This window comes from Halichoeres trimaculatus, unplaced genomic scaffold (genome assembly GCF_033239565.1).
Source record: "Halichoeres trimaculatus isolate MK-OKI-2021-1 unplaced genomic scaffold, fHalTri1.1 fHalTri1_scaffold_15, whole genome shotgun sequence".
NCBI lineage: Eukaryota > Metazoa > Chordata > Actinopteri > Labriformes > Labridae > Halichoeres > Halichoeres trimaculatus.
In genome coordinates this window covers 21,719,866-21,978,496 of record NW_027437193.1, presented here as the reverse complement: position 1 = coordinate 21,978,496, position 258,631 = coordinate 21,719,866, and the positions used below count along the sequence as shown (strand labels likewise).

The window sequence follows — 258,631 nt, the reverse complement described above, 5'->3', positions numbered from 1 at the left end:
TGAAGAAGAATTAAGGGTTATTTAATGAAGCAATAGAACTGAAAACATAAATCAGCTAAAATGGAAAAGTTTTGTGAAAAAAAACAACTTAAATCCAGGGAGAATAACAAGAGGGGAATAATTGAAAAAATTGACAAGGCAGTTCTATGATCGTAAGACGTTTAAAGTGTCAGTTACAATTATTTTTCGATGGATTGCCCAGCCCTAGTTCATCATAATCAAGACTCCAACCAACAGGAAAACTTTCTGGCAGAAGAGAAGGCACTGACTCTAATTATATTATATGTATATTGCAACAACAGTAAACTGAATATATAAATTGCAGCCTTGGTGAAAATTTCATATTTATGATTGAAATGATGAAAATTACATTTATAATACAACAAATGAATGACTTCAATTTAGGTGTTGATTTATTTCTTTAATTTTATTTGGAAATGTATAATTTATTTAATTGAGTAAAACGTCAGAGATCTTCGAAACCTCTCATTAAAAAGTTCAGGAGGAAAGTCATTAAATGCTACTTTGGTCCAACATCTAAGATTTTTTATTCATGAGATCTCAAAAAGCAAAACTTTTATCTTCTGATGCAAACATTTCTTAAAAAATCAATTATCCATATATTCGCCAATTTATTTTTTTATTGGAAAAATGAAAAGTTAGAAAGTAAAGGACTCTAGGTTCCAAATTTTTAGCCCAGGTAATTAAATTATCAATAAATGTTATTATTCAAAAATACAGTTTTCCTTGATGTTAAGTATAAAGTAGTTAATCAATTATCAGAAAAAATAATCATTGAAAGCACAAGTTATGTTTTTGGTAAAGCAATTAAGGTTTTCTGTTTTAAGCTCATCCAACATAAAGATTTACGGCTGTCTGTCTTCTATATTTTTATGATCAGAATACATTTTCCCACATCTGGAATCCATTGGAAACTATCTTTTTTCGTAAATCTTATGAATCATTTATGTTTGAGAGATTAATTTCTTGATTAAATGATAACAGGGGATTCTGTTTTTTGCAGCCTGTAACTGATGCAGCAGAGACAGAGGAGATATTATATCCAGCCTCTGTGGGGCTGAGCGCTGCATCCTACACTTCCTGTAATAAGTTTTGCATTTTTTGACCCCAGCTCAGTTAATGTTCATATTTTTCAAACTCCACTCCCCCACTTTGCAATGCAGATTTTCTATAAGAAAAACAGATGATAGCACAGTTTATCAGAGCTCCTCCACATCCACAGGAGACGCTCGACATCTGTTTTTGGAAAGAAACGTGATGAATTTGATTTTTTGTGTTGTGTTGAATTATAATGGAAACTGGACAGGCAGATCCATTTCAAAATTCTCTGAATGATGCACTTCTGAAGAAAAACTGTCCGCAAAAATGATAATAACCTTTAAAAAATCTGTAAGACTTGGCTAACCCATAGCTATGTGAACCTCACATAAATGACAGACCTGTTGTCTGTGTGACCATTGACACACTTTAGGCGCTTGTGGGTAAGAAATATTTCTTCTTGTAGGTCACTGTAGCAGCAACACCCACAACTTCTGGTCAAAGATGAAGCCTGTGACTGAAGCGATGACTTCATCTCAGTGAGGGTAGACGTAGAAGACGTGTTACCTAATGATTCAGTGCTCTGTGACAGATAAAGACTGTTGAGTTTAGAGCTGCAACAAAGTGTTAACAGTGCGCCATTTGCCACACAGGAGGCTGAAGGAGCTATGGTCAGGGTGTGGACCGTGATTTCACCATATCTCCTTCAGCATTTCTTTGAATTTCAATTTTTACCTCTCCTCAGAGAAAAGCAGCTTTTGGACTGTTACCTGATTGCTGATTCAAAGTGTCAACACTCGAAGTTTGCACAATGTTTCCTGCTGTCAATTTTCTCATCATAGAAAAATACCTGTAGCTTTTTTTCCACTTTAATGACTTCTCTGTTTTTCTTTCCACAACTCAATAAAACCTATAGAACATAAGCTTTGAAAATACAGAGAAATGTGCAAAAAAAAAGTCTGTCAGTTGAGACTAACAGATTATTTTGCACATTCCTCTGGTCCAAAGAGGATTTCTTCTTTTTGTCCAAGAATGTCATGTTCTTCATTTGATTTCTTTTTTTATCAGTGAAAATGGTGAAATTAAGTCTCTACAAAAGAGAAAAAGTAAACAAGCATTTTTGCCTTAAAACGTGAGAAGAGTTTTGCAAGATCATCTAACAGATGAAAAAAGTATAAAGGACATTTTTGCTTTTGGCTAATCATTTTTGTCATTCTTCAGAGGTCAATGTCTGCCCTTATGCCCTTGGCTCGACAGCCTCAATTCTTTTTCCAGTTGTTTATTTTCTTTAACATTTATGCTCATCTTATTTTTGAATGCAATTGATTTAATTTTATAATATTTATCAAAACATTTTATGTTTAAATTTCTTTGCTCTTTCACTGTATTCACAGTTCCTCAAAGCCAAAAGTGACTTCTTTGGATCAGGGACGCACTGATTCAATCCTGGTGTTAGGTATCAGTCTCATACATACTCAAAAAGTAATATTATCTCTTATATGACGCTTTTCTATGACATCTATTTGATATTATATCAGATATCCATATGACAAATCTTTTAGACTGAGCTCTGTACTATTCCATGTTTATAAAAACCACGTGTGTGTTGTTTATGTCATTTACATCAGTAGGTCTGTGCGTCGAAAACCTTAACTAGCATGAAAACAAAATAACTACTGCGGGTAGCAGTTAAGTTATATTTTGGCAACCTGCGAGATGTGCAAGTTGAATTCATCACTCATCCACTGCTGAGGTTTACAGTTAGATTGTAAAGTTAAGGACTTTGCTAAAGCTTGATTCTCAGTCTCATCCTCTTATTAAGTGATAGACCAATCAAATCCACACTGGTATCAGATTTGATCAGTTTCAACTGATACCAATGCCCAGGTATTGCTTAAAAAGTCAGATTGGTGCATCCCTAATTTGATGACATTGCCAGACAAGCCATTATCTGAACAACACTGAGAAGAAAGAAAAGACTATCATTTCTGAGTAAGGCTATAGCAATGAACTAGTTTTCAAAAGGACCATCTGCTCAATGAAATTCTGCAGCCAGGTTCCTTTATGCCATGAAACAGAGACTCAACAACCAGCTTTTAAGCTAACTTAAAAGACGATGACGTGTTATTTATATCGACATATTAGTTCACTGGAGGGAGATCACCTGGCCCTCAATCCGAGCAGTGAGCCCAAATCTGTGACCCATAATGAAGAGGCAGAGATCTTTCCTGGCACAGCAGGCTCAGTCAGGATCAATCTCAGTTTGGCTCTGGGTCAAACGTTTTAATGGCGTCTATTTACTGTAGAAGACACAATATTTCACACTGATCCATCAGGAGGAACATTATCCTCCACAAATCCTACCTCATCGCTGCTTTCCCAGAAAGATTTCCACTTCTGCTGAATCAGAGGTGCACAGGCACGCCGAACAAATCCACCATGGACAGAGATGTGTGTGAGAGAGGGACGAATGTGTGTGTTTGAATGTCACAGACAGAGACCTACATGCTTTATAATCCTCCATTCCCAGGCTGTCTTTCTCAGAAGTTTGTGTCTGTGTGTCTGTGTGTGTGTGTGTGTGTGTGTGTGTGAGTGAGAGAAAGAGAGAAAGAGAGTCCCTCCTTGAAGAACAGTTGGCATTTAAGAGTGTGATATAAAACCTGCGGGGCATCACTGGGCTGCACCGAGTAACAGAGGACAGGATTAGGGGGACAGGAGGACGGGATGAGGGTCCCTCTGTTTCTCTTAATCTGTGTGTGCGTCCGAGCCAAGGTCACGGGTGAGGAGGTATTCAAATCATCAGAGGCTAAAGCTCTGTGTCCCCCTGCCATCTGGGAGCACGCTCACACACCATGCCAGGGGCTTTGTTAATGCCAGTGTGTGTTAGTGTGTCTGAGTGTGTGTTAGAATGTCTGAGTGTGTGTTAGTGTGTGTGTGCAGTGACATTGAGGTGTCACTGACCACCCTGGTTCATTCACACCCTCAGCTCACATGCCAGCCCTGCTGTCCTTGTATCAACACAGATCACACAGAGCAGTCAGTCAGTGCCCTGTAGTCATCACTGTGAACAGATTTTTCTAATAAGGTGCCTGTCTGGCTCTCTCACTGGTTATTTAAAAATTCACATTCACCAAAGAAACATTCATACACTGATGATAAGGACAGCTTATATATCAAAACTCATTGTTAATTTTTTATATTTTATGAAGAGCTAAAAACTCTTCATGGACACTTCCACCTCCTAACTTTTCTACTTTCTTATTTAACTATTTTTTCAGTATAAGTAGTAGTAGCATAGCTATTTAATGGAAATAATTCCTGCATGCAGCAATTCTTGAGGCAAATTTGGAATTTTTTTGTTCAATTTTTTCCCCAGTGCATATTGGAAAAAAATCAAATAAATGAAAAATATAAACCTAGCTTCAAAGCAGATACAGCATTTAGAGGAGCTGTTTGATTTTTCAAACCCTGCTTTATGTTACACACAGCACTGAGAATTAAATTAACAAAGACCTAAAAAATGAACTGTGCGCAACAAATAATGTTCTGTTTATAAAATTTGTTACTCAACTATCTTCATCTGTCTTTCCAACCACTGACCACAAGGGGGCAACCAGGGGCAGTGAGAGGAAAACTAACATTTTAGGTTGTATAATAATTCTCTGTTGTGTAATAATATTATTAATAATAATTATTATTATTATTATTATCATAGCTATAATAACAATGTTTTTATTCCTCAATTAAATACATCAAATGCATTTGTTTAGAAAAAATGTTTTTTGGTAGATTGTACATTGGCCTTCACAGGAGTTTACGGGAGTTTATTTAGTCCACATTGAGACCCCATGTTGAAATGTGAAGAGATAAAACAATGAAAGATGTAAGTATGGAACTGGGATAATTTTAAAACATATATTTGTGTTCAGATTGGTTCTCATGACGACTTATCTATAATGAGTATAAAATCATACACACACATACTGAAGTTTTCATCATTTTCAGCATTTTGAGTGAGAATAAAAGACGACAGAATGCGTTTGAATCCTTTCTTCAGGGATGAGATAACTGCTGCTCATACTGATGTTAGGGCAGATGTTAATAATTCTCTTTCAAGTCTGTCAGCAGCTTTTAGGGACACAGTCTCTTCTATTTTTGGAATTAAGAGACGTCACTCCCTCAGACTGTGGACTGAAGTGGTCTGTTTATCCTTTGGGCTGGCAATGAGGAAAAAGTAAAAGGTCAGCTTAATGATTTATATCCACATACTAACCATGACCTCTGACAGCCTGACAGATGGTGTGTTGAGAGTATTATGAGATTAAAAGAAACATCCTTCGAAATACTCATCAACTTAACACCCCCTTTATAAATCCTGCAGAAAACTTTGGGTAAGTCTAGATATTTTTATGTAGCTAAAGTGACAAACGTGTTTCTATTTATCAAACCATTGAACCCACTGAGTATCATCAGGGACAAAGGGAAAAGGTACTGCAAATTGTGTTTTTTGTGTGTGTGTGTGTGTGTGTGTGTGTGTGTGCATTCACAGACCTGACAGAAAGAGAGCCAGGTTGCATCATCACCACTCAGAGTGGTGTGCAGGTATGTGTGTGTGTGTGTGTGTGTGTGTGTGTGTGTGTGTGTGTGTGTGTGTGTGTAAGTTTGTGGATATGTATCTGTGTGTAAGTTTGTGGATATGTATCTGTGTGTGTGTGTGTGTGTGTTCGTTGTATGCGTGGGTGCATGTGTGTAAGAGTGTGCCTGGTCAATATGTAAGCTGCTCTTCCGGTATCTTCGACCCAGAAGAGGTGAGTGATTAAGCAGAGTAAAAACAGATAAGAGAGACAACAACACACACTGTACCTTGCAGCCCTGTGTGTGTGTGTGTGTGTGTGTGTGTGTGTGTGTGTGTGTGTGTGTGTGTGTGTGTGTGTGTGTGTGTGTGTGTGTGTGTGTGTGTGTGTGTGTGTGTGTAAGGCATAAAAAACTACATTTCATTAATAAGCTTAACAAAGTGGAATGTAGAACTTTCAAGAAAAACTATTCAAGTGGAGTCTGAAGTTTCTTTCACATATGTCTTCAAATAAGTATTTCACTTATACAACACGGACAAATCCTGTCTCAGCTGCAGAGCTTTGATTGGCATTAAAAAAACATAAGAGCAACATACCAGCACCACCTCTTGTGGCATGGTCACGTTGACTTTTTGCATTTAAGTACTGAGCCTATATCAGCAAGTCAAACAGATGTTAAATACTGATATAAAGCAACAGTTATTGCCCAAATGTGTGAGAGTGCACCTACGCTATAACTCAACATTTCTGCACATGACCTGTATTTGCAATATATTCTGCTGAACCCAAAATAAATTCAAAGCAGCACACCTGACAGCCATAGAATGGTGTGACTGACAGCAGAGGGTAACATATAAACCACTAAACCAAGTAAGAAAGCACTGCTTTTTATTTTTACTCACTGAGATAAATAAAACTTTTGTGCGGATAAAACTGTGATTTCTTCTGCAGTCTGAGCAAATATTCATAATTCTTCTGAAGTGTTTCCATCAGGTGTAAAAGTAGGGCTACTAGAGGAACTTAAAGTTTTGTAGACTGTAGCTGTGAGTTGCCTGTGTCACTAGGTGATCTATTACAGGGTCACTTAATCAGGAAACCTGACGCGTTAACAACACGACCAACATACAATACACCCAGCAGCAGCAGGCAGCATGCCACCCCTCAGGGGGGCTGTAATGAGATACCTGTGTATCTGTGTGCAGGTACAGAAAAAAGACGAGGGGAGGGGTTATCAGGGAAACAAACAGGTAAAGGTGAGAGCAGAGTGAGGTTGATGGAGGGGTGAAAACAACAGTGAGGAGTGTGACAGCTGATCTGCAGGTAGACTGAGCGAGGAGTCAGCCGACTGGAGCAGCAGGGGGGGTATGGAGTGACAGCCGGATGTAAGTTCAGGGTTAAAATAACACTGTCCTCTCTCTCACACACTCACACACACACAGGGGCTCTCTTTCCTCCGACTTCTCCTCTGTCAGTCTGGGCCCCCGCGGCCCTCCAAGCATTCAGAGACACTCTCCACAAAAAGCACACTCACTGCTCCCCGCTGCTATTCTGGGAGCTTCGCTTCCGTTCCTCAACTCCCCTTCAGCCCCTTTCTCTCCATCCTCGTACTTCCTTTCTCTGCTCACCTTTCTTCACACCAACACGTCTTTTTCCAAAAGCTGAGAAAAAAGCATCAAAACCAAAGTTTCCAAAAAGTATTCATGAACAGGGCACTACGAGCCATGATGGAGGACAAACTGTTTCCCATATCTCTTTTAGTATCTTTAACAAATGCAGGGACTCAACCTACATTTACCTTCAGTTCACAACAGCTGGTGAAACATCAGTTTCTCTTAACTGTTTCTCCAGTTGCCTTGATTTCTTGGAACTTGATCGTGGGCAGATATCATCAGACAGGGACGATAAATTAACCTTAGAGAACTTATTTTCATCCTATAAAAAACTGAAATCTCTGCTCTAAAAGCCCTACCTCTTTTAACTAAACTAAATGATCCACAGGCAACATTGAAGTGTTTACGTTACACACATTTTTCTTCCCTTTGACCCTAACTTACCAACTCCAGGTGTCCCTGACAGAAACGATAACACAGTCAAAGTTTATCATACTTTGGCACATGCAAATTAGCAACACCGGTCCCATGATAGTGTCCAGTTTATTATTTTCCTGTTTTTTTTTTTTTGTTTTGTTTTTTTAAATCAAACTAGAGCTGTTCCTTGTCTCTACAAGCAAATACAAGCCAAATGCTTATGAAGACAAGATACATGCTTCTTTGCAGTAAATCTTACACCTAGGCCTGTCACGATAATCAATAAATTGATTAACCGAACGATAAATAAAAACGTCCTCTGTAAGTTTGCCAGCCTCGATAAACTGACACGTGCATGCATGTTTGTTTTCCTCCTCTCTTTCAACCAAAGAGGCTGAATGAGAAGATGGCTCACTACGTCTATCTTTCCTAACATCAGGGTGCATAGGTTCTATAGCGGATTTATAACAGAGTGAGCATCTGTCAAAAATGCGATCTTTGGCATCTTCTGCGACGGGGCTGCTCGCGCATACACAAGGAGAGAGCTGAAGCGAGCGTCCTGAGGGGTAAGGAGGAAACACACGCTAATATGAGTGATGCAAGAAAGATACGGTTCTTAAGCCGCCTGCCACAGTCCCAGTGTGGGAATATTTTGTTTTTTATCAGAATGAACAAAGTGTGAGCTCATGAACACCAACGAGCTGATATGTCGCGTTTGTTTGAAAATAGTGGCGACGAAGAAGAAGAAGGGGAGGTGCAGCGGAGCCTTGTTCTTTGACAATCCACTCTTACTGAGGCTTTTGGTCGGCAAAGTAAATAGAAATAAAAGCGCCAAATGGTGGGCGCTCAAAGACAGCTACATTGTCAAAGAAATGCAGCCCTTCAATACGGTTGAAAGCCAGAAATGTTAAAAATGTTTAACAGACAGTACGGATTGACTGGAAAAAAGTACATGTTACAAACAATTCAGGAACTGTATAAACTCCCTTTTATTTAGGCTATAGTTTTTATTGTTGTTTTCTTTTTTGGAGTTTTGTTTTTTCTTTAGAGACAGGGTCTATGTTTAGTTGTTTTTGATTAGAATTAATTATTTTCATTGACATGTATTTTTTTTCTAAAAGAGATTCCATTTCATTTTCATTGTATTTTTTTACTTTTTTTTGTTTGTTAAATTTATTATATTTTTAGTTTAATTTATTTTATTTAAAAGATCCTGACCTTTTTATTACAGTTAAATACTCTTAAGAAATCAAAGTTTCTTGCTTTTGATATGGTGTACTCACTTTATTATCCCATTTATCATAATGACATCAATGAAAAAATGGGAAAAAAAATCAAAATAATATTGACAATAATATTTTTTATCGGCAATAATATTTTGGAAAATTATCGTCTAGCAAAATTTGTTATCGTGACAGGCCTACTTACACCATTGAAAAGGCTATTATTTTTTCTTTTGGTGTCACATTTGTAGGAATGAGTTTGTGGGATAAGCAGCTATGGTGTGTATCCAGGTTGCGCGCATAAAAAAAAACAATTTCTGTGATTAATTTTGTAGTGATAGTGGACAATGGGGTCTAACTGTCAGATAGAAAAAAGACAGAAGAGCAGAAGAAAGCTGAACAGGAGAGTGGCAGTGCACAGGCTAAAGGCTAACTAGCTCCAGATTCTGACTCCAGGTCAGAAGGTGGTGGGGCAACCCAGTAAAAACAGGTCCTCTTCATAGCATTTTTAAGGCAATTAATGATAATTATATTACTGCACATCCCTTATTAGCACTGTTTGTATCAAGAGACACCAAGACGATGAAAAACTTTCCTACTGTTAATTTGCCCTTAAAAATCTAATCCTTGAACTTGTTGCTAGGGTGGGTTGTGTTTATCACTCTTCTTAAGGTATGTTGGCTTAATGCCTAAAATACATGCAAGGATACAAACAGAGTCTGTGCCTTTAACTTCCTTCATTCTGAGCTCTCAAACACAAACTAGAAAATTATTTTTATGTACCGAAACTTTCAAACACCTGTTTGAAATCTGGCTGGCTGGTACACCGTGTGTGGGCCTGTTTCTGCCTCTGGAACAGAGGGGTTTCTATTAATGCAACAAGTCAGCTCTCACTTCCTCCTACTCTGCTTTGTGAGCTAAGAACTGTTATCCAGCAGCTATTTCCAGAAACAGAAAAATAAATAAATCTGAGCTGGGTTAGGAGTTCATCCATAAAGAGACCATAAAAAGCTCGAGAACTGCCAAGAAGCTTTTCCCCCTTTCCTTCTTATCACCCTACAAAGCTTCAACTCACACAAATGCACGCACACTAGGAAAACTGACAGTGTTAGCCAAGATGACATCATCCTCAGTATTTGCTCTTCAGCATTTCAGAGGTGAATAGTTCCCATTCAGACATGGAGTGAGCTGGTGTGTAAACCACCCCACACCGAGGCCAACACACTCCCACTTGGCATGATCTCATGTCTACATAGTTTGCACACCGAGACAGAAAAGCAAACAGAAAGCTTGGCAGATAATAATTATCTTACCTGTAATATAAATGAGCCACAGGAACCTTGTTTTCTTTCCTGGTTTGAGTCCAGTGTCCGCTCCGACACCGTAGATATTCCTCTCAGGTGGATGACAGGGAGTCAGCCGCGTACAGACATGGCCCCCAGTCTATAGAGGTGAGATTTTGCCCAGCTGAAAGTCCATCTGACTGCAAAACTGGAACACCTTCACATGATTTCATCCTCATCCATTGGTCAACACAATCCCAGGAGTATGTGTCAGGAGTTGCCTGAAAGAATGACAAAACAAAGAGAGAGCATGTCACTCTGTTATCTGATATGGTCTACGTGTCCTTATTTTTTCCTTTCACAGAGAGTGGAGTCAGATAGATAACCCTTACATGCACTGTGTCTCACTTTCTCTGAGGCGCTGAAACTGAGCACCCATGCCCTTTGTTCACCCACAGAGAGACTTAGTACAGTGATGAGAGGATGAGTCAGGGCCAGGACTCTGGTGAGGTTTACAGAGTCTCATCTGAAAATGACTAGACTCTGCTGGAGGGTCCCCTCCAAAACTTCATATCAGGGGTTTTTGCTTTGTTTTGTTTTGTTCTTATCAGTGATAACAAGTTACAGCCTTTGTGAAAGACTCAGTCACGTTTAGCTCTCTGACACACTTCATCTAAAACCTGTTTCCCCAACAATTAGTCTTCATCATGCTGTATAGCATACACATAATGATCCAATCATACAACCAGGCTGTGTCAAATCAATCCACAGAAAGGAGTCTGACATTTTTCACTTCTGTCTGTTGACACTGTGACAGAAATGTTAGTTTCCACCTCAGGCTGGGGCAGAGAGTCAGAGAATAACAACAGTATTCAATCATACACACATACATGTGAGAGCAGTCTTAGGTAGACATGCACCGATCGATCGGTGCCGATTTCCTTGATTTTGGGGGGTTGGTGACCGGTGACCGGTGATCGGCCCATTCATACACATGAAACTGATCTTATATTCCTCGGGGAAGGTCTGACAGCCAGCCTTGGTTGTTTTTTGCTCTGAGACCTAAAACTCAGGACACTTTATTCGTTGTTTGGTTGTTTTCAATAAAATAATATTGGAACATTGAAGGTATGCTGTCAGTTATAAAAAATAAAAATCAGTTTCAGCCCACCCCTGTATCGGCAGGTCATGTTTTTTAAAAATCAGTGATGGGCCAGAAAACTGTGATCAGTACACCCCCAGTCTGAGGATCTCCTGACCCAAAGCATCTCTGTTAGAGAAAAGAGGAGCAACATGCTGTCCTGTAATCCAGACACCAGCAGCAGAGCTGATGAGGACAACTCTAAGCTAACTACGAGAAACTGAAACCATATGCAATAGTAATAAAAGCAACAATAGAAGCAAAAAGTTGTAAAATTTGCCACATTTATGTCTAAAGAAGTTTATGTTTCGTTCTGTGATGGAGAGACCAATGAAGACAGAAATTAACAGATGACTGCACGCCAAAAAAACTAAAATCGAAAGTGTTTATGTATGTGAGAACATGATTGTTTTATAGTGTACAAAAATGTACTTCAGTTTCTTTTTTTCATGTCATGAAACTTAAAATTTCTTCTCAACCCACTGGCAGATTTTTTTTAGTAATTCATGCATCATTTTGTGACTCCTGTCAGCCACAGAATCACTGGGACTGGCTCGAGCTGCTGGTCAGTCCTCTGTCCTACTGCTGTTGGACCTGTGTGCTGCCTTTGACACAGTAAACCATCGAACCTCCCCTTAACGCTCTCTGAACTTGGCATCTCAGGATCTGTGCTGTCGTGGTTTAAGTCCTGCCTCACAGGCAGATCCTTCAGTGTCATGCTTGCTTGTCCCTCGTTTCAACCACAGATCAGTTTCCTGCTTGACTCCAATCAACTTGTGCCCACAAGAAATCTGGGTGCCATGATTGATGATCACCTGACCTTTAAGGTTCATGTGGCCTCGATTTCACGGTCTTGCCGATATGCCCTCTATAACATTAGAAGGATCAGACCCTACCTGACACAACAGGCCACACAGCTTCTGGTACAGGCCCATGTGATTTCACACATCGACTACTGCAACTCCCTCCTTGCAGACCTCCCTGTGTGTACACTTAAACTTCTGCAGATGATCCAGAATGCAGCGGTACTTCTGGTCTTAAACCAGCCCAAAACAGCACATCACCCCACTGTTAATCTCTCTTCACTGGCTTCCAGTGGCAGCTCAAATCAAATTCAGAACTCTTCTCCTGGCTTACAAAGCATTGACAAGAAAGGCTCCTGCCTTCCTGGGGTCCCTCATGCAGCTCTACAATCCTTCTCACCCACTACGCTCTGCTTGTGGAGGATGCCTGGTGCTCCCAGCCCAGCGCTGCTCCAAATCACTAGCCAGACTCTTCTCCTCTGTTCTGCCCAAATTGTGGAATGAATTACTAACTCTATATGATTCACAGAGTCCCTTTCTACTTTTAAGAGATGTCTGAAAACCCATCTGTTCAGGGAACACTCAGGCTCTTAATTTGAGCCTTCTCCTCTTTGTCCTCAGGGGTAGAATGAGTCAGTAGGTCTCAGACCCAGCTCTTAGTGAATATTTAGCATTGATCATTGGATGTTGGTCGAACTGTACTGTAGTGATTAGTTGTGGTTAGTTATGCCAATGTTACTTTGCATGGTAAAAGAATATATATATTCTAGCACTTTGTCGTACTAACTAAGGTTTTTCCTGCTGTCAAAATTCTTGCTTGTGTTTTACACTGCTTTGGACAGAAGCTACAAAAGCTAAAGCTGCTAAATGAAACTGTAGAACTGTATTTGACAATTTCTACAATTCTCCAATTTTATTTAGCTGACGCTTTCGTCCAAAGCGACGTACAACACAAGCAAGAATTTAGACAGTAAAGACATGGATGTGGCCTCAGTGATGTCACCGATTAGTTTCTGAAGGATGGTTTTAAAGACGATAACCAATAGATGCCATTCTGGAAATGCTGACTCAACCCGATATTTAGTCAAACTAACTATAGGCACAGAGGTAGGGTTGAGATGGGCCTTTAGCCAACAGCTACAGTGTGCCCAAGGAGAAAGACAGACTTTGAGCAAGAGCCATCCACCCACTCTCACACATGACCAAACAGATTGTCAGCCACACCTGAAAGAGATGACTAATTTCCTCAGCAATAATAAATCTGCAAAACCAAAAGTGAAACATTCTGCCAGGACGGATGTGATATTTTGTATCCACTTAGCCATTAATATAAATCCAGTTACTCCCAATTCAAAAAACATGGAACTCCATATAAGCATATCCCGTTGAATCAATTTCCTATATGTAGGCAACAACCGGAAACAGCTTCCATTGCTGGGTGTGAATTGACTTGACATTGCTCCAAACCAGGTCTGGGGGTTGTGGTAGGAATGCCTGAGGGGCCCTGCACAGGAGAGGGCAGCATGAATGAATCAATGCAATTCACACGGACAGGCGAGGACACAGTCCACCCACCACCTTGTAAAGTAGCTGACTGCAGCCTACAGTGTCAGAGGAGAAGCTCACAACAAGCAGGAACACCAAGCTATTCTTCCTCCATGCATACCCACCACAAACGTCTCCTTTGTTTGGAGGGGAAAAAAAGACTACGTATGTGACTGTGCGTGGTTTCAGCCAGCACACAGGACGCCAATCAAAGAGGCCCATGGCTGAGAACTATAAACAAATGCACACATTCAACTGAGTGGTAGCTTTTAAGTGACAAACAGCCTGTGGGGTGTCACTCATTTATCGACACATGCACTATTCATGCATTAACGGCTCAGACTAAAACAGGAAACTGTGTTTTTCTGTGTCATTGACAGCATCCTGTAACATGCCAGAGAGACACAGCACATAACCCTGGCAGTTTTTACATTTTTGTTACACAACTCTGACAGTGGGCCGAGCTGGGAGAAGGTAGTTTATAGCCACAGCCCCCACCCTGGCACATGAAGACAGACAAACACCACCCAGTCCCTAGAGAGCGTAAGAAAGGCCAGAAATAAACTGCACAAACACAGTGCACAAAGCACAGAGGCCACTTAATACTGAGTGGCCCTTACAGCAGCCTGCACTTCAGGGAGTTACTCAATGTGGTTCCAGTCAAACATGTGGCTCTGCTTACATTGAGCAATTCCCCTTTGTCTTTGTCTTTTTTTATTTCAGGCTGATGTTAGCAAATAAACAGCGTTTTGAATTTCATGACCCTCAAAGACGTTGAGTCACTTGCTATAAATGCTCATTCTTTTGTTTTTATATGACTTCTGTGCCCCTCAGTACAAGCATAATTGCCCTTTTTATTCAGGTATATTATATTTCTTCATTATGGGGTCATCTTGAGCAATGTGTCCCTAAATAACAACAGTGAACAATGAAGTACAGCATATAGCAGTATGTTTTATGCTGTAACTCACAGCTATTTGCTATTTTTCGCCCAGTATCTGCTGACAGTCTTGAAGTACTTGTTCCACTCATGATAAATAGATGTATCCTCTGACACAAGAGTCCTGCTGTAGCCTTTATTTTGCGCAACTGGGCCTGTGGTAAAAGCTGCTGAAATAGCCTCCACATTGTTACGATCAGGCCACATCAGTGGACATTCTCCACTGCATCTGTTGAGTAATCTCATTGAGGGACTTTAATAAATATTAAATAAAAACGTTTAGCCTTCCTTTGGTGGTTGAATCTCCATGTTTTTTTTGTTTGTTGTTTAGTAGACAAAGTTAATGTGTTGTGTAAAATTTAGGAAGCTTTCTTCAGACTGTTGACACCTGCTGTGGTTATCTTCAATGGACTGCTTACTCATGCCAAATCACAGCTGTGCTGACTGAACAGTGTCCTTCCTTGGTGTTATTGATAATTCATTTTAAACATAATTTTTGCACATGAATTAAATTAAAGTTTATAAATGTTGAAGATTTCTGGTGGAAGCTTAGATTAATGAGAAAGCAAAAAAAAAAAACTAATTTACCACCTTTAAAAAACAGTGAACACAAGGACAAAAAAATGTATAATACAATATATTTATAATAAGTTGACAACCTGTCTAGAATACATGTTAGGCGACAGGGTAAGGTTTTTATTTAAATTTATCATTTCAAATGTGAAAAGAAGTAAACTTAGAAAGTCCCCAGCCAAAGCATGAGGTCATAGACAATAAGTGCTTTTCTATTCAATCCAATCTCCAATGGATCCAACCCATTGACTGTATAGAGTGGGCAGCGTGGCTCCGCCATTTACCATTGTACGGTTTTGAAGCCATATTCCCCCGTCACACGCGCAGCCATTGAAGCAGTTGTGCAGCCAGAGTCTGCGCAGTAGAGACTATGAGGGATTCTGGGAGGATCTGAGTGGTGCTGGGTGACCAAATTATTATTATAATTTTTTTGTGTGTCTTTCAAGAGTCTAATAACTTCTTGACTTAACCTCCTGCCATATTTTACAATCCCTGAAAAAAATACACGAGAATGGCAGCTGTGAATGATCGTTAAACGTGACGTAAAACCTTGTTTTTAGCCTTGGATAAATTAAAATTTTCAGAAAAAAGAGGACTTGAATACAAGGCAGCCAATAGGTATCTTCAAATCACTACAACAAGCAGACATGAGAAACATTTCTACGAGGTGTATTCATCTTTTAAAGTTTGACCACAGCCCATCTGGAATGACTGGAGTTGGATTTTTTAGCATATACTGCAGTCAGTCACCAGGGGGAGCAGTTTTAGTGGCAACCTGTGATCCAACAATGGACTTCTGCACCTTTTTTTCTGGTACATAGGCATTTTTGCCCCCAAGCTCTGTAATGTCTCTCACTGTAATTTATGTAATCTGCTTCATCTTTGTTAACCTGTTAAACTTTAAGAAAGTTGATCACAAAAAAAGAAAGTCCCAAGCCAAGACTCAGGTTGTCTGAACAGGGCAAAACTACTACAGTATGCTTGACATGACTTGTGAAGGTGTCCATGGAACATAAGAGCCACCAGCAGTTCAATCACACGTAGTAACACACCACTCAGGTAAGGCAGTGTTAGACAATCTTTGTACCAAATGTTAACTTTGAGAATCTGAAAACAATCATGTGAGTCTCTGTGTGTTAGCTCTCTGCAATAGTCATTGCAACCACAACTCTGAAAGTGTAATGTTTAATTATTCTCTGTCCAGTTCAGTTGTGAAAATGTCCCCTTTATGTGTAATATTGTGATGACTTGTTGTAGATTGCACATTGGAAATAAGAACATTGTTACTTGAGTATCATACAGTGAAACAAGTGATGGCAGGATTTTTTTAGATCCAAAATGCTTTTTGGCATCCTACAGTATGATGGTTGCTGGCACAGTAATATTGTTACTGGAACATTGTACTGTGCAATCCAGAGATCAACCCATTACCCACAATACAGTGGGACACTCCCCTTATGCCAGAAGTCCGTCATATTCTAGCTACAGTTCAGTGCATCATATAATTTTAGATGTTGACTGAACAGCAGAATTATCTGGAGAAAGAGGAACATGTTTGAAGGAAGTAGCTTGATGCGTACATCCACTTTGTCTTAATGGGCTGCTCATGGTCTGCTGGACAATGATGAGAATCTAACATACTGTGAGGATGACTGAATGAAATGTCGATAATGGCATGGATTTTTTTCTCAATACAGAGAAAAAAACAACAAATCACTGCAGGCTGGTGGTTGTTGATTCACCAATGAGACTATTTTACATATGAAGCTCTTCATCCTGTCTGCTTGCCCTGTGTTTTTTAAATAAGCTAATGATTAAACAAGCCATGGTTGGCTGAATAGGAAGCTTGCTTCTCTTGTAGTTTCCACAGCACAGTCACTGCTGATTCATGCACTCTGGTATCAACAGAAAAGTCTTTCATTCATGCTCCCTGCCCCCACCGATGAAGTCAACATCACACCACAGACCAAAAGAAAAGTGCTCAAGTTACGTCATGTTCAACAGGACCACGTCAAGTCTGACAAAGCTTTTTGTCTTCGACTGCAGTCTACATTTGTCCATATGCCATCGAAACAAAAAATATTTTTTACACTAACTAAACCTGAGACAATAAATCAACAAGGCATTGCTTAGTCATCCTGACTCATGCATTACAATTATCACGTACCTGGTTGTTACATATCATATCCTGAAATTGTTGTATCACAACTTTACTAGTAAGCAAATATAGTTCAAACACATGATCTTGTTTTCATGGTGTTTCCATGGATGTGGAAAGATGTTCTTCCCATGATAATGAGTAGTAAGGTATTTTGAGGCCAACACTTTCTCCTGAGAACAACAGAAAGCTGCAGTGATGGAGACAACGCACCATTCAGAGGTGAGAGAAGTGAAATACAATCTGCCCACACCAACAAAAGAGACAGACAATCTAGTCATCTCTCCAAAGCACAAACACCAACACCACACATCGCAAACAAGTAAAGTTGCAAAACAAGATAAATCAATCCAAACATAACACCAAAATTACACTTCAAAAAAGAAGTTGTCTAGTGTTCATGTTTTTGCTTGGACATCACTGGAAAGATAAAACTGATGAATAACCAAGCAGCAGTTTCTGGAGCAGACAAACAGTGATCTGCTCTTTCTGTGTCACACCAAATACACAAAGTGAAACACACAGAGATGTTATGTTGGGGCAAAGTCGTCCAGACAAGCTGGACTCATCGGAGGTGCAACAGAGGCTGGTGTCTGATATTAAAGGTATAATTGGTAATTTGATTTAGATACACTTTTTGTTATACTGATTAAAATTAGCCATATGTCCCAATGGCAAGCAATACATGATGTGTTCTTAAATAAGAGTGAATAATATCCACTAGCTACAGCAGAAGAAAACCCAGGAAAAAAATCAGCCAATCACATCAATTAGGATCCAATTTGTTAAACCAATCAAATCCCGTCCTGCCGTTTTGCCCTCCTCCTGCGCGTACATTTCACCAGTGCTCACTGCCCCTGACTCAATGCGTATTCCCGAGTTTAGCAGTGTACAGGTTCAGCACTCAGCAGAAGAATGGCAGAGAAACTACCCATACCCCGATTACTGGTAACCGCTCCTCCAGCTAAACAGAGCAAGAAAAGAAAGATGGAGGCTTTCTTTTCTTTTTCTGTTCCCCTGCCTCTAACTACTGTCCCTCTCCCTCGACCTCGGGCCTGTCCCCTCTGACCCAATGAGGTACTTGGCTCTGGGCTGTAGTCTGGATCAGAGTCTCACCACAGAGGCTCTGTCAAGCAAAAAAAATGTGATATTTAGTAAGTCCAAAAGAAAATGTACATGCTCTATTTGTATTATAGCTTTACTCCTGAGATCGTGTCACAGGTAAAAGTGGATAATGCTAGCATGACAGTTGCGAGTGCTAACAAAAGTCACGTTCGTTTATTTGTTTTTTAGCTTTACGTTTTAACCTTTCCTTACCTCTAAATAAGACATGACTCAAGGTATTTAAAAACTTAAAAAGATGAGCTGAGTCCGTCTTTCAGTCATTCACAATCAGTCGCAAATCAGCGGCGCTCGTGCATGTGAGCAGGGCGTTGCTTTGGAGGAGCTCCAAGGGGAGGGGGAGGAGGGGCTAGGCGGAGTCCTGACGAGATGCTACATTCAAATTCATGCTAGTTTTTCTGAACTGCCTACCCTGCCTTTAAGTGTGGGACTCCTTGTGTAAAACTGCACACAGGGACACCAAAACTGTATCATTGTAAAAGTGAAATGAAGGTAGAGCTTTTATAACAGTATCAGGGATGAATCTCAGTAAAACAAGGCTTTGAACTGACCAGTACAATGAAAGAGTAAATTGCACTGTTTTTTTTTTCTTACTTCAAGCAAGTTACCAAAATCAGGAAATACATCCCATACTCTAAACAACTTTACCCAGGGTGTTAAACTTGTTTGTCACTGGCCATGAGTCTATAATTCTACTTTAAATACAGCTAAACAAAAAAGGAGATTTAGAGAGCATCAATCAAATACAGGGACTAACATTAAATTTTATTGGGACTGTTTTCAGCCACCAGTGCAGAAGTTGCCGGCACCTCAGAGCAAAGGGTTCCTGGTTTGAATCCCTAACCAGGCACGTTTTCCCAGTGTTTAAATGTGCTCTCCCCCCCTGGAGACCAAACACATGACTCCTATACCTCCCACCTAGTGACAACACCTCCAGCCCTGGATACCAGGACTATAGTGTGATCGTAACATGCTTGACTCAATATTACTGCTTAAAAAAGCAACATGCAAAATAAGATAGGGAATAGAGAAGTTACATGATGAAAGTAGATAAACCAAATTTCTAAAAACCAAACATCAAACATCAGGTCATCTAGTGTAAGGATGTGGCTCCACAATTTAATTGTTCTCAGCACATAAGAAAAAGCCATGTCTAAATTAGCTTGTTGATTAATCTGTTATGACATCTTTTCTTTCCTTATTAAATAATATATTGATGTGTTTGTACATGGTCCCAAACAAGCGGTTCAGCTTCGAGTCTTTGTAATCTGTTCCATTTTTGTTCCTAATTAAACTGATCTGAAGCAGAGTTGAGAAATTTCCCATGGACCAACATGTCATCCCTCACTGTTGATCTGACAGACGGACTTTGACTGACAGTATAAATCAGTATAAGCAGTAAAAACAGCTCTGTTTGCTCTGAGTCATCAAGTGTTTTCATACATTTCCACCCAGGCAGGAAGGTGGTGCAATCCTCCCACAGAGCCAGCATCCGAGTTGGGAGTCGGCACTCCCCAGATTTGACACTATTGCTAAGTGCTTCCTGGGCAACAAGCCAGCACTGACTGATAGCTTCCTTCCAGTTTATCTTACATGTCCGTTCACATTTAATCATTTTCTCTGAGTAGAGCAGCAATACTGGACGTAATATGAATATTTTCAGAGGTGTGTGTCTGAACATGTGGGGTTACAGAGCCAGGTGAGAGTTACTGTCAAAAACTCATTCTAGGAATTATAACCATCACACGGTGCAACGTCCTGAGGAGGAAGCAGCTCTGCCTCCCACGCTTGGCTTTGAAATGACAGAGGGGGAGGAGGAGGAGGAGGAGGAGAAGGAGAAGGAGGAGGAGAAGGAAAGAAGAGTGGCTCCACAGAGATTTCTTTACTTTTAAACATTTTAACTGAAATCAATCAAAAGAAAAAAGTACCACTGGCACTCAGCTCAAACAGTTAAGCCTGTAAATCTTCTGGTCAATAAATCGATAATACACAATAACAAATTTCAACCAAGCCTGCTGTCAATAAAAAGTTTTAGTTTGTGTAGCTGTGAATAGATCCATTCTTGTGCCAATGAGCAGCTTCAAGAATTCTGACAATATTCAAAAAAATAAAATGTTTTTTCTATTTAATAAAAATTTAAAAAAACAACAACTTGAAGTTCATAAAAAATTGACTCCAGTCAAACTTAATGGAAGCACAAAACATGTCACATTGAGTGAAAAGAAACAACATTTTTAATAGTCCAAATAGAAAAGAATTATATTAGTGGGAGATTAGATTTAGAGTGGAAAAATACACAAAAGATAAAAAACAAAAATGAAATGTGCCTTCGAAGTGACCAAAAAGCATCAGTCTCAGTCATACAGTCACAAGCTTTCTTTCTGTCCGTCCTTAAACCAGAGAGTAGTGAGCAGAGCATGACTGACTTAGTGTCAGCAAATGTGTTTAACTGCATTTCTGTCATATGACTGTCAGCCTCGTCCCACAACTTCAGGGACTAATCCTGCAAGTAACAAGATCAGAGCTGGAGCTGGAACTGAGTCAGGCCATGGATACAGAACACACTGGTACACATTACACAGGAGGAAAAGTTGATTTTTCCACACTTTTATGTGTAGTGTATTCAATAATTCACATTTAGGTCGTCAGTTTTTAGCTCACTATGCTCAAACAATAAAGATCAAGTGCACAATATGGCATTTATTGATTATCAACTATTGAGGCATCTTTCAGCTCCAGCTTGAGAAAAGTGAAAGTTTACAGGGCCAATAGTCATTGTTTCAAACGTGGAAGAAAACTCAGTGCATTCATCCAGTAAGTTTATACAGAGATATCTGAAGCTCAGCATTATTAATCTGTCACAGTGCTCAATCTGATGGCTTAACTTGAGTCTGAGTCCATCCTAAAACGTAGAGGTTAAGCTGTTTCTAGACTCAGGACAAACAGCTGCAGCTTGCAGCGTGAATTAATAAAGAAACAAATTTCCAGGATAACCGTTTCTCTGACCCAGCTGTCACATGAAGTCTGGTGAGAGGATGGGAACCTTCCCATGGACTCTTATGGAGATACCTTAACCTCGGTACGAGCTGTAGGCGTAGCAAGTTATGACTGCCTTCTGACCCAAAATCAAAATCAGATACAACCCCGATGAAATTAGACACATTAACATCAAAGCTAAATATGAATTTGATTTTTAAAAAATCTTTACATTCATGCAGAATTCAACAACAAAGACCTGATTTCACAGCCCTCAGCTGCACGACAGCCACCCGGACTTTACCCTGTGGAGTGACAGTGGGTCATTTTGAAGTTAAACACTGGCATCCATTAAGGTTAATTGTACCAATAAAAACAGTTATGAGCAAATGGCTTACATAATACTAGACATAAAACTCTGAGCATTACTCACAGATCTACAGATAATGACAGCTATTACTGCAAGCTAGTGGTGTGCTTGTGTGTGTGTGTGTGTGCCTGTGTGTGTGTGTGTGTGTGTGTGTGTGTGTGTGTGTGTGTGTGTGTGTGTGTGTGTGTGTGTGTGTGTGTGTGTGTGTGTGTGTGTGACAGGTGTGTGGCAGTGTGTGTAAGGACTGGAGCAGAGATAAGGAAAGTAGTGTGGATTTGCCTCGCAGATAAAAAAAGATAAATTTTGAAAATGACCGACTGCCCTCATTCTTGTTTGTACTCTCTGAGCTGTGGGGTTGAGTGAGGTGTGTTTCAGGGAGGGGATGGAGAAATTCATCTGCTGCCTTCAGGCCTGTGTATAATATCAGGACAACAGGTGTGTCAGGTGTTTTTAAAAGAGAGATAGAGAAAGAGAGACAGCAAGTGGGAACAAGAACAGTGAAGCGAAGCTGCATGTTTCAAACATCTTTTCCCAGCAGGTGTTTTATTCGTCCATATGATGATAAGAAAATATAACTACTGCGTCATCAAGAGAGGATTTTTTTAAATTCGAGATTTGGGTTTGAGTAAAGTGTATAAGTATCATGCTCATTGAATCCACAGTTCATTTGAGGCGGGCACATCTTTGCTTTGTTAACATCTATTTCCACCACTAACTACTCTGTTACAGTCGGTCAAAGCCAAGCGTGGGAGGCAGAGCTGCTTCCTCCTCAGGATGTTGCACCGTGTGATGGTTATAATTCCTAGAATGAGTTTTTGACAGTAACTCTCACCTGGCTCTGTAACCCCACATGTTCAGACACACACCTCTGAAAATATTCATATTACGTCCAGTATTGCTGCTCTACTCAGAGATGACAACATTGATTTTACTCTTTAGATTCTCAAAGTTCTTCTAATTACAACAGCAAATTGTAGTTTCAATTGTGACAGAAACATCTGGAATGTCAGTAAAAAATATGGTCTGATGTTACAATTTATTTAAGGATAAGATAAGAAAAGGTTATTGACAGGAACCGCACATAAAACTGAAGTCTGCCATCAGCATCCTGGAGGCATAAAATCATAAAATGGACAATGAAGAGCGAGTTCACCACATAAAACCTTTTTCTAACAGCAGAAGATCTCATGGAGAAAAGTTCTCTTGTGTTTGTTCAAGTCTTGTTCAAGAGGGGGTCCCAACATCCATTAAAATATAAAGCCTATGCGGTAGGGTTAAAAACTGCAGTTCCATGAGCGTCCACTTGAGGCTGTCTGCAGAAACACCAGAAACACCCAAAAGAGTGATCTGTACAGCAGAACAAAACATGTTTGCAGCCTGGTTCAAAAAGCATTTTTAACCTTAGTTCTCTGTCAGCATGCACTAAACAAGAGATGATTTTGATAACTTGATATTTCCAAAGTTAATTACACATGTAAGGGCATTGCTGTCTTGATTGGCAGGAGGGCAGAGAGAGTCTAAAGACCTGCCTTTCAACCTCGTCCAAATTCAAATCAAGCCAAGGTGAGTTCAACATTTCCAATACAGACTTCCAATACACTCCAACAATGAAAGGCTTCAAAACTCTGTATCAGAAACAGATGGGTGATGTCACGGACACTATGTAGGTTTGTTGGACAGTCTACAAGCTAGTTACAGAAACAAATGATGGTATTCTAGCAAAGAAATTTGTCAACGATAAAAATTCCCTGAAAAGACAAATCTTATGGAGTAGTTCAGGTAACTCTTCACACTTCACTGACCTCTTTCTACTGCCTTCAAATTGCCTTAATTTGTATGTTTGCTGTAAATATTACTGTTCTTATTTCTCCTTGGCTATTCTTAATATATTATTGTTGGCATTCTTTGTGGACAAAGAAAGGCAAAGAAAGGCAAAGAAAGGCAAAGAAAAGCAAAGTAAGAATTTCATTGTACAGGGAAACATGTTTCTCTTCTGTGCAGATGACAATAAACACTTTGAATCTAGGATCTCTTTTTATCCTAATGCCTGTTGAAGCTGCTTTCAGTAAAAAACAGTAACAACATACTTGTACCATGAGAAAACAAGGCTATGAAATAATATCGTGCCATTATCCCTATGGAGATATAGACGGTGACAGCAGACCGCAAACAGGCCTTGTGCAACCTAGAAGCCCAGTTAATAAAAACATGTTAAGTTATCAAACCATGTCCACTTTTCATCAATCTCTGTTGTAAGGAACAAAGGAAATAGTTCCAGTCCCATCAAATCATTTTATCCGTCAATTCAAATGTTTTTCAACGGTGTCTCTGATTATAATACTTAAAATCTGTCTTTTTAACAATAAATAATGGCCATACATCAGTACTATATAATATGTTTCCACCCTCTATATGTGATATGCCCTTTAAAGAGAAGTGCTTTTTTTCATTAAAATGTTCATGTTTGGTGCCAGGGATAAAATAATTGTATGGCACAAGTCAGGATGTTGATATATTAGTTAAAACAATGTCCCACTCTTTCTACAACCTGGTCTTAAAGGACCTAAATATCATTCTGCATACTCTATGAGTAAAGCTTTCAAACTACAGTTTATGTTTACAAAAAAATCATAATCATAGTAGTTATTTAAATTTACTCAAAGTGGGTCAACTTTATTCTTACGTCACTTGTCAACTACATAGGTAGTTTTTACTTCATGTGAATAAATAAAGGTACAATAGAAAATCCTATCGTATTATATTGATAAAGTATTTTGATTGGACAAACACTTGTTTCAAATCAAAAAGAAGACTTGACAACTTTCCCCAAACTGTATCTTAAATTTAGGAGCCAAACTTATTTATTGACTTATTAATGATTCATTTTGAGGATTTCTTTTTTACTATTTTTACATGATAAGAGCTGTTTCCTTTGGAAATTTAAGACTTAGCTTAAAGACTATAAAGAAGAACTACCCGCTAATTAACATGATTTGACTCACCTGCTATTTTTCCTTTTTAATAGCCACCACATCCTGTCACAGCACTGTTATAAAAGCACAATTGTGAAAAATTGAAGTACCGTTAAAACTTTAAGGTTATGGTTAATGTTGAAAAAACCTTAACATTAGCATTCTTTAGCCTGCTGTTTTACTGTGAAATTTAGAGTAATTCCAGCTAAATTTTGATTCAAATGAGCGCCAAAAATGTACTCACATGGTTCACCAGAACACCCCAAACAAACCCAGCACCTGCCCGATAGAGCAGATTACAAGTCTGCACAAAACAGGTGTTTGCACCTCGAGTGCAGTTTTCCTTTATATTACGAAGTTAACACTCCCAAACGGGAATCGTACATAAAAGCATGTGTGCTAGGTCTTTCCAGAGACTTCGCTTACCTGTCAATCTCTGCTGCTGTCACCTGCTGTCACCTCCTGTTCCGGTGTGTTTCAGCACTCCAACAAACCGGCTATAAGTTTCCACGTCCTGACATGAGTGTGGCCATGAATGGTCTCGGACATGCAGTGAAAGAGGCTAACACTGAGAATAGTTTGCACAAGTCTGTGTTCAATGGTTAACACTCAAATGAGCCCTATCCGCGAACAGACAGACAGTCACTCAGAGGTTTGAGCTACTCACAGGGTGCTGGCGTCAGTTCTGTGCTGTCTTTGTACGACACGAAGATCGTTTAGACAGCTCAAGATGGATGACTACGAATCGTGGACTCTAACTGGCCTCAGTTGGTGAGTTACTGGGTCACCGGCTTCTATAACCATGAATTTTACCGATCTCTCTATTAACCAGAATCTGGTTAAGAATCAGATGCTTATGAACAAAAAATAAATAAATAAAAAAAACTGATGTTTTTTCCATGCAACACACATTTCATGAATCTTACGATGTGTGGCCTGATGATAATGAACAACATATCTTTGTTCTCCAGGTATAAATTTTGGATAGGGTGAAAATCGGTAAAAAAAAAATAAAATAAAATAAATAAATAAAATAAATAAATAAATAAATAAATAAATAAAAAATACAATCTCTAAGTACCAATACTGTGTTTTTAAGGTAACAACACAAATCATAATCTGTGGCCATAAAGACAGATTTGTCTGTTTAGGTAATAAACAAACAAACAAACAAACAAATAAATAAATAAATAAATAAATAAATAAATAAATAAATAAATAAATAAATAATCTGTTTTCTGTATTTCGTGGAATCTTCTCTGCAGCAAAAATTCATGACAAAGTGAGAGCTCCTCTTTTTCACTAATCTCTGAAGTGCATTCATGCTGTCAGCCCACTCTTAAAGAAACATGCCAAAAATTTGTGCTGTTCCTGCACTGATTTCAGCTAAAGCATAAAGATTTAGTAATCTGGTCACTTAACAGTCTTGGCATATAAGGTTTAAAACGGAAATTGATATTTCAACATCAAGAAGGAAGATGGTTTATCTTAATTCGAGACATGTTTATGTTATTTGTCTCAATTTTAAGCTTATATTTAAAAAAAGAGAGAGAAAAACAAATTGATAAATTATTCAGCACTTTAAATTTGACCAGAACAATTCATTGTGCCTTTTGAATCCCAAACTTAACTTCATGAACAACCATACTTCTGTAAGTGACAAATGCGAACAGGTTGGAAACGGAATAAAATCAAAAACTTTAGTTTGTCACCACCAACTGGTCAAAGATTGTCATAACAGGTTAAATTTTCTGATGTGCTCCGAGTTTTTTTGTTATTCCTTTTTTCTTTTCTTTTCTTTTCTTTTCTTTTTTTTATACAGGTGGTATTCGTGAAAGAGAGCGAATATTAAATATGTAATTCTAAAGCAGCTCAAGACACAGAAAAAGACTTCCTGCTTCAGATAACATTTTGTATTTAATTTGTATTTCAAGCAGAAAAGACAACCTCCATGGCCAGGAATCCACTTAAAAGATGAAACCATGTCTGTTCAGGCCATCAAAGTTCACTCTTACATCTACACTTTTGTGAAAAATAATGCAAAACTATTATAACCTTAAATTCTGAGTGCAATTGTCTGGGTAAAATAAATCAAAATGAGATATAAAAGTTAACAATAATAATAGATATAAATATAATATAAATGTGATAATTAAATATTATTAAATAATAATTACCATACATTAAATGTTTGGGGGGGGGGGGTTCTGAAAACTTTGAAATATGACTTAGGCAATTATGCTATGAGGTTAAGGCGGTAAGTTTTAGTAGCTTAGTCATTTTCATCTTTAGATTTATTCGTCTTATGCTGCTTTTCCAATTCAGGGCTGCGGGTGGCTGGAGCCTATCCCTGCTGTCTTAGAGCGAGAGGTGGTCTAAAAATGAAATATCTGCCTGATTTCCATTGTTAAAATGATTTGGTAACAGTGCATAAGGACTGTTTTCAACGTGTTTTACTAAATTACTTAAAGAAAAATTCATAACAGCTCACGTTAATAATGCACAGAACAGCCTTTTCTGTGATGTCCCTTTAAGAAAGATTGCCATAAACAAATTATATGTGCAAGGCAAGGCAAGGACATAATAATAATAATAATAATAATAATAATAATAATAATAATAATAATAATAATAATAACTGGAAGAAAATAAAAAGGCAAGGAAACTTATACTGAAATACAGCAAGGATTAGGAGGGCAGCATGAACGCAAAGAAAGAGTTGGACTTAAAAGTTTTTCAATTATGAGCCTTTGAAAAGTGAACTGTTATTTTATAACTTATTTTGGGGTTGAAAACATATGCACGTGAGGCTGATTTCTGTGCCATTTGTTTGGAGAAAAACAACTGAATGCTGCTTCACTTCATTTGCTTTTGACCTTGAGTACCATCATCCGAGTCCTTAGATCTCAGGGCCCTACTGGGTTTATATTTTATCACCTTCTTTTTCTTATATGCTGGACCTAAACCATTTAGGGATTCAAAGACCTTTGAAGAACTTTGAATACAGCTCACTGGGAGTCAGTGTACAGACTTTATGAGTAGAGAAATGTGCTCCGGTCAGCAACAATAATACACAAACTCAACTTACGTGACGTGATTGTTTATTTCTGCAACAAAAGAGCAAAGCTATGCAGGCTTGTATACAGTTTGGGAAGAAAAATGCATGGTGAAATTAAAAAAACAACCTTAGTCAATGTTGTGACAGTTTGGAAAAGAATGATCATTTAAACTCAGCTCATGAAGCTTCATTCAAAACAGCATTTTAGGGGCTGTTGTAATCAAGCTGGCAGCCCCTTTCCCATAAGTCCCTCCCCACTCTCTCTCAGTTTTCACCGTCCTAAATAAAGGCAAAAAAAAGTGAAAGGAAAAAAATGATGTATCACTTTAAGGACAAGAAGTGGTTTTGATTTGAAATGTTTCCAGTATTACAAATACATTTTTTTTGTAGCCCAGGAGTTCAGTTTCATCACTCAGACCATGAATGATTGACAGTTTTTCATCACAAGGACTCTCAAGCAATTAATTTTTTCTGCTGCTGGTCCTCATTATAAAGTCAACTGGAAACAGTAAGTTACCAGATTTGGCATATTAGCTAATAACAATTGTCACATTAACTGTGTAAATTTTACATCCCATTTGCAAGTATTCTTAAGTTTTTATTCTGTACCTGGTATTTTTACCTAAAACATTATACATTGACAGGTTTTAAAACCAGTAACTTCTGATTCTAGCAGGAAACAGTCAAAAATGAGAGGAGATTTAAAACTAAATAAAACAAGCCAAATAAACATCCCCAGATCAGACTGAAGCTTCTTTCAGAACGTAGAAACTTTAGTCTATACTGCAGTCGTAACACAAAAAGGCACAAGGAAATCTTTAAACAAGAATGAACACATCACAACAGAAAGCAGATTCACTTTCACACATAGTAAATAAATCTATATCAACAACCCCATTTAGCAAAGTGCTAAACCTGGAGCACACGTCTGTGACCACAGTGGTCCCCAACATGTGTGAAACATTTCTTTAAAGCAAAGTCCTTCCATCTCCATCTCATGAAATGTCCAAAGAAAAGAAGACACAGAGAAGTGTTTGAAGTAACCAGCAGACAGAGGAGAGCAGCTTTAATAAGAGCTGGTGTAAAAACTTAGCACCATCTGTGGAAGCTAATGCGTGGAAACAGCAGAAGAAGCTCCTAAAGATGCAAACGACATGTGCGGTGTGAAGCAATGAACGGTATATACAAACATTATGGGAAACACTGTTCCCGATAATAAAAATATCCACCCCTACAGTGAAATATGGAGGGCACTGCCTCCGATACAGACACATACTGGTAGACAAAAACTACCTTCTTCTTTTTCACATTATGGAAGACACTGCCTCCGATAATGCTGGGATGAGAAGTGTTCATGTACTAAGGACCTGTACTGGCACAGAGAGGTTTTCAGTTAACGCTCGCCAATCCAGTGTCAGTTTAAAAAAAAAGGTTTCCGTGTTCGGTACTGGCCGTCAGTCCACATGTACACTTCTGTTAGCAGATGCTGCTTTTGTCATTTCGACAGTATAACTGTCATAATTATGGAAGGCACTGCTCCCGATAATTATACATCGTTTTTTCTTTTTTGTATAAAAGGCAATAAAAAAACTATTTATAGTGAACCCTGTCACTGATAAATAAATAACACAATAAATAGACGTACGGTTTGTTTCAGTGCCACACGGTTGAAGACTTTCTCTCTTGGTTTTCAAAGGCTTACAAGGTTTGTTCTCAAGTCAGGAGGTGGACAATTCAGATTATCATCAAGTGTAGACAGCTTTTTTTTTTCATGTAACTGGGAAGCTGTCAGAACCATGTAAACGGCTCCAACAGCTGATTGTCCCAAATCTACTTCTGAGTGTGTTCTGGTAACACAATCTTCTTTTTCTTTTGATCTCCTGGTTCTCCTACAATGAGTCGAGGAGCAGATTTCAGCACAGTATGAATTTATAGCTACCAATACAAACCAGCTCATGTTTGAACGGGAGGCTCCAGCAGCAGTGGAAATACTAGCAGTTTGGATCTGTCAGAGCTGTGGTAAACACATGTTAGCTTATCCTACTGCTATGTTGAGATTATTTCATCTCTGAACTGGTAAACAGCCTTTCCTGAGATTAGGACCGGATGATACTGTGCTGAAAAAGATCTTTCACTACATTCAACTCATCCATACTGTAATGCCAGTTTAAAGTAATACCACCACATTAGAGGCCATTTCAGGTAGATGTTACTAGCACCAAAGTATTTAAATGCCACATTTAAATAAGTCATATGTTAAATGAAATAATGTTTAAATACTGGGGATAAAAGCAACAACCTGCTACTGTATACTGTCAGTTAAGGCTAAAAAAAGAGTATATCTTGTAATATTTGTTTGGCTTTGAGGTAATTTTGGAAAGGAGGGAGTTTAGGCAGCTGAAATACTCAAACAGACATGATGGCTGTGAAGTTTGTAACATTTAGAAATGGTTCCACTTTTATCATTGACTCACTAATCTTGAGTTAAGTTTTAGATCAGTGCCTTTGAATTTGTTGGTGACTTATCACAGCCTGACCCTAAAAGGCCAAACCATCTAAAACCAGGATGAGGGAGAAATGACTTCTTAGATTTCATTATCCAAAGACCAAATGTCCCCGGCTAGTGCGTTGGCGCAGCCCTGAATGGTCCAGGTGGCCAGGGCGAACTGGTTGCGGAACTCGTCGGCATCTGCGTCGGGGTTGTTGGCGGTGAGGGCTTCCAGGTGGTTGGACAGACCCTTGAGAGTGTGAGGACCAGAACCCTGCAGGATGTGACGGAAAGGCAGCTCTCTGGGGGACACGAAGGGGGACAGGAAGTTCCTTTCCACCTACAGAAACGAGAAGAGAAAGATCAGGCTGTGCAAAGAGGGGTTGAACTTTTCTTTTGTTGTTTTTTTAAGGGTCATTGGACTCTTGTGTTGCTTTGCTGTGATGATTAAAAGAGGGAGATTGTTTTTAAACCACAATAGACTTAAACACAAAATCTGCATATTGCACTGCCATTCTTAGATTTTAAAATATCTATCTTAGTTTTCTTTAATATTCTATTTGTTAAAGCGTCTTAAAGCTTTTATGACATGGTTGTAGGGAGGGGTCATTGCATTTCACTCCCTGACTTTGCAATTGTTGGATCTTCAATCTTGGAAAAAGATATATCCTGGACATTCTGCAGAAAACCAGGAACTCTTACAGCTGATGACTGTTAATAAATAAGTCAGTAAGAGCAGCTGGCTCTTGGTCATTTTCACAAAATCTAATGTGGCCCTCTTTAAAATGAGTTTGGACACTGCTCAGCAACAGAAATATGGCAGAAAGCTTTATCTTTCAAAACCTCTCGAATGTGGTTTATGATCCAAGTAGAGCGCTTCCAGTATCATGAAATGTTAGACTTAAAAATGATGAATATTTTTTTAATCAGTTGAGGTTTTAAGTTAAAGGAAGACTCAGAGAATCTCCCTCATCAGGACGGGGCTGCGGTGGTTTGATCAGATATATGAATGAAGACTGATTGACCGTCATGTTTAATATGAAACAATCCAAACTGCCCACAGAGGGACACTCATTAGGTTCCAGAGCTCTTTAAAGTTGGGTTTCCCTCATTTTGTTAGTTTAAAGAGACACATCTTAAATGGTAGACGTCTTACAGCCATGATGCGATCATTAATGAGGCGGCACATCTCAATGTCGTCCAGATTGCTGTTCTGGATGTCATTCAACAGGCTGTCAGATGCACGGCTGTACGATCCAGAGGCTGACATCAACCACCGCACTGTCAGGCTCTTTGGCAGCTTCTGGCTCTGCATATGAAAACACAAAAACAAATGATTTACTGTTTTGTTGGGTTATTTTTTTTACAGTTTGTCTGCAATAACATCTGAATGGGTGTTTGTCTCCTTGAAGCCAATTCATCAAAGCTGGAATAAGAAAAAAATGTGGAAAGAATAAAGTGAAAGAGTCGAAATGATGAGCTGGATACTCACCCTTTTAACAGTGAAGACCTTTGTATTGATCTGAGCCACAAGAGCCTGGATCATCTTGTTGTACTTCTTCAAGTCGAAGCGCAGCAGATGATCATGGACCAGCCTCAGCGCCATTTGACCAGCAAACCGACTCGCCAACTCAGCCAGCTGAGAGGCCTGGTTACCTGTGGCTGCGCTCAGTTTCTCCCGAGTATCCAGAACTGTGCCAAAGTACGGGTACTGAGGGGGAAAAGCAGCGAGTTAGACCAAACTTGTTGATGGCCACAGGGTCAACACACTTCTTTCAATCTGAACTGTGTCAGGATGACTTACTGAAGTAGCCGAGTTGAATCTGAATGAGACTGAGGGGATGCCAGAAAAGGCGAGGAATGGATACGCAGCATCATTCATCCTCAGAGGCTCCAACCTGAAATGAAAAGCATACAGAATGTAGCTTTGGCTTCGTTTTCTCTCAATGCAGGAGAAAAGAATTAGCCACATATGAAAATCACAAAGATCCTACATCCAGCAGTGGATGAGGTACGAGAGAGAAAAGGTTAGGTCCTCATGCTGAGATGTAAAAGAGACACTGAAGACAGGCCTAGTAAGACTTACACATTTGCTTCCCAGTTGCTTGTTCCAAACTGGGAGAAGAGAGTAGCTTTGCTGTTGGGGTAGGTCACCTGTGAAGGGAGGGAAACACATTGAAAAAAAATCAGCTTTGCATTTTCAAACGCCCGTCTAAGACGATGCAAGACGACTGGCCAGCAGTAACTATACCTCTCTCATGGTGCTCTGGATCAGGCTGTGCAACAAGGGACTGGCTGATACTTTAAATCCACCCTGACCTGGAAAAGAAGACATCCTCAGTCACTGTACACCACCCTTTCTAGAAGAAAGTCTTAATATTTCAATGATCTGACAGGAAAAGATGCCTGAAGTCAATACCTGTCACAACAGCATCCAGGTTGATGTAGGCGAAGGCTTTCATACTCAGAGAAGACAGATAACCCTGGATGAATAAAAGCAAATTAAGTGTTATAACGGCAGACACTGTTAAAAATGTGATGGAGGAAACTTCATGCACAAAATAAGCTGCAGTTCTCACCTCCAGCCACTCTGTGGCACCAACGCTCCCATACTCTCCAGCGCTCCAGCTTGCAAACACAATACTCCTCCTTGGTTTGAATCCATCTGTGAAGTACAAAGAAATGAGCATCAATACAACATAGAGCAGCATTTTAACTGTATGGAATATATTTTTTATAGTTTGGTATTTTTTAGTCCAGAACAAAGATGTGGATACCTTCTTCACTTAAAAGAGAAGGCTTTAAGAAAGGATTTTTTTCTGTCGTATAGAATTATAAAGTCTTTTATGTCCAAGATAACTTTTTCTTATTCAAAACCTCTGATTTCCTCTGGATCTGACCTGCTGAATACTTCTGCCCAGATTGGAAGCCACAATATGGTGCTTTATTTTAAAATGACCTGATACTCTGATTGTTTTTGTTTCTGATTTCCTGTTTGATACAAGCTGCTCTGCAGAGATCGACACGTTTCTACAGTGTCCTCCAGAAAAAATAGTCCCCGCGAAACAGCAGCACAGCTGTTGGTAATCGCGGTGGGGATGGACTGCAGCACGTGCTGTGTTTATGCAATGATTGACTAGAGATCATTTAGAGATCTGCCTGACTCCAGCTTCTTCTAACTATAAACATCAGACTTAATTTTATTATCACTGGCATGATGCTAATGCTAATTTTAATCTTTGAACTGCTTGATTCAAACTGCTCTAGCTGGCAGGATCATTCCTCCTTATTCTTAAAATAGCAAATGTTAATACTGAATCTGTTGACTCCAAAGGTGGGGTCTGAACATTCAGCATTATCCAGATCCCAGAATGAAACCCTCGCTTGTTTACTTTTCCCATCTGTGAAGCGACTATGGCCTTCAAACACAAGAAGCTCCTGTGATGGATGATGAATATAACGCTGTATTTTAAAAAAGCTCAGCTGATACTCACCATTCTTCACCATTTCTGAGATGGAACGTGCCAGCTCCATGAGGACACTGGTGCCAACGGTAGATACAGCAAATCCAGGACCCCAAGCATCCCTCTGAGCACCAATCACTACATATCGATCTAAAAGAAAATAGAGATGGTGAACAGACCATCAACTCTTATATCTTGTCCTCTGTTCCACTAGACAGTTAAAACTCTCTCTGTACCTGGATCCACAAAGCCTTTGATGACTCCGAACACATTGTGGATCCTTTTTTCAGTGAGAGGGTTATTGACCTCCACGGTGATAATGTCACTTTCGTCTCCCAGTTTGTGATAGCTTCCCCAACTTTCTGGCACATTCTGACCCTGCAGGACTCTGTGAGAAGAAGACAAAAAAAAGACAAAAAGAAAAGAATACTTGTGTCGGTTATAGAAATCTTTTGGATTTTTTATGATTTTAGTCAGTCCAATGAGTACATTAATCTTACTTTAAAATGCCATCAGCCTGACGAGCTGAGATGGTCTGAGCCAAGACTTTTGGGAGTCCTGAAGACTTGATAGGTGGAAACTGGGTGTGGTTGAAGGAGGGGAAGCCTGGGGTGTAGGGATCTCCTGAGCCCAGGTGAACCTGTGGGAGACAAAGTGAGGAGGAAAAGAAGGAGAAACAGTTAAAAAATAATCATGAAGTTGTGATCACACAGTAAAATTCTGGAGTCCAGATGAGTGCCTTAAGACAAAACACCCGACAGGGTTTCATCCTCTCACACTGCACTCCAAATCGTCCTCACTTACATGTCCAAACAAAGGGGTGTCCTCTGCCATGGAGGAAACCTCAGGGTCTGGGTAGATCAGCACGGCAGAGGCGTTCATTTTGGCAGCATTGGCAACCTGTAAGCACAGAGAAATAAAAAGGTAATGAGCACAACCTAAAAAAAACAGATCCATTGAAGACAGTCACCAGCAGAAAGAAAACAAGGACAAAAACGGATCCTCAAGCAGGACAGGACAGTGAGTGGAGTTGACAGCAAAATTTCAAGTCAGACAGTTTTTCCTAAAAGCACCCACCTTCTCAGCGAAGCTGATCCGACCACTCCTGACCAGCACCACCCTGCCGTTTATGTTGATGCTTTGTTGCCGCAGCACCTTGAAGTCATTTTCCTGCCCGTAGTATGCGTATAAGATGGCCCCCTGGGGAAAAATAATAAAAATAATAATAAAATGACTGCATTGATCTCCACTCAGTATATTAGTAGTCCTTAAACTTAATGAGCAGGGATGTAACAATCCTTCATGACACTGTTTAAAATCTGTAAATATGACAAACCGCACGTCAGTGAGATGAGAAGGGGATTGTGATACCCTTTTTGAACAACAGAGGGCGCTACCTGCCCTTTGCTCTAGCTATTATTTTCTCTTATGTCTGTAGCTGAATAGAGGTGTTTAAACATGTTTTTTATACTGTGTCATGGCTTGAGTGTTACATCCCTGTTACTGAGGCGTTTATGTTACCGTTTGTGTTCCAGTGAGACTGTAGGACAAAAATCCATCGAGCTGCTCAGTCCGGTTCTTGAAAGTGTAACTGTTGGCTTTGGTGGGAGGATCCTGAACCTTCACAAAGTGCTCATCAGTCCACGCTTTCATGTTGTACTCTTCAAACTTGTTGTGTATCTTGTCTCCCAGATCCTCATCCCCTTTCGTACCAGCCCGGTGGTTAGTACTGGAAAACTCACTGTGAGCAGAGAAAGAGAAGAAGAGGAAAAAAGAAAGGTGGAGAACAAAAAAAAAAAAAACAGAAAAATGACTCACTTTTGTTGTCTTGAAGCATAAAATGCGGTTTCATCTAGAAACAAGCTTACGCTGACCTGAAGCAGCACGTCAGGTTGACACTTACTTGAAAACAGATTCAAATTTGGCTGCAGAAACTTTCTCCGCGAGGAGCTGTTTGACATCATCCCAGTCCATGAGGGGGGCAGCACCCATCTCAGGAGGAGGAGGAGGGTATTCTTTTTCATCAGCAGAGAAAACAGGAACGATTGGGGCAACAACGTCCTTCTTCCGATGAACCAGGAAACCAATCAAGTATCCTGGAAGAAGAAGTGTTTGCAAATGAGGAACAATCAGGAGAGGCTGTAAAGTTTCATTAAAGCTGGTTTCTATTTGAGTCAGTTTGACACTCTGTGGACAAATATTTCTTTATTGATCTCATGTATGTTCTGTTTTTGATAAAAAAAAATATCATCCTGTTTTCTTTACAAAGTCTAACTTTTCATTTAAACCGTCTGTTTCTGCATTGCACTGCAAATCACACAATCTGACTCTCGTATCCTCCCCTAGCAGCAGTTCAGTTCAAAAACGTTTAATGCTTCAGGTCAGCACTACATTCAGCTCTGTAATGTAATTTTAGCACTACACACATCTATTGCACCACTAGAGGGCAAAGCCAAAAGTCTCGCTATTTTTAGCTAGTTTGGTCACTTTTGCTCAAACTGTTGTTTCTGGGTGCTAAAAAGCAGATTTAGAGACATAAACCATTCTGACTGTTTACTCCAGACAAGTCCTACAGAATTTAGTATGTCTATGTTAGTTTTATTCATGTAATGTTTCTAAAAAGTAGGAGCCCTCTGATTGATCCCTGAGGTACTTAACACATTATTATTATTGTTATTATTATTTTTATTGGAGAGTTGAGTACGTAATATATTTTCACTTATACCACAGTGACCACTTCATACCGATGATGAAGATGAGGAGAGTGGCAGCAGCCAAGAAGCAGAGGTTCTTGGGAGTCCGCCCAAGCTTGTGAGCCACGTTGGGTTTGCAGTTAGAGTTGTGATTGAGGTGTTCTCCCACGCCATTTCCTCCAGTCTCCTCATCCATCTCAGATGACAGCTTCATCTCCACCTGGCTGTTATCTCCTTCCATGTTCCGGGTCAAGTTGAAGCGGGTGTACGAGTGCGGCTCCCCATTAAACTGTAATAATAAAATAAATCATAGAGAAGAGGAAGAATTGGTAATCAGGAGAACATTTGATCCTTTTTGAGTCTGGACACATTTACAAAATAAAGGATGAATTTTTATTCAAGAGGGTTTCGTTTAAGAGACTGTCTCAGGATGTCAAAGAGTCGAGATATATCAGTCTGATAGTGATCACAAATTTCATTTTAGTGCCACACTCCTCAGTTTTACCAAAGAAGAGTTAGTTATTCCTGTTTCGTGTAGTTTTACTCACATGCAACAGTTAGATATTACAGATTTGACCATTAATGAAGGCTAACTTCAAAGCTACCTGATTGCAGGAAACATCTTCCTCTGTCATGAGTTGCTTTATTTAGTTTGGTATGGTTTCACTTCACACTTTTAGTCTTTAACTAATTTTGCATTTCTATTTCAGATAATCTTTAAACAAATTATTATTTTCCCTCAGTTACTATGAAAATAAAAATGAGCTCTGAAAATAGTTTCCTTGGCTTCAAAAATAGGCTAGGAGGGGGTAAACAAAGTGGAAGTGATTTTCTAGGTTTCTGATACAGCTTTCAGATAAAAACAAAAAAGCACATTTTAGTTTTTTAAAAAGTTTTCTCTTTATTAACATATCTTTGGTAATTTTTGGTCATGTTATTAGCTATTAGTTCAATGGCTTAATATCAAACTAAAAAAAGGGACTCGAGTTATAAGGACTATCAAGATACAGTGCTTCATTATGTCTCACATTAATGTCTTATTTTGCAACACTTGTAATGAAACTGAGTGCCTGCTTTGTATCATGTTTGACCAAAATGGCTTTGATTTCGAAGTGATGATCCAAGCCATTGAAATGGTTTGTGTCTGCAATAACATGTCATCAAACATCAGTGACAAAGAAAAAGAAATTATTGCTTGAAGTAAAAAGGTGTCCCATTTTTGTCTTGCACAGTGGTTCAAAAAGGACCAAAGACAATTCCAGCAAAAGATGAGCTCTGACAAGCCAGATTGAAAATATTTACAGCTGAAGTTGAACATCATTTGAGTGACCTAAGTCTGGTGGTGAGGAGTTACAAAGTAATACGTATTTAAGAAGGAGAAAAGCATTCATTATGCATCAAAGACAGTCACAGTAACACTCAGTTCTGACAGCAAAGGCTTGTTATTTTAGGATTTCAGGTGGGTTAAAAACAGATACAATACTCACAATTCTGGTAATTGTTGACCTTGCTTGGTCCATTGCTGCTTCACAGGAGTCTAAAAATGAGACAAACAGAAATAGTCTGAGTAAATACAAGGGTTTAAGGATGATTTAAGTCACTAATATCTTTTAAGATTACCTCAACCTACATCTACCTTTGGTAAATAGTATCATCCCTGTAGAGCAGCTGCCACACAGAAACGGGCACTTTTCAAACCCTCTGCAGTGTAAATGTTTTATACTCATGGGACATTCAGGGTGTAAGACTGCTCAAAGTATCATTATTGTGTTTACTGTACTTTACTGTTGACTTTCTGAGTATAATGGGGGTGTCCAAAGAGCACGTCCCACCTCTTGTCCAAACATCCATGGGGTTTCCTTTGCTGATAACTAGAAAGACAGCACTGTTTCTCAGCACAAAAGCTCAGTGTCCAGCACAGGTCGACACAGTCTCCACGCCTCCGTGTGAACTCCATCACCAAAAGAATATAATAACATAATAACTGGCTTCCCACAAGCTTTGTATCAAAAGACAAGCCAAACAAAGCAGGTTTCAATTTTGCACAGGGACAAGTATTGTGTATATTTTCTTAGATACTGTAATGTAATGCTGGAGTAATAAGAGGCAGGTATGGGCTGTCCTCAGGAGGCTCGGTTATGCAAAAAGCCTAACTCAAGGTTAGATGGATCTTTCATCTCTAGCTGTGATTGTTTGGTAAGAACTCATCAGGATTAGTTTGCTTTCATACAATATGCTCCTCTGAACTGTCCTCATACGGACTCCTCTTCGTTCTATTTTAAATAAAATCAATAAACCAGAAAGTTATTGTTACAGGGTATTATTTCAGACCACTCAGGGAGTTTTCTGTTGATTCACTGATATTTGAAACTCGGACACTGCATCGCCCTCCACCGCTGGCAGAGGTCAACCTTTAGGTAACAATAGAATGGATTCTGTGAATCCAATTAACAACATAAACCCATCAACAGCGTTACCCAATACTGACAGTAATCAAGTGTAATGTGTTTATGATTAAATAGATCTACAGCAGAACTCGGCTGTAGTCCAGTGGTAAATGGAGGATGTGAGTGCAGAGGTTAAAAGTCAGACAAATAAAGAGTACCCTCTTTCAGTTGAGTCAATCGTGTCCTAGATGGGAAAAAAAATACTCTTCAATAATTTCCAAAACTACATGTTATAAAAATTCACCCCATGATCCAGGCTGTAGGGACATTTAATTTTGCTGAAAAAATCAGCTATTTTGGCCTCATGTGTTTTTGGTTTCCAGCTTTAAGCAGAATTTCCACAAACTGCAGTTTTTAACACTTCCCCATCAGCTTCATATTTGCTCAGACAGGTTAGAGGTGGCTGCTTGATGTGATAATACTATAGATAAATTAAACAGTTAGGTCCATAAATTGTCATTTGTTAATATTCAGCATGGCCTGAAGCCTGCACTGATGATGCAGAAAAAAATATCAATAATACTAAATATGTCTCATTAGTGTTGAGGGAAAATATACATCGCCTCCTATAATGTTTATTACAAATAGCAAGTCAGTTTATCTTCTGAAACTTCCTGAAATCAATAATGTATCCCAGTGCTCTTTTCTACCACATGGACTAACTTAAACTTACAACTATCTGATTTTGACAATACATATCTGTCATTAGTCAACGCTTCTGCCACTATTGTATTAATAAACAGTTAATACCACTGTTTGTGGTAATGTGTGGTGTAAGTGAAACACAATCTTTATTCGATAGGCTAAATTAGGTTTGGAATATCAACAAAAGAACTTCCTATTTCTCAGGGGTGGGAGAAAAAATTGAAATACATTAGAATATATTCAAATTATTTGTTGGGCAATTTCAATGTTGGATTTCTTTGTTAAAAAAAAAAAAAAAACGTTTTTTTTTCTATTTAAATTCAAATTCTTCATTTCAGTTTGTTTATAAAGTGGATTGGAAAAAAGGTGACCACTTTCCTCCAGCAGAGGGTGAAATGTTTCTCTCTGACTCATATGATGTGCATTTTATAGGAAAATATGGCTCCTGATAAAGTCTGTAGATGTTATCATCATTTAACTTTTTCCCCATGGTTTGGTGTTAAAAAAACAACTTAAAAATCGCAAAAATCATAAATATCGAAGAATCGCAATTTAAATCGAATCAGCACCTCCAAAAATCGTAACAGAATAGAATTGCGAGAATAGCATATTGCCCCAGCCCTGCTGTTTCTACAGTACTCACAGTCATGCTACATTGTTAAACTGTGCAAAAATCAATAAAGTCACTTAGGATTAAAAACTCATATCAGTGAACCACTAAGAGATGAAGCAGTGAAATGTGTGCGACATCTAGAAGTGTCAAATTCAGTAGTGGCTCCTTCATTTTTAATGTAATTTTGATGTTGATGCTGACGCCAAAAAGAGATGATGGGACAACATCTAGAGGAGTTAGCATTGTTTTATCGGACCTCACAGACTGAGTTGTGTGTACAGTGCTTTAAAATCATTCAGCCAATCAGATTGAGCCCCAGTTAGCTGTCAGCTCATAAGTATTTTTGCTAATTTTCTCATTCAGTCATAAAGAGGGACAGCATTAAATTCAATCCATTTTATAAAAACTTCTGAAAGGAAATCCTCACCAGGGCATATCTGAAAAAACAGCACTGTGGTAGCAGGGTGACATTTCCCTCTTGGGTCATCATCCTCATCATCATTACAAAATAGGATGTCTTGCTTCACAAACAGTGGCATCGCTTCCTTGTTCACAACAAAAGCATGATGGTGGGAAGGTGTTCTTTTTTTTTTTTAAATGTGGCTCAGACAAAGGGATCCTGACAGTTGCAGCACAGTTGTGAAATGTTTCAACAAGGAAATGTTAAAGAACAATAAACCGATAGAAAACACAACCAGAGTGTAACAGCGTATCATTTAAGACATTTTTTTAAAAGCCAGAGAACAAAGATCACGAGTCGTGAGAGAAACAACTTTTGTCAATCCTTGTCCTTCACATGCACCAGGAGACTTTCCCCACTCTGTCTGACCTTTAAAGAGGACAAAACGCTCCAAAACAAGCCTCATCTTATCTATAATTTATGTGTGAAAAGTATGTGGCCTTAGGAGTTAAACCTTATCCACACTGGATGAACTTTGGACTGAATAAAACACTGAAACAGTGATCTGTTGACAGAGGGCTCAATCACAAACCTCCTCCTCATGTTTGGTCAAGTATTTACTTTTATCTGGGACTACCTCCCCAGTCTGAGCAAATGAATACGAGAAAGCTATGAAATAAGAAGAGACAGAAAGGACATCCTTAACCTAGAATTAGAGACGGAGAGAGACTGAGCTTGTCTGGATTGATTATGATCAGCTTATAATGAATGAAAAGATGTTTTACAAGCTCCACTGTGGGGAGACCCTGAACTGAACATTGCGTGAGGAGAGCTGGTTTTGGGACTAAGCCAAAGGGACACTAACGACTGGGCTGGCAGGCCTGTCCGTCCTAATTTTCAGAGCCAAAGCACGGCCCCCCAAACTCTGACAGCATACTTCTAAGACAGCAGAGATAAAACCTATCCTTGAACTCACAGTGTGTTTTAATAATGTGGGAGAGCGTGTGGACATGTCAGTAGAGGAGGGTCATGCAGATACTGGCATCATAAAGCATGTTGGCTATGCACGGTGCTATGAGGTACAGCTAACTTTAGAACATGATGTGGCCTCAAACAGCCTAATATGAACTCAGTACATTAAAACATCATGTCACAAAATTTATCATCAGGGTATATGCTAAAATCCTGAGGTTGATTTCAAAACCTTTTTGAGACTTTTTCAAAAACCTTTAAAAAAGTTTTAAGACTTTATCGCAACTTTCAGTTGTTGTTGGCATCCACTTTTTAACAGTTGTAGTTTACATTTTTACAGAAATGATGTAAGCTAATGAGGAATAAAGCTTGAAAGAACAAATGAAACTAAAGGCAGGTTTATTAACACTCCCACAACAAGATACAGGAGTTATTCAAGGCCAACTTGCTGAAGAAAATGAGAAATCATTCAATCATTTTTAAAATTTAGGACATGTGCCGGAGATTGTGTGATTTGCTTTAATGTTGTATCTAATTCCTCTTTATGAAATTAGAAATGACATTAATTTATAGCTGGTGTTTATACCGCTCACAATCCTTATTGTTGTATTTTATTGTAACTAGAGTCTATGTTTTTTTGTTTTTTTTTATTCTTTTTTATTTCTGTATTTTTCTACAGACTCCATCAATTTCTGCTGTTAACACAACAATTTTCCAGTTTGGGATCAATAAAGTAACTCTATTCTTTTCTATTCTATTCTATTTTAGAACTTTATCGGCTGAATGTTGAACGTCCCAATCAGGGGACAGTTGCAAGGAGGAAAATAAATATTCATGGATATTTTTGGGGTCAAAGCTTGAATACCTATGAAACTTAATACCTCATAAAACCACAATTAAGACTTTTTAATACTTTTTAAGGGCCTTAATTTTCCCAAAATTGATTTATCGACTTTTAATACTTTTTAAGACCCCGCGGACACCCTGATCATAAAGTTATTTATTCTTATTCGGAGTTCACTTGCTGTAATGCAACCTGAAGACAATTAACAAACACAGACTTTAAATTGCTATCAGAGCGAGCTAAGCTGCTTTGTAAAGCTAATTGCTCTGTAAGGTGGCAGAGCTATGTCTATAATCTTACATACCAAAAATACCAAGCCAGGCCTTAATACTTTAATCAGATTAGCTACTCTTTCAGTCAAAAGACCTATGGATATGAGCAATATGAAACAAAAAGAGTTCAGCTCAGAAGTGGCACCATGTGCTTCACGCCCTTGAGAGGAGCCATTTGCTGCTGCAGCCTCCTCACTGTGACTAGGACACACAACCAGCACTATATCTCTGAATGACTTTCAAACACGTGTGAGCAAGAGATAGCAGCAGCAAAGTTGAGTCACACCTTTCTGAGAACTGTGCTTACATTCATGGCCGGTTAAACTTGCTAAATGAGATGCAGGCTACTCTGAGCTTACCTCCATAACCAAAAAAAGAGATGTGGTACAGACTGCAATCTTACTTCATCTTTTTTCTTTTGTGTGTGTTTTTGTTCCTCTAATTCAGGTGAAAAGAGAACAACAAGAAGAGAAGAAGTTATTGGAATTTCATAGGCACGCCAGGAACAAGATAAACTTTTAATTAAGATACAATTTCAGGTCAACCTTAGCAAAGCACTTAAGACTGATTTACTATCACTGTCAGAGTTTTAGGAGGCGCCCTCCTGCCTGATTTCCAGCTAAGAGGTTGAACAAGTTTCAACAGCAGCGTTCCTGTTCCTGTTAAGTTTCTTGAGAAAGTAAACCCTCAAAGTGAAAAAGTGATTGCTTCATTGGGTTATTGAAGCTGTGGCAAGAAGACTGCTTTGATATTACAACAGAACTTAACAGAGAGTCACTGAGAGGAGGGAGAAAACTCACTCTCTTTTACACAGTAACTGAATAATCACCCTTTGACAGAATTAACTGAGTAAAGCCAAGTGATGAGTTATAAAAGTGCTTTTTATCTTTGAAAACACAGGTTTGTATGGTTATTACAATCTTGTCTAACCTTAATTACATCAAAATAACTCTCTTTGTTGCTTGAAGGAGGAGGTATATATGTTTAAAGAGAGCCTTCTCTTAAGCTCCACTGCATGTTTGTGCAAGAGACAAGAAAACTCTGCCAGCTAGCTTTGTTGGAGCACATCAGTTCACACCCTAATATAAATCTTTTCATAAAAGGTCTTATTAAGTTTTTTTATTGGCTTCACTTTGAATCAAAAAGCAGTTCCAAGAAAATCACATCCACCTCAAGCTAATGAGAAGAGTTTTTTTTCCTCCATAACTGCTAAAGATCAGAGGCTTTCCAGAAACCTCACAATCAACGCCAAATATCTCAGACGATCCAGTTCAACCAGAAGCTTAATCTTTATAGGAAGGGTGCAAAGAATACCAGTAAATTAAAAGCAGGTAAGAATAGATACAGTGAAATACAAGTGCAATGTGCACAAAAGACTGAGTTTTTTTTTTTCTTTAGGTGAATATTAATTTGCAAGTACAGACTTACACTTCTTCACTGAATGTCCCTGAACATAACTCTCCAAAAAGTCTCAACACCAGTGTGCAAGATTTCTATCTAAGGAAACACGCCAGCTTTACTTTTATCACATATCATCTCCCGAACTTGCGCATCACACACTCCAGCTTTGCACTGTGACATTTTTTAACTGTGCAAACACCTTTGGCAAACACAGTTCGTTAGAATGCTATTTCCACCTGATGTCTAGTTTCTAATCTTACGTGTTCTTTTCAAAGCCAGATTTTAAGAAACCTGCATTTCTGAAAAAGAAAACACTTTATAGCAAGAAGACACACAGCTCTATTGGAGTTTGGCCAGTTGACTCTCTCAGATCAGCTCTGTACTACACCAAAAAAAGAACACAGAAGTAGATGTCACATAGAAGAGGGTTTTGGAAACAATACTGTGGGAGACCAAAAAAAAATAGTGAGAAAAAATGTCCAGAGGGCAGGAGAAGAGAGGAGAGAAGAGGAGAGGAGAGGAGAGAAGAGGGGGAGAGGGGTCAGGGGTACGTAGGAGTCATTGTGTAGTGGCTTATCATGTGAGAGTCACATTGGGGCAAAGCTCTGCCTAGCTCATGGGAAAACCAAGTGGAACAGTGATGTAGGCAAATCCCATTTATTAGGCTTGCACAAGTAATCTTAAAACAGCGGCACATTCTGAATTATCCACATGAGCGGCAACACCGGCTGCAGCTGCGACTCCCTGCAGATGAAAACAATAACCTCTATTTGCTTTTAGGACATAGTTTTATTTATTTCACTTTGTTGCAGGTTCTAGTTGCTTTTGCATCACTGAGTCTTACCTGTTACCTACAAAGGTGTCCCACCAGGGGGCACTAAGGTGTATACATGTCTCAGTGGTAGCTGCAAATCAAATTTAAGGCAGTAAATGTTAAAATCAAAGAACTACTGCAGTAGAAGCTACAACAAATACTACAGAAAGCGTCTTGTAAATGTAGTTGTTCTGGCGTGTCAGGACAGATTTACTCCATGTGCCCTCAAATGTAATAAGACACAATAATTTAATTGCTCTTGGCTGTGAAAAAGGCTTCTCCCCACAGTTGGGCTTGTCAAATTCACCTGCTGCATGTCCAAACTATGTGTTGCATGTTTCAGTCTTGACTTGACACTTAACCTTCTTAGGTACTATTCAACCAAGGCCAAATGTCATTTCTGGCCTACCATATGTTAACATAAAGACTCACATGTCACATGAGCCCAATATGAAATTACAATGTGTAACTGAAGCTTTGGTTTATCTAAAAGCAGTCTAGACTTGTTGTTATAGCAGTAAATATTGTTTTAGTACTGATAGCTTATCTATGCAGAGGTGTAGTGCCGTCTGTCAAGGTCAGGAGCAGGGACAGTGTAATGTCTACCTACTGACACGGTTACCCCTGAGCAGGAAGGGTCATCCAAGGAAGCTAGCTGTGTTTGATATCAGCATGGAGCACATTACACAGCTCGCTTGCTCATACGTGACTACAGGCTTTGCTCATTATGGCGTCCTTGTTGCATTGGCAACGTGACAACTAAAATCAAGAAAACAGTTTAATGAGGTGTCTGTTCACAGGTGACAAGTGGAGTTCACGCCTGTGCTGCAGGATGCTTTGTTTGACAAGCTAGGGCACGCAACACTGCTTTTAATAGACGGGTTGTATTAAAAAGTTGAGTCAAGGAGAAAAATAAAAAATGAGTAAGAATAAAAAAAAAAGCATCCAGTAACACTTTTGGTAATCCGAGATTAAATATATTTTAACGGTTGTAGTTTAATACTCTTTATTCAGAGTGAAATCTTCATCAATATCTCGCCCCCACACAGCCATATGCGACTTATTTAGGCTAAAGGATTTATTCTACACAAGGCTCTTACCTTCTTTTAGGACTACCGCACACTGAATGACTTCTTCTCTGACAGCTCCTGACACGAGGTTTCTCTCCACCCGGTTTCTTTCGGCTTGCTATCTGCTCTACTTCAGCCGGTGCCCTTGACTCACGCTGCATTCAGACTTATCTATGAGCAAGAGGCGCATGGAATTATGACGCATGGGAAACGTCACTTCCTAAGTCGCGCCAAATTTATGGAATCATCGCGAGAGCATTTTTTCTGACTGTCCATGAACTACACGTGGTGGGAGTGGAGTTTGCACAGCTTTCAGTGAGCCGACACTGCTCTTCATCTGGTTTCTCTTTTTGTGGTCAACAATTATATAACCGAAATAACATGTCATAGAGTATGTTTGTCAAATCGGAAAACAGCAATGGATTCTCAACCTTTCTCTATGCAGAAGCCACATCAAAAAGAATATTCAATATCTAGCTATTCTTCTCTATCAACAACTTTAGTAGGTTTAATAGTGTGTTTACACAAATTGGAAAGCATGAGGAATTGTGCAATAGCTATAATTTTTTTTGTTCCCCGTGCAACTACAATTATTATCAAAGTGATCATTATACCTAAGAGTCCAATTCCTCTGACACTCTTTCACTATTTTTAGAGCAGTACTGAACCTTTAGTGTTTTGTTTCATAATGGCAAAGCAAATTAGATCTTAAAATAGTGAAACAAGTTTGAAACAAGTGTGAAACATGGATCATCTCACCAAATCAGTGTACTCCGATAAGTCATGCAACTTCCCAGCCCACTTAAAATATTCTACATTCCTTTTTATACTTGTGCTTCTTTCACCATTTTAGATTCACGCTATGTCAAGCATCCTAGTTTGCACTTATCTTTGCATTGGCAAACTGAGTACAAGACCAGCACAAAATTGTAATTGGCCCCTTTTTTTGTTGCACTTGTACCTCCTGTGGTGAGGATGAAACACTTACCAAGACATGTGTTTGTTTTATGATGAATGGGGAGCAGATCTTTTTATCCCTGCTTTTTTTTTTTTTTTTTTGTTCAATACAACTTTTTACTGGATACAAATTGACAAGATAAGGTATTTATTTAACAGTTTTGTAGCGCTGTTGTTTAAAACGTGACAACAAGCAAACTTTGTGAAAAGTTTGTAGTAGTTTAGTAACCGGCTATATTTAGTGCCACTCACAGCCAGGTGCACTTAGACGTGTCCGTGATGCTCTTCATTTTATTGATGGACCCAAGTTAAAAGAAAACTGCAGTATAACTGCTACATGTGAGTTGTTATGTACATTATCACAAACAGCTTAGTCCATGTTTTAGCCTTGAGCCCACGCTCTATTGCTGCCCAATTCAGCCTACCCTTGCTCTGAAGTCCTTTTTCTTTTTGACTGTACAGCTCTAGTTTCTGCCATGACAACAAAATGAATCCAAGAAGTCATTTTCAGCTGAGAAGAAAAGGATCTCTTCTCTCTCTACTAAACTTCTTCTGCCAGTGTGATGTTGTCATAGGAACTATGTGCTGTAAACCAATCCCAGGAAGCTGAGAATTAGTATTTAGAAATAATCTATTTTAGCATTGATAATAATCTTTAAATTGTTGATTATAATCAGGCATAAATCCTGACATGAGACTTTTTAAAAAAAATCCCTGTAATATTTTGGGGATTTATTTATTTTTTTCAAGTGGGACTTAAATGAGCCTAAATTGGTCATAAAGAGCAGCATGTGGCTTGAGAGCCTCAGGTTGAGTAACGCTGGTACACAGTGTTTGTTCCTGTAATACCCAGTCTGCTTTTTTTGCACTTAACCCACAGTGCTTCCTCTAAATCCTTGATTACTCTTAAAACATGTTGCTTTGAGCAAAAGCATCTGTTAAATAGGACTGGCATTGCATTTTAAAAAAAACACGCAATCAACAAAAAATAAATAAAAACATTAATACATGATGCACATTGCCTCTAGCTTGTCGGCACCCGAACTTGATAGGAGCGGCTAGTGGCTTTCTCAAGTATGTCATTTCAGTGCAAGTTTAAAGTATGGTTTTTTATGTAGTTAACAAAATATGTAATGACAGGGGGAAAAAACAGGTACTATATTTTAAACCAGTTTAAACCACATGGTATCACACACTTCTGTTTCAATTGAAATATTAATGCAAAACTTTATATTTCAATCAAGAAGAAGCTCATAGTTCAATTGTTGTTGTGGATAACCCTAAATAACCTCATATGTGTAGCAGACAAACCGGCGACTTCCTTCTACTGCTCACCTTGAAACAAGAACAAACTAACTCTACCAGTCTGCACTGGCAGTGAGGTGATTGGCTGCTACAGAAAGTGAGGAGACCACTAACAGACTCCAACATTACAGACTCCACAGTTCACCAAGTGTTGCTTTTTAAGCTGCAGCTGTAAAAATATCAGCTCTAGGAAAAGAAGTGGGCCTGTTTAGTTTGGTCTTCAGTCTGCTGACTAAGTCAGACTCACATGTGTTTTTTTTTTCCTAAATGTCTGGAACTAAACTTATTTCTTCTTTCACATTCAGAAGTAATGCAGTATTAAAGGATCAAAGCTTTAAGCTCAATGTTCAGAGACATCTGAAGACAGCACTAGTAACTTATTAAAATAAACAAAGAAGTAGATATTGACTTGCGCTTGTCAAGAACAGTGTATTGATAATTCTGATATCAAGCTGCCAGTGTTATTTTGATAGAGACATGGCTGAAGCATCTACAGCCCTGTGATTGGACATTTGTGGTGGGTATGACAAACCAGTCGCCACTGGTGGTAAATGATTTGTAAATCTCTGTAAACATGAGGATTTTTATTTTTTTTTATCATGTTTCACAATCCTGTTTTTACCTTCACTTTTAATTATTGATTTTTGGACAAAAACAGCTTTGTCATGTTGTGTATGAGCTGCTGTAATTGCTCTTTGGGGTGTTCTCACTAATAACATGTTAATGCCTGCTGCAGAGCTGCTACCTGGTATTTAGAGCATGGCAGTCACTGGGTGGTCCGAGCTCAGGTTTTAATAAATTTCCCACAGAATCATTTCCCACATTTTAGGCCAGTGACTTTAAGTGACAGGAACAAGGCGCCAAAAAGAACTTCAGTTCACAGTCACCCTTTAAAGGCCTATGTATCTCCTGTTGAACAATACAGTGGACACGATGAGAATTATTTCCGTCCTCGAACAAAGAGCGGTCTCACTGTCCAGGATTTAAAGTTTGGAAAGTTCATCCTCATAATTTACAGAAAGTGGTTGTTGTAGATTCCAGCCATTACAGGCCAAGAATGCAAGTGCACTGTAGGGACTGCCGGTGGGTTCAATTGTCTCTTTTTTTGTAAAATCATTACCTGACACTCTGCTAAGGTCCTGACTGTTGTTAAGCAACAGGTAATACTGCCCTAGCTTTTGTTATTGTGCTAAATTGTTAACTCTCAGCACAGCAGTCTAACTGGTCTCCTCACTTTCTGTAGCAGCCAATCACCTCCCTGTCATAATAGTCCAACTGTGCAACAGCACCATAGGTAATGTTGTCTTTTAAAGAAAAATACCAATAATCAAAGCAGGCTCTTGGATTTCACTGGAAAAGTCTGAACCTTTTAGTGTTTTCTCAGTGACCCTTGCACAGTCGCAAGAGGAAACCACTTTGCTGAAATAATTAACAAATAACCCGTGCAACATCCTTTTCCCCTTTTATCTGTGTAAATATCCTCTTTGCTCACAGGCATGAAGAAAACGAAGGGTAATGATTTTAGTGGCAACAAACAAAGTAAGCTCAGTATCATAACTTGGCTGAACCCCAGAATCAGCATGTTTAAGGATTCACTTTATCTTCCTACATCATCATATCCTGTTTCATGACAAAGAATAATGTCTTTTTCATCACATTGCGTAAACCTAACTTAGTGAGTTCCTAACTTTTCTTTAGCTCTTTTTATTCAAGCCATTCAACTTATACTATGGTACTAGAGTCAACAGAAGTTAATACTGTACAAATAGTGAAAGGAAAACTGTTGCTAGAATTAGATTGTACATTTGGACCTAATAAAGTGGACATTAGACTTTAGTTTGATGACAGCTTACTTCTCTATAGCTATTCATGGATAAACATATTAAATGCCGTATGCAGATGCTGTCCAAGCTATTCTTTTGACTTCACATCACTACAGATGAAAATGTGAAACTTAGTGTGATTTTTAACAGTTTACTGCCAGATAATGTTAAGATTTTAACTTAAACACACTTAGCTGTGTGGTAAACCCTAATTAATTCAGTTATTCTTCCTTTAACTTTGTTAGTTGGCACAAGTTGGCGTGTTTTGTAGGAGGCATATTTTGTACTATATCTGTGGCTGCAGTTGGGTATTTCTAGATTTTTGAAGCATATCGGCTATCGCAGCCATATTGGAGGTGACGAGGCCTGACGAGGCCTGACGGGAGCCCTATAGCTAGTACAGCTATAGGGCTCCTGTCAGTCTCGTAAACTGAGCTGTGCCTCTAATTGGGAAAGTTAACGATCTTAATATCCTCTAAACTGCCGAGTAAGCAAAAAAAATTACAAAATCACACAATGTTAGTGCCAATAGTGAAATTAGCGATTCAGACAGGAGACATTTTTTGAACCAGGCTGTAAATGGGTCAATTTCTGCTGTGAAAACTACTTATTTTGGTTTGATATGAATGTGACTTCCGGTAATTTCGGAACCAGCCTCAAGCAGACACTCAAGAAATTTTGGGGTGAAACGTTGGCGTGTCATCGGGGCTTAAGGGGCTTGCAAAAGCTGATTAGCAGCATGTCAGCCCTTCCAGTTAGCATGTTGTCACTTTCAGCATACTATTATACTGTTTAATACTCCACACAAAACAAATAACATGACAAATGTTCTAAAAAAAGTTTTATATCAGAAGGATAGAGTGAAACTGTGCTTTGTATCATTGGTATGTTAGCATAGCTTTTATGCCATGGCTGTGATGCTGCTAACAGCTCTCTCGGAGGAGCTCAAAACTGTAGCTATGAGAAAGAAATGTCCCCTCTTTCACATAATGCTGCTCAATCCTATTAAACACTGTTTCGTGTCTCATAAAACTGTTTGTTTTCAACACAAATTCAGCTATAAGATCAGGCCTTCAGGATGTAAACTCAATGGTGTGGATTCCAACTCTGAAAAAACCCAGTGGGCACTGTTTCACGTCATCTGCAGCTCAGTTTATAATCTGTTCTGGATTAAGTCCTGTGTCGCATGATCCAACTAAACACGAGTTAATGATACCTTTCGCTGTACTCATTCATTCACAGGATACTGCTGACACAAGGACTCCCAAGGTACAGGTTGTGGAGGTTTGTTTGTCTTCCTTTTCTGCCTTGGATGAAAGATTTTTTCTCATCCTGAAAAAAATAATGTACATGTTTATTGTCAGGTATGCTGCTCATTGTGAAATGACCTTTTAGGCTTCCTCATGTTGCTTTGTTGATAAGACCTGCACAACATAGAAAGAACGTGTAAAGTGAAAATACCTTCTCTTCTCTTCTCTTCTCTGAAGCTTGAATAATTTTTAGAGGAAAAAAAGCTTAAAAAACGGACTTCTCTGAAACTCAAACTTAATATTTGGACTTTGGAGGGTCACCTCAATGAAAGCATGAGTGCAGCTGCAGAAACAGACAGTCCCACACAACCACAGGCAACACCTGCAGGAAGAGAAGTGAACCAACGCAAACAGGTTCCTGAAGGCAGCAAGAGAAAATCAGCAGTTTCCATAAATCAAATTTAACTATGTGGGGACAGAGCCAGCATACCATGACACCAAATACTCATGTTTGTTGTTAAATTCATTATTTTATGATAAGAGGAAATTAGGTTTCCAGTCTAGTTTCAGATGTATGAAGTGTTTTGAATAGAGACAAGAAGAGGTTATGTGCTGCTGTTTTTGTTGAATTAGAATACAGACGATTACCCTCTGCTTTTTAAGACCCTCTGTAACACTGGACTGACCAAACGGCAAATGGATCAGACAAATTTCAGTGTGGCAAATGTAGAACAGCCCAGTTGGGATTTCATCTGGGAGCAAAGGTGTTCCACAAGGGTCAGTTCTTGGGCATGCTTTTTTCTATTTCAATAATACTGTTGCGTGATAGGTTACTTGATGAAACTCCAGACACCTGCATATCAGTTTCACAGAATCACACTATAGAGAGGATGTGGTATGTGAAAATCCCCTTCTATCTCCTACTTTCTCTTCTCCTCTCTTCTAGTTTTGAGTCATAACCTTGAGCAAGATTTAGCAAAACAACATTTAGTTATATGTGTGCTTCTAAGTTTATAAATCACCAGATTATTTTTTTAGTTTATCTAAAAAATTTTATGGCTTTAAATTCAGTGCATGTTTTTTTTTCATTAGTAGAGTATTAGTTTAGGAAACGTCAATGATTAGAGGTTTTGGTTTTAAGCATGGGAGGTCCTACTGAAAATGACTTTAGGTGCAGCTTAAAAAAAGCTATGAATGCAAACCAGTACATTTTTCACCATGACCTTGGTTAAAGAATGCATAATGAAAAAAAAACTATTTAAAATTGTTACATGGTGTACTATGAATATGAATGACTTAATTTGAATCTTTGTCCACTGATCTTGGAGCTAGCTCATTATGAGTGTGAACTAGTTCAACTACACATCCTCAAATATATACCCAACAGGCAACAGTGGAGCAGCCATCTGAATTGGAGACTTGGATAGTGGCAGGAACAGTGGTTCAAGTTCAACTGTGGACTTTCATATAGAAATTTGGTTGGAAGGTGAAGAGGTGCCAGTTCACATCATGTGCACAGCTGTAGTACCCTTTATTAATCTCTAATAACTTGAGGCACCAGTTTGTCTGCAACCCCTGTACTCTGATGTCTGCCTGTGTTCCTGTTTGTGTGTTTTTCTGCAAAGTCAATAACAGAGTAAAATGTAAACTTCTTCAGAACTCAAATTAAAAATCAAATAGGACATTGAAAAAAAATTAGAAAACTTTAAATGATTTTCTGAAATAGAGGTTAGACTGATTACCAAGCAATAAAATCTTTTTTTTTTTAATGGTTGTCAACAGTGGCTTCATTAGGGCTCCTGGGAGGCTGTTTGAAGCTCAGTGCTATAACCAGCTCTTGGTTTCAGGACCTCACCTCACTCACTATATATGAACATCTTTTGTTCCCGCCTTTTAACTGAATATTATCTGTCGCTGCCTCCTGCAAGCCCACCAGCACTGCTCTGCCTTGTAAGTTGTGTCTTCCCCAGAAACATTCTTATCGGTGTCCCACCCCTTAGCCCTGCACAGTGAAGGCCACAGACTCTACAATGTAGAGTTTGTAGCACATTACTACTATGTCAGTCTATTATCAACATCAGCACGAGTATTATCAGAAACAATGTGAGCACAGCTGGTTGTCTCAAGGTACAGACTTGTAGTTAATGTTATCTATATAAACACTTTCTTACTTTTGTTTTCTTGATTGATGCTGTGACTCCTGAATTTCCCCTAAGGAATAAATAAAAGTATTTTCTATTCTATTCTATTCTATTCTATTCTATTCTATTCTATTCTATTCTATTCTATTCTATCCTATGTGACTGTGTTAAATTCCAGATGCACCACTGTGTGACATTTCCAGTTACAATAGACAAGGAAGTCATGGCTGACTATTATAGTAGTGCTTTCCAGTCACGCACACGGCATGTCAGTGTGTTTATTTCCTTCTCATCATGCTGCTAAGTTAACATGACAGTAGCTCAGGAGGAAGTCAGGCTTAAAAACACGACATGTATCTTGATTGGGAAACCACTAAAGCTGCAGTAACACTTGTTTTTAAACAGTTTTTCAGTGGATTTGAGTGTTAAGTTTTAAGTGTAAAGAGACAACAATGGATGTTGTAATTCTCATCCAGCACGAGGCCAGCAGGGGTCCTTGGGAGGGTTCAACGTGACTTTAGGGGAGCTGCAGTGAGGTGATATGATATCTGACAGACAGCAGGGCCAAGTGCATGCACACTGGGTTTGGCTCTAAAAGACTCAGACATTTTTGGTTAGGTAATAACCCCTGCTGGTTTAGGACAGAGGTGATATTTGTGCTCTTCATGAGCATAATGCATGTGCTCTGTCTTATGCCTGCACTTACATCCTATCTAAGATTTAGCTTCTTTGATATGAACAGCTGTTGAAAAAAATGTGCTGTTGTTATAGCCTAAAGTTTTTTTTTCCTCTCAAAGTGACCCATAACACAAAATAATTTCAAATCTCACACTTTTGCTTTAGTGCTACAATTTGTTTCTTTACAGTGAGTGTGTGTGTTCAGGATGTAGGTCTATGTCTCAGATTCTCCAGTGGGGGGGACAATTCAAGGATTCAAGGTTTTTTATTTGCCATTTGAAGATGGACTGACAGTCCAGACACATTGGAAATCTAAATTAAAAAGGGGATATAATATAGAATATAAACACTTTAAAGTTTAAATAAAGAATATTAAAAAAAAAAAAAAAAAACACTGGAGTACAAAAAAAACCCCACTGTAAAAACAGTCGAAAAATAATATAGAGAGTGTTGCACTTATTGGAGGGATATGTACTTCAATTCAATTCAGAATTGAGGTGAATTGAAGGAATTCAGAGAAAATTGGAATTTTTAGGGCTCTTTTTTTTTTTCTACTGGTAGTAGTTTCAGTGTTTGAGGAGATTTAACCACTGTCACAATGTCACGAGCCAAATTTGTCCAGTTTCCCATAAGGACAGTCAACACTTAGTTTTTGAAGAGTGAAAGAGTAAACTGCACATGAAGATCATGTAAAATACACACTAGGAACAGAAGTCACACAGAGGTCAGAGCTGGTGTTGACATATTTAAGGATCTGCACCTGCAGGCACAGGCACCTGCATTTTATCAAAATTAAAAAAAAAAAAAAATGAAATGGAACCCATAAAAAAGGAAGTAATTATTATAAATGTACCCCAGTTGGATAGCCAATTACCATTTAGCTGTTGAATCAAGACCATAGCAAGTACAAGCTGCTGGTTGGACACCTGGCCACTATTCTTTGACTGCAATTCTCCTTTCACTCTATACTCTCCACATCTCTTATCTCTGTGCAGTTTTCCTATCAATTAAAACAAAATGTCAAAAAGAAGTGTAAAAGCTGCTGGACTTTCTACATCCACAAGAGGACACTGATCTGATCTTCCAAGATGGGGAAACAGATTTGGTATGTGGCAAGCATATATAAGCCAAACAGACCTCCCTATATTCCAATTTTTAGAACATGTTTAAAAAAATATATATTTTTGAGCTTGTCTCCGCTCCTTGTGTGGGAGATTATTGCCGTATTATGTGTAATAAAGAAAGTCTTCTTAGAATCTTCATCTGATGTCCCTCTACTATTAAACAGCATGTGGGTAACTCAAAAAGAAGCTATTTTTAATGTTCAAGTTTAGACCTAAAGTTCAGCCTTTGACAGTTTTGTTTCTATATAATCTATATGAAAATATCTGAAAAATGCCACCTCACTCTCACCAGTCTGAAACTTGTGGGTTTGTTGTTGTTTCTCTGAGGCTGGTATAACGACAGTGACCACTAGTGGCCAGTTTCAAGAACAACACCAGGATTGAGGTGAATGAGGTAAAAAAATATTTATTAGACAGAAATGTTAGCCTCACAGACTTTGAGCAACAGCAAATCTGCTTATCAACATTTGAAAGCAAGACACACACAGACTGACAGACACACACACACACACACTCAGTCGTAAACCAAACATGTCCACTAACTGACAACTAACATTTACACAAAAAATGCACACACACACACACACACACACACACACACACACACACACACACACACACACACACACACACACACACACACACACACACACACACACACACACACAGCTTTACACCTGCAGACAAGGATCAGACTCAGTTAGTGGCTGGGCCTGAAGGGGAACGGCATTCCTGCCATGAATGGCTGAGCAGGGTACTGGGTATGCGAAGAGGGATGGGGGGGCAGAGGTGTGTGTGCAGGGTGTGTAGAGTGTGCAGGGTGTGAAGGGTGTGTAGGGTGTGCAGGGTGTGCAGGGTGTGTAGGGTGTGCAGGGTGAGGTGAGTGTGTGGGATGTGAGGCGATGGGTGAGTGAGCAGCGTGTGGGCTGAAGGCCAGAGGAGGAGTGTGGATGTTGTTGTAGTACATCACTGGGCCGGACAACACCAACTGGAGCAAACTGGAGATGTTAAAACACAGAAGAGACAGAGAAGAGAAAGATGAGTGAGAATGTTTAAATAGAACAAAACTTCATACATAACCATACGGATACTTGACAGTTGCATGTTACAGCCCAGCTTCTGGCTCGGAGTCTCACGCACGCCATCATAAAGACATGACTTTTTAACCAGGCGTGTGTTTGTTTTAGAACAACTTTTCTTTGTTCAGGACAACTTTTCACTGGCTACAACGTTAGAAGGTAAGGTATTTATCAGTACAGTTACACAGCGCTGTTGTTTGAAATGTGACATCAAGCAAAAACGTTGAAGCTTGTACCGTACGTCAGTAACCAGCTATATGTAGCGCTAACAGCGCTACATATGTGTAGGCTAACGTGACAACAAGCAAACTGTCAGTTTATACAGTAGTTTAGTAGCTGTCCATACATAGCGCTACTGGACAGTGCTGTGAGATGTGGCAGTAATGTGTAACATTAATGGATCCTGGTTATGTCCTGCCAGCGCTCATCTACCAAGCAGAGCTAATGTAGCCTCACTCTTCATTTTATTGATAGAGTCTCAAGTTTGAACAGACCACTGCAGAACAACTGCTGCATGTGGGTTAGAATGAACATTATCACAAACAGTTTAGCCCTTTTAGCCTTGCGCTTAGGCTGTATCACTCTCCCGTTCAGCTTTTTTCAGCTCTTCTGTCCTTTTTCCCTGGACATCCCTCTTTTCAGTGTCCACCATTATTACAAATTTGATTGAAGAAACTGTTTACAGCAAAGAAAAACACAGATGTATCTTCTCTCTTTTAAACTTCACCAGCCGGCCTGGTGTTGTCATAGAGACTTAGACGTGCCGTAAATCAATCCAGTCCTGCTCAACCCAGTGAGGAAGCTATGAATACATTTCAAAATAACCTGTAACCTGTTATATTGACTCTGATAATCTCATGTTAAAGTGTGGATTACAATCAGGCATGGAGAATTTTTCAAGATCACTTTGAAACTGCTCACAGCCTCTTTAAATTTAAAATAGTTCTCTTCAATTTACAACATTAAAAAAAAACCTAGGCTTAGTTTTTATACAGTGTTTCTTAATATTATAAAACAATATCTGTGTTTGTGATCAATCCAACTCTCTGTATTTTAAACCCTAAACCAGCAATGGTGCTTCTGTGCTATTTTTGTTTTATGACTTCACAATATTTTGTGAGTTTATGTCTTAAATAACTTCAATTACAGAAATGAAATCTGTATTTGAACTTATTTCAGTCTTGTTCATTCATTTTTTTCACGTCTTAAACAATCTGGTGGGTTTGTTATCTTTGTCAAATCAGTCAAACCTGTGGAATCAGTGAAAAGGAAAAACTGCAATGAACAATGCTTACTTGTTGTGTGGGAGTCTGGAACAAATCGCTCGGAGGTCCTCTGTGGACATGAGACAAAGGAACATGTAATGAGCGTTCATACATCACCACAGCATATAATAGAAAAGGTAACTTCAAGTCGTATGAATGACCATTGCAACTTTCTCATCCTTAAATGAAAATGATGAAAAAATGACATTAAACTGTAAGAAATTAAACGGATGAAATGGTTAATGAGACTTAAAGAATTTTTTTAAGAGTGCTCATCCTGTATTGATGTTGCAAAAGTAATCAATACCAAACAAGTATTTCTTGATACCACTGCATTTACACACCCATCCCTGTAATGTTGTCTTTGCTCTCAACCTAAACAAATAAAACTGACAAGCTGTTTCTCATCTCATCTCAAATATCCAGCTTTTATGGACTGAGAGTAAAGCTATCAATAAGTCAGAATTTGTCCTTAAATAAACTAACTGTTGCCCTCCTTTATTCCGTTTTCTCCATCTTCCCCTTTCCACAATCTTACCTCTCGAGCAGAGCAGGGCTCCGTTGGCCATTGCTACCTGCAGGGCTTGTGCCAGCCGGTCCAGGGTCAGCTGAGACAATGCATGTGAATCTGCAGATGAAGTGTGTGTGTGTTTGTCAGCCTGGTCCAACAACCGGGATAGGTCAGAGGTCAGTGCTGCGAGGGATTCCACCTGAAGCAGCCCCAGGCGGCCGAATAGCCCCTTCTCATTCAGTATGTTTGGCAAAAGCATGAAGACCTAAATGTCACAAAAGAGGGACCCAGCTTGAATGTTGTCCACCCAGTAGTGTTAAAAATCCAGCTCACAAAAGTAAAGTGAAAATGTACTTTAACCCACCTGTAGGACACTGAGATGCAGACCAGAGAAAAGAGGTCCTACCTCTGGCTCACTCTCAGTGGTACCATTAGTTAACGCCTGCTTCTTTTCTCTCCTGTAGGCAAGCGGTGCTTTAACACACCAGCGTACTAACCCACCTAATGGTGTAAGATCCAGTGAGCTAATTGGCTGGCTCCCAGAAAGGGGTGTGTTTAGGAAGGTAATAAGGACAAGACGGGGGTCATCCTGAATCCATGAGACAATCATCTGGAGGAGTTCTAAAGGGGGGGTGAGCTCCTCTAAAAACACACATGGACAAAACAAAAATTAAACAATACCACAACAACATGTTGATGTGACACCTTCTTGTTGCTCAAATATTTCTTTCTCTACAGAGGTCATATCCCATAAAAGAGGAAGCCTCACTTGTGAAATCATTTCTGAAAGTACCTGAGGTGAGATCATAGAGAGTGGTGACAGCTGTAATGAACTGGCAGCAGAAGCGTGGGCTGGCACTGTGGATGTTTTGCAGGGTGGGCACTGAGCCTGGCACCATACTACAATAATCATCTACCAGCACCTGTGCCAGGCGCACGCAGTACACTCTGTGGGTTCGCTGCAAAACACAAACATAATAAGTGGAATAATTTAACTACATAAGGAGTACATAAAAACATTTCCCTACAAATAAAGAGTGAGACCAAACAGCAGATATAAATCACACAAAAGTAACTAAACAGATAAAGGACACGTACTAAATAAACAATAAGAGCACAAAACTTGAAGTGTGTTTGAGTTTATCCATGTGTAACCCTCACCTGTAACCAGGTAGCAGCACACTCCATGATAGGCACCCTGCCCACAGCAATTGCCATGGAAACCAGCTTGCCCAACAATGCCATGCGACTTTCATCTGCTTGGTTTCCTTGGAGACTGAAAAGGGCGGAGAACATCAACTGACGGACAGCATCACGGCTCTGTTCCTGGAAACAGCTGCACATGATCTCCAGCAGCTGGAGCTCCTGGAGAGCGCTCATCCTCTGAAAGAATAAAGACAATTCATCAGCTGTCCACATTATACGCAATGTTCAGTGTAAATCCATGGGCTGGTCTTACCCTGGCTGGGGCATTTCTGTCTTTAGGTGCATGCAGGATGAATTCCTCAACCAGCTCAAGGGTTTTGGAATCAACCTGGGAAGGCTGCCTTCCTGACTGCACCAGGTTACAGATGTAGATGTCCAGGTGATACAGCAGCTCTTTGGCTGCACTCAGCACATCCCGAGGCAGCAACGACTGACGGATGTCGCCCATCACCACCTAACATTAACACATGCATAAAGCAAAAAGCATTTTAAAAGCAACATTCACAGATAAAGCAATCACAAGGTACTTACAGAATATTGATAAACAATGGCATTGAACAAAAGCAAGGCAATAAAAAACAAAAAGGACAAATCTGTACACAGGATATTTCACACGAATTGGACTGGTCTGATAAGTGCTCGAGCAACATCATAAGCTCATCGTTTTTTTTGTTTTGTTTTGTTTTTTGGAAAAAAAAAATGCAGTTGAAAGTTTACTTATGACATTTGAAAGGCTAGTTAATGAGCAGTGAATGATCGTTATAAATGATAAACGCGCGTTTAACGTAAACGTTTAGTTTAGGCAACAAGTTAATAATACAGATTCAGCCTCAAAAATACATTTTGAAAACTCCACAATAATGCTTCTTAACATACTTTAAAGAGAAACTGGAAAAAGTATAGAAACTTGAACAATAAATGCATAGATCCGTGACAAAACAATGCACCGATCCCCCCTATGTTATTGTACATGTACTGAAAGAGAAACGGCTTTATGACATAAAACGACTACAGGAAACACTAAATCAAATCCAGTATAAACGTTATAGCTCTACATTTTCGTCTTTAAAGTTTGGAAATCATAGCTCTTACACTTCTAAAGTGGACCAGCTCTTCAGCCTGTCGGTTTCTCCATCCTGCTACAGTTAGCCTCACAAGGTTAGCAGAACAACCGTTTTCTTATAACGTTATATACATCGTGTGCTTGTATTATCATCGCAGTTAGTATTTGAACAAAACAGGATTGTGATGACGTTCTTACCTCTGTCAAAAGCTGTTGATATATTTAATAAATTCAGGAATTATCAGACGAGTGAAAGATACCAAATCGACACAGGATCACTTCCGGTTCCTAAGGTTGCCTGCGCAGGACAAAATAGCTACCATCGGGTTTCCTCGCTGAATCAGTGCATGTGCTGTCCGGTATGTCAACAAAGACCGTTGTTTGTACTACACAGCAAATAAGAGGTACAGTTTTGTGAGACAGTAATTTCTTGTTATTTAGCAATTTCACTCGGGTTTTGGTAACCTAAGTGACATTACTAAATAACAGGACAATCTTCCATGTCAAATAATTTGAAAAAAAGAGAGAAAAAAACAGCAACAACAACAACAACAACAACAACAACAACAACAACAACAACAACAACAAACCCCACAATAAATAAATACATAAATACATTATTGTATTTTTAGGTTAGCTTATATTTCTGTAGTGATTAATATATCCGTGCAAGCCTTTTTTAGATGAAAAAAAAATCCAAAAATTATGAATATGTGTAATTAAACTATTCAAAACAATTGTAAGATGTCACAACTGACCAAAGACCCTGTTATTCGTAAATCTCTTTTAATTTCTCAGCTTAAAGTTTTGAATTCATGGGTTTTCTTGTTTTTTGTTTTGTTTTGTTTTGTTTTGTTCTGTTTTGTTTTTTATTATTTTATTTCCAAATAGTATAATACTTGCATATCCTGCACCGTAGTCCTTTATGTTATACTCATGCGCGTGCCTGACATGCACTGAACCGCCTCGTGAAGAAAAAAAAGGAAACAGCGGTGCACTCAGTGCCGCGCGCTCCCGATATCACTTCGCTTTTGCACTTTCAGCCGTCCCGTCGAGTGATCCCAAGCTGCCTGCAAGATGACCATCAACACCCTGGCTAAAGGAGGCTGGAACAGGGAACAAATGGCGTGCTTCCGAAAGGTAAAACTTGACGATTCACTCTCATTTACTTTATTTCATTTTTTTTTGTGTGTGTGTGTCATTACATCTTGAATATGAATCTGTAAAAATTCTCAAAATAGTCCGTTATAAATGAAAGATAAAATCAAGTCAAACAGATGTTAAATGTTAAAAATAATTATTGCCTTAGCAATTTTTTGAACTGGCATGTGTATTTTGAGTGTTTTTATAACGTGTGTCTGTGACAGTTACACATGTGTGTATCTATGTGTGTGACTGCATGAGTGCCTGTGTGTTTGTGCCTCCCTGACAGATGGAGAAAGTGATTGTGGCCATGCAAGACCCTGACATGGGCATGAAGATGAGAAACCAGAGGCTGCTTATTACCGTCATACCACACGCCATGACAGGTGTGTGTGTGTGTGTGTGTGTGTGTGTGTGTGTGTGTGTGTGTGTGTGTGTGTGTGTGTGTGTGTGTGTGTGTGTGTGTGTGTGCGTGCGCGCCTGTATGTCAGTGTGCATCAGCATCTGTGTGGACTTGCACTTTGCAGCCAGTGTTGGGGTCCCAGTGGTCATGCATAATGCAGCAGTGAATTTGGGAGAAGTCAGTATGCTGCACAGAGTAGAGTGAAGAAGTTTGTCCTTTTTTTCCCCATCTCTTTCTTAACTGTCTTCTTATTTTTCTCCAGGCCGGGATGTCATTGACTGGCTGATGCAGAAATACAATATCTGTGAGGAGGGTAAGCAGCTGTATTGATGCAAAAATTTCATGTAGGGAGAGAGCATCGTCTGTGATTCTGTGTCTCAGTGTGGCTGGTTTGTTGTGGCGTTACCAGAGTGTTGCCAGGATATGAGGCTTTCTCTCCAGCTGACATGCTAGTGATGTGTTTGTGAGCGTATTATGGGGGTTGCTATTTCCAGTAAACAAGAACAGGGGTTAGCCCAAGAGGTTCCCAGTTTGATTAACTCACCTGATGATCTGGGTTTGATTAGCGCCCCTGTGGAGCTCTTCACCTCAGGAGACTTGGCAGCACCAGACCTAAATTAGAAGTTGGGGAAAAAGAAAACCTGCAGGTCCCTGTGGCCTGAGAGCAGGCTAAGAGAGGAGAGATACGAGTTGGTTAGCCGGGGATAGAGAGAAAGAGGGAGAGGGTGGTGGGAGCTGATTAAAATGCATCGCACAGCTTTTTTTGGAAGCTGTCACTCATAAAAGTAGGGCTCTTTAACAAATGAGGAGGGACTGAAGATTGATTATGCATTTCATCCCTGGAACAAAGTGTTGTTTGGAGAGAGATTGCTAACAGGGTGCAGATTTTTCAAAAATAAATGTATGAGTCATTTTAGTCCAGAGCATTTTTTACTTATTTGATTGCCTCTAGCCACGATATATTTATTTTTCATGTCAGCTTTGAGAGCTGTGCTCCTGATGAAATCAATAGCTTAAATCAAGGTTTGGTCATCAATTTTAAAATGTCATGCTTTTCTGTCTCTAAGACTTTTTTTGCCCCTACAATGTGTTGCCTGCACAAATCCTGTGATACAGTTTTTCTCCCAGATATAACTGTGACATTAAGAATTTGGCAAAACTGTGTTATCTCATAATTGTGTGACCAAAAAACACACTGATTCCTCACATTTTGTTAACTTTGACTGAGGCAACAAGACTTGCTGCTGTTATTTATCTGACAAAGTTTATGTTGCACCAAATTAAAACATTATTTTCTGGTGGCAGCTTCTCACTCTAGTGGTCTGTCACATTGCCAAAGCCTGTACCCTGTCGCAGTTTGTGGTTGCTTGTGTCTGTTTCCTTCAGTTTGTTTTCACTCAGCAGTTTGGATATCTCTTGTCAGTTTTTATGGGATATTTCTTCTTTACTTGCTGTAGACTGGTCTAACATTAACCATGAATCTTTTTTGTGCTTTCCAAATAAATTCAAAGAAAAGTTAAAAATCCTCCATATAATTCATCAGTGCTATGGGGAACTGAAGTTTTTGCCTCATTGTCAACTGTAAGAGAGGAAATTATAAACCTCATTAATGGGCTTGACTCCTTTATGCTGATTCTTGCTACTCAGAATGAATGACTTTGTCATGCAGTTTTGACTAAGTTGCACAATCAAATATGTGACAAAGTTGAGTGATAAGAAGAAGAGCAAGGTAATTGTTATTATTTTTTATTTATCAAGCCCCAAATTACAACAAAAAAGTCAAGAAACTTAAAATTAAGTTGATTGGAAAATACATACTGATAAAAGTATTTTACTTAGACCAAATATTCAAAATTCCTTTAACAGACCAAAGCCTCAAGCAGAACCAGACTCTTGGTTGAACAGCTGACTGCCACAACCACCTGGGTCAAAAAGTTTAGTTGGTGGAGAAATGGAGAGTAAGAAAAGAGAAGACAGTTGATTTCCTGTGGTGGAAAAAAACGTTACTGTGGCTTTATAGTTCAGTTAGCTTGAAGACGAATCCAGATGGACTCTACATTTACAGTCCTGCCGACAGCTTGTGTTCAGCTTCTGTCGTGTTCCTAACAGAGGCACTTCATGTTGGTGGCATGCTGGTGAAATACGGGTACATCTACCCCCTCAAGGAGCCCAGATCTCTTGTGTTAAGGCCTGATGAAACACCTTATCGCTTCCAGGTAACTTTCATGTCCCATATTCAGTATGTCCACTCTGCTTTTCCTTGAAAAACCTTCGTACTTCCCTCCAGATCAAAACCACTTTGGGCTTAAGCATCACTTTCTCTCTATCATTGTCTAGCTCCCTTTTTACTCTCACTCCATTAACCCACCTCCTAATCCCTCATCCATCTGCCACTTTTTCATCAGCTGCTGCTGCCTCACTACCAGTCCTTTTTAGAAATGTCTAAATTTGTCACTTGTTTTTCTCAGACTCCTTATTTTTGGACTAGTACCCGCTGGCCTGCCTCAGAGCTGGACTATGGTAAGAAAATTCAAAAGACGCAAGATACGCTTAAAATCTTTCTGTAATGACTTAAATTTTAAGGTTGAAGGCTTTTTTTCCACCAATCATGACAAAATCACATGTGACCAACTGTTTTTAGGTAAAGACAGTAACCTGCAGGTTTAGGTTCAGCAACACCTCAAGAACTGTTTTCTGAGTCTTGAATGTCTTCTTTTCCTATCAGCAATCTACCTGGCTAAAAAGAACATAAGGAAACAAGGAGAACTGATGGAATATGAGAAGGTAGGCAAAGTGTGTGCCCATGTATAACAGGGTGTATGTGTGTAATATAAATGAAACAGAAGTAAGTCTGCAGGCTTGTGGCGTTATTACTTTTCTAAAGTTAAGTTCTCTTTGTTCTTTCTCTCCCATCCTGTTCTTTTTCAGGAGAGGTACAGCGTGCTCCACAAGAGGATCAACCACACCTGGGACTTTGTGGTGATGCAAGCAAGAGAGCAGCTCAGGTGCAATTGTGCGCGCACACACACACACACACACACACACACACACACACACACACACACACACACACACACACACACACACACACACACACACACACACAAAACAAAAAAAAAACTTACTCAGTGATTTATGTTTAGAGCATCCAAACAGAGGAGGAAGGCGGATCGCATTGTTCTAGAATGTCAGGAGCAGGCCTACTGGCTCATCAACAGACCACCGGTATGTTCACTGTTTTACACAACACTGCACTACACTACACTACAGGACACGACACAACACGACACAACACAACACAACACAACACAACACAACACAACACAACACAACACAACACAACACAACACAACACAACACAACACAACACAACACAACACAACACAACACAACACAACACAACACAAGTAAATATGAGTAAATGATACTCTGGTGTCTTACACTGCTTATTACTAGGGATGGGTACCTTTCACATTTGAAACGATACGGTGACGATGCCTGTTATCTGGCAATTGGTATAGGTACTCAATGGTACCAATTTTTGGTACTTTTTTGTGTTCATATGGTAAAAAATATCATTATTCACTAATAAAATGTGATTTTTTTTTTCAATTTAACAGATTTATTCTCCAATATATAACCTTGCAATGCTGTGTTCATGTCCAGTATAGAAAATCTCCTACTCTTCCACTCCCTCACAGTCACAAGGATGCGTTTAGGTACCTAAACATGGTACCTTTTGATTTTACGTGAATTGGTACCCGTTACTTTTGACAGAATTTGGTCAGTACCTATAAAACAATCTAATTCAGTACCCATCCCTACTTATTACCCACCTAAACATATGGATGAAAATTTCTGGTTATGTTGTCCTCACAATTGCTCTATACCCCATCAAAATGACCCCGGCCTGGTTCGACCATTTATTAAGCATCTAAAATAGATAGCCATCAATTTTGAGTTACACCTTTAGTCTTACTTCAGTCCATCCCATTTCCATGATTTTTCCCCTTTTTTTTGGAATTTAGGGCTGGCAGACCTCAATCACAAAAAGTAGTCCCTCCTTTTTAACTGAACAAGATTTCACTTGGGGTCAAAATGACCCCAGAGAAAAACACAAAACACAAGAAAACACAAGGAATAGTGCTAATGTCTTATAAGAACATGTACTCATCATCATAACATCTATTATCTTCATCAGTTCTATTGTTGACACATTTAAACATGAATAAAGCAACTGTCACAACTTTGAACACTGCTCTATAACTACACCCTGTGGTTTCAGTTACTTTATGGCAATCAGCAACTCTGAGATACACTCACTGGCTCTGCTGTCTAGATTTCAGGACAGGATCTTGCTCCACTTTTCCCTGTCAGAGATAGTTGGGGCCCAGTAGCTCCTCAGGCTGCTCTCACGTCTGTGCCCAGTAACTGTCAGTATCTTCTGGCTCTGAGGCCTGAGCTAGAAACTAACGATGCTGCCACAGTGTCTACTGGCAGGAGTAAAACGTGCCAGAAATCCTCTCCGTGGATTAATTTGATGTGTTGGGTTCAGGTTTGTCCCTAGTTAGTTTTAATGATGAGGATTAACAGGCAATGTTACTATACTATACTATACTATACTATACTATACTATACTATACTATACTATACTATACTATACTATACTATACGATACTATACTATACTATACTATACTATACTGTACTGTACTATACTATACTATACTATACTATACTATACTATACTATACTATACTATACTGTACTGTACTGTACTATTCTATACTATACTATACTATACTATACTATACTATACTATACTATACTATACTATACTATACTATACTATACTATACTGTGCTATGCTATACAACAAACTAAAGAAATATATCTAACACTGTTTAAAAAATTTAGATGTCCCACCACTGTTCACTCAGAGTCCCTTCTGCCTCCTACATGAAATATTCAACCCATCTGGTAAAAGCTGCAGCTTTATAGGAGGGTAACAGAGAGGGGGAGAGAAATAGAGAGGAGGAGAAACAGAGAGAAATCATCAGATTTCCCTTTTGTATGATGCCTGCTGTAAATACCACAGCAGTCTATTTGATACTCAGACAAAAAGAGAAGGACCAGGAAGAAGAAAGGAAAGGGAGGGAGAATAAAAAAGGGTAAAAGTGTTATGAAAGGGAGAAGGGGGTGAGGAAGAGGAGGAGGGTTTTGAAAGAGGACTCCATCTTTTCTTGCCCCGATGAATTAAGGACAGGGGATGCTGAGAAAAAGAAAGAAAGAAACATGAGAATAAAAGTCAAGACCAGTGGAGTGGAAAGCTAAAGAAAAGATAAGTGCTTACTCACTCACAGGCTCTCATCAGCAATCTACCCACCCACATACCAACAAATACAACCTTAAATACAAACACGATTCATTTTTAATAGTGTGTGTTTGTTTGTGTTCTTTTCAGCCTGGAGCTCCTAATGTGTTGGACATGGGTCTGGAGAGGCCAAATAACTTCAGTGCAAGAGTGACTCTGGTTAGTGAAATCATTGCATGTTTGTACCCTCTGAAAACCCTGGAATGAAGACTTCTACTGTGTTCATGCTTTTTTTTCTCAATGCATTATTATTTTCTCTTCTTGCTGCTGGGATTGATCAAAGTAAGTGTCAAAATGTTTTACACTGACAGAGAAGTATTACCTTTTTGTTTTTTTTGGTGTAACTGCTGGTGTTGCATAAACTAGTAATGTTATTTAGAGATGTTTCTATTAGAAGCAGCTCAGAAAAAAAGTGTCTGTTTACAGAGTAATGCATAAGTATGAATAAATCTAGATGGTAATGTGTGTTTCTCTTGACAGCATTAGAACAGTGACTACTACAAAAGTGAGGTAAGCACTACACACTATTACACACTGTCACGTTAAGTCTACAAATGTTTGTGAAAGCTTACGTTCACGTTCATTTGTGCCCTGCATTTTTTTATAGATTGAAACCTGTAAAAGGGCCCTTGGAAGAAATCGTGTAAAGTCATCCATCTGCCTAGAAGGGTATGTGTCACAGTAATGAAAACCACACACACACACACGTACACGGGGACTAATGGACCTGATACTGCCTGAACCCAACTCTACGTCTTTCAAACATGCACGCACACACATGCACATCAGGCTTAGTGCTCCCACTTTAAGAGCCACTAATGGATGCTTCCTGAGGCAACTTGGAATTAGTGGCCATTTACCGTTATGATCTGTAGCTCTAATACAATAATACTGAGTGTGTGTGTGTTTGTGTGTATTAATGTGTGTGCATGCCTCTACATTTGTGTGTGGATGTACAGTTTTGTGAAATACAGTGAGCAGTACCTGAACCATGACCCCATTATGCAAGGCTGTCTTCCCAGCAACCCCTGGATCTCGGATGACACGGCACACTGGACAATGAACGCAGATATGTGAGAAAATATTATAATAAACCCAAAATGCACCACTTATAACAATCTGATGAATCATTTAGTTTGGCTGGTTTTACATTCTCTGGCAAGTGTTTAAGTAATCACAGCAGTTTGTAATATCTACGTTTCTATATATGTTGTGTGTGTGAGAGCAGGGTGCCCATACCAACACGTCTGCGAGTGGAGCGCTGGAGCTTCAGCTTCATGGAGCTTCTCAGTGATCCCATGGGGAGACGAGAGTTCATGACCTACCTGGAGAAAGAGTTCAGCGGTAAGACAGGTTAAAAGAATGAATACAATATGGTTTCTGTAACACCTCACAGCTGGTTACAAAAGACCTTTTTTCAATTTTTGAGACAAACCGTAGCGGAAGGTAAAGGACATAATGTTCAAAAATGTATTCCTCCATACAGACATGTTGGTTATTGCCTGGAGGTAAAGTTTTCCCTGGGGCCTGCTGAGCTATATAAAGACTTGAATCATGAGTCACTTTTTCCTGCATCATCATCTGCATCATCATTGTTTCATCACCTGTAAGCACACCTTGTATCTTTGTCTCTGCCAGCGGAGAACCTGTGTTTCTGGCAGGCCTGTGAGGATGTTCGACATGGAGAAAGTTCCAGGATTATTGAAAAAGTTGAGGAGATCTACAAGTAAGCACACAGACATGCACATGTACCCACTTATATCAGTCTAACTGCTCGTTAACGCAAATTTCTAATCAGCCAATCACATGGCAGCAACTCAATGCATTTAAGCATGTAGACATGGTTAAGACGATCTGCTGCAGGTCAAACCGAGCATCAGAATGGGGAAAAAAGGTGATTTAAGTGACTTTGAACGTGGCATGGTTGTTGGTGCCAGACAGACGGGCTGGTCTGAGTATTTCAGAAACTGCTGATCTACTGGGAATTTCACCCTCAACCATCTCTAGGGTTTACAGAGAATGGTCCCAAAAAGAGAAAATATCCAGTGAGCGGCAGTTCTGTGGGAGGAAATGCCTTGTTGATGCCAGAGATCAGAGGAGAATGGACAGACTGGTTGGGGCTGATAGAAAGGCAACAGTAACTCAAATAACCACTGGTTACAACCGAGGTCTGCAGAAGATCATCTCTGAACACACAACACATCCAACCTTGAGGCAGATGGACTACAGCAGCAGAAGACCACACCGGGTGACCCTCCTGTCAGCTAAGAACAGGAAACTGAGGCTACAATTCACACAGCAACACCAAAACTGGACAATAGAAGATTGGAAAAGCGTTGTCTGGTCTGATGAGTCTGGATTTCTGCTCCACATTTGGATGGTAGGGTCAGAATTTGGCGTCAACAACATGAAAGAATGGATCCATCCTGCCATGTATCAACAGTTCAGGCTGCTGCTGGTGTAATGGTGTGGGGGATATTTTCTTGGCTCACTTTAGGCCCTGTAGTACCAACTGAGCATGGTTTAAAGACCACAGCCTACCTGAGTATTGTTGCTGACCATGTCCATCCCTTTACGAGCACAGTGTACCATCTTCTGATGGCTACTTCCAGCAGGATAACACTCCATGTCATAAAGCTGGAATCATCTCGGACTGGTTTCTTCAACATGATGATGAGTTCACTGTACTCAAATATGTAAACAGTAATGAGCTCAAACCAATCTTCTTTGTGTGAATCAGAAACTTCCTGGCTCCTGGTGCTGCTCGTTGGGTCAACATTGACAGCAAGACGATGGATAAAACTCTCGAGGGAATCAGGAACCCTCATCGCTTTGTCATGGACGATGCACAAATGCACATCTACTTCCTCATGAAAAAGGTCAGAGTTCTTTAAGTTGCAAATCAAATATAACATTTTGGATGTTTTTCTTTCAGAGCAGTCACACTTGCTTTTTAAATTTCAGAACTATTTTCAGTTTCTTCTTGCTATCCAGTGACTTCAGTTTATGTCCTTAGAGAAAGAAAAATTTTATGACAGGATGTTAGGTATAAGAATTTTGGTGTTATCATTGTGCAGTAGTTGGCCAACAGTAGGTTTGCATCATCCCATTTTAATGCCGCTAAAATGTTTGCAATCTGTGTGGTGCAGACACTGGTTGAGCAAGTGTTGTGAATCTGCTAGTTTCTGCAAAATTCAGAGGAAAATTCATGCAATCAATGGCAGCCATTGAGGGTCAAAAGAAAAAAGTGTTCTATCTCATATTAAAGTTATAACAGCATGTAGATTTTCACCTCATTTCATGCTTACCCAGCAGCATTTACAGGAATACAAATAAGTGTTTACAAATAATCAGTCTTGTTGAATTTTCCAAAGAAGCTCATCAGAGGCATCAGTAGGTAGGTTTTGTAACTAGCAAATATCCCCACACAGCAGCTTTGAGCACCAACATCAAACATGTTTCCTTCTGTTCCTTTGTCTTCTTCCGCAGGCAATAGGTACTCTGAAGTTTTATCCATGTTGTTTGTGATTTTATAAATAGGGTTTATGCATCCAACAGACAAGAGTAGGTATAATTCAGTATCATCAGCATAATGTTGATATCATGCTGTGTGATTCTATAATGCCCCTGAAGTAAAATGGGAAAACTAAACTCTAAAGGAGCCTAGAATAAACCCCTGAGGAATGCCTTACATATGTTGACTATCAAACATAAGAAAACAAGAAAAAAAATCATTTACTTAGACAGACTGTGATCAAAATTTGTTTTCTTTGGCAAGTACCCTTTTCTGCTTGAGAAAAGTGAACTTCTTGCATTACTTTTTCAGAGAAAATTTTAGCCAGATGAGTTATCCTGAGAGGAAAGCAACAGAAATGAGAAGTTGAATGGATTATTTATTTCATTAAAATAAACAAATAGAGTCAATCAAATAGAGAAAAAAAGAGAAGTGAGAAGGAGGAATTATGAGGGACTCAAAGATTTTGAAGATTAAAAAAAAAACAATATAGCCATTTAGTTTCTGTGCATAACAATAAAGAGTTGCAGGGGAGAAGCAACGTGTATAACCAAGCTTTGCATTTTAGATTGACAACTTTTTATATTGATAGAAGCCCCTAAAGGTCATGGTTAAGAGTGTTTAAATTTCCATTTTTTAATTGAGTGAATTCAGTAGTTTCTTGGTATCTTGTGTTATTTTTCTCATTATTTATGAGTGAACAAATGTTTCTTTCTTAAGATAATGGGATAATCTCATAATGTTGAGAAAAGATAGCTTGCTTTCCTGAGATATTGAGATGAAATAAGTAAGCAAAAGTGGCAACTTATGAGGTTTGCTGACAGTTATTAGGGTTTAATAGCGTTTGATGACTCTGTGTGTTCTTGTGCTTGTTCATTGTGTGTGTGTTTTTTAGGACTCCTACCCGAGATATCTGAAGTCTGACCTATATAAAAGCATGCTGGCCAAAGGTATCGTCCCCCAGGAGACAAAGAAAAGGTAAAATTTCACATTAATGATGTGATCCATTAATGATTTAATACATTAATTTGTAGGCATATCATAGTTCTTTCCTCTTCTTCTCTTCAGTGTATTTCCTTTCATGAGACGCCAGCGGCATGCAAGCCCCTCCCCTGCTCAGGCTGCCAGTCATGGTATGGAGGAGGATGGGCAGGCAAAGGGGGGCGGTCAAGCAGGTAGCAACCCAGGAGGCAGCTCTCATGCCTGAAACCTGACCCCAAAAAGAAATGTCAGAATCCATCTCCCCAGTCTTCAATGTCTCTGTTTGTTCTGACAGAAACCACCGAGGAGCTCTGCTCTCCCACTTCGAGTCAGACTGCCTTTGTAAAAGTCAGAGCCTTTCTCTCACTGCTGCAACATTACCAGAGCTAGACTTTCAGCGTTAGAGCACAGGTGTTAATGCAAACCTCAGCAGTGTCACAGCTTATTCTCAGAGCACGAGCAGAGAATAAAAAAGCTTTTAGAGCTTTGGTTACAGCCTTTCCTGCTGCATAATCATCCTTCATCCACATCCCAGCCAGTCCGTAAATTCTGTCCTGTTGTTCTTGGCACCAAGTCTTCCCTCAACAGCTTTTATATCCAACCTTCTTTGTTCCCAATACTTAATATAAGGGTGGATGATAATGCCACAGAGTTTTAGAACATGTATGTAGTCATGAAATCACCTCAGCATATCTGTACAGTTTGTCTTATGTCAGTTTAAAGCCTGAGTTTGGCAATGTGACTGTTGTTGATAATTTTGCCTGAGCATGTTCTCAATAAAATGTCACAACAGCTTTGTTGTTGTTTTCAGCTCTGTGGGAGAATGAGTGTATCTCTACTCGGGTCTTTATTACTTTCTTGTTTCTCTCATTGTTATTCTCTTTGTAGTCTCTAGGTCTATATTTAAACACAAATCTCTTTTATTGCTTTTTTTCTTTTCCTTTTTGCTTTTGCATTTATTGAAGTCTAAAAAAGCTTAGGCACAGTCAAATGTAGGCTTAAAGAATTGATGAAATTATGTGATTGAAATCTTGCAAAAATGATCCTGTACTTTAAATTCTTATCAATGAATGGATACTGAAGGTGAAAGACCTTTTGTTGTAAATATGACAGCTACTTCCAGGAGTATAAAACCTGCTTCTACTTTTAGAAACCATCATCTCTGGTCTGTTTTCTTCAGTGTCATTCTGCTGATACTATTCTTTCTCTCACTCAGCCGTACTCTTGCTGACAATTTGTCTGATCCCTGATTGTTGAGGTAAATATTATCTCAACAACAGTGTCACACTTTAACACATAACCTGTCAGTGGGTGGGATGTGAGCAGCAAGTGAACATTTTGTTCTCTAAGTGGATGAGTTGGAAGTATGGAAATAGGAGTGAGCAGCTTGTATTGTTGAAAAAGTTAAATCTGGTTAGAAAGGGTCAGATGAGGTCTTCCTCTTTTGCCCCAGTCCTTTGGGATTATACTTCGCTCCTGTCTTCCTTCCTTCCTTTTGTCTTGAGTTTGTTCTTCTGGTCTGGCTCCCTCTACTGGCTGTACTCAGTCAAAGAAGCAGAAGTTATTTCCTGACCTACTTAAAAAAGAAAATAACAAATCTTGTTTGTCTACAATTGGCAACATGAATCAGAATCAGAAATACTTTATGATGTGCTTTTTTATGACAATGGTTTGTGAGCATTTCAACTTAAGGTAGGTTTTACATTTACCACAGAAAGTACACAAAAATAGAGATATACTTTGTGAAGCTAAAGGATGACCAATATGTTGTCTTATCATCAAAGAATTTTCTTCCCTTCACTGGTTCCCCAAAGACATTGAAATTGTTTTTAAGATTGTGTTGTTGGCTTTCAAAGTATGCTCTGGACTTCCTCCAAAGTACATTTCTGATTACCTCAGTCCATATTTGCCCGGTTATATCCTAATGTCCTCAGCCAGGGCACAGCTCGCCATCCCAAAATCAAGGATGACCGGCAGACAATTTTTATTTTTTTATTTTTTTTAAATCTGTTTCAAAAACACATTTTAATTGTTGGAGTTAATTGTTTTGCTGAGATTGTTTTAACAGTTGAAATGATGCTTTCATTTTACTTTTATCTTATTGTTTGACAGCATCATAGGCAGGATCTTAAATCTTTCATCATTTGTTGTTTAAACTAATTCAATCTTTTGTTGTTTTTATTTTTCTGATGTTGTCCTTTCCTTAATTTGGTGGTGGTTTTTAGCCTTTTATATACTGTTTTTTTTCTTCCTCTTTCCACTTTATTTTTTTATTTTTTACTGTTTACTTAATTATTGCAAAGCACTCTGAAATGTGTTATGATAAGTACTGCATAAAATTGTTGTTATATTTATTATTTTTGTTATTTTATTATGATTATAATTATCTTAATAATAATAATGATAACAACAACAACAATAATTATAATGGCAAAGATTATTATTATTATTATTATTATTATTATCATTATCACCCAGAAATCACATGCCCTAAAAGGTCACGATTAAAAACACTTTTCTCAAGATCTTAAAATTGTTCTCATTATCTTCAGACAACAAATTTTGCTGTCTTTAGATAGTGGAATATTATGTCTTCTTATCTTAAAAAAAAATACAAAGCTTGTTTCCCCAAGAGGCCGTTAAAATGTATTTCATAGTTTAGTTGCCGTTATTATTTAATAAGTTTGCATTCAGGAATCATTAGTTTTAGGTTTTCAAATCTGGCCTTGAAAGTGTAAAATTCACATGATGTCGGCCTTTGCTGCTTTGTTTTTCATTATGAAAACAGACACACAGTGATCAGTCAGGCTCGATCCTATGATTGGAGCTTTGATCTGTGTCAGCTGGACCTGAGTGATCATCAAATTTACTAATGGAGGTAAGCTACATTCAAGCAAGTATATCCTCATGCACACACACGCACAGTTTAATGTGTATTCCTTCAGTGTGAGCACTTTCTATATTTCCATGGATTATGATAATCCTCTTTTCTGTGTTGGTTCTGGTGAGTCTGTGTTTATGTGTGTGAGTGTCTGACGAACAAATAACATCACTTCACACAAAAAGCACAAAACATGACCCTGGAAAGATCATTATTTATACAACAGATTTATTTTTGGTCGGCTAAATGCTGTTGGGAGTTTTTTTAAGAGATTAAAAGAGGCTGTCCTTCATAGGAATTAAAATAAAATTTCAAATTGGATATTACATTTGTCCATCATTAAGTGTTGAGACCTACAATATGCTGCAGTGAAAAAAAAAACGTTAATCAAACTCTCTTACAAGAGCAACAATTTGAACATCCAAATGAAGGTTCTGTAAAACCTGTGCAAACTCACAAAAGCAAAACAAAAAACCACCACAGCATGGGACACGTAAAAATAGACAACACACAAAATATATATCTTACTTTAAATAAAGATTAGGAGTGTTCAGCAGCTCTTCTGGTGCGAGACAAAAAGAAATCATACTCATACAATACATACAGGCAGGATGAGGCACTGGACACAGCAATCTGAATCATATACATTCATAAAGTGCCCTTTCACACATGTGGGTTATTTACATGGCATAGTGATTCTGTTTCTAATCAGAAAAGTGCTTCAGGATAAATTCTGATAAATAAAAAAATATATTACAAGTGAGAACAAAAAAAGGAAAAATAAAGAGAGATTTGGGGATATCAGAGGATAAAAAAGCACAGTCGCTTAGTTTCTGTGCATAAAAATAAAGATCTGTAGGAGAAAGCACCCTGTATGCCAAGAGTTACGTTTTAATTTGACCATTTTTCACATAAACTTGGTTTGAATCCGATAAACAAAACCTTCCCATAACAAAAAAATCTCTTTTGCTTTTCTGTTTTACAAAATAAATCCTGATCATGTTCTTTGATTAAAATCCTTTTAGAGTTGAGCAAACAAAAGTTTGAGAAGAGTTCCTCTGCTGATGATGAAGGCCACATCACAGGATTAAAAGTTCCAAAATAAAACTGAAGATTTAGTCGTTCTGTCAAAGAAATGTGATCAAATCAGTCATAACATTTTTTTTTCAGGCCTGTGGTAAAAAAATGAAGAGGAGTGTTTACAATAACTGTTATCATAGTAAACTTCATCAGAAGACTCAGGCTGAATATAAAGATCCCACAAAGTGCTTATTATCCCCTATAAATATTTCATATGTGTTTACTAGCTGTGTAAACTATGTACATACTCAATATGTACAAACTCTTGGTCATGAGGTCAAAGGTCAGGTGTTTTTTTTTTTCCAAAGCTGGTGCCATGGACCACCTGAGAGGTTTCAGCAGGTTTGATTTGGGTTGGATGGTTGTGTGTAAATTTTGTGTAATTCAGGATGTCTACAGCCTATTTTTTAAAAAGTGAATTAATCAGCTTTTCAACTCAGAGTTTCAACACGACCAGTGAGAATAAACACCGATCAGCCATGAGATTATAACCACATACCTGAAAAGACATCAGCTTTTGTTAGAGTTAGAAGGGAGCGCTGCCCTGGTGCTGGCTCAAAGGTTGTTTTTTTTCATTTTCCTTTGTCGTCCTTTGGCTGGTGCTGACAATTTTAAACTATGAACACCCCATAAGAGCTGCAGTTTCAGAGGCGCCCTGGCCCAATCGCCCAACTAGGCTCCAACGTTAAAAGTGAACCACTGTGAGAGATAATCAATCAATGATCATCTTTCCACCTGTCAGTGGGCATAATGCTATGGCTGATTGGTGCAGGTATGATAGTGTGTGAAAGATATTCCTTTTAACCCAAGTAGACACCCTTTGTGAGTGTGAGTGTGTGTGTGTGATTCAACAAATGTCTTAAATGCTTTTAACAATCAACATCAGGTCACTTTCCTTCCTCGCGTCCTCTAAGTGACGGTGTAGAGTTCATCCTTGGTGCTCTCGCACAGCGTGTACCCACACACCCGGGGTCTCCAGCTCCCCATCCAGCTAAAGCCTCTGCTCCACCCTAACGACTCCCTGTCCCGCTCCTTTGGTGGCAGCAGAAACACCACGCAGCTGGCCACCAGGATGTGCCACAGCGAGTGTGTGTAAAAGTAGTTGTCCTCTGTCTCAGCAAAAATATACAGACAAACTCCAACCAGAGCGCAGAGCGCTCCAGGGATCAGGTAGAAGACCCAGCGCTGCCACGAGGGAGGGTAACACTGGCGTCTGCGAACACCTCGGTACACCTGTGAACAAAGGTACCAAGATGTAGACTGTAAATTTGCTGAGAAGCATTTTTCAACAAAATAAGGGGCCATTTACACGACAACGGTTTTAGGGTGAAACGCAAAAGTTTTGTTGCGTTTTGGCCTCGCCTTTACACAGAAACAGCGTTTTAGCCAATCTAAAACGCAAACTTTTGAAAATGGCCTCCAGAGTGGGATTTTTCTGAAACACTGCCACCACTGTTGCCATGTAAACAGCAAGCCCATGCTCCACTCTAGCCCATACAAAAGTCCAACAGTACTGTTGTTACGATTGTCGTGGACTACCGTGTTGTGCATGTACAGCTGAATCTGCTGACTGTCTTTCAACAAAATGTGCATCTGTTGCTCCACTTCTGCACTTAGTTTTACCAAAACACCAGATGATCGGCTCAACTCTACTTTGGTGGAGAACTCCCAAAAGCGGTGTCTGGACAAGACAGTTATAACACCACCTACAGGCCTGGCATGCTTACTACAGCGTTTTCAGTCCCTCAGCGTTTCCTCTTTCACTGCGTTTCAGTGTTTTTAGATGAAACGTTGTCGTGTAAATGGGCCTTAATCTACCAAATACAAGTACTCTTACTTTCTTTGCCAAGTTTAGACAATGAATACCTTCTTTTATATCATGTCAATAAGAAGCCAGAGTACAGAAGAAGTATCACTGTGGTTTGGTGGTGCATGTCTTACCCAGGTAGAGACCATGATTAGGATGGCACAGAGGACAGGGCCCAGCAGGTTCCACAGACCTTTACGGTCCAGCTGCATTGACATAGCTATCAGCAGAGCCCCGAGCATGAACAAAGTCTGTGAGAGGACGACATGAAATCAGTCTCTGAACTAGTGCAGTGAAGATAATTAGAGTATTGTGAAAGAAAAACTGTGTCTCACATATTTGAATGTGTCTCTGATGCGAGCCATGCATAGGATGGTGACCCAGATGGCGCAGACGGACCCCAGGAAGTCACAGTATTGCAGGGCATCGTAGTCCATTATACACAACACAGCTACACCCGGCTGGTCACAGGCGTGGTAGAACTACAAAATGACAAACAGCACAGTCAAACATCAGCACGGACAAACATCAGCACAATCTTGATGCAGCAAAACTGCCTAGATGGGTCATTGTGTGTATTCAGAAGTGAAAATCATGGGAGTTAGAAAATACCTGTCAGTAAAAACAATCTTTGGGCTGTCTGTAAACAGACGCAGAAATAAGTATCTGGAGCGTTGCTCCACCCTTAGTTTAAACTTTTCCCCTCTGGTGAAGATTCCCTCAGTTCACGCTTACCTGCAGCAAACATTCTTTTCTACCTTTGATCTTCAAGATTCTGAATAACTGGTTGTGCAAGATGTTTCCATGGGTAGTGAGACATGTCAACATGTGGACGCAGTTTATGTATGAGGAAATCATTAAATGTAATTGCTGCATCATGTCGCCATGTGATTTTCTAAGCACCTTGTTTGAAGCTTAGTCTTGGGGCACTTTAAAGATTAAAGTTTATCTTATTTTAGTAACCAATCCAGCAAGTGTGTGACTAAAATCTGCTTATTCCAGAAATACATCATTCATAACAGGAATTTAGGAAAGTCAAAACAGGTTGTATAAATGAGATAATGTCCCTCTCTCTGTAACCCTCTCTTCATCATATTACTTGCATTTTTTTTGAAGAGTTAATTTTTTTTGTGATTAAAATAGAAATGTATTAACTGATTAGTTAAATCACTATTATCTTTTTATTATTGTGTTCATCAAGGGTTATTTTCATAAAACTCAAGAACAGCAACACATGTTGATTTTTTCTCTTAAGAAATTCACAGATTCAATACGAAGACGGAATATTACACATTTGATTATTTAAAAGTGGAATAATAGAATTAAATTTAATAAGTGCTGAAGGATTTTCATTAAAAACCCTGATTAATCTCTATACTGTGTAATACCTACAGTTTATAAAATGATGTCCTTCATTGTAAACTGTCCTTGGCTAACATCCACATTTTCCTCTTCCCCTCACTCCTCTCCTTCTTTTTCTGAATGTGGTGTTTGTTTATTATAACAGGTGAGATCTAGCATGAAGGTTGGTGGTTCCAAGATATTTGAGCTAAACACACTGCAAACTGAAATCCAAGCAAGTGTTTGTGTCTTTTTTTAAACGTGCTGTGAGGAGGTTCTGTTCGAATTGGACTGCAGCGCCATCTTTTGGCCCACAGTCTCACTCACACTGTGGTGAAGACGTCCCTTTTAGTAAGGCATGTGTTCATTTTGGAAATGAATGGTGATCAGATTGGAACTAATTTTCTTTTTTCAAGACAACTTTCCACTGGATACGACTCAACAAGGTCAGGCATTTAACAGTACAGTTATGTAGCACTACAGTTTGAAACATGACAACAAGCAAACTTTGTCAGTTTGTACCACAGTTTAGTAGCTGGATATATTTAGCACAGATGGCAGCCAGGCAGAGCTAACGTAACCTCACTCTTCATTTTATTGATAGACTCTCAAGTTTGAACAGACCACTGCAGAATAACTGCTGACTGTGAGTTGGAATGAACAATATCACAAACAGTTAGGTGTTAGCCTTTAGCTCGTGCTCCATCAGTCTCCCATTTAGCCTCATCTGCTCTTCTGTCCTTTTAGCCATAGAAATCGTCTTCAGCTAAGAAAAATACAGATCTCTCTTCTTGCTGCTGAACTTAATCAGCTGGCGTGGTGCTGTCATGGAGACTCAGACATGCTGTAAATCAATCTGGTCCTGCCGAAGTGGGAAGCTAAGATGTAGCATTACAGAATTTCCTACATTGGTGCTGATAATCTCATTTCAAAGTTTGGATTACAATCAGGCATATTTCTAGAAGGGAGACTTTTGCAAGATCACTTACAAACTCCTCACAGCCCCTTTAAGTAAATCTTGCCTCATTAGACTAAATATGAGCCACATTCAACTGATGGTCCAGAACAAAAAAAAAAACTCTATTTCACAATATTAAAATGCTACAATGAAAGCTTATTTGCATCCAATTTTTCTTTATTTTACAAACAATTTCGGCGCAATTTTTCTCTTTTACCATCTTGAAAATTTCGACTTGTTTTGGACTCGTCCAGGTGAGTGTGGCTCATATCAAAGTCTAATAGTAGGATTATTTCCTTTAAACAAGACATAAATACTTGCTTGGATTTCAGTTGATTAACCTAGTGATGCACTGGGTTGTACTGCCTCTGTATCTACATTCATCATCCTATGGGTCGTGGGGGAAATGGGGTCAAATAGTAGGTCTTACAACACTGATGGAGGTTTTTTTTTCACTGAGTTCTTTTCATTAGAGCAGAAGTGACTGGAGTTCATTTAAGTTCCAACTTGTATCTTATTTAGATAAGCAAAATGTTTCATGATGTGTTCCAAATCAACATGTTTAGCATGACAACAGCAGGTGAAGTTTTTCTAAAGGTGACCTACTTTCTGTGGGAGTATGACTGACCTTAAAAACATACTGTTCGCTCAAGCTTACAATGAAATCCTCCTCCAGTACACAAACAATGAAGAAATCTGCATGATATCTAACATTGCAACATTTTGAGTGTGTGTTACCGTTGAGAAGAACATTGTGAAGAGGTAGACAGACGCCTCTGTGATGTACCATCGTCTCACAGCAACAATGATGGCAGGCAGGAAGGAAAGGTTACTGAGCGTGAGCAGAATAGTTGCAGTCACTTGCCGCAGGTATGACTGGGCTGATGAATCATCAGTGCAACCCCAACCACTCCTTCCTGAAAACACCCCGGTCATTAAAGAAAATTAGTGACAGTAAGGAAAGAGTTTAGAAATAAATTAAAGCATTAATTTAAATGGCTCTCACTGAGCCGACTCATTTAATTAGAGTTTCATTACGAGAACATGGAGTATTGTACGCCGGAGGCCTGAGTTCAGAAAAGCAAAGTCACGGGTGTGGGTGCCTGTGTGTGTGTGTGTGAGTCGTACCAGCTTTGCATACACAGGCAGCGTACAGGTAGCTGTAGGACCGCAGCAGTCTACATTCACCATATGTCCCACAGTCCTCCACACAAGCGCTGACAGAGACCTCAGGGACCACGGACACCACTGATGTGTTTCCACAGTCAATACTGCACACACACACACACACACACACACACACACACACACACACACACACACACACACACACACACACACACACACACACACACACACACACACACACACACACACACACACACACACACACACACACACACACATTACATATAGTAGAAAAAAACTCAAAAAAATGCCAGTTGATGTTTAAAACGTAAATTTGAAAGCAATCAAATGTTGCATGGATATATAAACACATTTCTTTAACTTTGTAAAAATGTGAGCTTGACTCTATAAAGCACACTTTACTGCCTGGACTGACTGAATACTAGGGATGTCCCGATCAGAATTTTTGCCCCTGATCCTTATTATTTCGTATCGAGTATCAGCCGATACTGAGTCCCAATCTGATTTTTGGGTTTGGAGATAAACTTTGCTGAGGAAGTAAGAAAGTGAAGCAGCACACTTTTTTGTTGTTGTCTTTGGCTATACTGAATGGTAAAAATGATAGTTAAAGTTTTGAGCTTAATAAGTCCATTAAACTTAGTCCTGTTAGTTTTGCTGTTAAAACCTCCTGGAATCAAACTAACTTTTATTTTTTAATGATTGGCATTTACAAACCATTCGTCCAATCTAAAAACTGAAAAAAATGGCGTAATTGTTAGATTCTCAAGTTACCGAGGGTACCTGAATGTATCACATATGAAGTTGGCAACATGTCTTCACATCCCTTCTTAAAATAACCCGCTTGCTTGAGGTAAATTCTGTAAAAAAACAATTTCTAAATCTACACTTCTTATGGCTTTCAACAAGCCCTGAATAAAGGACAAGTTGTATGCATGCAATGCGTCATGCTTAAATCAGAGGCTGACCCAAAAACACAACTGTCCCTACACAGTACAAGACTACGAATGCAATTATTAGAACACAGCATGACTGTCTCATGTTTTTCCCCTTCAATGGAAATGTTTAGTTTGCTACAAACCAGATTACAACTGACCAGAATCATGCCAAAATGGAAAGTAAAGGAATCAATCCAGCATGCTGCTCATGTTTAAATCACCTTGCATGTTACCACAGACAGCTGTGCAGCTCCAGTGAAGCTGGGTGTTAAACACAAAGAGTCTGAATGGCAGGACATACCATGGATAGCTAAGATAGCATAAACATCCATCCCATCTACTCAGAGCTTTTTGGACATTCTCGTTCTCTTGTGGATATCTGTTCTTTTTAAGCCCAGAAACAGCACAGCATCCTTTCCTCTATAAGTGAAACACATTGCATGTTGTTTTAGGATGCTTTGGTCCAAGTGAACACCTCGTAAAAAGATCACAGAGCATAAATGTGACTGTTGGACTGTTTTGACTTTAAAGTTTGTTATATTTCCACACTGCTGACATTTAAATGATGGAGTTGTTGGTGCTAAACTAATGGACTGCCCCGTGTTTGTTTGTTTTCATCTTCTTAGCCGTATGTCCCTGGAGAGTTACAGAAGGGTGCTGTAAAGCAGATGTTATTGCTGTAATGTGTCTGGTTGTGCACATGTGTAATAAAGATAATTGTGGCTGCTGTGATGTATCAATGCATCATACCTTATTTTATTATTCTCACATCAACTTTATGAATTTGGGCACACTCATAGTGCTCAGTTATACTGACGGCAGCAATATTTGCTCAATGACGGCTAACATGAATAATTGGTTGAGATGATGGGATTAAATCATAGATCCCTGATACATTAAAAATGTCAAAATCAGGCCCAATCCAATGCTAGATATTGGGACATCCCTGCGAATGCACTAATATTTACATACTTAGCGTATTTGTGTTGATATTATCAAGCCTTTACACCTATATAAGTGGTTGTGTGTGTGTGTGTGTGTGTGTGTGTGTGTGTGTGTGTGTGTGTGTGTGTGTGTGTGTGTGTGTGTGTGTGTGTGTGTGTGTGTGTGTGTTACCCATTGCATGTGAGCTGCAGGGTGAGGTACCAGGTTGTTGACTGAGGGAAAGGCAGCCTGACCACAGCTTTAGGAACACTGACATTCACTCTGACACCATATCCTTCATACAGAGCTGCAAACACACACATACATGCAAATCAGGAACATCAACAGTACTTACATAATGCAAAGTCAGAATCAGAGATTCTATCTGTTGAACAAACAGATGGTTGCTTTTTGGCTGTGAAAAGTGGAAGTAAATGGCAATATGGCTACAAAAAACTACGATGTGATGTTCAGTTGACTTCTTGTTTTTTAAAGATCTGGGGGGACCTCATGGCAGTTTTCTACAAATGAGACTCTAAATGTTTGGTTTCTATCTGAACTTCTACCACAGCTTGACGAGATTGTGTATTTGAGAATTTGCAGACTGATGAGTTCTTTCATGGTCTGACAGTTTGAGCATACCTTAAAGAAAATTTGTATTTAACTGAGTTTAACAACATCAACAAAAAGCCCCATCAGAAACTATTTTCTTCACTTCATCCTCCAACTCCTGCTCCTCGTTTCCTGCTCTGTCCACTGTTCTGTTGCCCCCAGATAAGGACTCAGCCTCGAGACGGAATAAGATTCAGTCACATTTAGTAGCACTAAGCAAGTCAACTAGCAGGAAAAATCTTCCTTTTAACACACAGAAACCAAGAGCAGGACGAGACTTGTGTTGAAGAGCTATCTGCTGTTAACGTGTTACAGTGTTGCAGTTACTCTGTACTCTTCAGAGGCTTTCTATTATGGGACGTAGATTAGGAGCTGCACTCAACATATCAGAAAAATTGAAAAATCTTTCCAAATCAAGGTGTCTGTAAGACAGAGTTCTGCAGTGTGACCAAAACATCACTTTACTCACTCCCCTCATGTCTGACCGTGAGACTGAACTGGTCTCATGAGCCAGCTGAGTCTTTTTTTTAGTACTGAGATGTGTTGTATCACTATACGTTAATTTCTACTGAAAAAAAAAAAAAAAAATGTTCCCGAGTCCATGTCCAAACTTTTTGATGCTCGCTGTGAGCCTTGTCTCAGTAAATAAGCTACAGCAGGTGTGATACCTGTGCGACAGGGCTGAGAGTTGTTGAGTTCCAGGACCGGAGCCCAGGGTGAGAGACAGGCCACCACGCTGCTGCTGTTGCCTAAGGATACATCAGTCTACACACACAGAAAACACACACGTATACCATCACCACACATGCTTCATCTTTACAACCAATGTGAGTGTGTGTAGTGGCTCATCAGTACTCACAGTGTTAAGAGTGAGCTGAAGGTTCAGCGTTCCCCCAGTTGCCTGTGTGTGCAGGGGGTAAGAGAGCAGAGAGGGGCATGTGTTTGAGACGCTGACGTTGGGTCCGTTGACCGGCGTGAATCGAAGTGACAGAATGTCCACCTCCTCGTAGAGCACAGGGAAGCTCCACATACACGCTGATGATAACAGCGGCGTTAACAGGGACGAAGATTTGTTGCCAACGCTGACTGCGTCTCCATCCACAGAGCTGTTCCCTGCTGAGGATGAGTTGCTAGGGCTGCTGTTACCACGGAGCTTGTTGAAGTCATCGTCTGCTGCTAGGCCGACACTTTTTGGCTTACATCCCACTGAGAGGCAGTGAAAAAAAATACACATGTCAAGGGTCCAAACAGATGAATACTGTGTGAAACTTGAGAACCAGATTAATCTGTTTCAGTGCTCACCTGTGTAGTTGGAGACGATACTAAAGGTCACAGTGTGGTTGTCTTGGTTGCTCTCTACAACAACGCTTAACCAAGAGTCCCATGGTGGGTTAGAAAGAGCAGCAGAGCAGCTGATCCCTGAGCAGTTCACTGAGACTGGGTTGTGCTGAGGAGAGGAGGAGCCGAGCCTGAGGACCAGCGAACAGTTTCCACTGCGTGCATCGTCCTCTGTGGAGCAGTCAGCTACCGAGATGGAGAGAGAGGAGGCAAACTCTGGAACATACAACCTGAGACACAGAAAAAAAAAAAGACCTCTGCTGTTATGACTATTCAGACAAATAAAAAGAGGGAGACAAAAAGTTCAGAGCGGGTGGAATTAAATATACATGTTGCACTTGTTTATAAGGTTAAATTCCTAGTTCAGTGATTTAACTAGTTCTTATTACTGTGTGTGTTTGCTTTACAGAGGAGACCTTGAGTATAATCTGCCCTCTGGTGTAAAGCTTGTGAACAAAAACCTTCATCATCAAAACTTTTGAACATTGACACAAAGCTGAGAAATGTTTGGAAACAAAAGAGCAGAGACTTCAAAGACAAATTGTGAGAGGAGCAAAGGTCTTTTCACTGATAAAACCTCTTTGGTGGAAGCTTTGGTGACTCAGGGAGTTCTTACTTAAGGCGTGAAGGTCTGTCCGGGGCTGCGGTCTGCTGGAGGACTGTGCCCTGCTGTAAAATGGGTGTGTCCACCACCCTCCTGATGGACAGCTGAGGCTGGAAGAAGTAAGAGCAGGAGGGGAAGCCCTGAAAAACAAAAAGATACAGCACACTTATATAAACACTGACACACAGTCAAACACCTTTCATACAGGTTTGACAGGTGGCTGAAAACTAATTAGAGTAATAAATCAGAGGAAGATGATTTAACGGTACAAAGAAGGACAATTACTTATGTAACAACAATTAGATGTGAAAAACAAAAGAAATTAAGCCTAATTGTTTTTCTTTTGCTACTATGACGTTTTCAAACAGAAACCAGAGCAAGAGACAGCAGAATCAGAAATACTTAATGGATCCCCAAAGGAAAAATTGCATTTTAGTTACAGCTACTCCCTTCAGAAAGTGTTAAAAAATACTAAGTACAAAACAATAAAATTATAACGTATAACAAATTAAAAAATATACAAATATAAGAAAGTACAAAATTATAAGATATAAAATTACAAAAAATACAAATGTAAGAAAGTAAAAAATGGCAGTGTAATGTGGTGCAATTGCTTCATGTTTGCATCTTTTATAGCACCATTTAAACAGGTCAGGTTAATGAGAAAACCTTTACTTGAAGAATTATTAGAACACCAAAACACCATCTTAGGTTTTCAATAAAAAACAAGCATTGGAAAATATGATGAGCACAATGACAGCCAAAGTAGGAAAAGCATGAACTGCATACAAACCTTCTGCTCAATGCGTCCGTCATCTTCAGGTAAATGTGCAGCAATGAACCAATCACCTGCAGCAGGACTGGTGAGGTTTAAGGTTGTGGAGCTGTGTGATGTCACAGGCAGGTTCAGAGACAGAGCGGGGCTCCACAGAGTTGAATTGGGAAACACAGAGCCAGTGACGTTAACGACTGGAGGGGCTCCCCATCGGACATGGCTACAAAAAGCAGGGAGAGACAAAAATGGTTTGACCTACAAATTAAAACACTTCACAGACAGAAATGGAGCACGGGATTGTGTCAACAAACAAGAATATTTTGATTTGTAAGAAAAACTGACACACTGACACACAATGCAGATCTTAATGTTTCTCTTACATGGTCACGTTGTGCTGTCCACAGTAGAAATTGTGTCCTTTGGTCACAGAGAACAACCAGCGAGCCACAGCTGTTTCTTCAGGGATGTGAAATTTCTGTAGCCTCACGCTGCCGTACCATCCATACTTCGACAACTTCTGAGCCGGTTTGGCAGACAGCTCGGATACAAATGTCACCTGTCCATCTGCAGGGAGTAAAACTGTGTTTAGTAAACAGTCACACACACAGATAATCCTAGTCACGTTTCGGGATACATTTGCTGTTCACACTTTACTATGAATTCAACAGATAGTTGGATTTTGAAGTGGATGAGTTAAGTGCTCTTTAAACAAAATGAGAAAAGGTTATCACTGTTTTCTCAAGCCCTAAATAATCTTCTTAAATGTCATATGTGATCCAGAACCCAGAGGGGGAGACCAGTAAATACCACATGAGATGCAGCTGGAGTTTTCTTTGTTTTCTCAATAAAATGTACTCCAACTGTTTAACGGATTATGTGGAAATTGTGCCTTAATTCAACAATATAAACAGAACAAATAATCAGTAATTGGTATCTAATAGCACCGATTTTTTGGGTTAAAATCAACATCAAATGACAGAGAGGGCACATTATAGAAAACTATCTGGTGCTTGTTTAGTATTAAATATATATATATATATATATATATATATATATATATATATATATATATATATATATATATATATATATATATATATATATATATAACATATATATCAAAAACAAGTTACCATTTTCACTAGCACATTAAAGTCTGAAATAATTCTTACAACTTTAACTCAAAAGAAATTGCATTTACTTTTACACACTCGGGATGTATAATAAACTGATGCTGATATTTCAACTCGAGAGCACATAGAATAAGTTAGCAAAACAACGACTGTTTCTGTTAAGCTTACAGATTACCAACCTCGTTAAATTAAACAAATAGAAGGCTGTGGGATATATCTGCAATAATATTTGAGTACATTCGCGACAGCAGCACTAATAGCAGCCTGCCTGGAGCCAACACCTCGGTCGTTCAGGTAACCTCGCAGGACGTTAGCAACATGCTAACAACAGTAAACTCTGATTTCATCTCTTCAGCAGGATAAACTCACCGTCTCCTAAAGTCCAGGCCGCCAGGACGACGAAAAGCAGACAACGTATAAAACAAAACTCCATGTTTCCTTTTCGAGCGTGCACACCATTACCTCGCCCTTTATCCACCTGTAATGTCACACAAATCTACCGCGAGGAAATCATTTCTACCTGCGCGACGCTTCCGGGAGCCCATGTAAATACGTGACGTCACGTCAAGTCTCTGGGTGATGCCTTTAAGGTCCATCGGAAAAACGGAAAGCGTGCAAACAAAGTGATGACAAGGCAACGCATTTTATTTATTTATTTATTTATTTTAGATAATATCAGTCAGTTAAAAACATTGTGTTCAAATGTAAAAAATGGATTGAATTAAAAAAAAATATAGAAAATAATATCTATTGTCAGGAATTAGAAAAAAAGAAAAGAAATAAAATATCAAAATTAACCACTTTATGGAATCAATATAAACCAAGAAGAAAAGCTCACATTAGGCTAAATATACATGTTTTATGTTTTCATGTCATGTTGAGTCAGCCAACCTAGAGTCCAGTCAATCAGATAAGATTGAAGGTGTTGGTTAAAGCTACCCTGTCCTATTAAAATAATAATAATAATAATGAAATAAATTTAAAAAAAGAATTGCCTGGTGTGTCTTCTTCTTCTGCTTCTTCTTCTTCTTCTTCTCTGGCATTTTACGGCAGCTGGCAACCATGAAGTTGCATTACTGCCATCTTCAATTACTCATCCTCATGTCACTTGGTCATTTTATATCCACATTGCCTGATGTGATCCATGCCTCACACAAAAAAAACTCTCAGAAGATCTTTTTTTAATAATGTTTTGACTTGAAAAGGGTCACAGAAGTGTTTGATGACATTCAAACTGTCTATGATGAACTAAATGAACAAAGTTCAGAACTGTTCCTACTCTTTTAAGTGGCCATCCTGTATGGATGACTAAAAGAGCACGGCACAGAATGCCCACTGAGATGAAGGAGTATCCCAGAGTGTCAGCCAACAACGTACGCAAACCTCTGGCTCATGCCAACAACTGTGCTGGAAAAACATGAAACAAAAATGAAGTTCAAGTTCTCAGGACACCACTGAGAAAACTGCTGCTGTCCAAAACAACAACTCCAACAACATCAAAACAATGCAGTACTTTTGAAATTTGCAAAAGAGCACCTGAATGTTCCCCAGCACTACTGGCAAAGTATTTTTTGGACAGATGAATTATTATTATTATTATTATTATTATTATTTTGGAATGAACAAAAGAGGCACAACACACCAACATTAAAACCTCATTCCAACTGAGAAGTATGGTGAAGGGGGAATTGTGGTTTGAGGCTACTTTGTTGCTTTTGCTGCCTCAGAGCCTGCACAGATTGGTATCACCGGTGGAGTAATACATTTCCAAGTTTCTCAGGACTAATTGCAGGCAAACTTACGACCATCAATCCGCAAATTGAAGCTCAGCAAAAGATGGCTGATGCAAAAGGAAAACGACCAAAAGCTCATTAAAACAACAACAGAACAGCTTCAGCAGAAGAATCACTCAAGAAGAATCGTCCAAAGTTGCTCCTGACTGTTGTGCAGGGCTGATGTGCAACTACAGGAAACATTTGAGTAAGTTAAGGATTTTGCTGCTAAAGGAGGGTCAATGAGTTGTTGAATCAGTGTCACAGACTTTTTCTACCCTACATTGTGAATGTTTACATGTTGTGGTTAATAAAAACATGGAAAACGTTTATTTGTGTGGTATAGGTTTAAGCAGACTGTGTTTGTATTTGATGTGGCAACTTGGCTGAAGATCAGAACCCACTTTTTCTTGCACCTGTATAAGTAGTCTCTGAAAGCTTGCTGTAAATGTAAATTTCTTTCATGTATGGACATTGTTACATTTAATGATCAATAAGTGGATCAGTATCAAAGTGAATCAAAATCCCACTTCATAGAAATTGTGAAGTTTCGAAAGAAAATGCTAAACATTAAAATCATACAAATGTGATGTCGTCTTGTGACTCCACCCAGCACCACTGAGCGTCATAACCCAGCAACATTGTCCCTTTGTCTGGTGCACTCTCTTCTTCCTCCTCTTCCATGGTGTTTCCCTGAGAGTCTGTGAAACTCTCCTGAGTTTGTTGCGCCGTCTGTTTCTCCTCTGGTTGTTCACTTCTGGTGAAAATATCAGAATCTGCTCTCACTTCTTTTCTTTTCCTGCTCGACCTGAGCAGAGCTCTCCTGATGGTGTCGCCGCTCGATCTGATGTTTCTTACAGCAGCTACATTTAAGTCCCATGGTTGTGGTTTTGATAAACTGGCACTATCATAATAGTTTGCAGGACTGGAGGATAACTGATTACTTCTGCTCTGTGTAAAACAAATGCCTTCAAACACGGTTGTGGGAGGACTCAAGGACTTCACTTCAGGGGACTCAGAGCTCAGCATGTCGAAGTAGCTCCTGTTGTCTGACTCATCGTGTGGCCGGTGATGTGCACACTCATCACCAGAGGGTTCAGTCATACTCTGAGTGGGACTCAGGTTTTCTCTGTGGAAGCAAGAATAGAAACATTGAGCCAGTGATTAAGTCTCGGACATAAAAGATGACCACAAATGTTAAAAAATGTCAAAAGAAGAGAAAGTATGAAAAAGTTCAATATTTTCCACAAGTTATTTCAGAAATTCAACACTTTTTAGACTTAATATTACAAAAATAAAACTTTTTAATTTAGCTAATATGACATACAGCTGCTAAAAATATCTCAAAAAATGCGAACATTTTATCACCAGTTGGAGTTTATCATTATTCAATCAGAATGTGTATTATATTTTTGTCTGTGACAGAAGCTGCAAAGGTAATAATGAGCAAGATTTCTAACTTAAAGTTGTCCAGAGGATGATAACTACAGCGCGTCTTGTTGAAAAGGCTGGCTCTTCACAGGGAGCTGTATTGAAGCATTATAAGGAAAGACGACAAGAAGATATGAAGAGTGCACAAGTGCACAAGCAACAGGGATGCCCACAACCTTAAAATAATGCCAAGAGTGGTTGATTCAAGAACTTGGAGGAGATTCACAAACAGGGATCGTAGCTGTCACACTCCCAATATCAACCAGAGACAACATCAGAAGTTCACCTGGCTAAAGAAAACAAGGATTGGTCAGATTCTCAGTAATCCAAAATCCCCCGTCCTCTCCCCCCTCTCTGTGTTTTAAAATATCTAGCGTGGCTTTTATTTTCCTCCACATGAGATTAGCCCCAATCACACTGTTTAGCATTGTTTACTCTAAGCGTGAAGGATCCAGGGAATAATCTTTGCTTTGAGCTGCTTAAAAGGTTTTGTTAACCTTTACAGGTATAGAGTTGGACAGTATACATGTTGTTGGTATTACTGCTTTGTTTTTGTCAATATGTCCTTTTGGTGTTATTTGTGTTTGGGATTTCCATTTTGTGCTTTTGGCACGTTTTTACAGTCTACATTACTTTTAAGGTTATTCTGGGGGCACAGTGTTTGTCATCATTTCACCATCTATATGCTTCCAATCTTAATTTGAATGTCTCTTGTTTGAAGCGTATTGAGTTGCATCCATACAAGAAAGATGCTACACATAAAGGATATGTTTACACACTACAAGTGATACAGGCCTTAGTTTTTACTTTTTATAACCTGGACTTGTGAATTTGGCTTTTACTGAGTTTAAATGATGATCTGACCATAGATAACACAAATATTACAAAAACATGTGTTATGGAAGAAAATCATCACAATATTTTTGCTTGAGGTCAGTCTGAGGCTTGGAAATGTCTTTGTTTCATATATTTAAATGATGATAGTATAGGTGTTTAAAGCTATTCATCGTCAGTCTGTGCCCACATGATCCTCTGCCATGCCACCGTACCTGCAGGGGGACACAGAGGGCCCAGGCTCCTCCACAGTCGCTAAGCTGCTCAGGCTGCTTGTCAGGCTGCTACCCCGGCTGACAACAGCATCCCTCTCCTCCATCAGCCAACGCATGGCTTCGATCCCTTCGTGCACAGCCACCAGCTGCCTCAGGATCCTCACATCAGCAGAACGCAGCCACTTCTGCGGGGGAGAGTGTGCAGTTAATGCAGGTGTGCATTGGGAATTACTGTGAGGGTGTACTACAGGTGGATTTAGCTTCCACGTAGACTCACAGGACCAAAAATTGCCAGCAATAGCAGAAGGAAAAAGGGAGTATAAATGTGAGGATAGGAAAGGCCAAGAGGTGAGAAGTGTGTGAAATGAAAAGACAGATGGATGTAAGGGAAGGAGAAAGAGGCCAGGTGAGGGGTGTGGTGGAGACAAAGGTGACAGTGGCTGTCAGCAGACATTTAAATAAGCAGGTGAAGTCGCTCAGAACGGAACGTGGTGCTTTGGCATTTGTACAGCTCACATAAAGAGTGTCACAAGAATCAACAGAGCAGTGATTGATGAACAAGTCGTGCAGGTTTGTTGCCAAATATGGAAAGTTGCACAGAAAAGGTTCATTCCATAGCACTTAACACAACTAAACACAGCACACCCCCGCAGAAAAGTTCTTGAAACATACAAACCGTGTCCAGAAATAGACAAATTCATGTGGGTGAGTCAGAAAACGTACCATTTCTTGTTTTAAGTTGCTAATCTTTTCAGAAAAATGATCCCTGAAGGTAAATCTGCGCTCTCTTCTATCCACCTCGTCAGACCTCCAGCCGTCTTCACGGTCCGCAGCATCTTTCATCCACATCAGAAGACTTTCCGGGGTTTTCCTGCCAACCTTATTTTCCAGCTCTTTAAGATCTGGGAGGGAATCGTTGAGGATTTCCTCAGCCATCCAACCGCGCAGAGATTACTCCTCAGCGTACAGATCTGCGGCTCCGGACGGAAAAGAGCTCGCGCGTAAAGCCACTCTTGGAGCTGGACTCCAGCAGTTGTAAATCTCCCCACTGTTCGACTTACAGAAGAGTACACGCGTTCTATTCCTGAACAGTCCACAATGAAACATGATCATGAGTGGAAAAGCTGGCGCAGAGGCGCATCACGAGCCGTGTGAAACCGCTGGAAGTCTGAGCGAGCGTATCACCTGTCAGAGGTATTCACTGCTGGTATGTAGCCCCGAGCGGGATGCTGGAAAGTGGAGGTGCTATTTGTTTAGCCCTCAAACAATGGATGGATGTTTCATACCACAGGTCACATGAAGAGGCTTCACCTGTGCACGCAGAGTCATTGAGAGCGCGTGGTGTTTTCTGAATCTGTGAAACCTGATGACTGGCTTTGCCTTTATTACTTTGACTCTGAGTGAATCCCACTAAAACAATGTCCGGGGGGTGAACTAAATGAACTTAGATTTCATTAAATTAAAAACAAACAAACACGAATCATCCGGATAGTAAAGTCATTTACTCTGGATGACTTGAGCTCAGACTGCGCTGAATTTACAGCAGGGGTGGATCCAGACTATAGTCCTGGTCATGACCCCCTTCCCTGAAATCTGATTGGGCATCCATTGTCATAAAATATTTTTTTTTACAGCAGGCAGTAAGCCTTTTTTATGACATGACAAAGTCTTACTATATGTGTTCCTTCTTTAGATTGTTTATTTAGAAAAACATACTCTTTTAAAATTTTCAAAGGATAGGGAAGATTTTAATTTTGCCACTCACTTAGTTACCTGCAAAACTTCAAAGTTTTAATATTTGTAACATTTTGTTTTGTGCTGAATTTTCAGTTTTTTTTCTCTGCTGGTGTGTAATTTGAAGAATTTTATATATATATATATATATATATATATATATATATATATATATATATATATATATATATATATATATATATATATATATATATATATATATATATATATGTATATATTTATATATATATATATATATATATATATATATATATATAATTTTTGCAGGAATATATTAACTTAGGTTTCTTTTTCAATACCTATAATTTGGACATATCTGTTTTTGAGGCTTTGTAGATAACATCATATCAAGTAAGGATAACTTCATACTTGTTTTCATGTGGTTTCTTTAACTCTAAAAGAACTCTGTTAGACAAAGTAGACTGTTTTTGATTGAAGCAGATGTATTATGTTTTACATATTATGGATTTAAAGTTTCATTGCTGGATGCCTAGAAATTCCTGAAACTATCTGAAAAACTGCTCATGATGAGGTCATCATTCAAGGATCTCCAAGTGGTTCATGGCACCTTAGGCGGGCCTCAAACACCGAGGTCTTCCGTAGCTGTCCCTCAACAGGTCTCCAGAGGGCTGGCCTTAAACATAGTGTTTCAGACTGCGGCTGAAAGGGTTTTCTAAAGCAGCAGCGAGTGGAAAATAGAAATTCTTAAGAGCTATAAATCATGTGAAGCTATTGTGGGAACACCAAAGGGACAGTATAAAGTCTAAAACAAAGTACAATACCCCCCAATGTTTCAACTGCTCCTCAGACCTGTGGCTGGGTTGAAAATGTTTGTTCAATTCTCCAAGTGAAGTAAGAGGTCACAGTATGCTCATCTTGTAGACTTCTCCTGCAACCTTGCTGTCCTTTTTTTTTAAATGTGTGACTGAAAGCATCATGCCCCAGAAATGTCATACAGATGAACATGTATCCTCTCCCAGCTTCATTAAAATGTAGACCAAATAGCCAGGCTGATATCTAAGCCAGTCAACACTTGTCACACCAGTTTACTGTGTTCTTGTTCAAGTTTTTGAGATGACAGTTAGTGAGACCAAACACAGAAAAGGGTAGATATCAGTTTACATTATAATTCTCCTTTGAGTTTTAAGTTTTTTTGCTTGTTAAATTGAATTCTTGATAAGGGCCATCATGCACGTTAAACCAGAAATATAAATTAGATGACTCTTTTCTATATTTTTGTAAAATAAATCTAACTGTAGTTGACTTAATCCATGACATGTGACACAAAAAAAGTCTTGCAGCCCTCTTTCAATTGAGGAAATGATCTGAGGAAAGAAAGCAGGTCTGTAAAGTTCACAGCCCACTTTAAGTCACAGAGCCGGGCCAAACTTGCAAACAGGCAGCTAGCATCTGCCACACTTAAATAGATCATTTATTTATACTTATCCGTCATCTCGCCCCACACTGATGCGGTTCAAAATCAGGGCAGCTGTTTTGGGAGCTGCTCTCGTGATTGAGGTTGACACCAGTTGTTCTGCATTTAATGCATTGTTTAAGGAATGTGTAATGCATGTCCGTGAAACAGTAGCAGCCTGGGAAAATTTTTGAAAAACTGCTGGGTGCATGAAAGTAGGATGAACTCTGATGTTAAGATGGTTTGAAAGAAACTGGAACGAGACCTCTTGGGTTATTTTTGTGTCAGATGTATTAAACTTATGGAGGGTTTTACCGCTGGAGGCTGTTAGAGGGAGACAAACACTGCTGCTTCAACAACAACAGCCCCTGCATCTCTCGCTCAGAGAATCAGAGTTTTACTGTAATAAATATTATAAATATAAATACCACGGCTTAAAAATATTAATCCAAATATATGGCTCCTCCAATCAAAGAAACACAGGTGTGGCTGGAGATAAGTTATTCAAAACCCTTAAGATAATTAATCAAGGTGAAATCATCCATCAGGATAATGAGCTTAGAATATGTTTTTACAGGAAACAAAATTCATCATCAGCAGATTTACGTGTGTTTGGCAATGTAGAAACAAACTTACACATATTAACTAAAAATGAAGAAGAAGTAAAAAATATATATATATCAGACATGAAGAGCACACACTGTAAACCCTTGTTTCAATGAATAATGGTCTCAACTGTGATATGAAAGATAAAGTAAGGTAGTGCTGGCTCACAGTTCCCCCCCTCTCAAAGGGTTTCTCTAGTTTAGGGGCTCATAAACTTCCCCCAGCTTCACCCTGCGACAGAATCCCTGCTGAGTTTAACTGTTGCTGCTCTGAGGCCACCAGAAAGAGACGGTAAGTCACAGCGGGGAGTTTTCAGAGAGGATGTGAGTGACTGTAAGGTCAAGATGTATTGAAATATCTTCATTTACACAGTTTGAGACAAAATATTTCAATCTGCATTTATCACAAAACACATTCATCACAGACAGCTGCCTGCATAAAATCAAACCTTAATCATGCTCTACAAGAATATAAACAACTTCTACTGTAAAACGGACTAGGGCAGACTTTTTTATCAAATTAATGTAAAAACAGCTTCAATTTGTTATCTTGTGGACTAACTTTGCTGATGTGCCTCTCATTGGAGGAATAGCTAAAAACATTTTCACCATCAGGCAGGAATCATGTACCTCCAAAAACATTTTTTAAACTCTTAATATTTGTTGCTCAACAACATTATTAGACCACTACCCAGCATCATGAAGTCCTGTAACTCTGACTCTTTGTTTTCCAGATACTTTCTTTTTCTTAACCTTTTTAAACGGTAGTCAGGAGTTTCAAACTGAGATTATGTTTTTATTCTAAATTTGAGCCAGTGATTTCAGAAATTTAGGAAAACAAAACAAAACAAAACAAAACAAAAAACAAAAAACAAAATACCAGGAACCACTGACAGACATTTTTCTGTTTACAAACACAAGTAAATAACATTTGACAAACCATATTTAACAACATTAATTACATTTTTGCACACACACACACACACACACACACACACACACACACACACACACACACACACACACACACACATATATATATATATATATATATATATATATATATATATATATATATATATATATATATATGCTGAAAATAAGAAAGATAAAAGACAGAAGAACGTGGTTCCTGCTTGACAGCGTTCATATGAGAAACATGAGATGAAAAACACTGTTATTGTTTTTATCCAACATAAAAAAAAGCTTTTGTTCTGGTTCTGAAAATGAACATACATAAGCATCATCAGGTGCTCTGTTTCTATTTTGTGTTGTAGGTCATGTTCAGATTCAGGTGTACTCTGCTTTGACCCAACACATTTCCGTCTCTCTGTTAATCTGCTGTGTAATAGGCTAACCAGAAAAGATCAAGCAGAGGCCAGAAATAGGATTAAGACACAGACACAGATCTTTGTGTGTGTGTGTGTGTGTGTGTGTGTGCGTGTGCGTGTGCGTGTGCGCGTGTGCGTGTGCGTGTGTGCGTGTGTGTGTGTGTGTGTGTGTGTGTGTGTGTGTGTGTGTGTGTGTGTGTGTGCGTGTGTGTGTGTGTGTATGTGTGTGTGGGTGTGTTGCGGGGGAGGTTACAAGTTATAAGTCCGATAGTACGTAAGTTTGGTACAGTAGTTGAATACAACCATAGTATTACATTTAAAATTTTAATACAAATGAGCAGAAGAGAACGCCATTATTAACTTGATCATACTTGAAGAGAGATTTTTCGACTTCTGAGATCAGCTGCCAGAACCTCTGTGTCTAGTCACAGTTATTCATCTGTGGTGTTGAGTGAAGAATAAACTGTGTTTAACACAATAAACACCTTATTCCAGAGACTAACTCCAGCTCGTGCAGAAATTTTGACATTATTAATTCATCTTTTACATAAAGTAGCTTTGGCTTTTCAACTGGCCAAAAACTTGCACAACCCTGTGATGATGGTGCAGACTTGGTTTCCTCCTGGGAAAATCACAGCTCAGCCTGGCGACCTGGGAGCTCAGACAATTGGCACAAATGCTGACTTGATGGCAGACACACAGGCTAATTTCTAAAGGCCAGAGGAGTCTGGACACTGAAGGGTGGTGGTGCAGGGCTATTTTTTAACAGTTAATCTTGATCTGGGATGGGAGAGACTGCAACCAAAGACGATTATTTAAGTCATCACTTTGGGATGTTAACACTGAAAGTAATGTAAATATAATAATATAGTCTACAACGCTGTATTACATAAAAATAAGAGCTTCCGGGAAGTTACACTGTCCTTTCATCAATCAGGTTGTCTTTGTTTGGCTTTAGCTATTTATCCTCGTAGTGCGTGCGTGTGTGTGTGTGTGTGTGTGTGTGTGTGTGTGTGTGTGTGTGTGTGTGTGTGTGTGTGTGTGTGTGTGTGTGTGTGTGTGTGTGTGTGTGTAGCCGCTCTCGAGCGCGTGCAGAGGGATTAACGCGCACCTTCTCTTGGGTCGGTCTGGTGCTCCCGTAGCGTCATGCTTAACATCTTAATTGAGGTTGGGTATTTTCTTTAAACTAATGGATTCGATCAAAGTTAGTTGGCATCCGGAAGGCGAGGCTGTACCTGGATTTTTTATCTAACTGTGGAGGCCTTTTGCGCGCGTGGGTCATTTCTGTCAGTGTGAGCGTGCAGAACAGCTCGACGGCGTGTCTGTTTACGACACCGAGACGTTGAACTTTTGATTTGTTTTTGTTTTTTTGTTTTGTTTTTGTTTTTTTGTTTTTTGTTTTGACAGGGAAAAAAAGCACAGTTCCCAGGCTACGTAACACGCGGCTCACCAGAAAGTCACCAGGATTTAAAAACTTGCTTTGGACTGGATCTTTGTCCCCGAGGACAATTGAAATCTCAGCGTTTGGACCAAAGGGGAATAAACTCGGGAATCTCGTGTAAGTGGATCAAATGGCAGAGGAAAATAAAGAATGGGCTGCGTCGGAATTAATTAAAGGTACGTTGGAAGATGGACATCAAATAATTTTATAATCATTCATTGTGTTCCTTTAAGAATATGAATACCCTGGCTGTATAAAGGTTAAAAAACAATTGGATACATTGTATCCTTACTTTTGCCACAAGTAGCAGTGGGCCACAGCTTTTCATTTTGAGCATGTGTTAGAAAAAAATGAAAATTTTCAGCCAGAGGTTAAATCAAGATATTTGTTCTGGGGTAGGCCACGTGACTTCACCTTTTGACTGTGCTGGAAATGGCAAAGGCTTACGGACAAAATAAGGATTTCATATGAGGGTGGTGGGGTGATGGGGCAGTCATGGCCCAAAAGTGGAAAAAAGGAAAGTGTCCACTTGGGAGCCAAAACACATATTGAAGTGCTCTCCTGGTTGGCAAAATGTGCCCCCTTGTCTGGGTAAAACATGATAAGCTGCCCTTTTGGGAGGCAAAAACATGCGCTAAAGTGCCCTTTAAAAACACCTAGTGCCCTCTTCAGTGGCAACAACAGACTGTATGAACCTTTCCTAATTTTTGCATGTCTTTCAAAGAGTCTAATTATGAGAATTATTATGCATCCTACAGCCACATTTAACTGCACTGTTCCCTCGTTGTGGGTTGTGATGTTAACAAAACTAGAAGCTAAAAAGCTGACAGATAACACACCGGTTTAAAAAATATTTCATCACATAATCTACATTTACTGATAATTATATATTTTTTAAAGTGGAAAAACAGGCACAAGCTAAAGAGTAAAACAGGTAAGTTTCTGATAAGGTCAAAAGGGCAATATTTGATAATAGACACCATCTTTGGGAAAAAGTATGATGTGCATTCTCATTTTGACCCTTTCTCATCATTTTACATACAGCCTATAGATATATATTTATAAAGTTAATTGCTGGTAGATTTGACCCAAACATGGCAATACTATCAATGGATAATTTAATAAATTAGTCAATTAATCAATCAATTAATCAATTGCTCAATCAGGTGGCCATGCCACACTGATCCTTATTTCAAGATGCCTCCCAAAATGAGACCCAGTCTAGACAAGGTTAACAGTCTGATCTCTCTGGAGACCTTTTCAGCATTTAGCAAGTTACAGTGGCGGCGTTGGGGGGTAACTTTAATGGGATAATAAGATATAAGGTAGAGGAGAGAAGTAGAAGGAGGTCAGTATGTCAGTTCCTCCCCACAGTCCAAGTCTATAGCAGCAGAACTGAGAGCTGGTCCCAGACCAGAGTTTTGAGTCTACTTTTAAAAGTAGTGAGGTGGTTTGCTGCCTGGATCTGGACCTGGAGCCTGAGAACCTGATAACTAAAGGCTCCACCCCCCAAACTTCTTTTAGAGAAAAAGAAAGAGTGGTTCACTATCATTAAAAGCTTTGAAAATAGGAAGAAGGATTTAAAGTTCTACTTAAAATTATTACAAAAAGAAAGGACGATGAGAGTATTCCTTTGTTGTTACAATGCTTCTTGGCTTGGCTACTAGCGCTGTGCCCATGTAATATTTGCCAGATCTCCTCTGCTAATGCCAAACAGCTTATTCTGCTGTTGCTTTGACTGTTTTAAGCTTTTGGTACATCCAGGAGCTGCCAATCAGGTATCTGAGTCAAACAGCAAACACGACTGGAACAGTGTTTCGGTTGAGACTGAAGTTATAGTAAGGGAAAGTCTGTTTCTTTTAAAACCATATTCATGTCTTTGACATCAAACTTAATGAAACCTCCATCCAAACACTTATCAGTTATCTATTTGTGTTTATTTTTGTGTGTGTGTGTTTGTGCGCCCATAGACCGGCTGTACTTCGCTACTCTACGTGTCAAACCAAAGAACTCAGCCAACACACATTACTTCAGCACTGATGAAGAGTTCATATATGAGAGGTAAGCCTCGGGTGATAAATGTTTTCTATGCACCACAGGAACCCCTCGACCCCAGACGATGTGAAGCAGGTTGTTGAATATATTCACAACATTTGAAACTTTTTTAGTCACTTTGGTGAGAGCATGTTGCACCAAAACTCTGAGGAGTTTTTAGCACTACAAAGAACTGGTTACAGAACAGTGATGAAAGATTGATAGGTACTGAGTATAGTGACATGTCCTTACAACAGTGGATGATGGTGCTCATGGGAAATAGTGTCTTCATTTCAGAAATATGCTGCCCACTCTGGATAGTCCTTACAGCAACTTTAAGGAATAGGAGACATAGCATTTGACCTGTAGAAGTTGGGTCTTATTATTGACTCTTGGTTTAGTGAATTCAGTGCCATTTTACACTACTGGGGATTAACTACCTACTCCTGTTACATCATAAACACCAATTTATACTCAGCTTCATCTTCTTCAGTTTCTAAAACACCATGTAACCCAGTCAACGACATTTCAGTGCTCGCTCTTCTCTGTGAATAGAGTGGGAGGAGGGCAGGTGAGCCTTCTACAAATTGTCTTTTTGCCTCTGTTGCAGTTTCTATGAAGACTTTGGACCCCTTAACCTGGGCGTGCTGTACAGATACTGCTGCAAGCTTAATAAAAAACTAAAGGTAACAGACTGAATGCTACACCACATGGCCACAGTTTTAACACACCTCTGAAGACTTGTTTTTGATTAAAGAGATGCTGTGGTATATGTCCTTAAACTGCCAGGCTCCTTAGAGTGGTGTTAAGCCTGGGTTATTTAAAATAAGATTACTGCTGTTGGGTTGTTTTGAAGCATCATTCTCACATATGCTGAACTGATCTGCCCTCTTCAGTCTTTCACCACGTCAAGAAAGAAAGTGGTCCACTACACAAGTAATGATCAAAGGAAGAGAGCCAATGCTGCTGTTCTCATTGGTGGATATGCTGTAAATATTTCTTTGTTCATCCCTTCATTCCTCTATCTGTCTTTTTATTAATTCCTCCACCTGTCCCTTTTTGATGTTATCATGTGACCTTTTTTTTCTTAAGGTCATCTATTTAAAAAGAAGCCCAAAAGAAGTATACAGGATCCTGACCCCAGGAAACAACATGGGCTTCATGCCATTCAGGTAGACCACACACAGAAACACACACACACAGACACACACACACACAGACACACACACACACACACACACACACACACACACACACACACACACACACACACACACACACACACACACACACACACACACACACACACACCAAACAGGAAACTTTAATGTGCTTATGCCTCTGTACCAAGTCATCCTTCTGTTGTGCTGGCATCAAAAGTAACAGAGGTTTGTTGAATAATATTAAATAGTTCAAAACAATACATCGGCAAAATTATTGGTCCCATATTCTGCTCCTTTTCTGCAGTTTAATATGGATCATTGATGTCTTCATAAAATGGTAGTAACCTGTTTTGGTCCAAAAAGCCAATAAATCAAGCACAGCAGCATTGTTTCCAGGCTCTCATAGCCCCTCTGTTCAGAACGGTCTGATTTAGTGGGCGTGGCCTTCATATGTAAATGAGCCACAGCTGATACCGCCCAGCTCTTCCCCCTCACTGAGAGCGGCGCCACGAGCTCCGAGTGCACAATGTTTAGAAAACAGCGAAGCTCATTTACCGTAACATTACAGGCTAAAACAACAGGCTAACCGCAGCTAAAGTTAGCATCCTGAAGTTAACATAGAGACAGGGGGGACACTGAGGAAAAGCTCTTACATCTGCTCCACAGCACACAGCATTTAAAATACTCACATTTCCAGGGTCCCAGGTTTGTTGGCTGATGGTTGGTAATGCGCCTGGATTCAGGACCAGTCTATTCACTAGCCCTCTGTTGTACTGTCTAAAGTTGGAAAAGCAGTCGGCCGTGAAGTTACTAGCACACACATGCACAGTTTTACTGAGTGTAGCTGGCACATTTACTTGATAAATGAACTCTAGCCACTTAGTCTTGTCTTCTCCTGAGATGGGAAGCATGTGCATGGAACTATGTTGCTGTTTACAGCCAAAAACAGAGCAGTGATGGCTCTTCAACTTTAGCATTCTCCTCCCCGCTGCTGTAGAGATTTCTCTCCAGCAGTGGGGAGAGGAGTGGGCGGGGAGGAGGTGTGGGGGTATCTGCTCCGGTGGACCAATCCGGTCAGACTTGCTCCTGATTGGTCAAAAAAGGGAATTGCTGACGTTGGCAAATCCCCAAAACCCAAATAGCTCATTTTAGGTCAGGATTTTACAATAACAAGCACTACTAAGTACAGGTTTTGTCATTTAATATCACATTTTGTGGGCTGGGAGGAAAGCCAAAGACCCACATATTTCACTAAAAGACTTAATAAAGTGATTTTTGCATAATATGGGACCTTTAATGCTGAACAGCACTCTCACCTCAGTGTTTGTACAAAGAAGAATCATACCAGTGTTCTTGAGAAACTTAATCAGATGCCATTGATTCTGGTCTCAGGCCTTTATAAAGTCACTCTTGTTGGTCTGTTCTGGTGTTGACTCGATGAGTTGCTCTGCACTAATGTTAGAGTATTCTAAAGACTGAATAATGGACAGAGTAGAAAGTTTAATGAGTTAACAAAGACAGATCACAAATCTATAGACTTGCCAAAAGTTATCCTTCATGTCCACCAAACTCAAAACCACAATCTGCTTCTCTGTAAAAGCTTCTCTGGAGAGGCAAAATGCATAACCAATTAATCCTGTCAATCAAGTCATAGTGTTGTGTTTGTGTGTGTGTCTGACAGGGATGCAGCAGTTGGAGAATGCTCATTTAACCTCACAGTTTTGGACTGTCTACAAGGAATACAGATGGTAAACTATGTTTGTGTACCTATGTTATCTATGTTTTATGTATTTCAGAGATTATTGTGCGTAGGTCAGCTGAAGCTCACCCAGGTATATTTGTGGTTGAACCTCTAACTCTGTTACATTATACTGAGCTGATATTATTTAAGATTATTTTAATACCTTAATTGCCCAAGGTAACGAAATCTAAGTAAAATAGATGAATAGTAACAATGAGAAAAATAACATCTATATAATTGTCTCTTCCTGGTTCATGAAGAGATATCAGAGTTTGAGGGACATAACCTGATCAGTGATGCTTCATGAATGCGTGAAAGGCACGTTTGAGCACAGTTGAAAAGAAAATGTTAGTTTTGGTTCAGGTTGACTCTGAAATTTCTCGTCTGTCTCAAGTCCTTGGTCAACTCGGTGGCATTCCAATGTCCTAATCTGGTGGCCTGTTACAGTCGAGCCGAGCTGACAACTTCTCCAAGTTGTCACCCACCTTGTGAAGAAGTCCAGGAATCACATCCTGCTTGCAATTGAGCTTGCGTATTGCTTGAGTCTAAGGGTTGACAATCCTGCACAGTCCCTCTATGATAGGCAGCTTCTCCATTGTCAAAAGAACTGCCTGTGCCTCCCGAAGTTTGCAATATCAGAAAACTGCCGACTACAAACCCCTTTGCCCATTTTCCTTGTTGACAAAATTTGATCAATTGAAATGAGGGACCGGCTGAAGAAATCCATGATTTTAGTTTTCAGATAGGATGCATAGAAAGGCTCAGATAGTTCAGACAAAGACAGACCAAGAGCAAACAGGGCAGATTGGAGGGGAGGGAGGGAGCAGGGAGAGATTGGATGATATTCAGGAAAGATACTACCATGCATTTCCAGATGATGGCGCTATTACTGTAGCAGAAATTTGAGCCTATTGATGTGTTGGAAGGTGGACCTCAATGGTGTGTGTGATTTGAAGCAGATTGGACCTCATATGAAGGAGTGGCAGAGGCTTCCTGGTTAATGGCGGGATTTACGAGTTTGGGGTAGCGCCATAAACATACCATTTAACGACAGAACACAACCTGATCAATGATGTGTTATGAAGGCCTGCAAGACATTTAAATAGATAAATCGAATAAAATGAGAGTCGTGAGGGAATAAATGACACGTCTGCCTGTTTTACTCTCTTCCCAGGCGTTACAGAATGGCTTCTTTGACTTTGACAAGTTCAGTGTTGAGGAGTATGAGCACTATGAGGTGAGAGCACACAGACACTTACTACAACCATCAAGTCACAACACTTAGTCTGGAATCTCCTTGATGTCCTTAGTATGTTCATAACAGAACCAGGGGTGAAGGTCATAAACTACTTTGTTCTTTTTCTCTTTTTTAATATTTAGCGGGTAGAAAATGGAGACTTGAACTGGATCATCCCTGGAAAACTTCTGGCGTTCAGCAGCCCTCATCCTCGCAGCAAGATTGAGAACGGTAAATCAGATTTTATACAAACTGGAAAATGTGAACAGCTTACTCCTTCTTTTACATCTAGTACATCTGAATTCTGAAGGAGGAAATGTTTCTGTCTGAGATATTAGCAACTACTTAAATACAGTCGGCCATGCCCTGAAATGTCTTTAGGTTTCCCATTATTGTAAAAAGAAAAAAATTGCACTTAGTTGAAAAAGACTTGGAGAAATAATTTGAACCATGAACTCAAAATGTAAATGTTACACTGGTGAAAATAAATACCTCTGCCACCTATTACGGGTTTAGGAACCACTACCACAGCTTCTTTTGTCCTCTTGTTCCTAGAATTGTACTCTAACCATCCCACTTTCTAACAGATCCTCTCACCCAAATGTTTTTCTAAGAGTTGATGGATCGAGGGTTGGACGTGTCTCGTTTCATATCAAAAGCCTGTGACTCTGACAAATCTTAACGACTGTGTTTCCAGGTTATCCTCTGCATGCGCCCGATGCCTATTTCATGTACTTTCGCCAAAATAATGTCACAGCCATAGTCCGTTTGAACAGGAAAATGTATGAAGCCAAGCATTTTGAGGCTGCAGGTTTTGAGCACCATGACCTCTTCTTCCTGGACGGGACCACACCCTCTGACCTCATCATGAGGCGCTTCCTGCATGTGTGTGAAAGTACTGAAGGAGCTGTGGCTGTGCACTGTAAAGGTAGGAAAGGATTTGTTTTTGTTAATATTTCTTTTTAAATCTCAATAATAGTAGTTGAATTCATGACTTTGTGTCACTTCATCTTATCACAGCTGGCCTGGGCCGTACGGGCACTCTGATTGGATGCTACCTGATGAAACACTACAGGTTCACTGCAGCAGAGGCCATCGCTTGGATACGAATTTGCCGACCTGGATCCATCATTGGTCCCCAGCAGAACTTCTTAGAAGAGTGAGTTTTTCTCTTAATTTCAGCTACACACATCAATGAGACTGCTTTGAATGAAAGAAAGAAAGTAAAATTTGGCAACATGCACTGTTGCTTCTGCAAGGGTGAGCAGTTTTTGATCCAAGATATCACTAATGGATTAATTTCAACAACCTGCACCATTAACACTCCCAATTTCTGACATTAATTTGTTAGACCCCACTGTAGTTCAAACTAAAAGATAAGGCTGGTGTGTTTGAAAAAAAAAAAGGTGAGTTAAATAAGCTCTGCAGCTGATTCACAGCCAGTGTGGACAATGCAAGGTTGTGAGTCACAGGCACATTTTTTGCTGCTCAGACATGTGGACCAAACTGTCAGTATTACATCTTGTTTACATAAAGTATAAAAAGCAAGCATCTACAGTTGGTATGTAAGATAAATCTGTTTCTAGAGATCTTATATTTGCATCAGGGGCTTTTTTTTGCATCTTGATTTCTTTAAAACAGCCCGTCATCTGTTATTTAAACGTTTAACTTGTTGCCATAATCATTAATCAAGCTGGGTGCACTGTACTGCCTTTTTCTCATGTGCATAGGAAAGAGCATAGTTTGTGGGTCCAAGGTGATGTCCATCGCTTCAAACAGAAACTGGCTCAGCAGCGACAGAGCCGACGACAGCAGCTACAGCAACAGAAACAGCAGCAGCAGCTCCACAGAACTGGCTCTGAGGGAGGCAAACAGGGGGCCATGTCACGCCTACTCTCCAGCATGGAGGACCTGTCTGTTGACCCTTCTCTTTACAAAACATACAGCCTGGACGAGGTGAGGGTGGGACTTTTTTTATCATTATATTATTAGCTCTCAAAGTACTTCCCATCAAGGTACTTCAGCTCCTCCCACCTTCCAGAAACATGCTCATCAGGATTGGTTCCTCTACTTTGCCAGTGGGTGTGAGTGTGTGTGTGTGTGTGTGTGTGAATGGTTGTCTGTCTCTACCCTGTGGCAGTCCAGTGACCTGTCCAGTGTGTACACTGCCTCTTGCCCAGTGACAGCTGGGACACGCTCCAGACCTCCAACAACAGTGAGAAGGAGAAACAGTAAAGTTGATCGATGGAAGCTGCAAAGATAAAAACCATCATCCTGTTCAGCTATTTGTATCGTTACAGGAGTTTTGTAAACTAAACCATACGAAAATTAGACACAGTGATTTAAATAATTCCTGCTATAGCAACATCACTGAGTTACAGAGAAATCTAGACCAATTTCTGTAATACAGTTTTTTACAATTACTTTAGCACAATTTTTAAAGCAGGGCTTGGAATTTCAAAACACTAAACACAATTTGCACAACCACACACACTGTATAGCCCTCAGTAGGGTCCTCGAGGGTGCATGGGAGTTTGCTCAACCTGTCCACATGTGTTTTGTGGACTTGGAGAAGGCATTCGACCGTGTCCCTCGAGGAGTCCTGTGGGGGGTTCTCTGGGAGTATGGGGTGTCGGGCTGCTTGTTACGAGCCGTACATTCCCTGTACGACCGGTGCCAGAGCTTGGTCCGCATTGCTGGCAGTAAGTAGGACTCCTTTCCAGTGAGGGTTGGACTCCGCCAGGGCTGCCCTTTGTCCCCGATTCTGTTCATAACTTTTATGGACAGAATTTCTTGGCGTAGCCAGGGTGTCGAGGGGGTCCGGTTTAGTGACCTCAGGATTGGATCACTGCTTTTTGCAGATGATGTGGTCCTGTTGGCTTCATCGAACAGTGACCTTCAACTCTCTCTGGATCGGTTCGCAGACTCCAAATCCGAGTCCATGGTCCTCAGCCGGAAAAGGGTGGAGTGCCCTCTCCAGGTCGGGGATGAGATCCTACTCCAAGTGGAGGAGTTTAAGTATCTTGGGGTCTTCGTCACAAGTGAGGGAAGGATGGAACGAGAGATCGACAGGCGGATGGGTGCAGCGTCTGCAGTAATGCGGACTCTGCACAGGTCTGTCGTGGTGAAGAGGGAGCTGAGCTGGAAGGCAAAGCTCTCTTACATCTCTCGGCTGGCCTGGGAATGTCCTGGGATCCCTCAGGAAGAACTGGACGAAGTAGCTAGGTAGAGGGAAGTCTGGGCTTCCCTGCTTAGGCTGCTACCCCCGCGACCCAACCCCGAATAAGTGGCAGAAGATGGATGGACACTCACAATATGCAGAACACCTCAGATCCTGTGCAAAATGAAACAGTCTTGTAAAAACTATTTACACAATTAAAACAACCAAATTATGATACCATTTGAAACATACACATATCATGTGGTTTGATTCTGTTTGAACCAGTTGCACTCTGCTGTGTTTAACTCAAAACACTTTTAGCAATTCTACCTCTCAGTGATTAGACTGCTGTAAGTGAAGTACACAGAGAAAGTGCAAATATACAACAAGGTAAATTCACCAAACACAACACAAGATCAATGCCGCAGACTATTGACAATATGTTTTATTTCTCTTTATATAACCAAAATCAGCCAACATTGATAATCACAACAAGACATATTTTCCTCCTGCTTCAGGTCTTCCTCTACCTCTAGCTCCTGCTCCTCCTCCACAGATTCCCCTCTCACCCCCACTCTTCTTCCTCTGACTCCTTCCATTTTGGATGAACTCCCCTGCTGCATTTTTAAAGTGTTCAAACCTGATTGGTGTGTCTACAATCAAGCAATCATGTGTCAACACATCTGATGTGTGTTTTTAATTAACTGACTAATGGGTGTGCTGATCTGTCAATCAGTGCTTTGGAATTGCAGGGATGTGACATCATGAAATACTTCTGCGTCTGATGTATACAAGTTAGTTTAGTGTTTCGCAAATCACTGCAAAAAGTGTGAGGCTGACTTTGTGTTTGTAGTGGTGGAAATCCGGTCTAATGTTTTGCACCTTTATTGTCAGGTGCAAATAATTTTTTAAATTCTTTTGTTATTAGTGTTTATGCATCATGTTATAGCCAACACTGATGAGCATTATGTTTGTGTGTGTGTGTGTGTGTGTGTGTGTGTGTGTGTGTGTGTGTGTGTGTGTGTGTGTGTGTGTGTGTGTGTGTGTGTGTGTGTGTGTGTGTGTGGGTAGAATAACTGGAAGGACAGCAGTCTTACTCAAGGAGACAAACTGAGAACCCTGAAGGGGAAACGTCCACCCCGATCATCCTCCTCTTCCTCGAGGTACAGCCTGCCTTAACTCATTTAACTGTTGGGCAATGCACTTTGTTCTTATGAAAGGAAGTCAACCTGCAACCTACAGGGAATCAAAAATATTACTTCTATTTGTAATAAATAAATATGAGGCAAAATTATCAAAGAACTATGTCTGGTGGTGAAGAGCTCATTACCTTCTTTCTGAGCCACACCCACTGCTTTACATATTAAGAAAATAATAGGTTCAGAGATTAAAGGTATCTATAACTTCACTGTCTTATATATGCCACTTTTCTTTTCTTTTTAAAAAAAAAAATAAGAATAAGTCAGAAAAAAACGGCATACTCATACGCCCAGGCATACTCAATTTTTTTTAACAAGTATTGTCTTCTTTAATCTTCTTTTAAACAACTATTTCACTATTCACTGTTACTTTTACTACAAGAAACATCTTGATAATAACAAAAATCACTACACACGGTTTTAAAACCCTGAGTGAAACTGTGCAAACCTTAACACATGAACTCATCATTCATCTTTTGTGTGTAAAGATGGAAATGTACACCATTTTCTCCTCTCATATTATTTCTTGTGTTGTTTCTATTTCACCACAACTTGTAATTTACCTGCATACACACTGTCACGTTTGTGTACCTCAGTCACATTAAACGCTGTCATATTAACTGCATTACTTTAGCTAGACATCAACAAATACACAGCAGAATATGAAAATGACTTGTTGCTGTATTGTGCTCTTACTAGGTTTAACATGTCCAAGGCCCCTCACTCCTCCATTCTCATGCCTCAGAAGTCCCCAAAAGTCTCTTTCTCCTTCACCTCATCTCCTTCCTGTTCTAAGAAGCTGGTACGAAGCGCCTCCTCATCAACTCTGCAAGTCAAGAAGTGAGTAACAGATGATGTTTCTAAATATATCACTAAAATTAAAAGTGGAAAGCAAAAAAAACAAGATGAATGTGAAAAAGGAAACTGATAAAGAAGATTTTTACACCCTCATTGTCTTATAGTGCATGACTTTTGCAATAAAGATGGATCATGACTGACAGTTACAACAGAGGTATTACTGAGCAAAACAGTCTCACGTTTGTCTCATTAATTCTTAATTTTCAGCATGTTTCTTTAAATAAAAGACTAGTGCATGGCTGTCATAGCATCAAGCCTCTGCAGATCTGTTGGCCTTGTTTAACTCTTAATAGAACCCCTGGAATAACGGAGAGATCCAGAGCTCCACTGATTGTCCATGAGCTACAGAGACTTTGTACAGTAAAGAACTTTTCTGTGTATTTCATTTGCAAGTCTCTCTCCTGGACTGCATGACATAATTTGTTGCAACCCCTTGCCTTTGTCATTCTGTTGACCTCTCAGCTGGAGAAAAAAAATCATCACGCTTTTTCTCTTTCTGTGTCCCTTCTTCTCTTCCTCTGTCACAAGTCCATTCAGCCTCAGTCTGTTCAGTACCAGGCCTGCTTGACTTCACCGCCTTGGCATCTCCGTTCTGCCCACTGGTCGAAACAGCTGAGTCAAATCAGGACTTCTAACACGCTCATGTTGTCTGGGCCTTAAGAATCATCAACCTCGACCACCAGACTCAAAAAACTTTACAAACTTTCCCAAATATGGCCCTGACTACCTGCTTGGATCCTTTGCACTCAAATTGTTGCTGTTTTTTTAAATTTCTCAAGTATCATGAACATTGTGAATGCTAGCCATCAAACATAATAAACATATAGTAAACCATAGAGTGGAAAGGCAGAAATAAGTCTTGGACATCAGTCTGTTCTTTCTTTGGTCATCATTGTTTATGAATTCGTATTGTGTTTGTGTCGTATTGTGTCGTGCAAGATGGCTACTCACAAACCACTTTTTGTTCTTTTGAAATAAATGACTAAAATAAAACATAAATTCAAACCTTGTTTAATTTTTTAACAACCCAGAAACATTTAAGGTATTTTTATATCTCTTTTTAATTAAACCTTTGGTCTAAGGAAGCCTCTTCCTCCCGACAGGTTATTTCTAAGTCACCAACCTGTATAATCACCTAATGGTGCACATAGCAATGCACAGCTCTAAGAAGTTAATTTCCTCTTATGGAAAATCTACTTATTCATCGGATTCATTTCTCTGAAAAATGCAAATACCAGATCCTTCCTGAGGATCTCAACATCAGAGTGCATATAAACGGTACTTGCATTAATGATCCCCATCCATACTCTTTTTCTATGAGGACCCTGGAGAGCGTGAACAGATATCATATTTTTACATCACCTTTCAACAGAGGGGCTGTCTTCCTGTTTGGGACTTACCTGTCTTCAAGGTAAGTCCCAAATGGATACAAAGGCACAGTTACCATGGTAATTACAATCTTTTTTGATTAACATATTTTAAACAAAATGATATTTATGTAACTTGAATTGTTAAACAATAGTCATATTAAAATACTCTAGATGCACACAGGAGGGCACTGCTAAATACCTGCCACATGATTATTATATGATGTATGTCACACAACCATATGACCAAAAAAAAAAAAAATCAATTCACAGCCTTCAGTCACAGAAACAAAAATGTGTTAACTGAAGAAAATGCATTTCGGTCTTCAGGCCTGCCTTCGTCACTTTTGTGATACTTTATGGTGCTATCATTTTTAGTAGACATTACAATTTTCAGATTTTTGTTCCAGGTCGGTGGTCTTCTCTTACTCTTGTGATTTATTATGGCAAGAGCCACCTCAATTTGAGAACCAGAGTTTCACAGTGGACAACTTTACCATAAATATAAGAACCATGGCTTGAAAAATATCATTAACAGTCCGAGTCAAGCATCTTCTTCAGAAAAGAAACTCAGGTGTGACTGGGGATTCAAAATCCTCAAAAATAATTGATCAAGGTAGAAACTGCCATCAGGATGATAAGTCCAAGATGTACTTATTTTTAATGTCAAGTTTTTATCATAAACGAAATGCAACAGAGAGATTAAATGTACACATGTATTTGCTTAAGTGAGTGTGTGTGTGTGTGTGTGTGTGTGTGTGTGTGTGTGTATGGGGGTGGGGGGGTGGGGGTTCTGGCATGAAGACTAAAAGAATTACAGTGAGCACAGTGGTTGTAAACACTTGTCCTAAAGGTAAAATGATGGGCTCATTCATGTGATATAAAAGATGAGGTGAGGTGGTACTACCTCACAGTCTCACCCTTTCTCAGAGGGTTTCTCCGGTTTAGTGGCTCATAAACTTCCCTCAGCTTCACCCTGCGACAGAATCCCTGCTGAGTTTAACTGTTGCTGCTCTGAGGCCACCAGAAGGAGACGGTAAGTCACAGCGGGGAGTTTCCAGGAAGGGAGTGAATGAATGAAAGGTCAAGTTGTTTTGAGATATGTTCATTTACACAGTTAAAAACAAAACACTTGACTCTGCAGGTGTCCAGAAACAAAACATGAATCAGAAAAATTACATTCAAATGACTAATGTGGAGTGATGAATTCAAAGTTAAAAGCACAGATTTGTGTTTGTTACTCATAGAGTTTAACCATTATCCTATAATGGAGGAAAGTTCTTTTTTTTTTTTTTTTTTTTTTTTTACAATTTTAGACAATATTTATGTGATAAATCCAAAAACACAAGAAATAAAAGATATTCAATAGACGATAGACAACAGCTTTTTTATTTCTCCTCTTTTTTTATTTCTTCCACCATGATTAACCTCAAGTAACCTTTTAAAAGATAAATTTAGCAGATGAATGTTGACACACACAAATCAAGAAAATCAGAAGACAAAATCAATTAAGACATTTAGTTAAAAAGAAAAAAAGAGGAAAAAAGTGACAAAAGGGTTTTTTGAAGAACTACATGTAAAAAGATAAGCCACTGTTCTGCCTGTTGGGTTTATGATTTTAAGTCTTTGCTTTAATATCTGACTTAGACTTTTATGATCCAAAGGTGTGCCTCGAGGGTCGGCTACAAGACCCCTTTTATTTAGTATCTATATTAACAATAAAGATCATAATTTTTTTCATGCAAATATCGATTTTTACGCTGACGACACCCTACTGGACTGCTCTGCACCCACCCTAGAACAAGCCTTGACACGGTTACAAACTGCTTTTAACTCTTTTCAACAAATTTTCTTTTTTTCTTTTTTTTTTTTTTTTTGGCTTAAAACTGGTTTTAAATGCAGACAAAACAAAAATCATGCTGATCTCTGGCAAAAAATCAACACCTCCAAACCTGCCGTCAATCTGCACCCTTGATGGGATCCAGAATAAACGTGTATCACATTACAGATATCTTGGTATTTTAATCAACGAGGTTTTGACTTTTAATTTTCAGAATCAGAATACTTTATTGATCTTTGAGAACTTCATCCCTTACAAGACATATAAGAAGACAAACTCAGACATGGGAAAACAGACAGGATTGGGATTAACCTAGGAGCTGCTAGCTCGTACACGCATGTCAGCTTGTAAAAAGGTTGAGGCTAAAGCTGGGTTTGTATTTTAGAATCAGATCCTGCCTTTCCTTTGAAGCTAAGAAGAAATGTGTTGCTGTTACTTTTCTGTCTGTTCTCCATTATGGTGATGTCTAATACATGCTCGAAGCTTGCAAGCTCTGGATACTGGATAGAATAGAATAGAATATGTCTTTATTGTCCACCAAAGAGGAAAATTGTCTTTGGCTCACCAACACAAGAGACAGACAGCACTAAGTTACAAAGAATGTCATACATAAAAAGACGAGACACAATTTACAGGCTAAGGTAAAACAGGATTTAGTTAAATAAATTAATAAACCATGGAGCCTTGAGGTTCATCACAGGTTTTAAAGCATTGACTCACCGCTACTTTCTCTATTCTCATGTTGGGTGGCCTTCCTTGTCGACATGCAGACTAAAACATTGGTATCTCTTCATTCATAAGTGTGTCCTAGGTCTGCTTCCACCCTATCTCCTTACCTATATTGTGCGGAAAAGCGCAGGAACCTATGGCAGGAACCCATGCACTTCAATCACAGGATCTTATTTTACTATCTGTTCCCAGGGTCAGGGGAAGTTTGCAGCGCCCTCTAGCTAGAACAATCTGCAGAAAGACTTGAAACTTTGCGAACTGTGCTCTATGGATGCTTTTAAACAGACCCTTAATGATTTGGAGGCAGATATAACTACCTGCAAGTGTCTTGTCTGATTGTCTGGAGGTATTTGCCATATTTCTGTGCTGTGTTGTGCATAGTGTGTTTTTGTGTCTGTGGTGGAAATGTAACTTTTCTGCTGGTGTCTTGGCCAGGACACTCTTGGAAAATAGATTTTTAATCTCAATGAGTCTTTTTTCCTGGTTAAATAAAGGTTTAATTAACAATGATTTTAATTAATCTGTCCACATCAGCAGAGAGAGAGGAGAGGAGACATCTGCTCATCCTGGTACTCTCTGGATTTTGGTCATAACACTGTGCTCCTCTAACCCTGATCTGCTTTCTCTTTCTTCTGATATGAGTGGAGCAGCGTGTTTTCTCTAAGATGGCCTGTAGATGGCAGTAGACATTCAGCACTTTTCAGGGCACAAGTACTGAAAGACATTTTCAGAGCAATCAGGTCTGATTTTTTTGCCCCTTGGGAACACTTTCATGAGTGTGTTTTCTTAGGAATACAGATTAAGTTTCATCAGGGAGGCTGTCGGAGCAACAGCCTGAAACTGAGCCTGAGTCAACACTGTGAGGTCACCTCTTCAGCATATGAATCATAAATGTGTTTTGTGCAACTTTATAGGAGAGTCATGGCCATTAATTATCTAATTTTGTTTGACAAAATCCTTCACTGTTGTGAACACCCTTCATGATTTCATCAACGTCATACAGAAAGCAGATGAATCACACCTTACAAAACATTCATGTAATCCCCTGAAATGAAAAGCGAGCAGATGAAATAAAGAGTGGATAGAGAAATCAGGTTACTCCACCTCCAGTCGGAGCTGTAAAATATGACCACGTAGATGTTTCCCAGGGCCGCTCTGAGTGACCCAGGTTGGCGTTACATGAGGTAGAGGCTAATCATAAAAACCTTACTCACAGAAAGAATTATGTTTTTACGAGTTGGGGCCTCTAACTTCCAGTTTTGAGGAAATCATAAACTTACACAAACATTAAAAAGTGGTCAAAGAGTGGATGTCATTGAAAGGGCAGTATTATGAGCAGATAAGATTTTACAGCACCTGTCAGTGCAATTAAGAGAGATTTAGTGTGAATCATAAAAAGGATGCAGGGTTTAGTGGGGGAGTTGGCTTCCTTTTTTTTTTTTATCCAAATCACCTGAAATGTGAAGAGCAGAACAGTGATCATTAAAGAGGAGTTATCCCTCTTTCTTTGACATTTAATGTCACAAGGACCAAAGTTCAAAATGAGCCGAGAGGAAGTTTGAAATGAAAAGTTAAAAACATGTTAAAGTAATCATGTGGGCAGCTCTGAATGCTGTGTTTCAGATACAGATGGTACAAAAAGTGTCAGCAGTGTAGTTCCCAAAGCCACTTTCTCTACTCTAACAGGAAAAACATGGCTCCAACCAGGAGATCAAAATACATGTCAAATACATGTGTCTCAAGCCTCCTCTCTGTCAGTTCACTTAATTAAATCCATGTTGTTTCCAGTGCATGAGAAGAAGTTTATGATGTTTTGTTATCTGATGCCAAAATGAGAGGATATTTCATGGTGATTGGCAGGCGCGTTGATCAGCACAGACCCCTGCAGCGTTTGTTTTGCAGACTAGAGAGGGAACAGCAAGAGAAAACATTACTGAGAAAATTTCAAGAGGTTTCTAAACTTTTAAGAACTTGATTTTCTGCTTTAAATCAACACAAGAATTATTACTACAGATCCCCCAGGACTGTACAGAGCTGAGGGATTCACACACTGTTCTGTTGGTAGGTTAAGTACGAGTTTTGGTCTTCTTAGCTCTTCTTGTTGCTCTACCGGCCAAATCATTTTACCGACACCCCCTCTACTAAATCTTTAGTGCTAGCACATATTATCAGTGCTCACTAAAGTTGTATTTTGGCTTATGTTTAAAAAATAAAATGAATATTGGCTGAGCCTTAAATTACAAAAGCAAGTAGATCACTGAATTTATAAAAATGACCGATACATAACTGTCACTATGTGAGGTTTCAAGCAGAGTGTCCTAACACACCAGTGGGCTGCAGCGCTACAGCTTTCTGATTATTATAGGCTGCACATTAACCATGGTTTGATTAAAAAAAAAAACAACAGTCCTTCCTAAAATCCTTCTTCAGTCCTGCCCATATAACGTGAGGCTGCATGTTTAATAACTCCTTTAATTGTTTTGGGGGGTTTTCAAGCGAAAAATCCAAAATCAGCTGATTTTTATAGAGGATCTGCATACAACAATAGAACAAAACAACTTGAAGTTACAAAATTCCAGAATGTTTTTTTTCAACCAGTTAAAAAAGAACTTTGAATATTATTATTATAATTATCTTTTTTTTTTTTGCTTAAAGAAAAGTTTAGGGTGGGCTTAATGGAAAGTTGGCAGCCCTGGGACCATAGACTGTGTAAAACACGGACGTAGTCTCCCCGATGTCACCCGTCTGTTTCTGAAATACAAAATGAAGCAAATCAGGAATTGTAGCCATAATGGAAGCAGCAAGAGCTTCACGTACAGCTATAGGATGCCTGTCAGTCATGTGACCTGTGTTGTGCCTCTTATTGGGTGAGATTGCGATCTTAATATCCTCTATACCGCCGACTTAGACGTACAGTGTGTGCTGATAGTAAAGCTAGCAATTAAGACAGGAGACATTTTTTGAACAAGGCTGTAAATAGGCTTATTTCTTTTTTGGCTTGGAGTGTATGTGACTTCTGGTACTTCTGGAGCTAGCCTCAAACGGACGGTCGAGAAACAGCAGATTTTAGCACTTCCGTATTGTCTCATATTCTTAGTCCAGAGGTTGTTTCTTGCTTGGGATCTTTGGGCCCATCCATAACACCCCCTTTGCAGACAGGACAACTCTTCAGATTTTTAAAGTTTGTTCAAGGAGTTCACATCACTAAGATAAATTTCCTTGTAAGACCTCATTGAGTTCTCTTCTCAGTAAGACCCATTAGAGAGCTAGCATAAAACAGTCTGTGCTGACTCATCCATCTGGGACTCTCTTAAAGAGCCAGGGCAGCAAACAGCGAGTCATTTTTAAGTTATGCTCTGTTTCGAGGTCCAAGCTGCATATTCTTAAGTGCATAGTGTAAAGTGTATGAGGACATGTTTGACTTTGTGTCATTATTGAAGCAACACGAGTTGGCTATAGTCCATCGATTAATCTTCAATGTTTTTTTTGCATGACATTGATCAAACCAAACAAGTCATGGCTCCCCTTCAGTTCAGCCAGATGTGCCTGAAAGCGAAAGCATGACAGGAAGAGGCCAGAATTCTGTCATTAACAGAAAAGCAAGCGCGTTGTGAAGTCATCTTGTCCAGCCTTCAGACCTGCCCTCCATGAAAATCTCAGGACATCGAGATAAATTGTCCTGCTGTGCAGGATAAGGTCAGCTCTATCATGGGATATCACAGTGACGCAACACTCGTGCTGCACTTTAGCATATGCATGTTAGGACCATATATCTCTGACACGTTTCATCTTCTACCTACAGCCAGACAGATTAATGTTTTACATTAGCCGTAGCATTCTGAGAAGCTAATGGTTATTTTGCACAGCTTGGTTAAAGCTTTACAGGCATAAAGCTTTGAGACATGTGATCCTATTTCAGACACTTTTATGAATAAATCTGGTGATACTCATGTGGGAGAGAAGTGACCACACAAGCTTGTTTTCCAGTCAAGCACAAAAAATTTTAGCTCATGATGCAGAGCGGCAACAATAAACAGGCCACTCATCATGTGGGCTGAATTCATCACACTGATTTCTTATAAACACAAAAAAGAGAGGAGGAATAGGCATCCAAACAACCTCCTGGTGAAGCTTAATTCCCAAGTGATTAAGCTCGAAGCGTGCCGTGTGTGTGTGTGTGTGTGTGTGTGTGTGTGTGTGTGTGTGTGTGTGTGTGTGTGTGTGTGTGTGTGTGTGTGTGTGTGTGTGTGTGTGCGCCATTGCATGCTTGAGTCAAGGGGTCAGAAAAACAGCGCAATGCTGAGGCCACTAGGCCAGGAAATCCTCCAGGTTCACATGGTTTGTGGAAAACACGCACATGCACACAAAGCCAAACCAGGGAGGGAGGACTTTACGGCACAATTAGACATTAGACCATGAAAATAAGTTTCCTACGGATAAAAATAAGCGACCGAGTGTGGAAACCTTCACCTGTCACATTTAGAGAACACAAAAAATGGTTTGTTAATTTTTCTAAACTGAAATCAGGATGTTGAACTGACTTCAGAGAGGACTTGAGCAGGGAAGGACCTCATTTTTGAAATTACTCACCCAAGAGTGAGCGGAGAAGATTGATGGCTCTTTAATGTTGAAGGGTGGAATTTATCTCCTCCTCCAACTCTGCAGAAGAGTGAAAAAGCATATTACCCCAAATGTCAAACTTTTTATTTAATGTTCTAACTGACATATTTGGGATTTATGAGAAAAAAGGCACAAGATTTAGAGCAAAACAGTACGTTAATAAGTCCCTCAGCTCATGAATTTTTAGCTGGGTAATCGTGCTGCTATGTGCATCTGTTTCCATTTAGGAACCTACAGAGAGATTAAATGAGTGTGGAACAGTAATGGATCTCATATGTATGGGGAGGCCCATTTACATCCTGTAATTGTGCTGTGTTTATTCAAACCATGACATAAAGCACAGCTCCCAGGGCTGAGAAAACACATAAATACTGTATTTACAGTGTGTGACTCACATAGAGAAGTCCATGTAGTCCCAGTAAAGCGCTCTCCAATATTAAAAAAACATCAATACCAGACGTGCATAAAAAAAAAACCCTCAGATCAACCTGAGCAGAGTCACATGGACACGCTCAAACAGATAGCCCCTGCTCTGACTGCAGGGTTATCAATTGATTATGGCTGCATCAATCTCTGTTGTTTGACCAGATGGCAGATGCACCAGAGAGCCTGCGCTGTGCCTGATCGAGTGCTTGATAGGAAAGCCCCAAGGAGCCCGTGTCAGAGGCCACAGGGGCCAGTGGATTCTAAGCACATTAACATTCCTGAATAAATAACCTCAGGGAATGTTATTGTGGAGACGTTAAACAGGATTTTCCTCCCCAAGCCCAGGAGAACGGCCAGGCATCACTTTAGCGTCTCCATCGCCTCAGGTTAGGAGGAGCTGAAGAACCTGGTGCCAGAGAGAAGAGGTCTGTAAGCCCCTCATATCCTACCCTAACTTAGGAAGAATGTAGTGAAATGTTGCAGCAAATTGCACCACCTGAAGGAATCCTGCCTTATTCAGATCTGAGCAGCGTCATCCTGCAAAAATACACCAGGTATAACTGCGAGGTACTAAATGTATACAACGTAAAGCAAGTGCTACATTATTCGTTGTTTTATCCCCTCAAACACTGCAGCCTTTAGATACACATTAGGTTTGACCCTGTTTTTCACATCTGTGTGTCCCAATAATAAACAGAGCATTGGTAGTGAGGAGGTTAAGTACAGTAATCTTGAGTTAATTGTATTAAAAGCTTACATCACAAATAAAGAATACACCTCACCCTGCTTAAGCTGACAAAACGCTGTGGTAATTACATACCTTCATCAATTATGTGTAACTTCCATCTAGTTTGGTGCATATCTTAGATCCTCCATTGATTGAATTAATGAAACTATGAAAAATGCTCCCGGGCTGTTTTGTTCCTCACATTGTTCTATTTACATTATGACTCCATGGATGTTTCACAGACTGCATCATCACACCTCTAATTCTTTCATGCTGCAGTCCTCAGCTTGTATTCCTTTCATCCTCTATTGTCAGTACAGAATACATGGTGAATATTTTAGAGGTGTTTATTATTTAATGTATCGCATATCAAATAACTGCTAAGTTTATCAGGTAGTGAGTGCTAGTTAACACCATTGCAGATTCATGCAGCAGCATCTCTCAAGAACAAAGAGTGCTGTGATCTGTCTATATCACAGCCTAAGGCTACAACATGAAGATTCAATAAAATTTCTTTCTACCAATTTGTACATATACTCCCTACAAAACATACTCCAACCAACAGGAGGCTTTTTGTGTCCCACCTAAATAAAAAACCTGGTTTATACTTCTGTGGTGACCCTACTCTGTAGTGACCTTCATGAGCACTACATACTTCTGTGTTGATGTGTCCACGTTATCCTCATCGCTCTGCAGTACTCCTCCAAAACACTGGGGCAGTATGGTATCTATGATCAGTAGATTGCCTGTTTCCAGTCTCATTACATTTTCTGCCTGTTTTTTTTAAAAGGGCTTTGAGAAGTTTGAAAGTGATCTTCTTGAAAAAGTGTCCCCTCTAGATATATGCCTAATCATAATCCACACTTTAAAATGAGATTATCAACACCAAAATTGCTGGTTACAGGTTTTTTTTTTTTTTTTCAAAGTGCTACTTATTAGCTTCCAGGGCGGGTCGTACAGGACCGGATTGATCTATGGCTGTTTCCCAAAGCCCAGGTACCTTGCCTTGCCTTGCCTTTGAAGGCAGTGCCTCCGAAGCCACTTCTTTCCAATCCAAGGCAAGTGTCCTGCCTCTGCTCAAAAGGAGATGCTAATGGAACAGCCTACAAAGGCATATTTTTTTACCATCAGATTCCTTTCACAAATTTTTGTGTAATGGGAGTTACATTGTCTCACATAGCATGTGTTGCACTGTGGACAGTGCTTGGAAAGTTAAATACAAACGTGGGAGTAGATCGTATGCTCAAGTGGCTACAAATACTGTCATGGCTTGCCACTTTTGTATGCTTTTTGCTTTTTTATTGTCACATCATTGACACTCTGCAGGTGCGACTGCTCAGTAATTATAGTTACGTGAGTGACACACAAAAGAGTTAAGTGGTGGACATGGTATAAGTTGTTATTTTCAAAAGGTGTATTTTGTTGCTTACATTTGAAGTGGAATTTACAGCGCGCCTCCACTGGAGCGTCTCTCTCTGGAGCGTCTCTCTCTGGAGCGTCTTTTCCTTCTATCTTTTTCCTTTTTTGTAGATTCATGCGTTGCATGTTGGGTATTTATAGCCATGGCAAGGCAGTGAAGGATACACCTGTGTATCCTTGGTCAATTAGCCACATGCTAACCAAACGGAGGACATATGGCTCCGGAGGACATGAACATTGGAACAGCACTTGGGCAGCGACTGATGATGTGGAAGCCTGCCCACGCCCACATCAGACCAAGGCAAGGCAAGGTACCTGGGCTTTGGGAAACAGCCTCAATCAGTTAGAAAAGGGACAGAAGAGCAGAAGAAAGATAAACAGGAGAGTAATACAGCCCTGGCTTAGGGCTAATTAGCCTTTAGCTCGGGCTGTATCACTCTGTAAAACAGGGTTTAAACTGTTTGTGCTAATGTTCATTCCAAACCACAGTCAGCAGTTATTCTGCAGTGGTCGGTTCAAAATGAGAGTCTATCAATAATTAAAATGAAGAGTGAGGTTACATTAGCTCTGCTTGGTAGATGACTAGCAGAACATAGCCAGGATATATAACCAGGATTCACTAACGTCACACATTACAGGCATGTATTAGAGCACTGGGCTGCCAGCTGCGCTAAATATAAACAGCTACTAAACTACTTACAAACAGACAGTGTTTACTTGCTGTCACATTAGCCTACAGATATGTCGAAGCACCGGCTGCTGATGTTGCTACATATAGCCGGCTGCTACAACTTACCTCGGCGTGCTGTATCCAGTAAAAATTTGTCTTGAACAAAGAAAATTTGTTACAATCTGATCTTCATGTGCGGAGACTCTGGGGCAACAAGGGGTGCAATTAAATCCTCTTCACAGCATCTTTAAACCACATGGAGAACTTGCTGTTTATCATACAGCAACTTTTTACATGAACAGATGAAGAGAAGGCAATGGAGGAGATGAATTATATAGATTGCATACAGTGATTCCAGACATGTCATAAATTCAGAAAACAGGAGCCCACTCTGCCGACCAAACAAAGGGCTTTGATTCTCATCATTTGCAGTGATGAGAAAACCATGCACACAAATATGAACAAGCCCCTCCTCCATTTATGAGCATACATCACATAACATTGTGCTGGTGACATTTAGGGCCCAGTGCATACATAGAAGTAAACTGAATGGTTGAGCCTCAAGATTGAAATCACAATAAAAAGTTGGGAACCTTTGTTCTCCAATAAAGCTCAACATTTTGGCTATGTGGGTTGAATTTAGTACCAACAGGGCAAGAGTGCACACCACAGCTCTGGAGATGCTCATAGCTTATCTCATCCACAATAAAATGCAAAAAATTGATGCAAACATGTCTCCAGGACCTGGCTTGATTATAATTAGCATGATATGTGTTGTTAATGAGGCCTTGAGACAGAGCAGATAGCTGGGTCAAATGATTCACATTCCTGGTGCAATTAGTGGTTGCGATCCATTCCTGGTTAATTCCCCCTCAACGCCCTTGGAGCATGTTTTCCGAATGAACTGATTGTGACTTAGCCAGGCTTATGGTTGACACCTTATTTTCATTAACCTGCTGTGCATGTACATTTGGCACTTTAAAGAAGGCGTATGCCTGTTTGTGATCTGTTGCTATGCAGCACTGTATGTAAAATGTATTGTGTTAAATTTATTGTGTTAAAGTGAAGAATAAATTAAAATCTTAAAAAAAAAGAAAAAAAAAAGTTTTTTTAATGGGTAAAAACCAACGAGGCAAGTATCTGTGTTTTGCTTCCCTTTTTCATGATGGAAATCAAGCTTGAGAAAACAGTTTGATCAGAATTTATTTCAGTCTTTCAACTTGACCTGTGTTTCATCTGTTATAATTCACAGGCTTTATGTGTGCTACAGCCTCCTGGCTGTGGGGGGAGCTCTAAATGTTCTGGTTTCACTTTCATGTCATCTGTCCTGTCAGTCACCATATACGTTGCTTTAATATGAAGCTTGTACACATTTCTCCTTTTGACTCCAAACTCCTTGTAAACTTAATTGTAGCATAATTAAAGTTTATTTTACACAGGCTAATTCTGTTGTTATTTTTGTTTTGTTTCAGTGATCTGTACCTCATTAACTCCAAGCATTTACTTCTTTACTAAAGAGGAGAATTATTTTTCCTTGACCTTAAATGCCCAATTTGTTATTCCCTTATTCCCCATTGTTAAGCTTTCTTCCACCCAATGAATAAACAGGCACTGAAGGTAAGAAAGGAAAGCTGTTTTATAAAGACTTACTGCAGATTTTCTAACTGGACTCTTTGTTTCTCTCTGTGTTTCAGTTGTGGTGTGCGTGCTGAGTTATTGCTAATACTTCTGGTGAATGAGGTTGTAGTTTCTGATACAGCTGTGATTTATTGTATGACATAGCTGGGACCAACCATAGTCTCTAAACGGTTTTATGAACTCAAGCATTTATTCAGTGATATTAACCTTGTGATTGTTCATTATCTTTAAACCTACTCAGTCTGTCTGGTTGTATGGTCATAAAAGAGTTAGATTTATATGTATCCTGTTCAAAAACAAAAATGAAAATAAAATAAATTAAATTAATTGAGTTACATAACCATATGCAAGCAATATGGAGAGAAATGACATCATTCATGTCACTTGGTCAATAGTACAAGCATGTATAATGAAGAAGACACTAATAGATGTCCAACAGAAATATTGATATAACTCTAAATCAATTCTACCACAGGGAGAAAATGTGATTTTGTTTTAAATCAATACAGCCTCCCACAGTGAGGATGACAATCAATATCCATTTCTCTTCTAGTTGTTCAAATCGGCAATAATTGATTATCTTCTGTGACAAGGGAGGATAATTAGCTGTAAATAATGTTATGAAGTTTGAATGATGACCCTGGCTGCCAGTAACAAAGAAGCGTTGTATTCACACATCTGGTAGACACAGAGAAACATCAGCTTTCATGTGATGTGTTTGACCCCGTGGCTGCTGAAAATTTTGTCAGATAGTTCCCTATCTGACACCTGGTGCTTCCAGCCCAGCTCAGCTCTAAATCTCGAGCCAGACTCTTTTCCTCTGTTGTGCCCAAATGGTGGAATGAAGTACCAACCTCTACACAATCCACAGAGTCCCTTTCTACTTTTAAGAAATGTCTGAAGACTCATCTGTTCAGGGAACACTTAAGCACTTAAGCTGACCCTTCTCTTTGTCCTCAGGGGTAGAATGAGGGGCCGTTTACACGACAGTGGTTTTAGGGTGACACGCAAAAGTTTTATTGCATTTCAGCCTTGTGTGTACTTGTAAATGGCGTTTCAGTTGACCTAAAATGCAAACTTTTGAAAAAAGTCTCCAGGGTTGTATTTTTCTGAAACGCTACCGACACCGTTGCCTTGTAAACCGGAGTTTTCAGTGGAAAAGCTGACATCACACTCTGCTTCATGTGAGCGCAAACAACAGGGCAACAGTACCATTGTTACGATCACCATAAAGTACCGTGTCTTGCTTGTGCTGCTCAATCTACTGTATCTGCCGACTGTCTTTATACAAAATGTGCATCTGTTGCTCCACTTCTGTACTTAGTATTCCCCAATGCACCAGATGATCGGCTCAACTCTACTTCAGTGGAGATCTTCCAAAAGCGGCTTCTGGACAAGACAGTTATAGCACCACCTGCAGACCTTGCATGCTCACTACAGCGTTTCCGTGTAAACACATTTTTTTTCACTGCGTTTCAGCGTTTTCAAATGAAACGTTGTACAAACGGGGCCTGAGTCAGAGGGTCTCAGACTGAGCTCTTGGTGAATATTTAGCACTGATCATTAAATGTTGTTGATGGTTGAACTATATTGTTGCAATAGTTAATTGTGGTTAGTTATAGCTGTGTTATTCTACATGGGGAAAAAAAAACTAATGTTAATGCCTTGCATTGATCCACCTTTGAGTGCCCAGACCTTCTTTAAACCAGCAGCCCATTCAAAACTGGGCTATTAAAGGAGAGACACTGAGTGAAGTGCCTCAAATTTGTTGTCCTGGAATGTGTCAATGGAGCTATATCTTGGGGCAGATGCCAGTTACAATCTGTCCAACCAATTACACAATAACAATGGGCTGGGCAACTGATGTGGAGATTCACTAACTATGCTATGAGCCTTGATTGCTAAAATGTCAATGCAAATGTTGTCAATGGATGCAGCACAAAACACAGTGAGGAAAAAAAACCCTCACCTTTGCTCAAGCAGAGCAGAAAACCAATCCCAATCCATCTCACTGTTTTACTGTATTGAGCCAGTGCTGAAAGAAAAAGCTGAGTAGATTGTCAGAGTTTACAGGTATTGCTTGGTACTTTGTTTTGTTTGTCTACAAAAGAACTTGAAATACTTTCATTGACTGCGGACGGTAAAGGTGAAGGCAGAAGTGATGGCTGCCTCACAGTGGGGATCTGCAGAGGGAATATGTCTCTACGTCTTTGTCTCTCTTTTTGCTGAAAGCAGAGTGTTCAACTTACATGGCGTACAATATACCTGTAAATGGGACCAAGAATGACGTGCTTCGGTGGACCAGTCTGTTCTTTGTCTGAGCCTTGCTGATCATTAAAGGTTACTTTTGTTCAACCCTAGAGATACAGCTCGGGGGTCAGCCAAAGAGCCACCATGATTACATGACATTACTATCAGCACTGCATTGGCTGGAAAAGAGCATCATCACCGGATGTACCATTCTATTAACCTTGTTATACTTGCCCACGGACACACTGATGGAATAAGCACAGGTCAGTTTTAAAGTCGAGAGTCTTACAGCCTCTTACCAGGACAATTATGGACGATTTAATGATGGTAGGATCCGTAACAGACTGCAGTTGATCTTTTAAAATCCTGAGGAAGTCGTGAACTGGTTGTTACAAAAGCTTCACAGGCCAGTCACGCTTACTGGCACTTAATCTCCTTGGGAATACAGGACTAGACAGGAGGAGATAAATTAGTCTAACAGTTGCCTCTGAGGAGGCGTTAAGAAAGCTTTGGATTAGACAAGGTGATCCGTGAACTACGCAAACTACTTTGACGGAAGAAGGAACTGTTCTGGCTGCTCTAGCTGGGTCATCCCAGCGTCACTGGTGTTGTGTCCAAGTTGCACCATAAGGTGTGTTAAAGCATTTGCATCCGCGGCTTAAGTCGGTCCACCACTTTGAGCCAAATGTCCTGAGTCAACAGTCAGTGCTTTTATCCTTGCCAAACATGCTGCAGATTAAAGAGGACGTTTCTCACTACATCATGGCGTATTTCTAGGTTTGTATGAATCATAAATAAGTGCCACATTTGCCCTCAAAGCCATCAAACTGTGTGAGTACTAAGGGCCATTTTACCCCATGGGGCCATACTTTGACATGCACAGCTTCTATTTTATTTTCTTCTTTTTGTTTTGTGGAACAACATTGATACTAAACATGCTTCAGCTGTTGCACCAAACAGTATTTTTTCTTCCTTTCCAGGGCTTTGTCATTACACTTTGAGTTCTCCATTCTAATCTCTGTTAACTGACCTAGTAAACAGCTGGCTTGTGATCCAAGAGGAATGCTACACAATGTGACCCCCTGCTGTTTAATGGCCCCACTTTTACGTAGAGAAGCTGTTATTGCCAGATTCTTGGAGACTTCTCCACCCTAAATCTGTCTGTGCGTTTTGTGGTGTTGGAGATGTCAGGGGAGGAGACATAACCCCCTGACAGGACTCCTCTGGACTGACCTGTAGCTGTTAGTGCAGCCTGGCATTAACTAGATAGGAGCAGAGTGCACTCTTTTCCTCCCCCGGTGAATCATACATTCCTGATGTTGGAGGTCAGAATTGAGGGAGGACCACAGCTCCAGACTCACTGATGATTGCCTGAAATATTGCTGCTCTTGATTGGGTGATTTTTCTCTCACAGGCTAGTGAAGGTTTTCTGTAAGTGATCTTTCTCCTGAGACGTGTATTCATTGCCTGAAAGGTCACGACTGAGCTCCTGCCAAGTGACATGAGGAAGAAAGTGAACAAGGTCAAAAGCCTGTGGCCAGGTGCCAAAGGAAATACAGGTTTCAGGGGGAATGAGTGTGGTACCTGAGATGGAAAGTTAATCACACAGGGAAATTTATACCCTGTCTTCCCCCCTGCAACTTTCTTTGCTCATATTTTGTCCTGTCTGAAGCTTTCTTCTCTGCCGTGTCTCTGGTTACTGGATGAAAACACATGAGGCCCTAAAGAGGGGCTCAGGGACTCAGTTACCTCCATAACATTGTGCATATGAAATGTTTATGTTTTATTAGCACAGTAACTCTTTCTTATCTCTTGATTGCCTTATCTTTTATTCACCTTTGGAATTCAAACCTTTCTCTGACAAATTACCTCATCAGTGATAGCACACAGCTTGACTATCCTCCGTGCACCTCTTCATCTCAGATACTGAACAACATGTGGCATAAGAAGATAAAGAGCCTGACTGGTGAGAGGTTGCTGTGCTGTCAGTAAATAGCTGCCAGTGCCAGGTGAACATATGGAGAGCATCAGAGCACGCTGCTCACCATGTTTGATGAAGTCAATGTTTGTGTTCTGTCAGCAGTATATTCTTCTTGGCCCTTTTCCCATGGGGCTCCTTCAGACACATATGGAGGTAATTTGTTCAAATTCTTCTGCAGAGAAAGAAGTAAGAGGGGGAGAAAATGGCCTTGGGATTTTGGGGTTGGAAATCAGTTTGATAGGCTGGGTGAGGGTTTATGTCTTTGGGGGTACAGGGAATGAGGGGATTTTGTGAGAAAAGGGTCAAATGTTGTGTTTAGGGATTTAGATTGCAACATAACTGTGACATCATATAGAAAACAATGGGGGAAGTCTGGCACTAAAGTAGAGCTTTAAATCCTGATTTACATCCTCAATAAGTGCTGGATAAAACAAATGACATGCTGTTCTTTTCGCTGTTCCTTCTCCCTTTCTTTGTTTAAAAAATACTTGTGGAATAATTCAAAAGAGAGACCTCCTTGTAAAAATCGAATGTCAAAACAGAACCTTGAAAAAGCAAGAATATTTCTTGCAACATTGTCACATGACAAATTATGCAAGAGGTTGCAAGAGTTATCTTGAGCAAATACTATTTAAGATTTTTATCTTGATTTGGGATGCCCCACAGTGACCGATTGTAACATAAGAGAATTGAATTTCAACGAACTGACAAGAAAAATTCAAATTAAGCACAATTTATTGAACACAGCTAAACACTGGATCACAGAATCTGGTTTGACAAATGTGGCTAACATTAGCAGATCTAGCAGCACCTTCCTTTGGTCGTTTCTGCTGGTGAACACCCACATGCCACATGTGTTGGTTGTGTATTGCCCAGGTCAAAAGGTTAGATGCTAGCTTAAAGCTATGGTCTACGATCTGAAACCCAGTTTGGCTGATGAGACACGTTTCTCTCCCCCTCACTCACCCCTCCCCTCCATTTTCCAAGATCCCACCCCCCAGCTCAAATTGCCCTGCCTCACCTCCAAACAACACGCCCCCTCCAACAGAGCAAGAAACAACCAGTGGCGTGGCGTGGAGATTTTTTTTGAGGAAGCCAAGCGAGACAAAGCCTGTTATCTGTATTTTTTTAGGGAGTGGGGTACATAAAAGGCTATGTTGCAGTTTGGATCGCTATTTCATGTAATGGACCTGTTAGAGTGCCCAGAGAGCGCTCGTTTTACTTACTTTGAACACCGACACACGCCCTTTAGCTCTCCCACCCTCACTCACTCATTCACACACGTTCATTGTCCTCTTGACTTAGCTTAAACATCTTATTAATTAATTCAACCGCCCACTTAAACACACAACCGGCCGCTTCATGCACACTGCCAATGTGCTAACCTCCCTGATTTCATTCAGTGGCTCGAGGATGACGATACTGTGATTTGATTGGTTTGAGGCCAAAGACGGGGTGGCTTCCCTTGGCACACTCTTGGTCAATCACAGATGAGCAGTGTCATGACCACGGCCTCATCTGATTGGTTAATCATTCTTGTTTTTTTCACCAAGGGACGCCAACTCTGCTTGGCTTCCTTGCGGACAACAGCGTGCAGTATCGTATTTTCACCACACATTCGACACAGAACATTTACGAGGGCGCTGTTTTACACTTTGTAAAATGCTCAATAACTAGAGGAGAGGAATAAGGAAGAGATGACAGTGACCAAACACAGAAGAAGTATCGAAACTGTTAAAAAGGAATATTTTCATTAAATCACAGCTACAGTCTAAAAAAAGAGAGGAAGCATGGCTTCCCTTGGCCTCCGGGAGAAAACGCCACTGGAAACAACTAACAATTAGCCGGCGAAGCAGGTCTGGCGTTGCCACTGCCAGCTGATCAGAGCAGAGCCGACTGTGGGCGAGACTTTACCTTTCCTTGCATGTCTTCACCAGCCCAGTTTACAGTGCTAAAGATATGTGGCTAACTTATGCTAAAATGTATTGACAGAGCCGACCCGTTCCGACCAGCAGCGTTCAGTCATTAGCCAGTATAGGCACAGACTATCCAGCGTCAGTCTTCAGTCCCAAATCCCTCTGCAGCTTTTTCCACCAATCGTACATTTCTCCAATATACAAGCTCTATTGGCGCCTGTATTGCTCATAATTCTTCCTTGCTTCAGCCTTTTCCTCCAAACTTTTTCATTTTCTTCCCTTCGCTGTGGAGGGTAACAGTAACAGCTTCCTAGTTTCGGTCTTCTCTGGCTCCATGATGCTTCAGCTGCTTAGCAGCTAGCTGACGTGAGAAGGGTCGTGGGGAAGGACAAGGCGGGACCATGGGCTGGACTGTGCGGAGCAGGGGAGACAGGGGATTGGATGGACTTAAACACAAACCCAAAATGAGGGGAATGGCACTTTGGATTGGTCAATTATTATGCTTTTTTGCAGCTGATGTACTGAATAGATTTGTTTTGTTCTTTTTGCTTTTTATATTGCATAGATCAGACCATCGGACCATAACGACCTCATCAACAATGTTATTAATAATTACCAAGCTTCCAAATTGTAGACCATAACTTTAACTAAACACAGTCTATAAACAACTTTATCTCCAATTTTAACATCAAACTACTGAAAAACCATGCTGGTGCTTTTATATTCCATCAGTCATCTGTGCTTATTTACATCCAGGTAGTTGAGTGTTAAAGCAGATTGGCAGAAGCCATTGAGCTGAGCTCAAGTCCTGGCTTACTGTGGGTGGCTGTGCTTAAGCTGTAACACAACAGATGATCAGCAAATCACACCAAAACAATAATGACAACAAAAAATGGTTTGTTAAACAGACTTGCAGTTCTAGTGCCGACTATTGTCCAACCCTAATGTTACAAATACAGAAGTGTGAGCTCAAAATCTGTAAAGGATCATCCTCTGAAGTCCATATTGGAATTGAATGAACTTAGTATCAGACGGGGGCTTTTTATGTTTATAAGAGGAACCTGTGATGTAAGACTAGCAATAAGATCTTTTTTCCCCTGAGAGCACAGAACAGCCAAATCAAATGGAAACCTGGCCAGACACTCGTTTTCTTGACGCCCCTGCACTTTAGGTCATCCTGCATGTTTCTGGGACATTAGAAATTTTAAAATTCCAGTGAGTGGCTTTTGGATACAATTTCTTGAACTTGAGTTCATCAAAGGAAAGTAACCCAACCTTCATTGATGTTGGCACCAGGAAAATGTCACGTCTTTTTTTTTTTTTTTCAAGGAATGAAGTTTTGAAGGCCGTGAAAAAAGTTCAGAGGAGTAATTGTTTCCAAGAATTCATGAAAGTGTTTGTGACTGATCAATAGACCGTCTGACTTCATTGACAATGGGCCCTGTCGCCAGCAGTAAAAGATCCAACAGCTGTAAAGGAGGAATGGATTTGATGGATAGCTCTTCAGCCATGTTTTCATACCATGGCACATACTCTAAGAGCAGGTCCAAGGGATGGATGGCTGAAATCTTCAGGTCGAGGTGGAAAAAATGCCAGGGTTGGGTTAAACTATGAGCAAAATGTGGGGCCGTTACAGTCCAGACCTTAATCACACTCTACACAATGTGTACATGAAGCTGAGGCCCGGTCAGTGTAGCCCTGTCTCCATATCAGCTGTACGAGGGGTTGTGATGGCAGTGAACTGGCCTCCCTCTTGATGTTTACATTCTCCAGACACAGGGGAGGATGAAGGAGAGAGAAGGGGGAGAGGGGGGAGAAGGGGAATTGGTTACAGCTGCAGCACTGGAACTCCAAGTCATCCAAGAAAAAGGGCTCCTGGGCACGGACACAGCATATTATGGCTAACATTATGGTTTGGAGTGGATTTTTATGAGGGGCGTTTGCTTGTTTTGTGTGTGGATGAGTGAGGGGCAGATAAAGGGGACTTACGTAACATTTCTCCGACCCGCTGTCTTCGCCTTGCTTTTGTTTCAGTCCACTCAAACAGAAATGGTCCGAGCAATGAATGTTCTTGTAAACAACTGGTGCAGAAGGATTTAAAGATGTGGTGCATTCTTGTGCATGTGTGCTTCACTCTGATAAAGTCAGTCCTGAAAACAAATCGAGTTCCACAAGTCAAGAAGAGAAAAACTCTCAGAAAGTATGAGAGCTTGGCATTGCTCGAAAGCCAAAGTCCCTGGGGAAGAGGCCATCATCGTGGTGTTCTGCGAATTAGAAAAACCTCCCCAGTGGAGCCCTAATGAGGTCACTTATCAGGCAGGGCATTTGGAGGGTGTGCCGCTTCCTCTCTGCTTCCCTCCATCTGTCAGGGAGAGGACAAATGACCTCAGCAGACTCTGCCAATAATGTCATGTGGCGTCAGACTGTATGACATGCTTCAGTTTGACTGAGAGAGGAGACCGGCCAAACTTTCTCCAGTTCAGTCCGTCCAGAAAAGAAACGCACCAGGTCAAGTTTCATCTTAGCCTGAATGATATTTAAAAAAAAAGGGAAGTGTTTGTTGCTATTTCTCCCAACAGCTGGGACAAGCCAAGCCAAAAACAACTCCTATAATGTGAAATACAGTTATATAAACAGCCTAATCAGTGTGTTTGTGTGTGCGTGTGTTGTGTGATGGGAAAATGTACAAACTGAAGTGTTTTCAGTAACTGCTTGAAACAATCTAAGTGCAAGATGGGAACAAGGGTTTAATTTTGTTTATTTGTTGTGGATTACAAGAAAAGGAAGGAACCTCAACATGAATAGAGTTCATGAGAAGAATTTGTAAATCACAGAGAGTAATTACTTCACAAGTAATAAGGGTTAAACCGTGGTGGGAAAACACAACAGCATTTTTTTCCTCCAAACCACATGAAAAGGATTCCAATATTAGAATGCGTAGTGAGGCTGATCAAAAAAAAAAAAAAAAAAAAAAAAAAAGCCTCTTTGAAACCAAATGAGGAAAATGACTCCAGCTGAAGACATGAAAAAATAAGTGCCATGTGTTGGTCTGGTGATTACTAAAAATATACCCAGCATGTTGCCTCTATCACATTCAATTACAGCTGAAGGTATCTTTGAGAAGATCTGGCACCGCGGACGGTCTAATGAAGAGGTCACGATCGGTTCACAGAGATAAACACCAAGTCTAGCTCTTGGCACCGGACCCAGTCGTGCAACTCTCGTGGACTTCAATGTGCTGCCTTATTTGGAGGCAGAGGTTTTAGACCTACATTTAGTTCCCCTCAATTTCAGTGTGAATAAAGGAGAAAGAGAAATGGTGTATTGAACAAAGTGCGTGTATTTTACAATTAAAGTTGACAATACTATACTTAAAAGAAATCTCCTCACAAAATTGCAGGTGATGGTAAAATATAACATAGTATTGATGCAATATGTTTACTATTTCAAAACTGTCATTTGAAATTAAAATGATGGATGATGGGAAAAGCTAAACAGTGGAAAAAGTCATAAAGGTGAGAGTTTTACTGAAAACCATACAGTAGTTGTCAATATATTTCTATCTGGACCTTCAAGGCCCAGTGATGTCTATTCTCTGATGCTAAGATAATATCCCGTAAAAAACAAACAAATAAACAAACAAAAAATCTGGCTCACTATTTGGATGGTCAAACCAGGACAGGCCAGCAATTTAATTCCTTTAAAATATATCAAATACCTTAAGTTATGATTTGGGGACCTTTAAGACTTAGCCCCTTATACGTAAAATCAAAAGGTACCATGTTTAGATACTTAAATGTATCCTTGTGACTGTGAGGGAACTGTGTGTGAACACAACATTGCAAGGTTATAAATTGAAGAATAAATATGTTTAATTAAAAAAAGGGTTTATTATTGAACAAATTGATATTTTTTACCACATCAATACAATAAAGTACTGAAAATGGGTACCGTTGAGTACCGGTACTGACTGCACAGGTACCGGGCATTGGTACCATATTGTTTCAAATGTGAAAGGTACCCATCCCTACCTGCTGGTGACACTAGATTTTCTTCTAAAGGGTCATTAAAGTGGTTCTGGGTTCATCCACTGGAGACTGTTTGTATTTCAAAACTTTAATGGTGATGTTGAATTCAACAGAAAATACGTGGTTCTAGTGAAAAGTTGCCTTAAAAAACAAAGCAAAGAAGAAAAAAAAAGAAGCAGAACGTGAATGTGATCTGCTCGGTGATCCTTAGGGTCACCGGGGTTTATCCTGGGACGACCATGAATAATATTAAGACAATCCTCCAGACAGCTCCTAAGATAAATTAGTTTGGACAAAGAGGTGAAGTGACACTGAAATCCCTGGAGCCGTGGAGATAGCTTAGTAAAGAAACCTAAAGGCAAGCCAGAAGGAGCTCACATTTACAAGTGTAGTCTTGTGCCCATTCAACTCACAACAAACAGTAATTTATTTGTAGCCATAACACAAGATGGCTCCAACACAATAGTGTCACCCATGGCGTGGCCGTAAAAACAAACACATTTTGCAGATTATCAGAGTAATGAACCCTAATCTGCTGGGCAATGTGCCTGACCTAAAGTGAAATCAATGAGCTTAGGATAACATGTGAACACACTGACCTAAAACTTAGCTCGTGCTCTGCTGGCACAGACACAAGCCTTGAGATGCACAGGACGGCCTGCACAAGGTCCAAAGATAAATATGGTTTATTCAGGTTCTGTGTGGAGACTAAGTGGTCTGCAAGGATAATACAAAGAATTTCAGGCTAATTATACAGCTTCTAAGCATTCTCATATGTGAATGTGCTCTGCCACTCTGGCATGCTGTCTGCTGTGTGGAGTCTATATTATTCCAGAGAGCCATTGGGGAGAGGGGTTAAAGCCTGGAATGTACACTATTTCCCCACAGGAAGCCGAGCATGGAAGTCTACTATTGCCCCACGCCCAGATCTCTCCATCACACGCAAAGTCGGCCTGCTACTGAAAATAATCCAAATTCAGAGAGCCTTACTCATGTATGATGCAGGGAATGAAAAGCACCACAGGACGCTACTTTTGACCTTTTGTGCTTTATTAAAGACATTTTATCTTTGATACGTCATACTGTTGCATTGTACAAAATTTCACAACACATTACAAAAATATCGGAAAGCTTTTCTTAACATCACTGTACTGACGCCATCTGCTTAGAGAGCTCTGTTTTTCATAAAACTAAGTATTCACAAGTTGTCAGCTTTACTGGAGGACATTGCAACGTGTTGCCTCTTTAGAGCAGCATGGTTTTACATTTACACAGGTCTCAACACAAGTCATAGTGGGAGTTTCTTCATAAGATATACGGTTTATACACAATGATACAGGATTGTACAACATATTGCAGCACGAGGAGTTTTGTAATGCTGTGCAGAGTAGATTTTCAAGGCATGAGTATAGAAAAGTAAATTATATATAAGTCAGATCAAAGTCTGTCTCAGTCACTCTTAACTGAGTTAGGATGATGCTTTTAATCAGTGGTTAAAAGGTTTTGTTGTGTTACATGAACGTCATGTAAACATATCTACATAAGCATTATTTTTTACACTCAAAGTGATGATTTTTGTCTATTACAGAGGAAGCTTTTTTTATACAAGAATGTAAAAAATATGTATCCAGTAAAATGTGCCAAAATAATGAATTGTTTCTTTTTTTGCTGAACTGTGCTTTAGTACTAAAAGCTTTCATAAAAATCCATCGCTCCAGGAGTTCCCTCTCTTTATATGAAACATATACCTTTATGCCTGAGCAGCACAGAGTTTATCACAGGATTTTTACGATGATTTATAACATACAGTTATAGTTTTGTGTGTGATGCTATGCTTCCACAGCGTTTCTGTCTCTAGTTACACGTGTCTGTTGGAGCAGGTGCCTGTTCCCTGGCTACAGAGGAGCACACTTGTAGGCTATAAACACGGAAATATATAGACATGACATTAATACACACTGGCACGCTCACAGAAAAGCCTCACCCAAACACACAGACATACACAGGAGTATACGCAGAGAACACATATACACTCACACACTCTGACCTAACACCCGTGAGCACCCGTCTGGTACATGTAACAGACAGTCATTTCATTAAATGGCTCAGTGGGGGCTCGTCCTAGCCAGCAGAAAGAGGCCCACATCCAACATATACACCCTCCCCGTACTTTCCACCTACTGTAACTTATGTGCACCTTCGAAGGAACACTACATTATGGACATCATAATAAAAGCATACAAAGTGTTACAAAGCTTTTCAAAGCTTCACTTCAGGTCATTCAAGTGGTGACAAACAGTACTGAGTTTAGCTAAAATAGTGCTATAAATCACACATACTGTACATTTCTAATGCTCGTAATAAAACAAAAAACAACATCCTTCATGACATAAAAGGGATCTGTTTTTTTCGTCGTGATTATGTCCCAGGCTGGATGCAGCTGAGGGGTGAAGGCACAGGAGCCACACACAGCTTTGTTTACAGCTGCCCTTTCTCAGTTCTGTTTGGTTCCAGACTTTTGTCCATGGAAAGGTCTTGACAGAGGAGGATCTCCAGTAATCTTCCTAACAGAAGAGGAACAAGTATCCCTGATCCCTCGCTGTCTCTCCGTATTTCTTTCTTTTCCACATTAAAATGTCAGGAGAGGCATGAGGAAAAGATGAAAAGTTCACTGGAGAGAGCAAAGCTTACTCAACTGTTTTCCACCGCCTCTTCTCGTCAACTGAGATGCTCAAGACACCACATTTGTCTGCATTATCCAGGTTGTTTGAGAGTTTTCATCCAGTATCGACCAGTGGCTGTAGTAGTGATTGAAATGGCACAGGTCAGGATTATGTACAGTCAGATTGGAGCCTTCTCTATGCTATAATGAGATGGTTGCTCCGCTCTCTGATGTCTGCTGCAGGAACAAGGTCCTTTTTCACAGGGGTAGGAATTATGGTAGAACGTCTACCTTTTGGCTTGAACAAATCAGAGACGAAAAATACCTGTAGGAGAAACAAAGGAGAGAGAAATGAAAATGAGTCTTGGGAGTGTGAGTAGATTTACAAAATGACTCAGTATCAACAGATGAGCTTTAACAGAAAGGGATTTAATAAATCTATATTTTGCTCAAGCGGCAACCTCCGGTCTAAGAATATGAGACAATGCAGAAGTGCTAAAATCTGCTGTTTCTCAAGTGTCCGCTTGAGGCTGGCTCCAGAAGTACCAGAAGTCACATACACACTAAGCCCCCCCCCAAAAAAGCTGTTTTCAAAGCAGAAATTAACCTATTTACAGCCTTTATCAATATGGCCGCTATAGCCAATGTGCTTCATTTTCTGTTTCAGAAACAGACGGGTGAAGTCGAGGAGACTACGTCCATGCTTTATACAGTCTATGGTTTTGCTAAGTTCCCATAACCCTTTGCTGGCTTGAATAAAGCAGTTGTTACTGTGCTTAACATGTACTACCTATGTTTCTCCTCTTGGACCAATTGTTCTGTTATTAAAGGCAAATACATTTTCTTTTCCTTACACTTTAAAAATGGTGTTCCTCAAGGTGCTGTATTGGGTCCCTTTCTTTTCACATACATTATATTTTCTTATTTGTGTGAATTTATACAGGGACAGCTCAAACAAAGAGACTTAATCATTTGTTAATGTATTTTTTTTCTTTTTTGTCTATGGGTGCCTTTTTCTTTTTTTTTTTTACCATCATGGTGATCAACATTTTGTGACTTGATAACATGAAACATCATACCATGAAATAAATTTTTATTCAGAAATATCTAGAAGCCTATTACTGTCTGATTAAATCTATACAATACAATGAAATTATGTAGTAACGACTCACTATGCAGTAGGCTACCAGGGCTCCCTGAACAAAACCTGCCAGGACATCAGTGGGGTGGTGTTTGTGGTCAGACACACGGGACAGGCCAGTGTAGAAGGACATCATGATGAGGGTGAACTGGGTCAGGGGGCGCAGCAGGCGGGCGCCATGCCAGTTGAAACGAGACTGCAGGTAAAACTGTGAAAGACACAGAGCAGAAATAAGCCAAGGAAACATAAGAGATGATTGTTTTTGATATATTGTGGTGGACGTCACAACACAACAGAATGTGTGTGTACGTTAAAGCACATAGCAACTCACCACCAAGTAAAGCATGGTGTACATGGAGAATGATGCGTGTCCGGAGAAGAAAGACTTCCTGAGAAGACAGAGGACAATAAAGGATCATTACAAACAGCTTTCATTTTAAAATCAAACCTTTTTTTGGTTGTTTTTTTAATCACCTGGCCTCTGTGACTTTGCTCTCTGGCCCCTGACACTGATAATCAGTGATGTATCCCAGGGAGCAGTTGATGGTGGAGAAGTCAGGTTTGCACACATCCAGGAAGTGAGGCCTCATGCGGCCCACTGACACCTTGGCGATGTCGGTGAAGGACTGACTGATGGCACAGCCAAAGATGAACACGCCCACCTGCTTGTAGAGAGCGGAGATGTAGGGGTTTCCAACAAAAGACTTGGACCCCTCATTCAGATAGTATATCCTGTAGCTTTCCCCGATGATAATCTAAAAATAAAAACAGAAGAGATGATAACGTGAGTGAATATCATGAAGTGTTCTCACTCCCTGAGTCCTTCAGTCCAAAACACATAAATCTCCAGAGTAATGTGTGAAAATGTGTTGATGAAAGGATGCCAGATATTTGAGTTGATACAGCTCTGACAAACCATGTATCTTGGACAGAGAAGACTGTTGGCCAATTAAGTGTGATGTTCATATTTCACATCCAATTTAATACACAACAGGGTGTCTCGTCAGATATGTGAACATTTGAATAAAAGCCCAATCAACATGTTATTATGAGGTCTGTTTTCATAAAGTCTGACATTCTGCACCATTAATCTTTTACCAATTTAACAGTTTCAACTGTGAACACAGACTTTGCTCAGTATAATTCCCTCAAGCAAAGTCTACAGCATAGCAGAATTATAGACTGTATGTATTAAAGTCCTGAAATGGCTTATCAAAGAGCCTTCAAGCCCTCGCTTAATGTCACAGAGGGACAGAGCTAAGCTCTCAGGGACTTATTGGAAATGTGCATCAAAGTGTTTGATTCATTAAGGGCTGGACATCTGAGAGTGGGTTACAGAATTCTCTGCCTCTAAGTTATGAATGAGATCAAAATAACATTTTCAGACTCAAAATGTAATTATAAGGCTTTAAATAGAATTGCCCTCAAGTGGTCTAAAATTCCCACTTTATAGTTAAATGTGTTCATCTGTGTCATTTTCCTGCAGTGAGAAAACAGTGAGTCGACGTGGGAGGCGACTCAAACTGTCGGCCATGTATAGTTTTCTGTAAGAGTGTAAATAAACCACAGTCTAAAACCGACAATTGACGCGCAAGGCACACTGAGGGGGGAACTGAGCGGCCATAACTCAGAACAGCTGTTGAAGCTCAAAAAAACGCCTTCACAACCCCCTTCATCTCCTGTTGTCTTCCAGTAAATGAAAGAGTGGATGAGGAGTCAGAACAGGAGAATTTAGAAGAATTGAAGACAGAGCACAGATAAAAATGCTGAGAGAGAAAAAGGAGTGTGTGAAAAATGAGAAAAAAGATAAGAAAAGAAGCAAAGGGGGCGAGAAGGAGAAAGGGGAAGGTGAGAGGAGGAATGAGGACTGGGAGGGAGAGTACGGAGGGGGTTGGGGAGGCACCGCTGGTTCTAATCAGCAGAAACGCTGAGCTAGGCGACGTGTCTGATTTTGGTGGCCAGACTCCACCAGGCGCACGTCAGGGGCACGTTTGTTTTTCAGCGCTCCAGCTGTCTCTCTGAAACAGCTCCGGTTTCACCAGGGATGTCTGGCTGTTTTCATGTTAGTATCTCTGTTTCATCAGACATTCTTTCGTGGGGCGCAGAAATAAGTCTCATTCTGGGAAACACACTCTGCTCAGGGATAGCCTTTAAGGAGATTTAACAAGCTGATAGAGTGTGTTGTTTCCACCATCCAGGCCTTTAGAGCCAGCTCGATAAAGCCCAGCTGCTTTCATGGGAACGGAAAAGTGGGAGAACACACATCTGGTTCCCCATGTGTGAAAGATTCGACTGTGTGAACGCATAAATGAATTGGAGTTGCAGGATGTGTAACTGTTACACTAAAACCTCATGAGATAATCAGTGGGGGTGACAACTGATTTGTGACTCATGCTAAATGTCTTTCATTCCAAAAGTAGAGCCCTGGTGAGATCTGAATAACTCAAAATGACGTGGTCTCTCATGCTTTTTCAATCTATTCAGAGAGAACAGAGCCCTGTGTGACTAAGCGGGGGTGTTTTCAGGTTCAGTAACACAAAAGTTGGACAGAAACGCTCTGTAGACGGAGAGATGGATTATAAAATCACGTTTTTTTGAGTGGAAAGTGATATATCTGGCAGAGTTGTCTTGTTTGGGGCAGTCACCACAATTCCACCCCACCAATTACAGTATTTAACCAAACAACCATTGCGTCAACCATAATTACACGGGGCTACAACTCTTCTCACCATGAAAACCCTTGTGGCCTGAAGCCCATATTATAGTCTGCTCTCTAAGAGGAGGGCAGGACAGGCTTCAGGGAGAGACGATGGAGAATCCACGACATGAGGCGAGGCAGCTTAGGGACAACTGCTAATGCTTTGACAGGGCTGAGAATCACCAGTAGGCTCTGCTGCTTACTGTATATCACAGGAATCTGTTTTGCTAGCCAAGTGCTGACCTATCACCCTTTCACTCTGTAGTTTTCTACATGTAGCTAATGTGCTAGTGATGATGTTAGGCGTCTACATTATTTCTACATCGTTAGCTAGGTTTTATAGTAACTCTCCTTTGTCACAAGCGTTTTTTTAAGTTGCGACTAGTGTTACATGCATGACATTCTCTTTAGTTAACTGGATGCTAAACAGTTACAGTATAATTTCTATTGAAGCGACTTGGCTGTTCACAGTTACCCAACTAAAATTAGCCTCCCAGCTTTAGTTAGCTAGTTAAGCAAACACCCTGTATTAAGTAGTGGGTAGCCAGTTATCAATACACTGTTACTACAAAGCTACTTCTCTTGATGCTAAGATACAAGTATTTTCTATGTGGGAACTGTAAGTGCTATCAAAATAAATTTGCTAAGCTCCTACAAACAATGTCAGTGCATTAGCTGGTGGGTTGTCTGATCGTCCCCAGTGTATTATGAATATTTAGTATTTGGGAACTTGCTTGTTTGTACCTGTTGTTTTAAGGTACATTCTGTACAAATGGAAACATGTTGTGATATAGCAGTCATTCTGAACAACCACTGATCAAATGCATAAACATAAATGCTACTAGTTTGCCCACTTAGAGCGACTGTAGAAATAGGGGAGGGCAGGTGAATTTTAAGGTGCGATCCAATTGTACACGGAAGTCCAAATTTACGTGTTCCAAGGTCGGAATTTCCTACTGGGAGATCGGTTTATCCACACCATTCCTGAGTTTTTGATCAAAGATGACTGCCCCCGGTGTAAACAGTAAGTAAGCTCCTGTTCTTTTATGTTTATTTTAGCATTTCTGACTATGTAGTATTGTTCAATGTTTACATATAGAAATACTGCTGTTTCCGACATGGCAACTGCAATAGCAGTTCTGGTTTTGGTACCAATATCAAGATGTGAATTTGGGTTACGTTTCACACATATTTGGTATTTACAGCCCAACAGGATTTTGATGCTCAAATATTGACAAAACTTCTTTCAGCTTGAAGTTATCTGTGTTGCATTCAAGTGTAATTTTAGTGATACATGATGAAATCACACCTGAAGTACAGCAGTTTGAATCAGTCTGAGAGTTATGATTGGACCTGTGAGCTGTGTCAAATGCAGAAAATGTACTTTAAATTGCAGAAGAGAAGGAAATTGTGTACTTTGTAGATTATGGGTACATTCCCACTCTTTTCTCCCAGGAGATTATAACAAACCACTTAACACCAAGATCTCCTTATCATTGCAGTAATCTTGGACTCTACAAGATAAGCCTGGTTGTTGGCTAGTTTCATCTAGGATGTGTTGAAGCAAACCAGTGTACAGTGTACAGATGTGGAGAGGTGCTGAATCAGTAATCATGTGAAATAATCTCAGTTTATATACCCACAATGAGCCCACTGACAGATAAACTCCTCTGATGGAGTGTGTGAAGTATAAGTGTGTGCAGTGGTGTGCTGTGGTTTAGTTAAACGAAAACATGAACACACAAAAGTCATCGAAACAACAGTTTAAAATCTTCACATCATGTTCATATTATGAATTGTTAAGTTGTGACTGTTATCATGAGTAAATGATGACTAGGCTGCCAGTAATGGTGAAGGCTGCTGAAATAAATGAAGTGATGATGACATTAGTGATCAGAGTGAGGTGACTTACAGAGAAGATGGTGATAAGAATGCCAGCAGCGCTAAGCACACCGTCGCTAATGGTATCTCCGTTTTTGGCCGGGTACTTGATGGACTCATCGTCGCAGTAAAACCCTCTACGGTAAGGTTGAACAGCGCTGGTCTCAATGACCAAGAAAGGCAGGCCGGCTAATGTGAAGAAGCAGTGAGCAGCATAAAGAGAAAAAGGGGTGGTGGGGGTGGCAGAGGGGGAGAGACAGATGGAGGTGCTGGGTTAATGATATGCAAATTACAGAGGTTACAGGTACAAGCAAGAAGTAACCAGGGGGCATCTGGGACTGGATCAGTGCACCTGAGGAGGTTGTAACCTGAAACCAATCAGGAAAAATTAACTCAAGATTTGATCAATTTTCAACTCGAATGGGATTTTGAGACCTAAATGGCAATCTTTTAGGGGAATATCTACTGTCCAACAATTTCCAAAGTGAACCACAAGAATTTATCTGAAGCACTTTTTTAAGCTGTCATGGCTTCCATAAATTTTACTTTTGCACACAAGACTTGTTTCTTTGTCAAAAAATGTTGTTTTTTATTTTTTCAAATTTAAATTCTTCATTTTAGTTTTTGTGTATAAAGTGGAATGGAAAAAAAATACCACTTTTCTCCAGCAGAGGGTGAAATGTTTCTCTCTGACTCATGTGATGTGCATTTTATGGGAAAAGATTGCTCCTGATATAGTCAGTAGACATTATCATCATCATTTAACTTTTTAACAGGGTCTGGTGTTAAAAAAGCAAACTAAAAATCGCAAAAAAAATTGTAACTTGAAGAACCGCAATTGAGTTGGGCTCACACAAATCATAATAGAATCGAACGTGACAATGTTTTTGAATTATCTGATAGTTAATCAATCCAGAAAGAAAGAGATATAAAAAATTAATAAACGGAAAAAAATACTTTTTGTTAGAAAACTGTAATCAACTGACCAAAACTAATGTTCCAATGAGAAATTTTGTTTTGCATCAATTTCAGTTAACGCTATCTTGTCTCTTATCTCTAGGCTGATATTATATAGATAGTAAATTTAATGATCATTAGCTAAGTAATCATTCACCTGTTTTCCACAATTCTAAATTTACCTCTAACTGTAAATCATTGCTGTGTAATACATGACCAAAGGCTAACCCAGCTATAAACAACCTACTGCCTGAAAAAGAAAAAAATTATAAAAAAAATTATTAAATTCTTAACTTTTTTTCCATGTAGTGAAATAAATGGAAACCAATGACTTCTTGTTTTAAATTCAATTTAAATGTTTGTGATGACACACAGTCACTTTGGAAAATGGCTGTCAGTAGTGCACAGTTCACATTATTTGCTGTATATGAGCCACAGTCTGTTTAACCAATCATGTCTTTGGAGGTGTCAACCTTCAGATGCAGTGATTCTGTCCCAACAGATGCTCTCTGGTTCTCTCGCAGTACCACCACAGGACTTACTGAGACCACAGGTACAGTGAAGCCCACTGCTGTGAGTACCGCGTTGGACACTGTGCTGTCCTTATAGGCAAGCTTGATGCTGTTGTCATTGCAGAAGAATCCTCTCTGGTAAGGCGGGAAGGGAGACTTGTGCAAAAACACGGCAACAAGTAACACTGTATGGATTGGCAACATATGAGTAGAGGTCAGACAGATATATTCACCAAAACAGTGACAGCTGCATCAACAGACATCATGAAAAGAAAACACATGAAGGCACAGAGAGAAATCCAAGACAGCTAAGAACCTTCCTGCAGGCGAGACATAAAATTGCATTTTCCAAACAGACACTAATGCTGTCATAAGAAAATGAGGCAAAATAAAAACAACAATTTGTAGAAATTACTACTTAATCAGAGCTACTCCTCTGATTTAGTCTCAAGAGATCCTTTCATGCATTAACTGAGCTCGAACAGGCAGAGTGAGCACTAAAAGGGTTGGATGTGGCATGTTCCTAAGAGAAACCATTGCCGCTAACTGACAAGAAAAAAACAGAAGCACTATCAGAGCCGTCCTTCCTGTCTGCAGAGGCTTTCAAGTGCACTTTAAAAGGCCCACTTTAAGATGCCTTCAGGGGGTGTCTGCGTCTGATCAATTTAGTGTTTTTCACCACTTAAAGTGGCAAAAAGATCTTATTTATCTCCAGACAACAAACACAGAGTGGGTGTTACCAAGATGCAAGCCAAAGAGGACAGCTCTGTTTCCCCCATTTACCAAAGGCGCTAAGGGAGGCCTTTGAAATTTGAGTGTGGACGTGGTACCCAAGAGAGGCCTCAAATCTCTGACAGAATTTAGGAAAAACACACTTTCAGAATCACTTCAAAGCAGCGTTTAACTCATGTAGGAGCTTTCAAGTCACCCTTTGAATAAATCTGCGATCTGCCGATACAAAGCAAAACAAACACGAGTACTCTGTCCCCCTCACGCGCTCTCTTCTTCTGTCTCAAAAGCCAAAAAGCACCAGGGTGCGGAGGTCACTGCATAGAGAGCTGCTGAAGAAAGGATGGCTGTGGAGGGTTGGGGGACATGATTTCTCAAACCAAATGTCAACACATGCTTCAGTTGCTGATCCCCCTCCTCACACGAATGACGATGGCCTTTGATGGGTCCAGCTGGGTTTAGTTCGGGTTACAGACACAGCTCTGCTGCCTGGTGGGAACTGCAGGACACTGGGTTTTCCTTCACTTTCAGCGGGGCTTTCATTATTAACTTTCTGATTCTTACTCTTGCTCTTCAAACAAACACCAGGCTGAGGCTGCGATCAGATCAAAGCGAAAGCGGTCTGATGGTGAGACAGAGATCTGGGCTTTAAGTCTGCATGGACTGTGAAAACATACAGTAAGTGTGCTGAATCCTGAATGTCTGATCTCTTTTTGTTAGTTTAGCCTGGCCATGATCAGAACCACACAGAGCTTCCCAAAACAAGGAACACCCCCAAAAATGAAAAAAGGGCTGAAATCATTGGATGTGGGAAAACCCAGAGTGCTGGTGACCTTTAGTTACACCTCTGGACATTTTCACAAGACAGGTAATGAATTGTGTTTTTTTTTCAAAACCAATTTATCCATGAATAACAGAATTATTACAACAGGGATCAACACAGAAACTTGAGAATGACTCAACAGTAGACAGAGGGATTTGTTTGGGGTGTCGGTTTAGCTCAGTAGTTAAGCCGTGCCCCCTATTAACAGAGGCTATTGTCCTTGAAGTGGGCAGCATGACCCATGGCCTTTTGTCACACATCAGTCCTCACTCTCTCTTTTCCAGCAAATACAGGTGTTAAACCCACCCAACCCCCTCACAGAAACTGAGAGCCAGGGACAAAGAGGTGGCAAGTCGGGTTGTCTCATGACTAAGTTCCCCATTCTTTAAATTTGACTCACAAATTTGTTAAAAGATGAGCAGAATTGGTCAAATATGGCTAAGAATGGGTGTTAGACAAACTGGTTTTGTCATGTGTAGCTACGGTTAGCAGAGTTAGCCCCCCCTCCTCTCCAGTCACCACTGCGCCCTGCAGGTTGACATGCCTGTGCTAGCTGCACATTGCTCAGAGTGATTTCATGTTGGTTTAGCCAGACCCAGCTAAACATCATCACCAGTCTACTGCTTTAAATACCGCCAAACCAGGCTGTGCTGCACGGTGCCATCTGTGTGTGTTCACACGGTGGTTGATTACTCTATCATTAAACTGAGCTACAATCCCAGGCCCCAAATCACGATAATTTATTAACCAACTATTAGTTCTGGCCAGCGAAAGTGACAGTGTTTAATCATTGAGCTGACCGAATGTGCACTCCTGGTGGCAAATAGATTGATGAACTAACGTGTCACCAGCTCTTGAGGATCAGTGTGGGTCAACTGTGTTAAACTTTTGATTAGAAAGAAGGGAATATAAAAAACTTTACAAGACCTCATCCTGATCTCTTTTCCAGACCTCTTATGTTTTCTCAGTCTGCTGACCCTTTCCATCTGCCTCAACGCTGCAGCATCAGCATTGCATGCTAGGATTTTCCCCTCCTACCCTCTTCCTCTTTTCCCGCTTTCAACAGGCAGGGGGTGAAGAGTAGGGGGAGGAGGAGGAAGGGAAGGTGGGTAGCTCCTGCCAACAACAACACCAGTCAGCAAGCATGAGTATGTCTTTTGGATTAGCTCACCAAAGACAACAAAAACAAACTAATTTGATTTTTTTTCACCCATGTTTTTAGTTTCTGTCATCCTCAGGTGCTTTCTGTTCAGTTCTGCCTCTCATTGGTTTTTCTAAACCATCAGCACAAGAACTCAAGCTGCAAACTAACAAATACTGTACCTGATGATTTTCTCACATCAGAAAAGGAGAGAAGACTTATCATTAACGCACACTTGTTAGAATTTCACTCACTCTGCCAGATTGCCTTTGCCCTAGTTCAGAGCCGGCGTTTCCATGAAGCTGCAGTTTGTGGAAACTAGAATCAAAGTATAAGCCTCACGCTGAATTAAATCCCCCACCATAGTTTGGAGGCGTTTGCCAAAACACTGAGTGTGACTATTAAAGCAAACAGACGCACATTTTCCACTTGCAGAGATCTCTCAGTGTCTACTGTTGAGCTGTATACATGTCTGAGGTAGTTGTGGTGTACACACAGATGTAGTTGTTTTTACTTGTAGCACCCCTACACAACCTGTCTGTCTGTCTGTCCCTCCATTTATCCCTCTCCCCCTTTTGCCTGCTGCACAACTCTTTAGTTTATAGCTTGACTGTGGACGGAGAACTAGACGTGCCTTCTTGAGTTACATATACTATACCTTTCTACTGGCAGAAACGTCTTTATTTTCTGATTTCACTCTCAAATTCTTATTAAGATTTGTAAACAATAACACAAAAGGCAATTCCCAGTAAATAATTTTGTTCCTTTTTCATTCCTCGGCCCTCTGAGCACATCACTTTTACAGAAAAAAATGTGCACGTCTGATTAATTAAATAATTACACTTTGACACCAGAATCGCTAGTTGTTTAAATAAAATATAGATTATTTCATTTTTTTTCCATACCTGAAATGCTTTTGAGTCTAAGCTCTGTTTAGTTTTTTTGGCGTCTGCTCTAATGCTACGATGCTCTACTACCTGGATATAAATAAACACAGGGAACAGAAGGCATCTTGTATCTTGAAGCCAGTCTGCATGCAACAACTTGACTGGAGAAATTTTTAATCAACACAGGCAAGTGGATGTCAACGGGCACCATTAAAGACTGGTGATGCTAACTCTGCTATCATTAGCCAGGCTCAATAAACCCATTTAAAAACTGCTTATACCCCAGACACTGTTATCGGGTTTGTTTGAATTTTCATTTCCTGGATCTCCTGGTCTTGGAAACTGTTTTCTCAAGAAGATCCTGGACTTTAGACATCACCAAGTCAAAAGGAATATTCAGTATCAATGGAACCAAAGTGTTCAGAACAACAGCAATAAGCGACTGTTCCCAAAATTAAGACATGATTAATGTCTAGATGCCAATTTTTGAACAACCCAAGACTAAAGTTCTTCACCTCAGAAACTAAAAAAAAATTAGGGCTCCAACTTGTTTAAAAACAAATTTAAAAAAATCTGTAATAAGCTTTTTTTTTTTTTTTTTTTTTTTTTTTTTAAGTTGCACTTAAGCTACCTAAAAGCAGAAATTCTCCCAAAATAAAGTACTTCTGTGTGTTTGGTTAAGTATTTGAGAAAACCATGAAGAGAAAAGGGTTTTTATTAATACATCACCTTTTTTGATTACTATTTCTGTGTACTGACCCTTTAACCGTAGCTGTCCAAATACTTTTGTGTTCCAGATATTTAGAAAACAAAGGATGAACCTAAACCAATAAACCACCTTTGACCCAGTCTTGAACCAGGCCAACCACACATAAAAACACTTAAGGTGATTAGCTGAGAACTTGAAAGCCACTTGTTGGAGCTTAATGAAAACTGAACCTTAACACCTCACATGAGTTTCAAAGAAACAAAGAAATCAAGAAAGAAACACACTAAACAAGAACCAACGTCCAAACATGGAGCAAAGACCAGCCAGCTATTTATAATATGAGTATTAGGAGCTAGGATCCAGTTGCTCTCAGCTCTAAAAGTGTCTACTGACTAATGTTAACCTTCCTGGTAGTGATGGTCCACTGAGATCACAGCAAGATATAACCCTGGATGCCGAAATATGAGAACAGCAATCAGTGTGAGAGAGTGGAGGAGTGGTGTTTACAAGTACCAGCCCTCCATTTCCTCCTTGTGGTTGCTTGTGTTACACCACATCTGAAGGCACAAAAACACTGCTAGTTTGCTGACAACCTTCCAAGTGGGGAGACTGCATACAAAGTAAATGATGGGAATTTACCCTCTATTGAGACAAAAACTATACTAAACTAAGTATAGCTTGTCCGAGAAACATTGCTCAAACTGTAGATGTTTCATTGAATTGCTTGAACAATAGCTGGTGCTTTCCCATGTTTTTGCAACAATATTATTTTGAGCTGAACCCCGCTCTGCAGTCTGCAAGCCTGTTCTTAAACAAACGTCACAAAGTAATCAAAACATATTCAACATGACAAAATAAATGAGTTGAATTAGTGAAAGGTCAAAGGTTATACATGTGAAAAATTCTTTGCAGGAGTTTTCGACTCATGAATATGGTTTCACCCATAAAAACAACCTGAACACAGTGAGAACAGCTGCAGAACTTCACAGGACCACTGCTGATGAACATGAACGCACTCAGGGCTGACCTTTTTACCGCCAGCCTTAATTACTCCACGCACACTCATATACATGTCTGAGGCCAGATGTTGAGATCAGACTTTGGTTGAGATCAAGAGAATTCCTGGTGGTGAGGAATGTGAGCCTTTCTGGAAAATATAATGAGGAGTCAAAGTAGACGGCGCTACAGCACAGGTGTGGGTGGAGACCACAGAAATATATATCCCTGAAGGAGGATTTATTAGTTTCCTCTCTGCCAGCACTATTTTGTTTTGGTGGGGCTGACTTCCACTGACTGAATGAATGTCAGTTTGGCCAAAAGCTGTGGTAGCTGAATGTGTATAAGCAGCTTTAATGAATAAGGTGTCAGTAACACAGTATAAAGGTTTTTATTTTATTACTTTTTAACTAACACTAAGCAAACTTAATCCATTACTATTTAGTAAGAATAGGTGAGCGCTTTATCTTGTGAAGTGTTGGATTATTATTGCAGAATATTGTGGTTAAAAACCTAAATTAACTAAAACTGACCCTGTTCATAGATATATACTAGTAGCAGTATTTGATCTATTTTGGCTTATATTATTTTAATAATGTAAAACTGGATGTCTTAATCTAAGGTTTGTCCTTTCAGAAGTCTAAAATATGAAGAAATCATACTTAAATGACACTAATCATACTAAACGACAAATGAAAGTTTTTGGGCTGCAGGCTGACCAATTGATTCTTACAGATTTAGGTAAAGCAGCTTAACAAACAAAATAGAAGAGACTCTGTTTAATGTAAAAGGTCAAATTGAAGGTTGTTTTGTATTTAATTTGGGCTCACTCAAAAACAGTGTGATAAATAAAGTTAGGATTGTCACTAAAATGTCATTACAGTGATGCATCTGAAACCCTGAGAAATTTGTTAACAATAAAAAAAGGCGATAAACAAACTTAATCGATTTCAGAATCAGCTGTTTGCTAAGTAGTTATCCAAACATCTGAATCCACACTGACCCAGACTTAATTAATTGCTGGATCACAAATAAGAGTTATCAATTTATAGGTCGGCATGTCAGACAGTAACATTTAACCAAACTTATACGTTTGGGAAAGTTAATCAAATTAGTTTAAGTGATTACCAATGTGACTATTTGAAGAGACAACACAGTTGGAGTGGTGAGAAGTGTAACTGGTCACGTTTATTCACTCCTTTATTTTCTTACCTAGAAACAGGCAGAAGAGATCCACTCCGATCAGTAACTTCCTGCGGCTGTGGTCTTTGCAGTTATTGTTGTTCAGTGAGCTCCCGCCGTTCTTCGTCTCGGCTGCCATACTTTTCTCATAAATCAAACAGCGTTGCATTTAAAACGTGTTGTGTGGTACGAATCAAAGTGAAGGAAGAAGTTGTTAGAAGTTATCGCAATGAGGCATTTACTTTCTACTTTTAAGAGTCCTTAGCAGGAGTAGTCATTCAGCTCTGTGCTGTTAGTTAAGTGTTAGGAGAATCAGCGCATTCAACCTCTACTTCCAAACAATCTCGCTTTCTTCCAACTTCTAACCATCCTTTACTCCTTTCCTCCGGGGTAGTAGAGTCATAAGACAGCCTTCCAAGAAAACCACACCCCCGGCCCCTCCCCTCTCAATTAATGCCATATGGCAGCTCCTTCTCAGGATTATTCCCACACTCACCTCTGGGTGTTGGGGGAGAGACTTACTCAATGCAGCGGTAAGAAGGGGAATTCACAAAGCAAAGTCAGCAGGAAAACAATGGGAAAGACTCAGGGGTGGGAACTTAACTCTCAGACTACAGCTATGTTGTTTGAGATACCTGATATAAAAAACTGGTCCCTTAATTTATTTGCACAACTGGTAAGAAGTATTGCTCTCTGAAAAAGACAAACCGGTGTAACACTGTCTATAGCTGTAAGAAACAAAATTGAAGTAACAAAAATTAAATTATCCCACCAAAGTGATAAAAAAAACATTTGGTGCTAAAAAAAAAGAGATCATATCAGTATCACTTCTCTCAGAAGGTGATTACTAAAAGCATTTGTTTGCAAGTTTTGCAGGAGCTAAACAAAATAATGAGCAAGCTTGTCTTATTCTAATCAAGGAGAGCACAACAGAAATAATTAAAAAAACAAATGTCAATGACAAATATTTATTTGATTGAACTAAGAAAAAGCAAAATACAGTGAAGATTTCCACAAACAAACAAATCTTTAAATATTCAATCCTAAATGTGAGCAGCAAGCTGCTTCATCACTGTCATTTCTTTAAGATAAAGTGCAACAACTCAATTTGTGTTCTACTAAGAGTTATATTGTAGGAACAAGGTGAAAATAAAGTGAAAATAAACAAAATATGAACAAGAAAGTGAAATCAGAACAGTATTAGTCACACCAGCAGCTCTCCGAATTATGTTTCTTTGATCCACTGTGAAAAGTCAAAAATAGATGTCATTACAAATCAGCGTTATGACACATTCTTTAAATCAAATCCAAAAAGTTTGTCTTACAAATATTACCAGCTTTAGTTAATCTGATGATCAGAAGGTGTCGGCGTATAGCGGTGGCGGAGGAAGGAGTTCGAGCTCTGTGAAGTCAACTTCTTGTTCGCTGTTACACAAAACATAGAGACGTCAGTTTCCAAGGAGAATGTGCCAAAGCACCTGCAGAGCTCGGATGTTGGCAAAGAAGCACGCACAAAGCCTGCTGATGGGGATAAAAATAAAAGATCAAACGTCACCAAGCTTCTCTTCCTGATTAGACAGAAACCGTCGACACTTACGGATATGGAGGCTCCTCGACGGCGCACAAAAAGTCTGGAGGAACACAAACACACAGGAATGTTACGGTGTCATTGAACCGTTTTAAATGGGTACTAAAACATGTCTTCAGCTTGAAGAGATTAGATAAGTGTACCCCACGAGTTATTTTCCATTACAGGTGAGACGCCAACCAGTGTAGTGCTTTAAGAGATCTCTAAGTACTCCCCTCTGCTTCACCACTATCAGTGAGAGTGATGCAAGTGGTGACAGAGGAGACATGGAATAACATCAAGTCAGTAAACTTACCCTGTGGCTCAGCACTTTGCATGAAAACAACAGGACATTTGAAAGAAGTTATAAGAAAATAGTGTTTAGTGATGTACAATGTGATAAAATGAGTGAGGTAGAGGATAAGAGAAAACTTTACTTCGTAGGGGTCACTCCCCCGCAGTCATCGATGTCATCGAAGTCGTCTCTGCCGTTTTGGAAGAAGATGGCCAGTTTCTGCAAAGCCTCGTGTCTCGTCCTGAAGGTTAGAAGAAAATGTTACTCTTTCTATAAATATGACTTTTCATATAAATCAATAGCATACAGAGAGACAGAAGTGCCTACACAAAACATAATAATCCACTACAGCAACGCACTGTCAGGATATAATGACTAGTGTTTATCCTCAAGGTGCTGACACTCACTTTCTCCCTGGAGGACTTCAAAGGTCAGAGGTGATGATTACACAGAGAAAGAGTATTTGAAAGGAGTTCAATACATTTCCTAAGAATCCCATTTTCACTGTTTGGCTGAGTTTCTATTAATTATTTCCAAAGAAAAAAAACCTTACAAGAATGTCTGCACATTTCAAGGTCATCAAGTTAAGAGATGTTAGCTGCATTAACTCCTTATTCTCCTTTAAGAGGAACTTAACAGGGAAGTGAGATATCCAGTGTTTGTTAAACACAGACAGATAAAGGCAGATGCTTTTAAAAAAAAAGCTTCAGTTCATTGCAAAGATTGCTGAAGTCAGAGCTTTGTGCAACGCTGGCCTTAGTGTGACTTCTGTTTGAAACAAATAACCACGGCTGCGTCCTCTGACCTCTACAGAAAATATCTTAAAGGCTTTGAGCATCCAAACTCCCACTCACAGGATCAAAGTTCAAAACGCTCACACTGAAAAAGTAACACCAGGTTTAAAAACTTATTTTCATCTAAAGAAAGTTTTGAGTCCTACACCTTAAGCACAAAAAACAGTCTGATTGACAGAAAGTGAACTATTTTAATAACAAATTCAGGTTTTCTCTCAAGCAAACATTTGCTTTTTCAGTCTCTGTTGTGTGCAGAGCGGCTGCCTGCTGTGCTATACAGTGCATGATGACTGACTGTATTCTCAGACTCCTTAAAAAATCTTTATGTATAGCTCACCTTAGGCTCGAGGAGTGGGTTGAAATACTTTTTTAATCTTTAGATACACTGCAGACAAAATGTAAAAAATGGAAGCCCTGGAAAAAAGGCCCTGAGGAGACTTTATAAGTGAGGGTGAAATAGTCTCACTTTTTTTTGCTCGATCATAATCCATGACTTAAAAAGAGATCATCAGCACCAAAATCAGATATTTCTAAATGTTGTTTCTCAGTATCCATGGTCAGGTCGGATTTTCCCAGAAGAACACAGATCAATGTAAGGCACATAAACCAAAAGCACTTTTGCTGGCACTTCAAAGTTAACCAAGTGTTGAAGAAAGATCAGTCCTTTTTTCTTGATTTTAAGGATTTCTTGGATTTGTTTTGTAGTAATGGCGGACACTGGAGCTGGACCGTCAAAAAATTAAAAAGGACAGAAGAGCTGGAGAAAGCTAAACAGAAGAGAAGTAGAGCACAGGCTGGCACTTAAAGGGGACATATCATGCTTGTTTCTCCTTTTCACTATGCCAGACTAGGATGCCTGTAAAGCATTTCTGCCCTCAGTACAAGTCATTTAGTTCCTTCATTTCCCCACATTAGCGTTCTCAACATCCTCATTTTAGGCCATTCTGAAGATCTCGTCGAAACGCTCCGTTTTGAGAATGACCTCCAGTAACCTCACAACGTCACAGCCCTTTGTGCTCTGATTGGTCAGTTCTATCAGAGGGGCGGAGGGGGTAGAACCAGGGGGGGCGGTTTTTGCAGCATGGCAGTATTTACAAAATCGCCATATTGGATGGGGCAGACCGAGCGAGTTTGCTGTTTGCCAAAACTTCACCGTAAGGCATTGATAGCACTAATAAAATGGCAGAGTGTAGGATACGTCCTTTTGTATTGGACCCCGAGTCAGACCCTGCAGCTCAGGAGGAAGAAAATCCATCTCGACACAGATCATCTCAGGACGCTTCAGTGTGGTGAGTCAAACCAGTACTGTAACATGTATAGTTTATACCTTTATACTCGGCTCTTTGTGGGTGTATCCCTTGTGGCGGTTGTGTGACTAACTGACATCACAGAGGAGGAGCTGCTTTATCAGATTACTCCAATAAAAAGAGAGGATCCTTGTGTTGTCACGAAGGTCGAAATCTCAAAGCCAAATGTCAATGACCTATTTTCAGAGGCATCAAATCTTGTTCTAAGATATCAGAAAAAATACAATATCTCATTTTTTTAATTCAGGGGGTGACAAGTCTTGTTTTTAACTTTATTATTTTATATGTAAGTATTAAATCACGGATCAGCATGATATGTCCCCTTTAACTAAGCTACAAACTGAGATTACCAACTTTGTGTCGTCATGTTCCAAATAATAGCGCTATGTAACTACAAATATGGGTAATGTATTACCTTGTCACTTTGTATTTTGTTAAAAAACTGTCTTGAACAAAGAAAACTAGAGTTAAACAGATCTGACATCTGCTCATTTGCTTTAAAACAGACATGTCTTGGCAAGACTCACTTCCTAAGAAAGTGGTTGATAGTGCAGAGCCTCAATTAAGGCCAAAGGTGTCACTGCTGTCAGTGCCAAAAGGTTAGCCCTCAAAGCCTTTTGTGTTTAGTTAAAGCTTGATTCAATAACTTAAATTCTTTCCTTAACACATGTATCATTACTATCATGTTCTCTCTTTTAAATGTTTAATATTTGGGGGAAAAGAATACAGGTTTTTCCATACTTCACGTGTCCAAACTCACTGTCTTCAGAGAGGGGTAGATGTCTAAAGATTTGAGCATGTCAAAGTTTCTGCTCTGACACCTGTGTGTTGAAGACTCACTGTGTGTGTAGGTCCTCCAGGTTGGCATCACTCAGAGTGTGCTGGGCGCTGACATGGCTGCACGCTGTCAGAGTGAACACATAAAGGTTAGAGGGGAGTGAGGAGGGGGCAAGTTATGCAAGGGTAGTAAGACAGAGAAGGGAGGGAGAGGGAGGAAATGGCATGGTAAAAGAGCACATCAAAGGCATGTTTCAGTCTGACATATGTCAGTGCAGAACATAAAACAGCCACTAAACCAGACAGCAGAGAGGGGGAAAGCATTTTCTCTCCACTTCAAAAGAGTTGCATGTAAAACATACTCACACATATCAGACAGTGAGGCCGTCTGCTGGGGAAAGCTATGATGAAGAACACAAAGAAAGGCCATAATTAAATATCGTGTGTGATAAACATTCAGACATAACTTCCAGGTAGGACAGCTCTATTGGTCATTCTCTCAGAATGGAGAGCAAGCCAGTCTTACTAGTTCAGATTGGTGGGTGAGAGGGTCTCGTCTTCACAAGCCCACTCCTCACTGTCATCTGTGACTGTGGGAAAAACAAAAGGGAGTTGGATTTACTGTGATGATGGATGTTCTGCAGCGTAGAAACCAAAGACATCAGTTTACTCGGAGTTCCTTTACAATGCTAAAATAACAAATGACGCTCTAACAGATGACAACTTGTAACATTATTCAGACCAGGCGTCGTATTGTGTGACTCTTTGGCTGTGAGCCAACTTGTGTGCAACTGTTATTCATCAGTCAACAAGATTGTGTGTTATATAAGGAAGTTGTGTGTGTTCTCTCTTTATAAAGCCACAGTGCTTTGTGAGAGGACAGAGGTTACAGACATGAGCAGCTTCATAGAGCTCAGTGTACACAGGCCATGTGTACTTACAACTGCTTGTTAGCACAGGGTGACTGGAAGATCTGAAAAATGAGAAAAGGAGGAAACAGTTATTGATCTTAAGACACTGATGGTTGGATGCAAACTGCTTTTAAGCGAGAAAAAAAACGGTATCAGGGATCAACCTGCTCCCAATGCTGATGGTATCTCCCTCTTGGTTTCCTCCTCGTCCGGCTGCTTGGGCTTTCTTGCCAATTTCAAGCATCTCTTTTATATTTAGCTCCACATTCATGACAGAAATATAACCATCTGCAACACACAGGGCAAAGCAGCTACTGAAACTAATGACGAGATGTGAAAAAGACAGAGCACTGGAGAAGTCAGCACATGCTCTTATTTTGGTTATAAGTCAAATTCTGGTTTTAATTTAACTTCATGTCTTTACTCACACTTGTGGTTTGCGTCTCGAGCCAACCATTTGCCTTTGGGGCAGCTGGTAGTGCGAATGATGCTGACCATGTCCCCGGTCTTCACGGGCAGGTCATTCTTACGAACCTTGCTCGCCACTATCACCTTTGCGTGGTACATGGGCTCCTCTTCACCTGTCACCTGGAAGAGACGAATATCAGTAAAACCCCTGGGAGAGGTGCAAAAGCTTTTTTAAAGCTTACGTTTTTGATTAGTCCAGGAACTGAATAAAAAGTGACTGACCTTGTACTTCTTTTTCATCTCATTTTCCTTCTTCTCTCTTTCTTTTTGCTCCTTTTTCTCCTTCTCCAGTCGCTGCTTCTCCCTCTTCCTCTGCTCTTTAAGGTCTGCAGTGTTGGGGCTCTGGGGTTCTTTTCTAGAAAACAAATTAGACTGCTTGCTGACAAATAAAAACAACATTTTCCCCATTCAACAAGAAACACCTGAAATATAGATGAACCTCAAGACTTAATATATATATTTTTAAAGGGAAAATGGATAAGCCTGGAACAATCGATTTCGTTTTCACCGCAGGGGAGAATAAAGAGGTTTTGTGTACCATACCTGAGGACATGGTTGTGAGTTGAATGAGCATGTTCTGCAGCCACAGCCGTCCTGATGGAGAACAACAATCAGAGAAAAATCAGTGCCTGCCCTCCAGGAGGTAAAAACAAACGTCGAGGATGAAACACAGGACTTTTGTGTTTGAAAGGAGAAAGGCATACCAGGGATTCTTCGGCCACATGTGAAGACACGCCTCCTCCTTCTTGAAATAAACACAGAAAATTCATAATTAACCACAGATTGTGAGGGGAGCAGATTTTTTCAATAATGCAGAATCCTCCTTATAATTTCAGAAACTGGGGAAATGTGTTACCGTAGGAAGGTTCTCTGCATATGGATCTGTTAAAACAGGTTAAAAAAGTTAAAGACAAATAAAGATCTTCAAAAGATATACTTAGGCTATGTTAAAACTACACAATTTAAAAGATTCTTACTCTTCAGACTCCCTTTTCCTTTACGGAGATTCTGGCTCAAGATAAACTTGTTGAGATTCTCCACATCCTCATAGACGTTGTCACACGCCTCAAAGTAACCCTGCTGTGGATTTGCACTAGAGGAGAACAAAACAAGTAATTTGTACCAAAATGATATACATTACACTTGAAAATTTACCAAAAATTAATGCTGGGTACCTTGGTTGTGGTTTAGCCTCATTTAATGCTAAGGGGTTACTGCTGGTTGTGTCCTCTGCAGCACAGTCACACTCAGCAGCTCCAACATCAGCTTCATCAGCTTGAGAGGTTGACAGTGGCTCCACGCTCACCTCCTCACTCTGGGACCACTGCTCTGGTTCAGCAGGCTCTGGGAACTCAGAGAGGTTTATTGGTTCAGGGAAAGAAGCTGGATCAAGAGGAATTAGGTCTTGATTGCCAAGGTTCAGATCTTGGAAGTTGTTGTACATAAGGGGCTCTGCTGGACCACACTCTGCCAAGTCAGGTTGCGGGTCTTCAAAATCTGCGACCTCTGGCACAGGAAGTTCAGTGCTGACAAAGTCTAAGGTCTCTAGCTCCAGTGCACCAATGTCAACAACTTCCTCCTCTGCTGTGTCAACCTCTGAATTATCGAAGTCTGGAAACTCTGGAGCATCCAGCACAGGGTTGGGGATGGACTCTGGCTCATCGCTTGGTGCTTGGCAGAGATCTGCTGACACCTCTATAATAAGAAACCAAAATCAGTTTTAAACAGATGTTCAGCCTTGCCACAAATAAGTGTAATGTAAACTGCAGAGCGGATAACACACGGCCACTGATGTCCAAGGAAAATACAGCTTTTTTCCCATTATATTATCTGGTCTGTGGCCACAAAGGGGGAAAACAAATGTCAAATACAGTGCAGCTATGTAAATAAAAGACGGTTATTTTGTCATACCATTAACAGAGGATTTGAGATAAGCACTCAGATCCACCAGAGGAGGTCTGGGAGGCTTAGGTGGGGCTAAACCCAGTGTCCACAAGTCAGGCATGGGCTTCTTAGAAGGGGCAGAGGGTGAGTGAGGTTCAGCAGTTCTGACAGACGGTACCTCAGCTTTATTTCTGCCAAACTGCTTATTCAGTGGAGACTCTAGTTTTTGGGAAATAGAAATATGATAAATCACACATAAACAAACAGCATGAGGTGTCAGGTTGTCTGAAACAGTAAATCACTGAATGTAACTTACTTCGAGTAGAGTTCTTAGCTTTGAAGAAAGGCCGGGCTGAAATACAAGCCAGGTGTGGGAGACACCCTGCTGGAGGTAAGGACAGCTCAGGCTCAGCACTTTGAGTGGGTTTTGGCGGTGAGGGGAATGTTTTATCTCTTGAAACATCATCAGGGGAACGCAGACTTTTGGATTTTGCAGAGATCAACATCTGCCTGCGTGAAAACTTCTTCTTAGCCCTCTCCAAGGTGCTAATGATTTTGCTGTCTGAATCAACACTTGTCTCTGCAGGAGGAGGGGTGAGTGGAATATCTGGACTGGAGAGGGGGAACTCTGTGGCTGATTGGTCACTATGCAGAGAAACCCTGTCCTCTGCGGTTTGTTTTTCCAAAGAGGGCAACTCGCCGGGAGCACTGGCAGGTCTGGTGGTCAAATCAGCATATGTAGGTTCTTCTCCATTTTCTGCACTGACTTTTGATGCTTTGGCTGACTTGAAAGGAAGCAGCAATCCTTTCTTCTTCATTTTAGTGTGTGGTAGGGCATCTTTTCCTGGCTCTGGGTCCTTTTTGGCTGGTGGTTCTACCCTCTGCTCTTTCACAGGCAGGGCAGGAAGCACCAGAGGCATGTGTCTGTCTTTGAGGGACTGCCTTGTTGTGTTGTCTCCATTAGCAGGCTGAGATGAGGGGGAGGTCTGAGGCTGTGGTGGGAAGGAAATTGGTCGCTTGCCTCCAGATGACCGCAGCCCATTTCTGAAGATGACCCGGGGAGCTTGTGTCTTGTTTTCAACAGCAGTATTAATACTGCTGACCACAGAGCTGCAGTGACCGCCAGAAGGAAGAAGGTGTTTGGGCTTCTCTGCAACAGCTGGTCTGCTGGTTTTCGACTGAGCCAGCAGGGCCTCTTCCTGAAACTTAGCCCTCAAAGCTTTGAAGTTGATCAGTCCCTCCAAAAATGAAAAGAGTGAGCAGAAAATTTACAAATCATTACCAGACAACTCTCTCAAGGGTTTTTCATAAAAAAGGCTGTCACACAACCATGAAAGGTTTGATTTACCAAAGTCAAAGAGCTCACCTGCTCTGATTCTAAATAGTGATTAAAACTAAGTGATGAAAACCTGGAAAACAGATGGTTTTGTAATGAAATCTTTGACCTGCAGCAAACTGTTGGCTTGTTTCACAGTCTGGAATAGATTTGAAGTCAATATTTTCCAGATAAAGGCTTTCAGTTGGGTTTGAACAAGATACTCGAAAACTTTAGCATAGATTTTACTAGTCTGATGAGCAACATCAGTTTTTAGCTATCAAATAAAGCAATTAATGACTTTTTATATATCTATATCTATCTATCTATCTATCTATCTATCTATATATATATATATATATATATATATATATATATATATATATATATATATATATATATATATATATATATATATATCAAATGCATTCTGCATTCCTCACAATATTTTTCATACTCGCACAAAGATCCTCACAAATTCACGAAAATAAGTTGGATTTGTTCAAACAAACAGCCGATTTTTTTTTAGCTCCCTAACTTGATTTTAGGGTTAAGCTGGAATGAGCTCATGGAGGTTTTCAATCAGTTTTAGAAACAATAATTTTACCCCACAATTAAAAAACTGTTTTGACAGTTGAGACGTAATCTTTTACTATACAAATTAACGCATAAAGCAATTAAAATTCACTGAAATTGGGACAACAGCTAGCAAACAACATGTTAGTGAGGCACCTCGAAACAAGCTAGCCTCTCCTCCAACAGTCCTCGAGCTTTTGAAATTTGAGGAGAAAATTCAAGTTACCTCATCCATTGTGACTCGTTTTGTGCTTCACTCTTCAGGTTTGATCATTTGAGAAGCGGTATGAGCCTGAAACAAAAAGAAAACTCACAGCTACACTGAGTTAGTCCAACAGACTGTTTATGCTAAAACAATCAATTTGAAAGCGCCGCCGCCGCGTGAGAGACGTAGGACGCGCCTACGTGCTGCGCGTGACCTGGTAACGTACACGGTCACGTGTGATAGTCAAAATATAGGCGTCACAATCAGAACTGCTGTTGCGTAGAGGCTCGAAAAAAATAAAGGAAACAAAATACATTTTTTCGAAAAAACTTTCAACAACAATTTGCTTATACTACGACTGTTATTTCTACGAGAACTGCTGAAAACAATGTATTTTTTTCCGGCAGAAAACTGCATTTTTAATTTTCAAGTTTAATTAATCTTTTCTGATAACGGCTTATGTGTGTACTTGAGCAACACATTCGCCCTGATGAGTTTTTTTTTCCTGACGGGAAATTGGGCTTGAAAATCATTGAAGAAAAAAGTTCCAATATGTTGTAAGAGCATGTGTTTACTTTGGATGAATCATTCACTGTGGTGGTCACGGCTGCAGTTGCAGAAGTCCCCACAGGAAAACTGTTTTTTTTTTGGTTAAATTGTTTTTCTTATTGAGGAATAGCTTCTGATTTTTCTATGGAGTTATTTATGCATTTACCTCTGATCTCTTGTTGGCTGTATCTGTTAATCTCTCAAAGCCCAAATGTGGATGCATCCAGGAGGCCATGGACAACTGCTGATAACAGGTGCTGTATTCCTTGCTTCACTACCTCTTATTTTCCCTTGATAACGTCTCAGTAGCTGTTATTTAATACATCCTATACCCCACGGGTATTGGAGGGAGAACAGGGATGATAAATAGCTTTTTTTTTTGCATGACGCAGTGAGGCTGGTACCAGGAGAATCAGAGCTGTAAACAGACCGATTTCTATCAACTGCAAGCTGGGGCCATGGTCTGCCTGGACTCCATGTAATGCCTGCACAGACAAAAAGGTAACTGTGTATTTTTTCATCTTAGTTCATTGAAAATATTTTAAAAGACTCTATTGAGTGGACTAAAACTAGAAAAGTCCCCCCAAAACATGTTTAAGCTAGACAGTCTTTTTGCTTGGAAGCTTAGCTCAGTACATTATAGATAAGTCAAACAGTGGGTACAAAGGGAGTAATGATTACACGTATTCAGCTCATCTGTTCCAGTGGGATCAATAACGGTGGGCTCTGATAAATAAAGATACATTTTCTGTCCTTTGTATGTGGCTTGGAAGATATGCGGTAAATACAGAAAAATATAGCCTTTGGGGCCTGTGTCCACTGATGACATATTCATGACTGTCCAAAACCTCATATTAGCGTCTTATCTGGGTCCATATTTTTCTGAAGTTTAGGAGTCGTGAATTAGTTTTGCTTCCAAAGTTATTATTTAGTTTGGTTTAAAATGTCACTCAGCTTCAATACTTACTTAGCATCGCTCATCTCCAGATGGTACAGAATGCAGCTGTGGGTCTTTTAACCGGCACACATAAATATGACAATATTTCCCCCCTCTTGAGCTCACTTCACTGGTTGCCCAAACAATAAAGGGTTAATTTTAAAATTCTTTTATTTGATTTTATCTCTCAGTGGTCTTGCCCCACCCTATCTCTTTGAGCTTCTACACCCATACACACCCACTTGTTCTCCCTGGTCAGCTGATAAGCTGCTCCTAAAAAGTGCTGAAGACAAGCCGAAGCTCAGAAGGGACTGCACGTTTACACGGCTCTAAAACTTTTGAATGAGTTACCACAGCTTGTCAAATAAGTCTCTTCTCTTCCTATTTTCAAATCTCATCTTAAAAGCCATCTCTTTTATCTGGCCTTTGACACACAGTTGTCGACTTTAAAGGAAATAGTTTGTGGAGATGGTTTTGTACATTGTATGCTGAGTGCTTATACAAAAAAAAATGCAATGGTTTCATGCATAAAGTAGGTGTCACCAGTGCAAAAAAAAAAAACAAAACAAAAAACAAACAAACAAAAAACACTGTCAGTGGTAACAGGCCCTTCATATGTTGGTTCACTGGTTCCACAGAATGTATGTTGGCATTCAGGCATTCAGAAAGTTATATCAGGCCTGGTCTTACCACAGTATTAATGAAAATGCTATTTACCTTGCAGCACGAAACAATGTATCAGGAAAAATGGGTTAAATTTGATGAGACATCTCAGCTCAAACTCTTTTTAAAATTTGTTTTAGTTTCGTTTCCGATACTTGGAGAAGCCATCACAGTTTGGTGGCTCAGACTGCTATGAAACACAATGGGATCAGCTGATATGTCCAACAGCAACCACAGAGTGTCTGGTTCCAGATTACTGTGGAGAAGATTTCACCTGCAAAGAGACGGGCAAGTCCTAACGTTAAACTCTCTAATCAAACATAATGTTTTAGATGTTGTATGTGCATGGACATTTAGAATAGCTGTGTGTGAAAGTATTTCTCTGTCTCTTTAGGGCGGTGCATTAGCCAGTCCCTGCGCTGTAATGGAGAGTCTGACTGTGACGACTTTTCGGATGAAGATAACTGTGAAGACTTCAACCAGAGAGATGACATATGCTCCACCTTCATGCCAATTCCTGGAGCAGGACGTGGCACCCAGGGGTTAATACTTCTATTGACATACACTGGATACAAACACAGAGAAACTCAGCAGTTCCACAATCATGCAGCAAAGTACTTTAAATATTTTTTTGTTTGTTTAGATACCATGCCTTGATTAACGACTTTGTAGATCATGTACTGGACTCAAAGTACTTTGGAGGAAAGTGTGAATACGTCTACAATGGTGAGTGGAGAAAATTCACCTATGACTCATTTTGTGAGAACCTGCATTACAATGAAGAAGAGAAGAACTACAGAAAACCCTACAACTATCATGCCTACCGCTTCGTGGTATGTAATTGCAACAGTGTTTTTCACCTCCTGGTGTAACTCAGTTAATTGGCTACAAGAGCAGATACTATCTTTTACATAAAGATATTCTGACATCAAGTTTTACTTGTTACAGGCTGAAGCTACTTCAGAGGGCTCTCATGAATATTATGAGGATATGGCCAGTCTGCTGCGGGCAAGGAAATCAATGTCATCAGGCAGCTCTGGATTCACTGTAGGGGTGTATTACGTGGAGGCTGGAGTAAAAGCGAGTGCTGAATCTGAGTTCCTCAAGAACATAACTCAGTATAAAAGCCAGGTATGGAAAATCTGAAATGTTCACAAGCTTCAAGTTAGTTTAGGTATGTGTGAGAGGAAACAAAAGAAAACAGCAAATTTGAGTCCTTCCAAAATCGACAAAATATTGAAATGTTCTCCACAGCACCTTTCAAACATTTTTATTTTAAATCACAGCACCATAATTTTACAAATAGTCAAGATTTTCCAGTTTCTTTTCTGGATACTGTGACAGCCAGCAGAGACCTCATGAAAAAAAAAAGGTTTTCCTTTAGAAAGTTGGCTTACACAAATTATTAACATTTCCCCTTTTCTGAACTATCAGCTCACTTTTGTACACTTAAAAAAAACAGTAAGCAAGTATTTAATTATACTGGCTGAATGCACTGTTTATCCATATCACAAGCCTTTGTTAGCCAAGTATGGAATAGCGTATGTTGAACTTTGCTTTGCGGCAGGGTCACACTCACCCTGTTGGTATTCAACTTTGCATAAACTCTACGAAACCACACAGCTTCCAATTATAGACGCACTATAATGGTTTGAAGTTGCTTTCGTTGGTATAAATATGATTTCTTCTTCGTTAAAAAGTGTCGACTCTTCCATGGCCTAAGACTTGTATCATCCTCCTTGCAGCACAGATCAATACCAAATTAAACATTTCCATTAAGGGTCATGTCAGTGAGGGTGAAAGGGACTTGTAGAGGATTATTTATGTCATCATTTTTGTAGTAATTCAGCCCTTTTTCTTAGACCAGTTGACCCATCTTAAAACATGAATGCGGCAAATGCCATAACTTTTTACGCTGATGCAACAGAGGTCTCTAGAAGCAAAATGGTTAATGCAGGCACTACAAATAACAACAAACCCCCTACGATACAGTTAGGTTGTTTCTGGTGTTGCCTGCTATTATAGAGTATGAACCAATCAGAATCAAGTATTTAACGCAGCTTATTGATTGACAAACAAGTGTTAGTATAAGTTTCCCTTGAAACCCTTTTTGAGCCTCTGAACCCAAAACATTTCTATAAACACTTTTTGATATGTTCACAGGAACTCGGATTTGTAAGGCTTAGGTCCAAAGTGCAAACAGCTCACTTCAAAATGAGGAGTGATAAGCTGATGCTCCATGAAGACTTGTACATGTCCCTCATGGATCTCCCTGAGCAGTACGACTTTGGGATGTACGCCCGTTTCTTCAACACATTTGGCACCCATTATGTCACAGAGGGAACCATGGGAGGAACCCTTGAATATGTTGTGGTTGTCAACAAAACCTCCATGGCAGAATCAAGTACTGAGGCATTTTCTGTTTGATCATCATTTTAACGTGGTAGTGTAAGGCAATGTCATTTTAAATTCTTTTCTTCTGCTTTCACAGACATGAGGGGCGAACAAGCTGGTAGTTGCTTTGGTGGCTCAATTGGTTTGAATATTCCCCTCGGCTCTTCTGCAACAGTAGGAGGGAAAGTTGAAGGTGAAACGTGCAGTAAAGCAGGGTCGTTTGATAAAGGTGAGAAACACAGTCACTCTTGCTTTTGTAACATTCAACCATAATGTATGCTGCCGTTTTGAGCGGTCATTTTTCCTTCCCTTCAAATGCAGCAAGCACTTCCAGTTCAGGTGTGATTGAGGACATTGTAACTCTGGTGAAGGGAGGGATTTTAGAAAGCAGCAGTGGTGTGGCAGCAATCAGAAACCCTGAAACCTACAGGAGGTGGGGGGCATCCCTCAAATACAACCCGACAGTCATCGACTATGAGGTAACTCACTGAAAGAAACAATGCATGGTTTACAGATGTGAACATAGCCTAAACAAAATGGATGTGTCTCACTTTGGTGGTTGATCGCTGATCAACACGACACCAGGGGCTCAATCTAACACTGTTATTTCACTAAATATGAATGTAGTAATTTAATGCTTCAGAAAGATGTGACTATCAAATTGAGGGGCTCTCCTTCCTGTTGGTGTTCTTTTGCATTCCATAGAGTCGTCCCCTGCTGGCAGTTAGGTTAAAGCTGCTTCTGCACTGGCCTTTGCATTAACACTGTGTTATACAGTTAGGAAGACAGTTCTCTGTTTGACGTAGGCTACTACTCTCTTTGCAGGTATGGTTGTCTGCTTCACTTTTTATCTTTTTTTTCTCTTTCTGTCTTCAGATAATGCCGATTTATGAGATGGTGCGCCTCAGCACAGCAGCTAACCATGTAGGAACAAGACTGGCCAACATGCAAAGAGCATGGGACGAGTATCTTCAGGAGTTTGACTCCTGCCGCTGCGCCCCCTGCAGGCACAATGGTATCCCTTTTCTCAAAGGTACCTCTTGTAAGTGCATCTGCAAGTCAGGTTACCAAGGAGATGCCTGTGAGGAGACTCTGCGAAGAGGTGAGTCATTGGTGGCAAATCCAATTTATCTGTCATTGTACAAGGATAAAGAATTTCCCTGACAGCACCTGTTGGGTTTGCTTATTAAAAAGGGTGGAATCATCTGCATCAGACTGTAAATACAGCAGGCCTCTCTGCTGGGCCTGAGAAACCTCTAGAAACTACTATTCCAGGCCATGAGAAGAAACATTTTGTGGTTTTAAGAGAACAGAAACCAATGAACTTGTTTGACGCTATATCATACTTCCAGTCCAAGCGGCAACCTCCATTCTAAGAATATGAGACAATGCGGTGGTGCTACAATCTGCTGTTTCTTGAGTGTTTGCTTGAGGCTGGCTCCGGAAATACCGGAAGTCACATACACACCAAGTCAAAAAAAGCCATTTTCAAAGCAGAAATTAACCTATTAACAGCCTGGTTTAAAAAACGTCTCCTGTCTGAGTCGCTAATTTTACTATCAGCACCCACTTTACGGGGAGTGAATTTTTTTCTAACTCGGCTTTTCAGAGGATATTAAGATCCCCCAATAAGAGGCACAGCTGAGGGTCACGTGACCGACAGGTGCCCTATGGCTATAGGCTAAGCCCTTGCCACTACCAATATGGCCGCTATAGCCAATGTGCCTCATTTTCTGTTTCAGAAACAGACGGGTGACGTCGGCGAGACTACATCAATGTTTTATACAGTCTATGTTCCGGTCATAGAGTTAGCCTTTGTTGCAAGGCTATAAGCTAACAGGCTATAAGCTATAAGGCTGTAAGCTGTAGCTTCAAATAAATGGCGCAGGTAGGACAAGGTCTAACATTAAACACATTATTGACCAAAGTCACTGGTGCATTCAGTTACTTTCCAAATTTGCTAGTAACTTCATTTCAAACACGTTTATTATTTGTCTGTGTGGAAAAAATGAAATTTTGACTTTTTCCTTGGTTGAAAGAACAATTTCTTTTTTGAGTGTGCAGACGTCCCCTATTCTGACTGTATTATTGTACTTACAACCCACCTGATTCTACCTTACAGACACTAAAACAGACGGTTCATGGTCGTGCTGGGGGCCCTGGTCATCCTGTGCATCAGGTACAAAATCTCGCACCAGAACCTGTGATCATCCTGCACCTGATGGAGGTGGCGCACCCTGTCTTGGCACCTCCTCTCAGAACCACCGCTGTTAAGGCCTGCCGCGAATCATCAGTGCAATCTGCTGAGAGATTCTTTAACATCCTTTCCACTTTTTGCTTGAAAATGAGAAAAATATTTGACCTTTATCAAGACGCACTATATGATAAACTACAGACTGCATTCTTTCAAAGACTGAATAAATGTGAGGACATTACTCAAAGTTTTTGTGAGAGTCTTTGTGTCTGAACTTTTTGTAAGAATTAAAAACTATCAGTTTTAGAGATCAATGTTATTTTTGACATTTCTTAAATATTCTTCTTTTTTTGCTTTAAAGGGGAAGAATAAAGAGGATCTTTCTTACAAGTAAATGTAAAAGTTATTATCTGACTGCTATATTAAGCAGGAGTCTTTATAAAACCTGTTTTTATAGTGACTAGGATTCATAGTGCAGGGCAGCATGAAGACACACCACACACTGAAATATTTTCAAGGTTTTTCCTTTATTAAATGTTTATTTCAAGGTTGACATCAGGGCTGGTGTTTTAAAAGCATGAAGTGGACTCTTGTTGCAGTCCTCGACAGGTCATGCCTCCATTACTGGGTGCAGGGTTGTTACACTGTCGACTCCTGCTCATTGTGCTTCCACTGCAGGACGACCATGAGCCCCAGCAGCTCCAGCTGCCATCTATGGCAATATCTGCCGGAAAATGACCAAATTGTGTTGTTTACAAATGTCTGAAGTGGTTAAAGAAAATGTTTTGTGTCCACTGTTGTTAAATTCTTGGATAAAAAGCTCTAACCTTTTCGCCTCTGAGTGATCTCACAACCTCGTCCACTGTAGCCAAGAGGACACACACAGTCACACCTGGTGCCTGTTGATGGATAAAAATATGTTATTTTGACATTTTCAATCATCACTTTTATCATTACTGCTAATGTCATCTTAATTGGGGTCACTTTCTTTTTTATTATTTGTGAAACAAATGACAGCTTTTAGCTTACTGGGAATAAAAACAATGGCTGGAGTAATTTTATGATTTTTAAAAGACAAGACTTGGTAAATTATGAAGAACCAACAAGACTTAGGTACAAAACATGTCCAAATTACTCCTTTTACACACACAAAACACAAATCATCATCAACTTATTCTTTTTCAACAAGAAACATGGAAGAACATGAGGGAAGACAAAGTGCATCTTTGCCTTCCCTCAGATTGATCTGGCTCAAAAGAGGTCTGAGACAACCAAAAATAACTCTTTTTATCGTCAGAATTTTGCTATTGATTTCTGTGGAGATGGAAAAGGACTTTCCCTCAAGTAGCTCAATAGCATGAACCTAAGGAAGAAGGCGTATGAAAGATACTTAAAACATTTTTTGTTGGTAATTGATGAGGTACCTCTCAAGACAGCCACACCGTTGTTGAGGCAGGGAGCACATCGACATGAATCCGCCTCTGTCAGGTACTCTGACAGCGCTCTCTTCAGGTTTCTTTTCAGGGTGGCATGATGGGAGAAGTCTCTGGAGGTCACCAGCTCATACAGAGGCTTAGTCTGATGCATAAAACATGTCATTATTACAGAACTAGGTCCTCTCCATTGTTCATGTTTCTTTGTTTCACACTGAGCTCAATGAAATCTTGTGTGTGTTGGATCAAAGCAGCCTGTGTATTTGGCACAGCTGGCATCTTTTGCTGATTTCCTTCCAAATTGCTATTGACCAGCCTGGCTGTACTTTGCCCCTTTGTAATTCTGCTAATCTGGGTACAAACCCCCTGACCCATTCCTGTGTTTTTTGTATCAATTATCTGGGTCAAACTCCTCATAAATAGTTTTGTTACAGCTACAAGAAGAGAATGTGAAATTAACAGGGAAGGATGAAATTCAAGAAATGTTAGAAGAAAACCAAATCATGCAAAAAAGAAACTAAAACTGATAAGGACAAATGAGGTTACAGAGAAACTTACCGTTCTTCGGAGGAAGTCAGGGTTAAAACGCACGCCCTCACCCCACAGACCCATCAGCTTTGGAGTTGGAAGTTTTTTGGACACTAAAGCAGTAATGGATTCACTGCTTCCACCCCTCACAACTGCAACAAAGTCCTCTACCATGCTGCCATGTGCTGTATCCGCTGTGGGACGATACCGTGACCTCAGAGTTTCAGAATCAGTTCCTGTGTTTAAAAAAACTAATTCTGAATGAACACACAACCATACCTCCCATCTCATTCAGCAGGCCGTTGCAGGATCCTCCACTAACTCCCGCAGATACATAAACACCATATATGTTGGCTCCAACCTTTAGGCCTGCCTGAGTACAGCGCTTGTAGTCCTCCAAAGAATAGTCTTGAAGAGAAATGAAATACAGTGATTGCTCACAGGCCCCTCTCCTCTGGAATAACAGGGTGAAGTGTGATGAGATATCTGAAGTTGTAATCTGATGCCACATAAATCCAAATTGGTTTACTGAGACTGACTGAGGTGAACCACTTTGCTACATTACCTGTCTTCTCCAGCTTCTCCTTGTTCAGGATGATGGTGTGCTCATAGTCCCCTCCCAGCGCTGCCTCTGTGACGTAATGGGTGCCATAGTCTCTGTAGATCTGTCTGTATTCCCCGTAAGCATAGGACTGAGGCAAGGCGCGCAGCCGCTGCAGAAAATCTGGATGAAGCATCAAACCCTCTGACTTTAACATGTACTGGGCCAGCTCCAGCTCTGCTTTGGCTCTCACAAAGCTGTTGGTCTGAGGAATGGGAATTTGCAGAATGTTTATATAGATCACTGTTGTGGTAATTTTCAATTTAAAAAATGTCTGCTTGGTTTATTAAATCAGCAGATTCTCCAAAGTTCGGGACTAAAATCTCACCGTGCCGGAAGCACGGCGAATCTTCTTGACTGACTTGGTGTATTTGGCATCGTTGAAGTTGAAGCCAAATTCCATAACACCAGGAACTGAAAACCCAAAAGACACACTGACTTGAACTGAACGCTCCCTCATGGTGTAGTCCATGTAGTCTGAGTAGGATTCAAAGGACTGCAGGGTGAAGTCATATGAGCCTCTCGTCTGTAAATACGAAGAAACACAACTTATTGCGCAAATAATGACGATAAAATGCCTACCCAACATAAAAAAAACAGACCCAAGAATTACATGATTAATAAGACAAATATGATATTTACGGTTTAGATTTAAGTCTCATAAGATAAAAAAAGCCTGTATCAGTTTAAGCTACTTGTATTTTAATTTTCACTTTTTAACTGTGCTAAGTAGTGTACCATAAATAGATAAAATTATTTTTAGGCTTCCACACCTAAGAAAAAAAAAGAAACAAAAAAGATGAAAAAAACTGGTGTATTTCTTCTGTTTTTTTCCCCTTTTTTTTCTCTTTAAGTCTTTTAGGTTTAAATATTAGAAAGTGCATCAATTTCCAAAATTTTGCCGCCTAAAATTTTTTCGTGTCCCCAGATTTATTCTGTGGAATGACATCAACAAATTACAGCCACTAGTTGCAATTTAAAAATTAACTTTATGAGGTAATAAAGAAGAAAGTAGAAAAAAAAATCTCCCACTCAAAGTCTATACTTTAACACACATGTTGGATAATTTCACCTGTAGAGTGTACTGTTCGAGGTTGTATGGCTTTCTGAATGGGACGTCCTGGATAAAGTGTGGCATGCAGCTGCCGGCGTAGTATCTGTTATCAAGTACCACTCCCTCCAGCTTACTGTTCAAGATGTTAATCCTGAAAAACGTGTAACGACATCCGCATTTAACGGTTAGGAGATTAATTTAAGAGATTAATTTAAGAGGCACAAGGTCTGACTCGCCAAAGGATGACTCACCCTTTGGCAAGATTTTCAATTCCCCAATACTCTTCTGTCTTCTGCCTGCAAGGCTTGGCAGTCTTTTTACAGCCGGCTTCATCTGACATGTCCCCGCAGTCATCCTCACCACTGCACTGCAGAGTTCTGTGAATACAGCGACCTGGAGGAGAGCAGAAGTGTCTGCAGCATTTAGTTTAAGTCTATCACCAAAAATAGAGACTATTTGAAAAAACATTTCAGCAATTTTACACATGCAAGTTCCTATAACTACAGCAACATCAGCTACGGTAAATTTAACTAAGAAGCAGTGATATTATTTAGCAGCTAGCCAAGTTCTGTCAAAATGATTTGATTGGACAAGTTGCAGACTAAAATGAACACCTGTGGAAAATACTTTTTAATCTTTGCTCCAGAGATTTCATTTGCCTGTTGTTCAAAAGAACTGCTAGCTATCCCATCTACTTTTAAATCTTTGTTATGCTAGGCTATCAGCTGCTACTCAGGCTTCATGCTGGGCCTCCTGACATGACATGCCAATTTCTCTGCAGTATAAGAAAGTAAGTGTGTTTAGCTTAAGAGTCCAATGATGATTCCATATAGAAAAGCTCTTTAATATGTAAAGTAAAATCTTCTTCTGGAAATGAAGATGACTCACATACCTTGAATACAGTCATTAACATTTTTCAGTCAGTGTTGCTGCTGCATGTTTAAAAATGTAAGATGTCGCATGAATCTATTTTTTTGAAAATAAGAGAGCAGTGTAAAGAGGAATGGATGTACCTGTTTGGGCACAGAGAAATCCCTCACATACAGGTACATTGTCACAGGTGTAGCGGGCTGGAACATCGCAGGCCTCCTCCTGCCGACCGTGGAAATTGCACGGCTGTCCTCCAAACTGAGATGGTTGCTCCAGTTTGGCAAAGCGAAACTGAATGGTCGAGAGAGACAAACACATAAACGGTCAGTGAAACACAGAGGAAGGCTCGCCACTACCCAATAAAAGTGGTGGAAGAGCTCGGAAACTGCCCCGGGGAACTATAACAGCCGTAATCCCATTAGAGGGCTGTTTTCACTTTGTCATGTCAAGGTTATTAATCCCCCCTTCTTGTAAAGTGGATGAGATGGAGCGCTGAAGTACATCAGCTGAAAGCCTTGCCAGCAGAGGAACTCTTTACCTCAGAAATACAGCCCACTAGGGTCACAATGTTGAGTGTCTCCCACTGCTGAATTTTTATCATTTCTCAATCCTAGTGCTACTTGAAGTATTTGTAAATGGAAATAAAACTTAAACCATGTCTATTTTTATCAAAAGTAATTGTTGTTGTCAATTGTTTGGTTGGATTTTTCCAGTGATTGGGTTACCCTGCACAGTTTTTAACCTAGTCATAAATATCATTTTACATGTAGTTCTCAGGTTAAAAAAAAGTAATTTTGTATATGTAGACCACCAACATCAGCGAGCTTAGCATTCTTCATCTTCTACTTTAATCTTTTCCATTTAGGGTGGCCACAGCGGCTCACTTAGTCTGTTATCCTTGGTTCGCTATCTTTAATATGGTAAAGTTTTACATTGGATACCATTCCTGTTACAACCAGAGACTGTAAAAATAATAGATGTCATCTTGCTCTGCTCGAAGAGAGGTCGCCACGAAAACTGCCCCCCCCTGATGCCTGGCTGCAGTATAAGTTAAAGAATCTGACTCTCCAGCCATTCCAGATGGGCTGTGGTCAAACTTAAAAAAAAAAAATAATAATACACCTCATAGAAATGTTTCTCACATCCGATTGTTGTGGTGGCTTGGAGATATAATTTGGCTGTCTTGTATTCAGGTCCTCTTTTTCCTGAAAAGTTTTGTTTTCATTAGTTATACGAGGTTAAAAACAAGGCTTTACGTCACATTTAACAATGATTGACAGCTGCTGTTCTTGTGTATTAATTTCGAGGATTGTAAAATATGTCAGGAGGTAGAGTCAAGAAGTGGTTAGACTCTTGAAAAAAAAAATATATATAAATATATATATTTTTGTTACCCAGCTCCACTCAGATTCTCCCAGAATCCCTCACAGTCTCTACAGCGCAGACTCTGGCTGCACAACTGCTTCAATGGCTGCGCCTGTGGCAGGGGTATTTTTGCTTCAAACCGTACAATGATAAATGGCGAAGCCACACTGTCCACTCTATATACAGTCCATGGTTACAACACTGCCCAGTTATCCGGGCTTGGGACAGGCACTAGTGGCTGGCTTAGTCAGCCTAGTATAAAGACTGAAAAAAGGCACATTTGTTAATATTGAAAAGTCCAAAAAAAAAAAAAAAAAAAAAAAACCTCGGCCAGCTATTTTTGAATTGGGATAAATTTTTCAGGTGACACCATTTAGAAAATTGGGCAGTTCTTTCTAAAAATTATAATTAATATTACTTTTTTTGTTTTTAAAAAACAACCTCTAACTATTAATTATGAGTTAATTGGCTTAAGATGGATATAATTTTTGACAAAGCTAAGCTAACTGTTTCTGCATTGTCTTTTTTAAGTTTTGTCCCAAGAGTCCCAAAAATATATCTGTGCCACATAAAGTTGGCTCCCCATTCTTCTTTGAAAATTAAATAATAAATATTGTATTTTGTTTGGATAACCTTTTTTTTCTTCACTCCATGATGGTCTAGGTGCTGATTCAGGGGTTCTCCAGAACATTTAAATCACTGACCATGTTAAACATTTAGCATATGTTTGCCCCTTTTCCAGACAGAACAAGCTGGGCTTGTATTAGCTGGTAGATTCATAGCGCTGCAACAATATTTTTGATCATTAGCTCATTTGCTCATAATGTCTAGCACACACCAGACTGCCATCAACCAATAAAATCCATGTAGATGTAAAGAGACTCTTTGACTGCTCTTCACTCTTACTTATCCACATGGATATCAGTTTTCAGCCACTCGCCTATCATGACCCAGATCTGCTCTTTGCATGGTATTTTTAGACTTTATCCCATGTGTGTTGAAGCTGCACCCCCCAAACCTAATCGTGCATTGTAGCTGTAAAGCCCCCCAGGCCCATCATCACCTGTCAGGTATTATTACACTCACTCGTTTTTTCTGACATATGTCGCAGCGTGACCATGAGCTCCACTCTGACAGAACACAGTCCACGGGATGAACTACAACCTGATCGCCCGCTGATCGAGCTTCACGAACGATTAGTTCTTCTTTGTTCACTGCTGCGACTTGACTGTGACAGACAGATGAAATCAGATCAAAACAAATCAAGAGACATCAAGAGACGATTTTTAAATCTTTGAGTGCTAAAAGGCTTTGAGATTGTTGCTACAAAAGACCAGAATGACAGGGATCAGCATGTTTTCAGGGGAGGTGTTGTATGAATTAACCCCAATGGAAATTGGGCTCAACAGTTGAGGGAATAACTGTGAACAATTTGTTGAATGGATAATAAAAGTCCTACCTTAACAGCGCTGAGATCAAAGTAACACAAAGTACGAGACACTGCAAAGTGAGTGCATTCCTCTGTATCAGCATAGAAAGCATGGCTGTGTGTTGTTACTGACTGTGACTGAGTTGAGGACACTATTCAGCTCTCTATGTAAACACACACCGATCAATACCAGCCTGCATATGAACTCACTGCTTAGACTCAGAGGGAGAACTGAATACACAGCAAGCAGGCCTCAGGGACCAGAAACTAAATGTTGTGTTAATAGGTCTTGTGGTCATGTGTATTTAACACAGGTATGACTTGGTCCTTAGGTTTATAGTAAAACACTTTATAATCTGGCAACCCCAAAGGCCTGGATTTATTTCCACTCATCAAACCTCATCATGTGAAACTTGTAGATCTTTGATCATCTCTGGCTAGAAAACATACTTAAGATAACGTGACAGAGGAGGAAAGATACAGACATTTAATGAAGTGAATTCCAGTTACCAGGCCTCTGTGGTCGAATCAATCAAAGCATGACTCATGACCTTTAAACTTTGCTTAACTTCACTGGTTTTAGATTTTACAGAATGACACAATCCTGTGACTCACTGAACTTTACTCAGTGGAAAGAGCCAAAAAACGCATAACTGATATTGATAATTTTGTGCTCACCGCTCAGTACTCTAACAGTTTACATCCAGTTATAGGGAGCATCGTATTATGACATATTAATGCTGAAATCAAAGTGAGATTAAATCAGTTAATCCATATTTTTGGGCCTAAAGGAACTAAATAAGTTTCTCATACAACAACAAACATAACGTCTTTTATTAACAGTGAATGTTGCTCTGTCTCTACATTTCAGAAATCGATTGTTGGAGGTCATGTGTTATCTGCAACCTTCTGCCAAGGTGTGTCTGGAAGGTCATAGCAGGTTGAAACACCTCAGTAGCTCACTCTCCCTAAACCATCTCATTTGCTGATGACAAGTTAATGAAATTGAAGTATTGTTTAAGATTAATGCTGTTTCTCAACATTCTTTGGCTCATGACGTCTTTCTGTAAGCCGATTTCTGTAGGTTATGAGCTGTTCCTCCAAAAGTGATTTCCTCATTAATCTTCTCAAATTACTTTAAAGGGCTGGGATTGTGACTTTACTGATTTCTCACTAAATAAAGAGAAAAAATAAATTAATACTTGTAAGTGTGTAGAACATGGGTGGCCAACCAATAAGAGGCCAAGAGCCACAAAAATTACTGTGGTACTACAAAGAGCCAAATCACACACAAGGTTTAACAAACACACTTCATCTCACACGTAAATAAAATTACATGAAATGAAAATCAATACATTTCCGGTTTTTAAAGCAACATTTATTGTGTTTGTAAGTGTGTTTGAATTTGTACTTGGAGCCGTGTCAAAGACAAATTTCTGTTTTTACTGCAGAAGACACAAAGTTCTATCCATCTATCTATCTATCTATCTATCTATCTATCTATCTATCTATCTATCTATCTATCTATCTATCTATCTATCTATCTATCTATCTATATAGCTAGCTAGCTAGCTAGCTAGCTAGCTATGAGAACTAAGCGATTGAGAGGAGCACATTTTGATCCGTAGAAGAGAAACTGAAACTTAAGCACTAGTCTCTTGACCCAATTTATCAATACTAATCCCAACATTAACATCTCTCTCTCTCTCTCTCTGTAAATACACATACACACACACATACACACAAACACACACATACACACACACACACACACACACACACACACACACACACACACACACACACACACACACATATATATATATATATATATATATATATATATGTGTGTGTGTGTGTGTGTGTGTGTGTGTGTGAATGAATCGAAGAGCCGCACATCAAGAGGCAAAGAGCCACAGGTTGGCCATCTGATGTAGAAGATAAAAAACGAATGCAGATATAAACAGGAAAACTTTTCTTTTTTTAAACCCTATTATCTACTTTATGACCCCCCTGTATGTTTGAATCAGACGGATGGAAAAGTCCTGTAATAGAAAACCTCACTTCACTCATACTCTGCTTAATATGCACCAGTTGCATACTGTCTTTACTCACTTTTTATTGCATTGTTGTAATGTATGTGTTATATTCCTTTATGAGGGGAACTTTTGTATTAACTTAAAATATTCCATGTACATTTACCTAAAGTCATTTAATAAAACAAGCTCCAAAGACAGATCAGAGTAAAACTAATGCACCACAGACATATTAGTCACACGGCAACATTTGACTGCACTTGAGTTTTTCAAAGTTTTAGTGTGAGGAGAGCAGCCTCTGTTGGCTGCTCCTATGATCTTTCCAGCAGATCATTAGAGAGATGGTCCAAAAAAAGTCAAAGACTGCAGAAAAACCAGGCAGAAAGTGGGAATCACATGATATTTTATTTGTGACTGAACAGTGGATGGATACAGTGTATGGGGAAGTCATAGACGTACAAAAAGTCCTTTTTTTCTCTTTTCATGACACTTCTTAATTCCATAAATAAAATTTACAAAATATTTCGGACTATTTCTCATTTTTCTTACACGAGCAGGGGTACAGTTACCGTTTGTTATTGTAAGCCTAGCAGTTAATAGTGATATCTCTATTGTTCATTTTACATAATGTTGCCTTTTCTTTCTCAACCATTTCTATACCGTGGAGCAGACCTACAACACACCCAAGTGCTTTGTTACAACAATGACCTGTTTACTGTTTACAAATGACCCAACGAGAAAAACAGTGACTGGACAACAGAAATAAACCTGATAAGGCATAGAAATGCACTCTACTGGCTGTCAGCTTCTGGTTATTAAGCTGTTACGCGTCACCATGGGTTTATTCTGCTTTTTTTACTCAAGAAAACAAACAGAGATATGATTCTAAGAGGCGAGTTGTAAACAATGTGACTCAGCTGGAAATGTAGAATATCTAAAAACAAAAGATGCAGGAAAGTCTGCCTTACCGTTACTAAAAAGAAGTCTGAAATCTTTACGCAGTGGTAAGTTTATCAACCTTTTCCTTTCTTTCACATCGGGTACAGCAGGCTTTTATTTTGAATAACCATGTAACACAGATTCACAGTTCATACCTCACCAATCCAACAGAAACAGACATTTTCAGAAAAAAAAATGGCAGAAAAAGCAAAACAAACATCCAGACGTCAAAAATGGATGTGCTGGTAGGGCATTGCTTGAGATAAAACACAGGTAGTTGGCATCCAAAGAGGCAGAGAGCTATTTTATGGCACGGAGGCTCAGGTAAGGGGGACTGGGAGGATTCTTATTTACAAAATAGATGTTTGGCAAATTTTCAGTTTCCACATTGATGCCTCAAAGTCATTTGGATACCTCTAATGACTCAGCGCCATCAACAAAGAATTCACAGCTTATAAAATAAGAAAAAAAACAAACATGTTTTTTGATTTGTTTCAGGTCAAGAGGGAAGCTGCAGAGAACAGTTTTTGCTCACAGCTGAGTCCGCTGAATCCACATTGAGTCTGTTCATGCAAAATGGACGAATCGGTGGAGCAACACGATGAGAACATTTGGCAAATCCGTCTGCTGGGTGCAGTCTTTGCTGGTGGCGGCTGATTAACTGTAGGTCAACCACATATTTTAGGATGCTGCTCCGTAACCTCCTTTAAAGGTTCTGAAAATAACCTGCATCATCTTGGCTGCGTAATGTCTCCTCGCAGATAATCCACTGCAGGAGGCAGCAGTCACTTCCTTCCGTAGGTCTCAAAGATCAAGGTCACTTCCTGGTTAAAAGGTTTTCTGACTAGACGATGAAGCCAAACTCTGGTTGTCATGCTGAGGAGTACAGTACAGTATGCGGCCTCTGGAGGAAGCAGATCCGAGGATAGCCAGCTTGCAACAGGACTGCCAAAATATCCTTCCAAGGTTGAAAAAACAGAACAATTCTGTGTAATCCAGCTTTGAGAGATGCTGCTGATCACAGTCACTCATCTCTCTCTTCTTTGCCTCTGTCTCATGAGCTTCTGTCCTGGCCTTAAGAGCTTCCATCCCCTGAAAGACAAAACAGAAACATTCAACCATTAACATACAGCTGCATAAGAGCAGTGACACCTCCAACCACCAGGTGGCAACATTGTGCCTTTCTCAGCCCTCATACCAGTGACGCAGAGACGCATAATCACTAAAACACTGAACTAAACCAAGGCTCTTTTCAGCTGGCTCGTCCACAAAGACCAAGGAGACTCACTGACAAATGAAAACATAAAGCTTACAAAGAATCCCAAGGCAGGGTTATGAAGAAATGAGAGAGAGGGGATGAGAAAATAGATGAAATGCCACATTGTGAATTGATACAGCACAAGAAAATAAGTGAACAGGGGACCTGAGATACCCACTCAGTGTCTGTTGTTCTCTAGCTGTCTTCCTGTGGACACGTCTGATCCTGTGGAGGATCAGGAGCTTCAACGGGCATCGGGGAAATCGACCTTACAACAGCAGAGCCCTGAGAGAAAGAAAAAGAAAAGGTGCTGCGGGTGAAGTGTTTTTGCTGAGAATCAACTCTTCCTCTGTGTGTGAGGGCTTGTGAAATGTGTATCAGTCAAATGTTAAGTGAAATAACTGCAGTGATTATCACATGACATAATTACACCTTATGATAAATGATCCAATCAAGCCATTTTAATCATCTTTGGCCTTTTAAGTTTAATCGTTGTGACATTTTTCCCTAAAAAGAGGCAAAATCAATCGCATTTGGCTTAGTTAATCACAAGACATTTTCTACCCCCTCTGATTGCATGTGATCCATTTGAGAACAGATCATCCATATGACGATAACAGATTATAGCATCATGCCGGTCAGATGTTAGATCAGATCCATGAATCTTATTGACTGGGTGTGTGACCTCGAAGGGTGGGGGGGACCTTACCGATTGTTCCTCCCTGGCGTTGCTGGAGTTGCCCTCTGGGTCTACAGGGGAGTGATCTGTGGGGGGATCACTGGCCTGGGAGGGGGGGCAGTCTGAGGACGAGCTCTGCTGAGGAGCTGGAGTGGATGCTGCACAGTGAAAGTAAGAGTATTGGTGAAAATTAGAAAGATAACACATAGTTTCTGAATTGTTGAGTGTTCCCTGTATTTTAGCATCAAGCTAGTAGCATGCGTTACATACACTGAGAAGCAGCAGAGTCAGATCCAGACAATGACCTTTACTGAATGTCAACCTCTTGACTTTCTTTACCTTTATACCTGACATTCTCTATTCTGTATTATATCACATGAAGACTTCAACATGGCCAGAGGAGACAGCGGGCTGCAGGAACTTTTATATATTGAGTACTCATCCTTTAGAGAAACCTCCATACCACTATCACACAAGCTAACTCTATTGAGCAATATGTTTCAATGCTTAAAATCATTGTCCTCACCTTTTTTTTAATTTATTTTTTTGGAAGAAGAAATCAACTTAGGAGTCGACTGATCATTACAGAGTAACTAGTCAGGTCACAAATTGTAAAAGCACTAAAGTAAGAACTAACTGTACTGGACCATAGACTGTTAAAAGAAAAGGAAGTCATCTCGCTCTGTTCGAAGTGAAGGCGCCACAAAAACTGCTTCCCCTGGGGACTACCTACTGTATAGTTCAAAATCTCTGTCTCCTCATTCATTCTAAATGGGCTGTGGTCAAACTTTAAAAGATAAATACACCTGGTAGAAATGTTTCTCACATTGGTATGCTGTGGTAACAGAAATATAATACTGTGGTGCATTGTGTTCAAGTCCTCTTTTTTTCTGAAAAGTTCCTTTTTCATTAGTTATTCACAAAACTGTTCACTGGTAAAAAGTTCGCTGTCCATTCTATGTATATATAGTCCTTGTGCTGGACAAATTCAGGGGACATTTACACGACAACAATTTTAGGGTGAAACGCAAAAGTTTACACGGAAACGGCGTTTAGAAGATAGAATAGAATACAATAGTCTATTCTATTCTATTCTATCTTCTAAACGCCATTTCCGTGTAAACTTTTCAACCGACCTATAACACAAACTTTTAACAACGACCTCCAGAGTGGGATTTTCCGAATCGCTGCCAACACCCCTGCCGTGTAAACAGTAAGGCCGTGTTTTCAGTGGAAACGCTGACGTCACATTTCGCTTCGTGCCTGCACTACAACAGGACAAGAGTACCATTGCTCCAGTCATCACGGACTACCGTGTTGTGCTTGTGCTGCTCAATCTGCTGAATCCACAAACTGTCTTGTTGCTCCACTTTTACACTTATTATTCCCGAATAAACTAGATGATCGGCTCAACTCTACTTCAGTGGAGATCCCTCAAAAGAGGCTTCTGGACAAGACAGTTATAGCACAGACTACAGGCCTGGCATGCTTACTACAGCGTTTTCAGTCCCTCTGCGTTTCTGTGTAAACACATTCTTTTTCACTGCGTTTTAGCGTATTCAGGTGAAACATTGTTGTGTAAACGGGGCCACAGTAAGCTGTATTATTTTCACCACAGGGGGCATCAGAATTAACACAACAGGAACATTAAGTGAAGGTATATGGTCTCAAAAGAGAAATCACTACACTAATTATTTCTGGCTGAATACACGTAAATCTCTTCAACGCAAGAACAAACAGCAACAAAGAAAACACTACACACACACACACACACACACACACACACACACACACATATATATATATATATATATATATATATATATATATATATACATATATATAAAACCAGGTACCGTTTGTTTTTACTGTATCTTGACATCATTGTCAGAGGTGAAAACCTCTATGATCTTCAGGGCTTTAATTAAGTTTGTTGAATAATTCAGCATTCAGCGAGATTACCATTATGTTGGAATGCTGATACATATTCTGATATCGGCAGAAAAAATCAGCATTAAAGTAAAGAACCCTGACTAAATGTACTTCTTTGAGTGAGCACTAAAGAAATACTGTCAGGCAAAGAAGTTTTCTGCCAAACTTATATTAAAAAATAATACCATTAAAAGTTCAAACAGCTCACTGTGTGTCTCCCTGATATGAATATGCACCATTTTTATTCTCTACTTCTGCAGGCATACATTATCTCTGTGCTTTAGTATATGTTTGACAACAAAACACTGAATTCCATTTGATCAAATGTATTTGAAGAGAGAAAGTGGATTAAATTGGATATTTAGCCCAGAATACAGTCTTTTGAACAATTCACAATTTAGTAAGATAAGTAAAGAAAAAGGCTTTAAACCAGAGAAAGGCACGGACATAAAGACTGCCAGTCAACACAGAGCAGTTTCCACATAGAGAATGAAATTATGTTGCCTTTTATGAGGATATTTCATCTTAGAGACAGGAGTTCAATAGTACTTGTGTTTGCCCTGAATACTGTACACTCTGAAACTGACTGCACCGCTCTGGTTCCCTCTGTCCATACGTGTCCCAGAGGCACATGAGCATCCATGCTCTCTGCCCCCCTCTATCATTTTATCTCCCTCTCCCCTCCTCATCCTCTTTCACTCTGGCTGCTCTGTGCTGGACCATCCTCCATCCTGGGCCTCCCTCTGTCTCCTGACTGTCAGTGTCTCAGTCCAGATGTTTGGATCCCTGTCCTCTAGGAAATCTATCCTCTCCTCCAGTCTACCTCTTTCCCTCCTTGTATGCACGTTGTCCTTGTCTTCGACTCCCTCTGTGTGTGTGAATGGCATGCATTAGCGCTGACTCTAGTGCATTTGTGTCGTCTGTTGCCTCTGACTGCACTGTGTAGAAGTTGATTTGGCTATGGTTTAAAGGCAGCAACAGGAAGCTGATTTCAGTTCTCTGGGATCATTTTGTTACCTCACAATACTTAAACCTTCAAATTCGTCATCCTGATTGTAACTGCAATTTAAGTTATGTTACCTATGATGTCCTCTGCTTGTGTTTCAAGGTTTATTCGCTCATAAAATCTATCTTCACTCATGTTTGCGAATATTTTGTTCTCAGACACTTTACTTTTGATCAGTGACTGCCATTCACTGCTCATGTGTATTTTAACTGCAATAGAAGAGAATGTGTGATGAAACTCATGCTTTAAGGTCAACACAACAACCGCTGGATTACAGGAAAAAAAATCAGTGATGGGGCTTGTATGGTGCCAGTTCTGCCACTGTATAGCAGTAATCCACTACTGCCTTCTTTCCATTTCTTTTAGCATTCGATAGAAGGTTATATTAGCCTTGCCTTTCTCCATCAAAGACAAGGCGAGCATTGTGACTTCAGAAGCTAAATACCATATCACACTGTGATGGAACAATACAGCCCCATTTCCACCAAGCAGTCCGGTTTAGATCAGTATAATTTGGTATGGTTGGCACAGTTAAGCTTGATCCTGTTTGCGTTTCCACATCCAACTGTGCCCTGTCGTGGTAGATGGCATGTAAGCAGGATGCCGACAGCCGCATCTGTAACATAATAGCGTGACGCCATAGCAGTGCGACACAGTGTACCCTGCTATTAAAATCTAACAAAAAAGAATGACGCGTCACAGTAAACAAAGAGCATAGATGAAAGACGTCCAGCAATTCGTGTTCATTGTGATTGGCTTGTGGCTCTTTGATACAAAGTGCAATCAAGCTTTGTTTCAGAGAAGACTGGAGAAATGCAGCCGCTATCGCACAGTAAGCGACAATTCTTTTGACCAATCAACGGTCTGCAGTGTTGTAGCGCCACTGATCGGATCGGTTCAGTCTGGCCCCCATACAGAATGGTCCTAGAAAGTGGGACGGCTCGTCTCGGTTATATGGGGGTTTGCCCCAGGATTCTGATGGAAATGGTGTAAAATGTGTGTTTTACTGAGATGAACCCAACTGAACCTCTTGGTGGAAATGGGGCTTACCATACCCACAATGCAACAAGGTGTAACACTACATTATGCAACTGGATCAGATACTGTACCATGTTATACCTTAGCATGGAAAATGAGTCAGTACAATTGGATAGAATGGAAATAATGCAATAAGATGCTATATAAAACACAGTACAAGGTATATATTCACTGTCCCTCTGGGTAAACATTTTTGGCCTCCATTGCTGTAAATACATAAACAACTGTCCTAACAATAGCGGTAACAATAACAAACCAACAACATGAGACAAAATACATGCTAACCATGGCGATAAATTACAAATATTGTTCATTTTAACATTACACTAATATGAAATAATAAGTGGTATAGATTCCCCACTGGATTTAGTGTGAGTAAGAATTTACTAATTAGCTTAAGATATCTAACACTGGATACAACAGCTGCAATCTTCAGCATGTTATGGCAATAAACCTAACAGAGGTTAGGATAGTCCAGTCCAAACCAAAGTGGTGGATCACCAACAAAGAGGAGGAGCTGCAGCACTAAGTACATAAAACCAACACCCATGAGTCAGCTGAGGCTGCGGATAAAAGTGCTTCACAGTTTACACATGGAGTGGTATAAACAACGTTGAAGACCACTTACGTGATTCAGTGGATGGTGACGTGGATGTACCTGGGCTCAAAGTCATCCTCGAAAGATCAAGGTCACTACAGCTCCCTTCCTCTTCCTGGGTTGCAGCAGCTGAAGGAGGAAGCAGCTGAGTGCAGACCAATGTGTCCGGTACACTCATGAGGCCCGGGGTCCCGCACCTGCTCACTGCTGCTGAATCAACGCCAGGTCCCACCCCTGCCCCTGCCCCTGCTCCCGATGTAGAAGGGCCCTCGCCTGCATCTGAGTCCACACCCAGGCTAAGCTGCCTCTGTAGTAGACCAGGGTCTGCTGTGTGTTGGGGGCTTGTGATGGCAGAAGAAGGGGCTGATAGGTCGCAGGCTTGGGGGCACATGGTGGTGATGGGTACCAAGCCTTGGAGCATGGCAGCTGGTATGGCGTGCCCTCCCACACCCACGGTCTGGGCCGGCATGTAAGCTGCCATGGCCGCCCACTGCTGCTGAGTGGCAGGGAAAATGTTGGCTTGGCTCCAAATGACCGGCTGACCACCAGGTAGGACCTGAGCCACCTGGAGGGGCCCCTGCACAGGGAACGCCAGAGTCTGAGCCTGACCAGGAAACGGCTGCTGTGCCCACTGGGCTGCCTGCACCGGACCCATTGTCATATAACCTGAGGTGGGAACACAAGAAATGAGAAGAGTACATTAAGGCAGGAAAGGGACATGAAGCATTAAAGCACAGAATACATTTTGTCCTCAAATTCAATACACCACTTTTCAAACTACTCTGTGTAACACTGCTGTCTGACAAAGAGAGCTTTTAATGCCAAAGGTACATTTAGAGCACCTTTCTAACGCTTTCGCAGTCAAAAGGAAAGACGTAAAGGAGATTTTGTTGCCAGTGTGAATCAAGCAGTACAAAAATGTCATATATATTTTGTCATTTCTTCAAGTGAATTTTGTCTTTTAATGGATTTGCAAGCAAAACTTGTCTTGGATGTTCCATCTGAAGTGTAATAACTTGAAAAACAGACTTGTTAAGCTGTTATTGATGACAGGAAAATTTTGAAGGAAATGATGGATGCGTTGAGTCTGTTCAACAATGTCCCCGGTTACTCTCAAGTCTCTAAAACTCTCTCAATTAAGACACAGCACTACACAGTGTCTCTCTGGGTAACTGCATAAACACAATGCTTCCTATGGTGTGTGGTCCTGAAAAATAGTGAGATAAATCAACATCCTGTGCAAATCTGTGCATGGCTCTTCACAAACTAAACATCAAAGTAAAACATCGCCAGCAGCACTTTATTCTCTTTTATGTGTTGTATTCTGAGGAAGATGCAGCGTGTCGGCTGGGTAGCTACCTGACGGCACGGAAGTGGGGCTGAAGGGGGCGTACATCTCAGCAGGATTGTGTTGCTGCTGGCGGCTGCTTCTGCTGGGGTCCAGTGTGTTGGCAGGTGATGGGGGCATCTGGGAGACACACAATCACAGATGTCACTGCTATCAAAGTCAGCTAAAAGTCACAGCTGCACATTTGTCTTTAATCTGAATTTCAGTCGGATATTCAGGTAATTCAGATCCTAATGAAAAGATTTAACATTACAGATGAAACATGGTGATGAAATATGGATGTAAGTTCAATGTGCAATACTTAAAAACTCAAATCAAATATTAAAGAGAGGTAATGGTACTTACCGAGGGGGGAGTGGACATGTCACCAAAAAGATCAAAGTGGTTGATATTCTGTGAGGCACAGCGCAGGAGGAGGAAAGGAGAAAGACACAAAGTCCAGTGTTACATCACCACAGTGAGATCTGCACAGTCATGAAACCTTTTAATTTATCTGCAGATTGGATATGGTGGTTGCATGGGTGGGGTAGGTGTGGGGAGTGAAATCTATTCACAAAGGCGGTTTGTGCTGCGGATGGCAAGAAACAACTATCCCCTCGTTTTCATTATCAGAAAATGGATCTAAAATGAATCTTCCATGGCTCGCTATAATTGAGTGGGTAAAAGGCTATTCAGTTCTATAAAACAGCCTCTGATTAGATGTTCTTATGTCTGCCAATCAAGAGAGGGGCTTCATGAGAGCCTGTGTCTTCTTTATCATGCTGATTCTGGCCTCTCTGAGTGGACACACACACACACACGCACACACACACACACACACACACACACACACACACACACACACACACACACACACACACACACACACACACACACACACACACACACACACGAAGGATATGTTTATTTCATAAAATGGATAAAAGAAGGAGCTCCTGAAACCACCCAACCGGGACAATGAGGCCACCCCACTCTAAAGGCAGATGTGACCCCTGAACTAGTCCCCTCTGTTCTCCACTAGCACTACTCAAAGGAGACTATGGAATGGCGAAGTTGCATGAAATGTCTCTGGGGCCATGCACAAGCAGACAATGAATCACAGTATAAGCACAGAAACACACATAGACACACAGGACTGCATGCTTTAAATAAATAGATACAAACAAATATTTAAACAAAAGAAAGAAAAGGGGAGGATTTTGCAGCAATCTGTGTTGCCACTAACAGGGTGTTTATGTCCTCCTTGAATGAGCTGGGACATAGCACATTGCACAGTTTGAACGGCACTTTGGTACCACTGAGGGCCACAGAATGAGTCAGAATTTGGAAAAAGGTAAACATTGTACAGTGAAGTCTCTCCCTGCAGGCACTGACACACATCAGGGGAGCTTGAAGCTCTCAAAAAAAGCTCCAACTGAATGAACAGACAAGCAGTAACACTTAGAGATATGGAAGCGCTGCTACTTATACCAGCATGGGCTGTTCGAGTGAGATAGCGAGAGGGGGGGGCAGGACAGTTTTTATCTGTTTGATATGCTGAACAACAAGCACACCAACAGAGAAGAGCAGAGAAGCTCCAGAGCTGTTTCAAAAGTTGCACGGAAATTCTCCCTGGCTGAATGTTGGGAGAAATAGGCTTGAAGATTTTTTTTTTTTGACTGTGCTATAAGATGTTGAATTGAGGTAACTGCATGGTGGTGAAGAAGTTATAGAGCCTCCCAGGATGAGATGTTCTCAGTCTGATGAAAGGGAGCGATCAAAATGCTTTTTTAGTTCTTTTTCTGGTGAAACTTATGGGAGCCATTTTTTTCTGACATCACACTCAGATTGGGAAGATCAAACTCTGTCATGGTTATATTTCTTCATTTCATATAGCAAATTCAATAGCATGAGGAATTCAACATATGATCTGATTTTCAAGCTATACAAAAGACTTCTGTGAGCCAAAGTAGATGCTAAAGCAAGCATTCAACAACAGTTCACCTAGCATGATTCTGGATTAACAATGGACTATATGATAATAACCAGTCCTTGCTTAAGAAATGTTAGCTAGCTCATGATAAGGAGGGGAGTTCAAAGCTAAAATAACTAAAAGCCAAAGTTCACTTACTCCTAAAACCACACTAACACTTTTAATAATACTATGAAGGGTGTACAGCCCTTGCTAGCAGAACTAATAGCTAGCCAAGGGTAATGTTAGCAAGAGAGATGATTAAAAACTAATATAATTGATTGCTAAATTCACAAACAACTACAACCTTGCTAACTTTTTCATTTATTAATTTTAGATAAAATGAAAGGTGTGTAATCCTTGCTAGCAAAATTCTGGTCAACTAATGTTATCTCAGCAATGAAGCTAATTCTTATTAAGCTATTCTTATTAAGCAAAATTAAGCTAATGTGACAAACATCAGCCACTGTGTGATAAAGCCGATTAGCCAGTCAGCTAATATGTAACAGTATCTCTGGTTTATCTGACTATGTATTCTTTATGTTGCAGATCAGTTGAGAAGCAGTGAAATGGAAAATATGTGTCAAAGTGGAGCGCAGCCGATCAACATTATGACACCTTTTGAGATTCTCATCCTGAGTTTGAAGTCGTGGCTGTGTGAATATGAATTTCTTCACATCAATGTTTTGCTTAAGGAAAAGCTTTTATGAGTGTTTGGTGGCCTTGGCTGAATGAAGCTGTGACTAAACTGCATGCAGCTCATCCCAACACCCACTCAACCTACAAACCTCTCATCCTCATCCTCTGAGGAAGACACAACAGCCACCCTTCTCATATTGTCAGTCCACTGCAAACAGATCCATTCAGACTGGGTTTGTCTGGACCATCTGGTCCCGACATGCATCAGATTATGCACAGGATTGGATTTTGGATACGAAGCCTGCCTCTTTAATGTTCTGTGAAATTGCTGACAAATCTGACTTTGGTCGACCGATCAATTAGTCTTATCTCTTCAGGCAGGCCAAATGTAGCCTTGTGTAATCATCACAATCATTGCAGGGAGTGGATGCAGACACAGACCCCTGTCTGACTTTTCTATAGTCTGAAAATGTTTCAGAGCCTGTGGGCTTTAATTCATGACTAAAACCATTAACGACAACCAAACATTGTCAGAGGGGGCTTAAGACACTTCTTGCAAGAGGATCTCTGAAGAGAGGTTTGTAAGGTGAAGAATTAAGATACAAATAATAAAAAATAAAACACCTACAGTCATGAAATGGCGTTTTGGAACATCATAGATCCCTTCCTTCTGCTGACTGGTTGGGACCTGTGTTGGATTGGAGGGCGTTCAAACGTAAAGAACAGAACAAAAACAGGAGCTGACAAGAACTCAAACATGTCTGTTGGAAAAAAAAAAAAGCTTTCTGCATCGATTTAGCTCATTTTATATATATATTTCTATATTTCAAAGCAATTGCAATGCAAATTCCACGGCTGTTTTGGTGAATCAATTCTACTTAAATCAATATTGATTGCTAACAATGATTGAGGAAGCTGTGTGCTGGTTCAGAGTAAGGAAACCTATTGTTATTCTGCAACAGTGTGTCTCAACTGGTTCGTCTGACAATATGAAGAAGCCTCCGCTCTGCCCCTCTTTGTATACTTCCCTCACATTTATTCTAACTATCTGTCACTTTTAACCTCGCTGCTTTTCTCTCCTTCGTGCCTTCGACTGGTTAACTTTTTGTAACGGTTTCCCCAAGTCTATTGATCTTGTTTCATTCTGAGATCAAATGGCATGGCAAGTGATTAATCTCTCTCTGCATCTTTCATCTTCAGAGGAATGCAAGATACAGAGAGACGAAAAGAGGAGGAGGACAAGCCGAGAGAAAGGGTGGGAGGGGGGCGGGATTAAACCATACCAGCAATCCCTAGAGTCCTAGCTGGTCGCTCAATTGGTCCAAGCTGAAAGGTCAAAGTGCTGAATAATAAGAAAGGAGCTTTAGGTGAACTCTATTGCTGTTTTGCTGTTGTTTGAGATGCTATGAGAGACAGCACTGCTAACACAGAGATGCTCCTTTATTATCCTGAACATCTTTGAAGTTACTTTACAGAAGATGTTTGTAAAGCTAAATGGTTGTCACTTCTTCTGAGAAACTGTTTCTGTTGAGTACACTCTATGACGTCCCTTGCAATTTAACTTTTGTAGGAAGCAGCCAAGTCTGCCATTTTCATTCACACTGCCTCTCTGCACGCAAGGGAGCAGTAGAGAGTTCTCTACTCAATCCAATTAAAATTTTATTTGATTGATATCAGCCTCACCTTCTGCTCTGTCATTGTATCAGAGGCTTATGTAGTCACTGCACCACATCATATTAAAAGCTCCAAACTAGAAAACATGCAAGTGTATATTTAAAGAAAGTGAGGGTGTTGTTTGGACTGAAAATAATTATCAAATAATGTGTAGCTTAGGTGACGCGCTACTTTTGGAACAGGATTGTTTTAATAGGATTGCTTAATTTAATTTGGCCAAACTGTTGACACACCAGCTCCTCTTATATTAAATGCTTTGAAGTAGCTGCTTATCTGTTTGCTCTGTTCAACATAAACCACAGGTTTTGACTGTTACCTAATGGATTACTAAAATTAAACACTAAAATTACTTTTTGCCTGCTCCTCTTTTGGCTCAAAAGCTTTTCATCTTCAGCCACAGTAAACAGAAACCTTGTTTTGATCTACCTCTAAATCTCCAGAAAATCCTATCACTACAAACAAGCTGCACTTTGTAGCCTCTACAAGAAAGGAACTATAAAGTCAGGTTGTTAGTACTGTTACTGTTATCATCTATCACAAGGTATAAAAAGGGAGAAAAGAAAGGGGGCAATGCTTTTCTTTGTACCTGATAAACGCTCTCCTCTGACTGGGGGCCACGGAGGGGTTCGTGTCCAGCCTCAAACACTATGTACTAAAGAACAGAAGTAGTGGGCGAGGTGCAGAGGTGCAGAGAATAATGAAATGGGAAGACAAAGAGGAGGGTTGGCATATTAAACAGAGAGATACAACAAGAGAGCAAAACATGACAAGAATAAATGAAAGAGCAGGGGAGTGAGGATGGCGTTGAGTGGGGAGTGAAATGAGATCAGGGATGTAAAGGGTGGAAAAAAAATAGGGCATGGGATAAAGAATGGTGGAGATGAAGAGAGAAAGAAAAAAGAGTGAAGTGGGAGGAGGAAAGAGCACAAGTATAATAGGTCAGGCAGTAGTTAAAGGCATCGTGGAGGTCTTTGTTAGAGGTCTCTTGTTCAACAACAGAATTGTGGAGCTCCACCTCAGACCAGCAGGTCAGAAAAACTGCTTGAGATCCTCAAGCGTTCGAATCAGTCAGTCTCTTGCCTTATAGTTGACATTATTAAATGTCTTCATGGATCCCAATATAAGTAGGTTTGACATTTTCGGAAATAATGTTATTCAATGTATTCCCACAATATGACAAAAGATTGACACCTTACTCCAACATATGTGGAAAATATGTAACTGTGACCTAGTTAGCTTGGATTAGCTGAGCTTAGCTTTGCATAGCACAAAGGGGCAAACTGGTAGTGCTGCTCTGCTTTACTGTTCACTGTTTACTACAAAGTTTGCCCAAAAGTCTAATTCTGTAGTTTTCATCAATTACAACTCTGGTGCAGAATATCTGTTAACAACCCTCTTAATGACAGAATTAGACCAAAAAAGAGATAAAAGCTGACCTTTCAAGAAAAACCATACAAAGGTACAACATTTTTGGTCAGTGAATAAAAACTGAACAACAGCATGAAAAGGATAATATGACCTAGTTACCGTTTTGATCCAAAATCTCATTAGCAGAATCAAAGTAGGTCATTGTACTGAAGCTCCTAATTACTTAAACAGTATTCTCTGTGAACATCAGCAGGCAACACAACATATTATGAAAAGAAAAGAAAAGAAGAATTGTTACGAAAGCTCAGAAAATAACACTGTGGGTTAAACAATGTTCCCTTTACTCTGCTTTTGTTTATAGGGAGTGATAAAGTTTCAGGTTTTATGCAGATTGTCTCTTTAAATTATCATTTATTTTGTCTGGTTGCAAGAGCAAACTGTGTTAAATTGTTTGTTTTTGTATGTTGGGTTAAGACTGAAACCATGTTCTAAAAATAACTCTAGCCTCAAACAAAGATGATATAAAATATTAATCAGCAACCTTAATGGGTGTTGATTGGACCAGAATTGCTGTTTTCCCATATTGCCACTTTTATGCTAAGCTAGGCAATCTGTGTGGTACATCTTTAAATGCACAAACATGGTTGAACTGATCTTCTCAGGAAGAAAACAAATGTTTGTATTTCCAAAAATGCCAAAGTACAGCTTAAAGATTACGGCCACAGTCTGGAGTTTTGTCAACCAACATCAACATAATCAAAGGCTGCAAATGGAATGATTGTATGCAAAAACACACTTCAAGAGCAAAGAACAGAGGTGATCTGGGAGGTGGCTGGACGTACCACTGAACATAGCATTCAGAGTAAGAGTTAGTGTTGTCTGTATTCAGTGAGCAAACACAGAGAAAACGAAAAACCATGTTCAGCCAAATAAATACACAGGGCAAAAAACAGGGGGTAACAACCAGTCAGGTGGGGTAGGGAGTGTGTCTTTGGAAGAAATCAGAACACTGACACAGATCAACTTAAAAGTATGGTTTACAACACTGCACTGGCAAATGGGAGTTGAATGGTTGAACAAAACTGTCCACTAGGATGGTCTACTTTGTATTACGGGGATGGTGAAATATCATGGCTCATTAATTCAAGCAGATAAGTGACTGGAGGAGATATCTGAATTAAGGATTAATCTTTTTTTGTGGATTCCAAGCTTTAGGAGTGAAAACAGCACCAGTGAAGCTGCAAAAGCATCAAGGTCAGCAGTGTTTGGTTTCCTGCTCTGTGTGCCTGCAGACCTACCTGGTAAACTGGATCATCCACTTCGTCCTCCAGGATGGTCTGTGCAGAGGTCGGATAGAGGGCAGATGACACAATTTGTTTTCATGAGTAAGACAGAGCAGGGAGATTTAGAATAGGAATAGAGGAAAGGTGTCAAACAACACAAAATTATCAACACTCAACTTCTCACTCAGTTATGTGCCAAGTACCCTTATACAGAGTAAAGCTGCGTTTCCACCAAGCAGTCCGGGTCGGTTCAGTACGGTTTGGGACGGTTTGGGACAGTTAAGTCTGATCCCGTTTGCGTTTCCACAGCAAACGGTGCCCTCTCGTGGTGGGCGGCACGTAAGCCTGATGCCGGAAGCCGCAGCTGGTAAACAATAGCGCGACGCCGTAGCAGCTTAGCCCGCTATTAAATCCAACAAAGAAGAAAACGCGACACAGTAAACAAAGAGCACGGATGGAAGACATGCAGCATTTCGTCCTCTCTGTGATTTTCATGTAACTCCCTGTTACAAAGTGCAATCAAGCTTCGTTTCAGAGAAGTCTGTGTGCCGCCAGGAGAAATGCAGCCGCTGTCGGGGTAAGTGACGATTCTTTTGACCAATCAACCGTCTGCAGTGTGTTGCTCCACCTCCCGAGAGCGGATCGGTTCAGTCTGGCACCCATACGAAAGGGTCCCAAAAAAGTGGGACGGCTCGTCTCAGTTTTTAGAGATCGGTCCCGGGATGAGTCAGTGGAAACGCTGCTAAAAGCGCACCGTACCGAGACGAACCGACCCGGACTGCTTGGTGGAAACGCGGCTTAACATATCAACCCCAGCAGAATGAAAATACATACAGCTAATGGAAAAATAGTGGTGGCTGATATTATACAACCCCACACTGACACTGCATCCTCTGCAAGCACCAAACTGGTGCCTAATAAACTATTACCAAGTGTTGGATGCAAACACTCAATAATGCATTTATAGATGCATTAGGAGCTGACCCATGACCCGTACTGGTTTTGGAAGGGATACTGGGATACTACATGGGACTGAGTTATCACTATCATTACTGGTACCATCAGTTAAACTGGTATTGGTAGGTACAATGATACTATATCTGTACTAGTATAATTAGGGACACTGGTATTTATATCTGTACTTTAGCGGAGCCAATGCAAGTAGGGCTACGCTATCCTGTCATCACTAGCACTGGTTTTCTGGGATTCTGTCATCTGTATAAGCTGGTATAAATAAGAACACTGGTATTGGTATCTAAACTGGTTTTGCTCAGGGTACTGTTACATGAATACATATTGCAAGTGCTAAAAACACTGGTTTCTCTATGCATACTAATAACAGTTTTGGCACTGGTAACAGGGGATACTGATATTGGCATCCACACTGATATCAGTTGGTATGCCACTTTATTCATACTATCATTTGGACAGCTTATATTAGCAGCTATACTGATTTGAAGGGACCCTGATTAGGGATGGGTACCGAATTAGGTACTTTTACAGGTACCGACTGAATTCTGTCAAAAGAACCGGGAACTGATTTGTGTAAAATCAAAAGGTACCATGTTTAGGTACCTAGATGCATCCTTGTGACTGTGAAGGAGTGCAAGAGTAGTTTTCCATGCTGGACAGGAACACAGCATTGCAAGGTTATATATTGAAGAATAAATATATTCAATTAAAAAATAAATAAATAATTTTTATTAATTTTATTAATTATTAATATCATTTTTTATTTTACAAATTGATATTTTTTTACCACACAAACACAAAAAAGTATCGAAAATTGGTACAGTTGAGTACCAAAACTGATTGCCAGGTGCCACGCATCGGTACCATGTAGTTTCAAATGTGAGAGGTACCCATCCCTAATCCTGATATCTGAACTCATACTGGTAAGGGTTAATGGTTTATATCTGATTGGTTTGTTCTGAAGGACTGGTTAAGATATTTGCACAGGATAAGTTATGTTATTACTCTCATAACAGGTATGGGCCACGTACTAGTATGTGCCTTCGTTATGATATTGGTGGGTATACTTGCATCGAAAGAGTTTTTAAAACCAAATATCTTGGGGTTATGATTGACAGTCGATTAACATGGAAAAAACATATTGATTACATAAAAGGTAAAATTTCAAAGTCGGTTGCAATTCTGTCAAAATCCAGATATGTTTTGAATTACAAAGCATTGAAAATAATCTATAATTCACTTATTGTTCCCTACATGTCTTACTGTATAGAACTGTGGGGATCCACATATAAAACATATATGAATTCAATAGTTGTCTTACAAAAAAGAGCTATATGTATCATCAATAATACAGATTATTATGCTCACACTGATCCCTTGTTTTTAAATTCACACATTGTGAAATTTTCTGATTTGTTTTATTATAAAATATTGTTACTAATGTTTACTGCAAAACTAAACTCTCTTCCTTGTGCTGTGCAAAAGTTCTTCTCAATTCGGGAGACTTAACATGATTTAAGAGGTGTTTGCAAGTTTTTTGTTCAGAAAGCTAGAAAAGGTATAAAAAGGAGATGTGTTTCTGTTGTTGGGGATAAACTATGGAATGATACTACTACTAAAACTGGCTTTGTTAAGGTTATTAATATCAACATGCATACTGGTACTTGTAAGGACACTGACATTTGTGCTTACACAGCTATCCATGGTAGGAAATAAAAATATCACTAGAAGATTTGATTTCATCCTGCGCTTCAGGAATGAAGTTTTTACTAGCCACAAAAAATCTTTTTCCTTGGTAACTTTTCTCATCTCTGGCCTTAAAACATTCTCACTGGTTTTGTTTTTAGAACATCTTAAGTACTTTTAGTTATCTTTGTCTTAATATCATCTTAGACTTACAGTCGTTCTGGGTTTAAATGACACAGTGATTTAGTTAATAACAGAAACAGACACATACACTTTCTGTCACACAAGCAAGACTCCAGCAATCTAAATGTGCCCAGACCTGTTGCATTTTCATTACAACTAAATTTTCATCTTAGAAATCAGTAGGGCATTCAAACGCAGTTTTTAATGCACTTCAGAGGAGACTTGAAAGTGTAAAAACCCCCGCTGTGTGAATGAGTTGCTGGCTGCGTAATAATGTGTGATCACGCCTCGGAATGGGAAATAAAGCTGAGAAAGAGAAAAAAAAACAGAAATGTGTTCGACTTTCCTACCTGGTAGACCGCCTGCTCGCACTGTTTGTCTTTCTGAGCCTTCTTCTCCATCTCCTCCCTCTGTTTAATGTCGTAGATGAGCGTGAAGAGGTCACGCAGGTCAATGATGAGAGGCTCAGCCTGGGAGAGGAGGGAAAGGAGGATGCAGCTAATTAAGTGTTATAATAAAGAAGGGTTTGGGGACAGTGAGACTTGAAGACAAGCTTTTCAGAGGGTTGGTTAAGTAACTTCATATCTGATTGGCTCCTGTGTGCTGTATTTAACCACTAGGCCTCACGAACATTTTAATTTTGGAAACATATAAGTGGCTGCCTGTTTAAGGTCCCATATTATGCAAAAATCACTTAATTAAGTCTTTTAGTGAAATTTGTGAGTCTTTGGTTTTTCTCCCAGCCCAAAAAATGTGATATTTAATAACAAAACCTGTACTTAGTAGTGCTTGAGAATGTAAAATCTTGACCTAAAACTAGCTGTTTGGATTTTGGGGATTTGCCGACGTCAGCAAATCCCTTTGTTGACCAATCAGAAGCAAGTCTGACTTGATTGGTCCACCAGAGCAAATACCCCTAAAGCCCCTCCCCGCCTCCTCCTCCCCGCTGCTGGAGAGATTTCTCAGCAGTGGAGAGGAGAATGCAGAAGTTGAAGAGCCATCTTTGCTCTGTTTTTGGCTGTAAACAGCCACATAGTTCCATGCACAAGCTTCCCATCTCGGAAGAAGACAAGACTAAGTGGCTAGAGTTCATTTATTAAGGAAATGTTCCAGCTACACTCAATAAAACTGTGCATGTGTGTGCTAGTCACTTCACGGCTGACTGCTTTTCCAACTTTGGACAGTACATCAGAGAGCTAGCAAATAGACTGGTCCTGAATCCAGGCGCATTACCAACCATCCACCAACAAACCTGGGACCCTTGAAATGTGAGTATTTTAAATGCTGTGTGCTGTGGAGCAGATGTAAGAGCTTTTCCTCAGTGTCCCCCCTGTCTCTGTGTTAGCTTCAGGATGCTAACTTTAGCTGCAGTTAGCCTGTTGTTTAGCCTGTAATGTTACGGTAAATGTGCTTCGCTGTTTTCTAAACATTGTGCACTCAGAAGCTTGTGGCGCCGTTCTCAGTGACGCAGAAGAGTGGGGTGGTATCAGCGGTGGCTCATTTACATACGAAGGTCACGCCCACTAAATCAGACCGTTCTGAACAGAGGGGCTATGAGAGCCTGGAAACAATGCTGCTGTGCTTGATTTATTGGCTTTTTGGACCAAAACATGTTACTACCATTTCATAAAGACATCAATGATCCATATTAAACTGCTGAAAAGGAGCAGAATATGGGACCTTAAAAAGTTCAATTTTAGGCTTCACCAAAGTCTTAAAGGTAAAGCTAATCTACACATTTTCCTGCAGCAGTTTCAAAACTTATCAAATATATTTATAATTTTACCAAAAGTATGTTCAATTTAATCTAATAGTAAATGATTCATAAGATGGTGCCAGGCCTAACATATCTGCATAGCTTAAATATTTCATTCAAAGTCCTTGGCAATGAAATTGACTCTGTCTCAGGCTTCATCACATTAATGCAGCTTTGAATAATGTTCATATCAAAAGTCACTTGAGTGGTCAATAACTTCACAGTCTAGAAGTGTCACTGGGGACCTGCAACTTGGCTTGAACAGCTTCAGCAGAGTAGAAAACAACTCACCGACTGTGCCGTCTTGATGGCCACAAACCTGTGGTGACCCTCCTTCCCGCAGACATAACCAAAGGCCCGGTGGTCCCTGGTGTCCTTGGCAATGTAGCTGATCTCATGGACCGAGTGGTGATGCAAGAGCACCTGGAGGCAGAGAGATGGGAGTCTTCACTCGATAGAGTAAAAAACAGACTATTCAAAATTAAAAAAAACACCAAAACTACTGTACATTGTCTTTCTTATCAAGACAGAAAATGAAAAACACGGTGTGGTTTCATAATGTTTTACAAGTACAAGAACTGTACACTGTGTTGGCAGCAAAAGTAGGTCAAAGCTACTTTAAACATCTTTGCATAATGTTGAGCCAAAAGCAGCCAACCAACACAGAGAAAGCCAAACTGTGTCTGACAGAGGGAGGAGAGATTCAGGCTGTGCAGATCTGTATAATATATGGATGTTTTCAAAAAGAAGAGACAACAAAAACATCACATATATAATCTTGTGGCAGGATGCTTGCTGTGTTTTGTTGCATCAGACTGAACGGTAGACATCTTGTTTTGTGATTATTTATTTATGTCTGGCTTTGGTTTCAGCAGGATTTGACGACTGTGATCTGAGCGATTGAAAGACACCAAATTAGCAAGAGAGATAATCTTCTTTTAAGTTGTCGTGTGTGTGATGTATTTGTTGATAGAGGACAGTTCTTACGCCCGTGCAGAAGTGAAAAAAAGCTTAAAAACCCTCTGTATGTACACACACATATAGAGTAATCCAGCTGTCACTCAGGAACACCCACCTGCGGCTCCACTATTAGCACAGATAAGCTAAGTCACTTGGGAGGAGCTTTCATTTGAATATTAGCGGATATTCAGTGGGGAACGCGGCTGGTAACGCCTCAGATTAATGTAAAATACAAAACTAATATGACTTGTCGACTCAATTCAGCAGAGAATCATGTCAGCTTTACATAAAGTATTTCCATCTAAATGCTCGCTGACGCTGCCGCCTGAGCTGGAGTGATCCCCGCTTCTACCATAATAACTCAGCGGGGATATTAAGTGTGGAGTGTTATTTACTGCCGGTAATCAGTAAATAAAATGAAGAGCATTAGGGGCATGATTTCCAAAACAACAAATGAGCTTGTCAAAAGCTGGTGAGCTGGTTGGTGGTGGCGGGAGGCTTAATGTTCTTTCACATTACAGCCTGAAGACACGCCACCATCACCAGCAGCCATATCAGACGGAGATATGATCAAAGATGAGGGCTTTATTTTAGCTTTTGGAAATAGATGGTTGGGGGGTTAGGGGTGGGGGTCGGTTGCCGTGGGACCAAACGCTGTTGCGTAATTATCAGTTTAGCCCTAATGACAGCTGAGGTGGAGCCGTGGTGTAATTAGCATTAGCAGCAATGATCATTAAGGGGTGGAACTGAGTGCTAATTATCGGTTAGCGCTGATGAGCAGAGTGGGCCTATCCAGCCAACACTGCGCCCCAGGACGGGGAGGGAGTGGAGCCCCCTCGATCATCCTGTAATGGAACAGCAGGCCTCAGAGTTCGCCAAGGGGGATGGAAGCCAGGACGGAGGCAGGAAACAGCCCGTCTCATAACATCACCATAACATTGCTCACTGTGCTATCATTAGCAGGCAGACAGGGCCTGAGTGATCTTAAGTGGGTCCTCCAGCAAACCCCTTAATCCTGCTAGGGTGTGTTAAAATCAGTATAAACAGGGTCAAATATCAAATGTAGGATCTGTTATTTAATGCTGTCAAGTTCAATTTCTATCAGCCAAAGGGCAAGGGCTTCATAGAAAGCCTGGTGTGACTGATTTAGCTATACGTGGAGAAGAGTTTGGCTCCTTGCAAATGCAGGGAGGAGAAAAAAAAAGCATAACCTTGTGAATAATCTGTCTCCTGTGCAGGTATTGCAGTTGTACTCATATGTCAACCGTGCCAGCCAGGCATTCAAGATGGCGGCCCTGGCAGGCGTTGTGAAGTGAACCGTGCAAGCGTCTGCCCTCTGGATGTCCTATACTGTAGGTTCATAGTGCAGCAGCTGGCAGAGGCCTCGCAGCGCAGCTCCGCCACGAGGCCATCTCGCCTGACATGCTACTCACCCCTGATCTTTCACAGTAAATCTTGATCCCGCCGAAGGAGACCGTCAAGAAGACTCTCTGCTTGTGCTCTCCTTTGGAACGTGCCGAGGATGCCATACCCTGCAAGAGATTAAAGGCAACTGCATGAGAAGATGAAAGGATTGGTGCACGGCGTGAAAAGACAGCGGGCCTTTCTCTCTCCAGACTCAGGTGAGTGTGACAGTGGGAGATATGGGTGGATAGGGGGGATGGGGGTGACAGGAGTTACATAAGGTGTGATAGGACAGAATGTTCTTTCATGTGCCTTTTCTTCAAGCTTTACTCTCAGAGGAATTCACACTTTATTATTATTGCAGCCTTCCCCCCCCAAGCACCTTTCTTCTTTTTTTCTCTCTCGTCTTAAAGTAGGTCTCCCTCACTTCAACGTGACATACACGAGTGCGAGCTAACAACAATAAGGTGAGATTTGCTGACAGAATGGATCGCGCTGCTGACCGACCGGCTCGCTCCGACAACTTCACATAGTGCTGACTGAACAGCCAATTCCAGTCTTTGATGTGCTTTTTTTCCCATGAACCTCAGCAGCTTCCTCCTTTTTTTTTGTTAAATTCCCAACTCTAATAAAGAAACAATTAACATTTTCACCGTGATTCGTTTGATGTGACCTGTGTGCTTGACATGTCTTTCACAGAACAAAGACTGCGAGAGAAGAAAAGGGAATAAGGAGAGGAGACAAGAGGGGAAGAAAGACCTGCACGCTGTGAAGAAACATCTTACAAAGCAGCAAACTCAGTAACCCCGACAAGTGAACATCAGCTACAATCCATTCCTTTAAAGCTTGGCTAATATTTGAAACCCAGGCTATTAATCACTATCAAGATCTGCTTCTGTGGGGAGAGGTGAGAGAAATCATACCCATCCATCTTTACACACATAGATGTTCATTTATATGAGGAAAGCAGGAGGAGGATAAGAAGAACAAGCAACAGGGATAAAGATGAGATGAAGTGTGTGAGGAAGGAAGCGGGCGGGCATGTGTGCGGGCGGGAGAGTCGATGAACGTTGTCAATCAGCCATCGGCTTCTCCATTTGGTGGATTAGTCCTCAAGGCAGCAAGAGGCAGCTCAATAGAGACCCCGTCCCCTCCTCTTTTCCCTGTTCAGATAATAGCAGGTTGATATCGACTGCACCATTGACTGTAACTGGCTGGTGGCTGGTGACTACTGGTGTCATATGGAGGGCATGGCAGAAATGTCAGATCCTGGCAATGAAAAGTTGTTATATTGGACACATCACTCGGACTGGATAAGGGTGATAAAAGGCTTTGCCTCCCAGCTATTCTGCTCTCTCCGTTGGGCTTCCCACACATTTAAGCTCAGGAAAAGTCTGCGTGAAGATACTTTAAAAAAAGCCATGCATATACAGTACGTCCTATTTGGGAGACGGATTTATCCCATAGCCACCTTCTGTTAAGATGCTTATGTGCTGCTTTTTCCCAACAAAGAGAGTGATAAGTATTTTCTGCTTTATACTTTGGAGCCAGTAAGCACCGCTGGCTTTTAAGAGGATACAGAATAAACTTTAGAGGAAAGAAAGCATCTCTCTGAGAGTTATGTAACTCTGGTGGATAATTGACAGTTTGCTACAGTCATATTATAACACATGCATTTAAAATGAGACAGGGCGGATAAGATAAGCTTTGGATCTCTTCCTGTAATGTTACATTAACACCCGGACACATAAACCAGAGATGTTGCTTAATTACTGCAGGAAACTTTGCTTCCCTCAGTAAGTCTTTGACAGGAGAGAAGGACTTGGACTTATTTGTGCCCAGAGGCTGTTGCATAATGAGGTCAGTATTTCATTAAGAGGACGAATAATTTGTGCAGTTAAGAGCTGGGGCTGACACGTGTGTTCACCTGCCACCTTGTTCAGCAACAGATCGTACAAAGATGCCATGAGTTGTGCTTTCAAACATGTTTATGCTTAATGCAGACTAGAGCAGTACAGCATGTGTAAAATGTAGCTAAACCTTGGAGAAGGGAACACAAACCTAAACTTCAACAGACACATGTCCACGGAGAACTTAGATAAGAAAATTAGATGCTTGACACTGAAAAAGACAAGTGTACATGTCTTATCAGTTAAAATTGTTAAGTCCAGAAGAAATATCCTTTTAAAAGGTATTTAAATACAAGAATGGGATAATAATAATGATAATAATAATAATTCAGTTTTCCTTTTTTAAAAAAAAAGCAATTCAGGTGTCTTTTTTGTCTATCTACATCTTAAAGTAAGACATATTTCTGGATTTAAAAAAAACAGCATGCGATCCATAGCACTCCAATGAAATAAAATGCTTTATTACATCAGGGACATGTCTATGCGTTTCTTCTTATCCTTCAGTCTTCATCAGGACATGATAAGCAACACGAAACAGGTGTTAAACTACCTAGGGAGTGTCATGTGATTGTGTCAAGGGACACTGTCATATGACATCACACATTGGAAAAGACATATATAGGCAAAAACTAGCAAGTAAAAAGTAAAAATAGATTTTTCTCCTTTTAAATAATGTATTGTGTCTACCAGTGTTTGGTGCAGGCTGTTTATCTCTCTGTTGCCAGGCCTGTTGTACTTTTTACTTGTGTGTTTTTGTCTATATATGTCTTTTCTCATGTCTAATGTCTTTTCTAAAAAGTACAATGCATGCTGTTTTCTATAGTTCTCCCGTCCCTGAATCCTTGACCCAGTGCAGCTCTCACCTGTTCTTCAAATTTCTGGATTTGTCAGCTTAATGAGGCTCAAATTGAGAGAAATAGATGGTTTTCACTGAAAATAAGACATAAACACCTCCTTGGAATTCAGATTTCCAAGTGAAACTACTTGGGACTGTTGTAACTGTACAGCGAAAGAGCGAACCGTTTGCGTATTGAGGGGCTAAATCACCAGGGCAAAAATGTTTGGACAGTTGAAATTTGATAGGGGGTGGGTGGGTTGCAGGTATTTTGAGGTTACGCACACATCTACAGCAGAAACAATGACTCATACTGGATCAATACGAATGAAATGTTGATGAATGAAATGTTTTCTCAGCATCCAGAAGATTCCACACAGTCCAGGTTTATAAAAGAACTAGTACTGACTCAAACAAGAGTTCTTACAATCAACATGAGTATTTATAACAATGACGCACACAAACTCAGACCTTTTTTTTTTTTCTTTTTTGGTGACTCAGACTTGACTCAAACTTGAACACTGAGGACCTGACACTCAACTATGACTCAAGGTTTGGTGATTTGCCTACAGCATTGCTTTCAGATTATCTAGAGAAAGTTCTGCTTCTGGATTCTGCTTCTAACAGATGTAAGCATTAGGTCCTGTCCCCACAGAAGGCATTTTGTTTTTTACATCACCACAGGCCAACTATACAAGATTCCAACCACCAACTAACTATAGGCCTATAACAAGTTTACACCAGGTATTGATCTAAGGATTATATACAGCCAACAGAAACTAGAAAAACACTCAGAGAGCGCAGACCTCCTCCATGCATACTGTGATTCTCACGCAACACTTAAGTCTTACTTTGATGTTATACTCCCTTTCAGCAGACTGTCTGCTACAATTTGGTGTTAGTTGCAGGTTTGTACGATAATTTGTTTCCTGACAGTGTTGAAAATTATGATGACCCAGAAAATATTTCATATTCTGGATCTTAGTATCCAGAATATTTGTACTTTTACATCTGTCAGAAATTATGTTGACCTTGTCTCGTATTGTTTTGCAAAGCAATTTGACCATTCATCGTATATACACATATGGTGAAAATAGCCCTATCTCACAATGATAAAGAATCCTTAAAAAAAAACCTAGATCCAGACGGTGATACGGATCACCTCCAAAATTTAATCACTTCTTCCTTGTCCCATTTTGAACAATTGCTGAAAATTTCATCAAGATCCTTTCTTCAGTTTTTGAGTTATGTTGTTCACAGACAAACAGACAAACTCCCAAAAACACAACCCCCCAGCAGAGGTAAAAATGCTTTAAAGAGTGGACTAGTGGTTTAGTCTCACACTCTCTCTCAGTTTTCTGCTCTGACCACTGCCTTATGTAAAACACACACACAAAAAGAAAAAAAATGAGGGAAAATTTGATTTTTCACTCTAAATGGATCATGCTTTATATACACATATACACAAACAGGACTTTGCGCACAGAAACATCCACTAATGGGAAATGAAGCATCCATCAGCACACACCCTGAGCAGTTAGAGGGTTTGGTGGGCACCTTGATCACCTTCTTCACTGTTACTCACCACATCAGGCTGCTAGAGTTAGTTCAAACTTATTCAAAAGAACTAGCTTATGTTCAAGTATGTGCCCTACTCTTCCGCCCATCCACTGGCTCCCAACTGAATTTAGATAATCTACAAGATCCCTACACATGAAGAGTTTTTCATCCTTTCTCTGAACTACAGCCTTGACCTCTTCTTTCCATTTGCCGCTCCTTGATCTTTGAATCTTTGCCTTCTTTCCATCCCATGCTCTTATTACACAACTCAAGGTGACAACTGAAGGCAGTCTCTGTTTTAAAATGTTTTAGATGTGCTGCATTTATTATTTTGATGCAATTTATCACTTAACAACTTACCTACTTATACAAGAATGGAAAAAAACAACAACAGAAAACTCATAAAATGTCAGCTATAGCCATGTAATGGAGTTCATGTTCAGTTAACACTGGAGTGCTACAGAGAGCTGATAAAATCTGCAGGAAATAAAGCTGCCGGCTGGAAATAAGAAGCCTGCTTCTCGTGTCACCTACCCAAAATATTATAACAGCATAATGGTGGATAACTGAATTTAATGCCTGCAAAATTAATATATGAGAAGACAATGAAGATAACTCACAAATAGACAGAAATAAATAAAACTCTGGTCAAACTTATCAGCATGTTTGACATGATTCCAGATTTCTGCTTTAACTTTTCTTGTCCTCCCTGATTCTTAAATTGTGTAAGATTCAAAGCTTCTTAAGGGAGCTTCTTAACCTGTTTCCACAGGTGTGTTACCCCAAAATCCTGTTCCACAAACACAGACAGGCCAGACTCGTGGACTTCTTCATACCAGAAAAGCTCATTCACCTTGTTAAAAGAGTATAAATATTCAATCTTTAAGGCCTGAGGATTAGTAATTCTAAAAAAATATTTTAATTGATCACAATTGTATGGTGCTTTTCTAAGAATTTCAAAAAGTGTGACATAAAGCGCAAGAGTGGTAAAGGAAGGAGTTGAATTTACGTGTTGTAGGCTTTTTTTAGGAAGGTTTGAGTTGATTTTTGACTGAGTGAGGTGAGTCAGAATTTTAGATGTTTGCAGAGAAACAGTTCAGAGAGTTTGAACTGCAACTGCAAAATCTTTGTCCCCCAAGGTGCGGTGCTTGGTCCTGGTCTTGGTGATGGAGGTGAGGAGGATGGCGTCTTGTGGACAGAGGTGGTAAGATGTAGAGTGACGTTTGAGAAGCTCAGTCAGGTATGAGGGGGTGAGGGTATTGGGAATTTTCTAGGTGATGAGGAGAATCTTTACGTGGATTTAGTGCTGAATAGGAAACCAATGAAGGATGTGATCAAACTGTTGTCTCAAGTCCTTGCTTTTTTATATTAAGGAACTACTCTTTAAGGATTATTTAAAACATTGAACTGAAGAAATAAAACATTGTTGTGTTCATGAAACATTTAGTATAACGAGTACACTGTATTTTATATTGTACTGAAAATACAAACTGCTAAACCGTGTCATCCACAATTATAAGTATCAGGACTTCTTTGCTACTTTGTCACTTACTTTAGGGCTTAATTTGACCCAATTTACTTGCTGCTTTCTGTATGAAACACAGGCTTAAATATTATCTGGGTCACATTATCACAGTTTGCATATGTGCTACAAGTAAAACATCACGGACTTCGTTATAAAAATAGAAAACTGTGACTGACATGAGAAGACGTATGAGGCAGACAAATTGGGGGGATGGGGGGAGTGTTGATGTTCTTGCAGACGTTCGCTAAAAAGTGAACATTTCCAAAGTGACACTCTGCTTTAAGTCTCCGGATGGGAAGCCAGTTTGCCTCCGAGGTCAGAAAATCTGTATGAATAAATGCAGAGAGCTTTGAGCAACCCAAAAATATGGCAGCCTATTAGAGGAGGGAGAGTACAAAGCTGCAACCATTCTGCAAAAGGAATATAAAACACGGCTCATGGTAGCTTTTCTCCAGGAGATAATAGATTGTACTTTTCTTCTTTTGTCCTGTCTGGTCAGTTCTTTAGAGAAGCATCAGTGATTCATTTTCAGGACAAGACAGCTCCTATGACTCATTCAACAGACAATACAGACATGTCCGGGCATGCTTTTTCCAAATTTGACTGAGATGAGTGAAGTGGTCCAGTGATGTCCCCAAAGAAAACACACACACACACACACACACACACACACACACACACACACACACACACACACACACACACACACACACACACACACACACACGGATATAAACACACAGAAATCTGCACCTTCAGCTTCATCATGGAGTCCTGGCACAGTTTGTCCCCACGCGCCGCTGTCACCTCATCAATCCCGATCAGCTTGGCCTTGTAGCGCACGCCATCTCCACGGAAACGCTTAATAAGCCCCGCCTCACTGCGGTCTTGACCTGCGGCGGGAGAGACAGAGAGAAAAAGTGAGGACAAGAAATAAAGAAGAGAAATTGGAACAGAGAGTGATTACAGGAAACAAGGATGTGTGAGCTCAACTGAATCAAACAACTTTAGCATCGTGCCCTGCTAGACCTACAGAGGCTACTGTGTGTGTGTGTGTGTGTGTGTGTGTGTGTGTGTGTGTGTGTGTGTGTGTGTGTGTGTGTGTTCGTGTGTGTGTGTGTGTGTGTGTGTGTGTTCGTGTGTGTGTGTGTGTGTGTGTGTGTGTGTGTGTAGGAGTGGGCCGCTCTGATATAAATATTTATGGAATAGGAAATGCAGAATGAATAGTAAATTAGCAGCAGCAAGCAAGATTGAAAGAAAATTGAACTTGAAATTGGAAATGAAGTTGGTGGACTAAATGCGAGAACAACTGGAACATTGAGAACACTTTGACATCATCGATCGAGGGCATTGTGGGTCATCCCCACAAAGCTTGGGTTCTCGGGTAAAGAACAAGGTGACTCAGTGAGGGGGCTCTCATTTCTACGTCTCACCCATGTCTGTTGTTCCCATGGGTGCTATTGGAAGGCAACAAACCAGCTTGAATGGCGACTATTGAAGGGAATCATTTCGGTCCAGTGCTCACCCATAATCCACCAGGCCCTCCCTGGGTGATGGATGTCGGGTAGGTGGTGGGACGGCGGTGTGAGACATTTGCAAATGTGTGTCTGGTTGGCCTCGGGCTTCATAATGTCATCCACTCCCTTCTCCTCCTCCTGTCCCTGCTGGAGATTACTCCGTCTGTCAATCTGCTCGCCTGTCCCGACACCACCTTGACACAGACACCTTTCTCATTTTTGTGTCGGCGCCGTCTGCCGTCATATTTTTTTATTACGAGGTTGTGAGCCTCAAGCATTTTCTCGCGTGCCTTCCAATGTATAAAAGATCCCCTCGTAACCTGTACGGGAGTTGTCAGCCGCAGAACACAGACTCCCATCGCATTTACACGAAGAGATAGCAGGATTGCAAAATCAAGGTCACTGGCACCTTGGAGAATTTAACAGTTTTCAGGCTCCTTGCTCACTCGATTCTAGGTCATGTGCCTGCACAGTGCATTGGTTAACGCCTTGGATTGTTGCAGGGAAAGAACAATGTTCACCATCCCTCTCAAAGACTGTCAGGCTGCAGTCAAACGCCACAGAAGGCACCAAAACAGCCATGTTCATACCAGAAACACATCATGGTCCCTCCATAAAAGGAATTTCTGCTTCCATCTCTGTGATTTTCAAAGAAAAATCAGCAGTTCAAATGCAAGTACTTGTCTTGGCTACGCACACCCTCTCACTAATTCATGAGGGCACAATTCTCAAAAGAGGGGGGGGGATGCTAAAGTCATTAGAGTCTCTAAGCAAGTGAATGTCAAATCTGGGTCTGATTCAGACTTGTTTCTCTGCCAGAGGATAATGAGCCTTATATACAGCCACCGTGTACCTCTGAACATTAACCAGACACTGCTTGACATGCATGCAGCAGCCATGAGGAGAAATCAACATCTCTCCTTTGATGACAAAGTCACTAAAAAGACAAACTGCAGAGATTTCCGTGCATGTGCAAGAGAGGGTGGACTCAAACGATAATTACTGCCGTGCATGATTCAAACCATCCCTCAAACAGTGGCTGTAGTCTTTTCATACAGCGTTACGCATTCCACCCTGATTTTACTGACTCATACACTCTGTAATGTAATGTAAAATGCATGCTGCTCCAGTTGCATTTTAAACACTATTGGTCCAATTCAGTACAGCTCTCTCCGATGAGCTTTAACCAGATGTTCTGTGCCATTTGTTTCTTTACATACAGCGTGCCATTTCCCCTAATAACACTTCAGGAGAGATTTAGAGCTTTATGCGCAGATCCTCAAAAAAAAAGTAGGCCTTGCATACCAAATGAGAGTCTTGACACAGTGGCATAACTCGTACACTACGTGCTCTGGGTTCAGATCAAGACAAGCGAGTGTGCTGTATTTGAAAACTAAAGAGCTGCAGGGCATGCTGTTTCATGTTGTTACACACTGTAAGAGAGGAAGAGGAGAGCAGGGGAAGGTGTGTGTGAGAGGGGGGTGACATATATTCCTCTGGCTTCTTGGATTTACAACTACCCAAGGTTGAACAGTCCTCACTATATTTCTGGCTCCATAAGCCTGACACTTAAACTGCGGACAGCTACCTAAAGCCTTGTTTGTATGCTGTTAGCGTGTGGACATCAGACGACAGGCCTGCCGTGACAGAGTCCTGTTCGTCTGATACGTAAGCATCCTGGATTAATAACCAGCACATATCAGACCTCTGTCACAGGTCTTTCCTCTGAGCATTTCCAGTTACCATCATATTTGTCTGAGAACAACTCCAGTGCCACAAAATTGCCAAACCTTCAAAAGCAGAATTTATATTCCACATGCTGGACTTCAAAAGAGTCAAAATCAAAATGTTCTCCCATCTCTCAACTAATAGACCCTGCAACCACAAGTCTGATAGTAATAATTTGTCTGACAGTGGGTGAAAGCCTCGTCTCATGCTACCGTGTGTCTATGTGAAGCCCAACAATGGACAACACAGTTGCCTGCCGTTTGGGAGTCCCACTGGTCTGAGATGTAAGCATCATGGGATTTAAATTGAGTATAAGATGACAAGTCTTCCCCTTCAATACTGCATCAAGCAAAGTTTCAAAAATCATTAGTATTTGCTGACATTATTATCAATAATACAACATCATCAAAGGCTGATAAACTTGAGGACAGTTACCCTCAGTGATTTGCAAGTTCACACCAGAAATGAGCTCACAAAGATTCAAATGAGGTAGTTAAAGTGAAAAGTATTGCATGATCATTTTATATAGCTGTACATAGACTCTGTTTTGAGTAAAGCTTTATCAATCCCTTACCCTCAATCACTGACTTTCCTGAATCTAAAAAAGCTGACGAAGTCATGTACAAAATCAAAGAAATTTGGAAATAAATGAAAATCTCACTTGAAAGTAAGAAAAAATAAACAGCTTTGCAAGATAAAAACAAGACAATTTGACCTGATTTTTCTGACTGAATATTCGGCTAAATGTTCTGACTTTAACACCCTAACACATGGGGAAAATCTGCTTCATTTAAACTGATTTCTGGTGAAATTATTTTATCATCCTTTAAGATAAATGGGCAAACAAAAATTCTGAGCCTCTTTGAATCTGTCTTGATTCATTCATAAAACTTCATTCAATTTAGTTTTGTCTGAATTGCTAGCAGCAATAAGCCATCCCAAAACCCTAGTGTGACTTCTTTAGGTGATCAAAAACCGTGATGTCTGGGACATCCAGGTACACCCCTATAATGCAATTACTGTGGTACATCATTCATTCATTTTCTGAACGGCTTATCCTGTTCAGGGTCACGGGTGGCTGGAGCCTATCCCAGCTGTCATAGGGCAAGAGGCGGAGTACACCCTGGACTGATTGCCAGCCAATCACAGGGCTGACACAGACAGAGAGACAACCTTTCACACACACCTACGGACAATTTTAGAGTGACAGAATAACCTGGTGAGCATGTTTTTGGACTGTGGGAGGAAGCTGGAGTACCCGGAGAGAACCCACGCATGCACAGGGAGAACACGCAAACTCCACTAGTGACCTTCTTGCTGTGAGGCTGCAGCACTAGCTGTTGCGCCACCGTTGACCCCTGTGGTACATCATCTTATGCAAAATATTGACTCTCTAATGTTGTTGTTGAAGCCTTTAAAAACAGACAACTGTTTCTTCAGCACTTTTGTAGCTTTTCATTATAAAAACAAGCTCTGTCACTGAAAACAAGCCTCGTGTTGATCACTTAATGTAAGACACTGAAACAAGAAACTATTTCAAGAAGCAAATTGCGTTATTTGGGCAGTGTACGTTTTTTTTGTCTTCTCTCTTTTTTTTCTTTTTTGTTGCTAAGCACCGCCCGAGGGGCAACTTGTTGCAGTACCTCTCTTTTCCTTGTCATTTTGTTTCAATTTTTTTTTATGTCCTTTTAGTAATCTTTGCATTTGGAGACTATAATTACTTTTTTATGTCTAACTGGTTGTCCATAGACCCCAAACTGGTTAAGTTTCCACTGGTGATTTTACTATACAATTTTTTTATTATGTGTGTCCCAGAATTCTATGTGAAACCTTGTTGACATTGTTTACACCTTAGATCAGCTGTTAGCAGCCCGTAGCATGACTATGCTAACTAGTGCTAGGCCCAGTGTTCCCTGTGAGCTGAGGAGGAGGGGGAGCAGGGATGACATGTTGGTGCTGTGGTGTGAGTCAAGAAGGGACGCTATAGACCTATCCTTCCACCCATCATTACTGGGAATGTAAGATACATCTTCATTGTGATAAGTGAGCTAGTGTTAGACAGAGCAGCATCACAGTATTGTTAGAATATATAGCTTAGATGTATTATATAGGCATGCTTTTATTAACTTTGCTGTACAGATGTGCTCATTGTATTGGTGTGCATTGCAGGACACTTGAGGTGTTGTTATGTTTCATTCATAGCAATTAAGATAAAAAAAAAGAGAACACAGGAAGATGTGTGTAAAAGTTTTTCTGCAGATAGATGAAGGGGGGTTGATCACCCACTTGATGAGTACCAGCTGCAGATTGCAGACAGAATCAGAGGATGGCCAACAAGAGGGTAAACAACGTCCGAAGAGCCAACAAGAAGACGACTCAACCTACATTGCTGAGCAAAACTCACTCACTTAGTCACTTTATATTGGTGCAGAGAAAGAGACAGTCTTCATGAACTGTCTCTGGAACATGTAGTGAAAAGAGAAATGGGGCTGCACCAAAGATCTCTGTAAATGCATGTTCTTGATGTATTGTTAATAAATTTGTGTTCAAGTGAGAACCAGGGCGTCTTCTGATCCTTCCCCATCAACAAACCGCACGGGAAGAGGTGAGAGGAGCATGAAGTCAGATGAATAAATATTAAGGTATTCTGGTGAGACCGATAGCATCTCATTTCCATCACTATTCAGGGACATAGCTAACTTAGCTAACACCAGACATGAATGCCACATTGGAAGGGTTGTACCTGCTTAGGTTTGTAATTCCTTAAACTTCCCTGTCATGGGACAAATACAGGCTTATCGTATCATATCATATCATATCGTGTAAAGCATACAGCCAATGAACAACCATGATAAAAAGAAATGTTTTTGACGTGGTGCTCCACCTCTTTCCAGCTGTTGTCTTGGGTGAGAGACGCTGCCATACTGCTAGACACAGTGTGGTCAAATTTAGGAGGGGCAGAAAATAGACGGAAAGATTCAAATAATAAAAGGTATACCCAGTGTCCAATTATTTCACCAATTGGCAAACTTATCAATAAAGGACAAATTTTTTGTGTATCTGTTATATCCAGTGCTTTGCAGGTATCTATTATCCTGATTCTGGTGTTACAATCAGAGCAGCTTTACCAGTTGCTCTCATTGTTCATCAGCCTAATTAAGACCTGAAAGCCGTACAATCACCAAATCCTCAAAAGAGGCACAGAGAGCTTGAAAACAAATGCCACTATCAAAACCCGACACCCAGGCCCTGAACCAGGACCATGGAGAGAACAATTACAGCTCGCCTTGCTCCATACTGTTTCAGGGCTCATCACTGTGTTGCTTCCTCCTCCCTGCCACACTAGAATGGGGACAGTGAAAGCACAGATGGCAACAGATGGAGAGTCAGAAGTGCCCCTCCAGATATAAGGACTTGGCAACAGGAAAGTTTTTGTTGGGGATCCGGGCATCAAGGCAGCTTAACCTCTGAACCTCTCTGAGTGTGTATCTGTGTCTGACTGTCTCTTTCCGTCAGTGTTCCTGCCTGCTGGTAGGCCACACGCAAAACCTAATAGGCTATAATGACAGTTCACAGCGATGTGTATGGAGTTATGAGTTCTCTTCATGCAGCGTGTAATGTCAACCGTTATTTTGTGCATCTTTTCACGGGGTATTTGAAATGAAAGTGATAGGTATGTCCTATCAGCGCAGGGGGGTGATGACTTTAAGCAGCAGTAAAGAGAATGTATGTCAGAGGAAGGCAAAGCTGTCCTCGCCATCTGCCTCCCTCATGTGCACAAAATAACTTCCATAAGCCTCAGCAAACACGCAGATACACACTGAGAAACATTAGTAGCAGCATGTGCTCTCTGGTCTGGCAGGGCAGGGTCTAGACTTATCTCAACCAGAGTGACTGAACCAGAGCACAGACTTCAGCTGGAGAGGCATGACACACTAAAACACATCTGCCAGTAGCCAGTGAACATACCTGTGTTCACTGATCAGTTCCACATAACATTTTATCACGGGGAAAGGTAAGAACTAGATTTACTGCCTCATTTGGGAATTTCAAAGAAGTATTTCTTTAAAGGGAGATTTTGTGCTCTTTTAGGGTGTATGCTATCTCTCTGGTACCCCCATAGTAGATTCATATGCTTGACAACTAAAAAAGAAGTCTGTTTTTCTCACACCCCTGTTTCTGAAAACCCCTATTTCAGCCTCTTTCTTGAAAGTTTCCTGTCTCTTTAAGGTTCCCGTCTCCACAAACCCCCTTTCCTCTGATTGGCCAGCCCTCAGGAGGCCTGTTGGGGGCACAGCTTTTAGCAGACCTTGGTGTTTAAGGCCCGCCTCTCCCAGTGTCATGAAACAGTTAAGAGCTCACAATCTCAGAAAGTCTTGTGAAAATTTCATAAACATATTGTGCTTTTTTATTTTTGTAATTTCATTTTATTTTATTTTTTTAGAATGGACTGTTTTTTAGCAGTTTGCAGAAAAGCCAAAGCATTTCTTCGACATACGAATGTGTTGAACTCTGCATGTTTAGTAAACATCCAGGTAAAAATGAAGACATTACAAATATTTATGCTACAATAACATCGCTATATTCTGGTTTCATTTTTGTGCAGAGGGCAGTGTAGACATTGGAGGGCAGTAAATAGGAAAATTAGAGTAAAGGGATGGAGGCAGGGTGTGGAGGCCACCCTGACCTTAAGTCCTCTGGCCTGTATTGATGCCAGAATTCCTCTACCTGAGTCTGGCACAGAGCACCGGATCGAGCTTTCGGTTTAATGACTGATCGTTAAACAGTTACTGAGTTAATGAACAGTATTGTTCACATCGTCAATGCTCAGCACAGATGAGTGAATCACTGCAGAGTTTCATGCAGGTATTGATGTTTGCTGGGCGATGATAGGAGAGCTCATTCACGAGGTGGAGGCTCTGCGATGCTATTATCACATTCAATGTTTAGGCTGCATACTGCACAGTCTGATAAGCACAGCAGCAAATAATATGGCCAGGAAATGGAAACACTGTTTGAAAAGGGTGAAATTGTGAGTATTTGTACTGTCTCGTACAATCTCTCAGACGTCACACATGCAGTATGAGAGCTGACTGGTGATTTAATCTGCTGTTTGCTTCTCTCTGCGTCCTTCTCTCACTCTCCTCCGCTGTCTCTCTGTCCTCTTCTCCTTGTCTCTCTTTTTGAAATGAATATTTTTTTGTGCACAAATTACACTAGGAGAGCAACAGTTGCTATGGAGATAGAGTAAAGTCATGCATGTAAAGCAATCCTGTTGATGGATCGAGGGGAGCTTTGGCTGTAGCATGGCAGGCTGAGTTTGCTGCAGTTAGATTTGATTTTCCAGATGTTTTTAAAAAAGAAGTCATGAGCTTTGAGATCCTTTCAAACAAAATATAAGATGGCGTGGGCAGACTCTTCCTAAATGTACGATAAGAAATCCAATCTCTGAGTGAATTACCAAAAAATCAGCAGTGTAAGTATTAAGAGTAGGGCGGCTGAGTAATGCTGATTTCCTTTTTATCAAACAACAGAATCAACAATCAGTGAAATCTGTTTTTTGAGTTCCTCTGCATATACAGGATAACGCTTTTTGGATAAATACTGTTGGATAATCAAGTGATTACCCCTGGAAAATATTGCCAATTTATCAGGTGTGGTACTCATTAGTTGGGATCAGAGGCTTGATTAACCCTCTAGAGCCCGGTGTAGTGCTTGCGCTGCTATTTGCAAATAAAGTTTCGATTGGCAGTAGATTCAAAACCGTATTATTTATATATACAAATTCAATAGTCAAAGATCAAAATGAGCTGTTACATAACGGAGCTAGGATCCTACCAGGACAGTCACTTTAACACTTATATATGATACTGCTGCACAGGGTTACGCAAACCTTTGTTAAGAGACTGCACATGAATTAACCCAACTCTGTAAATATTGGACTATTGACGCCTGTGTATCATCCATAGACTGTAAAAAAAATAGACGTCATCTTGCTTGGCTCGAAATGCCAAGTGACTGGCTGTAGTATAGGTTAAAACATTCATCTCCCCAGTCATTCCAGATGGGCTGTGGTCGAACTTAAAAAAATTGTACTTTGTAGAAATGTTTCTTATGTTTGACTGTTGTGGTGATTTGAAGATATTATTTGCCTGCCTTGTCTTCAGGTCCTCTTTTTTTCTGAAAATATTTGTTTTCATTAGTTATAAGAGGTGAAAAACAAGGTTTTGGGTTTCACAATGACTGACAGCTGACGTTCTTGTGTAGTTTTTTCTGTGATTGTAAAATATGCCGGGAGGTAGAGCCAAGAAGAGATTAGACTCTCTGAAGAAAAAAAAATCATGATTTTCTTCACCAGGCTCCACTCAGATTCTCTCATAACCTCTACTGCGCAGACTCTGGCTGCACAACGGCTACCGGTGGCTGCACCTATGACAAGGGTATTAACTTCAAAACTGTACAGTGGTAAATGGTGCAGCAATGCTGCCTCTTAACTTCTTTAGGTTTGTAAGTGGTTTAAATGTAGATTAATTGAAGTTATTTCACTCATTCTAAGTTTACAAGAAATTGAAAGCAGATCAAGTGTGAGATTCTGGTACCTTTTTCCAGATGAACACAGTTTCTACCCCAACATCTAATGCTAGCATCATGTGCATACATCCTCCTTAAAAAAGGTAATTTTCAAACAAATTCTAAAGAGTAATTTTATCCATTTTCTATTGCACTGTGTGACACTACTCAATACAGATATCATCTTTTCAAAGAAAATGCTAATTTTAGCCAGATTAGCCAGTCAGTTGTGGCATGCTAACAATCGCTTCTTTCATAAATAAGGCAATGAATATCCCATGAAATTTAAACTTGAAATGTGGAAATATTTCCTTTTGCTTGTCACAGTTCATGTCTTTTTTGATGCTTTGAATCAGGAAGCTGTGAATCAAAAACAACTTCACTGATGACAAGTGGAACCTAGCATCAGTGAGTCTCGTCTTGCACATGACGTAAGAGGAAACGGCTAATGTGTGAATGGACTCATTTGCTGACAAGATAAGAGAAATGGCGGCCTTATCTCTACAACAAGACCAATTTGATCTGTTGCGTCTGACCCATATGACTGTGAATCACGCTCTGTCTAGGGTTCAGCTGTGTCCTTCACCTGGTTCCCAACCACTGCTAGCTGCTGAGTGACAGCTGCATGCATTACTGCTGCCACATTTCCATTTATATGGATCTTAAAAGGATCTTTGCTGATTGTGACAATGGTCCCTGCAGCACATGTGATTAACATGCCAAAGTCAGGAGCCGATAGCCTGAGCTGATAGCCCCCTCCAATGAGCTGCATGGCCACATGTGTAATAGCCCCCTTGCAGTGTTCCCCCCCCTCCCCACTTAACTCAAATCGATGAGCGCTCCTCCAGCCTGGCCATTTATCTGACAGAGCCGACAGGCCAGTGAAACAGCCACGCAGGACCTGGATTTACTGGACCGGCTGGAGTGGCTTTATTCATCGACGGAGAAATAAGGGAAAAGAGTAAAGCTAGGAGGGGAAACAGGAAAGCATCGTCTTCTTTGGTTCCTTCCTCCTTTTAACCAATCCCACTTTCTTACCTCTCTATATGCTCTTCTTTCCTCTTCTCTGCCAATTCAATCCCATTTCAATCTCCCAGCAAATGTTGGGAGAATGCCTCGCCCTATTACATCACTTAGGCTGTTCATCAAAGCGACAGGGTGTGAATTACCCCGTCTATGACACCTAAATCATGCTGCTACCAAACCCCCAGGCTACACGAAATGGTTGTTACTACATCTGGATTCCTGAGATGAGACAGGAAGCCTCTGTGGACTTGACTGAGTGGATCTTCTCTTGATGTAGTCCAGCACTATTTCGCTCAATGCAAACATGTCTGAAGGTTATTTTTACAGCCTGCATACATGAGAAGACTGCCACTTCCAATTCAGAGCTGACAGTTTTTATGCATGTTGATTTCATCAATTGAGCCCTCGACACTCAATGAACAGCACAGCAGAACCAAGATGGAACTGAGGGTTTTCATGTATGTAGAAAGAAAACCTGTGTGTTCGTCTACAACAAGACAATAAAAATAATTTCTTCTGCTGTTTTAGCCTGGGGGAAAAAGACTAGTCCATTGTTTTCCTGCTGTTGAATGTTGAGTTTTTGGATGTTCCATCAAAGAGGTAAAACTGGTTGCAGCTCTACTCCTACTAACTCAGGAAATGACAATGATTCAGATATTCTAAATGGCTTTTGGACTGTTCTATTTGTCTAGTTAAAGTATTACTACACTGTGAGCACCTCAGCTATGCAGCTGCTAATGCTAAGCTAACTGACTGCTTTGTGTTTACTATCTTTTGTGCCTTATTTTTCTGGAAGGTTACTACAGGCCGTTCATGTTTCTATAATCTGGACGGCTGTGCACATTCTTGCTTGTGCAACTTATTTTACGCTATGGCTGGGGTTTCACATTAAAGTTGTGTCTTTCATTGTATTTTTACAGTCAGGCAGACCCAGAACACAGAGACTAGGTTACTTCAAGGCCTTCCACAAATTGTGCTCAGTGAAAGCTGATGCTCCAATTGCCTGCCATCTGACAGCTGAGATCAGGATCAAGACATCCCTTTTGGAAGTTTTAACTGTCCCTAAAAGGAAGTCTGTATTAATGGAGACCAAATACTGAAGGACAATAGTGGGGTGTCTTGGAAGCAGTGTTGAGCAGTATAAGGGTTGGTTAGAAATCATAAACATATGTTTTGTAACCTCACCCAAGAACAAGTACTGACACCAACAGAACGGCTGGGCAGAGATTAAACAGAAACCAAGGGTGTATATTTACACCTGTGGCTCGTTTGCTTTGTTCCAATTCAGGGGCAAAAATGATACAATTCATGTTCTTACCCGCCATGGAGCATCAACAACGTGTATGGCTAGTTTGCATTATAGCGTTTATCTGGCTCATGTACCAGTGTGTGCTATATGAACAACATGTGCAGTTTTTTCAACAAGGCATTTTATTTCCTTGCTCTTCTTCTGTCGTTGTTGAGTCTTCGGGGCCGTTTAAATGACAACAGTTTTAGGGTAAAATGCAAAAGTTTTGTTGCGTTTCAGCCTCACGTTTACACAGAAACGGCATTTCAGCAGACCTAAAATGCAAACTCTTAGAAACGGCCTCCAGAGGGGGATTTTTCTGAAACACTGCCAACACTGTTGCCATGTAAACAGCAAGCCAGCGTTTTCAGTGGAAACTACACTTCACGCATACAATAGCACAACAGTACCGTTGTTACAATCGTCGCAAACTACCGTGTTGTACTTGTGCTGCTCAATCTGCTGTATCTGCTGACTGTCTTTCAACAAAATGTGCATCTGTTGCTCCACTTCTGCACTTAGTAGTCCCCAATTCACCAGATGATCAGCTCAACTCTACTTCGGTGGGGATCTCCCTAAAGTGGCTTCTGGACAAGACAGTTATGGCGCTAACTATAGGCTTGGAATGCATACTACAGCATTGGCGTTTCCTTGTGAAGACAGATTTTTTTTCACAGCGTTTTAGCATTTTCAGATAAAACTTTGTGGTGTAAACAGGGCCTTCTATTCATTTTTCTTCTACTGTTTTTATCTTGCAGTTGTGGGATTTTGTTTTTTGCCGTTTACTCAAGCGCTGTTTCACCCCTGTAACACGGTTACCTTGTGTGCCACCAGCTTTAAGGCTGAACTACAGCATCCTGCTTTTTATCAGATATCTCATAAACAAACAGTGAGCTAAAACAGAAAAATAGCAGTCTTATTCAACGTGGCTTTGTAACAGGGGCTTCTACAAACTGACCTTGTTGCAGTATTTTACCATCAACATTTTCTCTGACCCTAACCACACATTTTTACCCTCAATCCTTTGATATAGGTTTTAGGGTCAAACAAGTCAAACAGTTCTCAACAGTACATGGCAAAACTAAATATGGTCTACTTCCAGGTTAAAATTACACTAAAAGCCTGGAATACTGTATTTAGTAGGGGTACCTCTCACACTTGAAACAATACGGTACTGATTCCCAGTACCTGGCAATCGGTATCGGAACTCATCAGTACCAATGTTTGGTTCTTCTTTGTGTTTATGTGTTAAAAACATCAATTTGTTTAATATTAAAAGGTAAATTCCTTTAAATTTAACATATTTAATCTTCAGTATAACCTTGCAATGCTGTGTTCATGTCCAGCATGGACAATCGCCTACTCTTCTACTCCCTCATAGTCACAAGGATGCATTTAGGTACCAAAATATGGTACTTTATGATTTTACGTGAGTCGATACCCAGTACTTTTGGCAGAATTCAGTTGGTATCTATAAAAGTACCTTATTCGGTACCCATCCCTGAAAATAAGCATTTGCATCTCCAAGATACAAAGATGGTGTGTTTGTCATCTCCTGATAGGAGAAAGCTGCAAATTTTCCATTTGGTCTAAAACCCATTTTCTACCATTTTCTGGTATCTTCAAGGAGAATTTATCTTGCTCCACAAGTATTGTAAAGATCTTGAAGATCTCATGAAGATCTTGTGCCATTTTTCTTGCTAGTTACTGCTTAAAATGGACCATTTTCAACAGTTAACAGAAAGACTGAATGATATCTACAACATATAACTAGAAATAGTAAAAAACGTTTACATTTACGTGTGCAAGACTGAATTTATGGTTAAGTTTGGTGGCGAGAATGACATGTACCTTTGATCCTCCTGGACTCCCTTCGCTGGCTGGTTTTGACACCCGGCTGGATCTCGGCCTCTGCTGACATCCTCCACTGCTGAGTCCCTTGTCCTGCTCACAGCAGGTCCAACATGGGTAAGCAGCACGCAAGCTAATCCTCCCAACTCCCAGTGTCCGATTCCCACCACTCCAGTCCTTCTCACAGTCGCTCTCAGTCAGAGGAAATCTTCTTTGAATCCATGGTGAGATGTGTGGTACTCCTCAATAAATGAAGATCCAGTACTGATATCTACACTCTATCACTTCTGGCCCATTGTGTTTGAGTAATGCTTATAGGAACACGTGAAAAGAGGATTGAATTATGAGCTGGGAGATCCTCTTGAGAGCAGCTTCAGATCAGGTTTGACATCTTCTGGAGTGTACCTGAGTTCTCTCTGTGAAGGTCAAGTATCACATGGTCTGCTGTTGCTCTTTTCCGTGTGTCCGCCTATTACTCTGCAGTAATTCTCCCCGAGGGAGACCGCAGCATTGATTGAATGAAATATTGTTCTTCAGAGTAGGTCAGGAGTGGATATTATTCTTTGGGAGAGCCCTTCAGATACCGTCCAACAGCCCATCACCGTCACTTACTCCCAGCACTGCAAAGAAAAAAGAGAGACAGGTACGACCGTCAATATTAAGGAGGAGGTGGTGAAGAATTCAGATGACACACACATGCCCTCTGATCACTCATTACAATGTTAATCTGAGGTACGAAATGACAGGCACCAATTTAACAAATCAACAAAGATAATATTAAATCATTTGGATCATCAATCCTTAATGAGAGTGCAGCGCACCCCGTGCTGTTCTTCGCCCACCCTCGAAGCAGACCGGTGGTGGAAAAGCTCTTGTTGTAGGTATTGTTTGCGAGTAAATGTGGAACATTAAAGCATGACCAATGCATCTGTGCATGCAAAGTACATTTTCATTTCCAGAAGATGGATGGTGAATGCTCCGGGCTCAAGCCGACAGCTCGTGAGGAGGGGGAGCAGCAGAGAGCGGTAAATGACAGCCTGTTTCAAAGCAAACTCTGGTGGAAAACCTGGCACAAGTGTTCATAAACTGGAACCCCACACATTGTGCTTTAATGCCCTTGAATCATCCGCTGCTAACACTAGGGCCGTGCCAAGCTGGCACAGCGGCTGGCACTGCTTCTGTTGGCATGGTGATGGGCCATTGTTGTAGAAAGAGGCCTTCAGCCTTGCCTGGCCTGAAAAGAGCTGCAGCACATGGAGCACCAGGCACACGATACCCTGTGTGACATTGTGTGACATTGTAAGAGGTGAGTGTGAGAATATGAGTGAGATCTCAGGGTTGTTTTATGAGAAAGGAGACATTTTCTTGGAGTCATTTTATTACAGCAGTTTGCCACTGAAATGGTTTCTGTTGGTAGATTCTGAGGACACGACTCACTGAAGAAAGATTTGAGCCGTTACAAAATACTAGTGATTCATTACGAACGTGTTTTCAGGTGTCTGTAACCTACTACTGTAACCCTCTGAAAACCTTTTTCTTCTTTGACACTCAAAACTTTGACCCAAACATAAAAATCTGCAACTGCTCACACCTTTTAAAGGTGTTTAGATCAGGTGTGGCCAACCAGTCAGAGACCAAGAGCCACAAAAATTACCATGGTTCTACAAAGAGCCACATCACACACGTGGTCTTACAAAGGCACTTTCTATCACTCATAAACGAAATGACATAAAATGAAAAGCAATACATTTCTATCTATCTATCTATCTATCTATCTATCTATCTATCTATCTATCTATCTATCTATCTATCTATCTATCTATCTATCTATCTATCTATCTATCTATCTCTCTATCTATCTATCTATCTATCTATCTATCTATCTATAAAGCTATAGGCACATGAGGGATTGAGAGGAGCACATGTAGAGAAGAGAAACCGAAACTTAAGTATCAATTTCATCACCCTAGTATTGATAAATACTGATCCCAACTTAGTCATCAATATATCTATATTTTAGATTGCTCAGCACACCACTACTAATAACAATATATAGATCTCGAATTGTTTTTTATGAATGGATCGAAGAGCCGCACACCGAAAAGGCAAAGAGCCACATGCGGCTCGCGAGCCACAGGTTGGCCACCCCTGGTTTAGACGGATCCCACCCCGGGACAATCTCAAAGATGACTCTTCAGTGTAACTATTTAATCATGTACATCTGACACTTCAAAGTGAAAAATAAACAAGTTTCAACTCCTTAACTTAAAAAAAACGTGAATTTTTTAAGTTTTATATATTTGCCTGAAATGGTGCGAACAAGCAAATCCCTTGTCAGTCACGTTTGTGTTGTTGTCATTCAAAGCCAAAATCAGAGTTGTGTGAAGTTTCCCATGACGTCCCCTAACTGGACAGCAATATAACTTTACAAAAGCAGTGTCCTTATTAAATCTGGATAATCCACAGACCATCATGAGAGCAGTTTTTATTGAAACTACTTTATAGTCCCAAGAAAGCTATTTAATAAGGATTGTGGATTATCTACAGTAAGTGGGACACTGTCTGCGGATAAAAATGTCATGTTGAATATTTTAAATGTCTCTTTTTGTATTTCGGAGCCTCATGGATGGCATTCTTTTTAGCAGAACCATGTTGGTTGCAGTCACATAAACTTGAGCAAACCCTGGCAGGAAAAATAAAGAGCGTGTATTGCATCATTTATGCAAAACTGGAGAGTTGACATGTCTGTCCAGAATATTTCTCGAGTGATAAATTAACCTTAAAATGCAACGTTTACACATCCAGGAGTGAAACAGGAAGAGGTCACAAATGGGGCTCTGCAGCAATAAACACTGGATCTAAATGTAAACGGTGTTTCTTTATTCCCAGGTGAACTTTTCTCTTTCCAATGAGATGCATATCTGTCTGCATCCCCATTCTTACAGATGAAATTGACCCATTAAATAGTTTCTCCGCACAGCTGCTTTCTCCTCTTGTAGACACGTCCTTCAACCTCCCCATTATTCCGCGATGAACTGTGATGCTAAGACTCATTTCATTTCCTTGAATAACAGCTCAATGCGGTCGCCTCGTCACCACCGGCTCCTTCATCCTCTCCTTGAGCAAGGCTGTCTAGACCAATCGTCACCCCCTCATGTGTGCTCACGAGGCAGATAGAGTCATCCAGGTCTGCACGCAGGGGCCATCCCCACAGAAGCACTCCTCATGAAGGAGCCTGGGAGTGGCGGCGATGGAAAAGGTATTTTCCATGTCACAAAGAGCCTTATCGCAATGTAATTTTCATTACCAACGAAGAAGATATGCCTCATTGTATTAGACGCAAGAGCGATTTAACGTGATGTACGGCTGCTTGTCAAAACCAATGCTATCTAGGTCACCCAGACTCCCCAATCTGCTCTGTGTTTTAACAGCTCCCAGTGTCTCTTATGATTTGGGTCAGAGTTAACGAGCATCAGTCGTCTCGGTGCGACTCCCAACTGTTCAGGGATGTAAAAAAGCCCCTGACAAAAGCCACCCTTTATTTATTAATTTGTTCATTTTAGTTCTACCTCTCTCAAGTGCAAAGGGAAAACTTCCTCGAGGGATGTCAATTTAATTTCTGCTCACATTTCCTTATTTCCCTCCATCAACCCACAGCTGTCTTTGTCTCTGTCTGTCGCTCTTTTTTTTTCTTTTGTCCTACAAATCATCTCTGGAGATGATAGTCTCCTGCTTGCCTCAGAGTCTTTTCCCTGTGACCGGATTTTTGAACAAGAACTGGCACGCTGTGAGAAACCTGATGTATGGCGACTCTCCCTTCCTTAACATAGAGCACATCAATCATGCACCCCATTGATTTTCAGGAGCGGTGTTTGAGTGTATATCCTTCAGAAGGTGCAGCAGACCTTCCATATAAGGCTCAGGTACATACATCTTGTCATGCAGCATCAGGGTATTGAGATTAGATGTGAGGGAGCTCATCCTTTCTTTGTTGTTTGGTTCGGTTTTCCAGAAAACTGTCTGTAACCTTCAGTGAGGTGAAGCACAGGTCAATCCAGACTTTTTCAGTGCCATGTGAAATGGTCGCAAATCTTAAGTGGGCTGTTGTTTCAGGTCTCCACAATTATGTGATCAATGGACTTATAAATAGGAATGTCCTCGTTATAATAGGTTTGCAATAAACAGGGGACCATCATTCAGCTCCTTGATTACTGTGAGAAGGGCAATAGGCTGTAATTTCCAATAATTATATTGATCTTATCATCCAAGCCGTCTAATGAAAAACTGATGACGAAACTGACTTATTGCCACTAAACGATAATAAGAGCAGTCTGCAAGAGCTTTGTCTTTATGCAATGCATGGACCCGTTTCCATTCATCTGTAAACTGTTCAAGTTGTTCTTATGCTTTTATTTATACCTGGAAACAACGTTTGATTTGTATTATTGTTTTCTTAAACCAAAAGTTAACACAGATATAACCTGTAATCATTGGGCTGACAAATGATCATGTCTACAATATATTTGCTTCACATCAAAGTCCTGCTCACCCTGTCAGAATTCAAAGTTGCACTAGCTCACTATACGCCATTGCCTTTTACCAACCATCCAGCTAAAGACCTACACGAGTTGAAGCCAAAAGAAGATTTAAAGACAGTTTTACTGATTCAGGCTTTGTAGTTGATACACCTGTAAACACAACTCAGACAAATATCCCAACTGTTAACAATGTTGCAATAATCTCTACCCGTAAAGTCAAGTGTTTATATCACCAACTCTGCAGCTGTTGCCTGGAATGCAGGACAGGATCTCTTTCCACTTTTCCCAAACAGGCCTCATCTGCACCATCCACCATTTTCTCCTTTGTTTAGGATTTCGTTTTCTCCCCAGTTAATGACCATCAATCAATCAGTCTTTATTTGTATAGCGCCAAATCCTAACAAACGTTATCTCAGGATACTTTCCAGAAACATTAACAGGCCTAGACCCGTTAATGATGACGAAGAAACAAAGCTGACCATAAGCATGCGACAGCAGTTGTTGGCGTCAATATGAAACAAATCAGTCACAACACCACAGAAAAAAACTGTGCACATGCTCATTGAGTGTCTTATTGAGTAAGTAATGGTAAACAGCATTCTCTAAACAGTGTACGAAAAGTCACAAACTGTTTTAAGTGCACTACAGTTGGCCAGCCAAAATGGCGACAGCCATGTTGATTAATATACCTTGTCCTTCCAAATGAAATAAATTAATAAATAGAATAAGCTAATAAAGCTAGGTTTCTTGTACATCTGAAGGTATTTCTAACGGTACAAAGCAGAGGACTGGTAGCCCGCCATCTTATCCTATGAGCAATGCAAATAAGCAGGACTTTAGCTGTGTCCCAGTTCAGGGGCTGAATTTGAAGACCGATCACGTCACAGCGGTGCGTCAAAGGCTGTCCCATTCCAAAGGGTCCTCTGAATCCGGCCTCCTTTTTGGGTGCCACGAAAGAGGGATTCGGTGAATCCTTCATAGCCCCACGTATCCCAAGATCCATTGTGCGTGAACCCCAAAGATGACGAACATGGCCAAACACCAGAAGGAGTCCTGTTTTATCCAGATGTGGAGGACTTCTGGCAACAACTATGTAATTGTGTTTCTAAAACATCAAAGAATATTTTGTTTTACTGTGTAAAAATGTGTTGTTTGGGCCCTTTTCAAGTAATACACTGAGGAAAAACAGTTCTTTATAAATATTCTCAATATTATATAAAAATATGTTAATAAATGTAAATTCTCTGGGGAAAAAAAACTTACTTGGTGTTTTTTTATTTATTATGTATTACAGGGAATTCAAAGAAGACATTGAATCATTTCAGCAGCTTGTATTTTATACTTTTTTTAAAAATTAATCATCCCCCGGCACTTGTTCAGGTGTTGAAAATGTACGTTGTTCTTACTCTCATGTAAATGGTGGTTCCATACTCTATCAAATAAAGAAAATAATAATAACAATTATTATTATTATTATCATTACTATAATGACGCAAAGTAAAAAAAAGAAATTAAAATCATCCTGTTTTAAATGTGAGGTTTTGGTTTACGTGTGTTTGAAAATTAATGTAAGCCTGACAGGTGAGGGCAGCGCCGAGAGTGACAAACAGGAAATGCTTCGTAGACCAGACCATCTCAATTAAGTTCAGCCTTTGCGGTCTATGCAGGCTACGAAGGCCGGGTCCTCCGAAGGCTACAGCCTACGGAGGCTGCAACCCCTGAATTGAGACACAGCCTTTAAGTAAGTGAGCTGCAGTAAGGATGTCAGTCTTTCCCTAAACATAATGTTCAGCTGGCCACATGACCAAGGGAAAGAAAAAACAGTTTAAAAAAATTTCAGACTTTGATGAAATCAAATGTGGATGAAGATCCTACCCTGATTATGAAAACCCTAGTCCATGTGTAAACTCAGCTGCAGAGACTCACATCTGTGCCATGCTGACTTTTATCATTAACCATTCTCAAGACCAGTAACTAGAATCTTTGCCACAGTGTCAGAAGGTAGCTGTGAAATGCACAAGACTCTTTTCTTCATCTTGAGTTGATATATCTTTGGTTAGGCTGTTTCTGACATTGTTTTTTTAGATTTTCTGACAGATTACAATCATCCTGGTAAGACATTCAGTCATCTTGTCACCTTAATAAATGATTTGATTCATTTACAGTCAGAGTTAATTACATTACAGACTATATAACTTAATATAGTGATAATATACTGGATCCTTTCTTCTGTGTTTGAACAGAACACTGCGTTCTAAATTATATGATGAAATATCACACAGAGTTCTTGCTCTCAGTTCTCCAGCTAATGAAATAAATGCACGTACAAATGAGAAATTCCTTCATATTATCATTTGTTTGCAATAAAATGAAGACCATAATTTAGGTCTTTGATTTATGAGCCAGACAATGGTTCATAATTTCCAATAATTACACCGAGTTCCATCTCCCTGGTTGCCTCGATAAATGAAAATGATTCATTAACTGTGATCAGGTTTTCAGTCATGTTTACCCTCTCTGGAAAATAATGTGTAATCATCAAGCTCGCGTTGATTTCTAACTCAGACTATTCTCAGGGTCTTTTTTTTTAAGCTTCAGCGTCTCAGTGTTGCATTTCCTCCTGAGAGCGGCCTTTTAATAGACTGCACAATCAACCTCACATTGTGAGACAAGCCTCTGTGCATCTTGCCACCGATGAGTAACAAAGGTTGAACAGCCATCTATCACTGGATACGGCCAATTACACCCCCATTCACTGGGGTCTCGACGGTAAGGTGCAGTCTGTGCTCCAGCTTGCATGTGACGGAGGAGGAGGCCCCCCGTCCTCTCGACCATCTCCTCGCTTCATCGCCAAGATTGGCATGGCTTGAGGCCGGAAGAAACGTTTGTTCGACAGACCGGCCTTGGCACCTTGTGCTGGTCATCTTTGTTACAAAATACCCCCCAGCTTATTGAGTAGGACACCGCTGTCACAACCTGGCCAAACAAAGCTCTGGTGAATCGCCCTGCTGTGTTACCTTGTGTCACCTACGGCACCATAGACTGGTCATCACTGCTATCTGCTCTCTGAATCTAAATCCTTTAATTCCTGCTGTTGTGATAGTTACAGTGTGAGAGATTTTGCTTTATTCAGCTCTTATCGCAGCCTCACAATCAACATTCAGGACGTCTCGTGTGGCCTAACAAGTGGCTGATAACCCTGGAAGCCGAGATAAGGTTAATTTGCTGTATTTTTTGGGACTAATTTAATTCTGACTAGCAGGCGGTTGAGTGGCATGAAGGTCTTTCAGGTAATGCTGCTGTTGATTAACACTTTGACACTACAATTCAGTGGGTTAATTATGTTACACAGTGTCATAGCGAGCCATAGGGCAACTGACATTCATGGAAAAAAATATGCAAACTAACAAGACCAAGAAAGAAATGTACAAGAGAGTCTGTAGTTTTGTTTTAACCATAATCCAAAATGAACAGGCTTCAATGAGCATTTTTACGATGCTAGCTCACCAATATAAAAACGACCATTGGCACCATCTTAGCATTAAACACATTGTAAAAATGAGGCTGACTTTAGCTCTGGGAGTTGTGCAAATTAACACAAAAAAATGACCCACTGTGAAACATCCAACACTTTATCTTAGCATGTCTTACTCTGTTGTTTCAGCTGTGAACTAAATGCACATGTGCTAATAGCACTTATATTGCTAAGATGCTAATGTGAGGCTGTACCATTTTCACCCTGCATGAGAAAATAGGCACGTTATAGCCTGAAAATAAAAACTTGAAATGTAATTACTGTTCGATATGTAACGCAGTTATGAGCCAAAATGTTATGAATGTTAAAAATGAATGTCCTAATTCTAATTATTTAGCTACGTTTCTAAACATTTGGTTTTCATTTTAAACATTTACCAAGGTTTTTATGTATTTTGTGAAGATTTATAAATCCTAAGCAAAAATTTCCAAATTTTTTACCAAGGTTCTTAATATTTGCAAAGATTTCTTATTGCTTAGCCAAGATTTATAAATCTTCTAGAAAGATTTTAAGATATTTGCTTACATTTCTAAATGTGAAGTCAAGATTTCTTAATCTTGAGGCACAATTTCTAAATATTCAGGTACAGTTTCTGAATATTGAGCTAACATACAAATTCACACTCCAGCCCGCCGGGTAGTAAAAAAGTAAAAGTTTGAGGAAGCGATTTTTAGAAAGTCAAGCTCTACTTCTTCGATGTTGGCCACAGGATCTTCAACAGTGCCATCACAGCATTTGGTGCATTAGTTTTATGATTTAGCTGACTGTGTTTGACTTTCTCAAAATCCATTTGGCTAGATCGCTTCCTCCAACTTTTATTTTGGTACTTGTGTGAATTAGCATGTTAGCTAAATATTTAGAAAACGTACCTCAAGATTTAGGAATTTTAACTTCATATTTAGAAATCTTAGTACATATCTTATATATATATATATATATATATATATATATATATATATATATATATATATATATATATATATATATATATATATATATATATATTATACATCTAAATCTAAAATTTAGAAAAAATATTTAAAACATCTAAAATTTAGATATAACATTTATATATACTATCTGATAAATATTTCACAAATATTTCTCTATATCTGCAGAAAAAGTGATGTTTTAGAGCTAAATGTGGAGAAACGTTATTTGCAGTGTGTGCAACTTTACAATCGGCGTACCACACACCAGCCTTCTGCACATGCCTTTGCTCAACCAGCTACATAAACCCTTTGTGACATAAATGCATGCATAAGATCAGAGTCGAATATATTGATTAATTTATTTTAGTGAGCAAACATTGGTGTGCTAATAATGTTTTTTTTTGTTTTTTTTTTTACCACGTTTAAAAGCTGATGAGATTTTAGCATTCTGGCATTTGCTGCTTTAACACAAACTACAGGCTTACAATAATGAAGTTCAGCAGGTTTAACCACAAATATATTGTACATTTTTTTAATAGAGATAAACACTTAATGGACAAATTCCTTTCCATCCATCCCAATGGGGGCCTCACTATGTGTCAATAAAGCCCCATTTCCACCAAGCAGTCAAGTGGATCAGTACAGTTTGGTACGGTTGGACCAGTAAAGAGCCAACCGTGCCTCCTTTTGGTAACCTAACCCTAACCCGCAGCGTGCCTTGCTAATAAATCCAACAAAGAAGAAAAAATGACGTACAGTTTTGTTTTAACTGCACTTTCATGCTGTTTCATGATGCCATTTTTCAACAAAAAGAAAGTTATCTTCACAAAGTCGGCTGGAGATTTTAACATGGCGAGGTTATGTGTTGTTGTATGTGAAGTAATGATTCTTTTGATCAATCAATGTACTGTATTGTTTCTAGTTCCACCTTTTGGGGTCAGATCAGTATATATGGCACGCCAACAGAGGGGTACCAAAAAGTGTGACAGTACAGGTCAGTGATTTAGGGACCTGCTCAGACAAACTGAACTCAACCCCTCAGTGGAAACAGGGCTTAATTTCACTGCAATCAAACAAATCTTTTTTTAAGACAGAATCCTGGCTGAAAAAGTGCTGGGCTAACCAAAGCCAACAGGATACATACCTTTGAAACAATCAGTACAATAAACGTACAACTGTGCTGTGTCATGGCATTTCATCTGATTATTGCTGAAATATCTGATTCTAATGAAGGGTGGGCTGACAGTGACAGACAAAAAGCTGAAGCATGTTAAGAGTATGTTTAGAGTATGATTAAAGACAGACTCAAGACAACCTGAGCTTGGATGGAGAAAACAATCAAGACACGTTTGAGCTGGCAAAGATCTAAAATTAAATTTACATAAGATGGAAGCAGAAGAAATGGGGGCAACGGCTCTGTGTTAACATCTCACCACAAAACTAAAGCATTCCTTTTGATTCGTGCAGGGAATTATTGGAGGCAGAGCAGAAATATTGCAGCCAAAAAGGGCGAAGGACCTCTCCTTTCTTCTTGTCCTCCTCCTCCTCTTCCTCCCCGGCCTTCCAGGGGGAACTGATAGCCTCTGAGCTCAGGCTGTTCAGCCACGGCCCATTAGTTCACCTCATTCTGACAAGATGGAGGGCCTCTGACGATGAAACAGTCAAGTGTGCAGACTGGGAGATGGAGGAGTACGAGGGGGGAGAAAGTACACAAAAAAAATCAGTTGGGGTATTTGAAGCGTTCTCATTTACTTTCTGAGGAAAAAGAGAGGGCTCATTGCTTCGGGTTCAGCAACTACAGCTGGTAAACTAAATAAGCGTTGCCACATAGTTGCTTTGCTGTGCAGATTTATGTCAGCGAAGGCCTCGGAGCGGTGCACTCAGCTAGGCGTGGCTCCAGCGAGGCCGGGCTCGGCTTCTCAGAGGGCAGTGAGGAGCTGCCCTCTGAAGTGCTCCTACATTATCCCTTTTTACCAGCTCAGCTGCACGATAACTGCACCCAATTTAGATGGAGGAAGAGCAGAGAGGAGATGTGCCTGTGTGTGTGTGAGTGTGTGTCTGCAACATGACAGAAGTGAACAAATACACTCTCGCTTGCACAGCACACGTCTCAAGATGCAAATATTAATGGGGTTTATTTTGAAAGTTTGCATTTCTTCGTCTGCTTCTGCCGCTGTAACAGACATATTCAGGCTAATAAAGTGTCACCAGCTCCCTGTGGTGACGGTAAACAATAGCATGAAAACAAGATAGCTCACATTTCCTTCTTTTATTTGTCTAATTCAACACACGGCACACAGAGAAAGGTCTGGAAACGTGGCCAGCGTGAGGCTCCAGGACCCCTCTCAGAACAGTTAATTGGTGGATCTGTCTTTCCAAAACACCTCCTCTAACGCTCCTCTGTGGCTTCCCTGAGGAGTCTTTAATTCACTGTTGATTTGCTGTGTTGTTGTGCTGTGTCCCAGCATCTGAACGGTGCGTTAAAGCAGCTTTTTACCACGTTCAGCGGGAAGGGGAGGAAGAGAGGGGAAGAGAGGAACTTGGCCTGCTCCAGACCGCCTGGACCAACACCAGCCTATCTTCTCTCCTTCTGTCTCTTTTTTCTTTCTTCCATATTCCTCATGTTTAATCTCTGAAGCCATTTTTTACCCTTTCCATTCCAACTTCTCAGTCTCTGGCCCTCTCCTGTGCCCTCTTTCCTTTGTCTCGCTCTGTTCAAACATAATGCCTGTTTGTGAAAGGAGGTTGAAGCATGTTTTATTTTGCAGCCACCCCCTCCCTGGCCTTCTTTTGTGGCTTTCAAAGGGGCTGTGGAAACCTCGGTTTGGTCATTATTTCATGCGGAGAGTAATTAATGAGACAATTAGTCTTTTTTTTCCTCCCTCTGTGTTCGTTTTGAACCAAATAAATAGCCAAAGGTGTCCTCTTTAATTGCTCTACATGGGTCATGGGTATAATTAAGATACGTAAGCTGCCTCTTTATGAAACTCAACTGTGAGTAACTGCTTCACTGTTTGTTGCTCTGACTTCATTCATGCTTTGAAAGACACTCGTTTTATTCAGAAGCATTTTGGACAGGCTGTGTGACAGTCAAACACAGCAGAGATCCAGTGACGCTGAGATAAAAGTTGTCACGATCAAAACCAGCGAGCACAAAACCATTACCTGCAGTCTGAGAGACACATTAATGAAGCTGGAGGGAAGCACCGAGCAGCCGTTTCAAACAGGAACCTTTTTGTTTCTCCACTTTCTGTCACACCAGCTGATCGAAGCTGTCGTGATGTGACAAACCAAACACAGAACTTTGAGGAGCAGTTTTGCTTAATGTAAATGAAAAGCGGTGTGTGCTGTTTCAGATAAGCTGGAGTCAAACTTTCGTTTTTTGTTCACTCATTACTGTTGTCATTTCAGCAACAAAGGCACCGCGCTGAGATTATTACAGAGAGGAGCTCTGAAATACAAGGGGCATTTCTCTCTTTGATGAAGGAAGGTTCTTTTGATATTTCTCTTTCCAGGTTTTACATTTTCTTTTATTCTTTACTTGAGCTGCACAAAATAGCTGCCAGTGCTTGGTGCTTTTGTCACGGACTAATAACTGTAATAAATGTTCACTCAGAGCCTATTGTTTCAAAATAAGAGGACAAGGTGTTTGGCAAATGGGGACATAATCCTGTTTCTTACAATTCATTATTTATAAGACTTTCAGTTTAAATACTTTGCTTCACAAGTTCACCGTTTTAAATCTTAAACATGCTGTGGCTTTTTGGGGCACTTCAGAGTGTGAGAAACCAGATTTGAACAAAACTGTGTTATATCATAATCTTTAAGCTTGTTAAACTTGTTGGAAAATGTGCTTATTTCAACATCCATCATTCACAAAACAACATTGATGATATTATATCTGGTTGACATTGTTCAGCCATCTTTGAGCATGATTGTATTTGCTCTTTATTTGGTCTCCACCACCTCCTCAGTTACTCCTCAGTTCATAATTCAAAGTGTGCGTTTGCTGTTTGATGCAGAGCAGGAGGTGCACCATGGGTTTGTGGAGTTTTTATGCGGTGCATCCACAAAGAGATCGAACCAGAACAGTAAAATTATGTCTAAGAATCAAACTGAAACTCCCCTTAAGCTCCAGATCTGGGTTTAAATACCATTGTCAAGTGCTGATCTTGTCTTTGTTGTTGTGTAAATATGTAAGTTATAATTTTCTACTTTTATAAATTTCTTCAAATTTCAAATTTCATATTCTTCTTATTATATGTTTCATTGTTATTGCATCTATTGCACCTTTTCTGTGAGCTGCTGTGGGAAAAAAAATCCCTCATGGGGGATGAATAGAAGAATATTCTATTCTATTCTATTCTATTCTATTCTATTCTATAGGTTTTCATCATAAATATGTGCATTAATCAAGCATAGGGTTAGTTGAGGCAGGCCATGACTTGAAGCTCTAACAGTTAAGCTGTCATCGGTGCAGATCAGCTGATTGCTCGGCTGACTCCCATGTCCGCCTCCTATTGGAAAATTGTATTCAGAGCAGTCTATTTAAACAGCTCTAGCCCAGCCTCCTTCCTTCTTCCTCTGATGGCATTTTGCAACCCACCTCTACCCCACCTCCTCCTGTCAATGTATTCATGTCGATTGCTCTGCTCTGACAGGGTTTTTATTTTTGTTGGTGCGCTCCCTGCTTATGCCGTTCATGATGGCCCATGATGGGTAGGAAGGTGTGCTCTCCCTGCCTCGGGCTTTCCACGCAATGGCTGGAAGAGCAGGGAGTCCCAGAACAGAATCAGACCGCCAAATTTAATTGTGCAAGTGAATAAAGATTATTTTGACAAAGTGGTCCTGACTGAAACATTGTTAGTTTGGCTCAAAATTGATTACCACTGTCACTTTTTTCTTACAGTACTTACCTTTAAAGCAATACTGTACATACCTGTTCTGTTTCACGGCACATGGTTATGTTTACATCTCTTTACATTTGTTAATCTGACTGCTGTCCATTTACATTACTTTCTTGATTTTCTTTGAATATTGTTTTTATATATCTTTTTATATTTTCTATTTTAGGTTAAGTTTAAGCTTTCAGTTGTAATCTAATGGACACTCTATATCCAGGTTTGAAGCATGTGTCTTTTTGCACCATTGTTAATTTACTACCCTTTGTGCCTTTGAATTGCTTCCAGGGACAAATAAAGTGTTTTTAATGCTATTATTATTATTATTATTATTATTATTATTATTATTATTATTATTATTATTATTATTATTATTATTAAATTGTATTGAAATTTATCATTAAAGCTCCTGCGCAGAGTTTGTAGTGGGTTACGAAAAAGTCAGACATAAATACTGATGCAGAATTTTTTACCAAGGACCTTATATCTGATCAAAGCAGGATAAGATGATAAAGATTCATTTACAAACCCGACTCACATCGTCATTCAATTCCAAAAGGAAAACTTGTCCATGTACAGTGTAATCTGGGCCATTCTTCAGTTAGACAGCACAAGAGCTAGATTTTGACAACCCTTCTTCAAGGAAACATCTTCCCTTTGCTATCAAAACTCAACATTAGGTTGGGGTTTCCTCACAGACAGCTTCATGTGGCAGAAATACGCCTGAGAGGAAATATAGGAGTGATTGACATCACGCACAAAGGAGAGTTAGCATGACTAACACTCTGCTGTGATAACACAGATGGGTTATTTGGTTTGCTTTCATGACTCTACGAGTTTCTTGCAGGCAGCTGGAGGAGCTATTCGAGCATAGAAAGAGTTCTCTTTAAATAAAAATAAAGTACACTTCAGCTCTTCCAAAGAGCAGTAGTTTGCAGGGATGTGATTGTGATATCCACTGAACAGCTGCAAAAACACAAAGTACTTTAAACTGTTTTCTCTGATCTCTTGAGACGCCTTTGTCGCAGCTCATCTCTCCCTCTGTGTAGTAACAGGTTTGTTGTAAAACTACTTTAAAGGGAACCCAACAACCCACACGCACAAAGAAACAGTCAATTCCCCTGACTACAATGCAATATGTGCGGGTGTAATTAGTGAATCTCCCTGCACACCTCTCCGTCTCTCATTAATCTCTCATGAGTGATTAGGCGGCTGCGACGTATGGAGCGGCGGGAAGTGTGAAACTGGGTGTGAAACTGTTGTCATCTCATATGTTATCGCACTCTGGAGACCGGGAGGATTAAACCACACGGGGCACAGCCCATTGGCAGCTAATCATGCCACTAATGATAAGTGAAATATTCCACAGCTTCTCATTACAATGGCATCACAAGGTCAAGATCTCACACAGATCGCGAACACAAACAAGCGGAGCGTCTGTCATCTTAAGCTGTTGTTGGGTACAAACCCAAAGCGGAGGTCTAACGTAAGCCTTCTGTATGTGACACTTTAAGGCTGATTAGAGCAAAACATCAGACTGGTCTCATGCTGTGACGCTCTGATGAGAAGTGATCTAAAGGGTCTTGTCAGCAGACGTCATGCTGACCACGGCTGCTGTGCCAGATGCTCACTGCTCTCTGCAGCTCTTCATCAAAAATTGTGGAATCGGAGCCCTGCAGGCATCACTGCCAAAGACAGATCTACGTTTAATTAAAAAGGTACAAAGTTATGAATCAGAGCAGCTCAAATCAGTCAGCATGGGCACACTTTCAGGAAACAAATTAGAGACAAACTAGATTTAAAACATGTCAGATTGTTTGGTTACGTATTGAGTCAGAGCCCCTGGCAAACCATATCCACAACCAGGCCTCCCACACAATAACTCAGGAGCACTGTGACAGACATGAAAAGCATGAAAAGTTCATTTCAAATTCAAAATCTAGTTTAAATTATGTAACTAAACTAATTTGAGATTTAAATTAGACACGGTGAAGCTTGTAAATTTGTGATTTAAGACCACAGAAAGTCTCAACCGAGCAAAATGATTGGACAATGTCATCATGACTCCTCATAAACTGTAGAGCACAAAAGCTCTTTAACTTTTCACAGTTTTACTCCTCTTCAGTCATTTACTCTGACAACCTGGTCTCTCCAAAAAGAGATGAAATAATTCACACACACACAAACACACACACACTCAAAAATCTGTTTTCTATTTATCGCTCATTTTGATCTTCTGTGGCACAATGGAGGAACACTGTTTCACTGCTCCTGAGGGGCCCTTCGGATCAATACAGAAGAAAAGACTTCAATGAGACAAACCAGACTCCACTAAAAAAGCCTTTGAGCAATAATTCAGAGCGCTCATGTTTGACTTGTTTATGTCTGCACTGAAGATCTCATACTTGTTCATCTTCAGATTGGTCTTAAAAGTGTTTTGTTGTTGGTACACTTGATTTTTTACCTAATTTGAACTTATGATCTTCTGTTTCTTGGGCAGCAGCACTAACAAATACAATTCAGGCTCCTGAACCAAATCTACATCAAAACACTGCCATGAGTTGCTACTCATAATTCAGGATTATGATTAGCAACTATTTCCATTTTATAGCCAATGTAAGCCATATTTTTTATCAGTATCAGAGAATAACTTGACTCATGACTTGATAGGGGTTGAGGTGCTCTGCTGTCCTTTTAACCTGTCTGTAGCAGGAAGCAATCCTTCAGAATAACATTTGTCAGCTGCTGCTGGCCTGTAAAGCTTACAACATGTTTTGTCTCAGGATGCTCTATTCTGCTGCATATACTCTTCATCTGGAAATTCAACATCTGAGTGGGCATCAACACAAATTGCTCTGAACCGATATGCAAGGCTGATAATAACCTGTGGATGCTCCCTTTCTAAGAGTGGCAACTGGATTTGCTTAAGGGAAAACAGTTTAGTCATCCATTTGTTTTTTAACAAACTGACATTTGTTATCAAATGTTATCTCCAGACACTTTCCAAAAACACAAACAGACACTAACAGATCTAGACCTATTAATGTTAAAATCATATTTTATTAACAGAAGCACGACATTGAGATAAGATAAGATAAGATAAGAAGTCTGATCTCATCTTAACCCATCATGAGATCAGGGCTTTGCAGCATTTAGCATTTTAGTTGCAATCGCAAGGAAAAGCTCCCCTTTAACGGGCAGAAACCTCGGGCAGAATGAGACTCATGTTAAACAGACTTCAGAGGAGACTGTGCTGGGATTAAAGAGAGATAGAGAGAGAAATGTTGATAGAAACACAGAGAGACAATGACAGAGACACAGACGCAGTTCATGGTTTGGCATTGTAGTGATGATTATGGTGAAGCTGTAAAAAGCCAACAGCTGGAGTCTGACAGATCCACAGCAACAATCCAGAGAAACCTCTGAGGCAAACTCAGAGCCTCCCAGAGAGATGTATGGTCAGTAACTATAACGGGACATTAAGATTAGAAGTTAGACTGACTGAGTGAAACAGGAGCCCTGTGTGTCAGTTTCTCCTGACAGTCTAAACTTCAAGCAGAAAAACTAAGAGCTGGTTCAGACCTGATCCAGCTCTAACTATTTAGCTTTAAAAAAAGAAAGTTTTAAGTCTAATCTTAAAAGTAGAGATGGTGTCTGCCCCCGGACCTCAACCAGTAGGTGAATCCAAAGAAGAGGAGCCTGAAAACTAAACAACAAATGCCTTCCCTTACTCACAATACTCAGGAAACAGGACAAAGCTAGGAATTAAAATGAAACAATTTCTTTCTCAGAGTAGCAGCTGTACTATAGCAATTAATATATTCAAATTGAAAAATCTATAATTATTCTTAGCCATCTTTTGTGATTGCCATACCATAGTATTCAAAACCAACAAAATATTTTAACAATTATTATTCCCCACACAGTACCGACTAAAACAGCAACAGAAATAATATTAAATAGCAAATTTAAAAATTACAACCTTTGATTCAAAAATAAATAAATAAATAAATAAATTCATTATTTCAATTGTGGCCATTTCAGAAAATGAAATTTTAACACTCTCAATCCTGTTCCAAAGATCCCCATCCTCAATTTGGAGCAGAAAACAAACTTTTTGCAATAATTCGAAATGACTGAGTGCCCAGGCATCCCAATTAAGTGAGGTTGACTCTGTTTTTCCAATGTTGTGACTGCCAGCACATAACTTAAAAAGCTGCTTCAGAAACTGTTGAGTAAAATCCCTATCAATGAGTCCACCTCTTATTCAGTCTTTGTTTTATATCAAATTTTCACAGCCTCAGTTTGTTGTTTTTGTGTCTCTTCCTTTCACCTGATGTATTCAGAGCTCTAAAAACCACATGTAAAAAAAAAAGAACAAGGGCAAGTCTTAACTCTAACCTTGATGCAAAGAGATAGTTTTTGAAGAAAGACCTCTCTCACAGCTGTGTAACAGACTGTTTGTATACACCTTCTGCATCAAGGTCAATGTCAGGGTCGGCTCCCTTATGAGTTGATTCAGGAGGGATTACCAAGAAGTCAACTGCTGGTTGACCTGAGAGCTCAAAAGGGCTCTGGATAGCTTCTTCAGCAAAACAGCATGACTTCATAAAACCTATTAAACGTCCTAAAATCAGAATATTCCTGTATGAGAAAATTTGGACCGTCATTTGATTCTTCCTTGAGGCCAGTTGTTGGACTCAAGGTTTCCTATTTATTTAATTTAAATAATTTAAAGATAACTCACATTTTATGACTGCAGCTGCACTTCTGATTAAAAAATTTACATTTCTAAAACTGTGAAATGCTAACACTGTTTTTCTTCTCTGTTAGAGTTGGTACTTAAATTGTTTGAGCATTTTTATTCATTACATTTTCTCTTGTCGTATCAGGGCTGCCTGGGTATGATTCAGTGAAACAGTGTTTGAATTAAAGAAAATACTTTAATGAAAAACACAAGTTTGGTTAAGACTTAGAAACCAACTTGGTTAAATGTGAATAAGTACATGTGTTGTTTTGTTCAGCATCAAATCATTTTCATTATTTAAATTACCCCAGAGTCTGTGTCTGACAGTAACCGGACTTGAGTTTTGAGTGCCTACAAAACAAGCAAGCTTCAGTTTCTGAGTGTTTTTAAAAGGAGAAGATGCCCCTTTGTGGGAATATTAAGCAGATGTGATTCGAATGAACATTTGTAACTGAGAGAGTTTGGGTCATGAAACAAGGGCGAGTGTGAGATGAATTTGGAGGTTTGGAGCCAGAGGATGTTCCAGAAAATTCTTCTCAATGGTAATTTTTTGATGCTATTTATGTCCTCTGTTATTTGCGCAAATGGCTAACGTACAAATAATTCTTGCTTGTTATCCGTGGTGGCTACATGAAAATAGCAGCAACAGAAAACCAACTGGCTTGATCTACTTGATTATACACTCAGCTGGCATTTTATTCAGAGCACAGCTAAAACTAATGCATTCTGTAGTCCTGCTTTCATGATGCTTTTAGATGTTGTTGGATCAGTTGCAGCAGATTAACTTTATAGATGTCAGAAAGACCAAAAACTTCAGCCTCACATCAACTTATACATGCCAGTTTCATTAGCATGGTACTTTGTCTGTGTGAGGAAGAGTAGATTTCTGCAGCCATTTAATGTCTGATTTCCCAGACCTGTAAATGATCCAAACAAGTGGGCTGTGCTGTGCTCAAAAAGCTAAACCACATGAATCAGTGGATGTGAAATCACATGGGAATTGAGTGTGATGGCTCCTCTAGGCTGAACTAAACATCTCAATTATCTCCAGGGGGTTTAAAAAAGCTCTGCAGTGAGGGGCTGTGGCAGATACAATATTTAAATAGTCTGTCAGTGGAAGAAAAACCCTGCTAAGCTCATATTTGATTACATATTTTATAGAGCACAAACAAAAGCGCACGCACAAATGCATCTGAGCTAAAGTGGTGCCAGGCTGCAGCACTATTATAATCATCAGCCACATATGGAGCTGCTGTCCCACCCTGTGGGGAATCGGGTTGTAGAATGGGCCGACAGGATGAAACCAGAAAGACCTCGGTACTCAGAGGTGATGAATGCTCGGCTGCTTACGGAGCCTCCTGTAGTGCATCTGTGAGAGCAGATGAATGGGGAGGAGAGGCTGATAAATTGGGTCACACGAACGTAGCGTTTCTGGGTAATGCGGTGAAAACGCTGGAGGAGTGCAGTTGGGTGGCTGCATGTGCCAACAACTGGGGCAGAGCTGCTACAACTTCACTGGGTTTCCTTTCTCCTGCTCCTCACGCTCCTCCTGGCATTATTGAAAAGTTACGCTTTTAATTTGGAAAAAGCATGCTTCTAATTTCTTCCATTTCCTCAAGCCACTTACTTGAAACAAATCCCGTAAAATTAAAATGAACTCAATTAGAAAACATATTTTGTTGATGGTTCTCTGTGTGAATGCGCCCTTTTTGCTATAATGAAAGTAAAAATTAATATTCGTTTTTACCAAACTTTCTTTCAAGTGTCTGGTCTTCTGTTACAGATTAATGTGTGTATGGTTTTGTTTTACTGAAAGCAGTGTATTATAATAATACTGAAACAGGTGAAGGTCCAAATATGAATTAACTTAAGCAACAACTTGTATGCGCTGCAGTTACTTTCTAACAAGAAAAAAAACCTGAAGTTTTGTCTGAAGTGCTCCCTTGCTCACTCCTCCTGGTAGTGAAGGTGATCCCAAAGGACAAGAAGCTTCTGTGATGCTCCATGAGTATAATCCACTTTATTTGTAAAGGTTTAACCACCTCCCATCTTTCACCCCAAAACAAACCTTTCTTCATCTTCCAACAGGTGCATTTTATGCAGCTACAAAGAGAGACCTCTTGGTAACTCCTACAGCTCATTCTAAGTTACCAAAACCCTTTTTATTTTTCAGGTCATTTTACACTCATGTTAAACCTAAGAATTTTGTATTACACCTTTATGACGTCTGTTCTGCTAAATAATGCTACTTACTACAAATTGTAACATAAAGATGCATACAGTCCTCTTGGAGTTTTATATATTTTAAATCGCAATTCAATCATTTTAGCTTCAGTAATTCATTAAGCAGCAGTCAAACAGGATTTTAATGACCTGAGCAACCTCATCATAAAATGTAAATTTATTCCTTGCCTGTGGTTGCAAAGGGGTCCAGAAACTTTCCATGGGAACTTAAGTTTAGAAAATTTGGAAATATTCTGAATTGTTTTATTGAAATTTATTTGACTTTATGTCGTCCCCAAGTGGCGCCTGCTGTACTGCTGTGTGGTCAAGGAACAGCATATACTCATTTGAACTTGCATTAAATGTGTCTGTTTTAGCTAAAATTATGCTACAATATACATACTCTGGCTCTTTTTTAGTTTTCTCTTGATAAATTCCCGCTTTTCTGTTATAAATCCCTGTTTATTCCCATAAATTTTCTTGGAAAGTTTCCGACTTTAAAAAATTCTGGAATTTTACAACCCTACTTGTGAGTCCAAATGGCTACTTATCCAGTCAAACATAAAAATAGATTAACAAAAACCCAACAGTGGTTAATTTTTTTAAAATAAATATAAGTAAATTATTAATAAAAATTTAAAAATATTTATTTCAATGTAGCCAAAAAAAAAGGACAATGAAAAAAGAACATGCTTTCATTCTTCCTCTGTGTAATTAAGTTATTAAAAAAAGAAATAAACAAAATCTGTGATCATTTCAGTTCTCTTGAAAGTTTGTTAAATAATCAGTGACCAACCTGAAAAATATCCCATAATTAGGATGAAGAAATCATTGTTAATTTGAGATTAAGAGAAAGTAATCTGTGATAGTAGGAAGATCTAAGCTAAGAAATTAGCTTGTAACAACAAACAGAAAAACTGGATTTATCGCAGTATTAGTTGAGATCTTTATAAAATGTGTCAAATCAGCATAAATAAAATATGTGAAAGTTTCTCTGCTTCAGGGTTTCGTGCAAAGTTTTATTTTTTCCATGTTACTATCTGAAATTTGACTGTCAGTGAAACATAAAGCCCAGCAGCATCTTTGATAACAAATAAGCAGTATTGACCTTTAAAATCCTGGGATCTGTCTGTGATCAGAGTGAACATGTATGAGCAGCATGTGCATACGCCACATCACATCACATCACATATCTCAAGCATGGTGCGTTCATAGCCCTCTCTGCTGCTCCTCTCCTCGTATCTCATTTCATTAATTTGGGTTTGTGGAGGAGTTTGATTAGTTGGTGGGGGCACGCAGGATGGGGGGAGGATGGGGGGGTCTTTTACCTTGGCACAGATAAGAAGACAAACTAGATCTGAGGTCGGATAGATCTTGTCGGCAGCACACGCCGCCTCTTGGCAAGCGAGGCTAAGTCGATATTGAGCGAGGGCCTTTCTTACCTCCTAAGATTTACAGTATCTGGAGCTCCACAGCATCGTACTTCACTAGATGGATGAGTGTTTCATTCGGAGCCAACTGGCGCTACATGAGTTGAGCTGAAGGTCATTGTGACTCATTTCCAAGCTCAGAAGCTGGGTGGCTGGAGACGAGACGCTCAATCTCTACTTCTGACTGAGTTTTAATGGGACAAAGAAGGCAGGTTGGTGGAGGAGGAACAGACTGTTGCCCTGCGCTGATGCTACACACATGTCCACAGCAGAGTACAGTGCCAGGGTACAGTAGTAGCGGGGAGTGGGTACAGATTGCAGTAGAACCTGGAGGCATATGGCAGGCCGCCCCATGCCTCCCAGCTAATTGAGTCCTAATGAATCACTGGTCTGGCATGCGACACGTCCCTTGTGATGGCTGGTGTCATTGATGCATTGAGGAAGCTCGGTCCTGTGGAAAGTGGACGAGGCGGGCCGCCACTCCCGTTTTCACACTGAACACTTCACTCACTCACCAGATGTTACAGGCCAAGGCACACGGATTACTTGCCACCCAGCTCCACACAATGGAAATAATTGTGTGATGGGCCGGCAATTCACTGCCCCATTTGATTCCAGTTAACACTCTGTATTGCGGCGGGGTCGCAGCCTCATTGTCGACTCAACAGGGTCAGCGCGATAAGGGACACAACTGTGATGAAACACTCAAAGTCAATGGTGCTTGACTGCTGTTTTTGCAGAATATACACATATATCTATAATTGACTGAGCGAATGGAGGCATTACATAAGCTTTGACTGCTGTTTGTAACAACTGCTGACCCTGTTTCCTCACTGTTTTTAAATGTTTAATTCAAGAATCATAACTCAGCTATGGCTCTATGTAAACAGAGGAGGATAATTTGTTTTAATCATGTCTAAATGAATGTGTGAAATAACTTTTTAAACTCATGTAAATAAATACAAAGGGAAATAGAGTTGTGCTTTAATGGGAAGGATAATTTCTTCTGTTTGTGTGGGCTTTCTTTAGTCTAAAATATTGTGGGCCCATTTCCAGCTTCATTATTGAAACCGGTCCAGCCTGAACATACTGGAAAGGAAATGTTCATGTAAACATTTTCCAATTTCAGGCTTTATTTTTACACAACAGCTTGCCGGTTTCAGAGGAGATTGAGCAATAAGTGAGAATTGTTCTTTTTTTAATAAAGTCGTCTCTGAGGTCTGTCTGGGGTAAATGTTATATATTTTGAAGGATTGTTTTTTCTGGAGGATGGAAACAAGATTTTCCCTGGTACTGTTCTTTAATCAGAAACTGCATCCAATAACTGAACCTGAATGTTCCCCACCCCTTATGAGCCGGGAGAAATGAATCTTTACATACTTCTTGGGGAAAATTCTCGATGCAGCCTCCACTTACACCACACCACACTGCTGTTGTTTGGTGTCACATGCAATGCTTTTAAATCTCAAAGCTTATAAATATTGATTTTTTAACTTGCTCTACTCTCTGATAGTCCAGCATCCAATTTTAGGTTTGACTAAAATGTTTGATATTTTGATAAGCTCTCTTGTTAAGAGTCACACAATTGGACCACTGGAGCTTTGTAACATTTTGCTGAACGTGGAACCACAAACAGTGTCTGTTTAACTTAGCATAGCATGGAGATAGTGAATAAGTGAAACTAGCTACCCTGCTTCTATCCAAAGACGACTAAATCTGTCTCTTAATCCCCATATTTCACTTTTACACCCCGCTTCAACAACCCAAGCTGTGCTGTAAATAAAACCATCTTGTTTCCTGGCTGTGGTAAATACTTGATTCTGATTGGTCAAAATGCCACAGCAATGGGAGTTAATTCTCAATAGCAAGAGTGATGCCAGGGACAGCCTTATTATATGAAGCTGAGCTGTGGAAACGTTTTTTTATTGTTGTTGTTTTCTGTCTCTGTCCATCTCGCTTTTTCAACAAATGTCGGTGTTGTTCAGCTCAAGGTTTCTGTCTGCTAAAAGAAAGTTTGTCCTTGCCACTGTAACTTGCTAAATGCTGAGCAGTGAGCAGGCACAGATGTAAGAGCAGCCTGAGGAGCTAGTGAAGCCCAGACACCTCTGATAAGGAGAAGTAGAGCAACATTCTGTCCTGAAATCCACACAACAACAGCAGCGCTTGTGAAATCATCCTAAATTGCCCATTGCTACAAGGTAACTTAAAGCATAAGTGATAGCAACCATTATTATTAAAGATGTGTCAACTGCAAAGTCAAGACGAGAAGAATCGCTGAATGAGGACAGAAATGACAACACAAATATTCCTGCAAAGGCTCAGATCACCTTCTTTAATATTACCTTTAATGGAAATGTTCAGCATGCAGACTAATACTTTTATGAGGTAGTCCATTTATGTCATGTCAAGGGTGAAACAAAACCCCTCAGCCTCCTGTCAGAGTGCTGCTCATCCTGTAAGGATTCTAGTTTGCAAAGTATACCTGCAATAACCTTAAGATACTATGAGGAGGATCTGTTTTGATTGCACTCCCTCGCCACCTTGTGGCCTGGAGTCTCTGCACACTGTTGTAAATTATTTTAAGTGAGGCTTGAAACTTCACTTCAAGCAGACGGTGTAGCAGCCGGCTATATGTTAGCCCGGTGCTCTGACGTATCTCTAGGCTAACGTGACAACAAGTAAACACTGTCAGTTTGTAAGTAGTTTAGTAGCTGTTGATATTTAGCGCAGCTGGCAGCCCGGTGCTCTAAGACATGTCTGTAATTTGTAATGCTAGTAAATCCTGGTTAGCTATGTCCTGCCAGTCATCTACCAAGCTAACATAACCTCACTCTTCATTTTATTGATAGACTCTCAAGTTTGAACAGACCACTGCAGAATAACTACTGACTGTGGGTTTGAACGGACAGCATCACAAACGGTTTAGCCCCTGTGTTATAGAGTGATACAGCCCAAGCTAAAGGCTAGTTAGCCTTTAGCTCGGGCTTCATCATTATCCATTTTTTTCATTTGCCCATTCACTCTCATTTATTTATCTTGGGATCTGAGACACTATTTTTTTCTGCTTTTTGCATTCACTGCAACATGTTGTCACTCTGACACTTTGTATTATTTGTATTATTTAACACTTAGCTCTGTTATTTTGTATCCTATTTGTTAAAAACTTACAAAAAGTTAGTACTTTCCTATTTTGTTTTTTACAGCCACTAACTTTGTACTTTGTACTGTTCACTCTGGCTACACAATTTCCCCTGGGATTAATAAAGTTTATGTTATGTTATGTTATGTTATGTTATGTTATGTTATGTTATGTTATGTTATGTTATGTTATGTTATGTTATGTTATCTTGTGTTATCTTATCTTATCTTATCGTATCTTATCGTATCTTATCTAATCTTATGGGCCCTACCCTTCCTTGCCAACATTATTAAGTCCTCTGGCTGTTTTCTAACTCAACCTGATAAACAACCCTCACAACAAAGTAAAGTTTTGTTGCTCATTTCAATGTTTGTATAGATCTTCTTATTGATTGTTAGAAGCAAATAAAAGACTCCAAAAAGCTTAAAGAAAAATGAAAGCCCTCCTTTAAACCTCCCAGGGGGAGAGTGAAAAGTTCTTTTTCTTTGCCACTTTAACAGCTTGAGTTTTTGCCTCTGACACGTTCAGTTACCACAAACTCTCCCGCTACACTCTCAGCTTTAGATGCACCTGTCATGTTGATTACACTCCCAGCGGAGCGTGTGCATCATTCATTACCCAACAATGCACCACTATCTGAGCAATCTCCCCCTTTTTTTTCAAGCCTGGCAGCTGCAATCACCTCTGACCCGCCTGTGCCAGGGGCCACGTCTTCATTAATGAGCAGACTGGATGTGATCAGGCCACCAGCAAAATGAGAACTCAGACTCAATCTCACACGCTCATTAAAAGTACTTTTATAAAAGATTCAGGCCACTCCAGCAATCATGTGTCTAACGCTGGAACGCTACATTAATGTGAGTGTAACCCTCTTGTTCGTTAGATGCATTATCTCGGAGCACTTGGGAAGTCTACGGGGAGTTCAAGTCGAGGTAATGCAATATGATGAGGAGCAACAATTGTGACAATACAGCAGGCTGTGAGTGAGACAAAAAGCAAGAGGAGACACGAGCTAACCACCCAGAGGATTTCAGGAGTGCAAAACAACCCGCAGCCAAAATGTTGTCCCTGCATTGTTGTAATTGTGCTGAGATAACATGAAAAAGAAATAACTTCGCCACTTTCTCCATTTTACAATAATTGCACAAGGGGAAAAAGCATTACGGGCTTAATCGGATAAGATACAGCTCCCATACCCACTCGCCGCGTTAGCTGTCAGGAGCTAAATTAAGTGTCTTGATTCCACTGGGAGACCCAACAAAGAAGCCGTACTGGAGAAGTTAATGCTCTCGAGTGTTTCTGTTCAGCTCCTTCTTAAGCCCCACAACTCACACTGGGCTGCAAAGAACTGTCCTGGGATGACAACTGGAATTGTACTGTACATGTGTGTATGTGTGCACGTGCATGTGTGTGTATCAGTGTGTGGGTGTGTGTGCAACACATGTGTCCTACAACTGAGCCAGAGAGTGCAGCTTAGGATCCGTTGCAGAACATCCGCTGTAAGGAGATTACCAATGGCAGTTTGGACGATTGGCAGAAGATGCCATTGAACTTTGGCACCGATGTCAATAACATGGACCTTTGCTAATGTCCCGCCAGGCGATAAAGTAAACATCACATGTGGTCAAACATGCTAGATCCATTATTTCACCAGCAGCGTGTTTTCATAGCTGCTTGCTGCTTTGTCTGTTTTTTTCCACTGTGAAAGTCAAAGCCATTTTTCATCTCGGCCCACTCTTACATCAGCATTGAAGCAAACACTGGGCATCATGATGGACATATGGTCCAGCAAGGAACTGAGCATCTGAGCTGGTCTTGCTGGCCCCTGTTCAGGTCAATCCAAAGGGGGTTTGACTTTTGAAAGGTTAAAGTCATGGAAAAAGAAAGGGTTAAGCATTTGATGAGTAGTCTCTTGATGAGAAATGGTTTCAAAAAACGCACTTTGCTATAATTTCCCACCATTTTCTAGAAAATAAATTATAAAATTTAAAATAGAAAACTCAATTTCACAGTGCTGATTTTCTCCAGTGAGGAGTAAATATAAGTCTTAAAGCTCAACACACTCTCTAAAGTTCAACCCAAGAGAAATCGATGCCTGAAACAGCAGCATCCATCCAACCGTCCATTTCCCAGCGGTGAAATCCAAATATGGGCGCAACTGCACCCACTGACGCAGTTTGAACGCCACTCTCAACCCTCACCCCCTCTCAACCTCCCTCACCCGGACGCATCCACAATCAACAGGGCTGCTTTTACTGTTTTGATGACCCTTGAAGGTGAATGAAGACCAGAGGACCCTCTCCTCTGTAGGCCTTTGCTCCGGTTAGAGGCGGACTTTGGCTCAGCGCTGCCGGTCACGCCGGTGCTGCTGCGCTTCGCTGCGCGCTCTCATCAGACACACACACATACACACACGCACACACACACACACAAATCCATCCACAGGTACTCATCCTTCACCGACACATCCTGCTGTGCATTTTCCAATCCTTTCTCAACTCGGATCAATATATTTGCAGACATATGCGTCATCCTTCAGTCATTCACTTCGCCCAGAGCGCAACACGCAGAGGTTTGAAGATGACTTACTGCTGTTGCAGCAGGACAGCTCTTCATTTGTGGAGAGGGAGGGGGTGCAGACGTTGATGAAAAAGCTTTTTTCTGAGTCTTATACATTTTGATGTCAAGTTAAAGAGCGATATAACCAACACATATGGGTCAGGTATCGAAATTAATCCAGAAAACGGAAAGCCCATGACCAATTCGTGCGCAATTGAATGTGGGACAGCAGGTTATTTGACAGGCGCCCGGCGTTTGCGCTTTAAAGGACGTAACATTCAAATCCATCACTGGTGAGCTCATTCCTCATCTCATCTCTCCAGTTTTCTCACACATGAGACTGTTGCTCAGCCCAAAGCGGAATGTTCCGCAACCCATTTCCATTCAGCGACCAACGCATCATCTCCATAAATCCTGACATGTCGCTGAGCCGCCTGGCATCCTGATCCAGCTCCTCACTTTCACACTTCTAAACACTCACCTGCAAAGACAAGCCGAGAACTGAGGTGTCACTCACCTTTTCTGAGCGGGTGCGTCTCTGGAGTGTCCCATATATGCGTTTTAATCCACATCTGTGTCCCCTTCATTTGAGCGCTCTATCTTTTCCCCCCATTGAGAGAGAGGGAGAGAGAAACAGAGAGGGAGAGGAAGGGAGAGAGGGAGGGAGCGTTCAAGAAAATCCATTTGTTAATTCCATTTCCCGGACACACAAGGTGAAATCACATTGCCTTGCTTTTTTTCCCCCTTACTAAAATTCTTCCATAATTTTAAGATCCTTAAACGATCTTCTTTTTTCTCCCCTCTCGCTTCTCTCCGGCTCTGAAGTTGCCTGGTTACCCCTGTTTCTCATTCAAGGAGGCTGAAGGCTGCACACAGCGGCCAATCATAGCAGCAGCCGGAGAGATTAACTATTTCTTGGCTTCACTATTCTCAGACAGAAAAAAAACGAGGAGAGTGGGCGGGGACAAGTGGGCCCCCGGTGACAGAAAGAGAAAAATTAAAATGCACAGAGAATAATGTAGAGAGAGGGGGGATCCGTTAGAGGGAGGATGTGAGGAGGAGGAGGACGGAGAGGAGGGAGGGGGGAGGGGACGAAGAGGATTAAACATTTTTGAAAAAATAAAGGATGGAGGGAGAGGAGAGGAGGAGGGACTGGTGCCACTTCTCACAACAACAAAGATGTAAGTGAAGGATATTCCAGCAAAACGTCCAGTCCTCCTCCTCCTCCTCCTTCTTCTTCTTCTCCAGCCGCTCTTTAAGGAGCAGAGATCCGTCTCATTTCTGAAATCCCCAAAAAGCAATCCATCAGGGTAATTGATCGCCCCCTTTAACCAGCCATCCGTCAAGCCTCCTCCCTCCTTTACCTCCCTCCTCCTTCAGCCCTGTCCCACTCTCAGCCCCTCATCATCAGCTGTATTGATTTCAATTTCCCCCCTCCAGCCGGGGTGAAAGGTGTAGGGGAGCAAGTCTGCTTCAATCTCTAATACACCGGCACGTGGGGCATAATGACCCCCTACCTGAATGTGGGGGGGCTGCTACATCCAGGTCAAGCCCCCTGCCTCCCCCACACACCCACACATGCACGCACACACACACCTACTGCACAGAGGCCTTGACCTTTGTACACGGCTGCAGCCGGGCTTCAGAGCTGGCAGCCACAGGGTGCCATGCAGAAGTGCTGGTGCATTATGGGGGAACAGTGGGGGGTCTTGACAACCCCAACAACAAGCTGCTCAAAGAGACAGGACTCAGGAGGGGTGAGAGCAGGCGGGTGGGTGCTGGTGGTGGGTAACTGGTGGGGGTGGTGACCCATGTGTGGGAGCGTTCATCAAACTGTCTGGGACATTCCAGCAGATAAAAGACAGCATGAAATATTTTTTGTTGCATCTTTAATGTCAACATTTGTGTTTCTAAAAGGCTTTTTTCAACACTCCACACTGAAGATGTCACTCATATCTGATTCATGCTTTGGTGTAAAAGCAGTTTACACACACAAACACACACACAAACACACGCGCGTGTTCAGAAAAAGAACTTTCTCTTTCATTTTTGTTGTTTTTCAGTGTGAGTGTGATTGATGCGTTGCTGGCTTCCCTCCATACCAGAGATTACAAATGAAAACAACAGTGTTGGGGTCCCCCCCATCCCCCTTGAGATGGACGAGAGCTGTTTGTGTATGTGGGTGTACAGTTAGTGACACACATACACACTGCCAGTACACACACACACACACACACTTAGCGGTTGATTGACGTGTAGCTCTTGGCTTGAGCACAGCTTAATCCCGCCGCTACAGATGGACTCAGTCTTCCTCTTTTTGTCTGGTGTCACCAGCAGCGGCATGTTACATACATTTACACACACACACACACAGACATACAAATACACAAACACACAAACACACACTCACATACACACCGTAAAATACTGTGTACTTTTGTTTACAGTGGAGAGAGGCTGCTGTGGTGGTTCTAATCCCCCCTCTGCAACCCGCCCTCCTTTGAGCGGCCATCCCTGCTACACACACACACACACACACACATAAACACACATATACACTTGCACATGCATCTACTCTTTGGTCATTAAAAAAACAAAGCAGGTCAGGCAGCTGGGTCCTGCGAAGCGAGAGTTAATCCTCATTTTCGAGGCCCACAGACAAAAAGAAGCCTCACACATGAAACATTTCAGAGTCATACACTAACACAATGCTGCACATACATCCACCTCCACCATAATACAGAGCGTGTGTTGTTGTTGTTGTTTGGTCTCTCAACGAGTCGCAGGTTTCCGTGGTGAATTATTAGCATGAATTGAGAACAGGGGGGAGTAAGATTAGACTCTTTTTTTTCCTCCCCCTCCCTAATCGTATTCCACTTCTGCAAAGGCTTTGATTTCCATGTAGATGGAGCTGCGTTGATAACAACGAGGAACTGCCCCGGAGAAATGAGGCACAGAGATAAGATAAGACCCAGCAGATCCCCATCCAGACAAAAAAAAAGACAAAGGAAAGAGTCATCACCCCACATGGCGGTTAATCTCATTCAATCCGGAGATTAGTGCAGTCAAAATTCTCATCGAATGATTAGTCATCTCCCAGAGGAGAGATTGTTAACTGATGCCCCGTCCCCTGCCAAATCCTCGACTGAAGCCTGATCAATAAGTAGTTCCTGGTTACAACGACAGACACAGCAGCAGCTTTGTGATCACAACACAACATGTACTCTAACACGCTTACTGGACACACATGAGATGCTGATACGCCACAGTGTTTCCTGCTTCACTGTGGCGCCTGTAGCGGAAAACCTGACCACTAACAAGGCCGCCCAGTGTTATTATTCACCCAAGAAAACAACCACAGGGTGAACATGAGCACTGTCTCCTCAGCCTGCTCTGATTTCTATGCTAATGGACTGTTTGAATCTAGTCTAATCGTGTTGTCCAAGCAGCATGTTAGAGATTAGCATTCTGGTAAGGCACAGGGAAGGGAACCTGACAACAATAAATGACATGTGACCCTTGACCCCGACTGCTCCGGCTGCTAAAAAGTTCCCCCTCTTTTATCAGCTTCACCTCAGGCCTCTTCATATCCTGTAGCTTCATTATCATGATGTCCTGAGACACCAGCAGGTCTGGAGGATGGAGACTCTGAGGACAAAGAGGTGCTCCAGTGATTAAAAAATAGTTTTCAATGGGAGGGATGAGAGGGCCACTAAAGCAAACTGTCATGTGACATTGACATGACAGTACCACACCAATCTTAAATATACATGCAGAGCATGGAGCACATGTAATGATGATTATCAATATGAATGGTACTGTTTCAAAACTTCACCTTTTCAACCTTGTAATTGAAACGTAACAAAACATTACCTTCTAACTTTAGTTCTCCCATTACTTGTGAGGATGTTTCTTTATCTTTTAGCTCATTCTTTTGTTTGATTTCCTTTTTTTTTTTTTGTTGTCCAATGTTAGCCCTAGACGGTCCAGCATTGGTTTTGCTCACACTGTTTAGTTAAAACAGTAGTACTACAAAAAACTGCATCCCACATGGAAGACATGGACTGGGCAAGCACTGAGGGATCTGTTTCCAGGTTTCCCCAGCAGCAAAGTCTGCTGTTGAAAAATGAGGGCGAGGAAAAAGTGCAATAAACTGCAATTCCACAAGTGGCCACTTGAGCTAGCTTCAAAAGTGAGTCAGTCCCCACCAGCACCCACATTTAGACAACAGAGATCAACTACATCAGAAACAAAAATGTTACAAACCTGGTCCAGATACATTTCTGGTCTCTTTTCCTCGTTATACGGTGAATGAAGCATAATTATTTTCATGATTTATCCTTTTTTTTAAACCAAATTAGAGAAAAGAGTAATGCATAATAAAGCATGTTTTTAGGGGTGTGGCTGATTTTACAGACATGTGGTTGCTGTTTGTCAGAAAACCAAAAGCTGGTCTCAATTGCATTTCTTTTTCAGTTTCAAGAGTTGTCGAAAGTTGGATTGCGTTAGCACTTGTTGCAAAGATCACCATGTTAAGGCCTCTTCACACGTCTTTAGAAACCAGTGGATGGCATCACTGAGGCTATGTCCATATTTTAACAAGTCTGTTGGGTTTTCCCCACTTATTAAATTGACAAATTTAGACAACAATTCAAAGGCATTCAAGGTCAAAGCAATATTTTTACCATACATCAAATGTTCACTTTGTTCACTAGGATCATGTTGCTAGGCGCCGCACTGTTAGCCATGGCTGCCTTTTGCAGCAGCTCTCTCTTTTTTGTCCATATCTTGTCATATTTTCGTCTCTTTTTCATAATCTTTGTATTTGGAGAGGATCTTTACTTTGTATGGCTCATTTGTTGGTCATGGACACCAAACTTTTTGTGGCTTCAGTGATATTTTTACTGCTTTTTCTCCTTTGTTTGTCTTGAGATTCTACATGTAATCATGGCTGCATTGTTTACATGTGAAATCAGCTGTTAGCAGCCTGTAGCATATCAATGCTAACTGATGTAAGGCCTGATGATTTTTCTCAAGGTGAGGAGAAGGAGGTGAGGACGATGTGCTGGTTGTTAGGTGTGAGCTAAGAAGTGACGACGTGGACCTGTCCTTCCATCCATCGTAATTGGGAAAGTAAGATCTATCTCCAATAAGATGGACAAGCTAGCTGTGCTAACCCAGCAACAGAGGGTATACCAGTGGACAGAATAGTATCATGCTATTCACAGACATGGCTAACAGAGCTAACACCACATTGGAAGAGCTTCACCTGCTGTGAGCAGACAGGATCCAGGAGACAGAGATGGAGCATGACTGAAGAAGCTCAGTTCTGGACCCTGTGGAGGTGGAGGCTGGCTGAACTGGAGAATTTTGGACAAGCTCTATTCTATTCTATTCTATTCTATTCTATTCTATTCTATTCTATTCTATTCTATTCTATTCTATTCTATCAGTACGCTAAACAAACAAACAAAAAAAAAAACTGCACTGAAAACATAAATAAATGTTTTGCAGCTTAAACAGCAAGGACACCCGTTGTTATTTACAACAACTGAATGTAAACTCAGGACCTTGTTACCATTGGACCAAGAATACATTTGACGTTTTTGTGAGCGGCGGAGTATTCAGCAGCTGAAGATATAGACATCTCCCTCTGCAGTGGGTATAAAAAAAGACACTGAATGACAATTTAGAGGGTAAAGATTCATCATGTGAGGTGATACCTTCTCCAATAGAATACCATGATGTATGTTGGATACATAAAAAGGAAGCTTTTGGTAAACACCTTCTGAATGGTTATTTTTTACCAAGAGCTTGGTATAAGTCTACACCCAACTGTTCCCCTCATGCAAACACATGATGCTGATCCAGGTTTTAAAAACATGTCTGTTATTGTGCCACTTTACCTTACTTTTCTTGTCTTACGTCTTGCTGCTATTGTTGCAACCCGAATGCATCTAAGAACCAAAACAACAGCTCATTAATCTCATTTAACCACAGCAGCTGTTGTATCAAGGTCACGGAGGTCTGGAGAAAATCTTGCTCTGATAATCAGAGCATGGGCTTCCTGATACAGCTCAAAAACACCTCTGCTTTGTTTCTGTTGTTTAGGTCTAACAAGGCTCATGTGTCTCCCAACTAATCTTGAATTCAGAAACTGAATGTCACTGTGTGTTGAAAGCTAAGACGTTATTGGTGAGCTGGGGAGAAAGGAATTTGTGTTGTTTTGGCATATCTACAAACGTAAAAAAAGAAGAAAGGAGAAAAAAAAACAGGTGCCTTTAAAAGCTGAACTCAGATCTGTTAAAATGATCTACAGCAGCGCAGAGCAGGGCTACACATGGCTGAAGCTCAGGCTTACAGTGTGACGTTTTATTACCAGCTGATATTAAATCAAAAGAACAGGAAATAAAGCAGATGGACAATAACAGGTGCCAGTTTTCATTGGGGAGGAAACAGGCAATAGATTTATACCCATCTGCTCAACTCACAATGTGGTTACATTGCATCTGTACACTGTTTGGATACAGGGTTGTGTACAGATATCTACTGCCAGTTATTCCTAGTCTGAACATCTTGATTATTGTCTGCAGTAGAAATTTGGCAAACATGAGCTGTTTGCATATTTCCTCCTTCTCCATTTACACCACAAACTGTTTGACTATACAGAATCTACAGATATGCATTTAGCTCAGTTAAGAGAATCCACTGGCTGTCTTGAGTCTGGGGCCACAAGTAAATGTTCTTTTTTTCCCCTAAACATAAAAAATGAGTTAAAGCATGTTGTCACTCCTCTCCACACATGGTTTGTTACAGATATTGTCGAGATTTGAAGTAATGGTTCGAAGAGACTGCCCTCTGTCAAAAAATGACCATACATGTATTTTTAACAGGACACTAAATATGATCATTCACCATGTTTCAGAGATAAATGACCTCTAACAGTCCACATATAAGGCTATTAGAAAGCTTACCATTGCTCAGTTTCTGCAGAGGTCAACTCCTCATAAAGAGTCAACCACAAGGGCTTTTGTCCTCTGACAGTGTTTTGTTTCCTTTGTATTTTTTTTTTTTTTTTTTTTTTTTTTTTGCCAGCAGAACCCAAAATCTCAGTTTCAGAGTCAGGCCCAGCAGATGATGTACTTCCTGCTGCAGGTGAAGAAGTTCAACCTGCCAAAGACCATGATGGTGCACTTCTACACTGCCATCACAGAGTCCACCCTCTCCTCCATCACAGTCTGGTTGGCTGCAGCCACAGCAAAGGACAAACACAGGCTGCAGCACATCATTCACTCTACTGAGGAGGTGATTGGCTGGGACATACCATCTTTCTCAGACTTGCACACCTCCAGGACTCTGAGGCATGCAGGTAAGGCTGTGGTCTACCCCTCTCATCCCACACACGGACTGTTTGAGTGTTTGAAACTCTCCCCAATTTTAAGAGGCAGAGGTCCATCAGGACCAGAACCTGTTGCCACAAGAACAGTTTCCTCCCCTCTGCCATCAGCCTGATGAACAATGTCCCTGCTCCTCCTCCTCCCACATAACCAGAGTCTCCCCATGGGACTAATTCTGTCTTTTTGTTCGTTACATTAACACCCACTGAACATTAAGTTGCACAGCTCCACATTGCACCTTGTATCCTTTTTTTCTCATTATTATTTTGTTTTTTGTATGAATGTTATTTAATTTTCTGTATTTTTAGAATATTTTTAATCTCAATTTTCATCATATTCTATTCTACAGAATGTACAGCTTGTATTTGTGTATTATTTAAGTAGCCGCTCAGATGCTGTTCATGTTATTTTCTTGTTAATTGTTAGCACCATTACAACAAGTCAAATTCCTTGTATGTGTACTTGGCAAGAAAACCTGATTCTGATTTTACGCTTACTAGTTGGCCTACTTTCTCTTGGTGTTGACCCATGTCCCTTACATTCAACTAGGAGATTACATTTTTTCTTCTTTTTTTCTTTCACTGAGAACATTCTCACAAGGAAAACATAAAAAGTGTGGAAATGCCAGGAAAAAGTGTTTCCTGGCATTGGTGGCTCAAACCTGGAAAAAAAAAAATCAACACCAACAACAACAACAAAAAAAAAACAGGGTTGGTTTCTTTTCTACCACCATTGTTGACAAAGCTGATACAAGAAGTCCCACCCTTCCTGGATTTGTTTGGTCAGTGAGGGAGATGAGACACTGTCGACAGTAGCAGTTTTCGTAAGTGGAATGATGCTGAACAAAGTGACAAAAAACTAACCAAGGTTAAAGGCATTTCAGTGCAAACTACAAAAACATTCTGCTAAGGCACACTTCTTTGGTATGGAGGTCAAAGATCCTTTAACTGCCTCTTTGGTGTCCTGTAGTGTCTGAAACATTTTTTTTTAGCTGCTGTCTCTTTAAGGCTTACTGCTCTACAAACCCCCTCCCCTCTGATTGGCTTGCCCTCCAATTTGTCTCTTGGGGCGGAGCTATGGGCAGACCATGGTGTTTGAGGCCCTCCCCTCCACCATGTCATGAACTAGTTAAATCTTTACCCAATGACCTCATCATTTCAGCTAGACTCGTGAAAATCTCGCCAAGATCTCGTGCTAATTTTAAAGCAGATCATTACGAGCAGTAAACAGACGGATTTAGGAATTTATACAACATATGAATATGAAGTAGTTTAAGAATCTCCATGTTTAGCGTACACATCAAGAATTATTAGAATAGAACTTTATTTGTCATTGCAAAAAAAGTTAAAATTACTTTATATTCATGGTAAATATAGAGGAAAGCCTAATGTCCCCTCTTTAAACACAGGTCTTCTGGATTAAAATATTGTGTAAGTTTAACCCCTTAGTTGAAACAGGCAGCACCCCACAATGGCTTTATTACTCCTCCTAAATCATTTCTGGATGTAACTGTGAAGAAATACATAAAACATAACATAAACAGAACTCCAGTACTAACAAGTATCCATCAACTAATGCTGAAACCCCTCATATTCAAAATGTTGGGCCACCTTACGTTGTCAAGGGCGTGTGTATGGACACGTCCACACCAATCTTAAATGATGGCTGAAATGTCCCCACCAATGTTAAGGTTGAAGGGGGAAAAAATGCACTTCATGCGACACACAAAGGGTTAAATCCTTTTTCACTTCTTCACCGGCTCCCAAATACTTCTTTGAGATCAATCTGGATGTCAAGGATGAAAAGAAAGGTGACGGCTTTTTAACCAAAGTGTAAGGCACCTAAGGAAAACAGCCCATTCTCTTAGTCAACCACTAATGAATGCAAAACACCTTTTCCAACCGTTTCTCACTCTTAATAACGATAGATTTGGTACTTTCACTTTTCTCAGGTTGCTGAAGAAGCAACAGGACTGTCCTGTTTGTCACAGCAGTGGAGTGGCAGGGTTACCGCAAAAGGTGATTTTGAATAAGGGTGTGGAGGTTAATTTAAAAATGATTAAATTAAAAATAATTTTAAAAATGACTCAGGCACTCAGTGGTAGAGCTGTGAGATTTTATATTGATAGAAAGAGCAGGCAGACAACATGTTTTTATACACAGGAATTCCAGTTGCAGTTCTTATTTAGTGATCCTGATTTTAAGTTTTTGTCTTGAGCCAATAACTTTTAAATTTAGGAAACCTTTCATTAGAGCAGCCTGTGTTTTTTTTCAAGACCATATCCTGGTGGATTGTTTTGTTAACACCAAGTTATGCTCCTCAATGCTCCAAAGCCTATGCTAATACATGAGCTGTCAATATGCTTGTGTTTTGTTGTTGATCTATGCATAATGCAAAGTTTAATGCAATTGTTTGAGCTACTTCATCTGTCATTATGTCATTACAGTACTTAAAAAAATTGTAGTGGGTTGCAGGGGTGGGCGGCTTTGTCCCCACCAATATCAAACTCAAACCTGCACCACTGGTAGCAGACACTGGAAGGGACAGTTCTCCAAGATGCTCTTACTCACAGAGGTTTCATCTTTTTTCCTGAGAATCAACAGAGTAATTTACTTTAATACCAAAATGCTCAGTCATACATTTAAAGGAGTAATAACAGTTAAGTGACTCAGCAAGACCTGGGCAAACATCAGCATTTACGATTCTAGGAGGAAACACACTTTTCCTGTTTATCAAAGAGGCTCTTTATTTTAGCAAGCACTGAGTATTTAGGAGTCCCAGCACACACATATGCATGACGTACACAAGTATTGTACGCGCCCTTTACACCCACATATCACTGAGCTCTTATTGTCGCAAAAGCCTGATGACAAAGCCTTGGTGACAGTATGTGATTTATCGTGTCAGAAACACAAAGTAAAAGAGGGTAATTGAGGGGTAAGTGGAGGAAACAAAGTTTGTAGGTGTCAGTGTAACTTTGCCTGTCATCAGAAGACTGTGATGAATTTATTCATGGGTGGGTGACACTGCCAAGTCAAGGACAAACACCATATAATTACCCCATAAATTCAGGAAGCGATTAATTCTAAATTTCAGCTATTTAATTAAAATATGCAAATAGACGACAGCAATTGTCAAAAATGTGACACACTGAGAAGGGTAACAAAGTTTGATTGGAGTTCAGTCACTTTGTAGCGTCAGCTGCTTGAAAAGGAAGCCATGAACCACAGAGATATCACAGACACACATTCTCACACTGCATCTGACTCCGTTGCACATTTGCGCCATTGCGCATCGCTGATTTTCTGAGCACATTTGGGTCCAACAGTGGTGACTCAAGCAAGCTGACTCCTTCAAAGCAGAAGAAGAGTTGGAGAGCCATTACAGATTTAATTGGATTTCATTTCAACCATGTGAGCGGAAAAAAGACTTGTCGCCACTCTGAAGAAAATGGAGCCAAAACACAATCAATGTACTTACTGCGCTGCAAAGAGGGGCTGCGTTTGTGTATATGTATAGATGTGTCTTTCACCCTGTTCGCCTCCACGAGTGTGAGGGTGTTTTGCAGTGTGCTGCTCCAGGCATGTGGTGCTCTGCACATCTCAATGCATGAAATCCCAAGACACATACACAAGTGTCAAATGAATCCAGAGGAGAGGAGAGAGAAAGGCTTTTCATGATGCTTTTTCAAACGACACAGAAAAGGGAGAAGACTGAAGAGAGTAAGCACAGGACAGGAGGGAACCACAGCTTCAGCCACGCCGTTCCTTTTTCGGAAAATGAGCATCACAAATTGTCAACTCTGTCACTGCTGCAGAGAAAAAATATCAGCTGAGGAATAAAGGCAATCAGACTTGCTGTTGTGTAATGGTATGGAGACAGAAGAGTGGTTTTTGTGTAACTTGCTCGCTAGCATTTTGAGCTTCTGCTAAACTGCTAGAATGGACGTGCTGCACAAGGTCAGAATCAGCGTTATGGCCATCGGTGATCATCAGGCAATGGCATACTTGCTGATCTTGTGTTGGATACCATCACAGCCCCGGGTAACAAAGAACCCTGGCACCCCATAATCCCCACACACAACTCCCCAGGAGATCCAAAAGAGGGTCAAAAGAAAAACTTAGACAAGCAGAGCCTACAGATCGTACAAGACCGCCAGGCAATGACTACACCCTCATTTGAGTACCCACCAATAGTTCATCCTCTTTCTTACTTAGATGTCTGATTACTTCCCAGTGGTCAACCAAAAGTCCTTCCACACAGCCTCCTCCCAAATCCAGATTTTTGCTTCCACAGTCTTTAACAACCTTACACCTGTCTGCTGCTTCCGGTCATCTCTGGGCTAGCCATTCCCAAAAGACCTCCTCCTTCTTTAACCGCTCTTCTCCAAAGGGTTCTTAAGATTACATCATGAAAGCACCAGTGGTTTTCTTCCCACAACTCCTGGCAGCTTCTTTTCTCAATGACAGCTGTAAAGATAATCATGATTTCAACTTTCCTCAGACTTCTTCTGAAGGAAGGAGTTGAGGACATTTGGACAAGGACCTCCACCAGACACCCCAAGTTTACCCTCAATTCATTTTAAGTTATTTGACCTGGCTTTTTATGCTTTTACTCAGTGAGGACAGTTACAGAAAAGGAAACAGGGCCAGAGCGGGAAACAACATGTGGAGGCCACAGGATCCAAATCCAAGCTCCTCACTCAAAGACTAGCTCCATGGGATGTAAGACCTAACCACCAGGCCTTACTGGCGCACCCACCCTAAAATTACTTTATGATTTTCTAGGTTTATCTCCTGATTTATCACCAGGTGGTGATCAGATAACTGTTCTACTCCTCTCTGCTCCTAAGTGCCCAAGAAATTTGGCAACAAATCCAGTACTAAAACAACAGGGTTTGATAAATCGGGGTTTGGATCCGCCATCCAATTAAAAAACATCACACACACAGACATCTTGCACACTGAATCTGATGTGTTTGTTTTGTACTTATTGCGGAAATTTGCAGTATGAGAAAACTGAATCATCAAGCAATTGATCGTGAGCAGCAGCTGTCAGTGTGTTTGAGGTATGTGCGGTTTGCATAGGTATACGCACAGGCACAGGCACACAGACACACCGTCACACACATGTACACAAGTCTTCATTCATCATCTAAAAATCATCCAAAATATG

The 258,631-nt window shown here is 40.2% G+C and overlaps 11 protein-coding genes across 12 annotated transcripts in view; 3 read left to right on the top strand and 8 right to left on the bottom strand.

Annotated features, from left to right (window-relative positions):
- Positions 1 to 25,448, bottom strand: part of LOC141804627 (activated CDC42 kinase 1-like) — a 77,265-nt gene extending 51,817 nt beyond the window's left edge. Inside the window, exons 1-2 of the mRNA XM_074689176.1 lie at positions 25,193 to 25,448; positions 10,197 to 10,447 (exon numbers count right to left, since the gene is read on the bottom strand). The gene's annotated coding sequence lies outside the window, so the exon portion shown is untranslated. The remainder of the gene's footprint in view (positions 1 to 10,196; positions 10,448 to 25,192) is intronic.
- A 2,410-nt stretch (positions 25,449 to 27,858) lies between these two features.
- LOC141804628 (transferrin receptor protein 1-like) lies at positions 27,859 to 46,140 on the bottom strand. Its single transcript, XM_074689178.1, has 18 exons — positions 45,978 to 46,140; positions 37,957 to 38,006; positions 36,521 to 36,758; positions 35,680 to 35,872; positions 35,298 to 35,517; positions 34,854 to 34,976; positions 34,581 to 34,676; positions 34,277 to 34,416; positions 34,013 to 34,164; positions 33,807 to 33,926; positions 32,892 to 32,977; positions 32,732 to 32,795; positions 32,564 to 32,631; positions 32,399 to 32,466; positions 32,117 to 32,210; positions 31,805 to 32,023; positions 31,469 to 31,621; positions 27,859 to 30,652 (listed from the first exon to the last, which is right to left on the bottom strand). The coding sequence occupies exons 2-18, from the start codon at positions 37,987 to 37,989 to the stop codon at positions 30,410 to 30,412; spliced, it is 2,310 nt and encodes a 769-aa protein (XP_074545279.1). The 5' UTR covers positions 37,990 to 38,006; positions 45,978 to 46,140; the 3' UTR covers positions 27,859 to 30,409.
- A 9,517-nt stretch (positions 46,141 to 55,657) lies between these two features.
- Positions 55,658 to 60,684, bottom strand: ints15 (integrator complex subunit 15). Its single transcript, XM_074688823.1, has 8 exons — positions 60,548 to 60,684; positions 59,540 to 59,740; positions 59,242 to 59,463; positions 58,874 to 59,039; positions 58,445 to 58,722; positions 58,108 to 58,345; positions 57,600 to 57,639; positions 55,658 to 56,223 (listed from the first exon to the last, which is right to left on the bottom strand). The coding sequence occupies exons 2-8, from the start codon at positions 59,732 to 59,734 to the stop codon at positions 55,926 to 55,928; spliced, it is 1,437 nt and encodes a 478-aa protein (XP_074544924.1). The 5' UTR covers positions 59,735 to 59,740; positions 60,548 to 60,684; the 3' UTR covers positions 55,658 to 55,925.
- A 653-nt stretch (positions 60,685 to 61,337) lies between these two features.
- Positions 61,338 to 73,751, top strand: rgs11 (regulator of G protein signaling 11). The gene is made up of 17 exons (XM_074689517.1): positions 61,338 to 61,489; positions 61,782 to 61,878; positions 62,158 to 62,208; positions 64,005 to 64,111; positions 64,364 to 64,415; positions 64,621 to 64,679; positions 64,824 to 64,900; positions 65,039 to 65,120; positions 67,359 to 67,427; positions 67,755 to 67,778; positions 67,876 to 67,937; positions 68,228 to 68,341; positions 68,497 to 68,612; positions 68,907 to 68,994; positions 70,009 to 70,147; positions 71,678 to 71,760; positions 71,851 to 73,751. Exons 1-17 carry the CDS (start codon positions 61,427 to 61,429, stop codon positions 71,987 to 71,989), a joined length of 1,422 nt encoding a protein of 473 aa, XP_074545618.1. The 5' UTR covers positions 61,338 to 61,426; the 3' UTR covers positions 71,990 to 73,751.
- A 1,133-nt stretch (positions 73,752 to 74,884) lies between these two features.
- Positions 74,885 to 87,831, bottom strand: pgap6 (post-glycosylphosphatidylinositol attachment to proteins 6). The gene is made up of 13 exons (XM_074689392.1): positions 87,670 to 87,831; positions 86,548 to 86,731; positions 86,186 to 86,387; positions 85,405 to 85,532; positions 84,753 to 85,018; positions 84,310 to 84,656; positions 84,119 to 84,215; positions 83,031 to 83,145; positions 80,959 to 81,101; positions 80,569 to 80,747; positions 77,867 to 78,013; positions 77,666 to 77,782; positions 74,885 to 76,957 (listed from the first exon to the last, which is right to left on the bottom strand). Exons 1-13 carry the CDS (start codon positions 87,731 to 87,733, stop codon positions 76,634 to 76,636), a joined length of 2,313 nt encoding a protein of 770 aa, XP_074545493.1. The 5' UTR covers positions 87,734 to 87,831; the 3' UTR covers positions 74,885 to 76,633.
- Positions 87,832 to 89,624: 1,793 nt separating this feature from the next.
- On the bottom strand, positions 89,625 to 92,497 carry LOC141803776 (uncharacterized). The gene is made up of 3 exons (XM_074687775.1): positions 92,276 to 92,497; positions 91,553 to 91,737; positions 89,625 to 90,201 (listed from the first exon to the last, which is right to left on the bottom strand). Exons 1-3 carry the CDS (start codon positions 92,486 to 92,488, stop codon positions 89,649 to 89,651), a joined length of 951 nt encoding a protein of 316 aa, XP_074543876.1. The 5' UTR covers positions 92,489 to 92,497; the 3' UTR covers positions 89,625 to 89,648.
- Positions 92,498 to 98,228: 5,731 nt separating this feature from the next.
- On the top strand, positions 98,229 to 110,208 carry LOC141804525 (dual specificity protein phosphatase CDC14AB-like). Its single transcript, XM_074688986.1, has 14 exons — positions 98,229 to 98,274; positions 100,069 to 100,159; positions 100,743 to 100,818; positions 101,029 to 101,121; positions 101,225 to 101,304; positions 102,977 to 103,043; positions 104,211 to 104,273; positions 104,417 to 104,504; positions 104,971 to 105,201; positions 105,294 to 105,432; positions 106,004 to 106,229; positions 108,505 to 108,596; positions 109,332 to 109,472; positions 110,019 to 110,208. The coding sequence occupies exons 1-14, from the start codon at positions 98,229 to 98,231 to the stop codon at positions 110,056 to 110,058; spliced, it is 1,473 nt and encodes a 490-aa protein (XP_074545087.1). The 3' UTR covers positions 110,059 to 110,208.
- Positions 110,209 to 134,143: 23,935 nt separating this feature from the next.
- On the bottom strand, positions 134,144 to 149,795 carry LOC141804866 (phospholipid phosphatase 3-like). Of its 2 annotated transcripts, none has more exons than XM_074689515.1 (6): positions 149,450 to 149,795; positions 142,983 to 143,137; positions 137,379 to 137,659; positions 137,236 to 137,293; positions 136,936 to 137,112; positions 134,144 to 136,088 (listed from the first exon to the last, which is right to left on the bottom strand). In XM_074689515.1, the coding sequence occupies exons 1-6, from the start codon at positions 149,586 to 149,588 to the stop codon at positions 135,960 to 135,962; spliced, it is 939 nt and encodes a 312-aa protein (XP_074545616.1). In that variant the 5' UTR covers positions 149,589 to 149,795; the 3' UTR covers positions 134,144 to 135,959. The 2 variants fall into 2 exon arrangements, with proteins under 2 accessions (XP_074545616.1, XP_074545615.1); XM_074689514.1 differs by lacking the exon at positions 142,983 to 143,137 and adding an exon at positions 141,515 to 141,672.
- A 684-nt stretch (positions 149,796 to 150,479) lies between these two features.
- LOC141804434 (uncharacterized) lies at positions 150,480 to 159,755 on the bottom strand. Its single transcript, XM_074688853.1, has 20 exons — positions 159,540 to 159,755; positions 157,739 to 158,660; positions 157,450 to 157,641; positions 156,714 to 157,233; positions 156,516 to 156,631; positions 156,395 to 156,420; positions 156,243 to 156,283; positions 156,082 to 156,132; positions 155,761 to 155,893; positions 155,499 to 155,658; positions 155,235 to 155,358; positions 155,101 to 155,132; positions 154,686 to 154,749; positions 154,526 to 154,560; positions 154,223 to 154,286; positions 151,424 to 151,522; positions 151,303 to 151,316; positions 151,017 to 151,050; positions 150,754 to 150,844; positions 150,480 to 150,662 (listed from the first exon to the last, which is right to left on the bottom strand). Exons 1-19 carry the CDS (start codon positions 159,546 to 159,548, stop codon positions 150,775 to 150,777), a joined length of 2,706 nt encoding a protein of 901 aa, XP_074544954.1. The 5' UTR covers positions 159,549 to 159,755; the 3' UTR covers positions 150,480 to 150,662; positions 150,754 to 150,774.
- A 456-nt stretch (positions 159,756 to 160,211) lies between these two features.
- Positions 160,212 to 166,335, top strand: c8a (complement component 8, alpha polypeptide). The gene is made up of 11 exons (XM_074689315.1): positions 160,212 to 160,321; positions 160,460 to 160,568; positions 161,808 to 161,955; positions 162,062 to 162,209; positions 162,311 to 162,500; positions 162,616 to 162,798; positions 163,831 to 164,071; positions 164,159 to 164,290; positions 164,383 to 164,540; positions 164,938 to 165,163; positions 166,184 to 166,335. Exons 1-11 carry the CDS (start codon positions 160,212 to 160,214, stop codon positions 166,333 to 166,335), a joined length of 1,797 nt encoding a protein of 598 aa, XP_074545416.1.
- A 489-nt stretch (positions 166,336 to 166,824) lies between these two features.
- Positions 166,825 to 247,065, bottom strand: c8b (complement component 8, beta polypeptide). Its single transcript, XM_074688608.1, has 26 exons — positions 246,577 to 247,065; positions 218,056 to 218,675; positions 204,829 to 204,968; positions 198,275 to 198,373; positions 196,173 to 196,304; positions 194,476 to 194,595; positions 191,300 to 191,338; positions 189,220 to 189,285; positions 187,588 to 187,647; positions 184,715 to 184,762; positions 184,381 to 184,489; positions 183,052 to 183,687; positions 178,478 to 178,605; positions 177,969 to 178,053; positions 173,566 to 173,650; positions 173,193 to 173,334; positions 170,885 to 171,032; positions 170,123 to 170,264; positions 169,890 to 170,022; positions 169,146 to 169,343; positions 168,782 to 169,022; positions 168,496 to 168,624; positions 168,247 to 168,410; positions 167,680 to 167,833; positions 167,083 to 167,154; positions 166,825 to 166,979 (listed from the first exon to the last, which is right to left on the bottom strand). The coding sequence occupies exons 2-26, from the start codon at positions 218,123 to 218,125 to the stop codon at positions 166,825 to 166,827; spliced, it is 3,495 nt and encodes a 1,164-aa protein (XP_074544709.1). The 5' UTR covers positions 218,126 to 218,675; positions 246,577 to 247,065.
- Positions 247,066 to 258,631: the final 11,566 nt, after the last annotated feature.

Excerpts from the sequence above, each read along its gene's own strand:
- pgap6 (XM_074689392.1), bottom strand. The coding sequence starts at position 87,733 with ATGGAGTTTTGTTTTATACGTTGTCTGCTTTTCGTCGTCCTGGCGGCC. Across the intron at positions 80,748-80,958 it reads TGCCTGTGTATGCAAAGCTG|GAAGGAGTGGTTGGGGTTGC; the intron begins GTACGACTCACA and ends GGGTGTTTTCAG. Across the intron at positions 78,014-80,568 it reads TCACAATGTTCTTCTCAACG|TTCTACCACGCCTGTGACCA; the intron begins GTAACACACACT and ends GTCATTTTGTAG.
- c8b (XM_074688608.1), bottom strand. The coding sequence starts at position 218,125 with ATGTCAGCAGAGGCCGAGATCCAGCCGGGTGTCAAAACCAGCCAGCGA. Across the intron at positions 187,648-189,219 it reads CAGAGGAGAGCGTTTATCAG|GTCCCAACCAGTCAGCAGAA; the intron begins GTACAAAGAAAA and ends AATCCAACACAG. Across the intron at positions 168,411-168,495 it reads CCTGCTGAATGAGATGGGAG|CGGATACAGCACATGGCAGC; the intron begins GTATGGTTGTGT and ends ATCGTCCCACAG.
- ints15 (XM_074688823.1), bottom strand. The coding sequence starts at position 59,734 with ATGGGCGACATCCGTCAGTCGTTGCTGCCTCGGGATGTGCTGAGTGCA. Across the intron at positions 59,040-59,241 it reads GTGCTGCTACCTGGTTACAG|CGAACCCACAGAGTGTACTG; the intron begins GTGAGGGTTACA and ends TGTGTTTTGCAG. Across the intron at positions 58,723-58,873 it reads TCTCTATGATCTCACCTCAG|AGGAGCTCACCCCCCCTTTA; the intron begins GTACTTTCAGAA and ends GTGTGTTTTTAG.
- LOC141804525 (XM_074688986.1), top strand. The coding sequence starts at position 98,229 with ATGGCAGAGGAAAATAAAGAATGGGCTGCGTCGGAATTAATTAAAG. Across the intron at positions 105,433-106,003 it reads CAGCAGAACTTCTTAGAAGA|GAAAGAGCATAGTTTGTGGG; the intron begins GTGAGTTTTTCT and ends TCATGTGCATAG. Across the intron at positions 106,230-108,504 it reads AAACATACAGCCTGGACGAG|AATAACTGGAAGGACAGCAG; the intron begins GTGAGGGTGGGA and ends GTGTGTGGGTAG.
- rgs11 (XM_074689517.1), top strand. The coding sequence starts at position 61,427 with ATGACCATCAACACCCTGGCTAAAGGAGGCTGGAACAGGGAACAAATG. Across the intron at positions 68,342-68,496 it reads TGGACAATGAACGCAGATAT|GGTGCCCATACCAACACGTC; the intron begins GTGAGAAAATAT and ends GTGTGAGAGCAG. Across the intron at positions 71,761-71,850 it reads CCCCAGGAGACAAAGAAAAG|TGTATTTCCTTTCATGAGAC; the intron begins GTAAAATTTCAC and ends TCTTCTCTTCAG.
- LOC141803776 (XM_074687775.1), bottom strand. The coding sequence starts at position 92,488 with ATGGCTGAGGAAATCCTCAACGATTCCCTCCCAGATCTTAAAGAGCTG. Across the intron at positions 91,738-92,275 it reads GCAACTTAAAACAAGAAATG|AAGTGGCTGCGTTCTGCTGA; the intron begins GTACGTTTTCTG and ends TCTCCCCCGCAG. Across the intron at positions 90,202-91,552 it reads CCCTCTGTGTCCCCCTGCAG|AGAAAACCTGAGTCCCACTC; the intron begins GTACGGTGGCAT and ends TTGCTTCCACAG.
- LOC141804628 (XM_074689178.1), bottom strand. The coding sequence starts at position 37,989 with ATGGACCAAGCAAGGTCAACAATTACCAGAATT. Across the intron at positions 32,632-32,731 it reads CCTGGATGCTGTTGTGACAG|GTCAGGGTGGATTTAAAGTA; the intron begins GTATTGACTTCA and ends CTTCTTTTCCAG. Across the intron at positions 32,467-32,563 it reads TCCAGAGCACCATGAGAGAG|GTGACCTACCCCAACAGCAA; the intron begins GTATAGTTACTG and ends CTCCCTTCACAG.
- LOC141804434 (XM_074688853.1), bottom strand. Across the intron at positions 156,421-156,515 it reads AGGAAAAGGGAGTCTGAAGA|ATCCATATGCAGAGAACCTT; the intron begins GTAAGAATCTTT and ends CTGTTTTAACAG. Across the intron at positions 155,133-155,234 it reads ACCATCAGCATTGGGAGCAG|ATCTTCCAGTCACCCTGTGC; the intron begins GTTGATCCCTGA and ends CTCATTTTTCAG.
- c8a (XM_074689315.1), top strand. The coding sequence starts at position 160,212 with ATGGAGTTATTTATGCATTTACCTCTGATCTCTTGTTGGCTGTATCTG. Across the intron at positions 162,210-162,310 it reads GCAGGACGTGGCACCCAGGG|ATACCATGCCTTGATTAACG; the intron begins GTTAATACTTCT and ends TTGTTTGTTTAG. Across the intron at positions 162,799-163,830 it reads TAACTCAGTATAAAAGCCAG|GAACTCGGATTTGTAAGGCT; the intron begins GTATGGAAAATC and ends ATATGTTCACAG.
- LOC141804866 (XM_074689514.1), bottom strand. The coding sequence starts at position 149,588 with ATGCAACGCTGTTTGATTTATGAGAAAAGTATGGCAGCCGAGACGAAG. Across the intron at positions 141,673-149,449 it reads TCTCTTCTGCCTGTTTCTAG|CCGGCCTGCCTTTCTTGGTC; the intron begins GTAAGAAAATAA and ends TCTTCACATTAG. Across the intron at positions 136,089-136,935 it reads CCCTGGTAGCCTACTGCATA|GTATTTTTCGTCTCTGATTT; the intron begins GTGAGTCGTTAC and ends TTTCTCCTACAG.